The 288,358-nt window shown below is 37.3% G+C and overlaps 7 protein-coding genes and 1 long non-coding RNA gene across 16 annotated transcripts in view; 2 read left to right on the top strand and 6 right to left on the bottom strand.

Moving 5' to 3' along the window:
• The window catches only part of igdcc3 (immunoglobulin superfamily, DCC subclass, member 3), a 100,238-nt gene extending 83,363 nt beyond the window's left edge, over nucleotides 1-16,875 (top strand). For all 3 annotated transcript variants that reach the window (XM_048184375.1, XM_048184378.1, XM_048184377.1), the window contains exons 8-14: nucleotides 9,846-10,093; nucleotides 12,319-12,483; nucleotides 12,665-12,853; nucleotides 14,098-14,202; nucleotides 14,297-14,432; nucleotides 14,600-14,834; nucleotides 15,762-16,875. In XM_048184375.1, the coding sequence (XP_048040332.1) occupies nucleotides 9,846-10,093; nucleotides 12,319-12,483; nucleotides 12,665-12,853; nucleotides 14,098-14,202; nucleotides 14,297-14,432; nucleotides 14,600-14,834; nucleotides 15,762-15,899 (1,216 nt within the window). In that variant the 3' untranslated portion in view covers nucleotides 15,900-16,875. The remainder of the gene's footprint in view (nucleotides 1-9,845; nucleotides 10,094-12,318; nucleotides 12,484-12,664; nucleotides 12,854-14,097; nucleotides 14,203-14,296; nucleotides 14,433-14,599; nucleotides 14,835-15,761) is intronic.
• A 25,585-nt stretch (nucleotides 16,876-42,460) lies between these two features.
• LOC125264121 lies at nucleotides 42,461-44,416 on the bottom strand. The gene is made up of 3 exons (XR_007183985.1): nucleotides 44,351-44,416; nucleotides 43,926-44,156; nucleotides 42,461-43,751 (listed from the first exon to the last, which is right to left on the bottom strand). It is a non-coding gene; the product is annotated as an uncharacterized LOC125264121 (long non-coding RNA).
• Nucleotides 44,417-62,509: 18,093 nt separating this feature from the next.
• LOC125264735 (cartilage intermediate layer protein, nucleotide pyrophosphohydrolase) lies at nucleotides 62,510-71,799 on the top strand. 2 transcript variants are annotated; one of them, XM_048184372.1, is made up of 9 exons: nucleotides 62,510-62,742; nucleotides 63,860-64,013; nucleotides 64,616-64,678; nucleotides 64,780-65,049; nucleotides 65,388-65,564; nucleotides 65,695-66,009; nucleotides 66,416-66,524; nucleotides 68,451-68,608; nucleotides 68,726-71,799. In XM_048184372.1, the coding sequence occupies exons 2-9, from the start codon at nucleotides 63,947-63,949 to the stop codon at nucleotides 71,080-71,082; spliced, it is 3,516 nt and encodes a 1,171-aa protein (XP_048040329.1). In that variant the 5' UTR covers nucleotides 62,510-62,742; nucleotides 63,860-63,946; the 3' UTR covers nucleotides 71,083-71,799. The 2 variants fall into 2 exon arrangements, with proteins under 2 accessions (XP_048040329.1, XP_048040328.1); XM_048184371.1 differs by having other exon boundaries at nucleotides 62,654-62,809.
• Nucleotides 71,800-72,499: 700 nt separating this feature from the next.
• Nucleotides 72,500-76,909, bottom strand: eif3jb (eukaryotic translation initiation factor 3, subunit Jb). 2 transcript variants are annotated; one of them, XM_048184373.1, is made up of 9 exons: nucleotides 76,750-76,909; nucleotides 76,565-76,656; nucleotides 74,737-74,803; nucleotides 74,299-74,331; nucleotides 74,112-74,203; nucleotides 73,861-73,975; nucleotides 73,560-73,760; nucleotides 73,226-73,299; nucleotides 72,500-73,048 (listed from the first exon to the last, which is right to left on the bottom strand). In XM_048184373.1, the coding sequence occupies exons 1-9, from the start codon at nucleotides 76,769-76,771 to the stop codon at nucleotides 72,914-72,916; spliced, it is 831 nt and encodes a 276-aa protein (XP_048040330.1). In that variant the 5' UTR covers nucleotides 76,772-76,909; the 3' UTR covers nucleotides 72,500-72,913. The 2 variants fall into 2 exon arrangements, with proteins under 2 accessions (XP_048040330.1, XP_048040331.1); XM_048184374.1 differs by lacking the exon at nucleotides 74,299-74,331.
• Nucleotides 76,910-77,345: 436 nt separating this feature from the next.
• Nucleotides 77,346-99,371, bottom strand: strc1 (stereocilin 1). The gene is made up of 28 exons (XM_048184367.1): nucleotides 98,168-99,371; nucleotides 97,128-97,826; nucleotides 97,020-97,044; nucleotides 94,573-96,652; nucleotides 93,120-93,182; nucleotides 92,820-92,930; nucleotides 92,558-92,712; nucleotides 91,797-91,983; nucleotides 90,367-90,482; nucleotides 90,086-90,215; nucleotides 89,819-90,001; nucleotides 88,114-88,152; nucleotides 86,765-86,941; nucleotides 86,515-86,655; nucleotides 83,454-83,515; nucleotides 83,201-83,336; nucleotides 82,859-82,947; nucleotides 82,628-82,763; nucleotides 82,203-82,399; nucleotides 82,007-82,097; nucleotides 81,700-81,862; nucleotides 81,353-81,528; nucleotides 80,963-81,118; nucleotides 80,073-80,215; nucleotides 79,814-79,962; nucleotides 79,436-79,533; nucleotides 78,099-78,249; nucleotides 77,346-77,976 (listed from the first exon to the last, which is right to left on the bottom strand). The coding sequence occupies exons 1-28, from the start codon at nucleotides 98,214-98,216 to the stop codon at nucleotides 77,873-77,875; spliced, it is 6,006 nt and encodes a 2,001-aa protein (XP_048040324.1). The 5' UTR covers nucleotides 98,217-99,371; the 3' UTR covers nucleotides 77,346-77,872.
• Nucleotides 99,372-99,499: 128 nt separating this feature from the next.
• ctdspl2b (CTD (carboxy-terminal domain, RNA polymerase II, polypeptide A) small phosphatase like 2b) lies at nucleotides 99,500-119,950 on the bottom strand. Of its 2 annotated transcripts, XM_048184370.1 has the most exons (13): nucleotides 119,564-119,946; nucleotides 114,703-114,887; nucleotides 111,759-111,888; nucleotides 108,807-108,956; nucleotides 107,002-107,226; nucleotides 106,271-106,364; nucleotides 104,749-104,860; nucleotides 104,575-104,661; nucleotides 104,284-104,346; nucleotides 104,041-104,120; nucleotides 103,503-103,629; nucleotides 102,774-102,869; nucleotides 99,500-102,540 (listed from the first exon to the last, which is right to left on the bottom strand). In XM_048184370.1, exons 2-13 carry the CDS (start codon nucleotides 114,862-114,864, stop codon nucleotides 102,475-102,477), a joined length of 1,392 nt encoding a protein of 463 aa, XP_048040327.1. In that variant the 5' UTR covers nucleotides 114,865-114,887; nucleotides 119,564-119,946; the 3' UTR covers nucleotides 99,500-102,474. The 2 variants fall into 2 exon arrangements, 1 of the variants encoding a protein (XP_048040327.1); XR_007184113.1 differs by lacking the exon at nucleotides 99,500-102,540 and having other exon boundaries at nucleotides 104,046-104,120; nucleotides 119,564-119,950.
• A 474-nt stretch (nucleotides 119,951-120,424) lies between these two features.
• On the bottom strand, nucleotides 120,425-143,169 carry golm2 (golgi membrane protein 2). 2 transcript variants are annotated; one of them, XM_048184368.1, is made up of 10 exons: nucleotides 141,804-143,169; nucleotides 132,573-132,627; nucleotides 132,206-132,308; nucleotides 131,975-132,065; nucleotides 131,106-131,247; nucleotides 128,267-128,350; nucleotides 127,798-128,106; nucleotides 126,195-126,323; nucleotides 124,475-124,642; nucleotides 120,425-122,008 (listed from the first exon to the last, which is right to left on the bottom strand). In XM_048184368.1, the coding sequence occupies exons 1-10, from the start codon at nucleotides 142,128-142,130 to the stop codon at nucleotides 121,932-121,934; spliced, it is 1,485 nt and encodes a 494-aa protein (XP_048040325.1). In that variant the 5' UTR covers nucleotides 142,131-143,169; the 3' UTR covers nucleotides 120,425-121,931. The 2 variants fall into 2 exon arrangements, with proteins under 2 accessions (XP_048040325.1, XP_048040326.1); XM_048184369.1 differs by lacking the exon at nucleotides 124,475-124,642 and having other exon boundaries at nucleotides 141,804-143,168.
• A 674-nt stretch (nucleotides 143,170-143,843) lies between these two features.
• On the bottom strand, nucleotides 143,844-287,352 carry fam189a1 (family with sequence similarity 189 member A1). 3 transcript variants are annotated; one of them, XM_048184366.1, is made up of 13 exons: nucleotides 245,488-245,514; nucleotides 244,606-244,667; nucleotides 226,214-226,270; nucleotides 175,326-175,436; nucleotides 170,056-170,187; nucleotides 161,176-161,283; nucleotides 154,989-155,149; nucleotides 154,089-154,224; nucleotides 151,147-151,225; nucleotides 148,143-148,820; nucleotides 146,292-146,357; nucleotides 145,880-146,202; nucleotides 143,844-144,555 (listed from the first exon to the last, which is right to left on the bottom strand). In XM_048184366.1, exons 2-13 carry the CDS (start codon nucleotides 244,618-244,620, stop codon nucleotides 144,349-144,351), a joined length of 2,073 nt encoding a protein of 690 aa, XP_048040323.1. In that variant the 5' UTR covers nucleotides 244,621-244,667; nucleotides 245,488-245,514; the 3' UTR covers nucleotides 143,844-144,348. The 3 variants fall into 3 exon arrangements, with proteins under 3 accessions (XP_048040323.1, XP_048040321.1, XP_048040322.1); XM_048184364.1 differs by lacking the exons at nucleotides 244,606-244,667; nucleotides 245,488-245,514 and adding an exon at nucleotides 285,754-287,352; XM_048184365.1 differs by lacking the exons at nucleotides 161,176-161,283; nucleotides 244,606-244,667; nucleotides 245,488-245,514 and adding an exon at nucleotides 285,754-287,352.
• Nucleotides 287,353-288,358: the final 1,006 nt, after the last annotated feature.

Raw genomic sequence — 288,358 nt, 5'->3', positions numbered from 1 at the left:
TACATTTTCTAAATAATTAAGTAATAATAATAATAATGTGGGAGTTGCTTGCTGCCATGATGTTAGGCTGTTGCCATGGTATTGCTATGTGGTTGCTTATGTTTTCTGAGTATTGCTATGCAGTTGCTAGGGTGTTGTGGGTGATTATTAGGTGATTGCTTATTGGCCAAAAGTGCATAGCTGCAGCTGATTTTTTTGTGCAATTAATTTATGCGTTCGGCAGATGCTTTTATCCAAAGCGACTTACACTACATTAAAACTAAACCTTTAAAAGGATAGTTCACCCAAAAATGAAAATTTGATGTTTATCTGCTTACCCCCAGCGCATCCAAGATGTAGTTGACTTTGTTTCTTCAGTAGAACACAAATGTTTTTTAACTCCAACCGTCGCCGTCTGTCAGTCAAATAATGCGAGTGAATGGGAACGCAATCTATAGGAGTCGAAAAAACTTGCATAGACAAATCCAAATGAAACCCCGTGGCTCGTGACGGCACATTGTCCTAAGACACGAAACAATCGGTTTGTGTGAGAAACCGAACAGTATTTATATTATTTTTTTACCTCTAAAACACCACTATGTCCAACTGCGTTCAGCACTCTGTTAGTGAGGTCTGATCGCGCTCTGACAACAGAAGTAATCTCTAGCACTTATTGAAGTATAAGCGCGAGACATCACTGCCGGTTTCTCACACAAACCGATCGTTTTGTGTCTTAGGACATCATTGTGCCATCACGAGCCGCAGGGTTTAATTTGGATTTGTCTATGCAAGTTTTTTCGACTCTTATTGATAGAGTTCCCATTCACTCGCATTATTTGACTGAGAGACGGCAACGGTTGGAGTTAAAAATCATCATTTGTGTTCTACTGAAGAAACAAAGTCAACTACATCTTGGATGCGCTGGGGATAAGCAGATAAACATCAAATTTTCATTTTTGGGTGAACTATCCCTTTAATGAGTTCTTGCATTCCCTAGGAATCAAACCCATGCCCTTAGCATTGCTAGCACTACGCTCTGCTGTTTGAGCTACAGGAACTTGTTCTGGTTCTGGTTACTCCTTCAATCAAACTCAATAGGATTCTATGACTCATTTCAACATCCACCACTGGAATCATAATTCTGATCACTTAAGGTGTGTACACACTTGTAGTTCGTTCTCTTGGTTCTTTTGGTCCGGACATCCAAAACAATGTGGTGTTTTGGGCTAAATGCGCTCGCTGTATGTGCGTGTGTATAATGGTATTTTGACCAGCTGAGAACTCCCGAAGGCAGGAATTCCTCTGTTGCATTTCTGACATCTGTACCAAACTGTAATGGCAATGTAACTCCTATGACAAGAAAAAACAGGTATGCTTCAGCCAGTGTTAATTTTGACAGCAAATTTTGATTTAGTTTTAGTCATAGTCTTTTGACTAAAATGCCATTTAGTTTTAGTCATATTTTAGTCATCAGAAATTGTTTTAGTTTTAGTCTAGTTTTAGTCGACTAAATATCATAAGATTTTAGTTGACTAAATCTACAGTAGAATTAGTCGACTAAAATCTAATTTAGTTAAATTGTAATGCATTAAGCATTTCCAATAAAAATGCTTCCACAGATCCAATACATTGATATAGGTACATCTGATATTCCCCAAAATGTTTATGTTCACCCAACTGTACTTTGCTCGCCAAAGCGGACGGTTTTTGACTGTTCAAGTGCAAAAACACGCGAAAGAGCAAAATTCAGTACTTTTCAGGGATTGACACACTTAACATTGAGGTAGGCTACTATTATAGTTTTCATTTAAATTTTTTTATTAGATTTGATTTTTAGTTTTTCCTGCTTTCATTGTAATTTTAGTAAAAAGTTTTAGTAATTTTTTGTATTTGTCTTTAGTTTTTGCTTTTAAATGTCTATAAGTATTTATTTCTGTTTATTTTAATACCTCAGGTTAAGCTAAAGCTTAGAAACTAGATGAAATAAAATAAGTTTACATTTTTATATATTTATCTTTTATTTCAGTTAATGTTTATTTCAAGTAATGGAGATTTCTTTGGTTTTAGGTTTAGTTAACTATAATAACCCTTATACTTGTAAAATATATTGAATAATGTGTCAAATAATGTTCTTAGTCTTTACTTCCTGTGACAGAAGGTACAGTAGTTTACTATGAATTAAATAGAAATTAAATTAAATACAGTTTATTGTTTAAACAAAATAACAATAATGACCAGGAAAAAAATAATAATTATAAACCATCTCGAAATAAACTCTTATTCTGAAATGTCTGCAGTCTGCACTATAGCAGGCTGCTCATGAGGGTGATAAATATGCATTCTTACAACCGTCTAAAACATGCTACCATATAAACATTGTGTAGTAAACATTGTCATAATTCATCAACATTAGCTTATAAGCAATCACTTGGCATAAATATGCGCTATTCAATAATTGTAGCCTGTAGAGCGCGCAACAGCGCCGCGTTTCCCGCAGTTAGATAAGCACATTACAATTCAAATGTGCGCATCTTCCACACAGGACAGCAGTTCTGACTGGATATCTTCCCAAATCGTCCCTCTCTTTCATTTTCATCTCGTTTTTATTCGTTGACGAAAATTAGAGTAGATTTTAGTCATAGTTTTAGTCATTAAAAACGCATTTTTATTTAGTCATCGTCTCGTTTTCGTCCATGAAAAAATGTAGTTGACGAAAATTATGACGAAAATTATTCGTCAACGAAATTAACACTGGCTTCAGCATTCTGTCCTTTTTAGGGTTGTATCTTGTGACATCACATCCTGTTTTCTGCGGTCTCTACTCTTGTTTGGTGCGCACCAGGGTTCGGATTGCAGCGCTCACACTAAATCAAATGAACCACACTAACAGAGCAATTGCACCAGAGTTCGTTTCAATTGAACCAAACCTGCCGAGTGTGAGCATACCCTTTCCTCAAAAAGTAAATGAGATAATTGCACCCATTTCAACAATTGCAGGGCAAAAAATGGTTTGTATGATTGCTTAGAAAAATAACAGTATTAAATACAATACAATAGCATTGTCTCTGCGCATTAAACTGGGATAAGAGTGAAAACAATTGCACTGTTCACTTTTATGGTGTTATATTGTCAGCTGTATTGTTTATCAGCACCAGTTACGGTGTTATTGCCATATGACATCTCTGTGATCCAGTACTTAGATGCAGAAGTTTTGCGGGCTGGAAACCTCAAAAGCATGTAAAACAACCTATATAATGGTATTTGTGTGTGTATCCATGTGGGTTGTGCGATTCTCTGCCTGCCAACAAGCTAACACACAAAGAGACCTGGCGATGCTGACCTTCAAGAGGTTCAGAAAGAGGATTGATTTTTACATTTAACAAACATGCATGTGCACACATTAATCCAAAGCTCATAGGCAGCCTCCCCCCAAACCTATGTCATGCGCTCACAATGTGAACATACACACTCGACATGCGCAAACCTATTAGCTTGCCCTTTTGCCCTCACCTCGCTTTCATACATGCTCACGCTCTCACGTGTCTCCACTGACTGACTTTTGCGTAAATTTGGAACATCTAGAAGCAGGAGTTCAGATTGTTTTAATTTTTATGTCTTTTTTTTTTTTTTTTTGTACTGTATGTGTACATTTATGCATGCGTCATGCTGTTGGTCATACACATAGTGTACATTCTAATGTTATCATGCCCATATTCACTTATAATATTTAAAATGGCTGATGTTAGTTTTCAGTGTTTTATTTATTTATTTATTTTTGTTTATTTAGACAAAATAGTAAAAACAATTTGAATGTCAGCCATTTATCAGTTGTCGGCCATAACAAGAAAATAATTGTTGACTTCAGCCAGAATTTTAATTTGTTTACATCCATAATTATATTTCCCAATATGTTTTTTTTTGTCATCATTGAATGAACAATGAAGAATGTTAGATGCACAATAAACAGTATATCAGCACCATAATAGCCAATATGAGCAATTTTTTTATCATTATTTATCAGTTGTATATAGGTATCAGCTGATTTGGATATCTTTTGCATTTTACATTTTTTTTCTTTCGACTATTATAGCACTAATTCAAAGGGCATTAACTTAAAGAGAGAGCATTAGATCATAGCACAGATTTACTCTTTCAAATCTTTTGATGAGAACTGTTCTTTTAAGGGTGCGTTTGGAGTCTGTTGCTGTGCATGTGTAACAATGGTGAGTTGTGTGTACGCTGCGTTCCAAATTATTATGCAAGTCATATGTCAGTAAGATTTCAGTACAATAAACATTCAAATTTTAGTTTTTCTAAGAAAATGTTTGTTTGTAACTACGGAAGAGGATTAGGGCCAAGCAATAATAAAAAAATAAAACCATTTCGAGATTAAAGTTGTTAAATTTCGCGAAAAAAGTCGAAATAAAATGTTGAGAATAAACTCATTAAATTTCAAGAAAAAAATCATTAAATTTCGTGAAAAAAGTCGAAATAAAATGTTGAGAATAAAGTCATTAAATTACAAGAAAAAGTTGTTAAATTACGAGAACAAATTCGTTAAATTATGAGAAAAATGTCGTTAAATTTCGAGAAAAAAGGCGAGATAAAATGTTGAGAATAAACTCATTAAATTATGAGAATGAAGTCATTAAATTACGAGAAAAAAGTTGTTAAATTATGAGAACATTCGTAATTTAATGAATTTGTTCTCATAATTTAACGACTTTTTTCTCATAATTTAATGACTTTATTCTCAACAATTTATCTCGACTTTTTTCTCGAAATTTAACGATTTTTTTTTTCGTAATTTTTTTGACAGGAACTTTCATTAATAAGCCTTTATCTGACTGAGTTCTGCTGTGCTCTAAATCACTCACAAATGATAATTCGATAATCTCCATTCAGTTTTCACTCAGTATTAGTTGTTTTCATGCCTTTTGCACAACATTGCACTATTTTATGCTTTTCATCTTCAGAAAGATCTTTCTTCCTCCCCATATTGCATGAGAACTGTGACTTGCTTAATAATGTGGAACAACCTCTAAGTAGGGTTTCCATAGACCTGGCAAATTATTCTGTCTGAGATTGATACCAGTTATCTAAAAAGACATGGATAAATGAACAAACAAACATTTTGGTATTGGCCAGAATCTCAGTATTGGTGCATTCCTAAATTATACCAAAATGGTCTAATCCATTTTTTTATATTATGTTTATTGTAGTATTTTCAATTTTGAAAAATAAAGAGTACAGTCACAGGACAGAACCAAACACACCTACACAAATAGAGAGAAAGAGAGAGAGAAACTAAAAACATCTCCTTAAGTTGAATTTAGCTTTGCAGTTAACCATAACATCAAGTACAGGCAAGGGAGGTCAAGACAAATTTTGGGCCAGTGTGACTATATAGAAAAGGTAGGATTGTAGAAATGAATCAAATGAGATTTAAAAAAAAAAAAAAAAGTAAATAATAATAAAAAGATACCACATAGGCAACTTTACAATGAAAACACTGGTGATATTCAAGGAGACTGACAATAATAAAAGAAAACAATTAGATTTCCAATAGTGTCATCATTGTCTGGGATTTTTGACAAATACTCGAGAAAAAGGCCTAAAAGATGATTCAGATATTCAAATGATATTTAAAAAAGAAAAAAAAAATGTGAATCTTTACATTGAAGACCAGTGTTAAAGAAAATGACAAGAAAAAAGGGGCAATTAAATTTCAAATAGTGTCACCATGATTGATTATGACATTGTATAATACTGTTACTTAGATCTGATCATTTAAATCAGTCGTATCGTTGTCAAACACTTGTGAATGTGGTTTCTGACTGTATCCATGCAGGTTTGCAGACATGTGTTAGAGTGCTGCAGTCAGAGCTGAGCGGAGGTCATGCGGTTCAGTAGCTGCAGGAGCAGAGGGTGGGGTCACTGCCTGCTCCATAAACATAAAACACTATTACAGCAGTAATCAAAATGCCACAGTGACCCGCAGTCAAATCACACGGCACAGGCCTGCGCTTAGAAGGACTTTGAAGGTGGTTATATATTATGTCTGTATTTAACATACTGCGCATACATCCATGTGTGATTGTGCATTGTTGCTGAGTTTGATCATTTTTAATCTTGTAGTTTGGAAACTCTTCAAAGTAGGTGAGTGATGCACATACTCATGGACACAGGTTTGAATTGGGCCTGTGCTCTGTATTTCTACTTTCTTGTCCAGTCTCTACTGTCTTCTAAGTTAAAAAAAATATATATATATAGAAACAAATGACCATGCAGAGACTTTTTTAGAAACTTTTTTCTAATCTTTATTTGAGAGAACCATGTGGACAATGTTCACCATGTTTTGCAGCTGAGCAGTCAAAAACAGTGTACTCATTTCTTCCCTTTCTTTCCCTCTTTTTGTCCCTTTTTAAACTCAATTATGCGCTTCTTGGTCATTACCCTCCTCCAACCCATGCAAAATGGAGTGAGCTCTGGCCTTGACCTCTGACCTCTCCTGCAATCAGTCATTTCCACCAGGCTTTCACTGAGTGGAGAGACAGCTAAGCACCCCTGCCTAATATGTCTCTCCTCTACCTAACACTCCCACTTTCCCACCCACTTCTCATCTTTCCCTGTCTCTCTCTCTTCTAGAGGATTGTGAATAAGGGTGACCACCCCATTCAAGAGGCACTGCTCTGTGACGACTGTGCAAACATGCTCTCAGTGTGTTGAATAGCAGCCCTCCTGTCTCGGGATGCTCTCCGTCAATCCAAGGAGAGGCCAGAATGTATAGACAGATAGAGAGGGTGCAGATGGTCCCAGCACACTGTGTGCTTTTCCTCTTCAAACATCAGTATTCTGAACAACAATAAAGCACTTTTGTTGTAAGCAAATAAGTTTTTACATTTTATAAATAATTTTTTTTTTTTTTGGCAGATATTTCTAATTTATTGGTATTGGTTTGGTATTGGATGTTTGAATGGTCATTATCTATTTTTGCATTTACCTTTTCTGTAGTAAATCTACAAAGAAGTAAATCTTTAAAAACACTAATCATTTTGTAACACTGTTGAATGTAATATTTTGTGAATGTTAAACTTGATATACATTTTTTCATACTGTACTTTTTATACATAAAACTAAAACCAATTGTTTTAAATGCTAAAAGTTAAGTCTTTTATTTTTATTTATGTTTCTTAAAGGGTTAGTTCACCCAAAAATGAGAATTTGGTCTTTAATTACTCACCCTCATGTTGTTCCAAACCTGTAAGACCTTCGTTCATATAACTTTATTCAAAAATTTCTTCTCTTCCCTGTCAGACTCGTACGCAGTTGACATAGTGAATGCAGTTCAGTGCTTCTGTGTTTACGTTCGAACGCCAACTAATTTAGTAAACTTGAACTCAAATTGACCCTATTTGTAAACTGTTTTCTCCAGTCCTGATATATAGATAAAGTAACTAATTATTGATTTTTACAACGGAATGAATCAATACTGAACTTACTTAAGCTGGACAATGACACCATTTTCTTTAAGAGCTGCTGTGCAGCCAAAATTATTTACCAGTTATCACTGTAAAGCTGCTTTGACACAATCTGCATTGTAAAAAGCGCTATATATAAATAAAGGTGACTTGACTATTTACTTTCAAAATGAACTAACCCTTTAAAATAAGTTATATTTAATAAGCTAAATAAAATATATTTTTAAAAAATGTTATCCTTAACTCAACCTTAACTGAGCCAGTAAATATTGAACAACTGGAAAAGTCTTTGAATGTTGTTGTGGACAATGAGGGGTCTTTGGAATCAAAAAGGTTGAGAACCACTTGTATAGATGGTATGTTTGAGCCTTAGTTGGAGTAACTGACACTGACTGTGCTGCTTGTAGGGAGACTAATGTTTGTTACACTGTTCCTCAGAGAGCAGGCTTGACATTATGAATCATGGCTCAGAGTTGGTCCATAGAGCTCAGGGTTGGGGGCATGTCATGCTGGTGTGAAAGTACAAAAACAGCTGGATTTTTATTGTCAGCTTAATTAGTGTGTGTTGGCTGTACAGAAAAAGTGGAAGTGGTCTGAAGCTGCCAACCAGCCCTCCTTATTTATCTCAACATTCCTCCGTCAGAGATCTGTTAGCATGTTTTACAGCTGATTTAAACACTCCATACATTCACACAATGTCAAGCTGGTTCAGTACAGTAGAAGCACCTTTAAATGAGGTTTAAAGATGCAGTTTGGCAGAAGAGAGTCCATTTTTTTTTTCTTTATCTTTGTAATACATTTATTAATTTAGCAGACTGTTTTATCCATATCTACTTACAATGATGAATAATACAAGGGATTAATCCAAGGAAGAAGGCAATATACTAATAAGCACCAATACAATTCAAATTTCCATAAGTACCAGAGCAGAAGTTTAAGTGCAGAAAGGTTCTTGACTGCAAGAACTGCAAAAAGCCTGTTTGAAGAGGTCTCTTCAGTCATTTTCTAGAAGATTGCGATGGATTTTGCTGTTTGGGTGAAGGTTCATCCCATCAAACTGAGAGAAAGTGACCTTGCACCACTAGACATCACCATTTCAGACGTTCGAATTGAGCACAGAAATTGATTCAGCCACGTCGCACAGAGCAACACTGACCTAAAAAATCTGATGACAAACGTGATCCCATACTATCAAGATACAAAATAAAAAACATCTGCTTATATCTACACCTTGGTACGGTAAATGTAGCAAGAGTTGAGTGCTGTAGCACCTACCGTATGTGTTTGAGGGGTGTACATAAAGAGATAAAGATTGCTGGAGGCTGGTGGTGAGACATGAAAAGAATAAAAGAAAGGACGATAATCTCTGAGACTGACTAGCATGTAGAAAAACCCCTGCTTGTAGGCTACAGGCTTTTAAAGGAATGCTTTCACGTACACGCATACACTGAACGCCTTCTCTTTTTCCCATTCACTCTGAAGCAGCAATATCATAACAACCCTGCCATTTGTCAGAGAACACAAACTGCATGCAAATAGATGACAAAAAGAAGGTGTGGTTTAGCAAGAAGTCGCAGTAGGCTGAGAGCTCTCATTTCCATATCCTGGCCCTTTAAGTGGTAAAAATTCATTTTTTTTCAAGGCCTCAGGATTAAGGGAGATAAAACTCCTGATTATATATTCAGCACTAATAATGCTCCCCCCATCCACCATCACCGTATCCCCCAGCAATGAAGGGGAGCACAATGGAGGAGGTGTTAAAAAACATTGAAAGAGTGAGAGCAGAAAAATAAGGACTAGTGAGAAGAATAAAAAAAGTGAAAAGGAGGATTCAGAAGGGAGGAGTTTGACAGATGGTTGGGTTTGCTTCATGTTAATGAGCACCCAGAGATGGTGGGTGCAAATGGTTTGTTTTGTTGCATCTGCTTTTTTCATACCAGTTACATCATTTACACTGGGAACAAGGTTAGACACATGTGTCAGTGTGCTTGGGACTTTCTGATAGGATGCAAATATTATACAATATTATGAAGTTCAATATTAAAGATGGATATTCATTTTGAGATTTACTAAAGATTAGATTTAAGTGTTATTAAATTATTATCATCTAACACTCACATAAGGTTAATCTTTAAAGATTAACTTTATATGAGTGTTAGATGATGGTAAAGATTATTTAAATGTAAAAGTAGGGAAAATAAGTATCCGCAATTAAATATCCAATATTGGTTGATATATATTCAATACTGACTGATAATTTGTTTATTCTTTTATATCAGCTGATAACAAATGTCATACCGAATCGCACATCCCTGCTTTCTGACATTAGTTTTTCCTGCTCAGATTAATAATCTATCTCTATATTTCTCTCTCCTCTTCTGCTAGTACTCTGACCATCTATGGAGTAACCCAGGAGGATGAGGCCATATATCAGTGTATTGCAGAGAACAGTGCAGGTTCCACACAGGCCAGTGCTCGTCTGACCGTGCTGTGGGCTGACGGGTTGCCGGGTGTGCCCACAGATGTACGTGCAGATGTCCTTTCCCCAACTTCCATTCAGGTGTCCTGGAAAGAGCCCACCCAAAACACTCAGGACATAATTGGATATGTGCTCCATATCCGCAAGACTGCTGGTAGGAAAACTGCTTATGAACCTAAACACACACACACACAAGCACGCAAAATCAAATAAATCTAATTTACTCAGCTGTTCTCCAACATTGAATGTAAAATGCTCTTCAGTAAAACGATACTTTATTTAAAGTGTAAATGCAGATTTCCACAAACATTATGAAATACATATTTTATTCAGTCTTCACTCTAGGCTCTCTCATTATGGAAATCAGTGAGATTTAAAGTCGATAGCAAATCACTGCTTTTTTCCTGTTGCCATCAGCTGTGGTAGCAATTGAAATCTATGCAGCATGTCAGAAAGAGACAAACTGAACACTTTTACGTAGTTGAGCTAGAGTCTTCATCGATCTTCATCAATACCCTTAATCATTCAAAGGATTAAAGGTACGTTCACACTTGTAGTTTGGTTCCCTTGGTTCTTTTGGTCCGGTCCAAAAAAAAAAAAATTTAGTCCTGGTCGGCTTAGCGTTCAGATTTTATCACTGAACCAAAAGATACTACACCTAAAAGCATATGGATATGTTCACAACCTGAATGGTTGGCTTTTATGATGTATTGCCTATTTTGAGACGAAACTTACCGAACATCCAAAACAATGCAGTGTGCTGAAATAAATGCGCTCGTTGTATGTTTGTAGCCTACATATGATGGTATTTTTACTGTGAAGAGCTTATAAAATGTGTAAAGGAGTCAAAACAGAGACAGGAATCCCTCCGTCACACACACAAACGATCTGCTGTGAGGAGACATGGTTCTGATGCCTGTACTGAACTGAGATGGGCAACATTACGACTATGACGGGGGGGAAAAAAACAGATATGCATGAGCATTCTGTCCTTTTTAGGGTCTCATTTTCCTGTTTTTGGTTTGTTTACACGTCTTTGGTCCGTGTTGCACTCATATATCATTCAAACTGCACCACAGTTAACTTGGAAGTGGACCGAGACCTGTTCAGTGGTCTTGGTCCGTTTGTTTGGTGTGCACCAGCGTTCGCATGGCAGCGTTCACACGTTCAAATGAACCGCACTAACAGAGCAATCACACCAGGGTTCGTTTCAATCAAACCAAACATGCCAAGTGTGAACACCCTTAGGGTGCTTTCACATTAGCACTTTTGGTGTGCACCCAGGTTCAATTGATGTCAGAGTTCGGTTCGTTTGGAAAACTGTGAACGCTGTCTTACGAACTCGGGTGCGCACCCGCGAACTGTACCCGAGGTTGCTTAAAAAGGGTGGTCTTGGGGAACGGTTCATGTGAACTCTGGTACAGTTCACTGCTGATATGAACGCAATCATACTAAATCGCAGAAGTGAACCGGTATTAATGTCGTATGATTTGATAAAAATGTCTTTGTGTGTTTCACTCACTTTCCTGAATAGCCTGACTAATGCATAGCAAGCAGAGAGCTGGATATCTCATTTCTTACCTTCAGCGTTCTTTAGAGCATTTGCTGTACATTCGTAGCAGGTAGACGCAAGTGCCATTACATACTGGAGCTTTGGAAACAAAACCAGTGGTTCAAAAACAAAAATATAAAAGTGAGGTGAGCAGTTACTGTTGTAGTCTGACTGAAATCAAAATTCTAAAACACACATAAAAGTACTTGGTGGTAAAGAATGCGAGAGTGTTTTTTTCTGAAAGCTCAGCATGATGTGTGTGTATTCAGATATCATTCCCTCTCCTGGGAAGATTTAAAGTTGCATGTTGATGTTTATTTGTGCTGGAGCAAATAGAGCTTAACAGCTGATCTGAGACCAATGCTAAAGTGCTCTTAAATGTCCTCTGCTGAGCCTTCTCTTTTTTTCTCTCACCCTTTCTCCTCTTTGTGGTCTTACAATGACTAATAGCCACTGCTGTAATTTAGATTTCAGATATGTCTATAGTATCTTTCATCTGCTGCAGCCTCATTGCTTTACAGCACTGTGGGATATGTTTTGGATTCCGAGCCATTTATAATGTGTATTATCACTTACAGCAATTTGGCATGAATAAATAATATGGAAATATAACATTTTACTGCAGCCATAAATGTGACTAAGAGAGCTGCCAACATTAAGAGGTGGGCAATTGTCGGGGTTAATCCTTACTCTTACGCCAATGATTTCACTCTCTTGCTCCATCTTTCTCCATTTGGTTTTCTCTCTCATACCGTTTTTCAGTGTTTAATAATGGTCTCTCATGGTCTCTTTCTTTCCTTCGTTCAACCTTCACACTTTACTTTCAGACCCAGTGGAAATGGAGTACCAGGAGGCTGTGAGTAAAATGACGCTGCAGCAGGTAATTGGGGATCTGGAGCCTTCCACCAGCTACAGCTTCTATGTGAAGGCTTATACGTCCCGCGGAGCCAGTAAAGCATCCGAGATGACTGTGGAGAGCACTCTGGGAGAAGGTATAAAAAACATTTTTTTAATATTTATATAATTCCCAGATGTTTTAAGTTGTTAATTGTGCTGACAGTAGCCAACTGAAGAAATGACTCACCGTATTAATTCAATGTCGTTCAGGGTAAAGTTCCCACCTGTTGTATTTCCTGTGAAAATAAATTTTCTCTTGTTCCTCTGTGTTTGCAGTCCCTGCACCACCAACCTTGTTCACAAAGGTGATTAATTCGAGTGTGGTTCAGGCCACGTGGGAGCCCTCCACTAAGATGGGCCAGCAGGAAGGATTCAATCTCTACTACCGTAAGGTCCCCGTCCCCCTCTTCATAGGACCCGTCACCTTCCCACGTAATGTGACCCAGTACAACATCACTCAACTGGGTGAGTCTGGCCACAGTGGGCTTTATTCATGAAATAAGAGCAGAACAAATTTCTTTGTAAATAATACATAAAACAAAATTTTAAAAATCGTATGTTATATTCTTTTGTATTTTTGTTGTGTTAACAACGGGACAGTTAATGTATGCATGGATTTATAAACTATTTACATATTTGCTTGTTTTTTCAATGCCCTATTTATTTATTTATTTGTATTTATTTATTTATTTACATTTACCTGTTAAAAACCAGTGGGTTACATTATTGTGAAACACAATTAATGCTTGTATTTATAAAAATATAACATGTCAGTGAAGCACAATTAATGTGTACATTTATTTAAAGGTCCCGTTTTTCGTGTTTTTTTGAAGCTTTGATTGTGTTTATAGTGTGCAATATAACATGTGTTCATGTTTCGCATGTAAAAAACACATTATTTTTCACATAATTTACTTATCTGTATACCGCTGTTTCCACTGTCATAAAAACGGGCTGATGACTTCCTTGTTCTATGAAGTCCCTCCTTCAGAAATACGTAACGAGTTCTGATTGTGCCAGCGGTTCCTGTGTTGTGATTCGACAGCAGTTTAGCGCATCTTGCCCGGAAAAGTCACGCCTCTTACCATAACGTGGAGATGCAGCGCTCAGTGTTATTGTAAACATGTCTTTAATTTTACCCTATCAATTTGAGCCGGAATCAGACCCGGTGATTGGACTGCGGGATGAAAATAACAGCGTTTCGACGACATGGCGACAAACACACTCTACAAACGCAACTCTTGTGTATTCCTGTAGGCGGAGGTTAGTCAAAAAACTGTTTTAGTGACGTCATTAAAGAAGGAAGTAGAGGGATGTAGTCCAAACTGGCCGTTCGATGTAGGCGACTTCTGTTAAATAAAATATCTCGCTTGGCATTGAACTTTGAGCTTTAAAATTTTACAGATTTTATTTATACTCTAACAACAACATTACACACTAACTAAAGTTTGAAACATGGGATCACGAAGAACGGGACCTTTAAAAAAGCATATGATAACATGTCAGTCATTGTTGTTGTTGTGGTTGTCATTATTATTATTATCATCATCATTATTATTATTATTAAACATTTAGCCTGTTTTCTTTACAACAATGCACAATTCATTTTGTATTCCAAAAAACAAAACAAAAAATCGTAACATGTCAGTCAGAAGTCATTTTGCCATTGAGATATGTTTAATATTCCTCTTTTTTTCCTCTCTCGACAGATCCTTCTTTTGTGTATGAAATTAAGATTCTGGCTTTTAACCAGCATGGAGAGGGCAATGCCACCCTCCGCTTTGTGTCGCTCAAGGAGGCAGTGGAGAAATCAGGTGCCTGATGCAACACACTTGTTCACTCCTACACATGCAAGCATAATAACTCAGTCACATTGACTGTGTGAATGTGTGTGTTCTCTTCCTGCAGTGCTAAATACCCCTTGCGACTGTGTAAAAGACGAACAGAATAAAAGCTCCACCACAGGCATCATCATCGGCATCCACATCGGAGTCACATGCATTATTTTCTGTGTCCTTTTCCTCATGTTCAGCTATAGGGGCAGGTGAGGAAATCAATGCTGTCGATGTGTGTATGCCACTGGTATTGTTTTATAGTGAATGCAGTTGCTGTAGGCGTTAGGTGTCAGAAAAGAGTTTTATTTTAAATCAATTTCTTTTTCAAGTCAACATACTTCTTTGGATGCAGAGTTGAATCATTCTGTCTTTGCAGGCTGAAGATGTGTAAAACCGTGCAGGCCACCCGACAGGCGGGCCGTAACCCAGTAGGAGTCTTGCAAGAGTCCTCCTCCTCACAGGGGGCTTTGGCCCTTAACGGCCCCCACAGGTTCAGCCCAGATGGGAATGGAGGAGCCCACACTGCAAAGAGCTGCACAGACTCCAACGAGATGGAGAGACTCTTCTCAGGACCATCCCACTTCTCCCATCCACCTGACACCACCCACACAGTGAGCCTTGGGAAAAATGCATACATTTATAGACATGTTGATTGCATGGTTATGGTTCTTCTCAGAGAACAACTTTATGAGTGCATGAAAAAGTGGGATGGAAAGATATGCATTTTGAAAACAAAAGCATAACTGATTGACTAATTGAGATTCCTTGACCTCACAATAACTTAAAGGATTAGTTCACTTTAAAATGAAAATTACCCCAAGCTTTACTCACCCTCAAGCCATCCTAGGTGTAATTGACTTTCTTCTTTCTGATGAACACAATCAGAGTTATATTAATAAATATCCTGATGCATCTAATCTTTATAATTGCAGCGAATGGGACCAATGAGTATGAAGCTGAATAAAGTGCATCCATCCAAAGCATGGTTCCAGGGCTTAATAAAGGCCTTTTGAAGCGAAGCAATGTGTTTGTGTAAGAAAAATATCCATATTGAACAAGTTATGAAGTAAAATATCTAGCGTCCACCAGACCGCCTTCCGTATTCAACTTACGAAGAAAGTGTAACTGACGCAACATCAGTTATGCTTTCTTCCTAAGTTGAATACGGAAGATATTTTACTTTAAATATGGATATTTTTCTTACACAAATGCATCTCTTCGCTTCAGAAGGCCTTTATTAACCCGCCGGAGCCATGTGGAGTACGTTTATGATGGATGGATGCACTTTCTTGAGCTTCATACTCGTTGGTCCCGCTCACTGCCATTATAAAGCTTAGATGCGTCAGGATATTTATTAATATAACTCCGATAGTGTTCATCAGAAAGAACAAAGTCATATACACCTAGGATGGCTTGAGGGGGAGTAAAGCTTGGGCTAATTAGTGAACTAAACCTTTAAAGTACTATATTATTATTACCATGTTTGGTTATGTTTACCATGTTTTTTCCTCATTCTATTTGTATATATTTATTTTCAGATTGAGAGCTCTTTGGTCTCCTGTCCATTGAATGAAACTCAGATTTCAACACTTCCCCTTGATGACTTCAGTCTGATGGAGGAGTGTGAGGTGCAGTTCCGGCAGCATCCAGCAGAGGGCCAACAGGATGAAGACTGATGAAGAAATGAAGGCCAAGAATATCCTCTACTCAGACTCCTGTCCAACTCAGGTTAACTGAAGTATTCGTCGTTTTTAGTTCTGTTTTTATCGTGCAAAGAATATATTATTCGTAAGTTAAGTTCCCTTTGTGGGAATCACTGGACTGTATTGCCGGGATCCCTCTGGCCTCATAGTGGATGAGGTTCTGTGATGGACAGCTATTATTCCTCATTGGTAGGTGAACAAATACACTCTTGTAGTTACAACTGGCAGCATATGGTACATTCTCCAGTCACTAGTATCTATAAGTGACTTTATTCGATGACTTCTGTGCAACAGAGAAGTATTTTTCCTAGTACCACACATTAGTTCTCTTTTTTGATATGCTGCCTCCTCTCAACCTACCAATGATTTCACAATCCCATCCAGCGGAGACCAATACTTTCTTCCAGGGATTTCAATCTATTCTCAGGATTTTTTTTCCCACTGATATCAATGTGTGTGTTTATTTTTTATTGGGTTTCAACCTTCATAAAGACTTTAGACTCAGCTATGTGAACCTTAGAATTTGCAACAAAAAACCTACCTCAGCTGGAATGAATGTCTTGTTGAAAGTCTTTGAGATCTGCATCTTGCTGTCTGTTCTGTTTTTATACACATCATGCATTCAGTCAAAAGAGAAAAGGGTGCTTCTCTACCTCAGATTTCAAGGACTGCCGCTCTCCTGCTTCCTGCAGAAGCAAAAAAAAAAAAAAAAAAAAAAAAAAATCCAACGTATAGCACTTCCAAATGTTGAAGTCAATGTTCTACCTCAAAATAACAATGTTATTATTGTCGTTGTGGTTCTTTTCTCATATTGAAACACAGCCTCTGTTTGTAAGATACTGGCTTCACTATGGTGATTAATTGCTGTGTTTTGATATGTCAGTACCTCATGCCAGTTGACAGATGACATTGTTCTATGAATTCTGCTTGTAAAGATGTTTTGATAGTGTCCTTGTATTCGCGTAGAATTCTTTTTTTGTTCTATGTTTCCTGATCAGAGTATTTTTATTTTAATCATAGTTGACGCTGAAAATGGAAAGACTTTTTAAGATAAACTGCACTGTTACTAATGTCTTCAGGATAAAAATACTGCTCTCAGATGAACCGCCGGAAGAAGAGAGGCCACCGTACGCAAAGCTGAATATAAACATAAAATGATGTTTAGGGAATTTAATAGTTTGACTTCATGTGTTTTGCATGTCGTGTGACAATGGAAAGGGGGGATGAACAAGTATGTAAAACGTTCTTTACAGAATTAAGCACATACAATGTTTCTATGGGTGCTGATAGAAGTAAGTGGTGATATAGATTAGATATCACGTGTTGTGATATTTCGTGAAGAATCGAAACTTTGCCTGGGTTGTAACTACAGGACTTGTGATCATTTACAAGCTCAACTCCCTTAGAGGCTGTTACTGTTGAGGCTACTCTGCTGCATGTTATGATGTGAACGCCAAACTATGGAAGAACTGGGCATTCTAGAATTCTCCAGGAAGTGAACATTCCATTAGGAGCCAAAGCCACTGGAGATTCTCACGGCTTCTATGCGGAGTTCCATAATTTAAATTTTTTTTTTTTTTTTTTTTTTTAATGTCCCAAGCCCCTCATTCATGTTTTTAGTGCCACATTGACCAGGGAGCACAAAGTGCATCAGATGTACGCACATAACTCGCAACCATAACATCTGTTGGCATTAGAATGCTCAGAATGCTGAGTAGAGGATGCCTGAGCTACCATCGGTCATCTCTTCATATGTCTGGCCAGCTATTGAATTGCTTTTCAATTGCTTTTCACTGTGTGCTCAGCCACCCAATCCAAGACCAGCTGTTTCTTTTAGCGGGGAGGAAGAGTTGAAAGTACCAGCAAGATGTTCTTTCTCCTCTGGTGTCCCATAGTGCTATGGTGCATATATATTTTTTTAGTAACCTACCTCGACACAGCAGTCATGCTCTCAGGTCGCTCCTATTCCGATGGGGAGATTGTATTTTTTGTATAGTACACACACATGCACACATATATTCACACATCAGAGGAGAACATCTCCTTTGGGCCCTTTAGCAGATCAGTGCGTTGCTTTAGCTTTTCATGCTCTATGATTTTGTGAATGTAAAGTGTTAGTTTTTTTTGTTTGTCTGTATCAAACAGTCATGTTTGCTTTATTTCCGCTGGTTCAGATGACTTGTCCGTCGGTTTTGCCACTATCCCTTTTTTTTTCTTAATTTAAAAATAATCATCATGAATGAGTGTAGATAATGAGTCAAATTTGCATATTTTCATAACGCCCACAAATTCTGTATTCAATCTTTTTAAGGACAAAGTAAGCCTAGATAATCAAAAAATCCCATTCATATAAGGTATATTCACTCAAATCCTGTTTCTGGAACAGAACTGCACAGTATATCACAATGTAGAAAAGACTGAAACTATGTGCTGTATATTTATTGTACCGAACGCATTGTAGTGTTGTCAGTGGAGACTGTAGATGCTTTGTGTTGTCTATGTACAGAGAAGTGATCAATTCTTTGGCTGTGTTGAATAGAATTAATGGAAAAGAGTCTGAACACCGGTATTTGATACGCTGTGCTGTAGAACTTCGTCCCTAATAATTAAAGTCTCTATGAAATGTCATTTTTGTACAGTTTTGGTACTCTTGACATTCCTGTAATAATACGACGCAAGCAATTCTCAATACTGTTACATTTCCAAAAGCCATCTGCGGTTAGGTGCACCTTTGTTAATTGTTTCCTGATGGATTTGGTCTTGTGATGTTTGTCAACTTATTGTGTGCAGATCAGTACAATTGAGCATTTTTAAAATGGTAATAAGCATCATCAGGCTTCATGTTATAATATTTATAAGATGCCAGTATGACCTCTGAGTCTTGTTTTATAGAAAGCAATGCTTCATATGGTTGAATCAGGGTGGATGTTGGACCACAAACGGACAGGTGCTGTTTTCAGTTGATCAGATCATGTCGTGTTTATCTGTGCTACCTCAGACCAGTGACATGAAATCCATCTTGAGCTTCTCCTCCTCTTAGCCTTTTAGGGAGGTATTTAGTCCTTATCTGCATTTTAAATAAAGGGGTAATCTGAGCTGTTTCGCAGGCATGGAACCTGTGTTGATAATCATCATGCTGAAAAGTCTGTATCTGTGATAAAGCATTAGAGCCACAGACTTTCTGCTCTGCTCATAGTGCTTGATCTCGCTTTGTTTCCATTCAATTTTTAGTATCGTTTCTGGCTCAATTCCATGAAAGAACAAAGGACGTTTTACCAAAATGGCCCCTCGCCACTAGAACCCACTTCGCATCCTATATACGCGCACACGCGCTCACACGCATGTAAAGAGAGACATGTTTGTGTCAGCATTAGTGCCGTGTCCCAGATTCCCCCAGGGAGACTCAGGGATGAGGCATTAACATGTAGCAGCTTCAGCTCCCGCCAGCACTATGGCAACACCGACCTATTCACAACAGCAGAAAGACGTTCAAACGTTGAATCTGTAAAACAAACAGTGTTTTGTACGGGATAATATGTACCAGTTTCAGTCTGTAAAGCCCCTTTCAAGAACCAGGATTACATAGGAGTGTGAACCCATAGCAGCCCAACTGAGAGGAATTTATATGCTCGCTTTCACAGTTGTACTCACGCAGAGGCTTTAAACTTGTATTTACATACCTTGATCACAAAGGTCTGAATGATATCCAAATCATTTCACTTACTGAAGCACGAGGTCTCTAGTAGCATCTTGGGATTTCTGATGCTACCATGTGAACATCTAGTGCTATGATGATGTTTATTACTGTTAGTAAAATCTTGTAGTTCTGTACCGTTCATAAAAATGAATGGGAAATGTGTTTACTGTGATACTCTTACAATGGAAGCAGAAAAGTGGCCTGTGGGGGTTAAAAATAGAATGTTTTTTAATGCATGAATTATTTATTAAAGGATTAGTTCACTTTGAAATGAAAATTACCCCAAGCTTTATTTGCCCTCAAGCCATCCGAGGTGTATGACTTTCTTCTTTGATGAAAACAATCGGAGTTATATTAATAAATATCCTGATAAGTCCAAGCTTTATAATGGCAGTGAGCGGGACCAACAAAGCTCAAGAAAGTGCATCCATCCATCATAAACGTACTCCACGCAGCTCCGAGGGGTTATTAAAGGCCTTCTGAAGTGAAGCGATGCATTTGTGAAGTAAAATATCTATCTTTCACCAGACCACCTTCCGTATTCAACTTACGAAGAAAGCGTAACTGACGTTGCGTAAAAAGGGGAGTGGCGGAAGCTGGATATTTTACTTTATAACTTGTTAAACATGGATATGTTTCTTACACAAATGCATCGCTTCACTTCAGAAGGCCTTTATTAACCACCAGGAGCCGTGTAGAGTACGTTTATGATGGATGGATGCACTTTCTTGAGATTCATAATCATTGGTCCCATTCACTGCCATTATAAATCTTGGACGTGTCAGGATATTTATTAATATTCCTCCGATTGTGTTCATCAGAAAGAAGAAAGTCAAATACACCTGATGGCTTGAGGGTGAGTAAAGCTTGGGCTAATTTTCATTTCGAAGTGAAGTAATCCTTTAAATACTGTTTAACTGAGTTTTTTTTTTTTTCACTTTTCTGGTAGAACCGATTTTATTCCTTTAGGTGGAGGTTGGACAACTCCATTCCATGTGCTTTGCAGTTACTTATAACTTTGCAAATACAATAGTCTCATGCTAAAACAAGTTACGTTTTTGCTTTTGATACAGTTCCATATTTTAAATGTTTATTTGCTGGGCCTCCCACTTGACTTCTTGGCTTCCATAGTAAGTTTGTTACTGCATTGGTGTTTAATCGACAGCATGACACACATAGAATCCATAGAAATTAACCTGGAATATTCATATTTGTTATTGTAAAGTACTAAAGTGTAAATCCTGTGCTGTTTCCAGAGAATTGTTTGTACTGTTGTGAAATTCACATTGATAAAATCTAATATTTTACAGAATAGATAGCAGGCTAGTTAGCAAGCACAATATGTTAAAGAGCGTTAAATGGATGGCACTAACAGTTCTTTCATTTCTTGTGTTAAAATGACAACAAACAAGTCTAATTTGACCCTCTTTTAGGTTCCTAACAAATCTCAGCTAATTTACAGAGGCTGTACATTCAGTTTTGTCGATGATATGGTGAATGTAAAGATGACCGTCACTTCTGTAAAACTGTGTTCACGACTGAAGCACTGAAAATCTCTTAACAATGGTGCTATTTCTGTCACTGCTGCATATTATTGGATGCTCTTGTCATTTAATAGCATTTTCATGTTCAACTTGTTCTTTCGTTTGGATATTACTGTGGATATTTACTGTGGTATTCCACAAAACATTGAATATCACCTTGCATTATTCGAATCTGCATTGTAAAGTTCTGTGTAAAAAAAACCTGTGTAACCTGCGAGGACTTGACTGACAAAATGTGTTTTGTTCATTATGCATTGATGTCTCAGCGCAAACTGTATTTGTGTATAGCTATTTAACCCCCCTCAGAGCTGCATATGATTATGGAAATGTAACGCACTTGCAAGGTTAGCACAGTTCAAATGTGTATCTCCATAATCCACCATACAAACTTTAATTCTGGAGCTCAGCAGGAAAACAGGCAAGACAACAATGCCTGAGGACAAACTCCAGCAAGCACTGACTTTTGTGCTGCGTATGACTCTTCAGCTAACTGTTTTGCCATTCAGCCATTTCTCTTCACAGAAAAGGTGTCATTGTAGAGGAAGTGAAGATGGCACAAGAGATCATGTTTCACCGTTCAGTTCTTCATGTGAGTCACTCTCTGTTATTCAGGTCCAGGTAAAATGACTGCATTGGAAACACTGTTTCTATCAGTTTGTCATCTCCAAAGTTGATGTTTGTAACCCCCTCTGACCACAGACGGTCAGTGTTGTGTATGTACATATGCATATATTTGTATGTGTACATGTATATTTATATAAAGAAAGAATACTCGACCGTTTTTAGTGGTTTGTATTGGTTTAGGGTTCATTGTGAAACACTGTTTAAAGTCAATAACAATCATGACAATAAACTAGTTCTAGTTTTAAAAATGATTACTTTGTCAATGAATTTAATTTTCCAGCATCATCACAAATCGTGAAAATATTTTTTTACAGTGTGCCTAACATTTTTGTGTAAACTGTGATAGATTTCAAGGTACTTTACACAACTTAAAGGTGCCATCGAATGTTTTTTTTACAAGATGTAATATAAGTCTAAGGTGTCCCCTGAATGTGTCTGTGAAGTTTCAGCTCAAAATACCCCATCGATTTTTTTTAATTAATTGGGGCATAATTAGAAATGCGCCGATTCAGGTTGCGGCCCCTTTAAATCGCGTGCTCTCCGCCCCCGGAGCTCACGCTTGCCTTAAACGGTGCATAAACAAAGTTTACACAGCTAATATAACCCTCAAAATGGATCTTTACAAAGTGTTCGTCATGCATACTGCATGCATGCGTCGGATTATGTGAGTATTGTATTTATTTGGATGTTTACATTTGATTCTGAATGAATTTGAGGCTGTGATCCGTGGCTAACGGCTAATGCTACACTGTTGGAGAGATTTATAAAGAATGAAGTTGTTTATGAATTATACGGACTGCAAGTGTTTAATGAAAATAACAATGGCTCTTGTCTCCGTGAATACAGTAAGAAACGATGGTAACTTTAACCACATTTAACAGTACATTAGCAACATGCTAACGAAACATTTAGAAAGACAATTTACAAATATTGCTAAAAATATCATGTTATCATGGATCATGTCAGTTATTATTGCTCCATCTGCCATTTTTTTCGCTATTGTCCTTGCTTGCTTACCTAGTCTGATGATTCAGCTGTGCACATCCAGACGTCCTGCCCTTGTCTAATGCTTGAACATGGGCTGGCATATGCAAATATTGGGGGATTCAACATTAAATATTGGCGTACATATTAATGAGCCCGACTGTTACGTAACGCCTGTTCTTCGGAGGTCTTTTAAACAAATGAGATTTATATAAGGAGGAGGAAACAATGATGTTTGAGACTCACTGTATGTCATTTCCATGTACTGAACTCTTGTTATTTAACTATGCCGAGATAAATTCAATTTTTAATTCTAGGGCACCTTTAATGAATCCTTGCTAAATAAAACAATTTCTTTCAAAAAAAACCCCCCAAAAAAACAAGTTGTGTTCTGTTGTGCGTGTTTGAATACAGTATGTTTGCATATATACTTCTTTCTTCGGTGTGTGAGGATCTGAATTTCCCTTTTCAGCTCTCTGCTAATTGACGAGCTGCAGTGTTCAGTATATTGCAGATTAATGTGGACATGCATGAATTATTTACCCAGATGCACAGGCAGAAGCATTTATCACACTATATTTCCCAGCAATTGGAACTTTTTCATCAGTATCTCTGATCTAAAATGTCATTTATGCACAAGATACCTTGCTTAATTTAATTTCTTTACTATTAGGAAATGAATGTGTGATTCTTTAGTAGTATGTTCAAGCTGAGAATATCAGTTAGGATCAAACCAGTGCAGACGATGATTTATTTGGGCTCTAATTCATCAATACCAGATTCAATAATGTTGTGCTCTGCTTCCTTACCAAAAAAATAAATAAATAAAAATAAAAAAAATCAAATGATCCTAATGCACAGACCTGTTAAATTGTATATTTAACTTACAGATAAGTCTGTGCCCAATCTTCCATTGTCTGAAATGAACATATAAGTCACTTCCTGTTCCAGTTAATATTCCACACTGAATACTATTTAAAGTATAGCATGAATAACGCTTCATGCCCTCAATAAATCTGTGACTGTTCTCTCTTCTCTTTCATCTCTATTTCCCTCCGTTTTTTTGTGTGTGTGAGAGAAAGATGAAGTGTGCGGTCGTTGTTGTGCTGCTTTCTTCATTATCTGTGTGCTGTGTATCAGAAAAAACTGCCCATATAAACCAGTGAAACCCAACACTGGCTGGCCCTCCTCCACTGGGCCCCTCTGACTCAGACCCCTGGAGAAGAGCTGCTTCCTTACACTTTCAAAGAGAATAGGACAGAGGTGAGCAGGTCAGGGTGCATTTTCTTTCTGTCTTTCTTTCTCTCAGCCATAACATAGCTCCCAGGTGACTGCTAGGGAGAGGGAGGAAAAACATCCTCCTAACATGTTGCAAATCAGAATCAGCCAGGCGGTTCCTACTGCTTTTCTCTGATAGAGAGTTCTGTCTGTATGTGTGAGGGCATCTGTGTGTGTGTGATGAGGATGTCCATTTAGGGGGCACTATGGACAAAATCACATACCAAGAAAATATCATGTGGTGTGTGCCCCCATTTCAGCCAGTCATTCCCTAAATCCTGCCCTCTGTGCTAAAGAGAGACACATCTCACATTTGTTTCGGGTATGTGTTTTCTGTTTTAAAATATTGCGCTACATTAGATTTGCACGGTAGGATATGATGCAACATTAGCAGAAGGAACATTCTTTAAGACGATAATATAAAGGAAGTGAGGAATGAGTCCAGGGAGTTGCTTTGGGCCACTCCAGAAATACTATTATATATATTTGCCAGAAATAAATCCACTGACCTTTATTGCAGCTGAAAGGGTGTCTTACGTGAGCAGAGATATAGAGTGCTGATTCCACAGAGATCCACGTGTCCACACAAGCTCATACACACAATTCTGAGTCTGATCAAATCCCAAAACAACAAACACACCATAAACCTGTGCACACCCCGAATCTGTTAGCCCCTCAGAGGACAGGGAGCAGAGATGAGGTGGGGGAGGCAAAGAGCCTCCACACCTCCTGACAGCAGTGTGTGAAACAGGACAAAGAAAGAGAGAGAAATCATAAAGCTAAATTCACTGTCATTCATACAGTATCTACACATGCGAACATCCAAAGAAAAGAGGACAATCTGTGGCAGAGCAGATAAAACAGTCTAAAGAAAGGAGTGTGTGTGTCTGTGTGTGATTTGTAGCCATATACTGAAAATCCACCCAGTAGTAAAACGTTGCCTTCACGCAGCAATACAATAACAGTTATTTAGCTTTTTTAGTGGAATGTCAGTAATACTTTTCCAATTCATTCATGCAGGGCTAATCATACTCCATTGTGTGCAAGTCAAATTGCTTTTCCCGGCCTCTGTTCCTGCTATACAGAGAGAGAATGAAGGTTGTGCTGCAGTGTGAAGCACATCAATAGAAAGCTAGAAAAACATTGCAGGGATGTAGGAAGAGGGGAAAAAAGCAGATAGTGTGAGAAAGATGGAAAAAGCAGCATCCATTTCATCTGTTTAAAAACCTTTATCAATACGGATGCACAAAATGTTGAATAAACTGCCCAGCTACCCTCCCTTTCTACCACATTCTCACTCTGACAATATCTCCAGAGAGGAGTGCAGAATAACATTCTTCAAGTGGAAGAACTGTATACATATATACGTATATCTATAATATAATAGTATATATACACATTTATTTTTACTACATAATGTTGATCCTCCAGCTTAACCAGTCTGCAAAATCATATTGGTTTTAGTGGGTCTTTTCAGCTGGTATACTCTTGCTATACATCAACAACTGTGTCGTTTGTGTCTATTTTTATTTCTCCTGAGGAATCAAAAGAGGATCATCTGAAGAAAGTTGATACTTAAATGACACGAGACCGAGAATCACCGTTAAGTCCCCTGGGATATAAAAACAGCAGTCCTTCCTCTAGGTAGTTAGCATGTGTGCCACTTGGGTTGTTCATAAAAATATGTTTTCTGTACAATGTACAATATAATGCATCAGTCTATGTTATCTGCCGGTTCACGTAAAGATGTAGGGATATATTTTGAAACAAGGGCTTGCAAATGTTAAGTGAAGCTAATGCTAATGTTCATGGTAAACACTGGTGACCTATATAGGGTTAAAATAGGTTAGAGAGATTCACGTCCCTGTCTGTGGCATGATAGGTGCAAAGAAGCAAATATACCCCATGCCAAACACAAAATTCTGCCTGTAAATTAAATTCACAAACATTGCAGGCAGGTTTGAGGGAGATATAAATAGATGTTTATGCATCTACAAATTCAAAGAGCTCTTGTATTTTTATGCATGACATACCTGAACTTCTTTTTAGTAATAGACAGAATTATTTTGAAAAGGAGGCAATAATAATGATTTCCAATAATGCCTTGCTCAGCAGAACCGAAATGAACTTGATGCACATTTATGTATATTCTCTTTATTTTTGTAGCCGGGCCCCTTGTTTCCTCCACTGGGATGCAAAGTTACACAAATCCACATAAGAGTCACCTGAAGAGAGCATCCGTTTCCTGAAAAACAAGCTTGAATGGGGCTTCCCAGGAGAGCATGATGATGGAATGTGTCTTCAAACTCCTCAGACACCACTTAGGTAGAGAGCGCTACTGAACGAAGAAAGAACCCTCTGGTTTTCAAATTAATTTCACTGAATCTTCATTTTCTCCCTTACTTCGTCGCTTTAATGGTATCTCTTACCTAGTGCCTGCCTCAGACTAGGACACACAGACTGTACTGAGTCGGGACATGACGTGGGATCCAAGTGCAGGCTTTATTAAGCAACGTTCGTGGTCAAACAATGGCAAACAGGTACAGCAAGGACAAGGCAGAATCGTGGTCATGGAACAGGCAGTAGATCAGGGCAGGCAGATATCAAACACAAGTCCAAGACAGAGCAAATAATTCAAAGGGCAGGCAGCAGAGAAACATACACGGGAAACAGACAGGATCAGTAACACAATGTCAACACTCAGAAATGAAAACCATAGTAATACAAGACCTTGCAAAGTGTGTGAGGAAGAGAGGGGCTTAAATAGTCTAGGTAATGTGCTGCAGCTGGGTGTGGTGATTAGTGATTGGTGGAGTGAGTGCAGGTGATTGGCAGGGAGGATTATGGGAAATGGAGTCCGGGAATGACTGGAACTGTGAGACAGACTGTCTGGTGGATGTTTTACACAATATAGTGTTTTCAAACTGGAACGCTCCAACCTGACGTAATGGCAAATATACAATATCTCAGGAAACAAAGTTGTGTTTACAAGTTCCTAGGCTGTTACAATGATACATTTGCAAGACTCTTGCCGTTCAGTCTTTGAAAAAGGGTATTGGGTTTTTTATTTTTTATTTAGTAGGCCTAGTGTAACGGAGACCAGCTAGTAGTTGCTGTGCGAGTAAACCTCACTCCTCTGATCTCAAGAGATGCTCTAGCGACTGACGCTAGAGGTTGCAGCCTTTAGCCTCCTTGTTAGAGCGTCCGACTCCCACGCCGGAGACCCAGGTTCGAGACCCGCGCAGAGCGGGGTGAGAAGGACCTGGGTCGGAGGGGTGTTACACTAGCAAATGAAAAGTTTTGTGTCAGACACTCTGCTCAATTACTGTATTTTTTTATTTGGCTTAATCATTCAAAATAACATTTTAAGCAGAATCTCACTAGCCGACTTGAAAAACTTATCTGCTGTTTTTGAAGACATCTAGCCCATTGAAATGCATTCAGCCTCAGTGGCCACCTCAACTTCTTGTGCAGAGCAAAGCATGGAATTTGCATGTACATTTTTAGAAAAATAAGCACAAAATTACACAAAACTACAATGTAACCCCACTCTTGATCTGGATCAGACTTTTCGCTGATACTCAAACGTCTGCAAGACTGTCAGATTCATGACTCACTGTCGTAGATGACCCTGTCTCATACATGAGCAGACTGAGTGCTAATATGGGGTGGGCATCACTCTAAGGGGCCCCTGTCACTAGTTTTAAGAGCCGAGGCCTGGGTGCAGACTCCAGAGATCATGGTGAAGAAGAGAGGGTTATGATTGTTTGCCCAGCTGTCTGCTGGAGTTGAGAAAGACAGGTGATGGGTGGTGGATTTGGTGGGAGTAGCTATGACCTTCTTCATAAAGATAAAAGAAGACTGAACAAAGGATCCCTCTCACATCATACATTAGAGGGGGTTTGTGTGTGAGACAAAAAAAGAAGGGGACACTGTCAGCCTTCTCATATAGGAGTCGGGGTGGAGTGATGGTGTGGTGGTTTTGTTTTCACAAGCAGCAGGTCTCCATCTCTCCTGTCATCCTCTCTACTTGTTTGTCTCCTCAGTCCGTGTCTTCTCTCCTCTAATGCCATCCTCATCCAGAGACAAACTAATCCTCTCAAAGCCTTGCCATCCCACAAGAACGCCATTCCTCCCTGTCTTTTTAATTTGCATTTTTACCCACATGTCCAGGATGAACAACTGAACACTTTGGGTCTTCTTACATGTATAACAAATCACTGTCACCCACTCAGAAATGTGTATATAATCCGCAAGCTCACCAACACTTATGTGCAATAAATTCAATTTACTTAATGCTGACATTAAAAGGATGTGGCATATGTATTCATCCAGCCCTCTGGAAATACAAGTATGGGGATGGGAAATCTTACAGAGCAAAAATTTCCATTTGTCTTGTCATTTTGATATGTGTAGCCTATTTGAAGCAAAATTCAATACCTTATAGTATACAGTTTGATGCAAAAATATGGCCAAGAGACAAAGATCAAAGGATAGAGAGACGGAGAACGAGAGGAAGATTTTGCCATTGTTTATAAGTCCAGCACAAAGATTCTTGGGGTCAGTCAATCCCTGGATTTCTGTATGAATCTAGGGAGGATTTATTGCCTCACATTTCATCATCCTCTATGGTAGTTTTATGACTGCTGCTTTTGTATTGAAATAGCTAGCCTACTGTAAAATGTCTCATGAAACATCTCTTGAACATTTCCACTGAGGTTCAAGATGTGATCATAAGTGTACTATGAATAAATGTGTGACCTGGTTCTTTCTGTCCGTGGTTCTGACTTTACATTCAAATGCAGGTCAATGGTGATTAATTCTTACAGGACTCATCATGGTTGCAGAGGGGGCTGTAAAAGGCTGGAGGAAGAAGATCATGTGGTTGTTAATCACTGAATCAATATTAACTCTTTAAATAATCAGATCTTGACAGAGGAAAATAAAGGTTATTGCTTTTTTGCTTTAATCAATGAATCACGTTATAGCATGGCTGATCAACAGAGCACGAGAGGAACGCGTAGTTTTTAGCGTAGCGTTCGTTTCTCAGCGTAGCGTTCGTTCCTCTGACCTCTAGTCAGTGTAATTTAAGACCCACATGTTCTGTCTGTCTTGCATATTCAGATTATTATTATTATTATTTTGCCAACTCAATGAGTAGTAAAGCATTGTTTTAAAGAAGTCACATCAGACTCGTTCTGAGTGAAAAGAATCAAACCATTCAAAACAAAACAGTGAGATAACGCATACTGCCACCTGCTGGCGAAAAGCGGAAATATGTAGCCTATAAATAGCTATTTTCCACATTTTGTGTTCTCAGTCAGGAAGAAATATTTAATTTATACAGTAATATGAATTCTGTGATATATATTTAGAAAACAGCATTTATTAAATCTATTTTTTATCAGTGCAATTGGAATTAGCTATTTTGTTCCTTTTTTTGTTTTTCCTTTTTTGTTATGGCTAATACTACTGTAACTCTCTCATGTTAAATTTTAAATCTGTTATTAAGATCAAGAAGATTCACTCACAGTACAGGAGTAAAATGTCAAAATTGCTCCCTTTGCTCTCCTTTTTGTTGTTGCACTGAACTGAATTACTGTCATTAGTGAGTGCACCACAAAGAGATAAAAAAGCTCTCAGTACTGTTAGCATGAGGTCAGGACTCTTCCTCATCACACTAATCAAATACAGATGATCTGAATGGAAAAATACTGTACTCCAGCTTGCTGATTATCCCTCATGAAAATTAAGATCCCAATGTACTGTTTCTTGAGCAAAATTCACAGGCTTATTAGGCTTCCTTGAACTGTTTTAGTATCAGCCAAAGGCTGATCTTTTATCAAGGGAAATAGCAATTACCTCATTGTCCAGTATGCTGAAAATCACAGCTGTTGTTGTTGTTTCCATTTTTCCATTTTTCCATTATTTATTTATTTAAGAACACAAATAATTAGGGCCCGAGCACCGATGGTATGAGGACCCTATTGTAATTGCTTGGCCAATTCTTCTTCTTCTCCAAAATAAATCAAATTTTTGAGGGCTTAAACATGCTCGAAAACTCATGAAACTTTGCACACACTTCAGAAGTGGTCAAAATTTACATCTGATATTAGAATTAGGTGTGGCAAAATGGGTCGATAGCGCCACCTACAAAATTTCAATTAATCACCCTTCGTGCTACATTTCACTTACAGTTATGAAATTTAGTAGACATGTAACAGCCCAGTACCTACAAAAAAAGCCCCTTGGTGCAAAATCTGTAAACCCAACAGGAAGTCAGATATTTTGAATTTTCTCTGCAAAATGTTGGCAGTTTTTGCCATTTCCAGATGTTGTACTTTAACAAACTCCTCCTAGAGCTTTAATCAGATCAACATCATATTTGGTCAGTCTAATCTAAAGACCTTTGCGACATTAAAGGTGCCCTTGAGTGATTTGAAAAAACATTTTAAATTGTTCCCTGATATCTACATAGAGGGTATGTGGCTTTTTTATGGCCGAAAATTGTCCAGATATGGTTTTACAGCTCCATTTATAACCCCACAAATAGCCCCTAGAATGAAAAGGTCTGTTTTTGCCTTATTTGGAAGGCTCATGAATAGTAATATGGTGCTCCGCTCTGATTGGCTGTTTCACTGTTCGGCTCCTTCCAGTAGCTCACACTGATAGCGAACAAATCTGTACTGTACGGCGTGAACGATGGAGAGTTTTGGTATTCAACCTTATATGTTTGAGCCTGTTTCTGACGAAGATGCAGATGTAGAGGAACAACCAATTTTGTTGCGATTGGCCATAGACGTTTCTGAGTGGTAAGTTAGTCTTTATTTTCAGTATGCACCTGCAAAACGTAACTGTTACGTCAATGGAACTAGCATATAGCGTTAACTTTACACTATAACTCATAACGTCAGTATTTGCAACTTTGTTTTTAGCATTGTAAAAAAAAATAATTGTAATAATGTGTCGCTGTATGGTTTTACAATGATAGCTTCTTCACTTTGCAATAACAACTCTAAACAACGAACGAAAATTTGTTTCTAATATATTGACATTACCGATATGATTTTAAATTTGATTTATTTAGCCAACCAAAGTAAAGCATAGAAGACATTCCAAAAAAGCAGTGTCATGTTTACTACTCAGCTGCCATAGTGTGATTACGATTTAGCTATTAGTAACAAAAACTTACATCGTCTATAAATATCTTTTTCCACAGGTGTACGCATACAAGTCATACAAGTTCTCAAAAATAAAAATATTTGAAAAAAAGTGACTAAATGTCTTGTCAAATGACTATCGTTTCAGTTTGAACGGTGTAGAAAGTTAGCTAGAAGGATCGAGTATCTGTAGCTATCTGTAAGCAAATAAACTAACATAGTTAGCTTCGGTGTAATGTGTTGTTGGTTAAATATAGGTCAAATTATAATTATATCCGACAAAAGAGAATTGGCATATGTATCTACGGTTATGTTATAGATTTATATAACAAAGACAGTAATAAATTTTAACCTCACCGTTAATAGTAGTTACGTAAACTTTGCTATTTGTTACTGTACTAGCATCTTGCATTAGATCTAGACAACACTGGGTACATGGTCGTTAATGTTGTTAGCTCACTAAGAAACTTTACATTTAATCAGAAATAGTTTCTACAGCCAAGATGTGGATAAAAGCACTACTTACTGCTTGCGGGAATATAGTTGGAATTAACCCTTTCTTCAGTGTCAAACGCTGAGCGAAGCCTGCTTGATATTGTCCCAGGTTAGAAAAGCTGTCCGTGGTGAAATCATAGACAGTAAAAGAAATGGACACAGCGACCCCATTAGAACTCAATTGAGTCAAGTGAAGCCCATTTTTAGCGATTTTTAGCACTTCCGTTTCTGACGCGCAGACTCAAACTAAGCTTGATGACGTCCGCAACCTGTCTGACAGATGTAAATCTTCTAGTAGCTGTGCGTGCAAACTGCCATCGTTAATCTTGCAGAGACGGCGAGCTTGAGCGGGGAGTTCTTTGGCGTGAGTGAGCAGGAGTAATTATTCTGATTAATTATTTTGTATAGTATTTTAAAATGTAACGCCAGTACGCCATATTAAGTTAATGCATACTATTGCCTGCGAGCTTCTCCTCCTGTCTGTACGGTAATTTCTCTACTGTGCGACAGAGAGTCGAGTGGTTATGACGCAATCGTTAGCCTATTTTTACAAAAACTGTTTCTACGGGGCCATAATGTAACATAGAAGGTAATGGAGCCCTTTATACATTGTCGTGTATCTTTAGAAATAAATAATGGACAAATTGAGTCTTTAAACGCCTCAGATGTAAAGTTATTTGCTGTCAAAGTGACGCCAAAATGAATGGGAGTCAATGGGATGGCTAACGCAAGTGAAGTTCTGCTACAAGATGGCAGCACGCGGCCGACTTCAACTTCCGGTCGACTTCCTTGGGCACTGGGTGAAATGGGCAGAGCAAACTAACAACTTTGAGTTAAATTGTTCCGGTATCCGGTTATAGATAAACATCAGCCATGCCTTTTGACAGTTTTTTTCTGGAGGAAGACTATGAAAAGTTTTCACATCCCCTTCACAGCCTGGAACATAACATTTATTTCCATGATCTGCCATTTTCGCTGTTATCCTCGCTTGGCTTGTTTCTTCACTCTGCTTGCAGAACTTCCGATGATTCCGCCGGGCGGTTCCGCCTGGCCTGGATCATGAGCATATGCAAATATTGGGGGCGGAGTCCCCGACTGTTACGTAACAGTCGGTGTTATGTTGAGATTCGCCTGTTCTCCGGATGTATTTTAAACAAATGAGGTTTATATAAGAAGGAGGAAACAATGGGGTTTGAAACTCAGTGCATGTCTTTTCCATGTACTGAACTCTTGTTATTCAACTATGCTAAGGAAAATTCAATTTTTGATTCGAGGGCACCTTTAAATTGAGAAGATCTTGAGTTTTCATTGAAGGGCGTGTCTGTGGTGGCCTGGCAAAATCTGATGTTTCGCCATGAAACAGGAAGTTGTTGTAACTCTGGCATAAAATGTCCGATCTGCCCTAAACTTCACGTGTTTTATTAGAGTCCTGACCTGAAGACATCTACATGCCAACATTCAGTTACAGTCAAAGCGCCACCTGTGGGCAACAGGAAATGACATTTTACACTGTGATTGACTCCTCATAGTGATTTAACCAGGAGCACATCATATTTGGTCAGTCTAATCTTAAGGCCTTCGATATGCTAAATTGCGAAGATCTTGAGTTTTCATTGAAGGGCATGTCCGTGGCAACTGACAAAGTCTGATGTTTCACCATGATAGGGGAATCACATTTTTGAGGGCTTAAACACTTGAAAACTCATGAAACTTTGCTGATGCGCCAGAAGTGGTGAAAATTTAAGTCGGATATGGGTTTCAGAATTAGGTGTGGCAAAATGGCTCGATAGTGCCACCTATAAAATTTCAACGAAGTGCCCCTGACCCTACGTTTCACGTACCGGTATGAAATTCGTGTAGACACATCTAACAGCCCAATACCTACAAAAAAGTGGAGTGGAGTGGAGTGGAGTGATATCTGAAAACCAACAAGTCAGATATTTTGAATTTGCTTGCAAAACTTGTGCAGTCTTTGCCATTTCCAGATGTTGTACTTTAACAAACTCCTCCTAGAGCTTTAATCAGCTCAACATCATATTTGGTAAGTCTAATCTAAAGGCCTTTGTGACGTTAAATTGCGACGATCTAGAGTTTTCGCTGAAAGGCGTGTCCGTGGCAGCCTGACAAAGTTCGATGTTTCGCCATAAAAAGGAAGTTGTTGTAACTCAGGTATACAATGTTGGATCTGCCCCAAACTTCACGTTTTATTAGAGTCCTGACCTGAAGACATCTACATGCAATATTCAGTTACAGTCATATAGTGCCACCTGCCGGCAACAGGAAATTCACGTTTTACACTGTGATTAAGTCCTCATAGAGATTCAAATAGAACCACATCATATATGGTCAGTCTAATCTTAAGGCCTTAGTGATGTTAACTTGCAAAGATCTAGAGTTTTCATTGAAGGCTGTGTCCGTGGCGGCCTGATAAAGTCTGATGTTTCGCCATGAAAGAGGAAGCTGTTGTAACTCAGGCATACAATGTCCGATCTGCCCCAAACTTCACATATGTGATAAGAGTCCTGGCCTGTAGACATCTACATGCCAATATTCAGTTAGTTGTAGCGCCACCTGCTGGCAGCAGGAAATGGTATGCTTTACACTTTAATTCACTCCCAGAAACACATTTCAATATGCCACGAAGTACCAAACATACTAAAAACATGTTAAATCATGAAACACTTGGCTGAGTGCTAATGTATGCAATTAACGCCACAAAACAGGAAGTTGTTGTAACTCAGGCATACAATGTCCGAACTGCTCCAAACTTCACGTTTGATAATAGTCCTGGCCTGAAGACATCTCCATGACAATATTCAATTATGGTCAGAGTGCCACCTGCTGGCAGCAGAAAGTGTGACACTTTGAAATGACTTGGCCATAATTCTCCCATATTCACTCGCTTACATGCATGTCACCCACTGTTCACTGTTTTCCTGATGCCAATGGGTGGCGGTGAGCCCGGGTGCGAGGGCACTTTCATCGCTGCTTGCATCTTTAATTGTAATTATTGTTCTCTACCTTCACTGTGGGACATCCATCCTTGAGTTTCACTAGAAGTTCGCTATTTCACATACAGATGAAGTGACCCATCATTAACTGCACACTTATCACGGATTTCACTCATGTCTGTCATAACCAAATTTCATTTGTAAACTGAGAAGTTCAGAAGATAGAGCAAAGTGTAAAAGATGAAAAGTGGAGAAGAGTGAAAGGCTTTTTTGGAAATAGGAAGTTTCTTTTGGTTATAGATTATTATGGTTATATTTCAGGAGAAGATGATGCTTGTTCAATGACAGTGGGACAGACAGTGAAGATTCCAGTAGTCTATGTCCTCTGCATTTATGTACATTATATTTTTTCAATGTAATTCATATTCAGGTCATGTAAAGGCCATGCATAATCATATGAGTCATATTCAGGTCATGCAAACATGGGTCTCCACTGTCTCATTCGTTTCACCTCCTCTGGCCTGCAAATGCCCCACCTTGGCGCCAGCCCTGGTTCAATATCAAATTCAGGCCATTGTGTCCAAGGTGTGTTTGAGCCGGAGTGGGCGCTGGGTTTATTTAGACATGCAGAGGAGCTCCAGGCTGCACTGGAAACCTGTCAACATCATTCAAGTCAGCAGTCACTCCACTATGCAGGAAGCCACAGCTTGATGCTATTCTGCACAACACAACACCATAGTATTCTTCATAGTATTCTTCATAGTATTCTCTTCTCTTCTCTTCTCTTCTCTTCTCTTCTCTTCTCTTCTCTTCTCTTCTCTTCTCTTCTCTTCTCTTCTCTTCTCTTCTCTTCTCTTCTCTTCTCTTCTCTTCTCCTATTATGGAAGGCCATGAATAATTCATTTGTCTTTTTTTTTAAATGTAGAAAAGAATTTAGTACGAGATGCTTTGTTATTAAGCATTGATAGAGAATAATTTAGAGAAGTCGTGCAGGGGATGTTGAATCTTCATGATTAAGCTATTAGTAGAGCCTGCAATCTGCTTGCCTCGACGGAACAAATAAATATGTGATAGGAAAATATTTTTAAGAATTTATGAAATATGTTTTTTGTGATATCATTATCTGAAAGTAAAATAAGTCCTCAATGTAAAGCAAAGCATATAATAACATTAAATGCTACAGTAATGTGTGTTGATTTATCAATGATCAAATGCTCAGGACAAACATGTAAAAATACTATTAAAAACAGAATCATGAATATGTTAGCATTTGAGCAGTGCACACACAATAAAACTAAATAAGGCTTGTCCAGGTTCAAAGTGCATTGCTGCTCTTTGCAGTACATTTCTGAGAGAAGTTATGACTTTAACTGTTCTATATGTATTTTGATGTTTGTATTTATATTTATATGGATATGGTATAAGAACGTCTTTAGTAAATTTGTGTATGTATACATTTAATAATGTTAAGAATTATGACTTATATTTGGAATGTATATTTTTGATGCCTTTTCCCATATTTATACAGTATGTATATTTTTTATATAGCTATATAAATATAGCAGTATAGCTATATTTATCCTATATTTACTCACTTACATGCAATGTTGCCCACTGTTCACTGTTTTCCTAAAGCCAACGTGTGGCGGTGAGCCCGGGTGCGAGGGCCCTTTCATCGCTGCTTGCAGCTTTAATTAATCACTGTAATTTAATTACTTTTTCCCTTGAAAGGTAAAGTAAGGGATTACTCTTAATTTTTTCTGTATTTAATTACAGTTACTTCTGATGTAATTGCAGACTATAGAACAATTCTATATAAAACAATAGTGGATTTAACATCAAATTTTTACGCATCTTTTTAATCTTTTTGCCTACTCTTTTATGAGGACTGTTTTTCGTCTATGTTTTAGTAGGGAAATATGCAATTTTGAATGCAGCCTGAGTCATTGAATCATTAACTCAACCGATTCTTTCAAAACGGATTAATTCAGGAAGTAAACAAACATCTGCGGGTTACACTGAGACAGGCAGCGGTCACTTATGCTGTGGTTTCGTGTGGATCAATTTTCATTAGTGTGGAGCAAAATTAAAGTAACTGCAGATATTATGTACAAAATGTAAGTTAATCAGCATTAACTTCTTGTTTATTGAACTGTTTTATGATACGGACACAGCTGTGTTATTCGAGTTATTACACATCAAACCACTGCTGGCTACTATAAATGTTGACATTTGTTTACATTATGTCTCACTCAGACACACATACACACACACATAAAGTTTTATGCCAATAATTCTGTTGTGTTCATATCAACACCCCCTGTGTGTAGTTATAATGGTGTAAAATATTTCAGGCATGTTTGTGCTTCTCATCCAGCACTCCCTGTAGATCAATAAGTTGCTAATCTGTCACCCTAGGGAGAAATATGTGTGTTTGTGTATGAGGGTGTAGCTATATGTCCTTGTGCTGGATTGCACACTCTTACAGCTCATCCTAGACTGATTTGCACTGTGTCTCCCCATGAGCATTAATGAAAGGGCAAGGGAGACTTTTCCAACCCGTTTTTGTGGTTGTATGCATGCCTTGATTTGTGTCTGTGCCACAGTGTTTACATGCAATGAAAAAGTCTTTGCTTCGTCCTTGTGCATTAGGATGATGTGATTTGTACATGTGGAGGTCTGTGTGCTTGTGTGTTTGAGGTCATGCTTGGAACGGGAATAAAAAAAAAAACAGGAAGTAATTTGACAAGATAAAGTGGATGAAAAGCCGAAATTAATTTCTAGAAAGGATGCAGATGTGCTGTGTGTCTCAGTGCTGTCGCAAAGCACATCAAAAAGACAAGCTGTCATTTTCAAAGAACATCTAACAAGACCATGTACTCACTCTTGGCAGTCATGCACATGCAGACAAAAACAGAAACATACTTTAGTTAGTGTAATGAAACTAGCATTTGTATGCGATACATTATAGTGTGTATATCCTCAGCGTGTGTATCAACAGTCAGTGCGTATCATTTACTTGCTCTGCAAATAATATCTCATTGCTATGACATATTTACCTCCGAAAAACGGCTGATGTCTGCTGCTACTTTATTATTTTTCTATTTGCATTTCAATGAGCACAGTGCCACAGGTTGCTGGGAGAACGATAATGTCTGTCAGAAACTTCTGAAGTGAAGTGAGGAAAGTATCTATACGTTTCAGAATCTTCCCTTCAATGGAGGATAGTCACTATTCAACCCGTATGTTGTCATGAAGAATATACAGTAGAATTATCTGCACTTTGTTGGACTCAGTTAGCAACACAATTCTGCTCTGGTCATGTTTGAAATGATTGTTTATGGACAGATATACATGTTAATATACAGTATATGTCACATATATGTTCTGTTTTGGTTTAATTCTAGTTCCTGTTTACTTTGTTCTCATTTTTCTGACACTAGTTTGTTTCTATGATTGTTAATTAGTTCCCCACACCTGTTCTGTTTCTACTTTGATTAAATTCTGGTTGAAAATGAAAATCAGGTTGACGCCTAAACCCAACATTTGTTCGACATTAAGCTCCAATATCAGACAGATGTCAAATTTTGGTTGGAATAAATGCCACACTGTAAAAAAATAAATAAATAAAATAAAAATAAATGGTGAAATGCATTACAGCACAATAAATCTCTCAAGATCTCAGCAAAAAAACTCCACAAACAGCATTACCAGCTTCACTTATTACAAACCAGTTTGACTTTCTGTCATACATGTATAAAAGTTCTTATAGAGAATTAACAAAGGTTTAGATGTTGATGATTTATTGAAAATGGTTAGTTTGATATCACCATTATTGCTTTAGTTGCGCTCTTGACCCTTGACTTTTTAATGTTAGTATTTCTCTGGCTGCTGTAACTGTGTTAGTTATGGCAAGAACAGCAATACAAAAAGTGATCAGATGATGTTGGCTATCTGTTGATGATAAATATATAATCATAATATAGTAATCTAATTCACTTATGTCTTCCAGAATGTAACCTATAGATACATTATCATTTTGTATTATTAATTATACTAAGCCTGGTAATGATGTTTGTGAGTTGTTTAATCATCCTTTGCTGAGATCTTGAGAGATTTAATGTCTTTTTTTTTATCTTCAGTTGATTTAATCTAAGGCTGTGGCTGTACATCAGTTGTAATGGTCTACGACTGGTATTTCCATTAATGTTAATGTTTAATTTCACCATATTTTTACGTTTTGTTGTTTTTTATTTTATTTTTTATTTTTTTTACAGTGTGGTGTTTATTCCAACCAAAATTTGACGTCAAACAAACATTGGGTTTAGACGTCAACCCGATTTTCCATTTCAACCAAAATCTGACTTTTGTCTAACGTCTTCCTGACATTACATTGACGTCCAGTGCCCACTGGGTTGGAGCTTGACGTCAGACAAACGTTGGTTTTAGACATTGACCTTTTCATTTTCAACCAAAATCCAACATCTGACCGATGTTGGAGTCCACGTCCTGTGCCTGCTGGGTTAGTTCTTTGTCCTGTGTCATCAGTGTTTTCATGGTTGTGTTCTCCAACATTCTCCTGTGTTTGCCTTGTGGATTATAATAAAGACTGTTTTTGTTTACAACTCCATTTGTTGTGCGCTTCGTACAACCTCAGTGTGATAATATATGTATGTAAGCATTGTTTGCTTATGAATGCATAAATGCATAGCAATGAGATATAATTTCTAGGGGATTTAAGTTGCTTGTTCCTCAACTCTAATCAAATAACTGTCATTCCTGTCCTCTTTAAATATACTTGTCTGAGACATCCCATCAGGCTAGATTTTCAATGATATTTCTGCCGAATAAATAAACACCCATGAAATATCAGTAGCAATGAATTAAACAATCCAAAGTAATTTACTTGCAGTAAAATTAAAAGCTTTTGGGATGGCCGTAGCTCATTTCCTTCCCAATAGTTTCAGACTCAAGCTCCCACAAAGGACATGTAGACTTGATAAAACGTCCCTGGTATGATTCACAGGCACGTACCAGTTTAATTGGAAAGTACTGACAAAGAGCGAGGGAGATTACAGAGATTATCTTACAGAAGCAGAGGGTGGTGTGACGAAATTGTCATTATTTTTTCTCAAGGCAAATCAGCTCCAGACTGCCCTATACTTCCTCTACTTCCTGCTTTCTAAACGAAGAATCAATGTCATTTTTCCCAGCACACTCTGTATCGCTTGCCTTCCCCTGTACCTTTCATCACATACCCGACAGAGAAATAAGACACTCCTCCAATCAATTCACCTTCTGCCCTCTCTCTGAACGATTTTGACATAAATCAAAAGGCTGAGCAGTGCACACCCTTAGAGACACAAACATTCTTATGGCATTATTCTTATGACAAGTTTATACCCTACACACACATCTCACAAGAGAATAAGTAAAGAATGACATTTATTAAATAATAATAACTATTATTATTGTTGTTGTTGATGATGATGATTTTGTTATTATTATCATCCCTTTGGGCTAAAAACTGCAACTTTAGAAACAGGATGCAAAAGTACTATCTTTAGTACAGGTATTAGTTCTGCATTACTGTTTTTGTTTGTTTCCACAGTAATCTGCTGTGATCACTTCAGAGCATTAGACCTTGTTAGAGGCCATATCATGTCAAAGGTCATATCATTAGTGTCCATGGCAGCAGACAGAGGGTCTGTAAAGACATGTCTCTGCACTCATAGAAAATCCATCATGATTAATAGATCATTACTGAGTAATTGCAAATTGTTCAGGGAATATAGCCTTGTTTTGAGATCAATTAGCATGCAGTACCAGAGCTGTGAATTGACTATCCCAGTTCTGGCCTCTGAACCTGTAGTTACTGAAACTGCATTGTGATCAATTAGAAAAACAGAAAAGGCACCAGACTAAATGGAGGAAAGTGGCATGTATTAATTATGTCATCATTTTAGTGATGGTGTAATGATGGGGTGGTCACTGGAGTTATTGAATCTTGGTACATCTGCACTAGCACAGACAGAAAAGATTAGATAGATAGATAGATAGATAGATAGATAGATAGATAGATAGATAGATAGATAGATAGATAGATAGATAGATAGATAGATAGATAGATAGATAGATAGATAGATAGATAGATAGATAGATAGATAGATAGATAGATAGATAGATAGATAGATAGTGAATGCCAAGGTATTAGTAGAATGATACGGTGCTCCTCTTAGAGGGCAAACAATACAGTCAGAAGAGGTCAGAGGAGTTACTCAATCAGCCCTATGTGTTGGATCTGCTTAAGGAGCTGAAGGACAAAATAAAAGACCTGAAGAAGCAATCTCATAGATAATGGACTGGAATCAATGTTGGGTCAGACCTTGCTAAATGAAAAAGAGTAATTTCTCCTCGCTTCATCTGCTTCTGCCAACCATTATGGCAAAGAGAGTGTTTGTTATTCATAATCATTTGTCTGCACACACATGTGATCTAAGCATGTGTGCATTTCCTTACCCATATATGCAAATGTATGGTTACATGCACATATTTTTCACATTTGGAAAATATGTCATTTTTACGAAAACATGCATATAGTACAATACATTTGGCTGCAAGTATGTTAAACATTGTTATTTTATCTGCTTTTTTTACTTTAATTACATCTTAGAAAGAGAGAACTCAGCAACTAGTTATGTTGTTCTGTTAGAGATCATGGCAGGGGAAATTGTAAACTGATAGTCACAGCTTTCTCACAATCTGTACATTGAAGTTCAACATTGTGCTCACAGTTGAGCAAAATCTTGACATAATCATTCATGACATATCATGTTAGAAAGGTCACGCGTGATGTTGCGAACATGCAAAGAGAAAATCAAACGCCCTTTAAAAAAAATGGTAAAACAACGATGTTGGGCGATGTTGAGGAGTTTTTCACGCTACCAAATTAAAGCTGCAGTAGGTAACTTTTGTAAAAATGTATTTTTTACATATTTGTTAAACCTGTCATTATGTCCTGACAGTAGAATATGAGACAGATAATCTGTGAAAAAATCAAGCTCCTCTGGCTCCTCCCAGTGGTCCTATTGCGATTTGCAGAAATACACCGCTCCCAGTAAGAAACAACCAATCAGAGCCAGGAGGAGTGTCTTAGCAGTGTCAATCAAGCTCGCGTGCGCGCTGATCACACCCCTCTCATGCACAGCGCGTACAGGCGTTCAAATTCAAGATTACCGGTGTGCCGCAGCTTTGCTTATGCCGGACAAACACTCCAAACTGCCAATTCCTCGAGTGGCACCTGCTCATAAAATAAAGATGGGTAAACGCCAAAAAGAAAGAATTAGATAGAGCCCGAAATAAAACGAGGGTAAATATCGGAGCGGCTTTTCCGAGATGGAGGGAGCTACGTGTCCTGAAATGATTAAAAACCGATGCAGAGTTAGCCACATTTCTGCTTGACAAGGAAGTATCCCTGCTTGATTTGTTTCATTTTTTAAGAACTACACAACTAAGATAATTTCAAAACAGGCCTGCCCGTCCCCTGCCTGTTGCTAATATTTTTATTTATTTTTTTTTAGAAAATTACAGATCGTTTTGCTAGACAAGACCCTTTTTCCTCGTCTGGGATCGTGTAGAGCCTTTTGAAAGCTGGAATGAAACTGTAATTTTGACCTACAACCCGTTGAACCCCAGTGAAGTCCACTATATAGAGAAAAATCCTGGAATGTTTTCCTCAAAAACCTTAATTTCTTTTTGACTGAAGAAAAAAGACATAAAAATCTTGGATGACATGGGGGTGAGTAAATTATCAGGAAATTTTAATTCTGAAGTGAACTAATCCTTTAAAGTCTTTACATTTTGCCAGACATTGTGTATATTACCAACTGTGTATATCAGAAAAAAATTGTACAAAAGCTGTCACTGGGACGGTACCCTTTAAAAAGGTTCTAATATGTACCATTTAGATACTAATATGTAAACTTTTGGTACCAATATGCACTAATAAGCACTTTTTAGGTACAAATGTGTACCTTTTGAAAGGGTTCCATCCCAGTTACAGCTTTTGTACCTTTTTTTCTGAGAGTGAAGAAACTGTATAGCATAACACCATTTCCATTGCAGTGCCATTTCCAAGCAATTCCTTTATATTATTGTTTGCATTAAAATAATACATCCACCTGTCTGTTAAATAACAACACAATGCCTATTCAACAGGTCGCTAATAATGCTGGAAAAAATAACAGTTACAATAGTATACCTACACAATATTAGTATATAAAGAAAACTCAAAGACAGGATCAATGAGGCCAAAGAGAATGTACAAATGGGACTCAATTGAGAGGCGATGGTTTCACTTGCTCTTTAAAATGTCCTTCTCTTCATTCCCAGAATCTCTTCTTTTAAACAATAGATTGAGGAGATCCAGGGAATCATGTTCTCTATAGAGGCTATAGAGAGACAGGGGCCAGATGGGAGTCTGGGAAAGAGAATTGAGCATTTATTGTAGTAGAGAGGGGCAACGGGACAAAAGTACAGGGGAACCACACAGGTCAAGAGCATCGGATACACTATACACCAGCAGCTTGTGCTAACAGACTCTACTTTCATTTACTTTTGCATAGACTGGGGTGGAATAGGGAAAGGAATGTTGAGAAAGGAGTATTGTGCCGGCAACTGTTTCGGTGTTAAAGGAATAGCTGAAGAGAGAAGCTGGGTTTGCCAGAGAGTTGTATCAGGGATGTTGATGATTTCTGCATCTTACTGTGTGGGATTGAAAGGTGTGTAGGTTCATTTCAGTTTGACAAATAATTCTGTATCAGGGCGTCGGCCATTTAAAGGGATAGATCACCCAAAACTGAAAATTCTGTAATCATTTCTGTAATCACTCCAAACCTGTATTACTGACTCTCTTCTGTGGAACGCAAATTAAGATATTTTGAAAAATGTGTTTTTTCGTCCATATATATTGACTTTTCACTGTCGCTTTAATCATGTTTTCAGTTTTGTGTTTTCAGGTTTTTTCCAGTTAATGGCAAAAGACTCTGCTGTCTCCTCCTCCTCTCTAAACACCCACTTCTCTTCAGGCAAGGCTGAAAAGCAAATAAAAAGGAAAAATTAAGCTCTAATCAAAACAAAGCAAACAGAAAAGAAAGAATGACACATGCAAGAGGAAACGGAGAATGAAAGTCAATGAGAGAAAACCATCTCTCCTACACATCTGCAGTGTTTATATCAATTTTGCATCTCTTTCTTATTTTTCATACTTGCTGTTGTGTTACATGTTTGATCTTCGGATCAGGCCCCTACGGCAGACTCCGCTCCGCTCTACAGATGGCTCTCTCCCCCTGCAGTCTGTACAGCACTTCTGGAGCTTACTGAGTGGCTAGGAACCCTAGCGGGCATCCAGATCTCTGCCTGCCTGCTGTGCATCCATTTCTCCTGGGCACTGCAGCTGTGAGGCAGGTCTCGAGGTTCAGGGTGTTGCCCCCCCTTCACTGTGTAATCACAAACACAGGCTAGCTCTCATTTATTTCAAGCACACACACATACAATCTCCCACTCGCTTCTTGATAATCCACTTCCAGCTGCGCTGTGCTTCCTCCATTATCACATACTGGCTGCACACCTCACTAGACCATCATTAGAAAATCCTGCACGGCAGAGCAAACTCTCTGCAACAGCCACCCACCTTAAAAGCAATCTGCTCACTGCACAAGGCGAGCCTCATTCAGTCATGTGTAAGCCACCGAGCTCCACACAGAATGGATGCCAAGCTCTGATATCAGGTGGCTTTCAGAGGAAGTTAATTTTGGAGCAATATTTTGGTATAGAAATAGAAAGTACCAATGACTGCAGTGGGATGTAATCTTGTGTGCGAGTTAACATTATTAATTATGTGTGCTGCATGTGTATTAAATTGGACACACAGAAAAGAAAAACATATTTCAAAGGGAAAAAGATCGCAAAAAAAAAAAAGGTTAGGCCTAATTGTAAATGAACGTTGCATTATATCATTTTACTGGGAAATGCATAGTTTTATAAGTAAAAAGTATGAATTCATATAATTTACTATTTAAATCTATAGCCTACACTTATAGTATAGTATAGTATATTTAAAATAGTTTTTGTAAGTAAAATATGAGCCACCTAATTTTTTTGTGAAACAGTAAAAGAAAATTTCTAGAAGTCTATGTGTGATAGCCTACATCACATATGATAGCCTAATATTTTATTTAAAGGGCCATTTACATGACACCGTTTTCAACTAAAAATGGAAAACTTTTTATGCGTTTTGGCTGTTCATTTACACGACAACGGCGTTTTGGTGGCCTGAACTTTTGAAAACAGGTTTCAAAGTTTTGAAAAAGGTCTCCGTTTTTTTTATTTTTTTTTTTTTATTAAACAACATACAGGGGATACATGAAATAGATTTTAAAACAAAATACAAAAAAGGATGTATAAACAAGCAAGCAAAAAATTATTTAACAAATATCTAAGACAATAAATAATTAATATATATATATATATATATATATATATATATATATATATAAACTTTCAGGAAAAACAGGAGGTATCGTTAATGAAATCATATTTTTTTTTTAGCGGTAGTGCCGTTTTAGCAGCTTTCTTGCTGAGCGATGAACAAAGAGAGTCATAAAATAGTTTTAGATCAATACAGAAAAGCATAATGTTGGGCTTACAGTCAGTAACTTTACATTTATGAAGATGAAATAGGCCACAGATAGTTAGAAATTTTAACACTTTGTCAAGTCAAGTCAAATTTATTTATATAGCGCTTTTACAATTGGTAATTGTTTCAAAGCAGCTTTACATATTAGAAGCACAGAAAAAAGGGAAGTGGTTAAAAATAAGCTGTACAAACAAGCGTGGTAATATGTAACATATACAAGATGGTGCTACATTAAGCCAATGTCGGCTGACTCCCAGGGGTGGAAAAAAACCCCTAGGAGAAAAACCCAGCGTGCTAACACTGGGAAAAAAGTCCTAGGAGGGAAAAAACCCCTTGGAAGATATATATAATATATGTAAATGGATATGGAGATCAAAATCTGAATTATACATTTTTATTATAGAGATTAAAAATAGATTATATATAAATATATGTAAGCGGATACGGGGATTAAAAATCTGAATTATAGATGCAGCCAGAACTGGATCTGTAGGCCCATTGTCTCCTGGGCTACGTTGTAGTCAGGTCCAGACACAGGTTCTCCATCTGATCTGGATACGGCCTGGATCCAGCACCCGGAAAACCTCAGGATAAGCAGAGAGACAGATATTAGCTTAGATGCCATTCTTATTCTGATGTACAGGTATATCTAGTGTTATAGGAAATGTTCTCGGTTCCGGCCGACCTAATTATTGCAGCGTAACAATCCTTTAACGGATTTGAAAAATGTTAATGTATTGATAATGTGTTATGTGTATGCAAGAGCAAAGAGATGTGTTTTTATTCTAGATTTAAACTGACAGAGTGTATCTGCTTCCCGAACAATGCTAGGAAGATTGTTCCAGAGTTTAGGTGCTAAATAGGAAAAGGATCTGCCGCCTTCAGTTGATTTTGATATTCTGGGTATTATCAACTGGCCTGAATTCTGAGATCGCAATAAACGTGAAGGACTATAATGCATTAAGAGCTCACTTAGGTACTGGGGAGCTAAACCATTTAGAGCTTTATAAGTAAGTAGCAAGATTTTAAAATCTATACGATGTTTAATAGGGAGCCAATGTAATGTTGACAGAACTGGGCTAATATGGTCATACTTTCTGGTTCTAGTAAGAACTCTAGCTGCCGCATTTTGGACCAACTGTAGTCTGTTTAAAAGCCGAGCAGAACAACCACCCAGTAGAGCGTTACAATAATCTAGTCTTGAGGTCATGAATGCATGAACTAACTGTTCCGCATTTGTCATTGAGAGCATATGTCGTAATTTAGATATATTTTTTAGATGGAAGAAGGCGGTTTTACAGATACTAGAAACATGACTTTCAAATGAAAGATTGGTATCGAAGAGCACACCCAAGTTCCTAACTGAGGACGAAGGTTTAATGGAGCACCCGTCAAGTGTTAGAGAGTATTCAAGGTTTTTTTGTGAGGAAGTTTTTGTTCCAAAGATTAGGATATCAGTTTTTTCTGAATTTAATAATAAGAAATTTCTTGTCATCCAGTTTTTAATGTCAGCTATGCATTCTGTTAGTTTTGTGAATTTGTAGGTTTCGTCAGGGCGCGAGGAAACTTTGTCCATCTCCTTTGACCCTGTTCACCACATCAAAAACAGAACATTAATTATTTCAAAAATAAAAAGCAGAGAAAATAAGCTAGGCTACTTCTTTCCAAAAATCATTTGCATAATCACATTCAGAAAATAAATGTGGTATTGTTTCAAGATTATAATTACAGAATGTGCATTGTGAAGAAATGTCCATCTTAAATTTAAAAAGAAAAGAGTTACATGGATAGTAATTATGAAGAATTTTATAGTAAAGTTCTTTCATCTTGTTAGGTAACAAAAAATTATTAATACCAGACCATACTTTAATAGTAGAAAGATAAGGATAATTTATTTTCCATTTAAAAAATGCTTTGGGGTGACAGCTGAACATCTTAATAAGGATTCTTCTCATCCAAAAATTGTTACATTTCACATTACAAAGCTCCAGACCTGGGTACTTCACAACTACAATATGCCCTAACTAGATATAACAGTTTGGGTGAGATAGATTTAATAACCCAATCATACATTTTAGATGATGTATCCAGTTCAAAAATTGCTGCAAATTCAGAGTAGGAATAGAAGATACCATCGCTTTTTAACAAATCTAAAACAAGAGTTACACTTTTGTCAAACCAATCTTACAGGCTTCCAAGGCTTGCTTATGAAAATTGGAAAGCTGATTGGGAGTTTGCTGCAATTGACTGTCTAATGCCCCTGCTAATCACAAAATGAGGAGAAACACCAATCACCAAAGACTCATTACTATTTATATTTTTGTATAAAGTCTGAACTACTTTAACAAAAGAAAAGCCAAAACCAAATGTACGCAAAGATTCAAACATAAACTCGTGTTCAACCATCAAAGGCCTTATAAAAGTTTAAAAATAAAATAATTGCTTTATCATTATCAGTTCCTTATAATCTAAAATATCTAAAACTAACCGAATATTTTTTGCTATATGCCTACTTTTCATAAAGCCAGATTGGGAAACAGAAACAATTTCTTCTAAGCACAGTTTCAGTCTGTTTACATAGAGGGAGGCTAATCATTTATAATTAAGCAAAGTGATTGGGCGGCAATTATCTAAATACAGGGAATCTTTGTTAGGTTTTGGGATTAACGTGATGAAGCCCTGCTTCATGGATTCAGTCAATTCACCTTTCTGTACACAGTCTTTGAACACTAAACAAACTCTTTTATATCTTGCCAAAAAAGGGCCTCCATGTAAACAACAAAAACGTGAACTGTGAAAACGATGACGTCATGCACATGCGCATTACATGTTCAGTCTATAGTGTTTCATCCTATCTAATGGCCTGCCAGCAGAATACAGCTTTTTCAGTCATTTTCACGGATTCGTATGAATGGGGATTTGAGGTGTTGTCTGGACGAGGAAAACTCAAAGGAAAAACTCCTCCGGTTTAAACATATCGTTGTCGTGTACACGTAGGCTACCCTAAATCATTTTGTTTCTTTTCTTTTTTTATAATGTAGGGGTGTTTTGTGTTACATTTCATGCTATTCTGTTAATGTAACCACATAGCCTAACTACCTGTATTATGGTTATGTGTACAAAGCAGATTTTGGTAGTTCAAGAAGAGTCTATTAAAGGTGCCCTCGAATGAAAAATTGAATTTGTCTTGGCATAGTCAAATAACAAGAGTTCAGTACATGGAAATAACATACAGTGAGTCTCAAACTCCATTGTTTCCTCCTTTTTATATAAATCTCATTTGTTTAAAAGACCTCCGAAGAACAGGCGAATCTCAACATAACACCGACTGTTACGTAACAGTCGGGGTGTACGCCCCAATATTTGCATATACCAGCCCATGTTCCCAACATTATGAAAGGCGTTAGACAAGGACAGCCAGTAACGTCTGGATCTGCACAGGTGAATCAACAGACTAGGTAAGCAAGCAAGGACAATAGCGAAAAATGGCAGATGGAGCAATAATAACTGACATGATCCATGATAACATGATATTTTTAGTGATATTTGTAAATTGTCTTTCTAAATGTTTTGTTAGCATGATGCTAATGTACTGTTAAATGTGGTTAAAGTTACCATCGTTTCTTACTGTATTCACGGAGACAAGAGAGCCATCGCTATTTTCGTTATTAAACACTTGCAGTCTGTATAATGCATAAACACAACTTCATTCTTTATAAATCTCTCCAACAGTGTAGCATTAGCCGTTAGCCACGGAGCACAATCAAACTCATTCAGAATCAAATGTAAACAATATAACAGTATACAATACTCACATAATCTGACGCATGCATGCCGCATACATGACGAACACTTTGTAAAGATCCATTTGAGGGTTATGTTAGCTGTGTAAACTTTGTTTATGCACTGTTCAAGGCAAGCGCAAGCTCCGTGGGCGTGGAGCATGAGAATTAAAGGGCCAGTAGCCCTGAATCGGCTCATTTATAATGATGCCCCAAAATAGGCAGTTAAAAAAAATGAATTAAAAAAAATCTATGAGGTATTTTGAGCTGAAACTTCACAGACACATTCAGGGGACATCTTTTTAAAAAAAGTTCTGGGCACCTTTAACATGTAGGCTACCTGCTAATGAAATATAGCCAACAATTTTAAAATATAGGCACTGGAATGACATGCCATGATTTTTTTGTTTGTTTGTTTTTTCCAGCAAATTTCTGGAAACCACAGCTGCCAGTTTTTTTTAACCATAAATTTAACATGGTATTTTTAGCGTTGGCTAGTGAGTAGCAGGTAGAGTTGATTTTCTAATAATGCATCTTAAGCAGCACACACAATCATCATCTCCCACGTATACTTCTACAATGTCCCGCACTTACCACTTTCCCCTCCCACACAAGCTCACAGTCATAACGCAAAGATAATGACACATTCGACTAAATGAGCCTTGGCTGTTTTATTCATGAATGTCATGCATATAGATATGCAGCCTGCTTTCTCATGTTAATGCAACCGCCACTAATGCATATTTGGCTTATTCCATCCTCATCTTGTATTCCAAATTATGCTGAATTCATATACACTGATGTCAATTGTGATTGCTGAGCGGAACTGTCAGTGTGCAAAATGTAAAATTTTTATCTTACTAGGCCATTATTATTATGCATATATAATGTAGATAACTTTAATTTTGTAACTTAACAGTTTTAAGTCTGTGGTCTTGTGTTCCTCTCCCAACAACATGTAACATCGGTTGATCAGACCTGGTATGCTCAAACCATAAAAGCCATGTTGGCCAGAGCTGACTTTGTGTTTTTCACATTCATGTTCCAGATGTAATTATACGCATCTTCATGCTAATGACATGCTAATTAGGTACCAACACCAAGTGTCTGTGTAAATGTTTCTCAGTGAGAAACATTCATATTGAAGGGGTGCTGCAGGAGTATCAATAAGATGGTCCAGAGAACGAAGGAGAGCATGCCAGAGACACAAATCTGCAGAATAAGCTTTAATTGGGTAATTACCCAAAGTGGGAATGAGGCATTTAGAGGCTTAAATGGAAGGCAAATTGGCCATTATCTGGTGATTGTCCTTTTCTATCTTACTGCTTAGTGCTGGTATTTACAATGACACCATCACAGATTCATAAATTAGCCCCATTATTCCTTGTAAACATGAGACTCCACACCTGTAGAAACAAGCATAGACAAAAATGACACAAATCACTGGAGTAGTGCTGGGAAATGTTCCTTCACGTACTATCTGCTTATTTAGAGAGGAACATTAATCATGGCTTTTTAATTATGTCCTGGTCCTGATAGTTAGTTGTAATATTTAAACCAAATGTCTAATGAGCTCATGTATTGAAACGCATGGCTGCCTTTTCTTTCTCAGCTTTCATCTTGACCTTTAAATCCCAAACAGCCCTTTCTTTATTACATTTTAACGTAATGCTGCCTCCGCTGATGGGCTCGTTTATGGTATGTGAGGTTTTGCCAGTGTTTCTGTCAGTTATTTTTTTCTTAGAGCATATAGAGAGCTGTGGGTGAAAATGATTTTTGTTTGATTGATGGCTCTTATCTAATAAGGCATTTGTCATTTTTCACAGGTGCACAGGATGCCTCCGGCACTCTGGACAGCGTCCACACATGCACCGCCTCACACTGCCACCCAGTGGTGGGTCATAAGAATTACACAGTTGAGCTGAGGCTTGTCAACAGATAGTGATCTAATGAGAGTGATGAAGGATCTGAATGCATTAAGTGTACAGAAAGGCAAAAACGTTCAGGCTGCTGAAATGACATTCATCTGTTATAATCTGCTGATAATAGACCTCCTCCAGTGGAATTTCAGACAATCTCCATATGATGATGTGTCTTTGTTTATACAGTCCTCCATGTGAAACTCCAGATGGCTGACATTACATCTATATCACAATAACAAATTCCCATTGAACCCATGCTGAAATAAAGAGATGACTTAATTTAAGATTAATTACAGAGAAAATAACGGAACATTTGTATTTTACAAAATAATATTTCACAACAGAGAACTCGCTTTATATTGACATGAATATTCATAATAATCTTTGGCAATAATACACAGTGTTGCGAGCAGTGGTTCTGTTTGAAAGGAGACTCCACACCTGATTTTTCATTTACAAATTTGTTTGACATATTGCAAACGGCACCTGCTCGACATCTCTTCACAACGACTCCGAGTAGTGATTCTTCAGAAGTGTGACATTTCTGTTGCTCCAAAGATTTTATCCACCTGTAGAATCCTGTCCCCCTTGGACCCCAAAGCTTTTCTATTGGCTGAAAGAATTTTTTCCAGAACTATTCATGACGGAACATCATTTTATGAACTATTAACTAGCAATGGCAAGGTCATGGGATGTATTTGAATGTATGCACTAATAAAATATATGCCTTGAATGCAGTGTAGGTCACTTTAGATGGAAGTGTCAACCAAATGCATAAACATAAATGATACAATATCATTATGCATACAAAGGATTTCTGACAGCTTATTGTTTTTGAGTACTGGGTGTTTATGAGTCTTACAGCATGTCTTACATCTGTTACAGAGTCTGGCACATATTGCCTAAATGTCTCTGTATCCTTTTCCAGATGGCAAATGAGCGATTGAATCCATGTGATGGGTGAGAAAAGTCTTTGACTTTGATGACAGTCTTGCAGATTCTTCTTAACTATCATCTTCAACAAGATGAGGTCAGAAACCACAGTTCCGATACCAGGCAGTATGCAGCTGGACAGCACATTCTCTACCTCCTAGTGCCACATGATACAAATACTTTCCACATATCCTCGTTCATACATAAAATGCAATACGTCAATCCAATAGCAAAATGGTGAAATAAACATGGGAAATGTTTGGACCAGTCATGTTACATAGCTGGCTTGGTGCTGACACTTGTGGTTTTCTTTGTTCTTGGATATCCTCTCCAGAGCAAGGAGGTATGTGTTAATGCGTGTGTCTCTGTTCTGTGGAGGAGGAAATCATGGGGATTTCACTGGCTCTGATGGCTTTTACAGGGCTCTGCCTGGGAATACATGTCTGTTTGCATGTGTGTGTGTGTGTTGGAGGTCCATTTATATAGGAGCAGATGATGAGGAACCTTTAGTTTTTGTGTACTTTACAAAGAACTCTAATCCCACCTTTCACCCCAATTACACAGATCTTTATATGATGGTTTAAAAATTCCCTGTCATAGGATAAATTCTTTCAGTATCGGCTCTGAGCATTTTCTTTGTGGATTTCAAAGTTAAAATGATTAATTTCAACACAAAAAACTTAAAACAATTCTAAATTCTAAAAACAACATTATAAACATAAAAATATGTCAGAATGACAGCTGTGTGATACAAATTCAAAGGACAAGTCTTGTATGTCTCCTGTCTCATTGTCATTGTTGTTTTCTGCCCTTCATCTTGATTATTTGCACCTGTGTCAGGTTTCCTGATTACTTCCTATGTGCATTGTCCTCATGGTTAACAAGCGCTGCTTTTTGAGACCCGGTTTGAGGTGGTTTTTGTTATTGGTTTGCATGTGTTTTGGCTGTTGGACTGACTAAGCTAGACAGGGATGAATGATAGTGATGATTGCTCAGACCTCATTGGGAAGGCAAGCAATGAAGCAACGAAGGAACTGGCTCTCATGTGTCTTCTGACCAATGGCAACATGCCAGAGTTTGTTTGTGTCTTTTTGAATTAAATGTCACAGTTTTGACAGAAGGGATCAGGGAAGATTTTCAGCTTTTAACAGATTAAAAGGGTCATGAACTGCATTTTTATGAGGTGCACCAATCCAAGTAAGCAATTTTTTTGTGAATGTGTGAGATTTCTGATTCATTAGCCACTATAGGGAAATAATGAGAAGAATAACAAAGTGCAATACTCAGAAAAAAATGGTACAAAAGTTGTCACGGGGACGTTACCCTTTAAAAAGGTTCTAAAAATGTACCATTTAAGTACTAATATGAACACTTTTGGTACCCATATGTACATTTGAGGTACTAATACACTCTGAAAAATGTTAAAAATAAGCCAAATTGGGTTGAAAATGGACAAACCCAGTGATTGGGTTGTTTTAACCCAGCGGTTGGGTTAAATGCTTGCCCAGTGTGCTGGGCAGTTTTATTAAACCCAACTTTTGTTTAAAATGACTGTATATGTGGCTTAAAATGAACCCAAAATTAAACATCAGACACATAATTACTAGAGACAAAAATAATAATAAAAATGTGAACATTTATTAATAAGCAATTAAATAAATGTCGATTGTTTATTATTCATTAAACTTACACTCTAAAAAATGCTGGGTTAAAAACAACCCAAGTTGGGTTGAAAATGGACAAACCCAGCAACTGGGTTGTTTTAAGCCAGCGGTTGGGTTAAATGTTTGCCCAACGTGCTGGGTAGTTTTATTTAACTCAACTGTTGTATAAAAATTACTGTATTGCTTACTTAAAATGAACCCAAAATATGCTGGAAATTAACATTTATTAATATGTTTAATAAATGAGTATTTATTAATAAGATAATGAATGATAAACAATAAACATTTATTAAATTGCTTATTAATAAATGTACACCTTTTGATTATTATTGTTGCCTCTAGTAATTATGTGTCTGATTTTTAATTGCTCACCTATTTTGGATTCATTTTAAGCCAGCCATATAGTCATTTTTAATCAGTAGTTGGGTTAAATAAAACTACCCAGCAGGTTGGGCAAACATTTAACCCAACCACTGGGTTAAAACAACCCAATTGCTGGGTTTGTCCATTTTCAACCCAACTTGGGTTGTTTTTAACCAAACATTTTTTAGAGTGTATTAATACTTTTTCATTCATTAAACATATTAATAAATGTTAATTTCCAACAGTTTTGGGTCCATTTTAAGCAAGCATTATAGTAATTTTCAAACAATAGTTGAGTTAAATAAAATTACCCAGCGGGTTGAGCAAACATTTAACCCAATTGCTGGGTTTGTCCTTTTTCAGTCCAACTTGGGTTGTTTTTAACCCAGCATTTTTGGAGTGTGTGCACTCTCTGGGTACAAATGTGTACCTTTTGAAAGGGTACAGTGACAGCTTTTGATTCTTTTTTTCTGAGAATATACAAACCAGTGTCTTTATAATTATGACAACAATACATAAATAAATATAATATGGTAAGAAATACAAAATTGCAATATCAAGCTGAATAACAAGCTGTTTTGTACAGCTAAATATAACTGGAAGGGGATGACACCGGAAGCCAGACACATTCAATCTACAAATGGCCGTGCCTGTAAAAATAAGGTGGATAATGTTAATAGGATTTTACATTAAAATTGTCATTTTTTACAAATAAAAGGCCATTTTCTACTTTTTAGCTCTCTAATTTGTCATCATTTTTGTATAGCGCTTTTTACAATACAGATTGCTTCAAAGCAGCTTCACAGCGATAATAGGAAAATTAATGGACAGAGAGATTGTTTTGGCTTTACAGCAGCTCTAGGAAAATGTTATTATCGAGCTAAAGTAAGTTTTTGATTGAATCACTTCCGTTGTAAAAAGAGAAAACAGAAGACTTTTAATGCGTTCTTGCCATTCATTTACGTGTTTAGTCTATAGGTATGCGCATTTGAATGTGCATGTGTGCAGACGCTTAGTCTTTTTTACAAAGTGACATTGCCAAATTACTTGTCTGAGATACTGTGACGAGATCCTGAGGCCCATTGTTTTGCCATTCATCCACGACCATCACCTCATGTTGCAGCATGATAATGCACGACCCCATGTTGCAAGGATCTGTACACAATTCCTGGAAGCTGAAAACATCCAAGTTCTCGCTTAGTCTTTTTTAAAAAGTGACATTGCAAAATTACTTGTCTGAGATACCGTGATGAGATCCTGAGGCCCATTGTTGTGCCATTCATCCACCAAATTACTTGTCTGGCCCGCATAATACAGAATTATTAGTTTTACCTATACACAGGGAAAGGAAAGGGAAGGAGGCCTTCACAGGGGATAGTTTAGTTGACACTTCAGGGCTGCGTTGTCGTCATGTCTAGGCACAGGTCCTTTATCTCATCTGGATACGGCCTGGATCTGGCAGACTACGGTAAACCTCGGAATAAACAGAGAGAGAGAGACTAATATTAGTGTGAAAGCCATTCTTCTTATGATGTAGCGAGTAGCCTACATGTTATGGGAAGTGTTCCCGGTTCCAGCTGACCTAATTTATGCAGCCTAACAATTTACGTTATAGAAGTAGATAATGTGTTATGTGTATGCCAGGTTAAAGAGATGTGTTTTAATCTCGATTTAAACTGACAGAGTGTGTCTGCTTCCCAAACAGTAATAGGAAGACTGTTCCAAAGTAGAAAATGAGTAATTTTGGCAGCTTGGTTTCAATAAAAGCTGTTTTTGGACTAACCAAGGAAGTTTTGAGTTCTTAAACTCACAGTATGTTTGAATAGCACAATGACCTCTTAAGTGAAAAGATCAAGGAAAATTAGATTTCTCAGTTCATGACTCCTTTACGCTCTCACTTTATATTCCTATTCTCTCTCAGCTTTCAGGGCCCATAAGATATTTAAACTACTTTTGAAGTGATTTTTTTTTATAAATTATTGTGACATTAGGTTTAAGGATAGGAATGCAGTTAGGTTCTTAAAATACTTGTATAATAGTATAATGTCCTCAGAACTGAGGTAAGAACGTCACCAGAATCATGAATGATGCAGAAATGGTGTTTATTAGGCCGATAGATTTTATGAACAGAGCACAAGGACGAATAGTGTCCAATACCATTTTAAGAGGCTGCGGAGAACAAGTTCCAAGAATCAGGCAATAGGCTTCTTATGTAAGTCTGTGAGAGATGAGCATGGAGTTGATAGATTTGAAATTGTTTTACTATCAAAAAATATCAACACATAAGGTTTCAGGGGTCAAACTGCACATCTCATTGACTATGACACAGAGATAAACCATGCTTTGATATTTTTATATATTTAACAAGGGCTAGAAAGGGATTTAATGCTGAGACAATTCATTTTACTAATAATGTCTTAAGAAGAGAATGTCAGTGTTGAAGTGAGGCTGGTGAAATGGCTTTTAAAAGCAGCCTGAATTTGTTTTAGTTCAGCCATCTGAATGTGATTTCAGAAGCCCAAACATTAATCGAGAATGCGAAACAGATGTTTACCTAGAGACCTAGAGGCTTTCTTTCTTTCTTTTTTTCTTTGTTTCATGCGTCTCACTCTCGGTATTCTTTTTCTAGTGTTTTTTTTTTTTTTTTTTTGATAAGGTGAACACAGGAAAAGAAGGAAGAAGGCTGGCCTGGAAGTCCCAGACAGTGATGTAATCTGTTTGTGAAAAACACTCTCAAAATGTGATTATAACAGCCACATCTTAAAGAGGGTCACTTTGAGTTTGGCAGGAGACAGTCTGACTCACCAGCCCATTCACACACTGTTTGTTTGGTGTTCCTCCCATCTCCCCCCCTCTCCGTCCTGATATCTCTCTCACTTTCCCTTACAGACACACAGGTTTGTTTTGCTATTTAGTGAGGACATTGCATAGACTTCCATTGATTTTATGTCAGGTCAATAATATTTTCTATCACCTACCCCAACCACTACTCCTAAACCTACCCATCACAGAAACGTGTGCAAAACACTAGATTTAAAAAAAAACAAACAAACAAAAAAAAAAACATCTTTTTGTTGATTTGGTCCTCACAAGTATAGTCAAAACAAGTACACACACACACACACACACACACACACACACTGGTTTCCATGTTTTATGAGGACATATTTTATGTACAAACTTTCACCTTTTCCCTCTTTCCAACAACCCCACCCCTAAATCTACTCATCACAGAAAACTTTCTGCATCTGTGCACACATACACACACACACACACACACACACACACGCACACATTGCTTTATTAACCAAAGATCTTGGACTCGAGAAAGTTTGGCTCTTCTTACTTTTGATTCCCAAGAGAAATGTGAAAGTGCAGAATGTCCAGATCCTCATGCAGAAATCCACAGGAGGTGAGCAGATTTGTAGCCACTTTTAGAAACGTGTGAGAACAGTGCTGTGACTGAACAGACCATAAACACATATTTCTAAGGTTGCCTTTCGTAGCCTTAAAACAGCCATCGACAGGGCTGGAATTTCACTTCAGACTCATTAATAATGTACAAAAATTCAGTAATGTGTTTCAAATTCAAATGTCAACACGTCTTTTATATCCCATCACAAAGAACTTTTTGTAAACCAACGAAATAGATTAACAAAGAAAAAAAAAATATTTTCATAGTTCTGGGAAAGGACCAAAGAGCTATCAAGAGCTGTACATTTTTCGTTCACACATTTTGACATTATTCATGCAGACGGTTTATCAACAGAGGTTTTATGTTTCTCACATTGGTATTTCTTTTCAAAACAGTTATCACTAATGTTCTGTTTCTAAACACTGCCTCCATTCTTATAGTATTAGACATCAGGAAAAGCTCATTAGAGAAACACTGTTTGTAGGAGCGACAAACAGCAAAATTCAGCTGGTCATTTATTTTTGAATTCTTTCCTTCACTAATTGTTTTCACATTCTTTATAAGTTTTTCCATGCTCATGGAAATATCATAGAATTTTTCAATCGTGTTTACCAGTCCTTGAAAAAATGGTAGAAATTTCTATAGTCAATTTAGATGTTTTGTTTTTATGTTTTGCTTTACAATATTTCACCAGATAGTTTGCTCTTGAGTAAAACCTTCTTGCAAGTCTTAATGATATATGATGCGTAATGGAATAGTTTTTTGAGGAAAATAGTTCACAAAATTGTCTGGATGATTCATTAGTTAATTGAACTGAATAACATGTTTTTTTAAAACCATTTTTTTATGCAGTAAAAACAAATGACTAAAGAGGTTATTGAAAAGCCATGGAAATTCATCCATTCATCAGAAAGAGAGGGGACAGTGGTGACATACTGATGTTCAGGAAGAAATGACATATTCTTGGAACTCAAATAAAAAGGTGGTTCATACGGCACCTTTTGAATCTTCAAAGCAATAAAAATGTGTAATTTTATTCCCTTATGTGAAGACAGGAAGATTTGAAGCATATTTTCCTTGAAGTTTAGCCTTTTTCAACTTTTGAGGCAGAGTCAGAATGAAAAAAATGGATGTTAGAAAGTTGGAAGATTTCATCTCCTCTGAATGGTCTAAGCACATCTCATCCATCTTGCAGGTCTGCCACATGTTTTCACTCTCATGGACCATAGTGCATGTCTTTGTGTTTTACAGCCGCAGGGCAGCTTCATGCTAAAAACGCTCATTGCTTTTGCCTCAGGTCATGTGCTTGTGTGTAAATGTTGAACATGTCTTTTAAATGTTTATATGGCTATGTGTCTGATCTTTGGAATATTTCATACACTCCCAAGCAAATCTGGAACAAAACTTAAATACTAGCCCTACTCATCTGAAACAGAGAAGAAAGACCCAAGAGAACGTCCAACAAATTTGTTGCATGTGTTCTTGATCCACAGACTCAACCGATTCTGATTTACCTCTCAGAGTGAATCATGTGTAAAGGTTTTAGCCACTTCAGGGAATGTGTGCATCATTCTGAAAGGCAAGAGGAAAGAGGTTAATGTGTTCTTCCTGGGGTCCAGGCCCCTTAATGACCCTACCAGAAGCTGCTCTGCATACTTTCACTGGTGGAGTCATTAAGTCAAGCTTCCTCAAGAACCCCAGTCCCATATGATTCAGTTTGGATTCAGATCCACTGAGTTTAACCATCACTTGTATCTGCTGGTCAAGATTAGTTTTGCCAGAATAGCCACAATAAAATGTCTGGAACATAGACTTTTCACAACACAAATGACCAGACTTGACCAGAAATGTTACAATGGAACCTTTGAGAAAGTCCAGACTCAAGAGAGGGTTCTTTAAAGGTGCCATCGAATTGAAAATTGAATTTACCTCGGCATAGTTGAATAACAAGAGTTCAGTACATGGAAATGACATACAGTGAGTCTCAAACTCCATTGTTTCCTCCTTCTTATATAAATCTCATTTGTTTAAAAGACCTCCGAAGAACATGCGAATCTCATCGTAACACCGACTGTTACGTAAAAGTCTAAAATTTGCATATGCCAGCCCATGATCGAGGCATTACACAAGGGTAGCCAGTATTAACGTCTGGATCTGTGCACAGCTGAATCATCAGACTAGGTAAGCAAGCAAGGACAACAGCAAAAATGGCAGATGCAGCGATAATAACTGACATGATCCATGATAACATGATATTTTTAGTGATATTTGTAAATTGTCTTTCTAAATGTTTTGTTAGCATGTTGCTAATGTACTGTTAAATGTGGTTAAAGTTACCATCGTTTCTTACTGTATTCACAGAGACAAGAGAAACGTCGCTATTATGCATATTATGTCTGTATAATGCATAAACACATCTTCATTCTTTATAAATCTCTCCAACAGTGTGTAATGTTAGCTTTAGCCACGGAGCACCATCAAACTCATTCAGAATCAAATGTAAACATCCAAATAAATATTATACTTACGCGATTAGACATCCTGCATGACGAACACTTTGTAAAGATCCATTTTGAGGGTAATATTAGCTGTGTGAACTTTGTTTATGCAGTGATAGATTCGAGAGCTCGGGAGGGGGCGGAGAGCGCGAGCAATTAAAGGGGCCGCAGCCTGAAACGGTGCATTTCTAATTATGCCTCAAAATAGGCAGGTAAAAAAAATTATGAAAAAAAACTATGGGGTATTTTGAGCTGCAACTTCACAGACACATTCAGGGGACACCTTAGACATATTACATCTTGTAAAAAACGTTCAATGGCACCTTTAAATGCTGAAGATCACAGATTTACCAACCCACTTTTGAATTAGAATTAGTAGAGGGACCCATGTCACTTTTCAAAGCACAAGACACCTGCAACCCACGTGTTCCTTACTGTGGTATTGACGTGTACCATTACTTGTCTTGAGTCTTCGCCTGTTGCTAGGCAACTGGCAAACCTTGTGTGTTTGTCTGTTTTTGTTTGTCTTTCCAGTTTGTCTCTGTGAGCCCACCCTACAGGTCCTGTCCTGCTCAATTAGAGAGAAATAAGTTGCTTTGAAGAGCAGAAGTCCACTTTAAATGGCCTCATAAAGAAACCTCACAGAAGATTACAGTGCAGTACAGTTATTAAACTGCTGCTGATGAGAAGAGCTGTACTGTACAGTATGTGTTGTTAATTAACAAATTCCATGTTATTTTTTTTGTTTGTTTTTTTTACATAAACATGGGTAGTACCATCTTGTAGTACCACATGGTAATCTTTCAATTCACATCTGGCACCATCTGTGCTCTTCTTAGGGTACAACAAGAACCACTAACCCTAAAATTCATTATAGTGTCTCCATTGTTACTGAATTTACCTTCATGAACACTGGCATCTCAGCTGGGACTCTAACTACTTCCCGTCTTTATACTGTTCTAATGACCTCACACTCTCACAAATTGCCTCAACACAGGACATTCATGCGACATTTAGTGTCCAGAAAACCTGAGGTAAGATTTTATTGGTGCTGTCTACTTTTCCATTCATGCATGCTGGGCTCAAACGTTGCCTGTGAAAATGGAATTGTCTACCACATGCCTCTGTTTGCATTTAGCCATTATGTATCAGGAAGTCGAAAATGGATTTCAGCCATTTTTGTGTTCCGACCAGTTTCACAACCATGCTGAATATTAACCTGCTTGTGATTATCTGTAGCTGAATCACAGCATTACTGCCATAAAACAGCTCTAGCGCTATTGCTTAAATGAAATGGCTTAAACAAATGCTAATAATGGAATAATTCTTCAGACATAGAAAAATAAAAAACAACTTATCACTAGTGTGGCCATTTCTAGTTGTGGACTAGTGATATTGCTCTTGCATCTTGCTCTTTCTTATTAACATTATGAGACAAGGTAATGAAGTTCATTTGAATTGCAGAGATACATACAGAGCTATTCATTGTTAAGTTTATGAGCATATTTTTTAGAATATGCTCTGTCTCAGAACATCTGGTGTTTCTTAATTCGAACAACTAAGCCAGCATGGCAACGGCATCACAAACATTCATGCATGCAATTATACCCTAGATAATAAAGAAAGTTTAAAAAAAAAAGAAAGAAAAGAAAAAAACAAACAAATGACCTTCGGATTTTGAAACAGTAAGTTAAAATGGCTTTATATTATGAGACTAAATTATGATTGTCCGACTGTCTGACATAAAATGACTGTCCATTCTGTGATATATTTTAAAGTCAATATACAATAGTTGCTTTGAATTAGTATCATGTACATATATGAGTATTTGTGTATGTAGAGAGTAAATTAGGCATTTAAAACTCCTCCTCAAGAAGCAGTTATTAAATATTGAATTTCAACAGATCCAATGGACTGAAACTAATTGTTTTGAACCATACGAACTTGTCCATTGTTCTGTTTGAAGTTTGCTGCTGCTGCACTGATTTCATTTAAGTAGGTGAGACATATGAATGTGAAATCTTAAAAAGCATTGATGCAAGAGGTGCTTGATGTCTTCCATATTGCTATATTGCAGGCCTATTTTGCTCTGACTTCCCATTGACCCTATGGTGTGTTATTTCATACAGTTTACAATCACACAATTGTATGTTCTGCTGATATAGTGGATTTGTTCTGCAGAATCTGACATCATGACCGAAAAGCCACAGTGTATTGCTGTTGGCTCTTTAGTGTTACAAATCACTCATATTGTTTATCAACACATTCAGATGGACAGATGGGAAAGAGCATGCTAATGTCTATCAGAAAGAGTCATGTAATGGCTTTCATGTGTTTGAAATACATGGATGTCATTCTTGAATGGCTTTCTTGTGAATGTTGCATAACTAAACATACTCCCAGCACTGAATATCTCACCACAGTGCTGACACAACTGTGAATCATTATGGGGAAAAACACTTTGTGTATGTGTGTGTCTGTGTGTTTTTGTCTCTGTCTACTTACAACCTTATCTGAATACTTTGTCAGAGGATAAACTTTCTGCTACTAGGACTAAAAAAAACTGACATATATCAATAGAGACTCTTTTATTTCTTTGAGAACATTGTTCTAGGACAGCCCTGACTGTGAAATCCAGCCCTTTACTCTACTGTACAGGAGCAGTAGATGGTGCTGAACCCATGTTGTTATTTCATGGCAGAGAGCCGACTCTATGGCTCAGGGCTGAGCTATATAAGTACTGAACACAGACCTGGATTTCACATTCACTCTCTCTCGCCTTCGCACTCCAACTATTAAGCAACTGCTCTGTAAGTACATCACAGAAACAAGCAGGAGTACAAAAGCTTTCCATTTCACAGAGAGACATTTGCTTTGGTAAGGTATCATTTTCTCAGCTATTCAGATTTCATTTCTGTAACCACATTTTGAGGATTTGGATTCAGACACTAATGCTTTCCTCACTTGTAGATTTTGTTTTACTGGTCATATGGATTTTTGAGAAAAATGATCTGTTCAGTCCTGAATTTGGATGTTTTGCTAACCTTTTTGTATGTACAAGTGATTTTTTATCTGTATATCAGTTTGTAGTATAGTACTGTGCACTCTCAGAAAGAAAGGTACAAAAGCTGTCACTGGGGCGGTACCCTTCAAAAGGTACAAATATGCACCATTTATGTAATAATATGTATCATTTGGGTATTAATATGTACACTTTAGGTACTAATATGGACCATTTGGGAATTAATACATACTCTTTAGGGGTAAATAAGGTACAAAGGTATAGCCTACCTTTTGAAATGGTACTGCCCCAGTGACAGCTTTTGCATCTTTTTTCTGAGAGTTTATAGTCTCATTGTGGCATTAAAACAAAATGTTGCAGTTTGTAGTCATTTTTTGTATTGAAGTAGTCATATTGTGTCTAGTCTTTTAAAGTCGTAACGAATGCTAATACAGAGAGAAACTGTTAAAATTGATTGCATTGAAATATTGTTGTAATTTTTTCTGTGTGCATATGGAATGTGTAGTTAGGTCTGAGTTTTCTGGCAGGATGTAAAAACAGTTGTGCATTCCCTTGACACACAGTGATGGCTCTCACAGATGTGATATTTGAGAGCAGCTAAAAATCTAAGTACTTAATGCTCTTTCTCTGCAGCTTGTCTTTCTTTCAGCAGGAGCATTCATGAACTCCACTGTAATATTCATCCTGTCTAAAGTCTTTCAGTTGCTTCTGTAAAATGGAATGTTTTTAAGTACACTCATTTTAGAATTCTTCTTGGTCAGTTTGAATCTGGAAAGGCTGAGTTCATAATCAGCTGAAAAAAAAAGATACATGGGAGTTTCCTGTATGCGTTACTGAAATGAAAACACTGTGGTCCATTTACTTTGGTGCAATTTATTAATCTCCTTTATATCTGATTGGCATAGGACCTGTGTCTGGACTATTCTTAGTGTTGAAGGAGTTGTGTGTGAGAGTCTTTACCAGAGGTCGGAGGTCATCAACAGGGAGCCAGGATGGGCTGCCTCTCAACATGGACCTTTCTTCTGTTTCTGTTGGAAATTACAGGCACTTTATCTCAAGGTTTGTTTGGCCACAACTCCTGTGAATGTCATTTGAATCAACACATTTCATACTTGCTATTTCTGAGTTATTGTGAATGCAGTCATCTGGCATGTCCATTGCTCATGGTTGAAGCTGAAAGATTTCAAAAGGATATTGACAGCTGGCTCTTAGAAACATGACTCTTCCAATACCCCAACCCCCAAACCTCTCTTTAGCAAACCCATTACTGAAGGAAAGGCAACATTGTTTTAGTGTCCCAGTATATCCAGAAGCTGAGGTGTTTTGCGAGCCAGCAGCAGAAAGCCACCTGCTAGCGATTGGTTCTACTCTGTGTGTGAACCACTAGCGGAAATCTCTGTTGTACTGGGAAAGGGAATCTTAATCTGAAAGGGGATAAATCAAGGCAAAACAAGAAATAAAATTGAACTTCCATTAGTTAGGCACATAACAATAAGCCTTGATTAAATATACTTTTTTTTTTTTTTTTTTTTTTTTTTACCACATCAAAAGCAATTTAACCCCATCACTGGGCTGCATCATTGTAAAATTTATAGAACAATGTAGAAAACTGAAATACTGTGCTAAGATTTCAAGAAATAAAGCTTTTGTTTCCTTATTAGGGACATGGGGAAGCATCATGGGGACATCATGGAGACCAAACCCAGCTGTGTACCATAATGAAGGTAGGTTTGTATGTTTCTGACAATACATAACCAGTAAAATATATTTCAAAAGGCAATCCAAACTGATATTTAAAGCCATACAAAACTTTCCCTTTCCTCAGATAATTACGAGTGGACCACATGGTTCAATGTAGATCACCCTGGAGGAAAAGGAGACTATGAGAAGCTGAATGCCATTCGTTTTTATTATCGAGCGCGTGTGTGTGAGGTTCCTCGAGCTCTAGAGGCACGCACTACCGAATGGATCCCAGCTCGCAACACCGGGGAAAGAGTACACGCTGACCCAGCTGTAGGGTTCTGGTGTGTCAATGATGAACAGCCTGTTGGGAGGAACTGCTCAAACTATGCTGTACGCTTTCTATGTCCAAAAAGTAAGTAAATGCGGCTCTATGAGCCAAATTATGTTTTAAAATACAACTATTCCCTGCAACGTACTGTGTGGTTCTTTAAAGACAATAATAATTCTTCTAACAATCATTGTAAATATATAATGTTTAAAGCTCAGTTTTATTGTGCACATTTTACCTAATGATGATGGTTTATTATGCAAATTAAATATAGAACAGGTGGATTTGTTGATGATGCTGCAGAAATAATTTTATTCTATTATTTTGAGTTTACCATGAATTAACAGTGCAGTTTTTATTAGGTGATGACTCCATATAAAGTAAATTAATTTATATTTAGCAGAATCTCTCTCTCCATTCAGACATCGTTTCAGATAATGAAGAACTGATATGGGGTCCATGGTCAGAGTGGACTGTGTGTCCAGCCCAGTGCAATCAGGTGGCAACACAGCATCGCTCTAGAAGCTGCAAATCCAATTCCAAGCAATGCAATGGCCAAACTCTCGAGGCCAGGTCATGTCAAGGCCCACCTTGTCCACGTAATGCATTTGTTCAGTTTCCTAAAGATTAAAAATGATCATTTTCTTGTAAATTAGAATTTTAGCTAATCTTTATTGTCATCCTTCCATTTGATTAAAAAAAAAATCTCTTTCTCCTTTTCTTCCCTAGGCTGTGATCTGCAGTGTGTGATTGGCAAGGTAAATGATGAGTGTGATGGCTGCAATTGCCAGGATCATACAGTTTTAGGATCAGTCCGTAGTGCGGGGGGTCTCCCTGCACCTGGAGCTGCCATTCTCCACGCTGGTTCCAGGCCCAAACTCCTCACTGTTACTGATCACAATGGGCACTTTCTGGTCCCTGGAATCTGCCCTGATGGCAACACTACTCTGATGATTAAGCTGAATAATCACGCTCCACAACAAGTCACTGTGCCACCAAGCACCGAACGCACTTCTGTCCTCATTTTAAAGCTAGAGAGAGCAAGTAATGATTCTTTTAATGACCTTGAATGCATGTAATCTATTCTGTATTAGCATTAGATACTACCTTAAGAAGACATTTTCAAGATCTATTTCAATGTTAAAATCAGTCCAGGTCTTCTGCTATTATGTAACTCAATGGCAAAAAATTTAACTCTTAAGGAACACAATGGCATACAATTTAAAACATTACTGATTGGTTTGTAGTTTAACACATTGATGCTGATGCTTTCAAGATGATCACAACTCAAAATTTGTTGCTATTTAGACAAAACCTCATCCATGTTAGCTAGCTATATAACATTGTCTTGGTGAAAATTCTGCAGAATTTGCAACAACAAAGTAGAATACATAACAGAAATGGATGTACAAGATCAATATTTGTAACACAATATCACTGTGTTCCTCAGAAAAACTGTATGTGCTAAAAAACCCTGAGAACAAGGCCAGAAGGGAAGGACAGACAGCTGCCTTCTGTTGTAAGGTCGATGGGACACCTGAACCAAGCCAGTATGAATGGTAAGAATTGATGTTTACTATAGAATTTCAGCAGAATACAAGGAAACATGTTAGCAGATGGCATTAAATGACAAAGTAGAGAATCACAAAGAGCATCTAGTATCTGAAGTCAAAGCCCTTATGTGCCTTCAAATTAATATGACAGGTGTACAGTCCCCTCCAAAAGTATTGGAACAGTGAGGACTATTCCTTTATTTTTGCTGTAGACTGAAAACATTTGGGTTTGACATCAAACAATTTATATGAGACAAAAGATCAACATTTCAGCTTTTATTTCCAGGTATTTACATCTGGATCTGATACACAACTTAGAAGATATAACCTTTTGTTTGAACCCACCCATTTCTCATGTGACCAAAAGTATTGGAACATGTGACTGACAGGTGTGTTTTGTTGCCCTGGTGTGTCCTATTACATTGATTATTCAAACAATAAATAGCACTAAATGTCTGCACTCAGTTTCAGATTTGGGTTTTGCCTGTGCAGACTGCATTTATAGTTAGACGTGTAACCAACATGAAAACCAGAGAGCTGTTTATGGGTGAAAAACAAGCAATTGTGAAGCTGAGAGAAGATGGAAAATCAATCAGAGCCATTGCACAAACATTGACCATAGCAAGTACAACCATTTGGAATGTCCTGAAGAAGAAAGAAACCACTGGTGTACTAAGTAACAGACCTCGAATGGGTAGACCAAGAAAAACATCAGCTGTTGACGACAGAAACATTGTGAGAGCTGTAAAGAAAGACCCTAAAACAACTGTTCGTGACATCAGCAACAACCTCAAGAGGGCAGGAGTGAAGGTATCACAGTCTACTGTCCGCAGAAGACTTCATGAACAAAAGTACAGAGGCTACACCAGAAGATGCAAACCTCTCATTAGCAAGAAGAATAAGAAGGCCAGGCTGGAATTTGCCAAAAACTACAGAGACAAGCCTCAAACATTCTGGGGCAAAGTTTTATGGACTGATGCGACAAAGATTAACCTCTACCAAAGTGATGGAAAGGCTAAAGTTTGGAGAAAAAAAAGGATCTGCTCATGACCCCAAACATACAAGCTCTGTGAAACACGGTGGAGGTAATGTCATGGCTTGGGCTTGCATGGCTTCTTCTGGGACGGGCTCATTGATCTTCATTGATGATGTAACACATGATGGCAGCAGCAAAATGAACTCTGAAGTGTACAGAAACATTTTGTCTGCCAATTTACAGAAAAATGCAACCAAACTGATTGGGAGATCCTTCATCATGCAGCAAGATAATGACCCAAAACACAGTGCCAAAGCAACAAAGGAGTTCATCACGGGCAAAAAGTGGAAGGTTTTAGACTGGCCAAGTCAATCTCCAGACTTAAACCCTATAGAGCATGCATTTTACCTGCTAAAAAAGAGACTGAAGGGAGTAACCCCCCAAAACAAACAACAACTGAAAGAGGCTGCAGTGGAAGCCTGGAAAAGCATTACAAAAGAAGAATGCAAAAGTTTGGTGATGTCAATGGGTCATAGGCTTGATGCAGTTATTGCAAGCAAAGGATTTTCAACTAAATATTAAGTCTTATTCACTTTAATCTATTTTAAGTTAATCTGTTCCAATACTTTTGGTCACATGAGAAATGGGTGGGTTCAAACAAAAGGTTATATCTTCTAAGTTGTGTATCAGATCCAGATGTAAATACCTGGAAATAAAAGCTGAAATGTTGATCTTTTGTCTCATATAAATTGTTTGATGTCAAACCCAAATGTTTTCAGTCTACAGAAAAAATAAAGGAATAGTCCTCACTGTTCCAATACTTTTGGAGGGGACTGTATATGAGGACAGTTCAAACAAACCAAGTTAACTTAAAGTTATTTCTTAACAATTAAGAATTGGTCCCCACCCCATGGCAACAGTAATCCTGAATGTTAATCACTGTTGTAAATCTTTAGGTTCCACAATGACACTCTGCTGGACAGGAGTCAGTATCAGTATGACGAGACACTGGTTTTGAGGAACCTCAGTTTGGAACATACTGGAGAATACTACTGCAGAGCCAGTAATGAGAACGGTGCCATCAAATCCAAACCAGCCACCCTCACAGTTATTGGTGTGCCCTTATATCCTACTTTTTTATATTAACCTAAAATATATCTATCAAAATACTTTACAAATACTGTGATCTCAGTTTGGTATTTATCTGTTTTCTATATATTTCTGTGTTAAGGTCAAAAAGCGCCATCATGCAACCCTAAGCCTGATTCCCACCTGATCCGTCTACCACATGACTGCTTTCAAAACGAGACCAACTCTTTCTACTACGATGTGGGGAGATGCCCAACCTCCACATGCACAGGGAAGCTGGATAACGGCATCAGATGCAAAGACTCAGTTTCCTACTGCTGTGGAGTTTCAAACATGGAGGAGAAAGAGATTATATGTCAGGGATATCAGTTGCCCATCATGGTAGTAACTCAGTGTGGTTGCAAAACATGTGTGGAGACAAAAGCTATTGTTCGTGGACGTGCTATTGCAGCAGACACTGATGAACCCATGAGATTTGGACACATCTACATGGATGGCACAAGAGTAAGTCGAACTGGATACAAAGGCACATTCTCAATCCAGGTACCAACAAACACAGAGCGTCTGGTCCTCACATTTGTGGACAACATGCAGAAGTTTGTGAACACCACAAAAGTTTTACCATTCAATCCTAAAGGTGGAGCTGTGTTCCATGAGATCAAGCTGTTGAGGAAAAAGCCAGCTGTTACCATTAGCTCAAGAGAAACTAACAAGCTAGATCTTGGTGAGGTAGAAGGCCAGGATCCCATTGCTGAGATTGAGATCCCACCCAATGCATTCTATAAAGAAAATGGAGAGGTGTTCATGGGAAATGTCAAAGCCAGCGTGACTTTCCTCGACCCCAGGGATGTATCAACAGCAGCGGCTGCCCAAAGTGATCTCAACTTCATTGGCGATGAAGGTGACACTCTGCCCTTGAGGACCTATGGAATGTTCTCAGTGGACTTCAGGGACGAAGAAGGAGGCGAGTCGCTCAATGCCGGAGAGGTGAAAGTGCGTCTCGATGCAGCACAAGTAAAGATGCCTGAGCACTTGAAGACCATGAAATTATGGTCTCTTAATCCTGATACAGGTTTGTGGGAAGAGGAGGGCCAGTTCCATACTGAGAAGAAGCAACGAGGGAAAAGAGAGGAGAGGACCTTCCTCATAGGTAACATGGAAATCCGTGAGCGGCGGCTGTTTAACTTGGATGTACCTGAGAACAGGAGATGTTATGTGAAAGTGCGGGCTTTCCGTAGCGAACGGTACATGCCAAGTGAGCAAATCGAAGGAGTCGTGACGACTTTAATAAATATGGAGCCCACACCAGGGTTTTCAACCAACCCTCGGGCTTGGGGTAGATTTGACAGCGTAATCACTGGCCCAAATGGTGCTTGCCTTCCAGCCTTCTGTGATGAACAGAAAGCAGATGCATATTCTGCCTACGTCATGGCCAACCTTGGGGGAGAAGAGCTAGAGGCAGTAGCATCCTCTCCTAAGTTGAATCCTAACATTGTTGGCGTCCCGCAACCCTATTTGAATAAACTTAACTACAGACGCACAGACCACGACGATCCCAGAATAAAAAAGACAGCATTCAGTATGAACGTGGCCAAACCTCGGTCAAACGCAGCCGAGGAGGCCAATGGTCCAGTTTACCCATTTGAAAAGCTTAAAGAGTGTGAGGAAGCTCCATTCAGTGCAGCTCACTTCCGTTTCTCGAGAGTTGAAGGAGATCGGTATGATTATAACACAGTGCCTTTCAATGAGGACGATCCCATGAGCTGGACTGAAGACTACTTGAGTTGGTGGCCAAAGCCTATGGAATACAGGGCCTGCTACATTAAAGTAAGACTCAATAGTGCCCATGAGATCAACGTTCGTTCTCGCAATATGGGAGGTACCCATCCAAAAACCGTTGGCCAACTGTATGGCATCCGTGACACCAGAAGCATCCGGGACATGGATCAGTCAACTGTTTCAGCTGTGTGTCTGGAGTTTAAGTGCAGTGGGATGCTCTATGATCAAGACAGAGTGGATCGGACCCTCGTGAAGGTAATGCCTCAGGGCAGCTGCAAGCGAGACAGTGTAAACAGCATGCTACAGGAATACTTGGTAAATCACCTTCCACTGGCTGTCAACAATGACACAAATGAGTTCACCATGCTTGCACCTCTGGACCCTCTGGGCCACAACTATGGTATCTATACAGTGACTGACCAAGACCCCAGGACGGCAAAAGAAATTGCGCTTGGCCGTTGTTTTGATGGTACATCAGATGGCACCTCTCGAGTCATGAAGAGCAATGAAGGTGTGGCATTAACATTCACCTGTGGTTCTAAAGAGGTCACTAGGCAGAGTATGTTCCAGCAGATGCAGAACTCACTGGGTCAGGCCACAGCTGGAAGTGCACGGCCAGCAAGAGGAAATCGGAGGCAGAGAGGCGGCTCAACAGCACCTCGCAGCAGTAAGAGGAGGAGTACTCGTAATTCCTATACACGTGCCCAGACCGTTGGTTGATATTCCAAGAACTTAAAAACTCTACATGAGACAAGACAGACCCATTCTCTATGAGGGCTGCTCTTATGAGAGTTACTGGATTTAAGCCATTTTCAAACATGATAGCAATAGGAAAATAACAGACATATTTGATCAAGGCTTTTCATATTTTTTCATATTACTTTAGTAATTTAGGTTTGCTGATCACATCAACTGGCAAACAATATTACAGATTTTATGAATTGCAAAGCAAATTCATATTAGAGTGGATATTTTTATTTTTATTTTAACAAATTAATTTTTAATAATATCCCCTATTAAAAGCCTAAAATAAAAAAACTAAAATAACAAAAAATTTTTAACTAAGCAACTCCAGAGGAATGTGTGCTTCATGTAATTTTTCATTTACAGATTTTCTATTCACTTGTACTGTGGTAAATATTTTACTACTTGAAATTGTAAATAGTCGAATATTTATTGCATACTTCAGAGAATCAGAGACAAAGCAGTTGAATGTAACATCTCCACCTAAACAAACATGTATGCCCTTTATCACTCATTAATTAGAAAAACTCTGAAGTTGTCCAAACCCCTCACAAAAATAGTGATTCCTTTAGATCAATGATTTTATTATTCTTAAAAAAAAAAAACTATACCTTTCAGTCTTTGTATTGTTGTTGCCCATTTTTTACAATTTGTAAGAAAAGCTGTTTTCTTATAAACATTTTTGCTGATAAAGTTTCATTTTCATTTCATTTTACTACATACCTGTAGAAGCTATACTGTATAGTAACAATGGGTCAAACAAACACATAACACCTGTTTGCTTCAGCTAGTGATTACAATTTATATTCTCATATTAGCAGAAATATTCAATATTGCTGTTAATATGACAAGCGTGTAGCAATACTGAGCTAATTTAAAATATACTTTGGTGGAGAAACAAAACTGCACTGCTATTCTGCATTCATATGAAGGCAAGGTCATAATTCAACAGATTCAATATAAGGCTTGGTTTTGGTTGTTTTACTTTCATTTTACCATCCCTTCATTTAATCAGTGTACCACCTCTAGGGCCAGAAGCATAAACATAGCCATTGTAACTTAAGAATTAGTATGACCAAGTAGCAATTAGTCAAGGGGCAATCAGTCTTACTTTATGGTTTCAAATTAGACCAATCTAATGTAACTGACTTAAAACAGTTATGAGCAGTCTTAAAGAAAAAAACAAAACAAAAATGTGATGACCAACTTGTAAGTCTTAGCAGTATATGCAAGTACTAGTGTCGACTCCAAGCACTGACAAACATCCGATTTTGATTTCAAATGCTGAATTACACTATGGTTCACGTTTGGAAAACTCATACCGTTTCCAATTGTGTATAAATATTCAAGAAAAGTACAACCACACTTTCAATAAGGACATCCTATGAAGAAATTAATTTGCATAGAGCATCACCTTTACTTTTGTGTAACTGAAATTGCACAGCGTTAAAAACATAAGCCATTTTTAATGAAAAGATATTTTCTACAATGTTTTCTATAAGGCATTGAAATTCTTATTTAGGCCAATCAAAGGAAATGCCTCCATCAAAGATGTCCCACATCATACAATACGTTTTTGAAAAATATTCAAGGCCATCTCAGTAAATTTGCCTTTCCCCATTTGCCGCTGGGGTGCAATGGGCTGATAGCAGCTTTGTGAGGAGTCTGTCACCACTGGAACGAAGTAAAGGATTGACACATTGTTCAGTGTTCAAGATGGCACTGAGTAGCATGAACGGGTAAATGTTGCATGTCTCCAGGGGCGTCTGGGCACAGAGGGAATAGGAAGGGGGGCGATGAACCTTCGTCACATGAAGTCATCATAGTCATTGCCGTAGCCACCGTCAAATTCACCATAATCAGCAAAGTCATCTTTCAGTTTTGCTTTCAATCCTCCACCAGGGAGTACACCTTTCTTCTTTTTCTTATTTGCCTTCTTTTCCTGTAAATAATGCAACAGCAACAAATTAAGATTGAGTACTTTTCTATTGATATTACGATCATAATGAACAATACAGAATTATAAAAACAAACGTGTGTGGCTGTAAATTTGATCCTCAATTGAAGGTCCTCCAAAACAGAGTACACAAGATTAAAAACAGTAAATCATTAAACTCACCTTTTCTTGCTTTTGTTTTTCACTGAGCAGAACAGACAAAGAAGTACTTATTTTCTTCAGGTCATCTACTTCCACTACACACACACACAAGAGAGAGAGAGAGAGAGAGAGAGAGAGAGAGAGAGAGAGAGAGAGAGAGAGAGGGAGAGAGAGGGAGAAGAACACAACCATTAGCATTCAGACAGTTTGCATGGTTTTATGTGTACGCAACCAACTATATAATCTAAACAGCTCGGGAAATATCAGAAATTCCTTGCCACAAACATCCAATTTTTTAGAATAAAAAAAGATGATAATTATACACATCCAACTCAAAATACAATTCTGCACTTACATGAAATACAAAGCTCTCGAAAGAGTGACTCCAAAAAGCTGGAATAATGCACTGATTTTTCAAACTGTGTTATCTTGTCTTTCAGTAATTTTTCAAATGCAACAAAGTCATCTTTGGATGAGGGGCACATGGCTTCAATTCCAGAGGCATTGTTTGTTGTGATTACAGTAGTAGAGGCATTTGCAGCAGCAGGATCAACACCTGAAATCAGAAAGTTTGTTCAATGATTAACCGTTACATATACAATATGGACATTGCATATGTTTCAAATGAAGTGTCGTGCAAACAACCCGTTTCTTACCAAACGCCTCACGGGCCAATTCCAAGTCTGCCTCCTCTTGCAGCTTCTTCACTCGAAGCTTCTCTGCTAAAAGCTCCTCTGGTGATAAACTTTCACTTATCTCTGATTCTTCTATCTATTCAGAGTTCAAAAACCACCAAGTTTCAAAAACGGTTATAAACGGTTTGAAATGTACAAAATAAATGAGTATAAGGAGATAAAGGGATTAATTCATTAATGAGTGAATATACAACTAATAATATTGTTCATACCTTCTTTTTCAACTCCTCTTGTTTTTTCTTTTGCTTAATTTCTTTCTCTTTTATTTTATCACTTAATTTTTTCTTCTCAGGAGGTTTCACCTCTAAAGGAAATGTAATGCAAACAATAAGAGTACTTTCCACTTGGGTTAAAGGGATAGTTTACCCAGAAATTACAATTTTGTCATCAATTACTCACCTTCAAGTTGTTCAAAACCTGTATGAGTTTCTTCTGTTGAACACAAAAGAAGATTTTTTAAAGAATGTTGTAAATTCAAACAGTTAGTCATTCAATGACCACAATAATGATTGAAAAAACAAAACAAAAAAAAACATGGATGTCAATGGCTACCATCAACTGTCTGGTTACCAACATTATCTTCTTTTGTGTTCAACAGAAGAAAGTAACTCATACAGGTTTGGAATAACATGAGAGTGAGTAAATAATGACAACATTTTCATTTTTGGGGGAACTATCCCTTTAAAGAAAACAGTAATAAAATACACACACAAATAAATAAATAAAATAAAATAACAGCCCAAAAAGGTCTACTTGATGCCCAGTTTTACACATATGCGTTTGTTCTGCCTACAGCATTTACATTGTGAAATCTGACAGTTCGGCAGAGATCAATACCGGCTTTTATCTGTTCAGCTTTCTTCTCTTCCTCCTTCTCGTCCTCCTCATCATCATCCCAGTTATCCTACAAAAAGAAATATACAGTTGGTAAACTGTATGCAAACTAATATGCAAAAACCATATGCAAACTAATAAAATAAGTTGTTTGTTATGCAGATCTGTAATAAGTGGGATAATATATTGACTCAACATTATTCCTTACATATACAGTCAAACCAAACATTATTCAGATGTTTTTGATATTTTTACTAATGGGTGCAGGACACTATAGTTCATTTATGTAAGTGAGGATAGCAAAATAAAATAAACTGTGACATATTATACCCAAAATTTCTTCATACAGTGGACTACTAGTAAAATTGATAAAAATTTGGAACAAAAAATTATTCACTTTGACCTGACCATGTTTTGCTTAAGTGTCATGTGACATATTTAAGATGTATTTTTCTGACAGTTTAACTCTGAGATTGTCATATTTTATTACCATTTTTTAAACTATAGTGAATGAACTGTATTAATGAATGAAATGTTCAAGGTGTCTGAATAAATTTTGGTTTGACTGTATAATGAAATTTATAAAGCATAATTTCTTCACCATAAAATTAATAAGAGCACAAGAGTCTTTTTGATTCATTTGGCCATAATAATTGCAGTCCCAAAGATTATAAAACATTTAAGCCCATCTTACATCAAGTTAAACAAATTCTCTTAATACTGGCTAACTTGGTAGCAATGCTTTTGTAGTAATTTAAAACAAAACTGATTATAGCTGACTTATATTTGAGCTGAGCAACTAGAACTACAGAAATTTCCACGACTTTTTAAAGATATTTTTTTTAAGGCACATAAATCATGTCAGTTCCCTGCCATTCCCAGGTTTTCCATTGCTGTGTCATTGGAGAAAAGTCAATTTGAACTCTCGAGGCCTCAGTTAACAGGTTCACTCAGCGAGTCATTTCTAGAACTGCGTCAAACAAAACAACTCGCAGTAAATGACGATAACACGTGTGCGCGCACAACGCTCAGTTCGAGAAGAGGATGGCGCGCGAGAGAATTCTAGATTTGCGCGTCAACGCGACATGACTCAATCGCGTCATGACGTCAACAGGAACTCAACCAGCTGCTGCCTGGCGCAAAAATTACAGCATCCACATGACAGCGATGGTCACGACGTAAAGCACAAACGCGCACAATAAAAGCATCCAAAACATTAAAAAAAGTATTTGGGACTAGCAAGAACCTCACAGGCATGTCTTCCTTGATAGGAAACTGAAAAATGCGGCAAACAACGTTCTCTGAGAGCTAAAGTAATAACAACTATGATAAGTAACACGTTTATGAACGACAACACAAATGAAAAACGCTGCTAATGAAGGTCCACGCTTGCTCTCTGATGAAATTTGGATTCATATCAGTCAATAAATTTCAACAGAGACACTCACATAAACTGGCCGACGTGCTGTCAAAGCTACTACATTAGTTAGATTAATATATAATGGACTGGCAGATGATTATTGCTAAAAGCAAAACTGTCAGATAACAGATCTGTAAAACTGGAAGCTGACACGTTTGCTGACGTAAACACAGAGAAACTGTCAGTGTCACAGTAGTGCTAGAAAATCATGAACACACTACTAGATACAGCTGGTGAATCTAAATAAAACGGGCCTGTTCTAGGTTAGCTAAACGGCTAAAAATAATACACCATGAATGGCCATATTAGTGCTGCTACCTTTAGCCACATATCATTCGATAAGACACAATTAAAAGCACTAAAACGGTCTTTAGTGATAAAGTTTTGATTACATGGTCATTCGCACGTTACCTTCACGTCTTCCTCCTCGTCCTCGCCTTCCCATTTATCGAGCAGCCCGGGGGCAGTTACGATCGGCTCAGTTGCCTCGAAGTTGTCAGCGTCTTTCGAAAAACAAAATAATGTCGTGGTTAAGACAGTGACCGACACCCTCTCTCTCATACACGTAACCTCAAAATGTTGAAAGTAATCCTTACCCCAGCCGTCGGAATCCGCCATCTTGGCTTAGTGTGAGTTAGTTAAAGTAGTAGCTGAGAGAAAGCATGTGCACAGAACTGCTCTGATCTGCGCGCTTCTGTTTCATGCTGACGGGAGAGCCCGCGCGCCACTGCGCTACAACGCCCTCGTGTGGTCATTACTGCCAGGTCATGCGCCAATAATAATGATGATCAAATAAATAATAATAGCATTATTTATAATATGAACACTTCAGATGCAAAAGCCTCTAAGTGCCGTCTGAAATTTTTATCAAGCTCGTATGTTTATGTTCAGTAATTTCACTTTAATGGCAGTAGGTCATTTTCAGTGCCATTAAAGTGAAATAACTGAACATAAACATACAGGCTTGATAAAAATGCTTATTTTAGAAGAAAATTTCAGACGGCACTTAGAGGCTTTTGCATCTGAAGTCTTCATATATTGTATTATGTTTATTATTATTATAGGTAATAATGATTATTGATTATGTTGTATAAATATAGTTTATAAGTCCCCTTATGTCTCTGGAAATATTATATTTTTAAGGATACATGCACTGATTTATGCACAACAATACAAAATGAAAATGCAGTCATTAGGTGGCATAATATATTATGACCAATAGGTATATTTACATAAGTAGTCCAAGCAAATACATGAGTACTTCACAATCAAGTTAAGTTAATATGACCCCTTCTGATATTTTTCCAGCATTACATTGTATGAAGTATGTTAAAGCAGTTAAAAAAGTAAATAAATATTAATAAAAACAAGACAAAAAGTAGAATATAAAGCATAAGTCAAACCAAATACAGATCTAGAATGATAAATTAATCTCCAAGTAAGCAATTATTCAAAAACAATCAAACAAAATCACATTATCACGAATGACCAACTATTATAAAGTGCTGAAAGACGTTACTCTTCTCATACTTTTTTCCAATTTCATGGAACCCATTTTAAATTACATTCAGCATTTTAAAAGTGCTGAAAATATATATATATATTATATATATATATATATTTTTTTTTTTTAAAGTCTTAAAGTTATATCATATTGCACATGTTTGGAAAGAAGAGTTCAACTGAGTATAGCAGCAATTCAGCAGCGACAGACCAAACTCATCCCAGAGGGTTAGCAGGAGAAAGCAACAGCAGCATTATCAGGATGCTGGTGGAGAGGTAGAGAAAAGGACAGGGGTGCACTGCAACTCCCAGGGACAAGTCTGAAAAGATATACAAATACAACTGTGAGACATTTAACATTTGAGAGTGACTACTCTCAAAAATATTTAATTAATTTGGAATAAAAGAGTTTTTCCTTCTTTCACAATAGGAGTGAAAGTACCTCTGATATCAATAGGTTTGTCCTCTGCGGGGTTGAGCACCATGGACAGGGCTGTCTGCTGTACTAGAGATAGAGCGTTGCGCTGGGGGTTAGTTACAGCAATGGCCTGATCATATGTGAACATACTAATCTGTGCCTGGTTAAACACTACCTGTGAAGAGAGAAAGTAGAAACACCAGGTAAGAATGATTCTAAAATGACTTCAAAATACTTTTAGTCTTAAAAATAGAGGACATCATAAGAGAATATTTGCCCCCTCAAGCAGATTATCCTCCCTCCTCAGTGAATGAATGTGAAAATAAATTTTAATTATGAAATATAATAGACTAAAAAAAAAAAAAAAAAAAATCACAATTGTGCCATGTGCATTGGCTTTCTAGAATTAATATTAGGTAACTATAGCAAAATTTTAGATAAGGATAGTACATTGCATATGTGACGCATAACCTAGGTTACACTGAATTTCCAGCGCTACGACTAAAGCAGCTAAAGCTATGATGCTACATTTCCCCATGCTTAGAGGGCCCTGATAGCACAAGTGCATCTCTGCAACGTCTATTTGATGTGCGTGTTTACATCTGAAAGATGTATTTTTTTACAGTGTTTGCTCCTCTGCAATACGTCTATAGGACGTTTCCTGTCAGATGTCAAATAGACGTTGAAAATAGAAAATGTCTTTAAGATGTTTATGATTTAGAATGTATGTAAAAGACGTCTATCAGATGTTTGTAAACAGCAGATGCTTTCCAGATGAAGTGATCTTTAACAGACATCTTGCAGACATATGTGCGCTATCTGTGGCTAGATAATTGGTCATAGTTAGTTGATTATTTCACTGTATTTTTACTGTTTGTCACTGGTTGCAGTTTTATTAGGCTGTTCTTAAAATTGTGCACCTGTTAAATGGACCGAAATGAGTGAGTATTTCATTTATTTATGTCTCTTCACTACATAATTATATTTGGTGGTGGTGGTGGTCTTATGGTAACCACATGGTAAACCTGCTGAAATTGTGTATCTAACATATTTAAGTATTTATAGATGGTGGTCTTAAATGTGTTTATATCATTGATATCGATGCTGTAATATTATTTAATGCTCTGCCATCTGTAAGTTGCTCATTAGCTTTCAGTTTCATAGTTGTAGTAACAACAGGTTTGTTTACGCCCTACAAATACGTAAATGTGGCACTGTGTATGTCATCACCCCCTTTCATTTCTTCAGACGTCCTCTCATCTGTGCTTCGCTGGAGCAGACTCAGTCCCATTAACAGTTATAAACACAATCAAATATGCATTATATGCTTCAGGGTGAGGCAAGAGAAAAGAAATACTAACTGCAAATTTGCCCGCTGGGATGAGAGAGATGGCAAGAGGGGAGAGTCCTTCTATTTGTTCCCTCACCAAAGCAGACATGGCTATATCAGGCAGCCCCGCTACAGAAATGAGGAAAGTGCACAAAAACACTATGTATAACCAAAAAACAGCAACTCTGAACTAAAAAGAGCAAATAAGGCACAATGTTCTTTATGCTATTGGTGATAATAAACAATTCACTAAGATTAACTATATCTGTTAATCTATTAATAGACACTTTTTTCCAAAGCTACTCCCTAGCATTCCCCTGGAGCAACCTTGGGTAAAGTGCTTTGCCTCAATGGTGATATATGTGGGAATCAAAACACAAACTTTCTGATTACAAGCTCTGAGCTGTACCTGCAATCGCTCCAATCTCAATAAAGACCTCTGATCCCCAGGAGCTGACCGGTCCAAATGCCAAGTTATGACTGAGCAGTCCTATCAATCTCTGCAGCTGCTCCTCAGAACAGGACAAACGCAAACGGCCCAGCCACAAAACTGCCTTACTAAAATGAGAAAACAACACATTTCCACATTTCACATTCAGCACAAGAGAAAAAAAATTAATTGTATGAACCATACAAACAACATATTAGAGTTTATTAGGTAATTAAACCTGAATTCCACTGGATTCAAGCTGCGCATGACTGATGCATCAATCCCACACACAATGTGCCCCAAAGCCACAAAAGTGCTGGAGTCTAACTGGCCAGGAGTCTTTCTGGTTGAGTTCAGCACCGTAGAGAATAATGTTTTCAACTGCAATTGCAAAACAGAGGACAATCACATATACTAGAAAAGTTTGGTGTCAGTAACAGTAAGTTTTTTTTTTTTCTTTTTAAGAATTTAATACTTTTATTTAGCAAGGGGACATTAAATTGATCAAAAGTGACAGTAAAGACTTTTACATTGTTACAAAAAAACTTCTATTTCAAATAAATGCTGTTCTTTTGAACTTTACATTCCTGAAAAAAAAAAAAAAATCACAGTTTAATATTAAATATTAAAATATTAAAATATTAAGCAGTCTCTTTTCAATATTGATTATAATAAGAAATGTTTTTGGGCACCAGACCAACATATTAGAATTATTTCTGAAAGATCATGTGACACTGAAGACTATAGTATGACTATAGTAATGATGCTGAAAATTCAGTGTTGCCACCACAGGAATAAATAACATTTTTAAATATTTTTAAATAGAAAATAATTCTTTTAAATTGTAATAATATCTCACAATATTTCTCTTTTACTACTGTATTTAAAAAAAAAAAAAAGATGCAGCCTTGGTGAGCATAAGGGACTTTCATCAAAAACATTAAAAAAATCTTACCCACCCTAAAAGTTGGGTGAATGGTATAGTGTACATTAATAGACAAAGGAATGAATAACAGCAGGCTTCTCAAAGTCAATCATCATATTTACACTAATTAGTAGTTGTGTCTTACAAATGGCAACTGTACCAGCCATCATAGCTCACTTGCAACGTTTTCATCAACATTTTACCTGTCTGCTGGTCCACGTGTTGAGAGTCCCCATAGCTGAAATTGACTGAATGTCAGACAGTCTAAGAGAGGCCAATTCGTCAAGTGAGAGCTGAGTGGCAATGCGACCCAACTGAGAGATCACAGAAGAGTTAAAAGAGGAAGGCATCCCATATACCTAAAAAACAAAAACAAAAAAACACAGCCACTTATATAATACTGTAGGTGTGCAAAATGTATTGAATATCACCAAAATTTAATCGGGATTTCCACCAAGTGGAAAGTAGAAATTGAAAACGAGGATATGTCTAATGATTTGAATCATCAAACGGTCTCTCAACTCTAATCAATGTAAAACACTTGTGTCAAATGTCATTTTGAAGCATAGAAATTGATGGAGCAAATCAGGCACCTCCTTGGTCTTCGTAAGGAGCACTGATAGCTGGTACGGACTGAAAAATGGATCCTGGCCAATGAGCTCCAAGCACCTCCGAAAAACAGCTGGTGGCATGTTTCTAAGGCTATCAATAGTCCAGGCAGCAGGTTGTGTCACATGTAGGTTCTCACAAGAGGGTATCAGTCCAGGAACTAAGACACAGAAAGAGGAAGAGAGATGAAATGAACAGGGTTAAGTGGTAAAAAGTGTGAGATGACAAGCCATATTCCTGTATTATATCCCTTCACACGCTGTTATTTATTTAAAGTGAACAGAATGATTTAAACAGATGATATTCTGTCAAGGCAGAAGATTGTACTTACAAGTGGCGAGTCCCGCTCTGAGGAAGCCGAGGAAGAACTGAAGCACAAACTGCTGCTTGTCAAACAGCTCGGAGGGTTTCTGACACAGAGAACCAAGCTCTCCACTCTCCCACTGCTGCTGACTCAGGAACAGCCTCTCAATGCGCTCTAAGTTCATCAAACCCTGAAGACACATGTAAAAAGGTCAAAACACAGACTTGCAGTGATCGAAAAAACTTGGTCAGTTGGTCATGACTCATGAGGTACAGTACATCTATTCAGATGATATGTAGCTGTGTCAGACACAAAAAAATATCTGGTCACTTACAAAGGGGATGAGTTTAATACTCTCATTCGGAAGGAAAAACAAAAAGCGGTCCACTTGGTTCAGTGTCTCTGATGTCCATTTTGTTACAGGGCTTTGTGGAAAAAAACAGTTACAGTTCATTTTTATGAGGCATGTAATATTTCTGGGTTTGATGTCATTTTAAGATCTCAGTGATTGAAGTTTTAACTGTCCTTACCCAAATGTCCCCGGTTCCACTAGCATTCTCGCCACCAGGGCTCTTTTACTGACATTGTAGCAGAATCCTTGTAGGAACTCCAGACTATCAACAAAGAAGCTCCTATCCAAATTCCAAAACATTTCATCTGCCACAAATGTAGCCATGACACCAAGCGAACGAAACTCCTCTTCAGTGTACAGGCCAGAGTGCATATTCTGATGAGAAAACCAAAGAAATAGTGGTTGCTTACAGATTAAAAGAGACTACAAACTGGCATTAAAGGTCTTTATAAAAGTGCAGGTCACGCAATAAATTAAACTGGTAAAAAAAAAAAAAAAAAAAAAAAAAATCCGTAGTTGTTAACCCTATCAAAATCATTAACTGGGATGGTCCCAACAAAAAATATATTCATGACCTCTAGACCATAAAACGAGGGTCTTTACCAGTCTTTGAACCACCTTGTCCACCAGGACAGCTTGTTTGTTGCTAGGAAGCAGCAGGAAGAAATGTGGATCCTGTACTATCATTTTCCTCAGGGAATCCATCTTATCTGGAGGAAATTTCTTAATGGTGCTCAGCCTTTAGACAATGACATTAAATTTAACATGTGAAGACATGATTATATACACATGTACAGTGTAAATCCATTTTAACTGAGTTGAATTTTGACTCACGGAAGTGACAGAGCAATCTGAGAGCCCAAATCTCCAAGTAACTCTGGGAAGAAGTCAAACTGATACAGATCCTCAATTATACACTTTATCTATAGTACAGAAAGGAAAAAGAAACTTTTGTAAAGAGAGTGCATGAGTTTCGTAGTATACAGTTTGTGCAATGCTAGATCCAATATTCAGGATTCAAGGCATCTCTACTCAATTTACAGGCAGGCCTACACTAAATTTTATAGATTCAGTGAACAGATTTAGTAAGGACTTGATGAAATAAAGAAAAAAACAAATAATAAACAAAATAATAACTATTAGGTCTTGAATTTGAATGTAGGTTTACTAGCATACCAGTGAAGGGTGAAGTGGCACAGGCAGCTCTTTCAGAAATGTCAGAATGTCACGTATAGGAGATAGAGATGCCAGGTTTTGGAACAATCTTGTAAGGTCTGTGCAATCCATTCCCGTAGCCATTGTCCCCAGAGACCTGTCATGTCAGAGAGAGAGACATGATTACTTAATTTAACTCTGAACTTAAACAAGCATTCAGTACTTTACTGAGCAGTGCCATGATTGACACATAAATACATAAAGGCCAACTTACACAAATTCCTGTTGTGAGAGGCTTGGGTGGGAGAGGACAGCCTCTTTAAAGAGAACTTTAGCCTGTTGAATGAAAAAATATATATCTATATAATTATGTTACTGGAACAATCATGGGTTTAAGATGTTAATAAAGCCTAAATTGTAGACACAAATGAAAGACATCATTGTAAATCGTTTGGAAATATAAAGGCTGTTTTGAATGCTTTATATTTAGGTGCTAGTGTAAGCTTGAATTGCTTTGATGGTAGGAAAATGACTTATTAAGAACGTTACCTATAGGTCAGAGGGCAAATTACTGTAACTTGTTCAATATTTATACATACAGTGGGTACGGAAAATATTCAGACCCCCTTAAATTTTTCACTCTTTGTTATATTGCAGCCATTTGCTAAAATCATTTAAGTTCATTTTTTTCCCCATCAATGTACACACAGCACCCCATATTGACAGAAAAACACAGAATTGTTGACATTTTTGCTGATTTATTAAAGAAAAACTGAAATATCACATGGTCCTAAGTATTCAGACCCTTTGCTGTGACACTCATATATTTAACTCAGGTGCTGTCCATTTCTTCTGATCATCCTTGAGATGGTTCTACACCTTCATTTGAGTCCAGCTGTGTTTGATTATACTGATTGGACTTGATTAGGAAAGCCACACACCTGTCTATATAAGACCTTACAGCTCACAGTGCATGTCAGAGCAAATGAGAATCATGAGGTCAAAGGAACTGCCTGAAGAGCTCAGAGACAGAATTGTGGCAAGGCACAGATCTGGCCAAGGTTACAAAAACATTTCTGCTGCACTTAAGGTTCCTAAGAGCACAGTGGCCTCCATAATCCTTAAATGGAAGACCTTTGGGACGACCATAACCCTTCCTAGAGCTGGCCGTCCAGCCAAACTGAGCTATCGGGGGAGAAGAGCCTTGGTGAGAGAGGTAAAGAAGAATCCAAAGATCACTGTGGCTGAGCTCCAGAGATGCAGTCGGGAGATGGGAGAAAGTTGTAGAAAGTCAACCATCACTGCAGCCCTCCACCAGTCGGGGCTTTATAGCAGAGTGTCCCGACGGAAGCCTCTCCTCAGTGCAAGACACATGAAAGCCCACATGGAGTTTGCCAAGATGGTGAGAAATAAGATTCTCTGGTCTGATGAGACAAGATAGAACTTTTTGGCCTTAATTCTAAGCGGTATGTGTGGAGAAAACCAGGCACTGCTCATCACCTGTCCAATACAGTCCCAACAGTGAAGCATGGTGGTGGCAGCATCATGCTGTGGGGGTGTTTTTCAGCTGCAGGGACAGGACGACTGGTTGCAATCGAGGGAAAGATGAATGCGGCCAAGTACAGGGATATCCTGGATGAAAACCTTCTCCAGAGTGCTCAGGACCTCAGACTGGGCCGAAGGTTTACCTTCCAACAAGACAATGACCCTAAGCACACAGCTAAAATAACGAAGGAGTGGCTTCACAACAACTCCGTGACTGTTCTTGAATGGCCCAGCCAGAGCCCTGACTTAAACCCAATTGAGCATCTCTGGAGAGACCTAAAAATGGCTGTCCACCAACGTTTACCATCCAACCTGACAGAACTGGAGAGGATCTGCAAGGAGGAATGGCAGAGGATCCCCAAATCCAGGTGTGAAAAACTTGTTGCATCTTTCCCAAAAAGACACTGGCTATATTAGATCAAAAGGGTGCTTCTACTAAATACTGAGTATTTCTGAATACTTAGGACCATGTGATATTTCAGTTTTTCTTTTCTAATAAATCTGCAAAAATGTCAACAATTCTGTGTTTTTCTGTCAATATGGGGTGCTGTGTGTACATTAACGAGGAAAAAAATGAACTTAAATGATTTTAGCAAATGGCTGCTATATAACAAAGAGTGAAAAATTTAAGGGGGTCTGAATACTTTCCGTACCCACTGTACATTAACAGTGTAATCAGTTACAAGGCGGATTACAAACACTTTCATGCTTAATGTCCTGGAAAAAGGGACTAACAGTACTACAGGAACTCAAGTTGGTTTCCATTTTATTTTCAGCTATGTGAACATGGCATGCCAACAGAAGATACTGTGTCTATTGTGCTAAATCAGACACAACAAAGAAGCTTATGCTCCATTATTAATAATTAAACCAGTAATTAGACACTGTAGTATTGTACTGATCTCTGTGGTAATAGAGTATCATGACGAAAAACACATTTGTTAAGTTCAAGCACACCTTTAGTCAGAACAACTTGATCGGAAAAATATATGTTGCCACTCAGATCTGAACAACATTTGTAGTTCCTGAAGGAAATACCACTACTTGAAAGGCAGCAAATGATTAGTGTTAAAAGTTTTACATAAGGTTATGTTTTAGGTTTTAATTCTGCGCTAATGAAATTAGATTTAGTTGCAGATTTAATTAGTTGCATTAGAGACATCATCTTGTTAACTTTCGGCTGTGCACAAGAATCAAAACAAGAACACTACATTGGCTTTACATTTGATTCATTAGAGTCCTGAAAAAAAAAATATATATACCATGGTTTCCGCAAAAATATTAAGCAGCACAACTGTTTTCACCATTGATTATAATAAGAAATGTTTCTTGAGCTCCAAATCAGCATATTAGAATGATTTCTGAAGGATCATGTGACACTGTAAACTGGAGTAATGATGCTGAAAATTCAAAACTTCATTTTAAAATCTAATCCAATAGAAAACAGTGAATTTAAATTGTAATAATATTTCACTGTATTTAAAACAAATGCAGCCTTGGTGAGCATAAGATGTTATTTCAAAAGCATAACAAATTATACACAAGGAAGAAAAGACAAATCACAATTCAATGTGCAAATAAATATAAAGAAAAAGACAGCAGGCAAATATTACAATGATATCATTACTGTCATCACTGCCACAGTCAATGGGACATTGTCAAACTTAATAATATACAATTTAAAATAAAGCACAAATTTAAAATGTATTAAAAGAATATAAAAACCTTGCAAGTTGCCTTGCAAATACTGTAATTGTAGTTGATAAACAAAGTGTGTGTGACTAACATACCTGCTGTGTGTTCCAGAGGCGAGTGCTTACAGCAGTGTCTCTGACCAGAAGGAGAGGGACTTGGGGAATCACACTGAGGAGTGGAGTGCTAGAGAGCAATGGTTTGACTTTATCCATCCACTGGGACACAGAACTAGGACCCTGAAAGAAGGCGGCAGAGAAATTCACAACATTTGTATTGCTACAATAAATGCTGAGATGTCTGTGTTCAGAAGCCTAAAGAAAATATCTGGTAGAGTGAGTCTCTTACCCAGAGTCTGCAGATGATGGCGTTGACCTGAGGGGGGGTGAGCCCAGGTGTCTGAAGGCTCATGCCAGGTAATGCTTCCAGCAGAACATCAGACGGTAAAGTCCATAGAGTCTCCACCTTTACTCCACTCACAAGAGAACCCAGCATAGACAAATGGCCAGAGCCAGGCAGAGCCAACTGAGAGGAAGCACAAACATCCCACAGATAATATTTCTATAGTACACAATATTAAGTACTGTTGAGAATTTAACATAAACTGGGGTCTGAGGATCCCAGAGGACTGCAAATTTAAGAGGGAAAACAAGTTTTTATAAAATGTATTTTAAGGGCTGACAAAATGACACATTAATGCAATATGCATAGTAATTATTAATTTACATTCACCAAATTTGACATTCCGCTTATTCTGCTTTCTAAAGACTACTAAGAAATCATGAGATTAATTGCGATTATTTTATTGTATTGACAGTACTATTTTTTTTAAATCTACATTTTTTAAAAAAAAGAAATAAGATTTCAGATATGCTGTTAACTTAATAAGAAGTATACATTTTCCAGACAATATTTTAACAATTTACAATAATCATTTTATTTAAAAACATGTTTATCACACGTAATATTTTTCTCACACAGAATAAATGTTTTTTTTTAAATAAGTACCCTACCATTCAAGTTTGGGGACAATACAATTTTTTCAAATACCTACTGTAATTAGCAGAATACCTTTACCTTTATATTTTAGAAATGGGGTCCCTCGGAAAGAGATCAACACCACTGGGGGGTCGTTGTCAACAAAAAGCTTGAAAATCCTTTACATAACCAATGTAACCATCTTTATGATAAATGAACTGACATGCCATAAGCAAGCAGTATATATTTCAAAAACAGTTACTTCCTTTAGGTGTCTCAGTGACGTCACACATCTGAAAGACACTCACTAGTGACACCCTATCTGACCTACATCACAATGTTCCCTTAAACCTTAGACACAAAATACAAAGGGCCGCTTGATAACTTCCTTGTGCCTGGTGTAATCCCATACCTTGAGGATCTGCCAAATCACATGGATCATATAAGTATAAATGTTACATGCACTTTCAAACACAAAGTAAATTGTAAAGAGTAACTGATGGGTCAGTGTAAGTGCATGTGAGGCCAATGCAATTGTCCTCAAAACACCCCAGAGTTGATTATGCTGGGTTGTGGGCCAGCTGGCTAAGGAAAAGTGCTGACATCTCAAATGCAGACACACACATGAATGTTCACAGGGGCTAAGAAATTGGCCATCTTCTCAAAAAACATCAGAGCAAGCACAGCTTTTCTCAACCTCACAGCAAAGATTTACTTACACTCAGATTGGCTGAGATCTTGTCGATGATAACACCAGCCTTTATGAAAAAATAAACAATACTCTGATTAATAGGCAGTGAATAAAGCAGTGCATTATGAAGCAATAAAACAACAAGATGAAGAACAAATATTCTGATAAAGCCTCTTATATTAATTCGTAGTTATACTTTTATTTAACTAAAAGACATTTATTGACTTATACAAGGACATTCTCCATTTCAACCTATAGTAAAGACTCTCTATGGACATCTGCAGCTTTCTTTTTTTTTTTTCATTGTGCTACCATCCTCTGCCTTCCTTATGTCTTGGGTGCACATTGAGATGCAGAATTTGGTCATGCAGAAATGATTAAAGCAGTTGAGCAGTGACACAGTCCTCTACCTATATCAGATACCATGGCTCCTCTGACAGCAGTCTTCCATCTGTTGCAAAGCCCTCGAAACTAAACCCACACTGCCTATTTGTGACCTTTGACCTCTACTCAATTTTAACATCCACTAGGGTATACTCGGTGTCCAAAATGAACACAACCATTGCAAAATGCAAGTAAAAATTGCATTAGGCAAGCAAATAAAACTAAGCTTCAGGTCAGCTGGCTCATATAGCTTTATTAGGAACTGCAACATTACATGGGGTAGATGAAGTTGTAAGAATGATAGTCTGACTAGTCTTGCCAATGTGACATGAAAGATACAAATAAAAATGTGTGACAATGTTGAACATTTTTCATACCACACTACCAAAATCAAAATTTGAGGAAGAAGATTTTGTGATAGTTCATTTTGTGTATGATACATAACATATTCATTTATTATTTGCTTCCATGTCTTTTTTATTGTATTTTTTATTTCTTTGAACCTTTTCATAGCATACCCATTTATAACCATAAACCATATTTTAATCATGTCATAAATAAATAAATAATTAAATATGGTTATTTATTTTTATGAAAACACTTTATGAAATGTGCTAAATAAATTGCCTTGCCTATGACTGACACAGTTACCTTGTCTGTGCTGTTTGTCATAAATATGCAAGGAAAAAAAACAGCTCAATATTCCCATTGTAATAGGGTCAAATATATATTCTTAATAAATGCAAAATATAGTTCTATAGCTGGTGAGAAATATTGATGGCCTACATTTTTATTTGCCATAGACAGGTGGTGCAAAAAGTTAATTTTGGACCCCGGGTGTGCTATATCTAATACTTAGAACGATAACTATAAAAATAAAGATAACTATAACAATAACTATATCTGCATCCACACCAACATACAATATAGTTCTGTTTATTCTAAATGCTTGTGGCAGTTTTGTTGTCTGCTGTCTTTAAAGCAGGCTGGATTCTGATTGGCTTTGTTTTTATCATTCATCAGCTGGAAATAATCAATCTGAATGTGATTCCAACATATTGTTTCTCTATGCATTTATCGTTATAGTTGTGGTGTGAACTCTGCTATTCTTGTATATTTAGAATGGTTTTTATAGATCTTTATCATTATAGTTGTGGTGTGAACTTTGCTATTGTTTTATATTTAGAACGATTTATCTTTATAGTTATTGTCCTTGGTGTGATTGGGCCTTACAACTTACGATATATATTAAGATGTTGTAAGCTAAATATGTTTTCAGATAGTTACTGGTTTTATTTATTTAAGCATGTAATACTGTAAGTGATTTAACATTTTCAGTTAGTGTGTACCTGTGCTGGGGTGAAAGGCACAGAGGCGAGGGTGCTAAGGGCAGGCATGAGCTGGGATGAGGTGAGCTGCTGCAGGACACTGGATCCCAGTAGGGGCAGAAAAGAGGCAAGCTGAGAGACTCTCTGAGGAGTGAGACTGGAGGGAGACTGCAGCTCAGATGCATTCAAGACCAAACTGGATATCTGGACACAAAAGGAAAAATAACCAAAAACACCAGAAGACAATGATAAATAATGAGAGAACTGATCTGGACCATGTTCACTAACCATATTGCTAGGAAAACTAAATCCCTGGATTGCACATGTTCTAATGTTGTCCTGGATCACTGAAAAGGCTTCTGTTCCTGCATATGCCATCAGCTCGCTGGGGTGAGCCAGACAGGACAGATTACCTAACCTGGGGTGTGAGAGGAAACAAAAATTGTGTCATGATGCTTAATGTCTTTATCTTTTTTGCAATTCCATGAGCCAAATCTGAAAAGAAAAAAAAAATACAAGAAATCATATTGTTTTAATTTTAATGGAGTAAAACAACATATTTAGCTAACCTCCTGAACTGGTCTACAGTGAGATTACTGAAGGCTCCAGTGAGACTCTGAGCAATGAACTGCTGCTTGAGGAGACCCAGTGTGTTATTCTTTAAGACATCCAAACCATCCAGCAGCTAAGAAAACAAAACACAGACCATGAGGACAAGAGTATGTCATAAGTCATAATTTAAGACTTGATATATTTACTTTAAGTCATTTGGTCAAAATGGTCATTTTAAGCTTAGACAATACGTTTCGTATTAAGTTTTGTATTATTCTGTATTAAATCTATTTGTGAATTATGAAATGCCCCGTTTGTCCTAAATGGAAAGCAGTTAAAGGTGCCCTAGAATTTAAAATTGAATTTACCTTGGCATAGTTAAATAATTAAAGTTCAGTACATGGAAATGGCATACAGTGAGTCTCAAACACCATTGTTTCCTCCTTCTGTAAATTTGATTTGTGCAAAAGACCACTGAAAAACAGGCGAATCTCAACTTAACACCGACTGTGACGCAACAGTCGGGATCATTAATATGTACGCCCCCAATATTTGCATATGCCAGCCCATGTTCAAGGCATTAGACAAGCCAGTATTAACATCTGGAGCTGCACAGCCGAATCAACAGACATTATGCAGGTATTGTGAAGCAAGGACAATAGCGAAAATGGCAGCTGGAGTGAAAATAACTGACATGATCCATGATATCACAATATTTTTAGTGATATTTGTAAATTGTCTTTCTAAATGTTTCGTTAGCATGTTGCTAATCTGTTAAATGTGGTTAAAGTTACCATTGTTTCTTACTGTATTCACGGAGACCAGAGCCATGTATAATTCATAAATGCATCTTCATTCTTTATAAATCTCTCCAACAGTGTGTAACATTAGCTTTAGCCCTGTTAGCCGCAGCATACTATTAAACTCATTCAGAATCAAATGTAAACATCCAAATAAATACCATATTTACGTGATCTGATATGCTACATCACAAACACTTTGTTAAGATCCATTAGCTGTGTCATACTAGCTGTGTGAACTTTGTTTATGCAATGTATTATAGAGTTGCGGGTTGCACAAGCATTTAAAGGGGACACGCACAGAATCGGTGCATTTTTAATTATGCCCCAAAATAGGCAGTTATAATAAAAAAATCTATGGGGTATTTTGAGCTAAAACTTCACAGACACATCTTGTGAAATAGGGTTCTAGGGCACCTTTAATATATGGAAGTGTTAGCACCACAGTCTTATTCAATGTCCACTACACAGTTCTACACATTCTTAATTTATGCGTCTCCATGTTTATCTATTGAAAACAGACTACGAGGGCATGTCTGTTACAATGAACCAGTGGCAAGCATTGGCATTTTACCCAACAGAGCTGTCTGAGGGTTAACCGGAGCCAGATGGGTTCAGGTATCTTAGCAAGGTGTTGGGGCTGTTACCTGAGCAGGTGAGAGGTTCTGGAAGCTCTGGAAGGGCAGATAGGTGATCAGGTTACCAGTGTCTCTGATAAAGGATAAGCCGCCAGCTGTCACATTAAGCAAGCTCATAGATTGACTGAACCATCGACCAAACGCTTGCCGCTGCTCCAGGGAAAGGTTTTTGATGCTGAAGTTAATGATGCTTAACCTGGAGAAAAGTAGGGGAGCGGAGATGTTTTAAACAATTTAAATTATGTTTAAAACCCAAAATGTTGTGCAGTGCTGTTAACTATTGTTAACTAAAACTAAAACTAGCATTTCCATTAACTGAAATAAATAAAATATAAATATTAGATGAAAAACCTATACTTAAAAAACAAGAAATGTCACCTTGGAAAATAACTGACATAAATAAGTTAAAGTTAAAGTAAAAAAAAATTAAAACTAGGAAAAAAAAAAAAAATTGAAAACTTAAAATATAAATGAATTCAAAATGTTAATAAATAATATAATAGTATATAAATAATATGAAAATAACACAGATATTCTGGTAGTTAGAAATACAAAAATTATATTAATTATATTAACATATTTAATTGACATTAATTATAATATCAATTATCCCATTAGGAATTTACTCAGAATTCCCTTTTTAAAAAGTTTGCAAACCAAACAGCCAATAATCATCATAAAATATACAATAACAAAAATAAAATAACAAAGTGGATCAAACGATTATTCTTTTAAAGCTCTTTAAACAGGTACGTATGTGTGTCACTCACGCGTGGATATTGTTTTGTAGCGGAGGCATTGACATGATGTCTGAAGGTGTAGCCAGAGCCAACAAAAGGCCCATTTCAGGGAACAGGCTAATATCCTTAGGCAGGTGTATTTGGAAAAGCACGGACACCATGGTGTGCAGGTAATCATCTGTTAGCTTCAAAAGAGGAAAGACTCTAAATTATATCAACGCATGCAACTTTATAGTTTTTACCCTCTTGGTTTTATTTAATATACAGTGATGCAGTGTTGGGGAAGGTTTACCTGCAGAGTTGCATAGTTCCTATTATAGTACTGCAGAATCTCCCTTACAATCATGATGTCTGCTGCACTAAGCACTGATCTCAGATGAGATAGAGGAATTCGAAAATACTCCTGTAAACCAAAAATGAGAACTGTAATTCAAGCTGTTACTTTCATAATGATTTCAGCAATCAAAACCAGATATTTTGTACAAATAGTAATGCGGATGGAAAAAGCAAAACATGAAATTGGCTCTGACACTTTTAAGTGTTATTTTTGCAGTACAAAACAAAAACATGCAAATAAAGATTTCCATCCAACCTTGATCAGAAAAAAGTTAGTGGGCCCATCTCTTCCTATTGGCATCAGACTGATCAGAACTTTCTGAAAAACACACATGCAAAGATTCAAATATAAACACAGTATCTTAAGCATATTGTTATGTAAAATGAAAAGGACAATGATGTCTCAATACAGATGGAAACAACAACATAGATTATGTATTTGTATCACAGTACCAATGTAGAGACAAATCAAATAACTTGGAGTTAATATTACATGGTAAGGACGAGATTTAAATTATCCGGTGTCACAGCTAACACCTTATACTCATGTTGATGAGCTAGATCATGGGTCAATTACAAAATAGTGGCGAGTCCGGTAAGGGATATGCTTAATTAATAATCAGAACTAGAAGAACTTCCAGAACTAGTTCACAGTGTTGTTTTTTGGGAAACACTGGTCTAATGAAAAGGGCCCTCGCACCCGGGGCTACCTCCACCCACTGGCTTAATAAAAACAGTGAATAGTGGGTGACATGCATGCAAGTGATTATATAGGAGAAATATAGCAAAGTCATTTTGACGTGCCACACTTCCTGCTGCCAACAGGTGCCGCTTTGACTATTACTGAATATTGCCATGTAGATGTCTTTAGGCCAGGACTATTATCAAATGTGAAGTTTGGAGCAGATCGGACATTGTATGCCTGAGTTACAACAGCTTCCTGTTTCGTGGCGTTAATCACATACTTTAGCACTTAGCCAAGTGTTGCATGATTTAACATGTTTCTAGCATGTTTGGTACTGGTATGTATGGCATATACAAATGTGTTTCTGGGAGTGAATTACAGTTTAAAGCATGCCATTTCCTGTTGCCAGCACGTAGCGCTACGACTAACTGAATATTGGCATGTAGATTTCTTTATGCCAAGACCCTCATCACACATGTGAAGTTTGAGGCAGGTCAGACAATGTATGCTTGAGTTACAACAGTTTCCTCTTTCATGGTGAAACATCAGAATTTTTCAGGCCGCCACGAACACACCGTTCAAAGAAAACTCAAGATCTTTGGAAATTAACATCACTAAGGCCTTAAGATTAGACTGACCATATATGATGTTGATCTGGTTAAATCTCTATGAGGAGTTAATCACAGTGTAAAACATGACATTTCCTTTTACCCACAGGTGGTGCTTTGACTGTAACTGAATATTGGCATGTGGATGTCTTCAGGTCAGGACTCTTATCAAACATGTGAAGTTTGGGGCAGTGAAACTCAATAAAGATTTTTGCAATTTAACGTCGCAAAAGGCCTTTAGATTAGACTGATGCGTGTGCAAAGTTTCATGAGTTTTCAAGCATGTTTAGGCCCTCAAAAATGTGATTCATTTCGGAGAAGAAGAATTGACTGAGCAATTACAATAGGGTCCTCACACCACTGGTGCTTGGGCCCTAATGATATGCCCTGTTCTGCCATTGAATAATAATACTAACCCCAAAGCACTGCAAAAGCACACGCTTGTTGTCAAAGTTGTTCTCATTGTCCAGGTAGACGATAATTGACTCCAGCACACTAAGCCGAATATTCTCCGTCACCCCCAGAGAGGTTATCTGGCTTTCTTCTAGTGCCAACAACAGGACAACCCCCAGGCTGGTGGCCTGATGGACCACTGATGTCACCTGTGTAGTCATGAGATTCTCCAAGCGAGGTTGGAGAATCTTTATCCCACATCGCAACAGCATCCGAAGGCCCTGGATTTGACTGCCGCCTGGTTGGCAGACAGTGCTGAAGTCTCCGCTGCAGGTCCAGTTTAGCCTCTTAGCTAACTCCCTAGTTAGACATGGCTGGAGAGTTGTGGTGTTGCTAACATTTACACTTTCATTAGGGGGAGCTGTGTAGGTGGCACAGAGAGTGCCAACCCAGAGGCTGGAGGCCTCCTGAGTGATGTGGCTGAGCATGAAAGAGTCATCACAGATAAAGGAGATAAAGTTGGCCTGATCATAGTCCCAGCAGAGAGCGAGGAGAGCAGGATCCGGGAGCGTCAAAGCCCAACTGGAGTACTGACACTGCTCAGCCGGGCGGAAACCCATCAGGCTCCCTCCATTCCCAGCTCCACCACCTGGGCCAGACGCAGTCAGGTTTGAGCATTGCTCCAATAACCAGGTGTTGTCTAAATTAGCCAGCAAATTCCGGAGAACTGTAACGTTGGCACATACATTCCGAGTGAAGTTTTCAGCATCAAGATCGGCGCAGAGAGCAAGGTCACTCATGTCTACAATAATAGGCTGGCTCCAATCCGAATAGACACAAACCTGTGCCAACAAGTCCGTGGTGTTATTATTAGAGCACTCTCTAATCAGCCATTGGTTGTCGAGATGAAGAGACAACTTCTCATACAAGGGCAAGTTGCAGCAGACGTTCTGACGGAAGCCTATCTGGTCGTACTGCCAGCACAGAGCGACCACAGTCGGATCCACAGACGTGTTAGTCCATGTGTTATAGTTACACCAGACTTCAGTGTTCAGCGGTGGTGGGCTCGTAGGGGGATTGCGGATAGAGTAAGTGCAATATTGCTCTACCCAAGCATTCACACTGTTAAGCACAAGCGCAGAGACAAACGTGTGGTTAACACACACCTCATTAATGAATCGAGTCTCATCATTTTGGATACATAGAGATAACTGATCAGTGGTGACTGCTCTTACGTTCTTCCATTCTGAGTATTTGCAAGACTGAGCCACAAGGGCGTTTATGTCGATTTGTGGAGGAGGTTCGGAGCAATTGGGCTTCAGCCAGTTGTTCGTTTCACTGGAGAACACAACCATAAAGAAGTCCATACTGTCACACATTAGACCCTCAAATCTGTCCTTGTCATTATCCCAGCAGAATGTCACTATTGATGGGTCAATGGTTTCAGCAGTCCACATGTTATATGAACAATACAGGTCCACAATGTATGTGTCTGACGTGTTTGAGCAGAATTCCCAGACCCAGTCATTACTGGGATTTTTGACCAGCTCTAGCATAACTTCAACATTGTTACACACAGCAAGGATGAACGCTGCACGATCATTTTCACTGCACATTGTGACCAGAGCCGGGTCCACAGCAGCACCGACAGTCCAATTCCGGTAGTCGCAGAGGAGTTTGCTGAGGCTAAGGGTGGACCTCGCAATACGACTTGATTTTGCAGTGGCAGGATCACTGCAGGGCTCCATGAGAGGTAAGATGACGTTCTGGATCATGTGACACGTGTTCATCCAGACCTTTGTCACTTCGGTTTGAGAGAGCGTGCTGAGCGCTTGACACATCTGGTAAAGGATGTACGATTCCTGAGATTTTGCTTCTAAAATTGCTGCACAAAGGGTTTTGTTGAGTTGGGTTAAGTTTTGTTGTTCACAGGAGAGACTGGTTGTGGGGATGTCCACTAAGGGTGTGCCGGTACGACCGAACTGGATGCTACTTGTGGCTTGGCATTCAGGACTTGGGAAACTGCAAGGAGGAGATTCAGGAGCCAAAAACATATCCAGAAGTGACTGTCCAAAAGACCAGCTCACATTATGATTCATGCCCCTGAATACAGAAAACAAGACATAGAATGAGTTGAGAAATTGTTTCTTATTTTAGAAAAAGATTAATGATGCATCATTAGGTAATTTATTTTAGTGTCCTTGTTACATATGTTACATGTACTTACTGTAATAATAACAACAGTAAATTTAGCTTTTTTGATTTCACGCAACCAACCCTAAACCAAACTCTATTGTAAGTACATATTGTTTATATTACTCAGAACTGAAATGTATGATTACACTTTATATCATTATAATGTAATGTAATATTCTTATTTAAATGTGTAAGAGGAATATGTGTTTCCAGTGACATGAAATGCAGAAGAACCAGCACACTGCTATTTCTGCTTCCAGATGATATCACATACCACATGATAAGCTGTTTGAGGTCACCTGTGTATAAAAGACAGAAGACGACTTATTGCACTGAAAAATGTAGTCCAACATATGAGAACCAAACTGAACCTATGACGCACCTTGTTGACACTTCTCTCTCTGGTCAAGGGTAGGGATTGCAATGCCAAACTGTAATCCGAGTTTTAGAAAATCCATTGGAGTTTGAAGCGCACTCAATATGAATTCAGACATGAATGACATTACAGGTGGAATGGTCATGTCCATAAATCTATTCCATAAGGCTAAAAGGTTGTCTGAGAGCAGATAAAGTGGGAGGTCTGAGGACAAAACATTTGTCAACATCTCCTGAAAAGAGTTTAACTGAGCCATGGTGGAGTCTGCCATTCGTAAATTAGATGTTGACATGCAGGCTTGAGCTTTAACAGAGGAGACCACCGAAAGTATCTGTTCATTTAATGCAGATGAAACAGTACTGGTTAAATCTGCTTGCCATCCACAGTGCTGTCTGTCTGCCAGAACACAAACTAAAGCCTGAGGGAGAGTTTCAATGAAACTGTTAATCAGCATTGGCTGGTATATAGTGAATAAACTGTTGAATATTGTGAAGTAAGTGTCTAGATTAGTGCTGTCAATTGCGATTCTTTCACGGGGTGCTGTCATTGTGCTCGTGCTCTTTTCTTCTCTTGACATGGATCTGATGTTCTCTATCAGCACTTTCATGTTCCTCTCAAATTCATCCTCACTCCTGGAGCTCATCTCGCTCTGTCTGATGACGGTTTTGGGTATTGAGGGTTTTCTGGAGTCACCACATGCAATCCCTTTGAAGAAGAAGCAAAAATGGTCACACTACCTTAGTGTTTATGCATTTACTAAAATACCAGGTAATCCATAAATTATTAGTGAAGCATGTTAAAATTACACATTACTTTTGTTTCTATTTAAATTATATGTAATAGCATGCCAATTTGAAATGTCTATATTGAAAACGTTGGTTTTAATATATTATATTCTGCCTGAAAAATTACAAAACAAAAGTTCACCTTAAACATTCAGAGCTGTCAGGCATTTTTAAATTTTATAAGTGCTGAAAAGAAAGAAAAAAAAAATAAAAGGAAAGGAAAATGGAAAACATAAGACAAGACAGGAAAAATACTCTTACCTAAAATGATGCTAAGTATGAGCAACATTAAACTTCCTCCGTGGTGCATTTTTACTGAGAAATATCCAGATGTCCCTGCGGCTGGTTTTTAATTGAACAAAAGCATGGCCCCTGCCGGGTGAGACTTAATTTCCATTAATTACTATATCGTCAAAAACCTAACACAAGAGACTGTGCAATACTTGTTCTGTAATGTAGCCACTCTGTGATTCCTGGACTTCGTCTCTGTTCTATCACGGCTGCCGTGTCACTGCAACTCAATCCTGCATCAATCGCCTAATTAAACAACAGCAGAAAATAGGTGCGAAACACACGGAACGGATTTGGGAGTGGAGACACAGCCGAAAGTGCTGAAATATTAACATGTCGTGTTGACTGTCAGCATCCCGGTCACAGTAAAGTAACCCCGAGCAGTGACACGGGTAGAAACAAACGTAAGCACAGGTGGGTGGGTATAAGGTGAGGTAACACGACCGCGCGAGTTTACAACAGTTTACTTTAAATGTGAATCATATAAAACTGCTAAAATTGACAAAAAGTTAACGGTTTTGTGTGCAGTAGTGAATACAGTATCCAAAAAAAAAAAAAAAGCGAAAAGTGTGTTTGGGAGCAAACCTTTCAAAATTGGTTCATGTAACCGTTAGCCCATAACAGTTCTAATAAATAAATTGTCTCACTTTATCTGAAACCACTGAAGGTAAATGTAAACTTTTCGTAACTCATTTAAAACAGGAACAAACACCATTTGTGATCAATTTACATTCCCCGTTGTAGCTTAATGTGTAAGTAGACCATTTCGTTTGATCATCATCATTAATATTAACGATTACATTTGATTGATTCCTGATATTTAAACAGCAACCCATCAACACGTTTGGTGAAACCACCATATTAAAATCTGGTAACTATTGTTTCCGTAATAAAGGATCAATCAAACATTTTTTTTAAAGTTTAGACTTAAGGGTTTCCACACCTTTTGATCGTTGTGTACTCACAAAAAATCAAGCTGGTAACATATTGGAAAGCAGAATAGTCTAGAACCAAAAAGAAAATAAACTTTTGTGACTTCAGGATTGTATTTATTTCCCCCCATGACTGGTACTGGCCTGAAATTCACAATGTTCTGCTTCCATGATTGCAGGAACCCTGAAACTTCTTATATATATATATATATATATATATATATATATATATATATATATATATATATATATATATATATATATATATATATATATATATATAAAGCTTAAAGGCCAGATCAATTTAGATATTTTTATATTCACTCTACCTGAACCTGCTCTCATTCAACAAAGGCTTTCAGTTCTTTTGTGAGGTTGCATCAAATTGCATCAATAAGATGCCATTTATGTTGAGTCACACAAAATTTGTACATGTCATAATCATAAAATCTCCTTGATATTACACACCATTTGATGGTAAAATGAAGTAGCAGAAAAATACATGAAATACAACCATCCATTCGTAAGTATCTAACATGTTGTTTTGACATAAGCTAACATTAAAATAAAAGAGCATGCAATTTTCCAAAGACTAAATTTCCATTATATGAACAATCTTAAATAACACGGCTTTCAGGAAATGACATTTAGACCTAGAGTGTTTCTCCAATGCAGCTCAAGGACAATCGCAAGCCATGTGGCTTTCAAAGATGAAGAGTATAAAAGAAAACAAACCAGAAACATTCATCTGCAAAAAAAAAAGTGCCTTGATTAAAATCCCAACTCTCACATAACAGGCTTTTTACATGCGGAGAATGTTCAGTGATTGTGTCAACTACATACAAAGATACAATGAGACTGGGTGGGTGGGGGGACTGATGACAAGTTAGATCTGCATTAATACATTTGAAAATGAATACATTTTGAAAAATAGATATGACATGCCTTTTGGAATACAAATAATCAAAAATACAAAAAGATTTTCCTTTAACTTTTTTTCATGAAGCTGCAATATGCACAATATGCACAATTAGTACAATATGCTTTGTACAAAATTAATGAACATTACAATGAACTGGTTGTACATATGAAACAAACCTCTGCATCATGTTACACTTACTACACTACTGCTTTTCGACAATCATACAAAATAATTTTCTTTGTCTTTGTAAGAAAGTGCCAGGGCCTAACGGTAGATGCAACCCGCCTCCCAAAATCTAAGCTATCATTCTTGACTATTAGCATCAATCTAGGGAGAAGGAATAGCTGACTGACACACACACACACACACACACACACACACACAAAAAACTATTTACCATGTAACATGATGTTTAACCATTTTCAAAAAGTATGTGTAACCATTGCCAAATCAGTCTATAGTATGCTATGAGAAAAATACTGTTTGTGACTTGTGGACTCAATTTTTTTCTTTTTGTCAGTACACCAGGATCCTTGGGATCACACTTTTTCACTCCTTTTCGTCCTCCCTCTCTCCTTCAATTGGGAAGTACCACAGGATATTTACAATTACAGCATGAACACCTTGAAATTCATTTTTGTAGTTAAAACTTTAAAATTCATTAAAAAAAAAAACTACATAATTTCTTTACTGCATACAAGATGTTTTTTTTTAAAAGTTCAACTAAAAGGCCTCAATTTTTTTAAAAAGTTATGAAAATGTCATTTTCAGCCCACAAAAAAAAAAAAAAAAAAAAAAAAAAAAAAAAATACTATGACAGGGTCACAATCCAATGTAGACAAATGATGTATTCAGTGATTGTCTATTACTAAGAATGACCCATTTATCAGAAAACAAACACAAACAGCATAAATGGCACCAGTGGCATGAGTAGAAAGTGAACATGTTCATTTTTCAAAACAAAACCATTTACAGAGCAGAAAAAGACAAGGAAAAGCAACTAGCCTGGCCCTGCTTCACTAACCCTGAATGGCACTACTGTAATTTAAACTCTTACTCTGTATTACTCTATTTGAAGTATCGCCTATAACTGTGAAATTAAAAAAAGGCAATTTGAAAAGGATCGAGAGGAAGAAAAAACATTTTGCAGAATAATTATCCCTTTCTCCTCAGACAGCGATGCACACTCATTCATCTAGCTAACATCACACAATACTTCCTGACACAGCTACATCCCCCTACAGAATCCCAGTATAAAAGAAAAGCCAGAACGTCAGGCAGGAAGGTTTAAACCACAGAGATGAGACTGGCTGTTGTTATGCTGGTGCTATAAACAGGGCTCTACCAGGCTGCAGCCCTCAATCTTCTCCCTTGCAGTTCAGTTTCAATAGATTAGCTCTGGGAAATGCTACATTAACTTCAAATTTTAACATAAAAATACTTGGTTGTAATTATCATTAAAACATAAAAAGGTGATATCTTTTTAAAGAACATCAGTAATAAAAAAAAAAGACCCTAAAATATATATAAAAATACACAGGTTAAATATGAAACAATAAGGCAAAACAGTATTTTTTATAAACGTAATGAAACAGTAGCTGAAGAATACCATTTTGAGGTGCTACTAATGAAAAATATGTTGTTAGATCATATAAGGTGAATAAATAAGAAGCTGTAGAGCTCTAAAGCATTGGTAGGAAGCTTCTTATTCAAACAATTTAAGAATTTAGTCACTGCAAATCTTTTTCTATGAAACAGCCATCACTCTGGTTTAAACCATTCTCATTCAAACCACATAAAACGAACAATTCCACTGTGCTGTAAACACACCTAATTCAAGAACAGAACAATATTCCACCAGACCACAATCTAAGAAATGAACGCATTTTGGCAAACAAAACAAGCCAGGAGTTGTGAAAACATTGATTTGAAGTAAACACCAACCAAAACATACAGATGGCGAGGAATGCATACTGAAAACATTAAATGAAAAAAACAACAACAACAACAACAACAACAACAAAAAAAACAACAACATTCACTCACAAGAATCTAACTTCTGTCAGACGGTATGATTTTCTTACTGGCCATTCCTGATGAAATTGGTCAAAAGCCCAACAGTGTCAACCAATCCCATTGGAGCACCAAAAGACATAATCCTCTTCTCTTCTGACTGCTACACATTCACTTAGTACTGTATGAAACAACCGAAGAGACAACACAAGAAATTTCAAAACCCCTCTGACTGCACAAACGGCAATTGTGCCAAAAAGAGAGTCAAAATGTTCATTTTGTGTTATCATAGCAATGAAAATTTAGGGGAATAAAAAAAAGTTAATTTGAAGAGTAATGGCAATGATGTTGTAATGCAAAATGTATATCTGCATTTGTTGTCTTTTACTGTCCTGTCCCACTATATGCGCTCAGTCAGGGGGAAGGAGGTCATGTAGCCGAAACCGTTCACGGACATGTGGCCGCACATCCTCATTCTGTGGATGGATAACAATGGAAAAGTACAATTTGTATTTAGACAGATTCATAAATTATTATTTACCAAAAGTATTATTAGAATATTCATGCCATCTGTACCTCTAATAAAAAAAAATAATGATGATTGAAAAAACAAACTTGTATGTAACTTATATAATGCTTAATGAAATACTGAGACATCTTGAAGGGAAAGTCTGGAAAACTAAGAGGTGAAGAACACATTACAACATACCAATTCCACCAGTTTCTCCAAGAAAGGGACCAACTTCAGAAGTTCGTTGTCATTCTTGTCCATGAACCAGCTCTCAATAGGGATCCCATTGGAGAGCTGTGGGTGAAACACATGGGTTGCTGATTTTATTTATATGGATTTTCCGTCATCTCCCAAAGGTATTTCTTTATTGAGTAATGTACACTAGTAGCTCAATCACACACCTGAACACTGTACTTGTGTATATTTTACAAAAGTACCAATGAAAATGAATACTTTGTCACTTTTTAAATTACAACATAATTACTGCTCCTAATTATTAATTATCCTAACTATTCTGGGTGGGGTGGGGGGGGTGGGTCGCTGCTGAATATTAAAAAAAAAAACTTAATGAGCTTTTAAAGCCTTACATGGTACATTAAAAATGGGTGATTGACCTATATTATCTATTAAAAGTGTGACTTGATCTATTAATATATTACAAACTAAAACTAATAATAAAAAGTTACTTTTAAATACTCTTAAATTGTTATTAAAGTACAAAGTTTTTTTTTATTTTACCTCGAAGTACATTTTAAGCTAGATTCTTTTAATGGTGTAAGATTTTCACACATTTAACTTACTTTTTTCCCCCTTCTCTGTACTTGTTACAACCTTGGGTAATATATAATGAACTGATATGTACAGGGAATGTGAAAGTAAGGGTGCATCTTTATGGAAATTATCATCAGACAACCTTGGTCTGCTCACCTGATAAGCAAAGGCTTGTGGTGAGTTATCGATAATTATAGTCTTGGACAGATCCCGTCCGAGGATGTTAAGATCCTTAATGTAGTTTCCTTGCACACAGACACAGTGCTCACGAAATAATCGGTGCCTAGAATATGTTGGAAACACACACAGAGAGAAGAATGAAATAAATCTCCAGGACTAGAATCAATAATGCATTTGAAGCAAAGAGTTGACACCTGAGGATGGTGTGGAGTTCACATGTGCCAGAGACCAAAGATCTCCATCTACTGCAAACCCTCAATCCCTAATTGTAACCAAACCCTACAGAGAAACTCTGCACAGCAATGACCAAGCTGAGGCAGGGTTACTCAACAACTGACACGCAGCCTAAATTTACATTTTCTCTTATGACAAAATCTGACAGAATTTTGAAAGAAACAGAAGTAAACAAACAAACAACAAAAAAAACCCCAACTTGGTTTTACAACAGTGTCACATGGAAGAAGAGTCCCCAAAATTATTAAAATAAAGGAAAAATAAAAAGAAGTCCACAGACCGCACCAGCTGTTTCCTCGGATCGAGAATGTTCAGCAACTTGTCTGCATAAACTTTCTTGGAGGCAGTGAAGAGAATGATCTAGAAAAAAAAGTCAATGGAACAACTTCAGTCCATTATGAGGAACAGATGTTAACTAAAGTGAGTAAAAAGTGAGGGTAAAAATTTTCCATGTAATATCATCGTTTATTTGGAGAAAAAGGATGAGAGGTTATTATGTGGAGTAAAATGGATGAAGGCTTACCTCATAAATCTGAGACATGCGTTCAAGGAACTCTCTGAAAAATGGCCTCAATCTCACATAAACCTAACAGAAATTTGTGAATTAGAATTTAGCCCCCCAAAAATAAGTAAAAAAAAAAAAAAAAAAAAAAAAAAAAAAAAACTCTTACAAAGTTTTCAAAATCACTCATCATTAGTCAGTTGCTTAAGACAATGGACTCCCAGCCATTCAGCTCCTTAAAATGGCTCTAGAGGTCCCTCTAGTGGTATGTTACTGACAAACAATGTATTAACAGACAACTTGGATTTCTACCTGGTATATGACATCTTGGAAGAGGACAGGGAAGGTTAGTGCTGCATCATCCAGCTCATTCAAGCTACAATGGACAAGGGTTTCATCCTGTAGAAGGAAAACAATTCATGAGAATCTATGCCAAAATGAATCCCTTGTAATGGAAGCTGCTTGCTTGTGGTGTTCAAGACTAACCAGGTCAAGCACCAGGGAGAATTCGGGAGTGCTGCGAGTCTTCAGAGGGAGTGCGGGTTTGCGTGTTAGCTGCTCTTCTGTTAGCGGAGGTACATGTTTGATGAAAAAATACCTGAAAAACATAACATAAATGTATGCATGGAAAAAGCCTTGTGACAAATACTGATGTAAAATTGTTTTTTTCTGAGGGTTTCCAAATAAAACAAAAGCAATATTTAACTGTAATATCATTAATAAACATTCTTCTTTTATGAGGGCTCAAAAATAATGATCTGCAGAGCCAGTGTTGTGCGGTCACCAAATCTTACATTTTTTTTATCTTATACTTCCCATTTTACTTCCTGTAACTTTAAAGGTGCCCTAGATTATGATTTTAAAAGATGTAATATAAGTCTAAGGTGTCCCCTGAATGTGTCTGTGAAGTTTCAGATCAAAATACCCCATAGATTTTTTTTTTATTAATTTTTTTAACTGCCTATTTTGGGGCATCATTATAAACGCGCCGATTTTATGCTGCGGCCCCTTTAAATCCCGTGGTCCACGCCCACAGAGCTTGCGCTTGCCTTGAACAGTGCCTTAAAGTTTACACAGCTAATATAACCCTCAAAATGGATCTTTACAAAGTGTTCGTCATGCATGCGGCATGCATGCGTTGGATTATATGAGTATTGTATACTGTTATATTGTTTACTTCTGATTTTGAATGAGTTTGATAGTGCTCCGTGGCTAACGGCTAATGCTACTCTGTTGGAGAGATTTATAAAGAATGAAGTTGTGTTTATGCATTATACAGACTGCAAGTTTTTAAAAATGAAAATAGCGACGGCTCTCTTGTCTCCGTGAATACAGTAATAACCGATGGTAACTTTAACCACATTTAACAGTACATTAGCAACATGCTAACGAAACATTTAGAAAGACAGTTTACAAATATCACTAAAAACATCATGTTATCATGGATCATGTCAGTTATTATTGCTCCATCTGCCATTTTTCGCTATTGTTTTATCGCTTGCTTGCTTACCTAGTCTGATGATTTGGTTGTGCACATCCAGACGTTAATACTAGCTGCCCTTGTCTAATGCCTTTTAAAATGTTGGAAACGTGGGCTGGCATATGCAAATATTGGGGGCGTACACCCCGACTGTTACGTAACAGTCGGTGTTATGTTGAGATTCGCCTGTTCTTCGGAGGTCTTTTAAACAAATGAGATTTATATAAGAAGGAGGAAACAATGGAGTTTGAGACTCACTGTATGTCATTTCCATGTACTGAACTCTTGTTATTTAACAATGCCAAGATAAATTCAAATTTTCATTCGAGGGCACCTTTAAACATTTGTCATTGATTTTTTAATTGTTTTGTTATAAATTAAATATTGTTTAAAGCAACATAGAATGGACTAATCATTACTAACAAACAGGGAAAGCAAAAATCTAAACTACTAGCTCGCCCAGTCCAACAGAAAAAAAAAAGGCCTTATGGTGAAATTCTGAGTAATGTTCAGTAAAGTTGAACTCACGGGTCAAACACTTCCCACTCCTCCTCATATGATCCTTCAGCTGGGACAGTAATAGAGGTGTCCACATACCCCACTGTTGCAGGAGAGCCAGGAGCTGAGATAAAATAGGACAAAGAAAACACAATGTTAATATGTTCTTTCCTGTGTAAATATACATGACTGTTCAAAAGTTTGGGGGCGACAAGATTTATAAATTGTTTTTTAAATGTCTCTTATTCTTACTAAGGCTGCATTTATTTGATCAAAAATACAGTAAGAAAGTAATATTGTAAAATATTACCATTTAAAATGCTAAAAATGCTTTCTATTTTAATATTTTAAAAGATTCAGCATCATCACTCTGGTCTTCAGTGTCACATGATCCTTCAGAAATCATTCTGATATGCTGATTTGGTGGTCAGGAAACATGTCTTATTAATGTTGAAAATGTTGCCGCTTCATATTTTTGTGGAATCCGTGATTTTTTTTTTTTTTCTTTTTTTTTCTTTTTCAGGATTCTTTGATGAATAGAAAGTTCAAATGAACAGCATTTTTTTTTTTAAATAGAAAGCCTTTTTTTGCATTTTAACGTTTAATCATTGCTAAATAAGAAAAGAAAAGAAAAGAAAAGAAAAGAAAAAGAAAAAAAGTTACAGGCCCAAAACTTGAAAGGTACTGTATAGTATAATGTGTTTTAGGCTGAAGGAAGTATTCATTGATAGAGGAGTCAAGCAATGTCATGTCTTTCACACCTGTAAGAGGAGGCAGGTCAGAGTGGGGGGTGTTCTCTCTCTCCTCCGCAGGTGTGTGAGTGGAGGGTGGAGGTCTGAAGGCAGATGGCATGGCACTGGTATAGAGAGGGACACTTAGGGGCTCTCTAGATGTGGCAGCACTGGTGGGCATCTCTTCTACTTGCTCCATTTCTAGTTGCTTCACAATCTCTTCCGCCTCCACCGCCTGGCCTGGGGAATCCGAGGCTAACATGACAAGACGAGATGATGGGTAAGGAGAAAGAAGGGGAGAAAAAAACATGCTGGGTTAGGTGATACATTATTAATCTGCATAAAGTTGCAACAGTGTTTATTTTTTACTCAAACTCATAAATTTACTTAAAATAAACATTATTATATTATTATTATTATTCTTCAGTAACCCTATTGTAAAAGTGTACCAAACATTGCATGTATGAAGGGTACGTGGCTAATTGAGTTTCAAAAATTTTGGCATGATATGTTGTACAGTTGCCTAGTAACTAGCAGTTCACAATATTCAAAATAGCAGCCCCACAACCCTGTTTGAGCTGGAGACTAGCTGGAGGATGCTTTCACATTTGGTTTGATTGCCTGGTCTGAACCAGAGTTCAATTGCTCCCCCATCCCCCTTCCCCCACTGGATTTTGTTCACATTTTATTATTTGGGTGAAAAACGCTGTGCGTCTGTGCGCAGGGAGCGCACTCAAGTTCGGAAAACAGCGTTCACCATTCAAACAAACCAAACACTGATGTCAAATGAACCCGGGTGCACACCAAAAATGCTAGTGTGAAAGCACCCTTAATTTCACACAAGTCGTCCTCCTGAGTGCCTCAGGACCCATACATTTCACCATGATTATTTCAGTATTGACATTTTAGGCAAAGCTTTCTCTCATGAACTGCTCTTTTGCAAAATGTAAATAGATGAGTTTTTTGATCACAGAAATACAAAGTAGCAACTCCAAAGATTCTGCAAATCTGGCTACACTACCATTCAAATGTTTAGGGTCAGTAAGATTTTATTATTTTTATTTAAAGAAATTAATCTTTTTATTTACATAAAAAGGACACCTCCATTTTACAAAATGTGACAGTAAAGACATGTTATAAAAGACTCCTATTTCAAATAAATGCAACATGTTAACTTTCTATTAATCAAAGAATCCAGTTATATTACCCAGAAAAAAATATCACAGTTTCCACAAAAATATTAAGCGGAATAACTGTTTTCAACACTACTAAGCAATGTTAACTGAGCACCAAATCAGTATATTAGAATGATTTCTGAAGGACCATGTGACACTGAAGATTGGAGTAATGAAGCTAAAAATTCAGCTTTGCCATCACAGGAATAAATTACATTTTAAAACATATTACAATAGAAAACAGTTCTTTAAAATTATAATAATATTCCACAATATAACTCTTTTTACTGTATTTTTGAAACAGTAATAAATGACACATTACCAACCCCAAACCTTTGAACGGTAGTGTATATGAGAGCAAATAGACTAATGCAGGATGATATTTTTACAAAGACTCTTACGTTAAGAAAATTGCCATCATTACCAAGAATGATAAATGAAGAATGTTGCCACTCTAGTTTGTTTAAAGTATCAACACTGAACACTACATGTACACTGGAACAATATTCTACAAATAATAATCGTTGATGCATAAATGTTAATGTAGTAATGCCAACAGAAGGAGAATCTATTTAATATAATTCAAATAATTTTGCCCTTTATGTCCAGAATGTCTGGTATTTCTGGAATTTCTTTAGTGTTCAATTCAGAGTTTCTTACCATTTTTATTTGCTGGTGAAAAGAAGTTGAAGACAGGAGAGAAGATGGTTCCAAGCAGGGTGGTGCGGGGTGGACTGCTCACAACCTCCTCAGAGTCCTCCAATTTGCCATTAGGCTTGACAGGTTTACTCGTGTCATGATTTGTGGTTTCTATAGGACAAAGTTTAAAGAGATAACAAATTCACAAATAATTAACATAATCAAATTACAAATGCAGAAATTAACATTTGGGCAATAAACTATGATGATTAAAGCAATACACAGGAGACAGTGACGCCATTGCAGGTGAGTTTGTTGCATTTAATCCTTGTCAAGCACAAAGACAGGTTTGATATTCTCAAAGCCCTACTCATTTATGATAATGATAATATGGACAGTTTTATGCATTACACTGAACAACCAACACCAAACAAACATACACAGATGCAAATGAGTGTTTGTGTATTGTAAAAAAAATTAATGTAATCTCAAGGAAGAGCAGTTTGCCAAGAATTGCCTATAAAACAAAGTTATAATTTTGAATCTTAAAGGGGTCATGAACTGCTATTATTATTATTTTTTTTTTTATAATGTTCTCTGATGTTCACTAGAACTAAACGATTTTCTGTCCTGTTTTTGACCCTCTCTTTCAAACCGGTGACGTGCTGCATTCAAGACTTGGAATAAATGCCCATTGCTATGATCGGGTAACAGCTTTGCATATTAAAATAATTTTCAACGTCACAGCCATTACATATGTGGAATTGTTTTGAAAACTTCCGATGTTGAAAAATCTCTTGTTACTTAGTTGAAACATTTGCCAACAAGGTGAAACATTTATGCGTATTAAATATGTTTTATAAGTATTGGTTGTGGCAAAAAGGCTATTCATAGTTCGTTCTTTTTAGTAAAGTAAAAAACGTATACATTGCCATTTGCAGTGTCATGTTTTCAATAAAATGAAACGTGTTGTAATATCTCACTGATGACAAAACAGAAGATGTCGCTCACTGAAGCTTTTATTCAGCATTACAGTGAATGGCTTAGATAAAAACAAAACAAAAACAACTCTACATGCTTTTTTCCATATCCAATAATCCAATGCATTAAATGCCAAAGCAAAGGAAAGAAATTAAACAACTGACGCGATCTGACTGCAACTTTGTTAAAAGTAAAGTTTATCCACGCTTTCTTAACGTTAGGATCAAAAGGAAGGCAATGCAAAGATTGTGTTTTTCCACAACTTATCACTCCAAAACGTCTTGTGATCCTCAGAGACATCTATGGTTTTGTTGCTGTAGTAATTGTTGCGTTTGTCTCATATTTACTACTATGTGACATGCATGAATCGGTGAGCGGAGCTAAAGAGGCAATGATGTAGAAGTATGTGTTGATCTTCTGCAGAGGTGGTCTTTCGCTGCACTATGACGTAATAATGTGACAAAATCTGAAACAAGCTTGGTTTCAAAAAAAGTTTTTGGAGCAATGAGGAAGTTTTAAATTCTGAAATTTACAGGATATTTTAATAGTGTCTTGAACTTTGCCAAAAGATCAAGGAAAATTCGATTTCTCAATTTCTCTTTAACCATGTGTATTTTTATTAGGGCTGGGTGGTATATCGAGTTTGTACGATAGATCGATTTTTTTTATATACATTACGAAATGAGGCAGTTCCGTTTATATCGATATACAGAAGTTTGATATGAGCGCATCTGAAAAAAAAGGTGGACGTTGCAGAGTGCTGCTGCAGGGAAAATGCATAATACATTTTGTCCTAAACAAAAGACATGCTTAATATTAAGGGCTTTGAAAATAAATCGTAAGATTAAGATATAGTTAACACATATAGTTTAAAGCGGCTTGCCCCGTCAGATGCTCCAAGTATGATAGATTCATGTGCTGACAGATACTTGCACTGTTTGTGATGCGTTTTCCTCAGTGAATAACTTGCATTTTACAGGTATATTCTCCATCTGTAAATGTTAGAAAGTCATACAAATATTTCCATTTTGCTGTCAGGAGTGGAAGAGCTTTCTGCTAGCGAATCTCCTCTGAAATTCATACTTCCTAAATGAGCGCCGCCACACGCATTCACACCAAACAGACGGAGCGCAACAGAATATGGATCGCCATAATTCCGACTAAAATATACATTTTGCTAAAATGTTTGTTGCTGAACAATGAATGTGCCATATGTAGAATTTTAAACCTACAAGTAAGTGTATTTTTATGATAGCGGGGTAATCACAATAGCCTAATATTAGCTAAATCAGTTTGTGCTTTTGTTTTTATTTTCATTTTTAGTTTAGTGAACTTAACTACTGCTTTAAAAAGAATTATTTTTATTTTTATTTTTATTTTTAGGCAGGATATGAAATAAGATTTTATTTATTTATTTATTTTTTAAATCGAGATATATACACCGTATATCACCATTTAGCCAGAAAATACAGAGATATGTTTTTGGCCATATCGCCCAGCCCTAATTTTTATTAGCAGATTGTAACAAGTCTGAACAATGACAGGCCTGGATAAATTACATTTCAAGGATTCTCAAATGGTAAGTTTTTAATAATATAATTAAATACAACATAATTGCAATATAATACAACAACAACTTAAAAGTTTAATTTTTTACCCACCTAGATATTTCAACTTAATTTAACTATGAAAGACTTCCTTATTACTATCTGTTTATTTGAATAATTACTGGAAAAGTGATTATTTTTCTTGAGTTACTTGAAGGCTACATGCCACTGTTTTGAATGAATTAGTTAGTACTTACATCAATAAATAACTTATGAAAGTGTGTTCACTAGCAGTAGCACATTCGTTTTTTTCTGTGGTAATGGTAATCTCAAATCATGACTTTCACGAATATTTAGCACTACTGAAATTTTGATACAGTTACAGTACCAGTGCAGACTATTAGTTTTCATTGTTTAAGCGCAGCACACAAGTACAGTGACTCACCACCATTGACGGAGCTTCTCCGACGGGCCCTGTAGATGCTTTTCCTTTGCAGGTCATTGTTCCTCTGTGGGGTGGAGGTGATCAGCTCGCAGCTCAGACGATTCCTCTTTGCTGGGCTGTCCTGCTCCACCTGTTAAACACCAACAGTCACACAAGAATGAGTTTCTAGATTTTATACACTTTAGTCTTGTGAGGACACTATAGTGGGTCTGTTTGAGGTTGCTGGGGGACATGCATACATATATACTGATTTCAAATTTCTTTTCCCCCTCCCTTCAAAAACTTTTGTTTGTATTGAAGAACAAAGTTATTGAAACTTCTGGAATCATGAATTGTTAAAAGGATGGTTCACCCAAAAATGAAAATCCCCTGATTTACGCACCCTCAAGCCATCCTAGATATACATGACTATCTTCTTTCAGATGAACACAATTGGAGTTATAATAAAAAAATATCCTGGCTCTTCCAAGCTTTATAATGGTAGTGAATGGAGCACCATATTTGGAAGCCCAAAAAAGTGCATCCATCCATCATAAAAGTAATCCACAGCTCTAGGGAGTTAATAAAATGCCTTCTGGAGCGAAGCAATGGGTTTTTGTAAGTAAAATATTCATATTTAAAACTTAAAATAACTAGCTTCCAGCAAACAGCCATTTACATTGAGTTAGGGCAGAAGAGTGACCTCTGAGATGACGCATGACATACTGACAAAGTGGAAGCGCAAGGAAAAGAGCAAAACAAAACACTGGTCACAAATTAGAAGTCTAAAACAAGAATTTTTAAGGAGAAATGGCAGAAGATTTTGATATAAAGAGAAGAGGAGCTTGAGTTTGTTGCCCAGCCCTATTCGTTTCCATCTCCTCTCACTTAAGATTGCGCTACTCCGACCTCCTATGTCATACGTCGCGTCAGAGGTTACTCCTCTGCCATAACTTGATGCATACGGCCATTTGCTGGAGGCTAGTTATTATATTTTATAGTTTTAAATATGGATATTTTTCTTACAAAAACCCATCGTTTCACTCCAGAAGGTCTTTATTAACCCCCTGGAGCTGTGTGGTAGAGCTGCACAACTCTGGGTAAAATGAGAAACACAATTTTTTGGTTTCAAATAAAGATCACGATTCTCCCACAAATCCGAATAGACAACTAAACGAAATAACATGTAATTAACTAGAGGTTCTGACAAAATATTAATTGCTTTACTAATTGCTCGAAAATTGTTTAATTAATTTGAATGAATTAAATGACTCATTAATAAATACTTGTTTTATTACTGGATAAATCAGTCTTTTTGAACAAATTTTTTAAATGAATGATTCAATGACAAATACATTTTTTAATAATCACTTGTCGCCACCTAGTGGTGACAACGATGTACTTGATACAACAGTTATTTGAAGCGCCAAGTTGGTTTCAAAAGGTGGTTTGCCCTATTTTGATCACTATTGTAGATATTAGTGTTCGTATCATAACTGTAAACTTATCTCAGTACTTCTGTGATAATTTGAATATTTGTAATATTTGTAATACAGAAATAACTTCTGTGTGGTTCAAAACTGCAGTCTCTGGCTCAGCAGCAGCACGGACACAGATTTGAATGTTTCGGTATGATTCTGTCAAAGGTTTAAGAGACATGGGCGAATCATTGTCATTAATAAATAAGAGCGTGTGCGTTTAAATCTTTTTACGATTAATCGTGCAGCTCCGTATGGATTATTTTTATGATGGATGGATGCACTTTTTTGGGCTTCCAAATACAGCACCCCATTCACTACCATTATAAAGCTTGAAAGAGCCAGGATATTTTTTTTATACAACTCCGATTGTGTTTGTCTGAAAGAAGATCATATGAAAGAAAGTCATATACACCCAAGATTGCTTGAAGGTGTGTAAATCATGGGATAATGGATTCATTTTCCAATATTTAAAGGATTAGTTCACTTTCAAATGAAAATTAGCCCAAGCTTTACTCATCCTCAAGCCATCCTAGGTGTATCTGACTTTCTTCTTTCTGATGAACACAGTCGGGAGATATTTTAATAAATATCCTGATGCACCCGAGCTTTGTTATGGCAGTGAATGGGACCCATGAGTATGAGCTGAAGAAAGTGCATTCATCCACATCCATCCACCCACCCACCCATCACAAAAGTATACTCCACATGGCTCCAGAGGTTAATAAAGGCCTTCTGAAGTGAAGCAATGCATTTGTGTAAAACAAATATCCATATTTAATATTTAGTTATGAAGTAAAATATCTAGCTTCCACCAGACCACCTTGCACATTTATGATGGATAGATGGATGTGGATGGAGGCACTTTCTTCAGCTCATACTCATGACCCCTGTTCACTGCCATTATAAAGCTCGGATGTGTCAGGATATTTATTAAAATATCTCTGATTGTGTTCATCAGAAAGAAGAAAGTCATATACACCTAGGATGGCTTGAGGGTGAGTAAAGTTTGGGCTAATTTTCATTTGAAAGGGAACTAATCCTTTAATCACAAACTGCTGTAAAAGATATGTTGTGGACAATGGGGGGCCTTGAAATCTAACAAGTTGATAACCACTGCCCTAAATCAAACTGAGGTGATCTAGAACCCAAAGAAGAGAACATAATATCTTTATTGGACATAATATGTGAACCCCTGGTTCTTCTGCCGCAGGCTACATGCCTGTTAAAGCCAGCCCTACCTACTGTCATTATGTGAGCGCTGTGGAACCGCAGCTAAAATTAGAACAGGACTGAGCTCCTCAGACAAGCAGCGGCATTCCACCACGCATTTCTGGGGGGAATATGATACCAGGTCTTGCTTGCATTCCGTTATAGAACATTCTGGGCCATGATCATCAAAACCAAGAAAAGAGCTGTAGAGGTTTGGAACTGCCAGACTCAATGAACCCATAACAGAAGACAGAGAGAGGCTGCTAGAGGCTCACCTTGATGGAACTTCCATGGATGAACTTCTTGAAGCTGGACAGAAGACCCTTGCTTTCACCTGAACACTCCTCCATCTCAGAGTGCTTTCGCTTGGTCCGGGCCGGGCAGGGCCTGCGGGCGAGTTTTGGCTGCTGAGAAGCCTTGCGCATTCTCAGCCTCATTTTGTTAAGAGTCACATGTAAGACTGGGAATAAAGAAGACAAGACAGAAGATCACACACAAGGCACCGAAAACAAAACAGCACAAAGAAAGAAATTAAAACTGGAGGAAATCACTCCGATTAGCAACGACCTTGAGAAGTCTAACTTTTCTCACTGATTCTCTCACATAGGTAAAATGAATCACACTTTTAATGGTTTTGAATGAGTTATGGTGCTTTGCTTGGTTTTTAAAAGTGCAACACTTCAGCCAAGAGCTCTAGCCACAGACATCTGGATGTATTCAAGACACCATATCCTCCAACATGGTTCATCATTCAGTTGAAGCACCTCATTAGCGAAGCACTCTCTACTACAAGTGCATTATTATTTCCCACATACAGAAGAATTTGGAATGGGCACACATTTACTTACAAGAAAATCTGTGTGATTCCTTAACACAAGATTAAAGATTAAGCCAAACTCTGAATTAAACAAATAATTCACCCAAAAAAATAACATTCTGTTATCGTTTACTCACCCTCATGCCATTACAAGCCTGAATTACTTTCTTCTGTAGAACATAAGAGGAGATATTTTGAAGATAAGAGAAGATATCTATCGACAGTATATTCATTTTTGGGTGAACTATACCTTAAGACCTTTTTATTTTTCTGTTGCTGAACAAATAACTAGAAAAAAAGAAAAATGAGGATATTGTAGATCAACAGCGAGCAGCAGTTTCTTACAAGACAAAAAAGAGAGATGAAAAAAAGGACAGGGAAAAAAAAAGTTAATATTTTCCTGATGTGGAGGAAGCGTCCCTCTCTTTCTTAAAAGGCAACCCTGTACATTAAGGGGGTAAAAATAATCCTGAAATTAACTACAGTGCTTGGTCGTGTGTCCCCCTCCTCAAACCATGCTTGCGTAACAACTGACCACACAAATGTGCTCCAGCATTTATGACCCGTCAGGCATTACACCAGCCCTGACTGTACCTTCCCCATACTTGCAATGAAGAAATCGAACTCACACGTCCACTCTTTTACAATGCCTTGGAAAAGAAGATGCACATTAAAGTGAAGAAACACACATTTTCCAGGGTATCAATGGCTTTCCAAGGAGATCTTTCTAGATCTAACACAATGTGAGGAACACTGGAGTACATTTCCTATGCCCTCCGAGATGCCTTTGTATTTAAAGAGTATACAAAGATACATGAATACACATAGAGAACCCAAATTCCACTGACCATGATATAAACTGTCATAAAAGAAGAGTTTTACATTTTTAGGAGAGGGAAACAGAGAGCTCCTTCTGTAACGGCTGCAGTGTTACTAAGCCAGAGAAGCAGCGAGGATGACGACGAGACCTACTGCAAGCATGGAAGCATGTAAGAGACAGGAGAGGAATGGCGAAAAGTAGAGAGAAAAAGGGTACAGCTGGTAATACATCTCAGCTTTTTCCTTAACCACCAAAATGGTGACTCATCCACTGCCTCGAACAGACATCATGCCAAGACAGCTACCTCACAACACTGAGGAGCTAAAGCCTTTCTTCTACAAGAACAGAAACAGTGAGATTCAACAGTCTTCAGCAGCCCAGTAAGATTCAATAAACCTTGCCTAAAGCCAAATTCCTGGTTTAATTAATATCAGTAAACATTAAAAATTCTAAATAGGAGGAAATATTTTTGATACGTCAAAATTATGACAATGGCAGCTGTTACTCCTGTGACCCCTTCTGACCTAAGCTCGTCCATCACAATCTTTTACGGGTTATGTTCTGACAGCAAAAAGTATGTGTATATATACCACTATACCACTATGTTGGTTTGAAACAAAAAACATGCCTTGACACACTGGCAGCAAATCCAAGGCTACTGACATGCTTCCAAGAAATGATCCCTAAGGCTCAATGTCTCCTCAGTTTGACTCTGACATTTATTAAAATGACTATTATCTCTCTGAGAAAGCGAGAACTTCACACATTAAGTACAACATAACCCAGAAAGTGTAATTTGTTATTTAATGCATTAGCATGGCATGTCAAAGAACACCACAAAATGCTTTACAATAGTGTTGTCACAATTCTGGAATTTTCAATTTCGATGTGATACCTTGAAAAATATCAATATTTTAAGAGAAAAATGAAATAAACGTGGCTTTATGTTTTTCAGGTGGGTCTAACAGTATATCCAGATAAGAAGTACTGCAGAAATGAGAGTAATCAAATGTTAACACTGGATAGTTTTCATTGTAAAAATTAAATACAGATTAATGCTTACAATTAAAGTTACAAAAGTTATCCAGTCAAGAACAGCGAGTGATTTTCTTTGTTTTTTGTTTTTTTATTAACATGACAGACAGCAGCAGGTTTATAAGGCTGCTGTCACTTTAAGAGCTTATGCATGGATCCAACATATTGTTACACAACATGCAATTTCTCTCAACTTTTTGTGTTTCAAAACTGACTGTATTTACCTGAATACTCTGAAAGACTGGCATTTTGACATAATTTTGTATATACTTGATGGTTTAAGCACAATAAGCCATGAAAAAGAAGTCAATTTTGTACTTGTGAGTTGTCTGAGAGGCAACTTATGAGAGCACCACTTATTAGATTAATAGTGCACAAACTTTTGGTGAGTGCAGAACCTGCAGTAATGACAAATTATGTGCAATACAAGCAATATTCAAACAGAGCGAATGACATGAGTGAGTGAGATGAGGCGGGTGTTTGTCAGTTCGAAATGCACATCTGGTATCGGTGTATCCATACTGCAGAAAAAGAGTATTGGAAGATATTTCAGTATCCATAAATATCGAAATATCAATATTTTTGACACTACTTTAGAACAGCTACCACTTTGATGGTAACCTGTCCCATTACAGCTGGACAACAAGGACAAATGAACAGTGGTTCTCTTCTCAACTGGGGAACCTGGGCCCACTAGGCAGGCATCAGTTAACTTGCAATGGGAAACATGTCCTAAAATGATTTTTTAAAAGCATGTAACATTTCAAGAATGTTTTAAGTTTGGTCTTGCACTGCATCAGTGTTATTTCTATATTTTTATAGTTTGTATTAATATTTTGAATTAGCTTTTATTTTTATATTTCAGTTTAAATTTTAGTAGCTTTGTTATTATGTGCATTTTATATTAAAATAAAATATTTAGCTGTAATTTATTCTTACTTCAGTTTTAGTAATTTTAGTACTTAAAAACTTAATTCATTTCAGTTAGCTGCCCAGGCAAGATTTTCCATCTAATATTTATATTTTTTCCAAAAATATTTCAATTAATAAAAATGATTTTTAATAGTTATAGTTTACAATAACACTGGGCTGCATACCTTATATTAGTTAACTCTCTCTCTCTCTCTCTCTGACCTGAAATTGAATACAGAAAAGTTTTAAGAAGACAAACTTAAAGGGATAGTCCACCGTATCTTCATATCTTCTTTTGTGTTCAGCAGAAGAAAAATTCATACAGGTTTGGAAAAACTTGAGGGTGAGTAAATGACTTAATTTTTGGGTGAACTAACCCTTTTAAAGCTGCATAGAAAGCAGCAATTTTGTGTTTGTAACTATGGCTTTATTACAAAGAACAATCAGGAATGTAACAAACCACTGAGCTCTCATTCAGACAATATTGTCTCATGGCAGGGTACAACCTTGACAAATAAAACTTTGAATTCAGGCCCTCAAAAATTGTCAGCAGATCCTAAATTGTTGTATTAACTCATTTTTTCCTTTAGAAAGTTGAGCAGAAGATAGTGTAAGTTACAAAAATATTTGCAGTAACAAAATCTGCATCTAAATGTATAAGGAATAATATTAATAATAATAATAGACGTGTTGTTATTTTGCTTTCTTTCCTTAAAAGGAAGAACACATTAAACTACTGAGATTACTCATGTCTAATTGTTTTTATCATCTTGACAGCGGTAATTTCTCATCATAATAACAAAACAAAAAAAATTATAAAAAAGGTTTAGAAATAAGCATCTTTGTCGCAATTTCATACAAGAAAAAAAAAAGCAACCTCTGTTAGGGGCCTTCAAATATTGACATGACAATGGGGAACCCTCGCAGAGATCATAGTTGAGAACCACTACCCTACAGTCAACTTACTACATCCAGTCCTTAAAAAGGAGGAAAAGAAAAGACATTAACTGCTGCTCCACCATAGCCGATCAACTTCAACAGACACTTCAGAAATGATGAAGTTCAGTCACGGGAAACCTGAACACAGTGTCGTGGTGGGCGGGAAACACACGCTTCTGTACAGATTCTGTACGGAAGAAGAACAACTTTCCCCGTTTAAGTCAGACATTGAGAATAACTGTTTGTACAATGATTACATGACTCAGAAGCCTAAAATGCGAAATGTATTTTTAAAAATGCAGCAAACGCTCTTGACACATCTGTGCATGTCTATCTTCAATGTAGGACACATGCAAGCATTCTATCCGTAGTAAACCTGTTTCTCGTGACCCGCTATTACTAGAAAAAGCCTGTAGTTTAGTGCCACTCAAAACACCCGGCCAGTAAAGCGCGGGAACGACTCGCAAAGAAGGCAGCTGCCTGTCCGTGCGTATAGGTAAAACAAGAGCGAGCCGAACCACAGCGAAACATTTTCGACCGGAGCGAATCATGGACGGGGTGCTATGGGGGGACCCTTTCACCACATGCAGTGCAGACTGGGGTTATAACTTACTGGACGAAGCTCCGGGGGATCGAGTCGCAGGATAACGGTCGATATCAGGGCTGCTGACACTTGCTGTTGTTCGCGTGCCTCTTCAGACGAGGTTCACCTCTGTCCTCCCCGCACCTCTGGACGCCATTTCCCGCCTCCGTACCCACACAGTCAACTGCAGGTACCCGGATGAAGAGACGAGCGAGCATGCGTCCTGCGGCGCGCGTCCCACACCCCCTTTCTGTTGTTCCGAGTATCAAAACAATATTGAGGCTTCGCAGTGCGACAGGTTTAGCTTACAGTCTCTTTAAAATACACAATATAGGTTCGATACTCACGCATAAAATGTTCTTCAAACAAAAACATAGAGCAGAGAGTACGTTAATTCCGTTACTGTCGGCATTTACCAGGTAGCCTGAAAGGTAGACTAACAAAGATAGCAGAAGCGGTTGAATACAATATTTTCTGAAGGGAATGTGTCTCGGATAAATTAGTGTATGTAACATACCAAATGTAGTAGATTAAGCTACCAGCTGTTTGCTAGCATAAGCATCAGATTTACTCTTGCATTGAAAATAAACAAGACGACGGTAAAAATAGAACGAGCGAGCGGGGTATGAGATAAGGAAAGGCACGTTCTGGTTGTCATGGCAATACCGTCCCGAAGATCTTGTCTTGAATGAAGATCATTTCAGTTCCAATATACTTCAGATGCCATTACATGATACGAAGGCATTCCCTTTTGATATAAATGTCTTGGAAGAAATGTAAATGGTGAATACGGTATACATACATGCGACTACTAAACCGAATCAAACGTATACAGTCACAAAAACTCTTCTTGATTTGAGTGGAAAACTGAATGCAAACAGACAGTAAAACTCTACAGAAAAGAAAATCGTTTATTGTTACAGTAATGTAGTCATTTGTTTGTAAAGCAGCCTGGGACAAATTAATGAAGACTTCTGGGTGCTCTTCTTGATGCTACTACTTTCTATACTTCACAGTGATAGAATTTGTACTTTTTTCCAAAAACAGGACCAGTTTATTTTAAATATAAAGACTTTTGTTAATCGTTATCCATGGATTGCACTGCACAGCTGTGTAAGAGAGCCCAAACACCCATGTGACAGAGCTCAAAAACAATCACAAGCTATAAGAGTACATTCAGTATGCCAACCCTACCAAATTTGCTTGATTATGAAACAAACACAAACAGTTAGGTATATGATCATTATTTCCATTTGAGAGTTTAGCAATTTTACAGCATCCCTCGTCAGAGATTCCTCCTTATATGTACTGTACATCTACAGCAGTGGTCTCAAACTCAATTCCTGGAGGGCCACAGCTCTGCACAGCTCCAACTCACACCTGCTTGGAAGTTTCTAGTAATCCTGAAGACCTTGATTAACTGGATCAGGTGTGTTTGATTAGAGTTGGAGCAAAACTGTGCAGAGCTGTGGCCCTCCAGGAATGGAGTTTGGGACCGCTGATCTACAGCTACCAGTAAGAAAGGAAGCAGGCAGGCCGACAGCTGTGGTCAGTTTAGTCTGTGGCACTGAGTATTGCTTTTTTCCATTTTCTTGATGATCTACAGGCTGATTTACAAAGGCTGCCTTTTGCATGCAACAATGTCCTTACAAAACTCAATGTGCACTTTTGAGTACTCCTTCAGAATCAGAATAGTTAAAAAAGAAAAAGAAAAAGAAAAAAAAGATTATTGTCTGGCTAATCTGTCATTTTGTACCAGAAAAAGGTTAAAGTTGAACAGCAACTTAATTGCATCTTCCCATAATTTACACTTCAATTCAACAACAGTTGTCCAAAAAGATAAAGGGAGATTATGCTTTTTAGCAAAAAAACAACTGGTGGTCTAGAGGTCCCTTCCACCAGTAGTATCAATATGTTCCACTTTGTGAATCAAACAGAGAAATATTACTTCCATATTATCTATTCACAGTAGCGTCCTCCAGTGTCTGGAGAAGGTATTTTATTATCCCCCCAGAAAAAGAAAAACACATTTGTACAATATAATAATTCCAAAACCCAATTCTGTTAGACCTGTGCTACAGATGGGGGCAAAAAAAAGAAAGAAAAGAAAACAATACTCTCAGATCACGTCATGTGCAAGCAGACATTTGCAGAAGATCATGAAATCACTTTGTCGCATTGAAGTTGAATAGAACTCATCCGCAGTCATTGATTTCAGACATAACCGCTGAAACTCGTTCCTCTCTGAAGACACTGAAATAGTTTGGATAGTCTGAACGTCTCCAATCGTACATGACACCAAAATCACTGCTAAAATCCAAAGTCCTTTTTCCCCTCTTGGCTACTTCATTGTCAGAAACATCCAAAGCTCAAAGTATGGGATTTTTGAGAGATGGGACTACAGCACATCAATGGCTTGATGTCGCTTTCCGTAATCCACAGCCCTTTCACCTGGAGCCTCCCGGTCTTCATCATCTGAAAGATACAAGGATAATTACAATTCAGTGATTACAATCACAACAATGGCTGACTAACTAACTAGCTTAACTTTCACAGCTAAAGAAAATATACCCAATTTTCAAAGAAACATTCAAACTAATAATAGTGAAAGATACCAAAGCCACATACACAGTGCAAAGTTTTGGGAATGACAACCACATTTAAATGTGTGAAAGAAAAATGTACAAGATTCACTCAGTGTCCATACAGAATACAGGAGTGACTGTGCCAGAAGAGGCAGTGTTTGTTGCTTTTAAAAAGAGTTGGTTCCATGCATATTTTTTATATACTGTATATATAAATGTGGTTGTCACTGCCTGATCTTTTTGGTTTATGAACAATTTCATGTCAGTTGGTAATATTTATTTAGTCAAAAATGGCTGTTTCTTGTTAACAGCTGCCAAAACGTTTCTATGGTTATCACTATATCAACTAGAGCTGCATAATACTAAAGAAAGATATGTGATGTGTAATACAATAATGCTCCAAGTGTGTAAAATAAATGTAACATATTTAAATACATTTAAAAACCAAAAATGATAACCAACATGTTTCACGACAACTTCTGAAAGTCAACAGCAATGTTTTACTGTAGCATTTACATAAAAAGTAATATCAAATCGGAGTCATTTTAATATCAATGCAAAAAAACAACAACTGAAAACTGGTGTATCCAAAGTCAATGTTTGTGATATTTTTTGAATTCATATTTTTCCAAACCATATTATTTATTTATGATTTGTTCCTTATGAATTTTGTCTTTGAATGCATATTATTCATACTTCATATATGAACCCCCATCAAATATTCAATTATATACATTACTGTTACTCTGTACAATGTTACAAGGTTTTGTTAACTGTTAGTTACATTGATCTTATTCTGTTTGATTAATATTCATATGTAGCGTTCTCCAAGTGTATGCGTGCATGTATGTTGTGCTCAAATGTTCATGTACGATTAAGAGATATATCTTAGTTACTTGTGTTTTATATTGGACCCATTCCAGCTACTGTCTGAGTGATAATGTTTCTCAGAATTAGTAATTCACACTTCATTCGCTGTCTTTGTTCTAAAGGTGTCAAGACCACACCTTGTCTATTTTCATCCATCTTTGCAACTGTAGCATTTGACCGGTCATGCCAACCTATTCGTTACACCAGCCATGACATAATAAGTCTATTTAACCTTTTATTGTTAAACCAAAACAACTTTAGGAAGATGTAAATTTCCTGCATATGTATTCTTTGCTTTTATTTTCTTCTTCTTCTGCTGCTGCTGCTTCTTCTCTTCTTCCTCTCCTTGTATTCTGCAAATATCTTACTTCTTTTGGGCCTTTCTTTCTCTATACTCTGATCTTCACAATTTTCATCTGTTAGATACAATACTTTGGATATTAATACTAAGATTTACTTATCTTGAAACTTATTTGTTATATTTTACTAAAATTTGTTATCCCTTATTCAGATTTAATCTCTGACATAATCGTTGTTCGTCTGCCTGGATCTTACGGCATCAAAAACATCTAGGTAAACAAAAACACCTGAAACTTGTCTTTCCTCACATGGCTTGCTTACTTCAATAGTTTGCTATAAGAGCATCAGGATGGCTTGCTAATTGTCTGGCCTACGCTATCAGAGTGTACACACATGCGCGCGCACGCACACACACACACACACACTAAGGAACGGTCGCATGCCCAGTTTATTCTCTGCTACCTGTGTTGACCTGAAATGTAGAAGTTTCGTCAGTATTAAATTCTTTCAGTCATCACAAATACACTGGCCGTTTTGAAATATGATGCAGCCCTAATATCGACAATGGCAGACAGAGACAGAATTTACACAATTCATTCTTGCACTTACATGCAGTTGTCACTCCCTAGACTGTGCATTGTGAACATGGCCTAAAAGATGTAGGGTTTATAATTGGCAGAAGTGATAAGCAGTGATGAAAAATTGGCAAGATGAAATAAGATAGCTAAGTCTACAGTTAACTGCGATTTCAAAGTAGACTATTTAAAACCCCAAACCCTAGTGAAAATGATTCAACCCAGCATTATGGCTTTCACATGCAGACAACACAATAACTCTACACACTAGCACGCTGATTAGTAAAGACAATGACTGGAAGTGCCGAGTAAGGCATGCTGGGAGAGAAGGTTCAGTCTCATAACCACATGGTCCAGAAAGGTTAAGGATCTCACACTCATATCTTTCTCTCTTCCACACATGCTCTCAGCACACTGAGGTGAGGGCTTCCCCTGCGACTGACTCCTTAAACAAGCCTTTCAAGCATTAGGCCAAATGAACTGACAGTACTTCAGTATGCTGTGAGCCCATGATGACTGAACCAGCAGCTTAATATAGCAGAACAGCAACAGCACAAGGGAGGGGGAGAGGAGACGGAATAGCAAAGCAGTCGCAGTCCCCCTGGGCTCACCTTGGACGTCTTCCTCCCCACCATCACCATCCTCTTCCTCATTGTAGGCCAGCTCGGCCTGCTTGTCCGCCTCATACTCACCTACGTTGCCATCATCCCCGTTATAGTCCGCTAGCTTATTGCCGTGTTGCGGATCTACAGGGGACTCATTTTCATCAAAGAAACGGCCTGCAGAGGCAGAGAAGGGCCCCATCAGGAAAGAAAGAAAGAAAGAAAGAAAGAAAGAAAGAAAGAAAGAAAGAAAGAAAGAAAGAAAGAAAGAAAGAAAGAAAGAAAGAAAGAAAGAAAGAAAGAAAGAAAGAAAGAAAGAAAGAAAGAAAGGAAGAAAGAAAGGAAGGAACAAGCAAATTTTGAAAGAGGTAAAAGACAGAGAAACAAGAGCATTAAAGGAAGAGGAAAAGGAAAAGAAAGTACAGAAACAGGTCAGAAGCATATTTACGACAATAGAGAGAGGGCAATCAGACTACATTTAAAGTTAAGGTTAAAATGACCAAAAAAGGTATATGTTATAATTTAGGCCCAAATAAAATAGAACCTCAGAGGACAAGTGAGGAATGGAGCTGGTGGTAGAGGACTTTACACAGAAGAAAGGAAGGCTGGGTGGGATGGGGTACATGGTGTGGAGGAATTTAGCAAAGAAAGCAAAGTCAGGCAGCGCAGTAATCAGCAGAGAACCCAATCTACTATCTTCTCTGACTATTTACAGGCACAAACATTACTGCTTGACTTTAAGCCCAGATGTTGACAAATGCACAAAATGCAGTAGTGTGTACAGCTTTACAATCTGTATTTCACACACACATATATGCTCTGCCTGGTTACCCGAGGCACGTCCTGATTTTGCTGAGTTAGATGCGTTCCTGGAACAACATTCCAGTCTGAAAATTTTGTCTTAACCCTATTCTTTTCCCTAAACCTAACCGTACCCATAAGTTATCCCAAAAATCAGAGGGAAATGATAGATGAATAACACTGATATAGAAGCACCAATTCATGATTTTAAGCCTAAACTTGACATAATCTGTAAACTTGTCTCTCAAATCTGATTGGTTGATTTGAATGTTGTTCCAGGATCAACAAAAAATGAACTCAGCAAAATCAGGTTCTGCTTACCTGAGAGGGTTTGATTTAACTGGCTTGAATGGTGCCAGCTTCTGCTGCATCAAACCCCCTTGAAAGTCTTAAAGAGATAGTTCACCCAAAAATGAAAATCACTACTTACTAACCCTAACATTATTTTTAAGGTAACCCACTGGAGCTTTATGGAAACCACCAAATGATAACATACATGAAAGTGCAGACTGAGTTTCAGAGAATCTGAGAAGATCAGTATCCGGTTGTTAAGTCTGAGTCCAAATTCTCTATCATATGCCAAAAGCAAACAACAAATGGTGCTAATATACACTCATGACGTGCTGTTGTATTACTAAAAAATCCTGATCCTACATTCTACATTTATCTCCATACTGAAATTTCAGATAACCAGACAATGATTCATCTTTTCTGAATTGTTAAATTAATGGTGTCTGGGATGCCATAAGCCTGGAGACTGTAGTGCACACTGAGTTTTTACTCAGTTTTCTCAATTAAAACGGAGTGAAGGCTTATACCCTGAAACAGTATTTGGTACATCATGACGTAACAAGAGGATAGCTGAAGCTTTGTCTTGTCATCTTCAGAAATAGCACCCATCCCCACCCTTGTACGGTTTAATACTCACTCTGACGGTGACGTGGGGGGTCAGCGTGCACAGGATCTCTGCCATTGCGCAGGTCAACGGGTTTGGGAAGAACCTGAGCTGGGTTATGAGGAGGACGAGGTCCAACTCCCTCTGCCTTCAAACCTTCATCTAATTAAAAAAAATGGACAGAAAGAACACTTGATATCAAACAGGTACATTTCTGTAAGTGGAAGGATTATGTTACATGACAGCATTCCTCTAATCTCCATTATTCCCAAGTGAAAAACACTAAAAGTAAAAAGTATAAACTTCAATTAATGACATGGCTCACAGAGGAAAGATGAAAAGAGGACAGCTTCTCCCAACAGAGGTTAAAAGAAAGAAAAAAGGCCCAGTACATACACACAAACAAAAGCACAGAATTGCTACTACTACTACTACTACAAAAAAAAAAAAAAAAAAAAAAAAAAAAAAAAAAGCATAGCTTATCCAGTTCAGAAAATTAGAGTGGAAGAAAGCACTCCCTAACTTTAATCTAATTTTAACCTAAATTTCCTATAGGTATATGGACTAAAAAATGTGGTTCTGACTCTGTGGTCATTAAAAATCCCATTGCACTTCTCATAAAGAGTAAAGGTGAAACCCCGGTGTCCTGGCCAAATTTCCTTCATTGACCATTATCAATCATGGCTTCCTAAAAATCCCCATCCTTTGAATTGGCTCTATCACTCTCTTCTCTCCACCTATAGCTGCTGTGTGGTGAGCGCCCTGGTGCCGTTATAGTGTGGCTGCCATCGCATCATCCAAGAGGATGCTGCACATTGGTGGTAGTTGAGGAGAAACCCCCTGATATGATTGTGCTTTAAGTGTAGTAAAGTGCTACATAAATTCTGCAGTCCTGGTTTCCTTTCCGTGAAGTTTACGAGTCTACTTCATATGTACACTTTAGACAGCTCAATATACCACAATGCAACACGATTGTGACGTCACTGCATATCACGTTTAATTTACCCAACCACAAACAACTATGATATATTAATTATTTTTTTTAAATATCTAAAACAACCCAAACACACCTATGTACGTATAGAATGCTGCATTAAACAGTTTCATGAGGGAAAAAAAAAATTAATAATAAATGAACTCCATAGAGGACTCCGAGTGATCAAGGGCTTAGGACATTCCAATACAGCCCATTGCAAGGGTTCCGCCAGTAGTGAGCACTCGTGCAACCTAAGCAATGACGTACATCCAAGTCAACGAGACTGAGGGAAGTTAGCGAGGGAAGGGGATAAAAAAAACGAACTGGAACACAGCCTAGTAAGCTCTTGCGTGCCATCTGAACTCATTTTGGGTTGGTGCATAGATCATCTGTTTTTTCTGCTCTTTTTCCCGTTGTGGCATTTAGCAAACGCGCCCCCTTCTGAATTCGAATGTGGACTGCCTGTGGCTGACTGTATTCCTCATCTTGATTGTATGCACCGAACCTTGACGTCCGTACTGTGATGGTTCGGGATGAATACATGTACAGTAATCCTTATTGCCTGCATAGTAACTATGTGTATGTTTGGGTCCTGCATCACATTTCTAACACAGCCAACAATTGAAAAGTGTTAAGCACTGATAAAACATGACCTCTCACCTCCCAGCTGTCTGCGCTGCTCCCCAAACTCATCTGCCTTTATGCCTGCCTTATTATCCTCGTCGAACAGCATGGGTTTGTCGGCCACTGGTTTTGGAACCTGCTGCTGCACAGGGACGTCATGGTTTCCCAAACGCAGATTTTCATCATGGGGTAAGTCTGGTCGGTCCAGCGGTTGCCCGTGGGCCAAATCATCCCCTGGTCTGGCACCAGCTCCAGCGTCAAACCCTGCCCTCTCCTCCTTCAGCAGTGCCGCAGCCTCTGCAGGCTCCATGTGTTTCTGTGGTGTAATGGCTGGCTTCTTTAAGGCTGGAGAAACATAAAACATATCTCTGAATGAAGTAACTGACATGAACTCTTATTTTAAGCACACTGTAGAGATTATTCAATCTGTTACTCATCAGCACTGAACAAAGATGACTTCAGTAGTTTAATGAAATCGTCTAGAAATTTACTTTGTGATACTCACCAAACTGTGCGTCTTCTATCTTGCCCACTTCACTGTCCTCAATGCCAGGCATGCCAGCATCGCTACCAGGTTTAACCATATCATCTTGAGTGGTGGTGATAGAAAAAAGCAAGAAAATTAGACTTGTCAGTCAAAAGATTTTGTACACTATGAAATGTAAACTATATTGCCAAAAGTTTTGGGGCTCCTGCCTTTACATGCACATGAACTTTAATGACATCCCATTCTTAATCCATAGGGTTTAATATGGAGTTGGCCCACCCTTTGCAGCCATTACAGCTTCAACTCTTCTGGGAAGGCTTTCCACATGCTTTAGGAGTGTGTTTATGAGAATTTGACCATTCTTCTAGACCTCATTTTTGAGGTCAGGCAGTGATGTTGACGAGAAGGCCTGGCTCGCAATCGCCGCTCTAATTCATCCCTAAGGTGTTCTATCGGGTTGATGTCAGGACTCTGTGCAGGCCAGTCAAGTTCCTCCACACCAAACTCGCTCATCCATGTCTTTATGGTCCTTGCTTTGTTCACTGGTGCGCAGACATGAAACTTGAAACAGGAAGGTGCCATCCACAAACTTTTCCCACAAATTTGGGAGCATGAAATTGTCCAAAATGTCTTAGTATGCTGAAGCATTAAGAGTTCCTTTCACTGGAACTAAGGGGCCAAGCCCAACCCCTGAAAAAACAACCCCACACCATAATCCCCCCTCCACCAAACTTTACAGTTGGCACAATGCAGTCAGGCAAGTACCGTTCTCCTGGCAACCGCCAAACCCAGACTCGTCCATCAGCGCATCGTGGCTGAGTTGCTGCTGTTCCCAATTGCTTCCACTTTGTTATGATACCACTAACAGTTGACCGTGGAATATTTAGTAGTGAGGAAATTTCAAGAATTGACATATTGCACAGGTGGCAACCTATCACAGTACCACGCCCGAATTCACTGAGCTCCTGAGAGCAACCCATTCTTTCACAAATGTGACCCGTCACGGAAACCAGGGACACAAGTCGGCAGCACAACTCTCGAGCAAAATGAGAAAGAAGCATTTTTTTTTTCAAAATTGGTGATTTTCGTTTTTTTGCAGAATCTGTTAGTTGAGATCATGAAGAAGCCTTTCCGTGTTTGAGATAGCAGTATTGGTATATTTAAAAGCGTACATTTTGAGGTTGAAATCGGCTTGTTTTTCGGAGACTCTAGCACGCAGTAGGGGCGTGTCATTGTCTGTGTGTATTTCCATACTGGGAAGCGTGGCTACTTACTATGCAGCGCTCTGGCCGGCTCTAGCTGATATCAAAATTCAATGAATGTTTTGAAATACTTCTTCGACAAGCCGGATGCTTATGAACAAGCGCTCACTGATTCTGAAGACGATCTGAGCGACGATGAAAGCGGCATAATAAGACATTACCTCTCTGGAGTCGGGTAACGCGCCGGCGCATTTTGCAGGATTTTTTTCACATTGCAGCAAAACAGACTTAAAATACTCTGTCATTTTTTGTCATAGAGACATAAGTAATATATCAATTGAAACTATAGAATGTCTTCTTTTATTTGTGTACACTCAGAGTAAAAACAAAATGTTGTGCTTTTTGAAAAATAAAGAAAACTAACATTATGCGTGATCTCTCGTCTCCCTTTGAACGAAGTCCAATCTGATAGTTCTCAGAAAATGAACTGTAACTTAGTGAATACTAATCATAAAAAAATTATACTTAGCCTATGTCTGAAAAAACGTTGAAATGTCAAGTGTTAAAATGTGTAAGTCAAATCAAAAACAAACCTTCTGTGTTTATGTAATCTGTATGAAAAGAGAGCCATGTCAGAAGTCCGTGATTCAGCTCATTATCTGCTAATGCGGCCACGCCCACGGAGCCAGCGCTATTCAGACGCAAATTCTGAGTCAATGCATGCATTCATCGTCTCAATCGTGTATTTATTGACTTGAAAAGTGTTTTGAATAGCCATAGTTAGCGATCTCTGGCCTCTCTGTTAGTCCAGTTATTTCCTGGATTGCCTATTCTTCTTTAACAGGCTTCTCAGGTGAGAACATTTCATTTCATGATTATAGTGACCAAAATGATCACGGTTATCACAGAATCCTGTTCAAAAAGTCAATTCACCAAGTTTTATGTGGAAAACCAGCAAATAAAAAATAAAATTAGCATCAATATGTACTTTTTCTTTACATAAACATTAAAATAATAACATTAAAAATGATGGGCAGATTTTAAAGGAGTGTCTTGCAACATGTTATCTACAATGCACAAGTTCAAATAGAGTTTTGACAAAAAAGTCACATATTTCAGCCTCTAAATCATTTTTATAAAAGTCAAAAAAGATAAATTACTGACATTTACAATGCACATTAACCTTTATTATTAATAGTATGCGGTCCATGCAGCTTTACAGGGGGTATGGCTTATCTAAATGAGATGTAAATGAGCCCTATTGTCACTCCCAGCAGGTGAGAACAGGCGAGAACTGCAACTTTAGAGGCGTTTTTCTCCCTATAGAGCTTTCTTGATTGCCTACCTTCAAATGGCCACAACTTCTCCAAATATTATCAGATTTCCATGTGTCACACATCGTTGGAAAGCTTGGAGACTGCACTTTCAGAATCTGTGAATAACTCAAAATGCCCCAAAACCGACTTGTGTCCCTACTTTCCGTGACTGGTCACAAATATTTGTAGAAGCAGTCTGCATGCCTAGGTGTATGCCTATTTTATACACCTGTGGCCATGGAAGTGATTGGAACACCTGAATTCAATGATTTGGAGGGGTGTTCCAATACTTTTGGCAATATAGTGTATATGCGTCTGCTTGTGTTTTTTTCCTACTACCTTTAGGAACTTGGCCATCATTTCGTCGTGCAGCCACTGTGTGGCGCTCTGCAGTGTCCTCCTCTTTTCTTTTGATGGACTGATCAAGATCCACCTTCATCTTCCGATCCCCTGTATCCACTTTATGATTCTCTAATAAACTCTGAAATGAGAAAGTTTTTATTTTAAAGAGATAGTTTTACTTAAAATGAAAATTCTGTCATTAATTACTCACCCTCATGTCATTCCAAACCCATAAGAATTTTGTTCATCTTTGGAACACAAATGAAGATCTTTTTGATGAAATCTGAGAGCTTTCTGTCCCTGCATAGACAGCTACGCAACTGACACGGAGCGGTTTAGTACAAATTTTCTTAAGAAACAAGATCACTTTACATGATCACAGATCGAATTTAGGCTTTTATTCACATATAAACATTCATCAACTCACACATCAGTTGTGGTTAATGGAAGCTCAAGCATGTTTGCTTGACGCGCGAGAACCAATGAGGTTCATTCTCGTGTTTGAGCTTCTGCAAGAGGCTTGTTCTCACACATCAAGCAGGTTCGGTTGAGCTTCTTTTTATGCTTGCTGATCAATGTTTATATGTGAATAAAAGCCTAAATTAAATCGGTTGATAAATTCATATGGATTAGTTTTACCATCTCTTCATGAAAGTGTAGTTGCATAGCTGCTAGGAGTCAGACAGATCTTCATTTGTGTTCCGAAGATGAATGAAAATCTTACGGGTTTGGAAAGACATGAGGGTAAGTAATTAATGACAGTATTTGCATTTTTGGGTGAACCAATCCTTTGATGCAAAATACAATTAGTGAGTTAAGACAAGCTAGAGTTTACACTGCCTGTATTCAAATCATTCACAGCGTACCTGTCTGAGTTTTGCTGCCTCTTCTTCCATTGTTTTTTTGCTCTCCTCATATTCTGCCTTCAGCTCGGTTATTTGTCTGCCACACTGCAAGCTGCAATGTACGTTACATATATATTATACATGATCAACTAGTCGAACATCTTAACCATTACCAAATGTAGGAACGTAAGTGCACAGAAAACAAGACCCCTTCTTTTGGGTCTGGGAAAGTCCACCAGTGCTTGTATTCACCTCTCATATTCTAGCTTCTTCTCCATATTGGTGCTGTTTTTCCGCACTTCCCTCAGTTGGTCTTCCTGTCGGATGACCTCCTGTCTCAACTCCTTTACCTGTTCTGTAAATGTACACACAAACATTTAGACAAACATGACTGACTGCATGTCCAATTAGATTAGGAGCCAAACACACCATAATCTGAAAAATATCAGACAACAGAATACCATGATTGGTTTACATCAGTGTGAAGTAGGAAGGAACAACATATCTGTACAACAAAATGTACAAAAATAGTGCTGTACTTGCATAACCCACAACAATCCTGTTCCATTGACAAAGAGGTGATACTGGGAAATAGTACCCTCTTGTGTGCACTTCTTACCCTTGAGTCTGTGAATCTCTGACATTTGGGCACTGACATCATTCTGCAGCTTATTCTGAAAAACACAAAAAATGAGTGAAGACAGCAATAGAGTAATATACAAAACATCTTTTTAGAAATCCTTTTAATGATGACCCATGCAGTTTAAGGGATTAGCCTGGAAAAACACAACAAAAATTTCACTTTCCTTCTATTTCCATGCTTAAAATGTCAACTACTCAAATCTTTGAGCTGCTATAGATCAAGGTTTAATTATTATATCCAGAGTCAACAACTCACATTTGAAGCTATGGTTGAATAATCTCTAAATCTAAACTTTACACACTACCATTCAAAAGCTTTGGGTCAGTAAGTTTTTTTTAATGATTTTAAAAGTTTCTTATGCTCACCAAGGCTGCACTTATTTTACAGAATTAACAGTAATATTGTGAAATATCTATTTCCAACAGGAAATTATGTTTTAAAATGTAATTTATTCCTGTGTTGGTAAAGCTGAATTTTCAGCATCATTACCAGAGTCAGATGGTCCTTCAGAAATCATTCCAATATGCTGATTTGGTGCAACAAGAAACATTGATTTGGAAACACATTTTCAGGATTTTTTGATGAACATAAATCTCAAAAGTACATCTTTCTTTGTAATGTAAACTTCAATTTAATGTGCCACTGCTGAATAAAAGTATTAACTTCTTTCAATCAATCAATCGATAAATGAATGATTTTATATATATATATATATATATATATATATATATGATATATCTCCCCTCAGATTTTAGAACACCATTGTATCTGACCTTTATTAATTAACCTCCTCCTTTTGAGATCAGTTTCTGCATTCAGAAATAATAAAACCATCCTCATCCTCATGAGAAACTGTGTGAAGCTGCCAACTATACCACAGATTCTTAAGTATTGCCTGTGTTATCATCCAACCAGTATTGTCAGATTCCCTTTCAATGAGCCACAGTAAGATAATTCAATCTCCTGAGCTTTACTGCTGTAAGAGAGGCGGCTGTGATTTTGCGATGGGATTGAGAAGGGGAAGCTCAGAGGGAACTGTGATCAAGATGACAAATTCACTGAGGGGAACGTGGACATAGTCAGAGCATGAGTTTACTGAGAGCAGAGCCCCGGCTCAAAGCAGAAGATGATAGTCGGCACAGTAAATTAAGCTGCAAGGGCAGCAGACATAAGGACTGAGCAGTGTGCTATTAAAGAGGCCCGATAAGCCTTGAGCTACTTCTACCAGCAGAACAGCAAACAGAAAGACAGCAAAATAGCAGTCTGCTGCACTGTGTGTATGCAGTACTCACCAACAATGCAGATGAATGCCTATGCATGCTTATCCTATAGATTTTATACTGGTGCTTCATCTAATCAATATCGATTTGTTAAATGTGAGGGAGACAATTTCAACAGTTAAGAGCTTCCATTTTGTGTTTGTTTCAAACCCACGCCTCCATCTATAATTTTTCTACACCTAAAGCGGAAATAAGGGCTTGGAGCAATTCTTGCAGTTTCTCTCAGACACAATGGAGCCAAAGAGGTCAATAATACCTGAAGAACACTTTGAAATCTGTTCATCTCAGTGGCAGTTGCTGGACTGGCATCTACCAACTGGAAGCTAATGGCAAAAGTCAGTCCTTGAGCCCTTAAATGGATCCCTAACCATACACTAACCAGTACCACACTGCTACTGCTGATTTCACTATTGGGATGATCAGATGCCTGACTTAAAGAAGAATCACACACAGGAGAGGGGCCGGTAATTAAAGCATCAATGTCAGTCACCCCGTAGGAGAAAAAAGCCGAGCTCAGCACCCCTTTCGCCAGCAGGTAAGAGAGGGACACAGACTCACTGCATCACTTCAAAACACTTCAAGTGCTTCTGCATGGCTCTTTTAAAACATTTGATAAGGTGCAACAGCCACTTCATTCATAACGAGTACGACCTAAAACTATAAGTCAATATGAAGTGGCTGTTACATACAGTACCAGGATGTAGCCAGGTACTTGAAGGGGAGAGATTTTTTTTTTCTACCCTAGCCTATTTGAATTAATATGGACAGATGGACAGTGCACAATTGACCCTTCGCAAAGACCCGCCCCCCTTAGTTACTGTTGCTTTGTCCGACTAGCCGTGGTGCTGTCACGCCACACACAGTGAAAAATACATCGCAGAACAAAGAGGAAACTGACAACACAGTGACAGACAAGACAAAGCAGGTAACTTATGATATTAAACAAAGTCCCAGCTTTCAAACTGTGTAGTTATTAAAGAAATTCAAACAATAAAAACCGTTTTGTGGCTCTTTAATATGTCGTGACCATGGTCGTGACACATTGCTGTAGCGCCTCAGCTCAAGAGGCTCGTAAACCGATCATCTCTTCCTACTAGTCCATTTATAGCGTCAAATAAACATGAAAGAACATGAGAATGAATGTTGTTTCAAACGCGTAGAGATGTCAATATACACAATTTTTCAAGTTTAACTCCACCGAGGTTAATCTTCTAACTACTGGCTGCTTTGTCAGACAAAATGGCGGATGCGGCGTTCTGATTGGTTAGATCGCTTGTCAATCAAACTCCTGGCGAAGGGTCAATTACACCAGGAACACGATGTACTCAAATAAACAGGGTCCATTTTTATTTCATTTTGACTTTAAGAAGAATAGTAAATGCAAAGTAAACATTTCAGCATGCTGATAGTGATCAACATACCACCCAAATCACTGATGGGGTTAAACATTTTCTGTAACCATTCTATGTTACACCTATTTTTACTTTGGCAATATTGCATTGTGGTATTTTGATGTGACAAATGAATAAACTAGGGCTGGGTGATATATCGCATGCGATTCTCACGCGCATTTCGTCAGTAAAGCCGGTTCCCTGATTACCGCTAAATCGCCATCACCTGCTTTCAAATGGAGCGCCTTTTAATAGACAAAGCCGTAGTTCACGGACAAGCCACGCAAAATCGGGTTCAGTATCGAAGATGAATCGACTTTGATAATGAACACGATTTTGCGTGGCTTATCAGTGAACTACGGCTCTGTCTATTAAAAGGCGCTCCATTTTAAAGCAGGTGATGGCGATTTAGAGGTAATCAGGGAACCGGCTTTACTGACGAAATGCGCGTGAGAATCGCATGCAATATATCGCCCAGCCCTAGAATAAACTAACAAATAAATAGTATAAATCAATAATTTAACCAAGCAATTTTGTAAATAAATGGTGCCGTTTCACAATAGTTAATTATACAGTTTGCAAACTGACAACTAAATGTAACAGTGCTTCCCACACATAGACTTTACTTGGGCGGGCCACCCAGGCATATTAACGGCCGCCCAAGTATATTTGGAGACACATTTTTGCTTTTATCATTTTTATCCTCTTATACTTTTATATCCGCCCAAGATAATGAAACCATCCTCGATCAATTAACTAGTCGTTTCGTACCTACTCGTTATGTGTGCGTCAGAACTGTTTACTTTCCCAAGGGCGCTGCATTTTGCAAAGTCACAAGGGGGACGCTTCCGACTTCTTCAAAGTGATTTTCAATCAATGAAAAGTGCAGATTTATGCCAAGCAATTGCAAATGAACTCAAGTTGATGAATTATTACAATGTCTACTTCATGGCCTTCATATAAAATGTTTTATACAGTTGTAAGAATCTGAAGGATCAGCCTGCAATAGTACAGAAAAAATAAGAGTCCTGGTGTATTTCTGGCTTGTTTATAATTAAAAGTCACACGCTACGTTTTTTTCTTTTGGGCATTATTGGTATTTTGATTACATAATAAATTGTATTTAATTTGATTTCCATTTAATTCATAGTAAATTATTGTTGTCTCCCCCACAGGAAGAAAAGACTAAGAACATTATTTGACACATATATATTCATTATATAAATTTTACTGTGTCCCATTCAATGAGAGAGACACTATATGACAGCAAGGAGAACAAAAATACTGGGGGGGGGATATCACACATTATTTGTTTGTCACATGTAGTAGACCATTTTTGTGCCATGGGTAATAGGAGGATTTTTCACCCGGCTACCACTGCAAGTATATTTCAAACCTGTGGGAAGCACCCTCAAAAATGGTTGTGTTCTGTTTTGCAGTCATTTGCATGTTAGCTCCAGTAAGCCCACAAGCGTCACAACAAACTGCATAACTGAGATATCAATTATTTGCACATTATATAATAAAATATTTACTAGAATTATTAATAATTCAAAAAGAATATGGCTGATCTTTTTCCACCATAAACAACCTGAAGAGCCAAAGGCACTGATCATTCATAATGGGGTTGGTACCGTTCAGAGACTAAAGGCCTGCTTCTTTATTGACATTCAACAGTAACCATGTATTCTAAGATTAAAAGACTGCGATCTCCATTCAAACACCCACATGATCTTATTCCTAAATGACAAGGATTTGCCTGTGTCTATTAAACCTTTAGTGAAATCATACTGGAACATTCAAATCTGTGTTGACGCTGCCACTGACCCAGAGAAAGCAGCGGTCTTTTCAACCACACAGTATAGTTATTTCTGTTGCAAATATTCAAATTTTCACAGGAGAACCGGGATAAAAGTTTATAGGAGTTTATAAAGATTACTAATAACATTGTTATGCTACTAGATGGCGACAAGTGATTGTTAAAAAAAAAAAAAAAAAAAAATGTATGTCACTGAATCATTCATTCAAAAGAATTCGTTCAAAAATGCTGATTCATCTTAGACTGGGTAAACCCAGCCTGATCTGCCGGCGATTTGATTTCGCCCGGCAACTGGAAACCCGTACATTCATTTCTGCTGCATCTGTTACACTTTTGCGGGAACCAATCACAGACTGGCTTATCCACCTTGCTCGCTATTGGTGGGTACAGAGCTCTTTCTATGGTTCTGGGTGGTTGACACAATGACGTCTCTCGCACGACCGTCAATCCAATTCCTTTTAACCTCGCAACGATGCTAAATGACTTTAGTTTAGCAAACAAATTGCTTGACTGGGTGTAAATATCACTCACTTTCATGGTTTTTTGCACAACCTGCAAAAATCGCTCGATGCCATTGCTGCTTCTACAAACCGATGACCAATGCTACAAACCAATACAAACTAAACCTGTCTGTAGTTTTTGCGTCGCTCTGCAAAAGTATGTCACCCGGATCGTTGATCTAATTGGTTGAAGGACTATCCAATTGCGTGAATGATGCTCGTTGATCACGCCTCTTGTGCAGTAGGATATACATAGCAAACTCCCGAGACCAATGTTCAATTTTAAATTGAGCTTGGTCTGGTGATAGCCAGACAAGATTCATCTAGTAATGAAACAAGTCTTTATGAGTGAGTCATTGAGTCATTCATCCAAACCAATTTAAAAAAAGAAAAAAGAATTCAAATTGATTAAACATTTTTAAACCAACTGCAGCAATGAATATTTTGTCTAGTAAATTATGTTATTTTGTTTAGTTGTCTGTTCAGAATTGTGGGAGAATTGCCAATCCATAATCATGCTGCTCTAATAAATTCATTTTTATTTCCAAGCAACATATGAATTCAGATGTATACATTTGGGGGGGGGGGGGGGGATATCACACATTATTTGTTTGTCACATGTAGTAGACCATTTTTGTGCCATGGGTAATGGTTACCACTGCAAGTATATTTCAAACCTGTGGGAAGCACCCTCAAAAATGGTTGTGTTCTGTTTTGCAGTCATTTGCATGTTAGCTCCAGTAAGCCCACAAGCGTCACAACAAACTGCATAACTGAGATATCAATTATTTGCACATTATATAATAAAATTCACTTTCATGGTTTTTTGCACAACCTGCAAAAATCGCTCGATGCCATTGCTGCTTCTACAAACCGATGACCAATGCTACAAACCAATACAAACTAAACCTGTCTGTAGTTTTTGCGTCGCTCTGCAAAAGTATGTCACCCGGATCGTTGATCTAATTGGTTGAAGGACTATCCAATTGCGTGAATGATGCTCGTTGATCACGCCTCTTGTGCAGTAGGATATACATAGCAAACTCCCGAGACCAATGTTCAATTTTAAATTGAGCTTGGTCTGGTGATAGCCAGACAAGATTCATCTAGTAATGAAACAAGTCTTTATGAGTGAGTCATTGAGTCATTCATCCAAACCAATTTAAAAAAAGAAAAAAGAATTCAAATTGATTAAACATTTTTAAACCAACTGCAGCAATGAATATTTTGTCTAGTAAATTATGTTATTTTGTTTAGTTGTCTGTTCAGAATTGTGGGAGAATTGCCAATCCATAATCATGCTGCTCTAATAAATTCATTTTTATTTCCAAGCAACATATGAATTCAGATGTATACATTTTACCAGTGCACAATTTATTTTAAATGACTTAAATGACCTTGCTTGCTGTGGCCTTACATGTTGCATACTCATAGGTTCACACGTCATCCAAGCAACTGCCGTTGAGATAAATGCCAATGCTAATGGATAGCTTTCTCTTTGGAAAGACCACATAGTACAAATGAACAAGAAAACAATCGAATAGGTGTGCCTGTGTGTGCATACTGACACACTGGTTCTCCACCTTTGATAAACAGAATAGGGAACAGGATGACAGCTTTAGCATTCCCAGCAGGGAACAGGTCCTATTCCTAATCTCATGCCAAATGACACGGTGAAAAGGTATTAAGTTAGACGTGCTTTTAGATGCAAGCGTAAGTGTTGCCATGATCAGCTAAGGAAAATAACAATGTAACTTTAGTTTATTAAAATGAGTAGAATAAATTGACAGCTATTGAAGAGATGGTAAGTCAATCCACTAGCTGAATTCAGTTACTGGTTTTGTTCATGTCTCTTACAGAGTAAACCTAATACATTATTTTGTTACTTGGACATGTATATAATAACAACTCATATGATTTACTTTAATGCTGTGAACATTAATATTTCTATAATTTTCTATAATATAATATAATATAGCGGTCTGATTAAACAACAAGCTTTCATTAGTATAAAGGAAGACCTTTGACTATCTTTGTCTACTTTATAACAGTGCATTTTGTATTCATTATTCTTTACTCCCTGCCAGCTTATGACTCCCCTGTTTCTCCCTACCACACCAGAAAAGGAGACACATATTGCGCATTTGATGCCATTTTTTAAGCGCTTAAATTTCCCTTATTTGGATGGCAAAATGTAAATGAAATTTAAACTGCACAATTATTGGGGTTATCTCAAATAATTGTGATTAGATAGAATAACCACGATCATACGATTAACCAATAATTGTGACAGGCCTAGTATAAGACTACAAAGCTTCAAGGTGCCTCCTAAAATGTGGACGCATTTTACAAGTACTGCTGTATGCAATGAATGTGAAAGGGTAATAATCTGTAAAGGGGCCTGCGCAAGCAATATGACCAAACATTTGCTGCAGCACAGAATAAATCTATAAAGGTACAGAGCATCCAAATGCACAGCAATGCTCATATATCCCATTCCTCTTCCCAGGTAGACAAAACCCAAGCAGAAATGCGTTTCAAAATCTAACTTCCGCAACCGTGACATCTTCCACATCCCCTCCTTACACAATAACCAAGATGATTAGTCTATTTACTGTAAACCATAATGACAATGGGAAGTGAATAGGAGTGCTATAAGGCAATAAATGCAATGCATGCCATTTAAATTATTAATACATATTCTCCCTAAATGTTATCAAGAATATAATCAATCATGAATAGTTATTGCCTTCCAGCCCTAGTAATGACAGTCTCCCAACAATTATGTTGATATAATATCAAGAACAAAGAGAGAGACAGAGGGCTGTGTGGGAAGACCCTGAGACATGAAGGAGCGTGGGGGGCTCTCACAGCCCTGGGCACACAGATGGGCCCCAACCATGAGCTCTCAGCTGCGTCACACAACCACAGGGAAGCCTAAGGCTTGAAACCATAAAGAGCAAGATGGCAGGATGCTCTCTGTCCTGTCAGCTCGCATTTTTACTATATTGATGTTAATGGTAAGGGGGGAAATTTACATATAATGTGTTCAACATTGAAATTTCCACTGAACCCTGCATAAGGGTTGGAAGTACACCAGCATTGCAAATGTCAGTGCTTCTGTCAGTCACGCAACCTGTTGACTGAACACGTCACAGCAGTCACACAGAGGGAAAATTGCATTATCTGCAAACACAACCAGTTAAACGGGTACCATTAATTTCAGCAAACTGCCTACTCCTTGATAAACACTATGTTATATGCTTTTAAAATTTAAATCCACTGTGCATGTATGCAAAAAGTTCACAGGAAAAAAAATCTAGTAATACTATTCTTCCTGTAATGTCGGAATTGTTTCTGTAAAATAGTATATTCACAAAACAAGGCAAGGCATTACATGTTGCACAGAACACAATCACCTATAAAACCTGTTTGCATTAACCAAGTAACACCATAAAAAGACTTGAACAAAGGGCTTAGCAATCAGCCATGCAGGATGTGCATTGATCATAATAGAGAGACTGCCATGGTTTCCAACCATCTATCCATGGAGAAGATAAACACATAGAACCCTATTTCATTTCCAAAGCATCTGCAACATATGATCTGCTGAGTATTATAGGCCTACTGTATAACAGTGGCTGATATGATTTTTTTATTATTATTTAATGGTCAGTCCACCATAATGACATTGGCTCAACTAATGGTCAACACTTCATGTATTTGCAAAACAAACATGTTTACGCAATTGTTACGTTATTGTTAATTGTATATTCGTTGTCTGTGTTTTATAATTTTTTTAATTAAATTAACTAAAAATATGTGAAAGATTGTGGATTATACATTAGTAAGTTGACTAAGACGATGCCAAAAACATCAAAATAGCCAAATACTGGCAAACTTATAAATATATCAATCACTACTATGTAATAGTGACAATGTTTTAAATGAAAGTTGTCACTAATCTAGCCTTTAATACTGTGGGTGTCTGTGCTGGCTCAGAGTTTGGGTGGGATGTTTCTGGTCTGTAAAGTTTGAAACCCATGATCTACACCAGCTTTGCCAGAAGTGCCCAGGGGGAAGAGTTCAATCATTTGCAGGGATATGCAAGGCATGCATGACAGTGGCAGACAAAAACAAATCGGTACAGCACATCAGTGAAATGTCTAACTTGTTATATGTAAAGAAACCCCTCGTGTTCTTTTTCTCTCACCCACCTTTTCATCGGTGCAAGATTTGACCAGCGCATCCCTGGCCTGCAGTTTGCTCTCCAGCACGCTGTAGTCTCCGTCCTTCTGATCGATTTGTTTCCGGTGCGTGTCCACCTGCATCATCAACTCGGAGTTTCTCTTCTCCAGGCGAGAGCGCGCCGCGTCCGTGCGCTTCACCTGAGTCTGCACCTCGGCCAGCTCGTCCAGCAGCCTCCCGTGCTTAGTGGACACGCTCCAGTAGTTAAACGACAAAATGACAATAATTACCAATAACACGATCAGGATAAAGGAAGGGAGGCGACCTCCACGTCGATTCGCGCCGAAGCCAATCATCGCGTAATCGAAGAGGCGCACAGATTACGGTCTCTGGCTTTGTGTGAGCGATAAAATACGAGCGATGTGGTCACTGCTGTGTCAAGTTATCTAAATATAAATGTTCTTCCCCATTCGGCTTACAGCAACCTTGAGGTGTCCTGAAGTCGGTGACACAACTACTTTGACGATTCCTCAGAGTCCCTTCCGCACAGTTGGCGACTTCTGGCTTTTCCTTGTTTGCATTCATGCAACGCCACTGTCAGTAGATCAAACACATCAACACACACACACAGGCGACGTGGCCTATGAGAGCTACTGGGAGCTAACGGCACACAGCCATCAGCTTTCCGTCTTCCGCCTGATCCTACAGCACTTAATAACGCATTTTTAGTCGGTTACGGCCATCTCTGCCGTCATGCTCGTGTGATAAATACACTTCTGGAAGCACCGTTCAGCGGTGTGTTAGCTATAACCTCGCTAAAGTAGCATGCGTGGAGCAACAGCCGTGTGCTAGATTCAGTTCAACAACGCGATACCGATTTCTCCTGAACACACAGCAACGAACACACAAAGCCAACCCGGATTTGGGCATGTAAACACATCTATTACCATTAGCAACAAAGCACTAATAGCCTATTTGAACGTTAGCGTTACATCAGACACCCCCAGCAAGGCCAAATTTACAGTATTCTGCACATGCACCACCATACGCACCTGATATAAAAGAACAGTATAAACAAACTGAAAATATGCGTTTAACGCGTCTTCAAATGTAATTCCATGCAGGTTAGACTATACATGTAGCGCTAGCTTTAGAGTTCTCTAGTACTGTAACTCAACTCCAGCCTGCCTCCTTTCTTCTCGCGCCTGCAAAATGCACGCGCAAACACTGTGTTTTTGTGTGTACATCTATATAACGTTATATAAGTAAACGCGTCAGCAATAGATCATATTTCGTTATCGTGTCGTTATCTTGTATATCTAACTGCCAGGTTACACGTCTCGATTAAAAAAAAACATAAAAAATGTCGTCCTAAGTGTAAGGTGTACGGAGGAACGTGATTGACAGCTACAACAGCCAATCAGTGGATACAACCATATGCATTAGGCGTATCTGATTGACTGTGGGCGTACCTGCTTCTGTCGCTCAATTTTTATTGGACGCTCAAATAATAAGAAAAGGTGGGGTAAGTGGTATTAGAATGAACATTCTCACTAGCCAAAACGGCGCATTTATGCGAGCCTTACCTATTCTGGGATGTTGCTCATGATGTCTTTTTTTTAAATTAATGCATTCATTTGATGCCTGAGGTTGATTTTAATATATAAACAATCAGAGGTGTCTGTTTAGAGACAATTTGGTGATACATATATCTTAAAATTATGTCTTTGTTTCCTTGACATTTAAGATCCACAGTAAACCAGACCTGCAGATTATATAAACTAGTTGCCATCTAGTTTAACAAAAAAGCAGCCTCCCTGTGTAGTTTACTAAAGGCACTTAGAATGGATTAGGAACCTGAAGAAAAACTTTGAACACAGCGCACACACACAGAGAGAGACTAAGCTACTCCAAGGATTTCGCACTGGGATAAACCTGAAATAAGCCTGCTCTTTTTTAGCGGTATATTACAAAAAGTCTAAGCACACATAAACACTCAAGACCCTGTCAGAGTACTGTTTATAAAATCCAAAATAGGGTTAAAATAGCAATCTATATAGAAAGAAAAATACAAACAGACACATTTTTTTATTTTGCAACACTGAAAATAATAATTACACACTGAGGTAAGTTGAATAATCCAGCTTCATAAAGGTCTCTGTCCTGCAGTGGCACATAATGACCAAGTACAGTATGTCCAATATTTCACAAAATGTTTGCAGAAGCTGTGCATTTCAATGTTAATTCTCATTTAAAAAAAAAAAAAAAAGTTTAGTGAAGAGGTAAATCCATGTCATCTTCTACAGTCCGTTACAGACCCACTCTCCTATTTATCACAGTAGCAAATTCAACACTTCAACAAATATTTAATTTTTTTCTGACAATGAAATAAAAATATGCACCCCTGCAGGTGTTTTTTGAGTATCTTTATTATGAGGGAGTGTCAACTCCATGTTAACTCGCTGTTTGTTTTTGTTTTTCAAGAGCTACAGTTTTCTGCTGATGAAAGTTAGGACTCGGCCTTGGCACATATTCAGAGGTTTATGAGGAAAAGGGAGTTTTTATTCCAGAGGGTCAAAGTGTAGTTTCTCTGCATACACTAATGAGACTTTGAGGCTGGCATGGAGATTGATGACCCAGGGTGGCAGGCACATCTGTCTGACTGGATCCTCTGGGTGGACGGCGCGAAGATGAGGATGGGGAACTCAAAGCTCCGCAGCTCTGTAAATGCAGATCTTCGTGAGCGTGCTTCCTCGTGATCTTCTGTGACTGTGTCATCAACTGTGTGAAGGATATGAGCAAAACAAACATCCTTAATGTAAATCATTTGTGATATTTCACTTTCAGCTACTGTATTAAAGTAAAAAAAAAAATCATTTCTTATATGTTTGAGATTATCAAAAAAGAATACAAAAATACTAGATATTTTACACAAAAATATGCCAAATTTGTTGCCGCCGATAGCCTCGTGGTCAGCACCAACATACGGTTGTAAGAAAAAGTATGTGAACCGCTTGCAGAATCTGTGAAAATGTGAAAAATTTTAACAAAATAAGAGAGATCATACAAAATGCATGCTATTTTTTGTTTAGTACTGTCCTGAGTAAGATATTTTACATAAAAGATGTTTACATATAGTCCACAAGAAAAAAAAAAAAGCTGAATTTATTCAAATGGTCATTCAAAAGTATGTGAACCATTGGTTCTTATTATTGTGTTTCGTTACCTGGATGAAAACGTTTGAATTTGAATATCAAGGTAAATTGTACTTATTTTTTCTTCCAGGAAACATGCAAGTATCTCCTGTCGCTTCCAGAGGGCAGTACTAAATGAAAAGCAATGATATTTCAATAAAATAAGAAAAATTTGAACATCTTCATCCTGTTCAAAAGTTTTCACCCCCCAGCTCTTAATGCATCGTGTTTCCTTCTGGAGCATCAGTGAATGTTTGAACCTTTTTTAATAGTTGTGTTTGAGTCCCTCAATTGTCTTCGGTGTGAAAAGATGGATCTCAAAATCATCCCAGTCACTGCTGGAAAGGGTTCAAATATGCAAAAAATGCTTAAAAACTGAAGAATCCGCAGGACCTGGAGGTTTTTTCTGAAGAACAGAGCTCAGTTTAACTGCTCAGGACAAACAAGGGACTCAAGAACAACCATCACAAAACAAAAAAACAGTCGTAGATCATCCAGGTAACCACACACAGTATTAAGAACCAATGGTTCACATACTTTTGAATGGGGCCATTTGAATAAATTCAGCTTTTTTTTTTTTTCTTGTGTACTAGTAGGCATCTTTTAAGTAAAATATCTTACTCAGGACAGTACTAAACAAAAAATAACATGCATTTTGTATGATCTCTCTTATTTTGTTAAAAAATTTTCACATTTACACAGATTCGGCAACTGGTTCACATACTTTTTCTTACAACTGTAGTGCTGTTGCGCTTCGGGTGACCTGAGTTCAAGTCCCAGCTCGAGGACCTTTCCCGATCCCACCCCCCCCTCTCTCTCTCTCTCCCATTTCACTTCCTGTCTGCTTACTGTCCTATCATAATAAAAAAGGCAAAAAAAACAAAAAACAAAAAAAAAAACCCCAAATTCACCTGATCAATGATATTGGCACTGAATATGGCCTCCTCCATGTGTTTCTCATCAGATTTAATAACACATTTAATGCTGTTGACCACCTGCTGGACCTCTGGAGGTAGACTGCAGCTCGAGTGCTCCAGAAACTTGGCCACCAGCACTTTGGTGTCTTTGTAAGTTTTGAGGTCTGCGAGAGATTGCGGCCGTTCTGTAGACATTGAGTGAGGGATGTGAGGTTTGAGTTGGATGTCCACCTTTCCACTGTCCTTCTGCTTCTTGCCCCCTTGGCTGCTGTGTTTGGCAGAAGGTGGTTGGGTGCTTTCAGAGAGCTCCATGCATGCTGTGAAGAGCAGTGCATTAGTATGTTTATTCTAATAACCACATTTTTTATTTATTGATAACAGAAAACAGAGGAGGTGGGTGTAAAACCTTGTTCACAAGGAGTCTGTGGGGAGTCGTCAGGTGGATGGTTAGAAGCAGGAGCACAACGGTCACCTGCAAGTCAAGTCACATGCTTAGTTTTCCAGATTGCTCATAGGCTATTAATGACTCACTTAATATGATGCCGTTTGATATAAAGTTCATAAAAAGCAATGACGGTTTAACCTCAGCATGTTACATATGAGGTTTTCATACTGAGCTTAAATCCGTTTTATCGTCTTTTAAAGACATCCTGTGGTGAAAATCAAGTTTTTAATGTTGTTTATATGTCTATGTTGTGTTTTTAATATGCTTTAAGACAAACTATGTGAATATTCACGTCAACACCACTGCGAGTATTTTCTCCTTAAAACCGCAGTGAAAAAAAGACAGTCTCAAACCCGCGGTTTGAAATCGCTGGTGTCTGTGACATCACAAACTACCTTATACCAAACTACCCCAAACATGTCGACGTGCTGGCAGGCTTTAGCATATCATTAACAGTGAACTAGCAGGGGAGTCTTGAGAGAAGTCAGGTTATCCCGGTATATTTTTCTGTTGATATGAAAAATCGTGTAGATTTAGCAATATGCCGGGTGTATGATGTATATTACGATGTTATAATGAATTACATGACTTGACGTTCTGAGCTGTTCAAAGCCTTTGTAAGGATATTGATTGTTAGAAGGCAGATGTCTGACTCTGACATGGCGAACGGGAACATGGTTTTTTGTGACATTAGCACATTATTAGCTGTTTGATAACGTAGTCAAGCAAAAGGCTAATCATATTAATTACTGTTATGCATCCAATGTTGTAAAGAGTGCTACCATTGTGCAGCGTTTACCTCAGTAAGCTGACCGAATGGATCTCTGAGCTGGCGTGAGCGAGTGGAGGCGGGGCTAATTTGCATATTCATTGATCCGCATATATTAAATAAGGCAAGGGTGTAGAGTTACATTCAAGCTATTTTAAGGCATGAATACATTTTTTTCAGAGGGATAAAAACATTTTAAAAATATGTCATTTTGGTGATCAAAGATGAGTTTAAGGGATAACCAGTCATAAACTGAACAGTGCTTGCCTCATTAAATATTAATGCCCTTGTTCAGTCACTAAAACTTTCAGGTTTTTTTAAAGCATTTAAGCAAAAACTTGAAATGTCAGTGACAAACATCGATTAGTATAAATTAAAAAATAAAAAATAAAAATAAATTATTTTTTTAAATAGCTGTATCTATTTTAATATATTTAAAAATATAATTTATCCCTGTGATGTCAAAACTAAATTTTCAGCAGTTGTTACTCCAGTCTTCAGTGTCACATGATCCTTCAGGAATCATACTAATATAATGATTTGCTGCTCAAAGAACATTTGTTTATATCATCAATGGTGAAAAAACGTGCTGCTTAATATTTTTGCGGAAACCTTGATACAATTTTTTTCCAGGATTCTTTGATGAATAGAAAGTTCAAAAGAACAACAATTATTTGAAACAGAAATACTGTGTAAAATTATAAATGTCTGATATCACTTTGATCAATTTAATACATCCTGGTTTAATAAAAGTATTAATTTCTTAGAAAAAAAAAGTATTGCTGACTACAAACATTAGAATGGTAGTGTATAAAGACCCAACAGATGCTATTTAAGTAGGTCACGTACTGTGTTCGTCCGATCAATGATACTGACCCCACAAATAAAAAGAGTTAACCTGGGATTTATAAATGTACAATGTGAAACATGGAAAAAGTTAAGCTATGATTCTGTTAACCCAGAGTTTAGAATGAATGGTTAACAATTTTCAGTGTGAAAAGCCCTATAGATCTAAATCAAAGAAAGAATAAAGTCTCACGTACTTCTAGATATGGAAGTACAGGATATGGGTTCACTAGTGGAACGCACAATCCTTGCCAGCTTCCGATACCCTTTGGTGGCACGGAGTGTACGGGGCCGCTCACGTTGACTGGAGTTGCTGAGGGCAGAGGTAGCATGGGGCTGTGAGGAAGAGGATGATGGGGACCAGACGCTGAAGCATAGCCGGGATCCCCGCAGCTGAGCGGTGGGTGACGGGGAGGTGCAGGTGGAGGGGGTCAGAGCAGAAGATGCCCCGGCAGTGGAGGTCACTGCTGAGTTGGAAGCACATTGGGATGCAGTGCTTGGAGGGAAAAGAAGGGTAAGCTTCTTATTGGTTCGTTCTCTGTGCTGTGTGCGAGACATGGGTTTAACGCCTGTAATCTCCTCCTTCTCGGGTACGTTAACAGCATCGGGTGACAACTGTGGAGAGTGGGGCTTTGAATCCTGCGTGACAGAGGACTCGCTGCGGTCCAGTCGAGCAGGGGTCTGCCGCCTCAGGGAAGAGTGGGTGCTGTGTTCCAGGCTTGTGCAACTGCCGTCAGTAGGTACGATGCGCAAAGTGCCATACGGAGAGTAATCAGAGCCCTGTACCTCTAAAGAACACAGGTCTTCAGAGGAACAACTGTGATCAGGGATGTCTGCAGTCTCGGACACCATAAGGGAAGCACTATCAACAGAGGCTGTGGAAACAGAGACCATATCATCTTTATATACAGACCATAATTGAAGTTGATTATTGAGATAAGTGTTTTGTCAGCAGATGTATAATATAATGAATAAAGAAAAATGATCACACCATTCAAAAGTATGTTTTTTAATGTTTTTGAATTTAGTCTCTTTTGCTTATGCACAAAAGCTGCAGTTATTTGATCAAAAATATAGTAAAACAGTAAATATTATGAAAAAAATTTTTTATTTCAAATAGTTGTTTACTATTTTAAAGGTGCCCTAGAACGTTCTTTCACAAGATGTAATATAAGTCTAAGGTGTCCCCTGAATGTGTCTGTGAAGTTTCAGCTCAAAATACCCCATAGATTTTTTTTTAAATTAATTTTTTTAACTGCCTATTTTGGGGCATCATTAACTATGCACCGATTTCAGCGCGCGGCCCCTTTAAATCTCACGCTCCCTGCCCCCCGAGCTCTCGACCATAATACAGTGCATTTACAAAGTTCACTCAGCTAATATAACCCTCAAATGGATCTTTACAAGATGTTCGTCATGCATGCTGCGTGCATGGATCGGATCATTTGAGTATAGTATTTATTTGGATGTTTACATTTGATTCTGAATGAGTTTGATAGTGCTCCGTGGCTAAAGCTAACATTACACACTGTTGGAGAGATTTATAAAGAATGAAGATGTGTTTATGCATTATACAGACTGCAAGTGTTTAAAAATTAAAATTGCGACGGGTCTTGTCTCCGTGAATACAGTAATAAACGATGGTAACTTTAACCACATTTAACAGTACATTAGCAACATGCTAACAAAACATTTAGAAAGACAATTTACAAATATCACTAAACTAAATTATGGATCATGTCAGTTATTATTGCTCCATCTGCCATTTTTCACTATTGTTCTTGCTTGCTTACCTAGTCTGATGATTCAGCTGTGCACATCCAGACGTTAATACTGCCTGCCCTTGTGTAATGCCTTGAACATGAACTGGCATATGCAAATTTGGGGGCGTACATATTAATGATCCCGACAGTTGCATAACAGTCGGTGTTATGTTGAGATTCGCCTGTTTTTCGGAGGTCTTTTAAACAAATGAGATTTATATAAGGAGGAGGAAGCAATGGAGTTTGAAACTCACTGTATGTTATTTCCATGTACTGAACTCTTGTTATTCAACTATGCCAAGGTAAATTCAATTTTTGATTCTAGGGCACCTTTAATATATTAAAAAAATTAATTTATTCCTGTGATGGCAAAGCTGAAATTTCAGAAGGTTTTTTTTATTGTATTTTTGATCAAATAAATGCTGAACTGGGAAGAATAAGAGAATTCTTTCAAAAACATTACAAATCTTACCAACCCCAAACTTTTAAACACTAGTAGAGGTCCTTAAATAAAATGCAGTACCAAAGTACAGTCTACGTTGTGAAGATTACAGATGCAATATGGAGGTAATGGAATATTTGAAGGGTTAGTTCACCCAAAAATGAAATTTCTGTCATTAATTACTCACCCTCATGTCGTTCCACACCCCTAAGATCTTCGTTCATCTTCGGAACACAAATTAAGATATTTTTGATGAAATCCAAGTAGTACATGACTTGTCCATAGACAGCAATTTAACCACCACATCCAAGGTCCAGAAAGGTGCTAAAGACATTGTGCAAACACTCGGCATGGTTCAACCTCAACCTCTCTATCCTGTCATTCTCTTACACAGTTTATGTTGAAGACACAGTGCAGCGCTTCCGTGTTCTAAGTCAGAACAGAAACTCAGTATTGGCCAGCTCCTGCGTCAGCATCACACGCATGTATCGTGCTGCTCACGTGTACAGCATTGGCTGCCGTTCGGACGTACACACGGAAGTGCTGCACTGCATTCACTGCATCAAATGTGTAGGAGACTGACAGGGTAGAGAAGAAATTGTTGAATAAAGTCGTTATTTTTGTTTAGGTGCACAAAAAGTATTCTCGTCACTTCATATCATTAAGGTTGAACCACTGTAGTCACATTGACTATATTATTGATGTTTTAACTACTTTTCTGGACATTGAATGTGGTAATTACGTTGCTTTCTATGGGAGATTAAAAAAAAAAACTCTTGAATTTCACCAAAAATATCTTCATTTGTGTTCCGAAGATGAACCAAGGTCTTGCAGGTTTGGAAAGACATGAGGGTAAATACTTAATGACAGAAATTTCATTTTTGGGTGAACTAACTCTTTAAACAAAGTTTTTTTTTTGGTATAAAACAGCAATTACACAGATACACTAGAGAAGGGAAAACCTGTGACTTTGTGTTATCATTGAAGCCTCCTCACCCTGAGTGCTAAGGCCAGCTGTGGTGTTCCTTTCACACAGACTGGACTCAGTGACCTGTTGCTCAAGACTGGTGGTGATCTGGATGAGAGAAAAAAAAGAGAGAGCTACATTTTACTTAAAATTTCTAACAAATTGATCAATAACATGTTTAAAAAACACAAGCTTTTAGTTTTGAGTGTAACCTTCTGGAAAGGATGGTAATTAAAAACGGTCTTACTTCGAAGACGATAACAAACAACTGCAAAAGGAGGAGAATCAGACACTAAAACATCTGGCACCGAGGAGCCTGCTGCAGCCTGACATCTGGCATCACAGCAGTGCTTTAAAACGACTATGGCATCCTATGACCAGCAGGGGGCTCTCTAAGATCAGATTTGCTCTTCAAACGTCTGCATTATTATGATTGCACATTGTGTGGTTTTCATTTAAAAATATCCTAACATGATTGATCCAAAATACACAAAAGACTAAACAGAAAATGTATCATATATACAGAGAGCTTAAGTCCACAGCACAGCTGGACTTCTATAAAAATGTGAAAATAAGCTTCAGGCTATACTCAGTAGCTGTGGAAAAAAAAAAAAAAAAAAAAAAAAAAAAAAAAAAAATAAAGCTGACTATATCAATTTAAAAATATTTCTTCCTGTCTCTAGTATTGCTGTTTCCCTTTCAAAGCTTCTTAGTCTTGTGGTTCAGGTAAAAAAAGGGCTCAATGATTTAAATGTCCCTGCTGCTTTGTTTGCAGATGGTTATCAATAGCTTCACAAGTGAAAGGTCTAAAATCAAGGAAACCTCTTGGGATTTTATCCTTTTTTTAATCACAGATTCCTTTAGGTATCAAACAAATCTTCAAAATAACACGTAATCACAGGCTCAGTCGCTGGATTTGAAAGGTTTGGTGGTCCTTTGTGCATCTCTTTGCAAAAAGGAGAGCTCTTTTTCCCTTTCATCAGGTGAAGAAGCGAAATTTGATGAAAAATCATTGTTCAAACAGGCCCTGCTCTCACTGTAAGAAAGCCCATTTCTTTTAAATGGAATGAAATTCCTGCCTGTATTGCTGATGTGTTCCAGAGAAAATTATGATCCATTATATAAAGGCACTTGTATTCATTTCTTTCAGCGCCTCAAGTGCACTGAAGGACCTTTTGGCAGCCAAGCTTTACACAGACAAATGAATGTAACTAAAGAGGAGGAACATTGCTAAATTAGTGGTATACATTACCTTAAGACTGAAAAACCTGCAAACTACTAGTAAAATCTATGAGTAACTAGGAAATGTTAGAATTCACAAGTACAACGTTTTAATTAAAATTAATTGACAAATTAATTGATTTTATTTAGGATAGTTTAGATTGTAAAATGTCATATGGTGTGATTCCCTATATATATATATATATATATATATATATATATATATATATATATATATATATATATATATATATATATATATATATATATATACAGTACAGTATATATATGTATATACAGTACAGTCCAAAAGTTTGGAACCACTAAGATTTTTAATGTTTTTAAAAGAAGTTTCGTCTGCTCACCAAGGCTACATTTATTTAATTAAAAATACAGTAAAAAACAGTAATATTGTGAAATATTATTACAATTTAAAATAACTGTTTTCTATTTGAATATATTTCACAAAGTAATTTATTCCTGTGATGGCAAAGCTGAATTTTCAGCATCGTTACTCCAGTCTTCAGTGTCACATGATCCTTCAGAAATCATTCTAATATGCTGATCTGCTGCTCAAGAAACATTTAATGTGTACAATTGTACAAAATATTTGTGTACAATTTTTTTTCAGGATTATTTGATGAATAGAAAGTTCAAAAGAACAGTGTCTATCTGAAATCTAATCTTTTGTAACATTATAAATGTCTTTACTGCCACTTTTGATTGATTTAATGCATCCTTGCTGAATAAAAGTATTCATTTCTTTAATTTCTTTTCAAAAAATAAAAATAAAAATTCTTACTGATCCCAAACTTTTGAACGGTAGTGTATAATGCTACAGAAGCTTTGCATTTCAGATAAATGCTGTTCTTTTGAACTTTCTATTCATCAAGGAATCCTGAAAAAAAAGTACACAACTGTTTTCAACATTGAAAATAATCATAAATGTTTATTGAGCAGCAAATCAGCAAATTAGAATGATTTCTGAAGGATCATGTGACACTGAAGACTGGAGTAACGATGCTGAAAATTCAGCTTTGCATCACAAGAATAAATTACTTTGTCAAATATATTTAAATAGTACACAGTTATTTTAAATTGTAATAATATTTCACAATATTACTGTTTTTTACTGTATTTTTAATTAAATAAATGTAGCCTTGGTGAGCAGACGAAACTTCTTTTAAAAACATTAAAAATCTTAGTGGTTCCAAACTTTTGGACTGTACTGTACTGTATATATATAAATATAAAGTATAAATATAAATATACTGTATATGTATATATATATATATATATATATATATATATATATATATATATATATATATATATATATATATATATATATATATATATATATATATATATATATATATATATATATATTTAAATACACAATTACCTTTAAATACACAATTAACTTTAGATTTAGATTTTTCTCATGGAAATCACATTGCTGATGTGGCAGTGACATCAACTGTCCACTTTTTTAAAATGTGACAAATTTTGTGTGCTCCAAGATCAACTTGGGGTCAACTTGATGAAAACCTCTCAGGTCAAATATGACAGGTGTTTTATTACAGTAAAGGTCACATATTACAAATTGCAGTTGTTCACAGAAACACTTTGATAAATGACTCCTTCAGAACATCAAAATGTATTCTTTGTAGCCACACAAAATGACTTCTATTCTATAAACATGTCAAATACTCATTACAGTAGTGTGTAGAAAAGTGTCAGCTCTTACCTGGCTGGCAGGTGTCTGTCCTACAACAGATTCATAGGGTGGTGGCAGCTCAGATGGATATAGAGCCCCAGGGCTGTTAATAGGCACCCCATAAATAGCACTGAAGGGAGAGTGTGGAAAGTCCAGATGCAACCCTCTAATGGACAGAGACGATGGTAAAACATAATTATAACACTGCATCAATGCTTCAACAAATTTGCCTGTGGAGAATGGAGATGATAGCTGCAAAAAATATGTGAGGCCATTTAGGAACTGTGGAAAATGAAAATGAATGAATTTCCTCTTCATCTCAGAGAATTATATAACCCATTCTTTTAATTAACCAAACTCCCTCTCTCATATTTGAGGGGAGAAATCTGTGTCTTTTCATACTTTTCTTGTGTATTACCACATCCTGACAGTGACTGTGCTTTGAAGCACCCAGTGTGTATATAGGGCTGCTCTTGCTCTCTATGTATTTACTGCTTTGTTGACACATTAGTGTGGCCGCGGGCTAAACAGCCTCATCAGCACGTTTTTTATGATGGGATGGCGGGCAGAGTGTCTCACAGTGCGAGACAGAGAAATCAATGGTGGATTTACACCAGGCCAGGGACACTGCCGCTCCATAATATGGATTGTCAGAACAGTTTGCATTGAGACCTGCACTTATACATCATGGCAGTGGGTAGGAATTAAAACAATGGATGTTTTGCATACTCATTCCATGGGACAATTTCATAAATATCTGTGAATCAGTCTACTCACAAACTCTCAATCCTCTATTTTTCAGAGTACAGAATTTGCAGCCAAGAAATCTGAGATCAAACGGTTTCTCAGATATAGTGCAAATATTAGGTCATTTCAAGCCAGCTGGGATGCAAGCTTTGTGTCTGTATGTGTGTGTGTGTGCGGGTTTACCTCTGGCCCTCCATTATAGGTGTGCAGGTGTACTCTGGGGGGTAGTAGGGAGGAGGAGGGATGGGTGGGATGAACTCGTCGAAATCCAGCGTCTGGTGTAAGATGGTACCGTGAGGGGTCATACAGTCGGCGCTCAAGGCACGTGCTCTGTGTGGCATGAACTGATGAAAAAGAGTAAAACAGTGAGTTTTTTAATTGAAAAGTTTGGGGTCAGTAAGATTTTTAATGTTTTTGAAAGATGTCTCTTCAAGGCTGTATTTATATGATCAAAAATGTGGTAAGAACAGTAATATTGTGAATTATTATTACAATTTAAAGCAACTGTTTTCTATTTCAATATATTTTAAAGGTGCCCTAGATTCAAAAATTGAATTTATCTTGGCATAGTTGAATAACAAGAGTTCAGTACATGGAAATGACATACAGTGAGTCTCAAACTCCATTGTTTCCTCCTTCTTATATAAATCTCATTTGTATAAACGACCTCCGAGGAACAGGCGAATCTCAACATAACACCGACTGTTACGTAACATTCAAGATCATTAATATGTACGCCCCCAATATTTGCATATGCCAGCCCATGTTCAATGCATTACACAAGGGCAGCCAGTATTAACGTCTGGATCTGTGCACAGCTGAATCATCAGACTAGGTAAGCAAGCAAGGACAACAGCGTAAAATGGCAGATGGAGCAATAATAACTAACATGATCCATGATATCATGATATTTTTAGTGATGTTTGTAAATTGTCTTTAAATGTTTCATTAGCATGTTGCTAATGTACTGTTAAATGTTACCATCGTTTCTTACTGTATTCACAGAGACAAGAGAGCCATCGCTATTTTCATTTTTAAACACTTGCAGTCTGTATAATTCATAAACACAACTTCATTCTTTATAAATCTCTCCAATAGTGTGTAATGTTAGCTTTAGCCACGGAGCACCATCAAACTCATTCAGAATCAAATGTAAACATACAAATAAATACTATACTTACGCGATTAGACATGTTACATGACGAACACTTTGTAAAGATCCATTTTGAGGGTTATATTAGCTGTGTGAACTTTGTTTATGGTGTTTAAGGCAAGCGCGAGCTCTTGGGGCATGGAGCATGAGATTTAAAGGGGCCGCGTACCCTGAATCGGCACATTTATAATGATAGGCAGTTAAAAAAATTAATAAAAAAAAAAACTATGGGGTATTTTGAGCGGAAACTTCACAGACATATTCAGGGGACACTTAAGACTTATATTACATCTTTTGAAAACATGTTCTTCGGCACCTTTAAAAATGTAATTTATTCCTGTGATGATAAAGTTGAATTTTCAGCATCATTACTCCAGTCTTCAGTGTCACATGATCTTTCAGAAATCATTCTCATTCTAATTCTAATGCTGATTTGCTGCTCAAGAAACATTTCGTATTATAATTAAAAACAGTTATACTGCTTACTATTCTAGTGGAAACCATGATACATTTTATTCAGGATTCTTTGATGAACAGAAAATTCAAAAGAACAGCATTTATTTGAAATAGAATCTTTCTGTAAGTCTTTACTGTCACTATTGATCAATTTAAAGGCACACTATGTAAATTTTTGCTGCTAGAGGTTGCTTATTCAAAATAAGGCGTAGCTTGATGACGCCTTGATTTCACAGAATCATGGGAGGAGTTGTCTTCATGTCTACAACCGGTGGAAAAGAATCAGGATGGGACTCAATAATCATTAGAAATCATGTTCATGGATGAGATTATTAACATTACTGTAGTATGAAGCAGAGCAGGGCTAAGTGCTGTGCGAGCAGAAGCGAGGCCGCTGGAGCAATTGCTAATGAGAGAAGAGCATGACACACTCTCGAGAGCAGTGGAGCTTTTATTATGCCGCAGTCACCGCTTCCGCTTCTTCCAGTCAAGCGTATATGGGGTAAAGCAGCTCTGTTTTATCATATTAGATACATTTGTGTTTTGACAGTTGCTCTAATGCTACTCTGCATTCGTTCGGCGGCTGCTATGAGACACTTGTTGCACACTGCAGTAAAGCTAGATTAATATTAGGCATGGTAAAACATGGTACTCGCTGTAAATCACGAAAACGAGATTTAAACAATAAGACTTACTGTGTTGAGCTAAATAACATGATTAGTTTTCTGTCAATGAATGTATCCAAACAGTTGCTCATCTGTCTAATAAAACACATAATATATTAAAGCGTCTTTATAGTTTTCATTGTTTTCTACAAAATAAAACTGGAAACCGAGGGTAACGTGGATATGATGTCATTGATAGGTGACGCACGGACATGGTCCGTATCCTGGTTAAAACTGCTTATTTCTCTGGATTTAAACATTCTTGGAATCTTACATATTGTGTCTTTAATGCATCCCTGCATAAGCATTAATTAAAAGAAATATTATTGGCCATTAATCTTTGATTGGTAGTTTTTTTGATGACCATCTAATGATAAAATCATTCATCATTCAAATTTTGTGGTCTTTGAAGTCACAGTTACATAATTTTCATTGTGTTCAAATAAAGCAAACCATTGAAACAAAGAAGACTAAAAGTAGAAGGTCAGTTGGATTAAAAAAAAAAGAAAAAAGAAAAAAGTAGTTCAGGTCTGGTAGTGAGAATAGTTTTAGCCATTTCTCACTCTGACCCTTTGGCTAAAGAGTTTCATTTTATGCAATTTAACCCTCTGATGCATGAATTATTAAAGGAAAAAAAGAATTTTACTTCAAAGTAAGGAAATAATCACTCCAAATCTTTATGTATTTATGTCTTTTATGTATTTTATATCTCTATTTTCATCAGCCTTGTAGAATTTAGGTTGTCAGAAATACATGATTAAGAAGTAAAGTTAAGAAGAGAGTCATAATTAAGAGAAAGGGTCAAAGGTTATCAGGTGATTTGGATGTGACCTCACTGTCTGAATGGGTAACGGAATAGTTCACTCACAAATGAAAATTCCGCCATCACTTACTCTCCAAACTTGTTTGACTTGGTATCCAAACCATTTTGGTGACCATTGACTTTCATTGTATAGACAAAAAAGGCATTTCTCAAAAGGTCTAGTTTTATGTTCCACAGAACAATAAAAGTCATAAAGGGTTGGAACGATGCAAGTGAATGATTTCATTTTTGTGCAAACTATCCCTTTAAAATTGCTTTTAAAGTTCTGTCTAGTGTAGCGGACGTCATCCATAAAATGGTGAATCTTATGGATGTGAATTTCATTCCACTGATCTGTAATGAATCAGCCGGTTGAAAAGTTCAGATGGGAAGAGAAACTCATTTTGTGCCATTCCTTATGAGTTCAAGGGTAGGTTTAGAGTTTTTTTATGATGATAATGCATTTTCCTGTTTATGTCAAATTAGAATATGTGAAGCCTCATCAATCAGAAGATAATGAAGTCATCACTCTGATCTTAAGCATCATTAAGAGAGGCAGTCACTGTAAATAACAGATAAGTACAGGCAGCAATATAATGGCATTAAATGTGAGAATCTGTATTGTTTCATTACAAGATTCCAAATAACAACCATCCAATGTATGCAGAGATAAAATACAAATTATCAGGTTATGATGAAATCAGTTAGTACAGCTGCAAAGGGAAAAGCTTCACCTCATCCCTGCCCTCGGGCCTCTGTTGTCTTTGTGCATGGACTGTGCAGCTGGTAACAGTGGTGATTTCTCGCTTTGCCACTCTGTGCCCCGAGTCGAAACTAATCCCACAACCGCTCTAGCAATTCACAGAGCTGCAGCCATGCTAATACAAGTCATCTCAATTCATCTCCCTGTGCCCATGCCTCTGCTGCAGCCATCCATGAGGCTGTGCAATTTACTGCAGTGCCCATAAAACGCACAAAGACCACTCTTAAAGAATATTAAAACTTTATGTCCCACAAGTTTATTTTCTCTCACATAAAAAAGGCTGGCTGAAAAAGACAGATCCACTAAAAGTGAGCGATGACAGATCCACACTTCTCTCCCACTGAGCATTGTAACGTCTGTGGTCTCATCCTCATGCAATCTTATGCTTAAGAAATGAATAGTACAGTACTTTTGAAAAATATGCTTAAAATGAAGTACAACCAGATGAGATCAAGACTCCTGCCATAGCATCAATGGCTTAGTTGTTTTATTCTGCATAAGAGAAGAGCCGAATACAACTCACATAATCTCTATAACACTTTGGATGGAGAATAAATGTAAAACATCAATCTTGGGTGACAATATCTCTGCGAATAGGTTATATTTATTATGCAATTGGTAACTTTTGCATGTTGTATCCATGCTGATACAGTAGGTGTCAGTACAATGAAAAATGTCATTAATTGACTTTATTTAGTGAGGAAACGCATAACTTAGGCAAAGGTAGGGTAGGCAATGTTTTTCATAAACACTGTTTGTTATACTGGTTGAAACACTTTTCACATCCTGATAGCAATCAATAGGTAATAGAAATGGTTTAAATATTAAAAAAGTCTCAGGATCAAAAAATGTTCAAGATGGCAAAATGGCAACCGTGACATTCTACCTGGAGCCGTTCACATCCATAGAGTCGGATTTATGCGTTTCTATGTCAACACTATCAACACCGAAATTAATCTGCAGCAGTCAGATGGTACGAGTAAGAGCTTTGTAAATAGTTTATGTTCATTATTAATGTAATGTTATGTGCTTTAAGGTAATTTAACGCTGTCTCTTGTGACACTTTGCAGACTTTGCTCTGGCTGTGAGCGTTCGTGTGTTTTGGAGGAGGTGTGGCTTTGGAGACACTCTGAAGGAAGGGTGGGATCTCATGCTTTCAAAGCGAGCTTGCTACTGCTAGCCTCTCTGAAATTGCCTACCCTAACTTTAAGGAAGGACCTTTAATAAACTTTTTTTCCAACAAATTGAAAAATATAAGTATACTTAAAGGCAAAGTGTGATTTGGGATTAAAATATCCAAAAAAACACAAGAACAGTGTTATATAGTTTGTTGACTTGTGTTCTTACAATATTCCAAATGTTTACAACAATGTTTAAATCCAGAGAAATTAGCTATTTTAACCAGTGTAACAGCCGGTGTCATTACGTCGCCTGTCAATGACGTCATGTCCGCACTACCCTGGATTTCTCATTTTACTTCCATAGAAACCATGGAAACACTTAACACTATTTAATATATTATTTTTTATTAGACAAGTGAGCAACTGTTTGGATACCTTTATCGACAGAAAACTAATCATTGTTATATAGCTCAACACGGTTAGCCTTATTGTTTGTATATACTGTTTTCTTGATTTACCGTGAGTAAAGTTTGTATCATGCCTCAGAGAAAACACTACTCTGTCAAGTGGCTAACATAGCATAATCAGAAAGAGCTTTATTTGTAGTAACAGTAATACAGCATTTTCTCCACCATACAATATATTTTAAAATTAATTACATGCAAATAAGCAACACAAGTCATCCAGCTTTTATTAATATGATATTCTAATATTGATCTAGCTTAGTGCAATGTGCAACAAGTGTCTCATACCAGCCACCAAAAGAATGCACACAGTAATGTTAATATAACTTTCAACACACTCAAATTTAGTTTTATTATGATATCATTTTGGGTGAACTATACCTTTAACTAGTGGAAAGTCTCTAAAGTCTGAAAGTCTTTTATTTACTAAAATTTTCCTAAGGCAATGGAGTTTCTTCCTTAAAAGCAAAACATGAACAAATAATCCACTTTTAGAGGAGGTTTTGCCATGATGTGTAGGACAGAAAGATCCAAAGATCAGCATTCATTTCTAGACTGATTATTTCCTTGATCCACAAGGCAATCAGGTCACTAGTATAGTGGTTTCTCTTGGGAAAACATAAGGGCTCATTTGAAGTATGACATGCCATTCGGATTACATGTCTGAAGACTAAGTCACAGGATATATTTAATGATTTGTTTTTGTATACCACCAAATCCACTGTGCTATTTTGCTCTGAACTATGCTTAATGAAATTTCCTTCATTTCTTTTGATGGTTATAAATATAGAGACTATAGACTATTTTTCTAGCATTTTGCTAATTAAACTATTACATGTTCACTTGTCTTGATTGTCTGATCTTTTCTCCATGATGTAATGGGAAAATGTAATGTGCATTAACACTCAGAAAGACGCACACACATTGCGGTATGGATCACACTTACCATCTGTAGTAAATCAGTAGAAACCATTTGCATACAGCACACGGCAGTGGCCAGAGCGCACACAATGGTGGAGATAACATTCAGTGCACACACGCTGAAAAGCAGCTCCTGGGAGACAGAGAAAAATGGAGAGACAGGGATAAGAAGGGAGAGGACAAGAAGGTGAGAATCAAAGAGAAAGAGACACAGAAGGATAGAAGGAGAGTGAGAGAAAGAGAGAAAATAAACGAGAGTGGCAATTGTTTTGTTGGAAAAACCTCACCCTGGCACGAACATTTATTGTTCTGTTTGTCAGAGTGAGAGAGACTGAGAAAGACGGCAGTCTGGAAAGAACAAATGTGTGGAAGAGAAAGAGAGAGAGAGAGAAGCTATGACATAATGGATAAGAGGGATAATGGTGTCACCAAAGTGGGACTTTTGCATGGCATCATCATTTTGCAAAAGATAGGCACAAACGAAAAGGTGAAATCAGGGAAAGTCCTTGTGCAGCCTTAAATATCCATTCCCATTCAATGAATAGTAGGACTATTCGATTGATTCCCATATTCCAATTCAATTTGATTTGATTCTGATTCAGTTGATTTGATTCAATCCAGTATATTTCAGTTACAATGTCCATTTTGCTTCAGTTTATAATGTAAATATACAGGAACTTTCTAACTTGGAACAAAATTTTCATTAAAAAAATTAACAAGGCCCAAACTATGCAGTTTAACTGCCATTAATATAACAGATATAATAAACAACCAAAAAACATTTACTATATAAAAAAAAATGATATAACCCCATGACCACTTATATAACATGTATAGATCCACTATATATACAGTGCTGCTTGAAAGTTTGTGAAGCCCTTGCAGAATCTGTGAAAATGTGAATAATTTTAACAAAATAAGAGGGATCATGTAATATGCATGTTATTTTTTATTTAGTACTGTCCTGAGTAAGATATTTTACATAAAAAATGTTTACATATGGCCCACAAGACAAAAGAAATTGCTGAATTTATAAATATGACCCCATTAAAAAGTTTGTGAACCATTGGTTCTTAATACTGTGTGTGGTTACCTGATGATCCACGACTGTTTTTATGTTTTGTGATGGTTGTTCATGAGTCGCTTGTTTGTCCTGAGCAGTTAAACTGCCCAATATTCTTCAGAAAAATCCTCCAGGTCCCAAAAATTCTTCAGATTTCCAGCATCTTTTGCATATTTGAACCTTTTCCAGTAGTTACTGTATGGTTTTGAGATCCATCTTTTCACACAAAGGACGATTGAGGGACTCAAACACAACTATTAAAAAATGTTCAAACATTCACTGATGCTCCAGAAGGGAACATGATGCATTAAGAGCCAGGGGGTGAAAACAGGTTGAACAGGATAAAGATGTCCAAATTTTTCTTATTTTGTTTAAATATTTGCTTTCCATTTAGTACTGCCCTTCGGGAGCAACAGAACACACTTCTTGTTTGCCAGAAGACTTAAGAATTAAGAAGAATTAAGTATAATATTCCTTGATCTTCAAATTCAAAAGGTTTTCACCCCCTGTCTCTTAATGCATCATGTTTCCTTCTGAAGCATCAGTGAATGTTTGAACCTTTTTTAATAATTGTGTCCTTGGTGTGAAAAGATGAATCTCAAAATCATACAGTCAGTGCTGGAAAGGGTTCAAATATCCAAAAAATCCTTGAAAACTGAAGAATTTTGGGACCTGGAGGATTTTTTTTGAAGAAGAAGACTATTGGGCAGTTAAACTGCTCAGGACAAACAAGCGACTCATGAACAACCATCACATAACACAAAAACAGTCATGGATCATCCAGGTAATGACACAGTATTGAGAATCAAGGGTTCATAAACTTTTGAATGGGGTCATTTTTTATAAATTCAGCAATTTTTTGTCTTGTGGATTTTATGTAAACATCGTTTATGTCAAATATCTTATTCAGGACAGTACTAAATAAAAAACTACATGCCCGATGGGGGCCCAAAAACCAGTCAGTATCTGGTGTGACCACCATTTGCCTCACGCAGTGCAACACATCTCCTTCGCATAGAGTTGATCAGGTTGTTGATTGTGGCCTGTGGAATGTTGGTCCACTCCTCTTCAATGGCTGTGCGAAGTTTCTGGATATTGGCAGGAACTGGAACACGCTGTCATATACGTCAATCCAGAGCATCCCAAACATGCTCAATGGGTGACATGTCCGGTGAGTATGCTGGCCATGCAAGAACTGGGATGTTTTCAGCTTCCAGGAATTGCGTACAGATCCTTGCAACATGGGGCCGTGCATTATCATGCTGCAACATGAGGTGATGGTCGTGGATGAATGGCACAACAATGAGCCTCAGGATCTCATCACGGTATCTCAGTGCATTCAAAATGCCATCAATAAAATGCACCTGTGTTCGTTGTCCATACGCCTGCCCATACCATAACCCCACCGCCACCACGGGCCACTCGATCCACAACGTTGACATCGGCAAGCCGCTCACCCACACGCTGTCTGCCATCTGCCCTGTACAGTGAAAACCGGGATTCATCCGTGAAGAGAACACCTCTCCAAAGTGCCAGACACCATCGAATGTGAGCATTTGCCCACTCAAGACGACGACGAACTGCAGTCAGGTCGAGACCCCGATGAGGACGACGAGCATGCAGATGAGCTTCCCTGAGACGGTTTCTGACAGTTTGTGCAGAAATTCTTTGGTTATGCAAACCGATTGTTGCAGCAGCTGTCTGGGTGGCTGGTCTCAGATGATCTTGGAGGTGAAGATGCTGGATGTGGAGGTCCTGGGCTAGTGTGGTTACTCATGGTCTGCGGTTGTGAGGCCGGTTAGATGTACTGCCAAATTCTCTGAAACGCCTCTGGTGATGGCTTATGGTAGAGAAATGAACATTCAATTCACAGGCAACAGCTCTGGTGGACATTCCTGCAGTCAGCATGCCAGTTGCACGCTCCCTCAAAACTTGCGACATCTGTGGCATTGTGCTGTGTGATAAAACTGCACATTTTAGAGTGGCCTTTTATTGTGGCCAGCCTAAGGCACACCTGTGCAATAATCATGCTGTCTAATCAGCATCTTGATATGTCACACCTGTGAGGTGGATGGATTATCTCGGCAAAGGAGAAGTGCTCACTAACACAGATTTAGACCTATTTGTGAACAATATTTGAGACAAATAGGCCTTTTGTGTACATAGAAGAAAGTCTGAGTTCAGCTCATGAAAAATGGGGGCAAAAACAAAAGTGTTTGCGTTTATAATTTTGTTCAGTGTATATATATATTCATGAACAAATTATATTTATTTTTGACTTTTATTTCCTTGCCGCTGTCGCCTCTGGCTTGCTTAGTTGGGGACACTGTTTTTGATCTGCCTGCATTGACATCATTGTATGAGAACTGAACTGAGCTGGATAATGACATCACTGTTTTCTCCAGAGCTGCTATATAGATAAATTACCTAAATTAATAACTAGTGATTTTTACAACAGAATGCATCAATACTGAACTTACTTAAGCTGGACAATGACACTATTTACTTCTAGGGCTGCTGTCAAAATAATGTTCCTTCTATCACTGTAAAGCTGCTTTGACACAAACTGCATTGTAAAAAGCGCTATATGATAAAGGTGATTTGACTTACTCTTGTGCCTGTCCTTGTCCTTTATATATATATATATATATATATATATATATAGAGAGAGAGAGAGAGAGAGAGAAATTGCTAGAGATCGCTAAAAGAAAAACCCAAGGACGTCACTGGCACTGTTCAGAATTCTACCAGACTGAGCTGGGTGGTATATCTGTATCCACAAAATGTTAAGTACATTCAGTATTTACGACAGCCCATCACACACACCTGCTATCAGAGCCCTGTCCGATCTCTCGTTGTGACAAGACGGAATGTATGTGACCCAGTGATGTCCTGAAGGAAAATGCTGAATTCTTAAATGTGCACAAGCCCTTTAGGTGAAAGGAACCCATCTTAAGAGGACCGGACAGGCCTAACCACTTCTACATGACTGTACAATCATCTAACCTCCCAAAAAGGCCAAGACCTCCTCTTTGGAGGCAGAGGATGTGTTTATACAAATGCACACAATAAGGGTCTGGACAAAAGTACACAGAACTTACTTCAGTTCAAAACAGACATCACTAATGATAAAGTAATGTCAACGTGCAGTTCAGCAAGTGCGTCAGATATTGATTCAGTAATCACTCTGACAGATTTAATAAGTAAATTATGGGAAAGATTCATCAGACTGATTCCAATTGAGTCTTTTTGAACAATTCATAAAAAAAGAAGAGTAATTTGCTCATCAATTGAACTGCGCATTGGATCATGCAAATACATTTATTTTTGCATGTAGCCCATGACTCAATGGAGAGAAATGTGTATTTCTAGCCTTTATTTTGCAGTACACAGTGTGTTTTTATCTCACCACATTAAATTCAGAGATTAAACTCACACTGGGCAAAATATTATTTTTGTTGTCATGCTGTAGATTCAGCAGCGGTGGCAAAAAGCAGTGATCAAACAGATCAAGTCCACCTATGTACCTATACAACAAGCTAATGTTATGATTGGACTAACTCCAGCAGGATGCAGAACTAGCTAGTGTAGTTGTGTTGCAGCACGTCTAGGTCAGCTCCACTGAGAAACTCCTGCTCTTCCCATTTTGAGGCAGCAATGCTAACGCATGTCTCCCTGACGACAAGACGGGGGGGGGAAGAATCGTAAAAATACATGGTACCTGAAAATACATTCTTTCAGTTCTTAAAGCTGATGGAACATGGTACCATTTCTTGCATTCACAATGTTGATGAGAGTCTAAACCAGTAATCTAGTAGTAGTTGCTGGACTGCAAACTGCTTGCAATCTGTTTCATCAGATCTGATAGTACTGACATGTCACTGGCCGTCATTATGTAACAAACACGAGTCTGTCATTATAAAACACACCAGTGGTATATAATAGCCCAGGATCCTTACAATGTGGGAGTCACATGGCGCAATATGGCAATGAGTCATAACATTAATTGTACTGAGGGTCTTTATAGCCATCTCAATTGACCTGACTGGCCATGAAAAGACATGAAACCTTCAAACATCAATAACAGCATTAAAGTGTATAAATCTTATTAATGTTTCATAACGCCACCCGATTAAGTGCTGCACATATCATATAAACCATCAATATTCAAAAAAGGGTTTTCTGTCTCTTTGTGTGTGATACTTTTATATTTTAGCAATGTGTGAAGCTGACTGAAGAAATTCATTCATATAGTCCAGTGATGTTAAAAAATCTGGCAATTAAATAAAATAAAAATAAAGCTAAATATTTTTTTTTTTAAAACAAAACAAAATTACTAAACCTTAAACTAAAATGAAAACTGAAAATCTAAAAATAAAAGATAACAAAATATGAATGAATACTAATAGCATTTAAAAAAATAACACTGATATGTTTCTTTTTTACCTTTGATTCAGGCGGGGAATTTGGGAATAACCAGCTATTTTCATTCTCAGCAAGGTAAAGCTAGTTTCACCATAATTTTATACTTTGTAGATCAGCAAACAAAAAAATTACAAATGATCTGAACTAGGACATTATACGCTTAAGATGGCATAAACACACATAGCCTTGCAAATACAATACTGCATAGGGAAAGAAGACTTACTGTTTTAGTATTTATATAAGTTTGAAATGATACAAACATGTAAAGAAGTTTTCTGTCATATAATATTTCTTTGTAATGCTTATACATGATTTCACATGACTGGCAAGGTTTCATGTGGCAGGTTTACAAGCACTTACAAGCAATTGTTTACAGGCAAGTGTTTTTCTTGATTTCATAAAGAGCGGCAAACGCTTTGTACAAGCAAATTTGTGGAAGCCTCAAATCACCACATCCCCTTTCAAAAGCTGCCAAAAGCCCCGAGATCATGGCTAGCATGAGTGAATTGCTTAGACACTGGAAAAGAAATCAGCGGCAAGTGCTAATTGAAGATGCATAACTAATGATGACTGAGTCTCATCTGCATATTAGAGAGAGATGTGTCCAATAAGGCAGACGTTTTCGGGAATAGCGTGTAATTCTTGCTCTCCTAAATGGTTCAAATACTCTCTAAAAGTCAAACGAAAAAGTGTTTGAAAATTGAGAAATCCCTGGAGGAATGCAGCAAATGTGCATGGGAGCAGAGCCAAAGAATACTTCTCCAGGCTAGAACTTTGATATTTTCTTGTATTCCTCAAAAATATAATGCAAAACTTATTGGTGTTCAAAAACAACATTCAAAGCCAAATACCAGAACAAGAGTGCAAATCATAACCATTACTGCTTAAAGTATCCCTTTCTCTGTTTATCCCATTAGAATATCACCAACCTACAAAAAACAATGCATCAGAAACTGTAGGATCGTAATGCGACCCATGTTAAATTGACTAAATGAACATGGAAACTCATCATTTAGCAGGCACTTTTCATCTAAGGTGACTTTCAGTGCCATTCCTGCAGGGACAATACCCTGAGTGATTTGGGGTTAAGTGCTTGCCCACAGATATAATGGTGCCAGAGAAGATTGAGGACTCATGATCTCTCCTAGTTCTACATCATCCCTACCTGAATCTGCACATTTCTACTACAAATGCAGACTAGCACCACTCAATACTCCCATCTGTGCTATTACTCTATAGTCCATTCCTTAATTATACACAGTATACACCACCATTCAAAAATTTGGGGTCAGTCAGATTAAAAAAAAAAAAAAGAAATTAATACTTTTATTGCATTAAATTGATCAATAGTAATAGAAAGTAATTGGAAAGACATTGATATACAAAATATATTCATTTCCAAATAAATGCTGTTCTTTTGATTGGTTTCAACAAAAATATTAAGCATCCACAACTGTCAACATTGATAATAATAAGAAATGTTTCTCAAGCACCAAATCAGCTTATTAGAATGATTTCTGAAAGATCATGTGACACTGAAGACTGGATTAATGATGCTGAAAATTCAGCGCTGCGATCATCACAGGAATAAATTATATACATTACTTTTAGAATAGAAAATTATTTTAAATTGTAATAAAATTTCACACTGTAACTGTTTTTACTGTATTTTTGGGGAAATAAATGGTTTCACTTTATTTTACAGTACATGTACTCACAGTGTACTTACCTTTTAAGTTATTGAGTCATACTGAGTAATATAATATAACTACAGGGGTTGAGGTTAGGTTTAGGTGTAGGTTCAGGGATAATACCTACAGTTATTACCCAGTTATTATAATAATTTCTGTAATAAGTACACAGTATGTACATGGGGAACAGGACTGTAAAATAAAGTGCTACCAATAAATGTATAGCCATGGTGAGCATAAGAGACTCCTTTTAAAAATATTAAAAACATACTGAGCCCAAAATTTAAATGGTAGTGTATATACAATACAGTCCCTAGGAAGGCCTCTTAAAGGGTTAGTTCACCCAAAAATGAAAATTCTGTCACTAAATACTCACCCTCATGTCGTTTAAACACTTCTAAGGTCCAGAAAGGTACTAAAGACATCATTAAATCCATTGACGTGACTAAAGTGGTTCAACCGACGAGAATACATTTTGTGCACAAAAACAAAACAAAAATAATGATTTTATTCAACAATATCCTCCTCTCTTCTGTGTCATTCTCATACGTTGTTTTTGTCCAGCACTTCCAGGTTCTACGTCAGAATGCCGACTCATTATTGGTCGGCACTTGCGTCAGCATCACACGCATGCGTCATGCTGCTCACGTGTACAGCTTTGGCCAATACTGAGTTGGAATTTGGACGTAAACACGGAAGCCTTGACTGTGCTTACTACGTGCATATGGATAATGACAGGGAAGAGAAGAGATTGTTGAATAAAGTTGTTATTTTTGTTTTGTTGTTTAGTACCTTTCTGGACCTTGAAAGTGTTGATTATATTGCTGTCTATGGACGAGTCATATACCTCTCAGATTTCATCAAAAATATCTTAAATTTGTGTTCCAAAGATGAACGAAGGTCTTGCAGATGTGGAACGACATGAGAGTGAGTAATTAATGACAGAAATTTCATTTTTGGGTGAACAAGCCCTTTGTAAAGATGTAGTCTACAGGAACTTCTTTCTTTTAGTTAAGGAATATACAGTAGATAAATGGTACTACATTGTTTTTTCTAGAGACACCATTTGATTTATTCTTAAAAGATTATTGATGATGGTAGTTTTAAATCTGGCTAATTAAATAAGATTAGAGATTTTCAAACAATATATGCATGCACATCACCAAAATGATAAAATAATCATCATTTACATGTCTAATGCATTAAATTGTCCTCATTTACTTGTCTGATCCAATATTCATTAACTGAGGCCATCAAAAAGTCTATTTGGAATGATAAAAAAAAAGTTAATAATTGAATATCTATCTAATTGGTAGAAGAGGCTATTAAAGAATGTAAAGAAAAATAGCTGGCTATTTTGACAATGTTTTGAAATCACACGCACACACACAGGTTTGTTTTGCTATCTTAGCAGGGACATTCCATAGGCGTAATGGTTTTTATATTGTGCAAACTGTATATTCTATCCACCTACACTACCCCTAACCCTATACCTACTCATCACACAAAGCATTCTGCATTTTTAAATTTTTAATAAAACATGTTTAGTACGTTTTTAAAGCTATTTTAAATATGAGGACTCAAGAAATGTCCTCATATTTAATGTTTACATCGTAATACCAGTGTAATACCCATGTCATTATACAAATGTCTGTCCTCATAAATCAAAAAATCATGCACACACACACACACACACACACACACACACACACACACAAAATGATACCTTCAGTCGGAGACGTATGGTGTTGCAGTCCCTCAGCGGGTTGAGTTTAAGCGTATCTCCAAGATTATTACAGGTGGATTTCATGTGCTCGAGCTCACAGCAGACACACACACCATCACTGTCAAATTTGATCTGCAGAAGGACAGGAACAAACTGGTTTCAGTTTCATGCAAGTCAAATGTTTGTTTCTGCATAAAATGGACAATAAAATTGTGTGACTGCTGAAGGTGAAAACACAAACACGTAAACAGGGCAGGCCAGGGACAACTGTGACACTAAATTTCCTCATAAGCATGGTACAATGATGACACTTGTTCAGCACACATTAAATAGAGTTCTTTGTCTGTCTGAAAGAAAAGCAGGATAATATTACCCCTTGAGAAATATTCGACAAAAACTGATTTTGAGGCACATCCAAAATATATTCTGCTGTTTTGATGCCTTTGCAAATAAACTTGTCAGTTAAACGTTACCATGCATGACATATTATTACTGTGGCTGGCAGCTATAGCAGACAGGATCATATTTATAAAACCTAAATTCAAATCTTTTTCAATGTTAATATATTAATGTATAACTTTTTTTTTGCAAAATTGTTTCTGTCTCATTTGTGGAAGTTTACTGCATTGAAAAATGAAGAGAAATTAATTATGTCTTCCACATTTATAGGCTTCCTATATATTCTTGAACCTAACAGCTTTGTAGTTACCTTATATTACCTACTATTTTCTTTGCTAAATACACTCTAAGTACACATTCTGTGAAACAAAGTGTAAGCAAGATCTTAATAAATCCCATACTGTACATGGTGGTCCAGCATTATAAATGCTTTTTGTGTTAGACTGAAACAAAGTCGCCATTTGACCCATATTGCACAAAAGCGTTGTGTGAACTTTGCAAGCAAGGGGTTAATTGAATCGAGGAAACAACTTCATTAATATTTCAGTCATGGCAGGATCAAGTCTCTGAGTGTTCAATAGGCAGAGAGGAGAGATGCTTAATCCAACATGCTAATCCCTAAATCAGGTGGAGTACAGTCTGATGGAGACAGAAGTCTGTCTTTAGCCTGATCTGAGCCGGCAGACAAAGGGAAGGATAATCACCGGACCTGTTTTAGCACAACACCGCAAGGTGCGAACTGCCACTGGGTTCTCAATGTCAAGTTTCCATGACGATAGTGAAAGTGAAAGTTAATATGAAAGTCCTGTTTAAGGAAAGGACAATGGAAAGATCACCATGTTATTAGCTCCTATTCATTTTTAAAATTAGTATCTGATAAGACAAAGCTCTTCATGGTGGATTGAGTGAAACTTCAAATGCTTAGTGATATCTAATAACCATTTGCTTCTGCTTGCTGAAAAATAAGGTTAATAAAATAAAATAAAAAACTGGATAGGTTCCTACTAATGTCACAAACCATAGAATGTCACAATTTAAGATTCTTTTGATTGCTGTGAGAAAAAAGTATGATCATTTATATTTGATTATATGAATGTATGAATTCATTCCAAACTTCACAGTAGACAAAATGATTCAAATCACCTGAATATTTCATCTGTGTGACACATTCAATCTATTGAACTCATGGCATGTTATGTGTGTGCTCAACCCTTTGTAAGATGAATTATTAAAGCATTTTCAGGTACCGTTTCGTTTCAAAGAGCCATCAACACTTTCACTGCGCATTTTATCATCAATGTGTGTTCCTACTGCCCACTATAAAACTTCAGTTTCTACTTACCACTGAACTAAATAGACACTATTTATCTGTAACGTGGAAGCAGAAGAAGACGATGGTAAAAAGAGAACGCAAGTGCAGTTTCCAAAGTGTCCTAAGATTTAAAAACATGAAACAAAGTATAAACAAAATCCAAAACATGAAACAAACCATGAACAAATCTTGACTATGAACAGACCTGACACATGGAAACATGGAATGGCATACGTACTTCAATACATGACAGCTAAACAAGGAAACATGAGGGCTAATGCTGCCTTCACTGTTATAGGACATTTGCAACATGTTCTCCAACCAATATGTGTCACGTTAGGCACAGAGACAAAAAGGTAAGATCCATATGCAGCTTTAATGGGGTAATCCAAACAGGCAGGGGTCAAAATCCAAAGATCAGTCCATATAAAACAAAGAAAAACACAAACAGAAGCCGGTGACATTAAGTGAAACCACAATAACAAAAGCAGAAACAAACCAGGAATAAATAGACAGACACTAATGATGAAACACAAAACAGCTGGGTGCAATGAACGGGATAATGAGTCCGGGAAGTGGGTTATGGGAATTGAAGTCCAAGTGAGGTGAACAATAGTCCGTGTTGGAGTGCCCTCTGGTGGCTAAATAGGGCACTCCAACTGGTGATCGTGACAATATGCCCATATAGGTCGTTTGTCACTTCCCTGAAATACGATATTTCGGGTTTCGCGTAGCTCAAATGGTAGAGGATTGCAATATATAACAATATGCGATCATGCGATCGTGGGTTAGATCCCAGGGAGCGCATGTGCTCATAAAGTGTATATGCACTATAAATCACTAAGGGTAGGTTTAGGGCTGGGGTAGGTGTAGTCGTTAATAAAAAAATAGTTTTGCTAAAAGGAAATAGGACAAATGGTGTAAAAAGTCCACGCATTGCATTTAAATGAACACGCATTTTGATTGGTAACGACAGACGTAACACAACACTGTCATTATTTTTACGCCAGCTAGAGGGCGCATGACTTTAAAACGTCGGGCGCATGACTTTAAATAGGTCGCAATAAGGTGCTTGAAAAACTTGCTTTTGTTTGGAGGACAGGAAATTTGATAATTCCCACTTCTGAAGTTGAGATTATGAGCTTATCGCATTCAAATTTCGTTACGGGAGGTCATTCATGTGCATTTTTTTTTTTTTTTACCTAGGAAACTCATATTTACAATAATTCTGAGAGCACGTGAAGTAAGCATTAAATGCATGATTCAGGAGAATACATAACTATGACAACCAATGGGAACATGACACATGAAACAAAGGAACCAATAAAAACAAGACACATGAAACAAGGGAACCACATGACAAGATCACATGAGGGGAACAGGGAATCACATGACATGACCAGAAACTAAGGCTGTGTCCAAAATCACCCCTATACCCTAAATAGGTCACTATTTGAGGGGACAGCCATTTGTAATGGTGTTCAAAACCACAGTGGGCGATATTAAGTGCACTTATTCAATCCCACAATGCACCGCAATAACAAGTGTACAACTGATGTACTTCAACGGTTAAAGAATACCCATAATGCATTATCAGAGTCGCGTGCTGAATGAATTCCCGCGGCTCGCCAGAAGATTTCCAAACCGTGCTGGTGTATTGTGGCTACAGTGTAATATCATACAGGTATAAATTCATTTTTAAGTGATTATTAATTAAAGGTTTATACATAGTTTCCATGATAAGATTCCAGTATAAATATATTCATCTTGCTACTGGAGCTGCCAGTTTGATAAGTTTCAAATGATTATTAAACAGCAAACACAAACTATAGTGGATCAGCAGACCTTCTGGCGTACTCAGTTTCCAAATTTACATTTTCATTCACTCCTTCAAGTGAACTATATTAGTGGGGTAATGTAGGGAATAGTGAATGAGGGTATAGGGGGCGATTTCAAAATAAACCATAAAACAGACGTGACTTTAACTCACTCTTATAGTTGAATTACTCTATTAAAAATTATGAAATAGCATTGCCATGCAATTTTCATGTTTTAATTAATATCAACATATGCATTCCGAATTAAAAAAAAAACACCCCCCCTCCCCCAAAAAAACCTTTATTGTAATTTTATTGTCTGTACGCTAAAGCAGAAGCTTGTTTTGAAAATGAAACCCACAAACACAACAGATCACTGATACTAGAAAGAAGCTGAAATGAATTCAAAGCCTTTTCATCCATAACCTGAAAACCAATCATGCATTAAATTGTGTTTGAAACAAACAAATAAGAATTACCTGGTCATTAATGTACACAGAGATATGGATGCGGAATAATTAATAACTGTAAGATCTTCCACTAAACTCTAACAATTGTTTCAAATGCAGTGGATTTAGCGCTATGTTTTATTTAAAGAAATTCTTAATACATTCATTTGCCACCCTTTATGAATACTACTACTCAACTGATCATTTAGTTATATATTGCTTCCACACCAGGCGAATAAATGGTCTTAGAGCTGGAGAGGGTTGTCTGGTTCTGGATAACAGAAATGGGGGAAGCCGTGCTGAGCTGTTATGCCGTGCTGGGCAAGCACTGGACCCACTGTAGAGCTGATAAATCAACCTCAATAGAAAGCACAGCAAAGACTGACTGCTCTATTAATCTCCTTTATAAGCCTTCATTCAAAGAACACAATGGGCAGCACACAGCATACTGTGGCATTCAATGAGGATATCATCCAGTATCAAAAACAACAATTTAGAGGTATTATGATTTGCCATAATAAAATAAGAGACTTTGATTTTTTTTTTAATTCTATATTTTAGATCTATACGTTTAGTGTTTCAATTTACAGCTTTTAGATTGACAGTTCACAGTTGAACTGTACCGCTATAAGAACACAGAATAAAAAAAACTCAGTAAAATAACATTCATTATGCATTCTCATATTCAAACAACGTCTCAAGAATTTGTTCCTCTCTAGCAAAGGCAAAGCGATCTCATGGCAGGACATTCGGCACTAGCATAGCTAATGTACGTGAATTGACTTCCACTATGAAGGCTCACCCACTCCTATTCACTCAACTGCTGCACTTTCACTCATAGTATGAGAGAATCTCTCCCCAGACAATTGATGATTATGATTTTTTTTTTTTCCGCTTAGAAAAACCCTGTGAGCTTCGGCAGCCGATCGGGCACCCGTTTTAATGAGGACAAAGGTTGTGGGTGTTAATATTTATTTCTGCTCCAACAGAATATTACAGGACGTAAAAAAATGGGTCCCAGCAGACACTCTCATTTTCTCTGCCTTGGCGACTAGATGTTGAGCTAATTTCACTGAAATCTTGACAAGGGCATTGTGTTAATGAATGACGCTCTAGGGAGCTATAATTGCTCGATGGATTGATTCTTTAGTGACAGGCTAGTTTTGAGAGTATGATAAAATACACAGGTTTAGGACTAAGCTAATTTCAGCTTGGACATAAGGATCTATTTAAGGCTTCCTTTACAACAAAGAAGTGATTTCAGGCATGTGTTTGAAGACATGGCTCTCTCACCAGCTGACAGTCCTCCAGAGAGTTGACCAACTGGGCATTCTGACAGGAAAGGATGGCTCCTGCGAGGTTCAGCATCACACACACAGCAGACAACAGCATGAAGAAAGTTATCTGTGGAGAAAGAAAGGGAACAGACTGTCAGTTTCAGAGGTTATCGTGGTATATTAAAACTCCAAATAAACAAAAAACAGTAGGATGCAATTTTCCACCTCATTAAATAGCCTTTGCAGAAGGATTCCACGTACAGGGTTCCCACATATTTAGTTTTACAGTTATTTGTGATATATGTACACTTTTGTTCAAAAGTTTGGGGTTGGCTTACGCTCACCAAGGCTGCATTGTTTGTTTTATCAAAAATACAATATAAACAGCAATATTATGACATATTATTACAGATTTTAATAATTGTTCCCTAGTGAAAAACAGACATACCAAAATGTATTTGAAATACATTTATTTTATGCTAAGTATACTACAAATACATTTACATATTTATGTACTTAATAGCCTACTAGGGGTATGACGAGATCTCGCGAGACTAAACTGTGACGAGATTTCTCGTCAAGGCGAAAAGTAGTCTCGTGATATTGCCATGACAGAATGTTAGGATGATTAGGAAAGAATATGCCACCGCTACAATTACATTACGCCTCCACTGTCGTTTTGCTTTGCATTTAAATAAAAAACATTTAATTCAGTTGGATGACGGTCGCCGCCGCTCCATATTTACAGAGTTATTACGCGCGATCGCTGAAAGTGAAAGTAAACAAACGCGCATTCAAACTCGTTTTCAATACCCCGCAAAGCGGCTCCCTGATGAATGCAAATATCTCTCAATATGAAAGCTATTTTAGGCTGGGCAGACAGGGCAGTGTAGTTGTAACCAGCTCTTAGCTCTGTATCAAATAAAAATGGTCTTATTTGCACTTTGAATATTGAGTGCGATTATGGTTGCACTTATTGTAAAGTGTTACCATGAAAATGAATAACAGTTTTCTCTTAATCTTATTAAGCACAAACAATAAGGTTTCATTTGTTAACATTAGTTAATGCACTGTGAACTATCATGAACTAACAATGAATGTCTATTTTTATTAACTAACTAAACAAAGATTAATAAATACTGTAGCAAATATATTGCTCATTGTTAGTTGATGTTTGTTAATACATTAATGTTAATAAATGAGACCTTATTGTAAAGTATTACCATTTTTATTTATACTGTTTTTATTTCTATTATCTGTTTGTGGAAAGGAGTTCAGTTAGGAGGTCAAAAGTTGTAGAAGCTCATAAATCATGTACAGTAAGGTCTGAAGAGACTGAAATCATACAGGAGAGAAGTCAGTCAGTTGAGTTAGTGGCAAAACCTTTTACAGTGCTTGAGTATTGTTGTCTTTTACTGCATATGATAATTCATACTCAGAAAGTAGAACTGAAATGACATTCATTACAAGATGATTAGTTAAAACATTTCAAATACACCTGCAGACTATTTTTTCTAGTCACGTATTTCGCCATCTTGTCTCGTCTCGTGAACTCAATCTCAAGTCTTGTCTCGTCTCGTGAGATACCCGTCTCGTCACACCCCTAATAAATACCCTGCAATTGCTATACTAATTTGATATACATAGGCCTGGTTTCACAGACAGGGCTTAGACTAAGCCAGAATTAAGCCTTAGTTCAATTAAAGTATCTTTTATAAACATGTCCTAGAAACATTACTGGTGTGCATCTTGAGACAAAACAATGGCACTGACATATTTTAAGACTTTTTTGCACAAGATTACTACAGGGGGAAATGTGTTTTTGTTTAATGTTCTGTTATTTTGGTATTTAAAGCTGTTTCTGTGATGTTGAAGTTTTGTAGGGTTACCATCGTGGTGAAGAGTGCCTGTGGTTAGGTCGAGAATGGGCTACGAAACTTCAAGGCTATATACTGCATGTCGATTAACAGTTCATGAGAGTAAATATTGATATTCTCTTTTATTGTTACATTAGCGCATGCAGTTAGCATGTAGTTCTGTTGCTAACTAACGCTTAACCATAAAGATTAGGTGCTAGTTTATCCAATATTTCAACTAAAGTAGTGTTTGAGTAGTACAAAATACATTTCTTAAGTTCTACTAAAATAATTTTTGGGTTGTTTACTTAAGTGTTTTGAGTATTCTGAACTTCATCAATCAGGTTTTACAACCACTGCATCGAAATAATTGAAAAATGAAAAACATTATGTATGATAAACAATAGTTTTAAGTACAGTGGACTTAAAGGTGCCCTCGAATGAAAAATTGAATTTATCTTGGCATAGTTAAATAACAAGAGTTCAGTACATGGAAATGACATACAGCGAGTCTCAAACTCCATTGTTTCCTCCTTCTTATATAAATCTCATTTGCTTAAAAGACCTCCGAAGAACAGGCGAATCTCAACATAACACCGACTGTTACGTAACAGTCGGGGTGTACCCCCCAATATTTGCATATGTCAGCCTATGTTCCCAACATTATGAAAGGTATTACACAAGGGCAGCCAGTATTAACGTCTGGAGCAGCACAGCCGAATCATCAGACTAGGTAAGCAAGCAAGGACAATAGCGAAAAATGGCAGATGGAGCAATAATAACTGTCATGAGCCATGATATCATGATATTTTTAGTGATATTTGTAAACTGTCTTTCTAAATGTTTGGTTAGCATGTTGCTAATGTACTGTTAAATGTGGTTAAAGTTACCATCGTTTATTACTGTATTCACAGAGACAAGAGCTGTCGCTATTTTCATTTTTAAACACTTGCAGTCTGTAGAATTCATAAACACAACTTCATTCTTTATAAATCTCTCCAACAGTGTAGCATTAGCCGTTAGCCACGGAACACAGCCTCAAATTCATTCAGAATCAATGTAAACAATATAACAGTATACAATACTCACATAATCCGACGCATGCATGGCGAACACTTTGTAAAGATCCATTTGAGGGTTATATTAGCTGTGTAAACTTTGTTTATGCACTGTTTAAGGCAAGCGCGAGCTCCGTGGGCGGGGAGCGTCAGCATTTAAAGGGGCCACAGCATAAATCGGCTCATATTTAATGATGCCCCAAAATAGGCAGTTAAAAAAATTTATTAAAAAAAAAATCTATGGGGTATTTTGAGCCGAAACTTCACAGACACATTCAGGGGACACCTTAAGGCCAGAACACACCAAGCCGACGCCGACGAACTAGCGGAGACGAAAGCAGACTGTGGGGTTGGCTCACGTCGGCAGCGTCTGTGTCCAAAGTTGCCCTGCCACACCAAACCGACGCTAAACAGCCGACGGCCAAGCAGCACGTCAGTTCTGCGCCTGCGTGAGATGAAATGCCTTTCCGAAACAGCAGGCGACAGTAGCTGAGCAGCCAATCAGAATCATCAGATGGCCCGACGGCCCGACGTGCTCCAACGCCGATCCAACATTTCGAATCGGCCGAAAAAAGGCAGACGAGGACCAACTTCAGCCGACGGTGCGGAACACAGTGAGAAAACTTAGTCGGCCGACAAAGAAAAACTGCTTGGTGTGTTCCAGCCTTTAGACTTATATTACATCTTGTAAAAAAACGTTCGATGGCACCTTTAACATTAAATAAATTAAAAAAAATAATCAGTTTGACTTAATTGTTATTTATAATTACTGTTTACTTAAAAGATTTGAGTTGCTTAATTTTTTTGAGGTAATCTGTGTCTACAAAAATTGAGTATTCTGAACTTATTGAGTTTTAAATTGGTACATGCACTCTTTCTCTCTCCCTCTTACACTTTCTTCTTCATTTTCAGCGCTTAGACTATCTGATTTCTAATCTCGCTATCTAATTTATTTGCAAGACAATCTTTTTTTTTTTCCAAATGTAGCCATTGTGCAAAATGGAAAAAATCATTAGCAGAGTGTGTTTAGTTTATCAGACCAAGAATAAACCAATTGTGGTTTATGGGACGTGACATTAGAGCATGAAAGATCAAACGTGATTGATCAGAACTATTCATTCATGGGGAAAGCGAAAGGAACAGATGTGACTAATAATTAAAGCACTCAATAATCAATGACTTTAACCAAAACAATTAACGTTGATCTCACCATCTGAGGCCTGACTCATTACTGTGAGAGAAGGCCCCTAACAGCTCACATGAATAAATGAATAACACAAGTGCACTTTAGAGCATTGGGCTATTTTTCTCTGGGTGTTGATATACTACCTCTCCCACAATTCCTCAGTAGGCCATCCTGATACACGGCCAGTGACATATGGTCAGCTAGAGAAACCAATCTTTGCGTAATTCCCCCAACCCACATCCTATCAATGCGGCCCCGTGCAGCTTGACAGATCTCAAGCGTGGTCATTTTTCCTCTTTTTGCACCACTGGCAGAACTGCAACTCCTAGTTCCTCTGCCACAACTCTCCATTAAAAACAATTCTCTTTATTTCTCAGCTGACGCTTCTGGGATTTCAGTCCTGAAGGATGAAATACGTTGGACATTCTGGCTGCTTTAAATCACAGTTTGTGTGTAGGAGAACATCAGGTTCAGCCCGGGCAGATTACTGGCTCGGACACTGAGCCGTATATCAGCGCCGGCCTTACCTCCACAACACGATGATTTACTAATGAGGCCCTCTACCTGACGGGACATTTATTTAACCTTGCAACACCGGACATGTCAGTGGAGAGAGAGAAAGAGACAGAGTGAGAGGAGGTGAAAGTGAAAGTTAGACAGTCATTTCGACTCTATCACACAGACACAGATAAACGCTTACGATATGCGGGAGGGCTGTGTGAGGGATGCCGGAAGATATGAATGTGATAAGTGTTTTTCAGGCTACCAGCAAACTGGAAGATTAAGAGGCTGATGTACGAGGAGGTTCACAAGCGTCCTGGGGCTGTGAGGGTCCTTGGCTCAGGCGCACAGGAAACCTCACGCTTGATTTCCTCCACACTTAATAAAGTGCAGGCATTGTAGAGATGACAATGGTGATCCATTGCAGCTGAATGACTGAACTAGGTTGTGCTCTGTCTTGTAGACCAAAGGACACTGAAAGGTTACGAGCATAGGCAGGATGAGAATCTATGCTTCAAATCAGCACGATAAATATGTGATTTACACATATCACATTTGTTGTTGCTTGCTGTGGGACTTTTCAGATTTTCATAATTAATCAGTGACAACAACAATCACGCCGGAATGTTTTTCTTGTGCAAGATGACAAATATGAAACCAAACCCGAGCTTCAGGCAGGAAGATGGCATCTCCATCACTTTAGAGAGAGAAAACACATTACAGCACAAATGATGGCTGAGGACCAGGTTAAAATGCAGGCAATAATGAGGCTGATTTTGTAAAGCAAAAATTGAAAAGATGTTATTCAGAACACGAGTGATAAAGTAAAGCTTAATGGGACACTCTTTAGCCATCCTTTGAACGCAAGCTGAGCGTAGCCAATGAAATACAAGATTCCTGTCTATCTCTAATTTATACTGCTGGTAGCACAGAGGAGGGAAAATGGTTCTTTCAGCAAAGGCTTTGTAGTTTGCAGTGAGCAATATCAAAAGACAAATTCAGTTGCTACGCCTTGAATCTACTACTGTGACTCAAATTCAGTCTTTAACTTTAATTGCAACATGCTGTCTTCTCCAACTGGTTCACAGGCATTCTGCAGGTTATCTGGGCTTTTGTTTTAGCAGCGGTTTTCTTCAAACTAACTCTATAAATATGATATCTACAGTAATTTTTCTTTTTTAAAGAATTAATTAATCTGTGTCAACGATAACTTCAACACGTATTATATACACTACCGTTCAAAAGTTTGGGGTCATTATGATTTTTTTTTTAAATTAATAAATACTTTAAAATGATATTTCACCCAAAAACGCCCAAAAAATCAGTATTTACACACACAAGTTGTTCTAAACCTGTATGAGTTTCTTTCATCTGCTGAACACAAAAGAAGATATTTTGAAGAATGTGGATAACCAAACAACTGCTGGTCCCCATTGACTTTCATAGTATTTTTTTTTCAGTCAATGGGTTTCAGTCAACTATTCCTTCAATTCAGCAACGATGCACTAAACTGATCAAAACTGACAGCAAAGACATTTATAATAATGAAAAAAATGTCAATGAATGCTATCAAACTTTCTATTCATCAAATAATCCTAAAAAGTACCATGATTTTCATAAAAACATGACGCATGCTTTAAACATTAAACTGTTTTCTACTGTGATAATAAGAAAAATGTCATATTAGAATGATTTCTGAAGGATCATGTGACAATGAAGACTGGAGTAATGATGATGAAAAAGTTAGCTGTCTCATCACAATAAATATTATTTTATTTTTAAAATATATCAAAATAGAAAACAGTTATTTTAAATTACAGTAATATTTCACAGACAGCACTACTGTTTTACATTATTTTTGATCAAATATATGCAGCATTGATAAGCATGAGATTTAAAAAAATATATATATAAAAAATCCCAAACAATTGAACAGTAGTGTATATAACATTAAACATGTATGACTAACTATATATATATATATATATATATATATATATATATATATATATATATATATATATATATATATATATAATAAAAATGCATTAATATAAATTAATTTCATAAAGTAACATTAACCCAGCTAAATGCTATAGAAACGGTTGTTCATTCTTAAGTTATGAGACCTAATACATTAATTAATGTTAACAAATTAATGTTAACAACCTTACAGACCATATAGTCAGGGTAGCGCTGTATTCAATTTTTTGACAGGAATGAAAACGAGGCTGTGAGGGATGTACAGTGAATTACAATGTGTCCAATGGATTGCGTAATTGTTTAACAAAATACCATTTGTTCAGTTGACAAAACATCTTCCAAAAGACTTTTATTAGACAAAAACAGTTTTGAAAATTGTGACTTTTGAACATTACATGACTGTAAGTCCATCCCTCACAGACTCGTTTTCAACAGCGTAAAATTCAATATGGCACCTATAAGGTCTATTGCAAAGTGTTATCATTAAAGCTATATAATATATTGTTGCATCATTAAATAATCTAAATAAGCATGATGCATGTTAGTTGTCTCTATCTGGCTAAAATCTCCTTTAAGAGGGTTGAGTCCTGAGAGCCCAGGCCCTGACGGACTAATTACTCCGCCTGGCTCCATGCTGCTGTTTTCTAATTACCGTGTGGGATCACATATCACTGTTTAACAGGTTCTCATTAATTACAGCCCATCTGCCACCTGCATGCGAAGCAGTACGATGAGTTGCCTGGCACATGCCACTCACCAACAACAGCGCTGGGCGCAAACGGTCTTCAAACAATTCACACCTGTCAATATGGCTGTGTATTGGCATTTAGGTTTGGCATTAATGGCTGAAATGATCTGGTAAAGAGAGGAGGAAGTCTAGTGAGATGAACAACTGGAAAGACCACCGCAAGAAAATGAGAGACATTTAACTCGGAGAATAAATCGGGATCCAGGACCTGGAGCTAGAATGTGGGCTGAATAACAGCAGACATATTTGTGAAAGTTCTCTGACCACCTGGTGGAGATACAAACACATGGATGGTTGCTCTCACCACGACAAAAGAACTACCTACCGTCCAATCAACACAACCCACCCTCATATCAGCAGCTTCTGAGCCAGAGAAATATGGTGTGAACAAGAGGAGGGGCATTAAAACAGAATATCACGGGCAGATTGTGATGATATACAGCCGGTGCTTATTATAGTTTGTCATCGGCACCATCAATTCAGTGTTGTGTATCCAGGGAGTTTTATATTGGTTTTAACATGCACAGAAGCAGTGTTTTCTCTTTCGCACACGCCCATTCTTCACTAATTGGACTACCGTAAATTTTTCTTAGAACAACATGTACATTTACTTTGTAATTGTGGTGAAACAAACAATCTGAGATGCATCACTGTGAACTGCAGAGTGCCTATCTTCATTGCCCAGCAAAATATGCGCAAGTCCATATGTGGTGTGATTATTGATTTCTTATTTACAGGTTGAAAACAGATAGAAACAGTACGAATTCTAAAACAGCACCCAGTTTCTCTATTAATATTATAAAACTCACTGTTCAACAGTGAAGCAGTCAAGCATCAACAGCTCAATAAGCTCCCGAAAGTTCAACTTTCTTGAACAATAGGCTGATGCAATCTCGCAAATAAGACAAACTTACACTCAACCCATTTAATAGAGCGCTATTTCTCCTCAGGGGATACGGGACCTTTTACACCTTCTATTTATTACATTTTTTAAACAGCAAAATTCAAACTTAAATTCAAAACACAATTAGCTTTATTATGGGTTTGAATGGTACAGGTGTATTCCTACCAAACCAACAGACTACTGAACAATTCCTACCAAAATTACAAAAAAGGATTAAATTGAGACTGAATGTAATTATCTAATGTAATCTACCTAAGTGCAAAATTAGCATACTGTTTTTCCCTTTACAAAATAAATTAACAGTTAAAAGCTTGTTTAAGCCTGATGCATTCACTCTGATGAAAACCACTGCAGACTGTGTGTACCTCAAATTGCTTTAAAAACACATTAAAAATGTTATTATATTTTATAAAAATATTCCTGGATTTTTTTTTATGCTTCAGTGTATTGTTTGGACATGAGCAGTTGATCAACAGTGGGGATGTTTGTTTGGTTATTTCACATAGATGAGTGAGTACTGTGTAATTGTGTACTGTGTAATTTGAGGAACTGTGTAAATGGGGAAATGAGTAAAAGGTTGTTTGAATTCCGAACTGAAGCCTCTGTTTTCCCAGTGTTTTTTTTTTTTTTCTTTGTTGTATCATGACATCAAGAGGGAAGCAAAATCAAAGCAGCTTATTAGAAAAACATGGTTTCTTACAATGGAAATTCTCATTCAAACACAAATACACTGGCAAAATCTATACAGTTCACCACAAAATAAAAAATTCTGTCATCATTTACTCACCCTCATGTCTGTCCACACCTGTATGACTTCTGAATACTGAATAAAATGTCCCTACCAGTGTTAAAACCCAACCTACAACATTGCTTAATTCATGACTGCAAAACTAACATTACTTTAAGAAAAGTTCTGGAGCAAGGACATTTAGCAAAAAGGAAACCCTTCATCATTGACTTCAAAGATGTCTAAACAAAGCCCCAAGAGACACATTCCTTAACAAAATCCACATGCTTCACCAAACTGTAAACACTGTAAACAGTCCTTAGCCAACTCTTGCCCCCATGACTCAATTTATCAATGTCAAATACCTAAGAAAGAAAAAACTATCACCCCAATCAATCTGCAGACAGGGTGATGACTCACACTAAGCACATCTCTGTCTCTCTGTTTGATAAACAGAGATGCCGGGCAGGTCTCAGACCCCGTCGCTGCTCTCAGCTCAGTCTAATGTCGACTGCTAATTGCCCTGCTGATGGAGAATTACCTTTCATCATGCCAATCGTCTCTCTTTTCCCATCCGGCTCCTCATTACACTCATTAGCTACACTATAAAAAAAATCCATGAAATTTATGGTACAAACAACTAGCAGCTGTGGTTTCTAGAAATGTACCATAAAATACTGATATAATGTTAGTGTACTAACCTATACTAATATCTGATTTGTACCCTTGTAATGCACTGACAACCATCAAAAACAGGTGTGATGAGAGTCACATGATGAATCAAAGATCATCACAAGTAGCTTTTCCACAAATTGAGAAGGTAAATACTAACATGTAAAAGGTGCACAGTGTCATTCTCACAAATACTAAACACCATCATGGTAACACACGACACTGCAGTAATAAAATAAACATTAATTTAACAGATTAGATCTAACATCTAACTCTAATGTACATAACTGGTTAGAAAAACTAAGAAACAGTCATTTCCACAAAAATACATCAAATGTGAAGTGTCACGCAGGGAATTCTGGGAATGTCAATTTATGTTTTTTCACTGTAAATTATAATGATTTGTTCTTTTTCACTTCCAAAAACTTAGATTTTTAGATCTATTACAGTTATTTACCGTATATAGTGAGGAAACCTACTGTTAAAGGTGCCCAAGAATGCTTTTTCACAAGATGTAATATAAGTCTAAGGTGTCTCCTGAATGTGTCTGTGAAGTTTCAGCTCAAAATACCCCATAGATTTTTTTTTATAAATTTTTTTAACTGCCTATTTTGGGGCATCATTAACTATACACTGATTTTGGCAGCGCGCTGCCCCTTTAATTCGCCTGCTCCCTGCCACACGAGCTCTCGACTATATTACAGTGCATTTACAAAGTTCACACAGCTAATATAACCCTCAAATGGATCTTTACAAGATGTTCGTCATGCATGCTGTATGCATGCTTCGAATTATGTGAGTAAAGTATTTATTTTGATGTTTACGTTTGATTCTGAATGAGTTTGAGGCTATGCTCCGTGGCTAACGGCTAATGCTACACTGTTAGAGAGATTTATAAAGAATGAAGTTGTTTATGCATTATACACACTGCAAGTGTTTAAAAATGAAAATAGCGACGGCTCTTGTCTCCGTGAATACAGTAAGAAACGATGGTAACTTTAACCACATTTAACAGTACATTAGCAACATGCTAATGAAACATTTAGAAAGACAATTTACAAATATCACATGCTATCATGGATCATGTCGGTTATTTTTGCTCCATCTGCCATTTTTCGCTGTTGTTCTTGCTGGCTTACCTTGTCTGTGCACAGATCCAGACGTTAATACTGCCTTTCCTTGTCTAATGCCTTGAACATTGAACATGGGCTGGCATATATGCAAATATTGGGGTCATACATATTAATGATCCCGACTGTTATGTAACAGTCTTTTAAACAAATGAGATTTACATAAGAAGGAGGAAGCAATGGAGTTTGAAACTCAATGTATGTCTTTTCCATGTACTGAAATCTTGTTATTTAACTATGCCGAGGTAAATTCAAATTTTGATTCTAGGGCACCTTTAAACAATTAACAGGTTTTTACAAATCACATTTTTACAGTCTTTTACAGTTAAAATCACAATCATTTTTTTTTTACAGTGTATGGTGGCTGAGAAAGTGTTTGGCATCAAGAACACATCACTGAATACCAAAGAAAATGTGAACGTGTCTGTCACAGTCTGGGTATGCTGGCCGCATGAAGCAGATTGGAGGCATTTCTGTTGTATTAGATATTTGTGAAATGATCTTTACATTTATACAACAAAATCAGAGATATGTCATTAATATCGAGCAGTTAGTATAGGCTAATTAGCCCATACTGGAAGATGACATAACTATACAATTTTCTCCTTCTAAAACAATTCATATAGTTGTGTATTTAATTTGAATGCTATCATCCATTCTCAGAAAAACTTCTACAATGACAGACAATTTAAACACAACCTCCTGACCCTACACAGACTCAAATAACCTCCATTTGACTTGTGACTTGGATAAGAGGGAGCAAAAACTATAAGCAATTATTTGCAGAGCTCACACGTTGGACTCAGGATTTCTTAACCAGTGAAATCCGCAAACATCTAAATTGGCCTTGCTGAACTAATGGCTAAAAAAAAGATTAGACAGACAACTATGAGAAGGCGAGAGGTTAGAGCCTGTTCACACTGCTGACATGCTGGTTTAGCATCCTGCCCGCCTCTGCGGCACAAATTAGTATTTAGTCTGCAGCACCTCTGCAACAACACATCATTTATTTTCAATTATCTCTGCCCGGATGAGATCGGGACAGCGTTGTTTTGATGCTGTCGTTCTCTCTGTCTTCCTTAGAGTTTGTTTACTTCTAGGACATGCATTTTGTTTTGGTTCCTGCCAAATCACTTGCCCACATCCTAGAATACTCACCTTAAGGGCAAAGAAACATCAATCCACTGACAGTCTAAGGTGGATTCATTTACCTGTTTTTCCTCTCTCTTCTTTTTTTCTTTCTCAAAAGTTGTCTCTATTTTGCATCACCATTCTTGTCATTGTTTCCACGCTTGAAAGGAGAAAGGTCTGGACCTCTACTGTCTCCCTCATTTTCTCTCTTGCATTCGGTCTCAGAATGTTTTTATGGCTTGTTAAACTAAAAGTGAAAATGACAGAACGATTGCCCAACGAAAGCCTGTAAGTGTACGATTGAATTAACATTCAGCCTGGGTTTGCGAGCCTTCGGTAAAACAAAAATATGGTGTGCGTTTTGTATTTTGGGTCTTGACTTTCTGCTCTTTTCTCAGAGCGAATTTGATAAACAGAAAAGAGAAAGGTTAGAGGTTGCTTTGCAGCCGGGAGATTAACAGGGGAATCTACGGATGACAGGGTGATTTACGTGTCAGAAGAATGGTAGAAAACCCTTCTCCGTCAGCCAGTATAATATGCACAGCCACAGCCGTATCTGATTAAAGCCGTGCAGCGCCCATTTGTTCTGTCTCAGTGCAAATATCTCATAAGTGACTCTTCACCCTGACCAGACGCTTAGCTCACACCATCCAAACAAGCCCTTGAGGTGTTATTGTTAAGGCTCCAAGGGAAGAGGCAGTCACGGCAATCCCTGCGTTCTGTTATTCACAGCCGGTGGATCTATTCAGGGAAAATTTCTTAAACACCAGAAGTGGGTATCGCTTACACCTTCATTTATTATTGTTAGCTGCTAATCCCTTAGAGGGTCATGATAAACAGATTGATCTATAAGCCACGACTGCTGAGGGCAGGCAAGGTTCCTCTCTGAGACATAAGACAAAGAAAGGCCAATTAGGGAGTTTCCAAAGAGTCAAAGTAAATCTAGCAGCTGTTTGAGTAAAATCGAAATAATCAGTTCTTTTTTTTCCTGAAAAAAAAAAAAAAGCTCTGAAATGACACTTATGAAAGGCCTTTAACATTAAAAATGTAAAAAATAACATGAAAAAATACAGTATTTTGGCTACTAGTTGCAGTCAACTGATACTAAGCATGCATTGAGTATTTTATCATAAATTACTGTCACATCTTGTAAATTACAGCTATTGTATTACAGAAAACACAACCAAACAAAACACTACTGACTAGGCCTGTATTGAATATTCATCAGATTACAGTTCAAGGATTAGTTCACTTCAGAATTAAAAATTTCCTGATTATTTTTACTCATCACCATGTCATCCAAGATGTTCATGCACTCTTAGCCCGGATTTTATATTTACTCAAAAATATAATTACAATATACTTAAAATATTTAAGTTTGGTTGCATTACTTATAAAATATAAGTATATTCTACTAATTTGTGGGTGTATTTGAATGTGTTAATAAATGTAAGTTAAATGCACTTAAATTATGAAGTTTTTCTCCTGACCACGCCTCCTACACACTGGTTTGCGGCAGGTAATGACGCCATTTTGTCGTGGTGTGTGTGAATTCAAGGAGCTGTTGATGAGCAGTTGGAACATTTGTTTTGGCTGTTTTACAGACATTTTTTCCAAACATTTACCTTTTTATAGTTTTTCACTAAAGGAGAAAATCACAATTTTTAAGTTACCAGCTCTTGACCCTTGACTTTTTAATATTAAATTTTGTTTGGGCAGTTTTAACCGCATTAAAACCAATCAGACAAGCAAAGTTAAAAGATGATCAGGTGGTGCTGATTATGTTTTCACATAATCATTATTTGATCTGAATCACTGAACTCATTTAGAGCCCAATCTCTGAGTTAGATTTACATTATTGATTACAGCAGCACTGTGATTCTACAGCGGAAGATAAACTTTTACAATACAATTTTTTTTTCACAAAAAAAAAAAAAAAAAAAAAAATTTAGGCACACACAGACATCAAGAATCAGCGTATGAATTCCACTCTGTATTCCATTCTGATAAACAGATAAACTATGAACATTAGAAAACAAGATACTAAAAAGTCACAGAAAAACAGCAAAATTTAAATAGTGAGAATAAAGAAAATTACTAAGACAATTCAGCTCATAATTTATTCATGCAGCAATGCACGATGGGAGGCATGGATGAATTTTGATTGGTGGCAAGTTAACTTGCTTAGTACATTGAACTTAAATATACTAGGTGTAATAACTACAAAGTAATTAATATTACAAAACAATTTAAGTTAAATGAACTCGAATTATTAAGTTAACATTACTTAATTTTTTTTAGGGCAACCAGTTTCCTCAAATTTTTTAAGTAAATTCAACTTAAATGTTCTATTCCATTCCATTATGGGCTTAAGTACATTGAACGTAGTCCACTTCACTTATTCAACTAATGCTTCATTACTTAAAAATTTTAAGGCAACGAGTTACCTCATTTTTTTTTTAAGTAGATTCTACTTATCCGGGTTTGCAGTGTGTCTTTCTTTCTTCAGTCGAAAAGAAATTAAGGTTTTTGAGGAAAACATTCCAGGATTTTTCTCCATATAGTGGACTTCACCAGGGTACAACGGGTGGAAGGTCCAAATTACAGTTTCAGTGCAGCTTCAAAGGGCTCTACACGATCCCAGATGAGGAATAAGGGTCTTATCTAGCTAAACGATGTGTCATTTTCTAAAAAAATAAAATAAGAAATTGTTACTTTTTAACAACAAATGCTCATCTTGCACTGCTCTGCGATGCGCCACATATTACATAATCATGTTGGAAAGGTCTCACGTGACGTAGGCAAAAGTACTGTTCTAGTGTCTACATAGAGAACGTATAAACGGTCTTTACAAAAAAAGGTAAAACAACAATGTCGGATGATTTTGAAGTTGGAGGAGAAAAGGAGATGGAGTTTTTCGCCCTCCTGCGGTACTTCCGCCTACGTCAAGCGTGACCTTTCCAACATGATAACATAATACATGGCGCATCGCAGAGCTAGTGCAAGATGAGCATTTGTGGTTAAAAAAGTATATAAATTTTTTTTTTTTTTTTTGGAAAATGACAGATTGTTTTGCTAGATAAGACCCTTATTCCTTGTCTGGGATCCTGTAGAGCCCTTTGAAGCTGCACTGAATCTGCAATTTGGACCTTCAACCCATTATACCCCAGTGAAGTCCACTATATGGAGAAAAATCCTGGAATGTTTTCCTCAAAAACCTTAATTTCTTTTCGACTGAAGAGAGAAAGACATAAACATATTGGATGACATGGGGATGAGTAAAAATGATCAGGAAATTTTAATTCTGAAGTGAACTAATCTTTTAATAACTGTTAATCTGTTACATATCTTGTAAGACTAGAAAACAAAACACCACTGACTAGGCATCCAATGACTAATTTATCAAAACAAATCACTGTTACATATTGCAAATTACAGGTATTTTTACAGTCTGCATTAGAACAAAACAAAACACTTCAAACCACACAACACACAACACAACACGCTGGGGCAAAAGGCAGTGAAACAAGCAGGGAGATGTCTGGACCGTGGGTGGAGTCGTCTACCGCACCATCTTAAAGACTCATTGATTAAAATAGACTGAGGGCCACAACAGCTCCCAGCGGGTCAGTCAGTGATTAACCCACACTTTTCAACTTTTAATCAGTTCCTGACCTCTACAGAGCAAAACAAAAGGCCTTGGATGGAGCTCCAGCAGGGCAGCCTGTAATGAGCTTTCACTATTATGCCTTATACTAGTAGGTGTGCACCATGATGCTGACATCGAGGGTTGAAAGAGAGAGACACACAGAGAAAGGTACAGTGAGGTAGAAACCGCCACATGACAGAAGAGATCAGAGTGTCCTTTGTTCCAGCGTTTCAATTAGGTGGCTCATTAATGGCCATCAGAGGTCCAACAGCGCTGCAGTCTGCTCACGATGACCATTAGGGATACAAGAGCACTTTCTTTTCTCTCACCCACAACTGCATCACGTCAGATTATTAATCCACCCATATCGGACAAAGCTAGTGCAAATGACGTAGTCCAGGTTGGAGTTTGCTTGCTGTTGCATGGCTCCGTGCACGAAAGGACGATGTGATTTAATGCTGTAAGATATATGACACCGCCATTAACACATCATGACTTTTATAGGGGCTTCAGTTAAGCTTGTTCTTTACAATTGCTCAGAACACGCTATGATGTCAAACACTAAAAGGATACACACTATAACATAACCTTGCTACTGAATGAAATGAACGAGAGAAAGAGATGACTTGCGAGTGATGGATGCCTCTCAGTCTGTCTGTCTGAGCCAGTCATATAGATCTGTTCTTGAACACAGGGCAGAGGCTGCCAGAAAGAGGGCATTCTTTCTCTCTCAAGTAAATGAGGAGAAAACAGCAGGCCAAAAATAGTTGTTTAATATTGTTTGACATTAGCTTCACAACTGGCAAAGAGACCTTGAGTAAAATCATCATGAGGCATCAGATAAGCAGTATAATTCATATTCTAATTAATACAGTAGCATAGCCGAGACTCAGAGAGTCTCCAAAGGGAGGGCACTGCTCATCAGCCTTATCTGAAAATGGGGAAATATCCGATGTATCATCCCTAAGGAATATTATTCCCCATCTAGCTTTCACTCATTCTTATGTTGCTTTCTCTTGCACGCACACAGCCCTGAATAAAGACACTTACAAGGCTGCTCCAGGGAAAATGTCCCAACAGTAAGAGTTAAAGATGGATAAAAGCACATCATAAGCTCTTTTGGCCTCCCTTTGCTAATTTCTCTGCTGTCTTTTATATATGTACTAATGTAGTAAACTGTCTATGTGGAAACACAATCTCATCACTGATGATGAAACAAAGAAAATGTCACATCTTCTGGAGGTCAACGACAAACATCCTGGTTTGGAAGTTCTGAACATAAAGGTCCACCACTGCTCAAAAGTTTGGGGTTGGTAAGATTTGTTGGTAACACTTTACAATAAGTTTCATTAGTTAAACATCAGTTAATGTATTAACTAACATGAACTAACCATGAGCAATACATTTGTTACTGTATTTACTAATCTTTGCTAACGTTAGTTAATGAAAATACAGTTGTTCATTGTTTGTTCATGTTAGTTCACAGTGCATTAACTAATGTTAACAAGATTTTAATAATGTATTAGTAAATGTTGAAATTAACATTAACAGAGATTAATAAATGCTGTATAAGTGCAGTTCATTATTAGTTCATGTTAACTAATGTAGTTAACTAATGTTAACTAATAGGGCTGTCAAACGATTAATCGCGATTAATCGCATACAAACTAACAGTTTCAGTTTGTATAATATATGTGTGAGTAATGTGTGTAATTAATATGTATATATAAATACACACAAATTAATGTATATATTTAAGAGAAATATGTTATTTATGTACAAAAAATTTATTTATATATAATATAAATTATATAAAAATATAAATAAATACATATACTTGTATATATTTCTCAAATATATACATGGATGTGTTTGTATTTATATATACATAACAATTACACACAGTACACCCACATATATTAGGCAAACTCAAACTTTTATTTTGTATGCGATTAATTGTGATTAATCGTTTGACAGCCCTACTAACTAATGAACCTTATTGTAAAGTGGTACCGATTTTTTTAATGCTTTTAAAAGAAGACCCTTATGCTCATCAAGGCTGAATTTATTTAAAAAAGAAATACAGTATAAACTGTAATATTGATAAATATTACAATTTAAAAGATCTGTTTTCTATTTTAATATATTTTAAAATGTAATTTATTAATGTGATGACGAAGCTGAATTTTCAGCATCATTCCTCCAGTGTTCAGTGTCACATGATCCTTCAGAAATCATTCTAATATGCTGATTTGAAGCTCAAGAATCATTTCTTATTATTAGCAATGTTATTAATCAGTTGTGCTGTTAGATATTTTTGTGAAAACCATGTAAAATGTATTAGTAAATGTTGCAATTAACATTAACAAAGATTAATAAATGCTGTAGAAGTGCAGTTCATTAATAGTTAATGTTAGGGCTGGGCGATTATGACCTAAAATGGCGATTAATTGAACATTTTACCTCGATTATGATTAATGAACGATTATTTTGTTTTTGTTTTGCCCTCATAGTTCACTGACAAGGTTTGTACTGTAAATATGCTTGACTATTAAAGGTGGGATATTTTTTCCTGATGAAAGAGTGCTCTGACCTAACAGTTCACTTTCAGCAGTTACTTTATCTATGGTTTGTAACATTTCTTGTTGTAAATCAGATACAGATAAATTAGCACAGTACCAGTACATTTATTTGAATGCGTTAATGAGAGCAATTGCGTGTGTGAATTAGTCATACATCTCTCTATAGGCATTTATCACACTTCCACATTCGAAAAGCGGAAACTTCAAGTATTAGCGTAAAAAAACTTCCGCTGCAGCCTTTAGTATTGGCTGTGCCCATAGCACGGGAATATTGTGATTTATTTTTGGAAAATTCAGCACAGATAAAGACACCAACCTTTGTTTACAATCATTAATTGAGTATTGTGAAACAAAGAAATAATGCGTCATAATATTCCGACTACACATGCGGTAGTATGTTTTTAAGGGGAAAGTATTAACAGGATTTAAGAACTCAAATAACCGACATGGGAAAATTACTTTGGTTAAAGGTTCTGAATTTCGGTTTCGACTACTTTTCGATTAATCGTCCAGCCCTAGTTCATGTTAACCAATGTAGTTAACTAATGTTAACTAATGAACCTTATTGTAAAGTGTTACCAAAAAAACATTTTGTTAGGGAAACTAAAAGTGTGCTCCATTTGCATACATCTAAATAAATTAATTTTTATTCTACTCAAAAATGACTGAATCAAATCAAACAGAAATAGCTCTATAAGGTTCCAACTGCATGTTTGCTTTTTACAATGCAACTGAAACTGAGCATGAAACAAGCAATTTATCTTCAAGAGTTCACTTAATCAAAACGAAACCAGAGCTTCTAATAAGTTGTGCTGTTAAGTCTTGTGTAAAAGGGATATTACATATGCTGAATTGTTGTGGTCGAAGAACAGTAGATTCAGGTTACTACAGTATATTTTGCATTCAAAATACTGACAAATAATTACTTATCTACAGCCCCTGCCGTGCCTCTGACACAGATAAAAAACTGACATATACTCAGAGATCAGTACATGCTAAATTCAGCAATGACGTATAAGTGGTTTCATTCCAGACCCACTTAGAGCATCTTAGAGTTTCCTAAAGATTAAAGGCAGAGGAACCTCTGGGTTTGCGCAGGGATTATAAACACGGATCACTTTGTCTGTGCTTATTCTGCAGTGAAATAAACCGCAGCAACAGTAAAAGCTCTACTGACTGATGCTGGGATAATACACACTGGAATACAAACTTTGACAAATATTTACATACAATGAAAAGTAAACATGGCTGGTCTGTGGGGCCCCAGATGAGATCATGAAAATAGGCCCTGTCAGTGTAAAAAGTGTAATAACACAAAAATGTCCACAGAACCACTGCAATATGATATGTGGTTTCTTTTAAACCGTACACGTCCATTGGCACTCAGTGAGCATGAGCAAGCAATTCCAATTCATTCTTCATGGGAGTTGAGTGGCAGGATTGCACTGGGTACTGTGGGATTGACAGCAGAGCAAAGCAAGTAGAGAGAGTATCACAAAAAATGGGAAGTGCTGAACTCGCAAATGAGAGGCGAAAAACCCCTGGTGGCAGCCAATCTTTGCAAAGTGAATGCAAGCCAAGATCTGCCAGAAGCATTTCAGAATCTGTTTCTGATGGATTTGGTGCTTTAATCACAATAATCGTATTTCAAATAAAGTTTGGACGCTTTCATTATGGCTGGACTGTGGTCGCATGTGGGCATTTTTCCAACCATGATACATGATATCATAACTTGACCAGACATTAAAAGCAATAATAATAAAACTATAAACTTGAACATTTACTTATAAAGCAGCTTTTAGTTATCTGTTGAAGTTAAAAGATACTGTACAAACAAACAAAAGCGTCAGGGAAAGTCAGACATAGCTATGTGCAATAAATAAATAAATTGCTAAATATATAAAATAATAAATACTAAATATATAAAATAAGGGCTCCAACAGATATTTTCCAGCAATGCACCTCAACATGAATAAATTTTGCAGATTACAGTGTTACGGTTTATTATTTAACTGATTGCTGCTTTTATATATGATAATTATTGTGTTTGTTGTCACTTTCAGTACTTTTACATGTATTCAGAGGTCACCTTGTGCTTTCACTGAAAGGTGACAGTGAGTTTTCCTATCACAGCTTAATTGCAGAAGCCTCTATATTGTAATTGTAAAAACTCTGTATCCCGTCTCACATCAGCATTGGCCCAACAAATGGAGTGAGTTTGGGGTGGCAATATCTGTTAGTTTGAACAATGGCAGTACAGGGCAGGAGACATTCAGGAGACCTGTGTGAAATCGTAAGTTTTCTTTGAATGTGCGAGGTTTACAATTAATTAGCTGCTATGGGGAAACAACAAGAAGAATAAACTGAAGTAAGCGGTAAAACTATTTCTGCTACAAACAAGTGCGTTAAGACAATGCAATAAATTAATATGGCAAGAAATACCAATTTGCAATATTAAACAGCATAAAGAGCTGTTTTGTACAGCTAAAAATAACTAGAAGAGGATGACTAGCAGCCACACTCTAAAATATGTTGGGTTGTTTCAACCCAAATTTGGTCAAAAATAGACAAACCCAACCATTGGATTACATTTTTAAAATAAAATTTTAACCTAACAGTTGGGTTTGTCCATATTTGACCCAAATTTGGGTTGAAACAACCCAGCATTTTTTAGAGTGCAGGCACATTGAATTTAAAAATGGCCATGCCCGCACTGTAAAAAAAAATCCCAGTAAAATTTACGGTAAAAAACCGGCAGCTGTGGTTGCCAGAACTTTACCGTAAAAAATACAGTAGCAATGTAAAAAAAAATCTGTTAAATTTACGGTAAAATAACGTATTTCATTAACTGATATAATGTTAATTTACCAACCTAATGAAGTACTAATATCTGTTTTGTACCTTTATAATACACTGACAGTCACCAAACACAGTGGTGATAAGAGTCACATGATGAATCAAAGTTTATCACAAGCAGCTTTTCCACAAGCTGAGAAGGACAACACTAACGTATAGAAGGCGCACACAGTGTCATTCGCACACACACTAAACACCATCATGGTAACATGCATGAAATTTTAAAAATGCAATAAACATTAATTTAACAACATTAGATGTAACATAAAACCCTAATGTATATAACTGATTAGAAAAAAATGAGAAAAACTAAGAAGAAACAGTTATTTCAACGAAAATATATCACATGTGAAGTGTCATGCAGGGAATTGTGGGAATGTCAATTTTTTTTCACTGTAAATTTTACAATGAATTGTTATTTTTCACTTCCAAAAACTGTGAATTTAACGGTATTTTACCGTAAAATTACATTAAATGTACCGTTAGATCTATTACAGTTATTCACCGTATATAGTACGGAAACTTTCTGTAAACCAATTGACAGTTTGTCACCGCAGAATTTTTACAGTCTTTTTACAGTCATTTTTTACAGTGCGCTCTTACATGAAAAATAAGGTGGCTATTTGACTCAGTTTTCCTGTACTCTTAAACAACTCAAAGATCACTATGTGCTTCAGTCTGATTCAGCTCATCACAGTGGACTGTTTTCCCCTTCTCCTGTAGCTCTTGACAGCGACCCCTCGGAGATTCATCTCCAGTCTGAGGAGAGTGGCAGGACTCTCTCCAAACGGCTTTGCTCAAAACAATAACACTCTTTCATATAGGAAAAAGGTGGGGAAAGTGGAGGACACTGGTATAGCCCCCAAAACACCGGGGCTGTCAAAATGACAGATGTGTGTTGGTGTAGAGGGTGCGCTGTAGTCCGAGAGAAAGAGAGAGCACAATGAAAGAGGAAAAATGAGTGAGTGAAGGGGAGAGTCATTTGTTGGTCTTATGACATTACAAAACTAATAAGACAAGAGCTCTGAAGCATAATAAATGGCTCCTTTCACAGCTCTCTTATTAATGAAAATGATGGAGAGTGGCAATATTATTTAGAGGATTCAAATACCCTAAATGCCTCTGAAACATCAGCTCTCCCAATTCACTCAAGCTCCCACAATTCTCTTTGTCAGAATGGATGAACAGAGCCATTACTATGACTGTACTGCATGAGCGGAAACAAACGCGAGACTCTATGACTATACGCTAAGTAACCCTATAATGCTTCCTTTGAAAGAGAACAAAACATATGAGTAGGGAGACTAATTTAAATGTGTGCGCATGGCTTTCCAAGGACGTGCTGATAGAAAGCAGCGGAGCTTAAGATTGAACTCTGTTTGGAGGTCATGTTGTCATGTTTCAGACCATTACAGTATTTGTGCGGATTAGTCTTAATGGATTACGCTAAGTGAATTAGTATATAATGTTTTTTATATCATTACAGTACTTGTGATTAGTCTTAATACATTATATCTCTATTTTTACCTGAATTAGTCTGTTAAACAAATATATAGACTGTTAATACTAAATATGACAGTAGAGCTTCATTTAAAGCAGTGGTTCTCAACTGATGGGTTGTATAAGGAAGAAAACATGCAGTAAAAATACAGCACATTGGCACAAATTAATCTGTAACTTGGAAGAAGCTGCCAAATTAAGCAGATGCCAATTTTTATATGAACTTAACCTCAAAAACTATGTACTAAAGCATACAAGTTAAAAGAAAATGTGACCCAAACTACATTGAATTACAATATAGGCTCACTCTCAGCAAAGATACTTCATGACGTCCAATGTAAAAGCCAGATTTTTAAGCTAAAATCAGTTGAGAAGTACTGAACTAAATAATGCAGATGGCATTACAATCGTGCCAGGATTCCTCCCATGAGATTCTGTCTGAGAGACAAAGGGGGCAACCTATTATAGACGGCATTCACACAGTTACACACACATACACAAATCCATGAGTGACAATGTACCATAAAACAGGCAAAACAGCAGTGGAAGCAGCACTGTACCATCTGCCAGTATGTAATGACACACAACATGACATGAAAACACTGTGGAAGACTACAGTTAATGACATGAAGATGTTCGGTATGAGTCTCAGTCTCTAAGGATTCAGAGGTTGTGTGCAAGTGTGGTGGCGAAATTAACCTTTAAGTACATAATAAAATGGATTCAAAATAACTACACCCTTTAAAGACACACTGCTTTGTTTGAAATGAACCTCCGATAGAATAAACACCATCGATGAGACCGCGCTCAGCTTGAGGCAGAGACAGTCAATAGACACAGTGAAATAAGTGCTGTTTTCAGACTGCATATACTGAGCCTCTAACACAGAGCTTATGTTTATGTTGAGGAGATTCATGCACTGAAGTAATGTATGTCTCACTGTCACTGAACCCATGTGAGAAACCTGTTCATCTTATGATGAGTAACAGAAGTCAGCCAGGGTTATAAACAGCAAGGTGTTTGAACATTAATATTGCAAACAGTAATCAACGATAATGCAGCTGGTATTTCAGAGACATGCTCTACTGAATGACACTACAGAGTCTGAGTCACGTCAATATACAGTATAACATGGAATCAGAAATTAGTTTATTTTGCTTTCTTAAATATCCTTGGTCTTATGACTTCTGCATACTTCTGTTATACTAATGAACAAGAATGTTTTCATAATCTTTCAATAACAAACTGAAATGACCAAGTGACTGAAAAGCCAAGAAATTTCTAGTCTGTTGACAAATCCAAGGTAGCATAGGTAGTAAAAAATTAAAGTACAAAATCAAATCTACAATCAAATTCTGGGGCCGTATTCACAAAACATCTTAAGGCTAAAAGTAGCTCCTAACTTGATGATTTAGGAGAAACTCTTAAAAATAATGGCCGTGTCAGTCCTAATTTTAGGACTCCTACATTTTTGCTCTAAGAGTATTTCACAAATCATATGAGCACTAAAACTAGCTCCTAAATTTGTGAAATGTTAGGAGTAGACAAGAGGACTCCTAAGTCACTAAGACCGAATCACAAACAATCCTAACGGCCGTTGCTGCCAATCCGCCTCGCCCAAAGACACTGTACACCATTGAGGCAACAGCGATAGAGCCTTGGGTAATTAACCTTTTCTTCATAAATGCAATAAATATTTTGATTCATAGATTTGAATCAAAACTCCAACAGCCAGATTATCTGTGGCAGTTGTTTTTCATGAGTTCACACTTACAAATGATCGAATAGAGTACAAAAATTATAATAAGCATATTTGGTGTGCTGTGTGTTTTAGCCCAAACCCAGAGTTCTCCCTGTATCCCAGCCGAGAATGAGGGATGGGGTGGTGGAGGAATACAGAAAACCGTCAAGGTAACTAGGTGAGTCGGCTCTCGTCTGTGTATATACAGTGGGAACGGAAAGTATTCAGACCCCCTTAAATTTTTCACTCTTTATTATATTGCAGCCATTTGCTAAAATCATTTAAGTTCATTTTTTCCCTCATTAATGTACACACAGCACCCCATATTGACAGAAAAACACAGAATTGTTGACATTTTTGCAGATTTATTAAAAAAGAAAAACTGAAATATCACATGGTCCTAAGTATTCAGACCCTTTGCTGTGACACTCATATATTTAACTCAGGTGCTGTCCATTTCTTCTGATCATCCTTGAGATGATTCTACACCTTCATTTGAGTCCAGCTGTGTTTGATTATACTGATTGGACTTGATTAGGAAGCCACACACCTGTCTATATAAGACCTTACAGCTCACAGTGCATGTCAGAGCAAATGAGAATCATGAGGTCAATGGAACTGCCTGAAGAGCTCAGAGACAGAATTGTGGCAAGGCACAGATCTGGCCAAGGTTACAAAAACATTTCTGCTGCACTTAAGGTTCCTGAGAGCACAGTGGCCTCCATGATCCTTAAATGGAAGACGTTTGGGACGACCAGAACCCTTCCTAGAGCTGGCTGTCCGGCCAAACTGAGCTATCGGGGGAGAAGAGCCTTGGTGAGAGAGGTAAAGAAGAACCCAAAGATCACTGTGGCTGAGCTCCAGAGATGCGGTTGGGAGATGGGAGAAAGTTGTAGAAAGTCAACCATCACTGCAGCCCTCCACCAGTCGGGGCTTTATGGCAGAGTGGCCCGACGGAAGCCTCTCCTCAGTGCAAGACACATGAAAGCCCGCATGGAGTTTGCCAAGATGGTGAGAAATAAGATTCTCTGGTCTGATGAGACCAAGACAAAACTTTTTGGCCTTAATTCTAAGCGGTAAGAAAACCAGAGTGCTCCAGAGTGCTTAGGACCTCAGACTGGGCCGAAGGTTTACCTTCCAACAAGACAATGACCCTAAGCACACAGCTAAAATAACGAAGGAGTGGCTTCACAACAACTCCATGACTGTTCTTGAATGGCCCAGCCAGAGCCCTGACTTAAACCCAATTGAGCATCTCTGGAAAGAACTAAAAATGTCTGTCCACCATCGTTTACCATCCAACCTGACAGAGAGGATCTGCAAGGAGGAATGGCAGAGGATCCCCAAATTCAGGTGTGAAATATTTTGTTGCATCTTTCCCAAAAAGACTCATGGCTGTATTAGATCAAAAGGGTGCTTCTACTAAATACTGAGCAAAGGGTCTGTATACTTAGGACCATGTGATATTTCAGTTTTTCTTTTTTTTTCTTTTTTCTTGGCAAAAATGTCAACAATTCTGTATTTTTCTGTCAATATGGGGTGCTGTGTGTACATTAATGAGGAAAAAAAAATAACTTAAATGATTTTAGCAAATGGCTGCAATATAACAAAGAGTGAAAAATTTAAGGGGGTCTGAATACTTTCCGTACCCACTGTATAACTCCTCTCGAGCTGATTAGATAGACCATTTGAATGTGCTCTTCCAAAACTTTGTTTATAAAACATCATTTGTCACTTGAATTCTGAATTCTCTCGAGATGCAAACATGTAAGAGGCTGACAATTAGCTGAACATATACTAGTTTAATTAGTGACACAGCCTACATTTTAAAACCTTTATTTGAATATGGCAACCTCATTCTACATTTCTATGATTAAATCACTGAAAGAGACCCCCTCCCCCATCAGCCAATCACTGTGGTTAGTGAGCTTGTTGACATCATCCATAGCAACGAGGTCAACCCCATCCTTTCTCTTAGCTTAAAGGGTTAGTTCACACAAAAATGAAAATTCTGTCATTTATTACTTACCCTCATGTCGTTCCACACCCGTAAGACCTTCCTTAATCTTCGTAACACAAATTAAGATATTTTAGTTGAAATCCGATGGCTCGGTGAGGCCTCCATAGCTAGCAATGACATTTCCTCTCTCAAGATCCATAAAGGTACTAAAAATATATTTAAATCGGTTCATGTGAGTACAGTGGTTCAATATTTAATATTATAAAGTGACGAGAATATTTTTGGTGCACCAAAAAAAAATACAAAAACCCCCCAAAATAACGCTTATTTAGTGATGGCCGATTTCAAAACACTGCTTCAGGAAGATTCGGAGCATAAATGAATCAGTGTATCGAATCAGCAGCTGTTCGGAGCACCAAAGTCACGTGATTTCAGCCGTTGGCAGTTTGACACGCGATCCGAATCATGATTCCATTCACTGATTCATTTGTGCTCCGATGCTTCACGAAGCAGTGTTTTGAAATCGGCCATCACTAAATAAGTCATTATTTTTGTTTTTTTTGGCGCACCAAAAATATTCTTGTCGCTTTATAATATTAATATTGAACCACTGTACTCACATGAACTGATTTAAATATGTTCTTAGTACCTTTATGGATCTTGAGAGAGGAAGTGTCATTGCCCCCTATGAAAGCCACACGGAGCCATCGGATTTCAACTAAAATATCTCAATTTGTGTTACGAAGATTAAGGAAGGTCTTACGGGTGTGGAACGGCATGAGGGTAAGTAATAAATGACAGAATTTTCATTTTTGGGTGAACTAACCCTTTAAGACTTCTCTCTATTCCTTAGTAAAAGTTGGTCTCAAGATAACAACTGAAGATTACTATGCATTTCAGTGCACTACTTTACTTCCTCATTCACCTACTTTCCTGCTCCCTCACTCATTCTCTCAGTGTTTGATGTAATTAGTCAGTGAACTGTTATGACCCACCTTCTGACCCCAAAGCAGATTTAGTTCAGAGGTCCCAGATCAATACACCAATCTGGTTCATGTCATCATGACTGCCTGTGAGTTCAATATGCATTGTTTAGGACTCCACTTCCTTCCACCTGTCCTTTCTTACCCAGCATGTGTGTGGACAGCTGAGGACAAGAAGAGAGGTTTATCTGATTTTGACAATCATGCTTCGATTATATTGACCAAAGGCTTTTCTAGGTGTTCATATAATGATTGATATAGCAGAACAGTGAGTATCAGTTGATGATGGACAGGTATGTCATTGAGCTCCAGCGCATGTTTCTACTGTAGACTGTGACATCTCCTATAACAGAATACAAATGCTAAAGCCAGATGTAAAGGGAGCCATTCTTTCATAGGTGAATAAAAATGCCTATCATTTTCTCTGTGTTTTAAAGAAAAAGAAGTGAAATTGAACTTAAAAAACTCCCATGAGTAATATATCAGAAGAACAATCTAGAGGTTATATGCGAGTCGTGTTTAAAACACAGCGCTGCATTATCTAGCCTACGGGTGTCTGTGGTTCTAATCCTATAAGAAATCACATTGTGAATGCTGATCGTCCTCTCAGCTGTTTGCCTTTGACTCTCTGTGATTATAACGCTTTAACACTGCCACTGTAATCAGAACCGCCAGGCTGCCCTCCTCCACCTCCCTCCGCTTAATCAATCTGACCCAGCCTAGATTAGCTAGATCATAATCAACATCCTGCTGTGGCAAAAAACCTCTACCGCCCACTCCCTCCGGCACACCGGACACCTTGCGGTCACTGTGACATATGCAGACCGTCCTGCTATCAGGGCCTTCAGATGCAAGCGGTCCACCGCGCTGCAGGGAAATAAAGCTTTATTCACCTTGCATGTAATCAGAGTGGACCAGATACTAATTGCAGCGGTTACATTGGATGTGTGGGAGAGATCAGATTATACAGGGCTCCATTCCAGAGAGAAAACTTGAGGAGGATCTGAAGCCCTTCAGGGTTTTTGTTTCTCTCTCTGAGCATTCTAATTAATTTTCTTGGCACTTAAGACAGCGACTTCAGAAAATAGCTGTGTGCCATAGGTGTGTCATCACTTTTTATGTGTGTATATACAGTAGAAATGAGTGGGAGTGAGAAACAGAATCTGTTAAATGTTTCATGTTACTAATTTAATTTACAGAATGCACATCACAAAAGATCATAGGCCATAAAAGGTATTGTTTATTCAATTACGAATATCGTCAAGCTGCTGTAAACCTTCTCAGATTGTGTAGAAGGATCGCTCTGATACCAAAGTTCTTGTCAAGAATTTCAACACAAAGCTTCAACTTAAACTCTAAAAAATCTTGGTTTATTTTTTCTACTCAGGTCCTGGGTTGAGCCTTTTGGGTTATTTTTCTTTTCTTTTTGGGGGGGGGGGGTGGGGGGGATTAAGATGCATCATGGCCATATTCCAGGATGACAATGCCAGTATTCATCAGGGTTAAAACTGTGAAAGAATGGTTCAGAGAGCATAAATAATCATTTTCACACATGAATTGGCACCTCTGAGTCCAGACCTTAACCTCAGTGTAAATAAATGTTGTGAGGTTATTTCCATCAAGAGGTGCATCAATTTTTGGTGAAGATCTTGTATTGACAATGCAAGAGGTGAGCACTCTGTAAAGTCTACTCCAGCACATCCCAAAGACTTTCAATGAATTTAAGGTCTGGACTCAGAGGTGCCAATTCATGTGTGAAAATGATTCTTCATGCTCTCTGAACCATTCTTTCACAATTTTAGCCCTGGGGCATATTCTTTGTACCTCGCTTAATACATCTGAGATGATTTGACAGATGCCAGATCTTCTAATCGTGATAACTGAACTCTGGCTAATTTGGTTCTTCAAACGAATTTGCAGATTGGATTAAAATATCTGGATTAAGATGTCTAAGATTACTGCGTGTTCTTGTGTTCCATGAAAAGGGCAGATGTATCGATACACAAAACCACGATCAGCAATGCAGCGATTGGCTGGAGTCAAGACGGCAACGTAATGACATCATAGAATGAGAAAAGACACCTGACTAAAAACTTGACGAATTTCTAGACATTTATAAGGAAACAGCCAAGCGAATAAATGACAGAAGAACGACATAAATGTTATAATAGATAAATGAAATGTGCACTATTTTTTTTTTTTACATGATTACCCAATTATTTAGGCTATATTCACAATTTCTAGTATTTGTACAAGCAATTTTTTATTTCAATGTTGTAATTAGCAACTAATTTACCTTTGAAGCATATTTGACAGCATTAATTAAAGTTTCTTAAGGGTCAAGATCAAGTTATCTGCATCTCCTGCGCTTCATCAAGCCACTCCCATAATATCTGTCACAGTTCAAATGCACAAATGCATGTACGGCATAGACATCTGTACATCATGTGTGTAAGACTCCAATAAAAATTATTACGTAATTATTCCCTCACGAATAAATCTCTCAAAGAGTAAAACAGTAAACAACAGTGCTCCCGAGCAGGTTTGAGCTTACGGACCTGTTGCTATGACAGCAAGTCCAGGATGAGCGTCGAAGAACCGAACAATCCAAGATCATGCCAAATCGCCATCAGTCAAATCCAGCTAAGTGAGTTAGTGACGTACAAAGAATATGCCCCTGGTGAATCTTGATTTTGACATCCTGGAATATGGCCATGGTGTGTCTTCCAAAATAGATATTTAAGAAATGAAAAGCTACACACTCCATCTTTGAGGATTAAAAGAACCGTTGCCAAACAAAACATGCTAGAAATATAATAATCAATGTAATAATGATCCATCCATAGATTCTTAAATATTTGCCTATTAAAATCCAAACAGCAACCTTTTTTTTTGGCCGGGCAATGTATTTGTTAATGAGCTTAAATGTAGGCAATATGTATTAAAAACTATATAAAATATGCTACACTATAAAATATGATATAAATAAAAACTTACAGAAAGGAATTTTCATGCAAACCAGTGGTTGTTTAAGTATAGAGGATTTAAGTTAATCTAAACACTAATTCATGTATGAAGTAAAAAAAAAAAAAAAAGAAGAAGAAAGAAAAAAAGAAAGAAGCTAGAATTATAGTCAAAATGAATCAACCTATTATGCTGGGTTAAATAAACAACCCAATTTGCTGGGTAAAATTAACCCAACATGCATTCGATCCTATATTTACCCAGCCCTTGGATTGTTTTCAACCCAGTGTTTTTTAGATGTTAGGTTAGGTGTTTTAACCCAGATGTTTTGTTTGCAACAAAATTATAATTACCAAGGCTGCATTTATTTGGGGGAAAAAAATACAATTTCGTCAACCCCAGCAGGTTAAAATATTTGTTTTTAAATAATTATTTTAATATATTATAAAATGCATTTGATCCTGTGATGTCAAAGATGAATTTTCAGCATCATTACTCCAATCTTCAGTGTCATATGATCTTTCAGAAATCATTATAATTTGCTGATTTGGAGCTCAAGCAATGCTTGTGCTGGTTAATCATATTGTGGAATTTTGGATTTTTTTCAGGATCCTTTGATTAATCGAATGTTCAAAAGAACAGCATTTCTTCGAAACAGAAATCTTTTGTAACAATGTAAAGGTCTTTACGGTCACTTAGTATGAATTCATTGCATTCTCACTGAATAAATGTATTCAACGAAAAAAGGGTGAATAATTAGTGATGAATTTTACATTTTAGATGCACAGCCTGTGGCAAAGCCTGTGACAGAGTTGCTTTGAAATTGCTATGAGCTAATAATACAGGTGTGAGAACCAGACCATGTGCCACTAGCTCCTTTGTAATAGCATTTAATGACATCTGCATGTCATAGAATATAATAATAGAAGCAATTGAAATTGTATAATGCTAATACAAGCCTGTCCTGAATCTTTTTCTTTTTTCCCTCTCTGGGGCACATGACTCAGGTAGCAGCATGGATACAGAAAAACCTTCATGCAAGTGGACGACTTACAAACACCCCGCTGTCAGCGTGCTACTCCATTCGTGACAAGTGTCAAAGCACAGTGTGGAAGGGCCACCTGCTGCATGAAGATCACATCATTCCAGGTGAGAGAGGAGAGTAAAAAAAATAAAAAATAACCTCTGCTATTCGCTCTTGTTTAGAAGAACAAAAAGATCAATGAAGCTTCCTTCACTAACAAATAAAGATTCATTACTGCACTATAACAAACAAATTATTACCCTAGAGGATGGTTAACAAACCTACACTGGTTTAGTATTCAGTAAACAACTATGAATAAATAAGAAAAGATAAGCAGATAAGCTGAGTTTTTAACAACATAACCAAACCATCATCTGTTATTTTCATTTATAAAAGTCATAATTTGACGAGGGATTCCAGGAGGCGGAGGAAATGAGCATAAATAAGACAGTATTCCCAGAAGGCTTGGGATGAGCTGTAACACAGAATGTGGGTGTTTGGGTAATTATCCAAAGGAGTCTGCTGTTTTTGTTAACAGTTATGAGTGTCTGCTCGCTGCTGTCACATGGAGCGAGTGAGAGAGAGATTTGACAATAAAGATATTTGACAGTACAAATCCAAACAAGCCAACCTTAGAGACACCTGAGCCCTGTTGTAAATATCTGTATGGTCGCACTCCCTTTTATTGTTATGTGTTGTTTACACCGCAAATGCATTCACACTTAGACCAGATGCATTTGCATTAATTCAGAGAAGCATATGTACATGCATACAAAAACACACAGAGGCACAAATAACTTGTCTTGTCATGTCAGAAACGTTTACCGGGGTGCCATGAGCACTGTAATCAGATGCAGATGAGAGGGCTTCGTGCCAGTTTGTTTGTGAAGGAGTGAAAGGAGTGACAGGTTGAGGTGGAGCGTGAGAGAGATAGGGGAAAGTTAGAAAAGGAAAGAGCCAGAATGAGGCTATGGCACATGTGTCAAACTTTGTCACACTCGAGCTGTGATTGAGGTTTCGAAGCTGCCCTAGATATCCAAACATTCATTTTCAGTGAGGAGCTGAAAGCTGAGGAGAACACGCACACATCCAGCACAGTGTCTTTCCAGGTGCTTCAAGGTGAAAATTAATGTCCACAAGACAAAATATACAAAATTGGCATAAACAGCATGTAACATTTTAGTTTGTTAGCTTTTAGTTTGTTTTTGTTCTGTTTTTTTAATTCAAATTGCTGAATTTATTCAAATGGCCATTCAAAAGTATGTGAACCATTGCTTCTTAATGCTGTGTGTGGTTAGCTGGATGATCTACGACTGTTTGTTTGTATTGTGATGGTTGTTCTTGAGTCCCTTGTTTGTCCTGAGCTGTTAAACTGAGCTCGGTTCTTCAGAAAAAAAATCCTCCAGGTCTTGTAGATTCTTCAGTTTTCAAGCATCTTTTGCATATTTGAACCTTTTCCAGCAGTGACTGAATGATTTTGAGATCCATCTTTTGACACCGAGGACAACTGAGGGACTAAAACACAACTATTAAAGGTGCCCTAGAACGTTCTTTCACAAGATGTAATATAAGTCTAAGGTGTCTCCTGAATGTGTCTGTGAAGTTTCAGCTCAAAATACCCCATAGATATTTTTTTTTATTAATTTTTTTTAACTGCCTATTTTGAGGCATCATTAACTATGCACCGATTCAGGCTGCGGCCCCTTTAAATCTCGCGCTCCCTGCCCCCCGAGCTCTCGACTATAAAACAGTGCATAAACAAAGTTCACACAGCTAATATAACCCTCAAATGGATCTTTACAAGATGTTCGTCATGCATGCTTCAGATCATGTGAGTATAGTATTTATTTGGATGTTTACATTTGATTCTGAATGAGTTTGATGGTGCTCCGTGGCTAAAGCTAACATTACACACTGCTGGAGAGATTTATAAAGAATGAAGTTGTGTTTATGCATTATACAGACTGCAAGTGTTTAAAAATGAAAATAGTGACGGTTCTTGTCTCCGTGAATACAGTAAGAAACGATGGTAACTTTAACCACATTTAACATGCTAATGAAACATTTAGAAAGACAATTTTCAAATATCACTAAAAAAATCATGTAATTATGGATCATGTCAGATGTTATTGCTCCATCTGCCATTTTTCGCTATTGTTCTTGCTTGCTTACCTAGTCTGATGATTCAGCTGTGCACAGATCCAGACGTTAATACTGGTTGCCCTTGTGTAATGCCTTGAACATGAGCTGGCATATGCAAATAATGGGGTTATAATTATTAATGATCCCGACTGTTACGTAACAGTCGGTGTTATGTCGAGATTTGCCTGTTCTTCGGAGGTCTTTTAACCCTCTGGAGTCTGAGGCTGATTTGGGGCCTGGAGAAGTTTTGACATGCCCTGACATTTGTGCTTTTTTCAGTTGTTCATAAACATATTAATGACACAAGTGTCATTACACTGTATTCAGCACAAACTAGGCTACCATAATATGTGAGGAACATGTGTGTACATGTTTGTGTTTTTGAAGGAATAACGTTTATGCGTGGTTACTGAAAAAACAAAAAACTTAAGTCACTGATATAAGGCCAATAAAAGTATATTAAATCTGTGTTCACAAGACTTTTGGGTATTGAAGGTTGTAGACTAGAGTTTTTGCTTCAAAATTATGTAAAAATTATGCTGACTCCTCTTTCATTTATAACAATATACTGATTTAGTTTTTGTAAGACACTTTTTGCCAAGAAACACGGTATGCGAGGAGGCGTGAATCTCCATGAATAATGGCTCATTCTCACCTGTGAAGACAAAAGAATTGAATAGTAATGACCTGAAAAGACTTGCATATTAATGAGGCATTTCAGTCAGGTAGGCTGTGAAAAAAAACTTCTGTGATGTCTCAAGCTCATCATGGTATATGAAACATACAGAAAAAATTTTATTACAATATAAAATAATGGTTTTATATTATACTTTAAAATAGAATGTATTTCTGTGATGCAAAGAGTCTGAATATAGGCTTTTAGTTTAAAAGCATGCACATTTGGAGAAATATAGGATTCTCATATGTTTATGTCAATTTTCTATACAGAGGAGTTATTTTTTATTTAATATTCATTGTTATCTCTATGAGCGCTGGTGTTTGCAATTCATACTGCAGCCGGAGGGCGCTCTGTGCATTTTAGTCCACAAATTCACCTAAGAAGAAGACGATATTCCATGAATGGTGTTTACCAAATCATACTACAGCCGGAGGGCGCTAAAGAAACAAAAACTCACTTAAAACTTATCAATAGAAGAAAACAAACAGGAATTTACTGAATGTCTTCCAGAGATCGCTAACCATGGCTTTTTCATCCAGATAAACAATTTTCAAGGCAATAAATACACGATTGAGATGATGAATGCATGTGTTGTCTCTGAATTTGCCTGTGAATAGCGCTGGCTCCGTGGGCGTGGCCGCATTAGTGGGTAATGAGCTGAATCACGGACTTCTGACATGGCTCTCTTTTCATACAGATTACATAAACACAGAATGTTTGTTTTCGATTTGACTTGCACGATTTAAAACCTGACATTTCAACGTTTTGTTAGACATAAGTATGAATTTTTTGTGATTAGTATTCACTAAGTTACACTTCATTTTCTGAGAACTATCAGATTGGACTTCGTTCAGAGGGAGATGAGAGATCACGCATCATGTTAGTTTTCTTTATTTTACAAAAGCACAACATTTTGTTTTTACTCTGAGTGTATACAAATAAAAGGAGATATTCTATAGTTTCAATTGATGTATTACTTATGTCTCTATGACAAAAAATGACAGAGTATTTTAAGTCTGTTTTGCTGCAATGTGAAAAAAAACCTGCAAAACGCGCCGGCGCGTTTTTAGACCTCAGAGTGTTAAACAAATGAGATTTATATAAGGAGGAGGAAGAAATGGAGTTTGAGACTCACTGTATGTCTTTTCCATGTACTGAACTCTTGTTATTCAACTATGCCAAGGTAAATTCAATTTTTGATTCTAGGGCACCTTTAAAAGAGGTTCAAACATTCACTGATGCTCCAGAAGGAAACATGATGCATTAAGAGTTGGGGGGGGGGGGTGAAAACTTTTGAACAGCATGTCCAAATTTTTCTTATTTTATTGAAATATCATTGCTTTTCATTTAGTACTGCCTTCCGGAAGCAACAGAAGATACTTGCATGTTTCCCGGAAGAAAAAATAAGTACAATTTACCTTGAACTTCAAATTCAAAAGTTTTCACCCCCAACTCTTAATGCATTGTGTTTCCTTCAGGAGCATCAGTGAATGTTTGAGTCCCTCAGTTGTCCTCAGTGTGATAAAATGGATCTGAAAATCATACAGTCACTGCAGGAAAGGGTTCAAATATCCAAAACATTTTTTCTGAAGAACAGAGCTCAGTTTAACTGCTCAGAACAAACAAGGGACTCAAGAACAACCATCACAAAACAAAAAAAACAGTCGTAGATCATCCAGGTAACCACACACAGTATTAAGAACCAGTGGTTCACATACTTTTGAATGGGGCCATTTGAATAAATTCAGCTTTTTTTTTTTCTTGTGGACTATATATATATAAACATCTTTTATGTAAAATATCTTACTCAGGACAGTACTAAAACAAAATAATAATTGCATTTTGTATGATCTCTCTTATTTTGTTAATTTTTCACATTTTCACAGATTCTGCAAGTAGTTCACATACTTTTTCTTACAACTGTATATAAACTTAAAAAGGCCCGTTCACACCAAGGACAATAACTGTAACTATAAAGTTTTAACGCGTTCTGTTTCTGTGAGAAAGTCAACAACACAGTTGTAACGACACAGAGGAACAATATCATTGGAATCATTTTCAGAACGATTTTTTCCAGCTGATAAATAATAAAAACAGCCAATCACAATCCATCTGACTTTAAAGAGATTTAGCATTTAAAGCAGCAGACAACAAGATCAGAGTGCTTATAATAAACAGAACATCATCATCTGCTAGTGTGGACACTAATTATACACTACAATATTGTTAATGTTGTTATAATTACTTTTATAGTTAATGTTTGAACGGGCCTTTTAACGGGCCTCTGTAAATAAATAAATACCGTACAATACACTCACATAAAGTGATAAATACTATCACATATCTCAACAGCTTGATTATTAAAGGAGATTGTTTATATCATTGCGATATATACTATATAGCAAAACTCAACTGCTGGATTGCTTCTATCATCGCAAAATGTAAACTATATTAGAGTTCAGAACATAGTTCTAACTATATTATAGTTATTCTGTAAAGCTGCTTTGAAACAATGTTTACTTTATTGCGAAAGGCACTATACAAATAAATTTGACGTGGACAAATACATAATTTTTTTTTTTTGCCAATCAGAAACACATTCTGCTTTTGAAACATTCTGTGCATCTGGGTTTGCTGACATCAGTTGGGTTTTGAACCAATGGTGTGGTTAGCAAAATGGCAGAAGTTAGAAAATGAGATTGAAAAAACTGCTTTTAACACCTTTAAGTGTGCATGTGTTTGCTGTTATATACCATAAAAACAGATTGTGACTATAATGGATTTGTGGTCGGAAGATTCATGACTGCGGTGAGTCCCATCTGGTCTGGGGCTCTCCTGAGACACCAGAACCAGAGAGGAGGACTGAGGTTACACCGCTGTACCGTAAATACAGCTGACGCACTCATTTACTTCAACCATCACTGCTTTTCTCTATAGGCAATCAGACACACATGCATCAGTGACAAAGTTATTTGTTAATGAAAATAAAATCCATCCAGGCTTTGTTCACTCACTGAAAGACAACACCAGATGTAACCCTCCACCTTCAAAGAAAAACACAAAGAACAATAATTAAATCAATGCTAGTGTAATTTCATCTGTCTCTTAAAAGGGATCAATCTTGAGGCATTTAATAAGCATATTCGATTTATTTTGTAGCCAAGTGGTCTAAAGTTCAAAGCCAGACCTGAGGTTTCCTGTTTTCTATGGGAGCTAAAGCAAACAAGAGCTAATGAATGCAGCTAGCTTACTGACACTCTGCTTGACTGCAGAACAAGGCCACCCTACTGTGCTGCCATACTGAGACAGGTCTTATACACTACCCACTCGCACAGCTAGCCAACAGTCCTGGAGTTATGACACAATAAATCTAATGAGAACAGTGAAACACAAATTACACTTCAATTCCAACAGGAAACACCCAGCACTATTCACCTGTCAATCTACCGCTCAAACTCCTCACCGTGTCCGAGGTTCTTCCTGCAGCCATGGCAGCTGGGGGAGAGAAACTGGCATCTGGACTGCTGGCTCAAACTGCTAATTACCTCATTTTACTAGTAATTAGCTGATTAAAATAGGCATTTAAGGCCAGTGTCAGCGCTCCCGGAAACCACACGTTATTGAGACAGGAAGACAGCTGCTGGCTGTAAAAGACAGGGGAAGACTGTGACTGAAGCAGAGAATAATGCCAGAGATGTGCTTTTTACGCATACAGAGTGGTAAGATCCGAGGTAATTGACTGTTAAATGATCAAAATTGGACCCCACTGTGAGTCAGATGTCTTAAATAATTCAGGAAATACATAACGCCTCCTCAGCCGTACTGTAACTACAATGACAACAATGCTGCAAAATGCTGAACTGAATAGGCTTTGCATAAATAAATCATTAAAATGTTGCTTTTAAGAATGCAACAAAGTAAACAAATCCCTCATATATAAACGAATAGGAGCAGGTGCTTGACTCCAGGTGCTTGACTCCTGCTTAAGTACTGTCAGTTACATACGCATTATACTATATATACTTTTTTATTAAATATACATTTTCGAGTAACTTCGTTTTAAGTCAATAACGAGCATCTTGAGCCCAAAATACAATATAGATATTGAATAAAGGTCAGTTACAAATATGAAAATTTATCATTGCAATTATGTGCATAACCAATTATGGATCCTCCTCATTTTTAAATATTAAACAATTTCTTTGGCTTTAGAACCAAATAAAAAAAAATAACCAAAAAGGCGAAAAAAGGGAAAAATGCATTTGAAATTGATACAATTTAATGTCATAAAATTGTTTCATTGCACAGGACGCACACAGCTGATTTAAAAAAAAAAACCAATTCATCAAATGTTAGATTATTTTAAAAATACCATATTTTGATTTATAGAAAAAAAAAAAAAAAAAAAAAGTATCACCATATTCTTAAACATTTTGGTTGAAAAGTATGTATACTGACACATCCTTGAGCACCAAAATGCAGATCATTTTTATGGATAAGTGGTTAAATAACTAACGAATTTATTTATTTTTTGCTTATCCCTAATTTTTATAAATCAAAAATATAATATTTAAAATAAATAAATAAAATAATACTAATACTAATAAATTACACACCCAATAATCTATCTATTATAAATCAATATCAATTTTAACAGAAAGCCATGGTAAATGTTTGTATGTTCATACGGCTGCCTTAGTGTGATAAGGGGAATCTCATCAAATTGACATCCTTCTAACAGCAGCATTAATGGAGACTTGGGTCAGATTCTCCATTTAGCCCGGTAATCACACCCTAGTCACCTCTCCATGTTATCCCGTCCTTCCACTGGTCACTGCTTCTCAAAAGCCCCCTGAGGTGCTTCTGTGCTAAACCAACCCTGACAAAGCTTCACACGCTACCGTGATAGACGATGCTCTGAGCATTTATCTCAAGATCACAATTTTGAGGCATTTCTGAGCTGCTTTCTGAATTCCAGCTGCCAGCTTGACCGATAGAGAGGCAAAGAGATGCTAAACCCCATAAGCTCTTGCCTCCAGCTGGACTCTACATTATGGGGGTTTCCTTGGAGACGAGGACAAATCTAGACTGGGCACACAGTGATATTCAAATGCTCCCTCTGAAGCAGAAAAAGAGAAACGACTAAATTGTTTCTCTTGACACTCTCACATTCACATGTGGCACTTATGTGAATGAGGGTGGAAAGAGAGAGGCACTTAATTCCTGGTTAAGAGGAATAAATAAAGAACAGGAAACATGGGAGTACTGTAGATTCCAGCACTGCTGCTTTCCATCAAATGGGAGTCAAGCCCAAAACTGTGATAAAACAAGATTAATTAGACTGCAGAGCAGTAACAAAGCTAATAGAGACACACACAACATAAAACAGTGATTCTGAAGTGCTGTGTGGAAAAAAAGGCTTGGCATCATCATCATGTACCACCATCAATCATCATGTAACATCTAGTTAACAGTGTTCAATCTATGTTTTTAGCACTGGGCAAGAGTTCAAGCTTAAGTACTGTCAGTTACATACACATTATACTATATAAATATATATATTTTTTTAATCAAATACACATTTACCTGTAGTTGCTGCAAGAGCTTCACAAAGACCCTTGACAGACATTTTATAGATCTGAGTAATATAAGCCCTAAAACCACACACATACACAAATATAGTAGCATTCAGAAGTTTTGCAATCCATTTCAAACATTATTTTACTTTATTTAGCTGTTCAATTTATTTATACTATAATATAAACGTTTTCACTAAAATATTAAACGACCATTTTTAACATTGCTAATAATAAGAAATGTTCTTTGAGCACAAAATTAGCATATTAGAATGATTTCTGAAGGATCATGTGACACTGAAGAATGGAGTATTGATGAGAATTCAGCCTTTACTATCACAGGAACATTTTAAAATATATTAAAACAGCAAACGGTTATTTTAAATTGTAATAATATTTCACAATATTACTATTTTACTGTACTTTTGATCAAATAAATGCAGCGTAAGCATAAAAGATTTCTTTGATATATATATGCATTTTTATAATAAATTGAAGCATACATTTTGAGGGTTGTGCTGCCTAACTAAATTGAAAACTACTGTTGAACATAGTCAATAATGGGATACTCTGAGTAACTCCTGCAGCATCATACAATCTTGAACTCCAGCAATACACTTCCATAGAAAGTGTAGCTCAGAAACTTAAACTCACTCTACCAGGAAACGCACCACTCCTGGGACATACACAAACAAAACACACACTCTCTGGCAGCGCTCCATAAGACTCATCCTTACAACAACCCCAAACACGATAAAATATTAATCCAGAACCTCAGGTTCAGTTCTCAAAACATTTGAAACAATATAAAGACTGAAATATCAAAGAGGTTATTGAATTCCCAAGTCTCACACTGTCAGGTAATATTCTCCAAACAAAAGACAGGAACCCAGATTAACTATCAGAAAAAGCAAACAATTTTCAACCGTAGACAACTGGACCAGCAGGAGGGAGGTAGCTAAAACTCCACACATGCCCCTGAGAAAGATTCTGGGAAATATTAAAGGAATGTTTACAGCATATGTGTTGTTCAGGGTAAATATCATAAGGTTCATCATGAGGAGTTGAGAGCGATTCAGGCCGTTCTGAAAGTAATATCATTGCAGTCTCAGAGCGGCCCATAGGCATCAGATTAATCACATGGTACTCGGAGAGATGCACGTGTGCGGCTGGAATCTGTCAGTGGAAAGGTTAATGAATGCAAAGGCAGAGAGGAACATGGGGAAAAACAGCAATGAACAGTCATTTCGAAACGAGCATACTCCATGTTCCTCCCAGCAGAACGTATAGAATATACATACATTCAATATCGCTGACCTTATATTATATATATATACCTGGGCTTGCATGATTGGTTGCACTGCAACAAAGTGAGATTAGATTTATTACTTCCCACAATCATACATTAGGATGAAATTCATGCTTTGAATTCTCTAAAGCACATTTGTGTTTTCCTGCCTCTATTCTTAGACTAGCAAAAAAGCAGAGTGAAGATGATTTACACATTACTAGGGATGCACCGATGTTTTTGGCAGATACTGATAACTCTTTATATTTGAAAGCTGATAACCAATATATTGGCCAATAAATTTAGTTCCAAATTTTTATAGAATTTTTGTGACAAATTATATAAGTCTTAAAAGTCTCACCATTAAAAGCCATGTCCCAAGCACTTCAACAAATCAAACATATACAGTACAGTATCCTAGTTTGAACCAGTGAATGTTTTAAAAATTAATTTTACACTCCTATGGCCAACTTTCCTAATCAAAACAAGCTAACAAAAAAACCTATTATCTTACAAATAGCCTAAATAAAATAATGCCTAAATGGGAATAGCCTCTGCACGGACAATAATGGAATGATTTTAATTAAACCATATTGTTGACTGATTATCAATAATGCATCAATGTTTTTGAAAAAGAAACATAAAATTAATATTACCGTTTCAAATAACAGCATTGCTGTTTGAGCTGCGAGTGCTGAAGCTGGAGAGCTGAATGAACACCGGGAAACTGAAGCACTTTGTTAGCGGGTTAACTCAACCAAATGCATCCTGTATGAGATTAATCATATATTTATACAACATAAACATATTACAACTTATATCTGCACAAAATGACACGAATGCACAAGTGAACTAGAACTAAGATGTCAGAATGTGTAATTCAGAATGTGTAACAGCCTGGTCTCAATCTGACATGGTCAATTACAGACCAATCTCAAACCTTCCATTTCTTTCAAAGCTGCTTGAAAAAGTTGTTGCTGCTCAACTTCAATGTTATTTGTCATCTCACAACCTCTACGAATGTTTCCAATCCGGCTTTCGCACTCACCACAGCACTGAGACAGCACTTCTCAAGGTTGTCGATGACCTCCTTATGGCCACTGACTCAGGCTCCATTAGCATTTTAATTCTGTTAGATCTTTCCTCTGCTTTTGACACAATCTCTCATAGTATCCTCATTTCACGACTCTCTGCTCTTGGTATTTCTGGTACTGCTCTATCCTGGTTCATTTCTTACCTGTCTGAACGTCAGCATTACATCTCTATTCACCAAGCCATGTCCACTACTGCCCCAGTTTCTCACGGTGTTCCCCAGGGTTCTGTTCTTGGACCTTTACAGTTCATCATCTACATGCTCCCATTAGGTAAACATTATCCGTCATCATGGCTTCAACTTCCACTGCTATGCAGACGACACCCGACTCTATATTAGTTTTCAACACAATTCTCCTTCTCTCATCAACTCCATATCTGCTTGTATTCATGATATTAATACCTGGATGACCAGTAACTTTCTCAAACTCAATACAGATAAAACAGATCTACTAATTGTTGGTTCACCGAAATCTGTATCTCGTTTCTGTCTTGACAGTGTCAACATTGCAGGAGTCTTGGTTCAACCTTCCACCTCCGTTAAAAACCTGGATATAATCTTCGACTCATCACTCTCCTTCCTTCCACACATCTCTTCACTCACTAAGTCTGCCTTCTTTCACCTCACACGTTTACGTCCCTTCTTACACACCAATGATGCTGAGACACTGGTTCATGCCTTCATTACTTCCAGACTCGACTACTGTAATTCTCTTTTCTATGGTTTACCAAACACAACAATTAATAAACTCCAGTACATTCAAAACTCTGCAGCTAGGGTTCTCACTTATTCAAAGAAATCTTCTCACATTACTCCCATTGGCTACCTGTTCATTTCCGAATTCAATACAAAATACTCCTTATCACATTCAAAGCACTTCATGGTCTTGCCCCCCAGTATATTTCTGATCTCATTCAAACCTACTCTCCTATGCGCACATTAAGATCTTCTGATACTGGTCAGTTGTTGATCCCACGTCACAAACTCGCATCATTTGGTGGTCGGGCATTTTACATCTCTGCCCCCACACTCTGGAACTCCATTCCGAAGCATATTCGAGACCTGCCATCAATACATGGTTTCAAAACCCACCTTAAAACTTATCTTTTTGTTTCTTGCTTCTCTGACTTCTGATTTAAGGATGTTATGTGTTATGCCTTTGATGTTTTTGTATTGTTTACTTGTCTGTTGTCATTTGTGTTATAATATTGTACAGCGACCTTGAGTTTGTAGAAAGGCGCTATATAAAATAAACGTATTATTATTATTATTATTATTTATTAAGTCCTGTTGTGGATTTGCTCTTCCCGGATACTCTCTGAAAAATGGCAAGTAAACCCAAAGAATTCACAACATTTCATTATAATAGTATTCTCTTTATAATGTTATGTATAGACAGTCCGAATTATAGTCATTAATGTTGTGCATTGCTGTTTGAGCTGCGTGTGCTGAAGCTGAAGAGAAATGGAGAAAAAAGAAAAAAAAAACTAACTGACATTTACTATAAAAAACTAGGGGTAAAATGCATCAATGTACTGTGATGCACAAATCTGACAATATATTATTATAGTCATTTTAGTCAGTGCATTTTTAGTTCATTTTTATTTATTTAATTTGTTTTTCAGTTGTAAACATACACCAAATCCACATATTTCTGGTGTAGACAGATAATGTAAATTGCCCCTACATTACTTTGGTGTGTTCATCATACTTCAGAAAATGAACCGTACCAAAGGAATCAAATCTAATCTAATTGTGACCAAATATGACAATTCACAAAGACGTTTAGAAAAACAAAAAGCACATGTTTACACCCCTAATGAAAACTAATAATTGATGAGGAGCAGATCTGGGCCTCTCTACATGCCTTTAGTCCCACTAGTGCGTCATTCTTACCAGCTAAACACACAAAACCAATCTAAATCAATTCCGACAAAAAGGACACAAACAAGCTTAAATAATTCATGAACCGAGATCCGGGTTCATTTTAACCACAGCTTTATGGTGATCATTATTGTCACACATCTGTGCAAAGTCATAGATCCATTAAACAGCTGCTTTGCTTTTTATGTCAATTTAGCTGTTTATTTTTCCAGAGAAGAGTGGTTTAATGCCACTATATCTTAAATACTCTCTTAGAGAGCAGACTTGTCAATATCTCTACAGTCTCATAGGGCTGCATACATGAGGATGATGTCAATCAATGTCCTTTCAAGTTCATTCATCCTGTTTTTCGATCAAGGTCATCTTTTCTGACTAGCTGCTATCCTGCCACGGCATACTGAGTGTTTATTAAACCTCAGTCAATGTGGATATTGTGCCGTTTTCAATTCTGCAATAAATGAATGTGGCTACTCACCTTCTCCCTCCCTCTGTCAAACACCTTTAAAAGCTGATTAATTCCCCCTCCACACGGAGAGCATCATCAATCTTTCTCTACCTTGACAGCGTTCAACTGTGTCATGCTATCCAGTTGTTATGGGACTGAATGGACAGAGTCCTGTTGATAACTCAATCATCATCGCTGGCCCATGTGAATGGAGACACTTGCCCCGCGAGAAAAGACTGTGGAATTCAGCAGCTGATCGGTGATCCCTTGAGATCCCGCAGGGGCAGGTTCAATGACAGTCCCTGAAGTCAAGAGAAAACACTCCGGATGGCACTCTTGTCAGACCTGTACTCTTCTTTGCTTTCATTGCTGTAATAGACTACAGCTGGGAGGGAATCCTCAGGATGTCAGCCAGTCTTGAACCCCTTACAAGACCTGTCCATCATACCACTTCTACATTTCCTGGGCTGCAAGGTAGCATACAGTATGTATGGAAAGTGTTGCATTAACAGCAGATGCAATTTAGTTACACACTCAGGTGTTTTGAAGTAAAATAGGGAATTTAAGAACAATCCTCGTAGGATTCCATTCATGCATGTGCGCAGCATATATAAGAAAATAATATGAGCGCATAAACAATAAACTACTGAAGTGTCCATTCCCTCATGCTGATGAAGTCTGGGGTCTGCCGCTAAATTACAGTACTTCATCTCGGCCATAATGGTGTGTTTACCTGAATCCCACAGAGAGACATCACATGCTGTAAATCATCTCATTCTTTGATCTAGAGTTGTGTACTACATCTGAGGGAGAGAGAGACAGAAAAGGGGGCTTGAACAGAGAAAAAGAGACTGATAGAGATAGATAAACATCTAATGAGAGTCTTGATCTCCCCAGAGCAATAGTTTAGTGATGAGGAGAAATATGACATTATGTGACCACTATACACATAATACAAAAAGCATCAGAGGAAAGAAGTTCAAATAAACTAAAACACACAGGGCACAATCACCAGGTAGAAGTCGGAACAACATCAAAAGATGGCACATCAAAAGAGGAGAAATACATTGGTATATTTTCAGCTTAAATCTTTGTGCTAAATCTCAAATGGTTTGAAATAATAATACATCGCATTTATGTTGATCCAACCCTTTGTAAACAGAGCAGTGCTGGCAGTACTGATGATATGGTGAAAAAATTGATGTGCAAAGGTTGGTTAAAGGTGAAGTACATATGTAGTTTCTGCGACACTATTGGCCCCTAGCGGAATTACAAAAATAAAGTATGTTTTTAAGCAACCTTGAAAACACCCCTTTCACGCATTGTGCCTCCCTCAACTCAAACACCACAGATATAGCTCTTATGGGTGCTTGTGATGGCATGTCTAAACAGGTAAATGTAGGCTACTTACAGTAAAAGGTCCAACATATTAGGAATACTTTTAGCTGTGTTTCTATGTATTATGAGTAAGCAACTGATTCTGTTTAGAGCGAACATGATAAGAAACCCATCCAACTTATCTGCTTTTTCACATGAGACATCTATTGTATTGAAGAGTCCATGACCTGTTTAAAGGGTTAGTTCACCCAAAAATGAAAATTCTGTCATTAATTACGTCCCCCTATGTCGTTCCACACCTGTAAAGGTGATGATACACGGGGCAACTTTTTGAGCAATGTTGCCGGGCAACGTTGCTTGGGCACTTTCCCAATGAGAATGAGCAACAAATATATATCTGGATACATTAGATCGGTCGTGGGCAATTTTTTTGAGATCCTCCAATCAGAATGTTTGCAGCCGATCACGTGATTGGTTCGGAGATTTCAGAAAAAAATTCAAACAAGATGTCGGCCTCTCAGCGGCAGTGGAGCGGAGAAAAGGGGTGTGAACTTATATCTTTTTACGCTAGTAAGTTGTCATGCGTCAACCCAAAACAGGGAATTTACCTCATATAATGCTTAAAATACCAACAACTGTCCAATATAATGCGTGTAAACTGTAATTAAGCCATCGAATGTTTTCAGTTAAATACTAAAAAGACAGGGCCCATTTAACGTCTGTAATAGTGTAGGCTGTAGGGCGTATGTACATGAATGTAGCTTTTGACGCGATCGACGTGGGTTCGAATCCGCCTTTTGCCGAACTCGCTCTTCTCCCTTTTCCTATCAAAAATCAGATCGGAAAAGCATTTATTTTTAATTAAAATGAAGAAAATATTTGAAAAGTTGAAATAAAGTGCCTAACAAGTGTTTATAATAAAGTATTTATTGGGCTGGCAATAGATTTGCTCCTCTCTGATTAGTTGCTGCCAACTGTCCGTTGCCCTAATTAGTTGCCCTGTGTCTCATCAGGTTGCCCGTTGATGGCAACATTGCCCAGCAACATTGCTCAAAAAGTTGCCCCGTGTATCATCACCTTAAGACCTTCGTTCATCTTCGGAACACAAATTAAGATATTTTTGATGAAATCCGAGAGGTATACTAATTAGAGATTGTTGAATAAAGTCGTTATTTTTTGTTATGTTTTCACGCACAAAAAATATTCTCATCGCTTCATAAAATTAAGGTTGAACCACTGTTTTTCATTTTTGGGTGAACTAACCCTTGAATCTCTGAAGGTCTAGATGCAGCAAGGTTTGGCATGCACCTGCACTTCTTTTTCTTTCCATGTAACACATCAGCCAAGGTCCCACACGGCGAAAAAAACTACTACAGTAGCCACGCCTCAAACTCTTACTGGTTGAGCTGGAGAGAGATTGACCGATCTGAGCAGACCACTCTCACTGTTTTGATGGTGCCTGGGTGGCTCAATGTTTACACATTTTTGGGAGATAAACCCATGAATGGCATACTAATAGTAGTCAATAAACAATGAACTGGGTTAAGAGAATGTATTTACAAAAAATAACCCTACATACTTCACCTTTTAAGGGAAAGATCACCTTGAAATGAAAAATCATGTTTATATTTTTTATTCACCCTCATGTCGTCCCAAACCTCTGACTTTTTCTTTTCATGATGTTTAATTAACAAAATTCGGGAGAAGCAAGTTCAGATAATTAACCTAATTAGCACAGGTGGAGAGCATTCAGTTAATCAACTCAACCAATGACAAGAGGTATAAATACAGCAGACTTACCTCTGTTCATCTGAGAGTTTATCAGCATCCCTCCTCCACCCCATCTCCTCACTTCTAGTTCTATCTATTTTTACCACACCGGGGGGAATACTCTGGGTTCGGGCCAATATTCCGAGCTCAGAGCCCTCCCCCCGGGCAGCACGCCAAATATGCATTACTTTTATTCTATTGAATTATATGTAAATGTGAACTCCTGAATGTAAAGTAAAATTAGATGTTTAATAAATTGTTCACGCTGCTCACTTCGATACAATGGCATTGAATGATGATTAGGATCATGTCTTAATGACATCACATCTGAGATCTACAACAGAAGGGAAGATTTTCAGTGAATGATGACTTAAAATAGAAATACAGTGCACAAGTCAAGTGGACTACTGATAGGACACGCTTTGTTTTGTTTTTGGTTTTTTTGGGGTTTTTTTTTTTGTTTGACAACCCCTGATCACCATTCATTTTCATTGCATAGAAGAGATCGGCATAAACAATGTCATCTTTTTTTAGTCTTTGGAAGACAGAAAATCATTTGGAATGATATGAGGCTGAGTAAATGATGACAGAATGATTATTTTTGGATGAATTATCCCTTTAATTTACAGAGCTGTGGCTGCCATTGCATGAACCGCTGAGAGCAATAGTGTGTGTATGCATTTGTCTTACGTGTGATTTTGTGTCAGGGTATGGATTTAACAACATCCCACCCATTCTGCAATCTGTAAACTTGTACATTCTCCGTTAATGCTCCCTCTGGAGCCAGCCGATCCCACAGAACAAGAGGCATGAAAAATTCAGCCAGCGTGCCCAATCCTTGCTGCAATTATGCATGAGCAGAACGGCTGGCTGAACAGAGCAAAACCCAATGCATACACTTTACATCCCATTCCACTGACTGCCAGGCTGGATCTGTGCATGCTCAGCTCAGACATTCACACTGTCTATAGAGCACTACATGACAGGTAATCAGAAGCACTCCAGCTCCCTCCTGATACTGCTCACTGTGATAATGCCTTAGCAACACACAACTGAACAAATCTGCTGCGAAATTCAGACAGGGCTGAGGGCAAAAGGTGCAACATACATGTGCATATCACATACTGGTAACAGTATATTACTACTGGAAGAAACAAATCATTAAAGATTTGGTGCCTTTGAGAATAAAACTGAAAAAAAAAAAAAAAAAAGTTTAGGAATCCAAAACCCAAAGATGTAACTATGTATTAACGACTTGGGGTTATTAAAGCGTCATGAAACCCCAAAACACATTTTTTGAGATGTGAACAGATATGTACAGGCTGCACATCACTGACAACAATAAAAGCAAAGAAATTGGTTATTTTTTCATTTTTCTGAGCAATTTTGTTTTTCATTTCGGGAGTGTGTGATTGGCTGCCGGGGCTGGAGAGGCAATTACTTCTCTGCAATTATTCATTAGAATGAACTCTTGTAACCCAATCACTGCGCTGTATTACACATGAGATTGCATTACAGCAAATCATTCAAACAACATGTAACAACATGCAGAGCGTGCATGAGAGTGGTTTCATCGTGTCACAATGAGTTTAACAACGCTTGCAACATGAATCAAAGATCATATAAGGCCTAGATGTCTGCAACCCCGAGCCTGATGGGCCCCGAAGAACTTGCAGGGTTCGGGTTACGGTTTCATGAATAGCTTTGGGTTCGGGTCGGGTCTGGAATCCAGAAAAACTATATAGGCTGTTATATAGCCTAAGTCTTGCGTGCCGTCTTCTGTGTGGTGCTCGAAAGAGCGGGCGAGAGTGGGAGCACATTTATAATTCACTTTTATTTGTTAACCGTTTTGCGCATGTGATCCCGCTCTCGCGCACTCTTTCGGTCACAACATGGCATACGACACTCAAACTTCTGATTATGAGTGCGATAAGGCAAACAATTACTGAGGGAAAAATTATTACAGTGCCAAATGATGCCGAATTCTACCGAATAACAGGTGAGCCAGGATAGCACAATTATACACAAGCCTCTAAAATTACTACGCAATAATGTGTGTGTAAAGTGAACGACTGTAAGCAGCCACAAATCAAATAACCGTGCTGCCGTCTCTGTCTCAGAAATCAGAGCTTTGTCAAGAGTAGGCCTACTGTAAAATACTGCATCATTTGATATGTATATTTAAATGTTTTAAACATTGTATGATATCATAGACGAATAAGTGTAAACTCAATGAATGAAACGAGCCAAGCACGTTCATAAATCAAATAGCCGCGTTTCTCTTGCGTCTCTCAGAAATTTGCTTTGTCAAGAGCAGGCTACTATCACCTAAAACACTACATCATACACATTTTGTATTACTTTATTTGATATGTGCATTTAAAATGTTTAAAACATCGTACGATATGATAGGCTACATGACTGAGTGCAAACTCTATGAATGAAACGAAGCCTGTTGATAGCCTGTCAAATGGCCTCTGTGCGTCTTTTCTACTTCTTAGCCTGATGTTTCTGTCTATTTAAACATTGTACGATATGATCTTGTCATTCAAGCAATGAATAGCTCAGCGGTTACGTGTCAGTGTAGGTCAAGACAAAGCTGTCTTGGCTTATGATAGCAAGAATGGTACATCCCTATAGCGACGGATTTGGGGTTCAGGTCGGGTTCGAGTTAAACTATAACAGCACCGTTCGGGTTCGGGTCGGGTCAAATGATCTCGGGTACGGGCCATGTTCGGGCCTCAGTTTAAAGCCCATGCAGACCTCTAATACGGACTGAATTAAGCATGTTTGAAGTGTTTATGGACATATTTCACATAATCTAGTGCTCTAAACATGAACCAGCACCGTGGCTCCATGGTCATATTTTAATATTCATATGTCTGTATAATGAGTGTGTTGCAGGTCTGTTTTATCCATTTTCCACTGCTTTACACGTCCTTGAAAAAAAGTCTTCTTGAGACTTTTTTAACTCAGAGATGTGAACGACCAGGCTAAAATGGGGTGTTTCATGACACATTAGCTAGGAATGCATATTATATCAATTATTGTCCCATATTAGAGATATTACAATTGGGCAGCACAGTGGCACAGTGGAGTGGAGCAAGGAGTTCCCCGGTTCGAGTCCCTGCTAAGCCAGGAGGCCCTTCTGTGGAGTTTCATGTTCTCCCTTTGTCTTGTTTCCTCTGAATTGGAGGCACTAAAAATTGTCTGTAGGTGTGAATGCGTGTGTGTGTCTGTGTGAATTCCAAGCCATGTAATGGGGAAGGTTGGGGAAAGATCTGGCACATGTTAATTTCCCCCAGTTTTAAATTTAGATTGGCTTTGCCATCATCTAATGCTCACTTTAAGGTTAATCTTTAAAATACTAATAACTTATACTAATAATACTATACTAATTTTACTAATAATTTAGAAAAAAAAGAGCATTTCCCCAAAGTCTATGATGGTTATTAGCTATTAGACTCACACACGTGCACACATACACTAAAACACAACATGCCTTTTAGTATAGCTATAGGTCATTTTTCTTACCACCAAAGAAAGGGGCCTTTTCCATGACACCACTCCAATCAGTCCAGACAAAAGAACCTGAAACAAAAAGAAATCAGATTTTAAGACTAAAAAAAACAAAGTTCTGCATCTCACTGGGTCAGTTTAAAACCAACACTGTCAAGTGAAAATCTCATCTCAGCAATACAGGAGACTGTCTCACAGGTGAATTTATCAATATTTCATGTGCAGGAAGTAATTCAGTCATCAGGTTGGTAGGGGGAATTCTGTGGATATGGTGGAGAGGTTAAAAAATGTGTGATTACACTTTTATAGCCAGGGCAGCACTTGTTCTTTCTTTTTGTTCTCTATCTTTTTCTCCTTCACCCTTCATTAACCAGCAGCACTACACTCCGGAGGCAGTCTCTCTTTCGCATGCTCCTGCACCCTTTAACCCATCATGTCCAGCAGGCCTCTCTCCCTCATTCACACTTTTTACCCATGGGACCTTGGTGCTGCGCTACAATCACAGTGGCATCTCGGATAAACCAACAGGAGCAGAGCGTGAAATGCACATGCAATGGAAATTAAACGTTAGCGCTGAAACTGATGCTGCCAGCAGTTTAGAATGTGAATTTAGGTTATGAATAATGCTACAGATGGGATTAAAACACTTAGGAATATGTAGTGCTTCATATGTAACAGGAGGTGAATGCTGACTTATTATCAGTCACTAGAATGTGTTTGCTGGCAGATCAGTGAGACTGAGGAGTGATCGATCTGAAGATTATAGGATTATGCCATTGTGTGCAATCACACACAGCTGTGAGATTAACAACCTCAAACATAAAGGAAAAGTGCAGAAAAATAAATAGACTACAAAAAGAAAAAAGAAAAAAAAAACATTGAAAAAAATCCAAGAGAAAGCTTTTATAAGGATGATAAGCAGGATTTGGCCTGTGCTGGTCTCCCCAGTAAAAAAAATTCAAACAAACATTATAATAGTGCAGCAATAATAGCAAAACAAAACACACACATACATAAAACACAATGTATTTCCAGAAATTTTGCTTGAGCCATTATTAAGACATTTCTTTAACACATTTCTATTACAAGTATGACATGAGATTATGTTTTATGAGAAAGAAAGTGTGTGTAAGACAGATCCTTCAGAGAGATGATGTGAGAGACGATTCACATTGTATTTGCTCTCTTGAATTATTGATCCTCTTTCAGCAGCAATTGAGAAGGAGAAAGAGATGGAGAAAACTAAACCAAGAGTGAAGAAAAAAAAAAAAAACTGCTGAGAAAGAGTCCGTTAAAGATAAGATTGAACGAGAGGAAAGGCCTGGCTGGTGTATGTGTGGAAAGAGCAGCAGCACAAAAGAGCTCACTGAAAGGAATATCTGGGCGTCATGCAAAATTCTATTCCTTCGCAAAATCATTTCCCCTTTGGACCCCTAAATGATTCTATGGGTGAAAATCATTTCAGGGGGTATTCTATTCAGTGCCTGATTACAGATTCAGATCTGCCAATATCCAATCAACAACCAACTTAAGTCACTGTCATTTTTTTTTTTTTTTTCACCAATCCATTTCACTCAGATGTGCGTTATAATCCGGAGAAAAGAACTGTCATAATAATTAACATTTATATATATATATATATATATATATATATATATATATATATATATACACATATACACACACACACACACACACATATAATATATATATATATATATATATATATATATATATATATATATATATATATATATATATATATATATATATATATATATATATATATATATATATATTAGGGCTGTCAATCGATTAAAAATATTTAATCTAATTAATTACATACTCTGTGATTAATCTAAATTAATCGCTTACATAATTTTTGCTGTGAAAGTATTAAATATTTCAATTCGTCTTCGGTGGTGACAGACATGGTCATCCAGTAAAAAACAGTAAAAAGTGCCCTACCCACATGATCTGCGAGCCCGATACTGACAATAAAGTACCCGTCACTCTCACTGTAATTCTTTCTTGCCCTCTTTGCAAAAAAAAAAAAAAAAAAGTGATTTTATAGCTTTGTAAGAGAAGCTTTTTTGCTAAACCTGAAAAGTATTTAAAAGTAGCATTTAGAAATTATATTAACTAATAATATAATTTTCTACCATATACAATTGAATGCACCTAGCTAACAACAACTTGCTTTGTTCTGGTTTCACCTCATTCCAGTCTATACTAACTGATTTTATAGGTAGGCCTAATTTACTACACATTGTCATTTAAATAACCTGAAAATATTGAGGATTATTAAGGCTAATTTTACTAACCACTCTTGCTAAATGGGGTAAGCACACTTATGTTCTCATTTCAGAGTTGTTCGAATAAATGATTCATTATAGACCGTGTGGACAGATCAGTTGTTGTCATGATTCATTAAAATGAGTCTGTTCAAATGAGTCATTAGGTCGCGAATTGAACATTAGCGGACGTTGACGCGTTGCGTGCGAATCGTGACTGTTATTAGTGCGAATCGCGACTGTTATTAGGATATCACAAAAGATTTGTCAACACAGAAAACACTTCACCACTGAATAGGATTTTCTTTTTGTTTACTGAAAGTGTGGTTTATGTCAGCTACCTGTGCAGGGCGCCTGTCAGAGAAGATGAGGTGACGTTCTTTTGAGCACTATTCACACCCAGCGGTTATTCAGGAAAAACATTCTCCGAATGCGCCTCGTGAAACATGGATTCGGTCTTACGAACTTTTAGCATTGTGTCAGTTGATTTAGATTATTATGTGTGAGGTAGAGAGAGTGCAAAGACGGTGCTTACTTTGAAGACAGAGAGAGCTTGTGCGCACGAGGGAGGAGCTCTGCTCGTTCTGTCCATCAGCGCAGCAAACATCTCCCTCCTTCATACAGTCGAATGGTGGCTAGAACCAGAGCCATAGAGAGATGGCTCTATATGGCTCTGGCTAGAACGACTCCAGGTTCAAAGGTCATTACGGAATGGATTAATCTGCGTTATTTTTTTTAACGCATTATTTTTTTCTCAGATTAATTAATCGAAATTATTTTGCCCTAATATATATATATATATATATATATATATATATATATATATATATATATATATATATATATATATATATATATATATATATATAAATACACACATTATTTGGATAAACTCATTTTAAGGATGGATATATAAATATAACATGATGTAACTCAAGCTAAGGTGTAATTTCTTTCCCCCCCGAGGCTCACATATAATATTAGCAATTTAATCAATCTTTTATGACCATTTTCCCACCCTCTGACTCTTTCAATTTGAAATGGGCCATTTTTGCCACTGTTCTTAGTTCTTCTGATATTAGAAATTATAGAAACTCTCTATCGTGAACAGCTACTCAAATGTTTACCTTTATACTCACAGATGACTCACATATTATGAAAATGTATGTACCGAGGGATGAGTCAGAATGTTTGTCTGTGGTAAATGACAGCATGCCACAGATATTGTCAGACACACACACACACACACACACACACAGCCTACATTATCACCTGCTACCGTTTGAACCATCCACATCATATACGAGTCCCCATTGAGAATTTTCCCATAATATTTTCAGCTCTGTGCCTGAATTAGGGCTCCCTACTGACTCTCAGTATATTTATAGCACATCTGGAGAGCAGGTTAGTGTTTTTGAGCAAGTTCAACTGCAGAGGGTCAAACTACATTGAAAAAAAAAAAAAAAAAAAAAAAGGTGTAGAAACAATTTTACTCAGAAATTGCAATTTCACAAACAATTACAAATAAATGCCAAGTAAAATAGATTTTGATGTAGAAAATTGAAATACTTTCTTGTACATTGTATTCTAATAATCTTTGTGTTATTTAAAACTTCAAAAAATCATGTTACAGTTTACAGTACTCATGAATTTGATAATATAGTTATGCGGATCAGTGTTTTATAGCTTTATTTGACGATATCCGTGTTACATAGCAGTCATAAAACATCTGCAACCATCAATCCCATTTTCCTTACACCTCCAGAGGTGCAATAGAGAACATATTGTGCCCTGGGTGGGAAGCCTTGCCGGTGATTTCCTGCCTGTGCAGTTGAGTCTGTGGAGAAATTGTTTTCTGGAAAGAGGCAACGATAGCAAGCAATAATCAAAGAAGGATTTCACCCTCGGCTGCGCTCTCAACAGGATTAAGACGCACCACTCACTGACATTAGCCACTAAAGCCTTTTAGCTCAGTCAGCAGCGCTATGAGAGGAGAGAGAGCCCTTCAGTCAATTACCAGGGTACAGCTGCTCGGTCTAATATATGTACATGTCATACAGCCCATATCACAAACACCACAAATGACAACTTGTTTGACTCGGAGGACCCGATTCAGCTTAAGTCCAGTCTCCTGAAACTGGACTATTAGGAAAAATCTGAGGGAACACAAATTGTCAGTGCAGGATCAAACACAGTGCGGTTTGGGAACTTGCAGTTTAGGAACTAAACTTGTAGCGGTTTGCATACTGAGTGTGTTGTGAATGTGGTCTGCAGAGTATGAGTGTGCTGTGGGTGACAGTCTTTAAAGGGGGGGTATAATGCTATTTACACTGTTAAAGAGTTGGATTCTCATGCTAAACATGGCCAAAGTTTCAAAACACGGGTTAGACGAATGACGGAGTATTTCTGTGCCAAAAATTCTCTTCCAAATCCTTACAGGATTCGGGATCTTTTTTTCGAGTATGTGCCTGAGTGATGTCAACAAGGTCAGAATTTCTTCTCCCGGAAGAGCGCGTGCACACGTCGACCAGAACGAGAGAAAAAAAAAAAACGTTGGGTTTACGGAAGTCGTCAGCAACGCTGCACAGGTCGCAGGACTGCACGAAATCAACAATGTCACCAAAGAAGTGTGTTTTTGGTCGTGAGGGAAAGATAACCTTGCTTCCCAAAGAACTTAGCGTTAAGTGGAGCTGAGAGTTTTGTAAACTGATAGTTGCAATCAATTTTTTATTGGTTAATAAAAAATTATGGCGAATATCTCGTGTTTTTCCTTGGCTGCTTGAGCCCTCAAGATCGGTGCTTATGGTTTCATAAACAAGGCCCAGTTCTACGCTGGATTTACAGATCATTTGAAACTGAAAGATGGAGCGGTCACAGCGATAATGATCCCCGTCATGAGTCGGAACCGCAGGTGGTGAGTAAAACGGCATCAAACGTCTGTTTTGTTGGCAATATGCGCCTAAGTGCATATAATGTAAACAACACGAGCATAGTGAATTCATAAATTCATTATTCATCATTCACTATAGTGATTCAAAAGTTATCCAGGGATAGTGCGATGTTGTATTGTGTGTGTTTAAATATATTTGTTTAGCTGACCATTGATAGCTTGCAGCCGATCTCTACACAAAAGCTGTGCGTGCTCGTGACAGCTCGTCACTCTAGCTCCGCTCACAGGACACGGCTCCAGGCGCTCGGCTGTTTTCGGAAATACTCGGTACAGCATATGTATCTTTTATAAATATGATAATACTAAAGACTTTTTAGAGATATGAAGAATGCACTACTAATCTATAGGTACTCAAGAATAACATGAAATTTGCAGAAACTGTGTGTGATACCCCCCTTTAAATCACACTGAATGGTTTGCATAGCAGTAATACACCGCTGCCCCCCCTCCCCAAACAAAGAAAGAGAGAGGTTGAAAGAGAAAGAGATAGAGCATTTATATGTGCAAAAGAAAGAATAAATGGCACAGTTTTGATGATCCACTAATTATTTTTTGCCATTTTGAGGAAGATTTTTTTGAAATCCAATGCAATTCCATTGCAAAACAAACAAATGTGTTTGTTTTTGATTATTTAAAAAGAATCAGTTCATATGAGTCATTTGTATGGGAATCATCTAACCACAGGTGGCATTGTATGGTTTTGATTTACTACAAATACACAGCAAAAAATGCCTTCGCTATAATCCTTGGACTATAGGTCATGCTGTATGGTTCTGATTCACTACAAAGGACCGACTCATATGAGTCATTACACTGGTTGTTCTGTATGGTTTTGAAACATGACCATTGCATAAAAGTCATCCTAAGAATCAATTGCGCTATTGATTCAGCAGCAGTGTTGCAGTAGCAGTGTTGTAGTGCGTTGAAACACTATCACAGAAATTTAGCACTGAAAGAATGCACATGAGAACTATTAATGTAACTGAACTGTATTTAGTTAAAGAATCCTACCGTTAAAAATTTGGGGGTGGGTAAGATTTTTTTTTAAAATAAATTAATACTTTTATTCAACAAGGACACGTTAGATTGATAAAAAGTGTCTGTCAGTAAAGATGTAATGCTACAAGTTCAAATAAATTGAACTTAATTGAACTATTGAACTTCCTATTCATCCAAAAAAAAAATCCTGAAAAAACATTAAATAGCATAACTAATTTGAAAATTAATAATAAGAAATGATTTTTGATCGCCAAATCACTGTATTAGAATGATTTCTGAAGGATCATGTGACACTGAAGACTGGAATAATGGCTGAAAATTCAAACTTCGCTATCACAGTAATAAATTACAAAATATATTAAACTAGGTAACAGTCATTTTTAAATTTTTATATTTCTGTTTTTACTGTAGTATTGATCAAATGAATGAGTCTTCCTTCAGAAACCCCAAAACTGAACACTAGTGTATTTTCTACAAAATGGACAAAACCAACAAATAAACAATTTGTGCTCAAAATGTAAATACATAACTACACAGACGCACATAAGTGTGTTCATTGAGTGCACCATCTAATAACATCAAATAAAAGCCGCTGAATGCTGCAACATGCCTTTGACAGAAAGACTGAACAAGTAAAACTAGTTACAGTATTGCACTCGGAGGATCTTCTCGTCTCAGCTCTATACCAATAATCCGCATCATCTTATATTCTCTCAAACTGATGTTTTTTCTTTTTTACGTGATGCCCTGAGGGTGCAATGAAAATATTCATAAGCTGAGCATCTAGCACAAAAAAAAAAATAAAAAAGTCCAGAAGGCCAAAAATGATCAAATCAAAATCAGAAAACACAAGAACATGCACCACAATCTGTCAAATCACTTCTACTCAACAGACTCCACAACAGACAAGCTGCTGCTTGATACTATTGTTCCGGCTGCAGTAACGACATCAGCAGGCCTCTGGTGATGTCAGCAGGATGGTCAAGTAAGTGAAAAGATTTCAACCGGGCTCATGTGTGGTTGAACTGATGTCCGTGTCGTGTGTCTGGAGAGAGTCCAAGATTTCTCATTTTCTCCTGCCGGTTTGTGTGATAAGCACAAATGTTCTCCTGACACAATCATGGAGAACGTGGGGTCTACTTGCCTCAATTAAGAAGGAAACTGTGATCATATAGCATTTGCTATTAGATATAAATAGAACGAATACACCCACTGTCCGCTGCAATGCCTGCAAATGACTTCAAGGCATATTTCTCAAGTGTAGCATCCCTCACATACATACTAATGAAGGTGTGTGGCCCATCATCTTGATTTAAATGCATATTTATGAAGGTGTGTGCATACTTCTGAAAGTGTAAAGCATCATCCACGTACACATCATCACATATACACTCATGAAGGTTTATGGCTCATCACCTTTATTCTATACCGTTCGAGATGAGTTCAATATGTAACGCAATATGATGTATCCATAAACATAATAATGATCATCAAGGCTATGTGAGTGACTAAAGGTCCTAGAATGAGGACATGGCACACTTACACATCACTCTCTAAAAGGGAGGGAAAGAAAGAGGGAGACAGGGAGGGACGGATGGGAATGGTGGTTCTGTTGCCGTGGAAACCCCTTTCTGGACACTTTCCAGGCTTTGTAATGATTTCCCATTTACCCCTCAGAGAGGAAGACAGAGCGAAGTGACTCCTTCTATATCAACATACAACACACACTGCTCTCAACAAAGCTTCACTGCAAGCCCCCAAAGACAAACACACACACACACACACACTAGTATAATCATATAGCATAAAAACCATGTGAAGAAAAGAAAAACTACCCTCACAATTTCCACACGAAAGATTTGTCCATTCATTCTTGGTGCGGTGGATGTGTAGTAAATCGATTCTGCTCACACCCACTCTAGTACCAGAGTACCAACAGTATCATTGAGCTTCAGATGGTATTCAGAAGCTGAACTCTTGGGCAGCTTGTGTTGTCTCTCTCTAAAGTGATGACCTGCACCTTGCTGCAGATTCGCTTCCATCTAATAAAATTACAGAACCATCACTGTCCTTGTCATGGCTATAATCCTGTTAGGGGGGGGCACTCTTATCAGGTAAAAAACATCCTCTGGAACAGCTAGCACACATCCTAAAAAGGCATCTTCGAGTAGGTTATGGGGAAACTCGACTCGGGGTTATGCATCTGCATGGTTGGGTGCCTGCAGGGAGGAATGTTGTGAATGTTTGTGGTACAAAAAAATGGTACATGGTTCGATTAGATTCTGTTTCACAAACTGTTGATTTGATATGATTCTGATTTGATTAAATTAATTTATTTCAGTCAAACGTCATTTTGCTCATATGAAAGAAAATATTTCTCATCTAATACTGTGCATTACACAAGGAACCTTAGATGCTGATCCATCATGAATATTAATTTAAAATGAACAATCGGGTCATATGCGATATATCGCCCAGCCCTAATATTAAATATATATATAAAAGCATAAATGAGTACACCCCCTCTGAAACTTCTGAAAGTCAGCAATTACTCAGTTACTTAGAGATATAAATTTTCCAGTAAGTCTGCTTAATCAATTACCAAAGGAAAATTCAGGAAAATAAGATTTTCTTATCAAGGTGATATAATGTTGTGTAGCAAAAATGAGTACACCCTAAATAAAATGACATTTTCTGGTGTAAGTTTAAGGCAATGTTTGATCAACAGGTAAGTATGTTGAAACAAAACATTTAAAGAGAAATAATTTCTTGACAATTAAAAGTGTCATATAGCCCACTGAATCATTCTCAGACTTAATGCTGACAACAAATGGAAGCACTTGGGAGAGAACTGGAGACTTTTTTTTGGCATAAAAGAGGACAGTGGTACAAGAGGATTACCAAATCATTGTTTTAAGTGTGAAAATATAGCAAAAGTAACACAGAAATTCAAAAACAATGGACTGGTGACAAGGCCCCTCAAATAATCAGGCCTTCATTTTAAGCTTTCATTTAGTGATGAGGGATTTTTTTGCTAGACAAAGAGCGGGAGAAATACCAAGCGAGTGTCTCAGAGCCAGCAAAAGCTATGAAAAGAGTTACTGTTTATCTCACAGAGTAAGATGCAGCCTGCAGAAATTACATGCATGGTTGCTGTTCTCACTGGAACTACCTACTGTAGCCAAAGCACAATAAAGTTTGTTATAGCCATAATTCCAAAGCCCATATTTACAAAATATAGATTCTGGGAATCAACTCTGGTTTCATGAGACCAAATCAATCATTTTGGATCTAACAGCATCCAAAATGTTATGGTGTTGCTAGAGAAGGAGTACAATGAGAAGTGCCTGGTTCCCATAGTAAAGTTCAGTGGTAGTAAAGCTCTTATATAGGGATGTATGAGTGCTGAAGGGAGTTATGCTTTATCAATGCTGTCATGAATTCCCACACCACTGTGTAATTTAATACACAAACTTGAAACAGAAGATGTTACCCTTTCCTCATTCCCTGCATTGTTGGGCATATTTTAACATAACAATGAGGATGTGCATTCTCCCAAGGTGAAAACCTTCTGTGGACATGTATTGCACTCAGTCTTAACACTCTTGAGCACCTGTGGGGGATTCTGTAGAGACGAGTTGAGCAACACTCCCCATTAAAGATCAGGGCATTTAAGGAGCTCATCATCCAGGGGTTAAACTGGACAGATGTGACAATTTGTCATGAACTTGTACACTCCGTGCCAAGAAGGGTCAGAGAAGTATATTTAAAAAATATGGAGGGCATACTAAGTATTAAAATATTATACATTTGTTGAATTAAATCTAGGGTGTACTCATTTCTGCAATCCTTAATTTAAACAAAATTGGCTAATTTACTTATTTTATGGCTATTAATGACATATATTTCTCAGTTTTTATTATGTATATGTTTAATACATTTTAGATTTGCCATCTTTTCTTTCCATGAATAGTATTAGTGATCATAAAGAAAATACATCTTTTGTATTTGTTCAGAGGGGGTGTAAACCAACGTTTACCATCCACCTTTTTTTTTTCTCTCTAATGAATTCTAACCAACTCCTCTCACTTTTAAGTACAGTACAGTAGTAATGTTCTACAACAGTGTTCCCCCCCTCCCCCGAAACTCTTAGTATCGATCCCTAGAACACCAGTCTACAAATCCAAACCTGAGTGTTTTTGAGGCCACACATCCAAGTTTGGGACACATTAGGGAGAAATGCATGCTCTTTTTTAATTAAATTGAACAATCTGGGGATTAAAACAGCGTCAATGTAAATCCGCCCCTGAAGACGGTGACATTCGGCAACTCCAGATATATCACATGGAAAGCTGGCAGCCGAGAAATCCTTCTGGCTCGTTTAAAAGCAACCACCAGATCACATGACTCGCTGTGTTCAATTTAGAGATTGCATTCTGCTGTCACAGGCACACCTCGCAAATGAATAAAGCCGTACCTGTACGTACATTCTGTGCCAATAGCAGAACATTGCTTGAATTAATTAGAGTCAAGAGTCAACTGCACTGAAATATGTTTTGGACTCAAAATGGGGAATGAGAAAACTAGAGGAATGAAAATGACTGGGGGAGTGTATTCTTTTGTTAAAAGGGTTGTGCATGTGTATGTGTGTATAAGACATAGACAGAGTGCTTGTGTTTACACTGTGACCTCTCCATCACATTGGGTTCAGCTCCTTTTGGGCTCTTGAGACACAGATGAGAGCTTCATTCAAATTAGATGCCACTACTCAAACAGCTCTAAAGCAGCCGTTTATTTCCAGCACTAACAATGGAGCTTGCAGGAGAAGGTCAAGGCCACTGTGATTGGCTGAAAATGTCTTTCATTCAAAATGTAATACACAGACTCATGGTTACTTGCTCTCATCTCGTCACTCTATCTTCATCATTCACCTCCTCTTCCTCACTTTCTCTCATTCCACAAATTATTATTCCCTGTCTAACATCTCACACGGTTCTGAGCTTAGAACAAACAGCTCATCCTCATCGCCATGGAAACAGTGGGACAACAGCAGGTTCCCTGGTGTTACTGGGGGTTGGGCATCTCAATCATTCTTTCCCTTCCTCTTGCTCTCTCTCTCTCTCACGCTGTTATTCACATTCATCCACTTTCTGCACACAGATCTCCTCTGGAGACCATGCCAGTAAGCACACATGGAGCTCGTCTGATAGCTACAACACCGCAATAACCACAGAAACTATTTGGAGTCGCTGCTCTGACTACTGATTGTCTTCAAGAACTAATTTATGTCCAGGTCACATTTCACATCAAGAATCAAAAAGAAATTATTATTTGCACAAAGTCTTCAAAAAAATGATGAGAACAAAGTAACAAAAAATAATTTAAAAAAAATTAAAACATTAAAATTATAAAAACGTGTACGGGCTACAAAATTTGGGGGGGAAATCTAACTGCGATTTTTCTGGTTAATATTGCGATTGGAGTTTAAAATGCAATTTTTAAAACAAACAAACAAACAAAAATAATTAAAAAAAAAGAGCACAATGTTTGTTGTCCTTGTTTGTAGGACTGCACAATTTGGCCAAAAATGATGTTTTTATGTATCAATAGGTTAATAATAATTATAATGATTATGCTTATTACAATATAAGACATATTACTATTGTAATAACACTATTTCACAATAAAATACAAAACCAAGTATTTATTATTATTAATAATAATAATTATTTATTTTTGATTTTACAGAAAACTGCTGGTTGACATGTTAACATGAAGGGGACCTATAACTATAAATAATTAGAAAGGTCTAAGTTTTTATTATAAAAAAAATATGATAACATTTCTTAATTTTGTCAGGAAACCTTGCATCCAGTGTGAGAAAAAAAAAAAAAAAAAAAAAAAAAAAAAAACCTGTTCACTTCCCCACACTGGAGAAAAAAACTTATGGATTTGGATGTTTACTTCAAATTTCTTTAGAGAAAAGTCTTATTTTTTCCTATTTTTACCAAAAATAGAGTATTATGAGTATTATTGAGTACTCATGTAATGTAATGTCTGTTTCATTCACGCTGGGTGCCCTCAAGCAGAAAGTCCAAAAGTGAGACTCATAAAAGTCAAAAAGTTCCAAAGGAAAATGTTCCAGGAAATCCCTTATATGGACAAATGCCTCCAGATATCACTGCAGCAGAATAAAACACAGATAGAGACATTTTGACTGATGAAGCTTGGAGGACAATAAATATACAATTGTGACAATATATGTGTTCAAGCCATCTTGTGTATTTTCATAAGAATAAAGTATATTTATAATGCAGTGCTAATAGACAGACTTTATCACTGTATAGAATACTACAAAATATATTTGACTCATTCTGATTCTCATACGATCAGAACACAAAAGGAAGTTATTTCAGTTTGAAGTAAAAACATGTCATTAAATGTTCTCTTATTGTTGGACAACAGGTTGGTAAACACTTGTCATAAGTTTGGAAAGATATTTGGCACGTTGCTTTTTAAAATGTACTTTATAAGTGACTTAAACTCACAGCACTTGCAGAGATGAAGCAGAGAACCGAGCGATCTGCTCTGACCAGTGTTGTGTTTCACAATAAAACACGCTACACATACAGGTGCATCTCAATAAATTAGAATATCATGAAAAAGTTATTTTTTTCTTCTGTAATTTAATTCAAAAATTAAAACTTAAATATATTCTAGATTTATTAGACAAAGTAATATATTTTAAGACTTTTTTTTGTTTTCATTTTGATGATTACAGCTTGCTGCTCATCAAAATAAAATAAAAAATCAGTATCTCAAATTATTAGAATATTTAAATTCAAGTTCTATTAAATTACCATTCTCAGGGTATAAATACTGGGTTTAGGTCAGAAATCCCAACAGCAGTCATGGGGAAGTCTGCTGACTTGACAAATTGTCCAGAAGACGATCATCAAGACCCTCTACAATGAGGGTAAGCCACAGAGGGTAATTGCTGAAAGAGCTGGCTGTTCACAGAGTGCTATGCCAAAGCATATTCATGGAAAGTTGACAGGAAGGAAAAGGTGTACAAGTGAAAGGAATGACCGCAGGCTTGAGAAGATTGTCAGCAAAGCAGATTTAAGAACTTAGGAGAGCTTCAAAAGGAGTGGACTGAAGCTGGAATCAGTGCATCAAGAGCAACCGCACACAGACGTCTTCAGGAATTGGCCTACAACTGTCACATTCCATGTACCAAGCCTCTTCTGAACCAAAGACAACGTCAGAAGCGTCTTACTGGGCTAAGGAGAAAACAAACTGGACTGTTGCTCAGTGGTCCAAAGTCCTCTTTTCAGATGAAAGTAAATTTTGCATTTCATTTGGAAATCAAGGTCCCAGAGTCTGGAGGAAGAGTGGAGAGGCACAGAAACCATGTTGCTTGAAGTCCAGTGTGAAGTTTCCACAGTCAGTGATGATTTGGGCTGCCATGTCATCTGCTAGTGTTGGTCCACTGTGTTTTCTGAAGTCCACAGTCAACACAGCCATCTACCAGGAAATTTTAGAGCACTTCAGGCTTCCTTCTGCTGACAAGCTTTATGGAGATGCTGATTTAATTTTCCAGCTGGCTTTGGCACCTACCCACACTGCCAAAGGTACCAAAAGCTGGTTCAATGACCATGGTGTCACTGAGCTTGATTGGCCAGCAAACTCGCCTGACCTGAACCCCATAGAGAATCTATAGGGTATTGTCAAGAGGAAGATGAGAGACACCAGACCCAACAATGCAGATGACCTGAAGGCTGCTATCAAAGCAACCTGGGCTTCCATTACACCTGAGCAGTGCCACAGGCTGCATTGATGCAGTAATTCATGGAAAAGGAGGCCCAACCAAGTATTGAGTGCATAGAAATGAATACTTTTCAGAAGCCTGGCATTTCTGTTTAAAATATCCTTTTTTTATTGATCTTATGAAGTATTCAAATTTTTTGAGATTGCGAATTGGTGGGTTTTTGTTAAATGTGAGCCAAAATCACCACAATTAAAAAAAAAAAAACAAAGACTTAAAGTACTTCAGTCTGTGTGTAACGAATTTATTTAATACACGAGTTCCACAATTTGAGTTGAATTACTGAAATAAATGAACTTTTCCACGACATTCTAATTTATTGAGATGCACCTGTATATTTATTTAATTAAAAATGGCAGCCTTTGCGATTTCATAATCTCACCAAGCCAAATCATGATTTCGCCTTAATTTCCGTTAATCGTGCAGCCCTAGAACAGCTTTTAAGGTACGATCTGCAATATTTTGCCAAAAGTTGTCAATAGTGTAGCTGTATGAAGCATAGCTCACACAGAAGTAACTTTTAAACCATTGACCAACAATTGACCATCTTTGCAAATGGTCAATTTGGGGAGAAATGTGCTTTATTATCATGACAAGAATAAAAAAATCTATTTTTCCTATGCAGTATTTCTGAATCCTTTTTTTTTTTTTTTTTTTTTGGCTTGAATGTGTCCTGGACATTTTTCCTAATTACCTCAAACTTCTATTATTCTAAACACTAAGAAAGAGTCGATTTATAAAAAAAAATAATAATAATAATTCTCATACACACACAAACATGAGACAGTGGGACATTTCTGGTGACATTCTCTCAGTGGACAGCGCTATCCTTCCTCTAACAGGCATCTCTTGTCCAGCTCTTTGAATAATTTCAGAGCAACAGAAATTGAGACAGCATTAGATAAACAAAGCCACCTGAAGCATCCCCCATTACTCTGTGTCTCAAACTATTATGCCGAAACAGTCAAAACTACATAGTGACATGCTGCGGACTACAGTGGCATTAAGAGAGAAAAAGAGCTTTTCATCAGAGCACTGCTTTACATTCAAAAAACAGCCACCAATCCTTTTTACATGGTAGCAGAAATATAAACCATGATGCTGATGATGATGGAGGGTGTGAGGAGGAGAAAGAGAAAGATGACAAACAAAGACTAATTAGGGAAGTTAAAGGGGGAGAGAGAAAGACAGAGAGAGATAGAAATCGTGTGCAGCAGGGACTTTTCCCCAGTAATTGAGATGGATTGTAGTGGGCAAAGAGGCCAGATGTGAAAAGAAGAGACTCACTGCGGGAACTATTCTTTCTTTCTCTCTCTCTCTCTCTCTCTCTCTCTCTCTCTCTCATACATTTTGTGCTTTAGCGATGACTTTAGCCAGTTTAATCACTAATGACTTCTAAATTGAATTTAGCTCAAATTAAAAAAGCAAAATCAAATAGGAGATGGAGCATGCTGTAAGCAGTCCTGCAGAGAGCTCCCTTAAAACAGCTGAAGCTGGCTTTGCCACTTTATTTTGCTTTGACTATTAAGATAGATTATTGCAGCCTCTTGAAAGGAGGCCATAACAAACAATCCAAATGTAAATTTAAATTACAATTTGATTCATGCTGTATTGCCAAGGTCGAAAGTGCTGATATGCAGAAATGCCATTTCCAATTCAACAGCCCTTTACAGCCTCAATGTCTCCAAAAAACAAACAAAAACACCACAGCTAGCGGAATCTTTCCAAATAAATAAATAAATAAATAAATAAAAGAAAAGAGAAGTGTGTCACTGGTAAAGACAGTAACATCTCACAACAATGACCACCAATGAAGCCATTTCACACTGAGGAAGCACTTTTTGTTAGTCACTCACAGCTTGGAAAGGATCAAGATGGAAAAAGTGGGTTAGGAAAAAGAAAAATATTGAATTAGTCCAGGGTTAAAATAAAATAAAACATACATAAAAATAAAATCCATCATACATAATATACAATATATATGTATAATGCATACACACATATAAACAATGCTATAAAACACATCAACAATGCTGTGAACATCTGAAAACCGCAAATTAGGACTAAAGGGCTTCTATAATGTAATTAGCTTTAAATGGCAGTGTGCTTCATCAACACAATGCAATGTGCAGACATCTAAACACTGTTTAATGATAGTCTTTTAGCAGTGACAATGGTGCTCTATTATATCTAAATACCAGTAGTACACTGTACTGTAGGGCAGTTTATTGATCTTAATCAAAGAAGATGAAGACTTATTGCTGGGGCAAAACAAGATCTCAAAGTGTATGTGTGTGTTTGAGCATTTGCAGGGCAGGATGTCGCATAAAGGCCCCCATCACAGCTGGCAACCAGAAATGTGCATTCTACCGCTTAAGTTGATATGCCAGGCTTTAATTCATACAAGTACACTGATGGCCAATCAGAGAACACTGGCCCAGCTTAACCACACACACACACACACACACACACACACACACACACACACACACACACACACACACACACACACACACACACACACACACACAGAAGCAGGAACACAGGAGCCAGTAAGACTCCCTGCAGGCTGGTTAGATCAATGGCAATAAAATACCATTTTTGATTGTTGTAAGACTCAATAAGTATAAATCCTATTTGAAAATCAATATAGAAAAAAAGAGCTACAACTGCACAATTCATTGAGGTGCTTCATTTTTAAAGTCTCTCAAGTACAAACCTGAAACTTAAAATACCTAGCACTAAATATTTCAACTATACTTTGACTAGGTTGCTTTGTTCAGACAGGCAGCAAAAATAAATACATTTAAAAAAAAAAAGATTTAATCTAATGTTTACAAACCTGTCACATATCTATGTGATTTGAAATCCATATATTTCATGTACACTTTTCAGTCATTCAGTAAAGTACTTAATATTGTCTGAAGTGCACAATATAGGTGCAATACAGTCTTTTTCGCTCACTTTTTTTTCATATAGTTTAATGTGAGGTGACCAGTAACAGTCAGTCATAAAGATTGGATATGAAAACCAAATTGGATTTCTGTGTAAACAGGTCTTGTGCCAATGTCTACTTTACTGTACCGATTACATCAGGACTATACTGGCATTGTGTTTTTATTGGCATTTCGTGGTTGTCCCAGGACTTGATTGGCACATTGTAGTTATCTGCTGGTCATAATAAAATGAACATAAATGTTCTTGGCAGTCGCTTCAATAGCAAAGTATCTTCCAAGAAAAAAAATACTGAATGTTTATCAGAAATAAAAAGAAAAAAAAAATGTTTATCAGATCCTTGGTAGATGAAAGTGATCAGTACTATGAGGGGTATTTTCTCATTTACACATCAGGCTGAATGCTGGGAGTGCAGTGAGAGGGGACAAGGCCTTCTGCATCAGGGACTGGAGAGGAACAGACAGCTCAAGTCAAGCACAGGCTACTGAACCCATCTGAGAGGAAGCAGAGCACTAATGTTGGCTCACAAACACACATGTTTGTAACCCATACCCTAATGGTGTCACTATATTAGATGCAATGGTTTGAATAAGCAGGGCTAGGGGTTAGAAAATGAATGTGAATGCCACTGTAGATCACTGAAAAGCCACGCAATATCGCGTTCATATCGCAGATGAATCGCGTTCGATAATGAACGCGATATTGCGTGGCTTTTCAGTGATCTACGGCTCTGTCTATTAAATGCCGCTCCATTTGAAAGCAGGTGATGGCGATTTAGCGGTAATCAGGGAACCGGCTTTACTGACGAAATGCGCGTGACAATCTCATGCGATATATAGCGTGCAGCCCTAGTTTCATATGTCTTCGACCAGGGGCGATTCTAGGATTTTGATTTTAGGGGGGCTCAGCCCCCAATAAGGGTATGATTAAAAAAATATTATTTGACTATTAGGGTAGGGTGGTATGCTACTAACCTTACTGCAATCCACTATTCCATTGTATTCCCTGTATTTCATATATGGGAGTAGGAGTACTGACTGAGCCATATACAACACTGTAATAAAAAAATAATTATTGGATGTGACCACTAGAAAATAGGGAATGTTGATTTTTTTTTTTTTTTTTTTTTTTTTTTTATTACAATAAAGACCTCCTGATTCATTCACTGTACAAACACACTAATAATTTCTTGTTGAGTGTCAATAATGTCAGGAGTCAGGACATTTGTGTTTATCCTTTGACGATACCACTGCTTTTTCTTATAAAATGTACAGGGAAATTGGCAGACAATTAAAACAATGTCAGGGTTCAATGACTGAAATGAATCTTGGGAACACAGTGGTATTGTGTGTGTGAGAGGCTGTCTACGTTCTATTCTCACCTGACTGTTGCTCATTTGCAGACCTACTCCCGCAGGACAAGAAAAAATGTTCGTATATCCATCTACAATGAAATATAAATTATTTTAGTTTTTTAGCTTTTTAGCCTTTATAATCAACAATACGGTTGGATATTCATAAAGTCACCCCATGAAAATTGATGTAATTTTAAGTATTTTAACTAACCAGCTAATATTCATTAAGAATATAGACAAACCATGTATTAATGTAATTGTCTATTGGCAATATGATTAATCTGTTCTATATTTATTTCTATTTATTAAAAATAACAACATGAATTATCAATTTGCCACTTCTATAAATCAAGTACAAATCTAGTATAAATAGTATAAATCAAGAAAATCAAATATCCCTTTACTCTACGCTTACTCTAATTTATGTATCATGACACTCCTCCTGATTCATTATTACTTAATACAAAACTATATTTAATAATACAAAACAAAATAACTCCACATTCTCTCTCTGGGCCATCTAGTGCTTTCAGACAATGATGTGTGTCATTTCTGTGCATGGCTGCATAATGTAATGTCAAAATACATTATTATAATATGTCTGTAATTGTAAAAAGTAAATTAAAATAAATCATGATCGTTTTCTGAATCTAAAGTATGTTTTCATGGGTGTTAATCACTTCATTTTTGTAGGAATAAAAAACAACTATCACACAAGGGCTGAAGGTGAACGCAGCGAAACGTATTGGTATTGGATGAGAAACCGAGCCGTCCCGTGTGCTCCCAATGCTCCAGTAACATTACATTATGTAAACTGCAATGCATTTATGACAAAGAACTGCACCGATGCAGATGTGATGTCATAGCATTAGCAATCTATCAATAAATGCACGCACACACGACACACACCTTGTGCTCTCTGATGTTCGCTCTGCTCGGCGCCCCTGCAGATTGAAAAATGCGCTAAATCCAAGCAGACTGAGATAAGGGGAGGAGCCGAAACTTGACGCAGCTTGCCGCCGTTTCAAATGAGTTTTTTTTAAAGGGGACTGAAGCGATCAAAAATGTATTAATCAAATATTTTTTTAGGGGGGCTGGGCAGAAGTTTAGAGGGGCTGAAGCCCCCCTAAAAAGGGCCTAGTGACGCCCCTGTCTTCGACCAATGCAGAAGGTATTGGTTACAACTCCGGACCGAATCATCAAGAATTTCTCCTCAGCCGGCAGATCCGATGCTCCTCAGCCTAAAGGCATTTTGCAAGTACTGTATTGTACATTTGAACACTAAACAGCGATTTAGTATTAATTTGTAAACCACCTGTGTCAGCTAAGGTGCTTTATTACTCAGGAAACTGATGTTTCTTTTCCAGATTGTCTTTGACTTTTTCCTATAGCTCCATTTCCGGTCCCACTTCCGGTTCAACTCTATCATTGTTCATTTTTACCTATGTATGTGTGTGACCTGCGTGTATGTTATGTGTTTGTTAGTTAGTTAATAAAGAATTGTGCACAATACATGTTTGGTTCTGACTCTGTCAGCTAATAAATTGCGTCTTAAATAATTTAGATCTTGACTACATGCTCTGAGTAGTACTGTACAATAAGAATGTTACTTTCGATAACCTGGAAAGAAATGAACATTTCTTAGAATTAATAAACAATTAACACTGAGTTTTCACTGGACGAACAGGGTAATTGATTGTAATATTAATTTTAATGTAGCTACATCAAGTTAATCCGTTTAACTGATTCACATATTCATAATTAATCATAATTAATAATCATAATGAGTTATGAATAAATATTAATATTCCCCCTTTGAATTAATTCGCTACACAACCATACAAGATTTAATTTCATAAATAGAAATCCAAGCGCACGCACACACAAACACAGCTACAGTATCTAAATAGATATATTCCATAGAGTTCTCTATTATTTTTATATATAGCTAGTTATAACCTACTCCATAACCTAATCCTATATATATATATATATATATATATATATATATATATATATATATATATATATTTAGTTACACACACATTTTACACACTCATTTCAGTGTTTTTTTTTTGTTTGTTTTTGTTGTTGTTTTTAAATCAGATTCAATCAAATTTAAATCAACAATTCCATTTTTTCTGGAGTTTATCTATATTAACATCTATAGTCTGACAGTTTTGGTCTATAAACCAACAAAATTCAAACATCTCCATCTTTTATATGTCTCCTTATCTCTCAGAGCACAGCATACTTGAATTAGTAATCAGACGAGTTCATATAGACCTCAGGAGCTTACATGGGGTCTTCCGTGTCATTTAAATGTAAATCACGCACAGTGAACAGGAAAAATGTCTGACATATAACCCAAAAGAAACACCCATAGAAAACATCCAATGAGAGACATAGCAATCAAGATGCAATCTGACATGTGAAAATGTTTATCCTCTTATGTTCATCAGTCTCACGAGAATGCTTCAAAAAGCAAGAACTGCATGAACAAATGAAAGCATTCTTCCTGTCATCAGTGACTCTACAGCGAATCCATCTTTGACACTCCAACTACAGAGCGATAAAAGGGAGTAATGACCCGTACACACAGAGCATCTAATCCTGCTAATGATGTATATTTTGTAATGCTTAATCATTAGTACCAGGGTAGATATGCAGGTAATTAGTAAAAAAAAAAGTCAAGTTCTGTTTATGCAAATTCTGTTTATTTACCAGTGTAAAATTCTGGTTGATCAGACTATAAAGAAGTTTGTGTATTTCTCTACTTGTGCTTGAATTTTGCAATATTTATTCTTCTCAAGCAATGGTGATATTTTATAGTGGATATCTGAAATCGATTTCTTCCCTCCTGTTTAACTAATAAAGAAAAGAGACATTATCAATTAATATTGGCTCCTGCTTTACCCCTGGTTATCATTTTAAAGGTTCCTTCAGTACATCAAATATATGAGCCTCTTAACTTGAACTTGCTCCCCTTTAGAAAGGCTATGTATGAGTGAGACAGCAAGGGAAACATGAGAAACAGGGAGATGAACTGAAGGAGTGTGGGTTTTCTGAGTGTTCTGCTGGCAGTAGCACTAAGGGCCATTTTTCACCTCTCTCTCCCATGAGAATTATTAATAGATCTATAACCACCTCCCTCCCTGCTGTTAATCTACCAGGCAACATGTGTTACATACACAAGTGCATGATTACTAGGGGTGTAACGGTACACGATCATGATGGTTTGGTAGGTACTTCGGCAGGGCTGGACTGGGACAAAAAAATGGCCCTGGCATTTTTGCTCAGACCGGCCCACCACAATCGGTCGGACACCACCCACCAGAGTATTACAATTAATTGGTAGAGTTATTAAAAATACACTTAGTAAGAGTAGGATTTCTAGATGGACAATGTGCTCCATGATATAAAAGCTAGTTAACCCTTAGAACGTGGATGTAGAATACTGATAATTCTATAAAGATTTTTTTTTATTTTATTTTTTTTCAATGAAACAGACAGCAGAAAAACTATAATTTACAATACAAATATACTTTGTTTTAAAGAGCACAAACCCCTGTTTAAGTGTCAAACATTTACCTCTCATTGTTTAGATACTCCCCATTAAAAACAATGAAAAAGAAAACTATACTACCAAGTTACTCACAAAAAACGTCCTAATAAAATGATATTCATGTTATTCACTTGCCATAAACAACCAAGTGTTCATACCAGAGTAATAGGGTACAAGAGCTACAAAACATAACTTTTTATAGCTGAAAAGTGAGATCTAGTAGACCATCATCACGACTAACAGCTATAAATAGACACCTATAGTCTCGTTGTGAAATAAACACATCATCAGTAATATTACATTATAATAATAACCTGAATTTTTTTTTTTTTGAAAAATCAAATTGCATCATTTCAGGTTTTTCTATGAGAAGGGCCGTTACTGCATAAGTGAACTCTGATAGCTACAAGGGCACTGCTAACTACAAAAAACAGTGCAAAATAACTTTTGCTGTGCTATTTGACTTTAGCTGACTGAGTGACCAGTGCAGTAGGTGACAGTCTGACTTTATAATAACGACGACGATTATGTTGTCTTATAATATTCATTCTTTAAACATCATCATCGTCGTCGTCGCATCATGAGTCCCTCGCTGTTAATCATGTAACTACCCTGCTTACCGTTTCTATTATACTCTCCTGCTTACTCTGTCCCTCATTGGCTTCACTGTCAGACACCTGCTGCTCCTCTGCCTGACAGGTGTCTCCTCCATGTTCTTCTATGTTCACCTGTTTTTGCACGTCAGGTACTGTAGGTTTGGAAACTGAAGCTACAGTAACCGCACTAAACATGCCAGTAATTTTTGCACGTTGAGGCATCAACCTCTAAAATTTTTTGCCCGCAACTTCTCCGCACCCCCCTTGCACTTGCGCTTTTGTTTCTCCATCCTCCTAATCCACAGATGTTCTGGCGAAACAGAGGGACGGGGTGGAGTCTGTTAAGAGATGTGATTGGGCCAGCCCAGTGTCAGTATGGAAAATGAACCAATGGGCCGCTGTCCCTGCTTTATGGGCCGGTCGTTGGCCAATTTTATGTTTATTAAAAAAAATCAAATCATATAGCGGCCCCGCCCTCAAGTGCGTCGGCCCACCGGGCATTTGCCCGGTATGCCAGATTACCAGTCCAGGCCTGTACTTCGGTGTTGAAGTCACAGTTCGGTAAAACGGGGGAGAAAACGAAACATAAAATGGCTTCTTTTTTCTTCTTTTTATTAAACAGTAGTTTAAATTGATCTCTCTTTAAATAAATCAATTATAATATTGATTTATTATAATAATATAATATAATATACAATTATAATAATATAATATTTTCTTAGATAAAAAAAATCTATCTCCGCTAATGCTGCAAACTATATACAGGGAGCCCTTTCTTGCACATCATGTTAAAGGTTACAATTAACAACAGAGCCCAAACTATTAAATTCAGTTGCTATTTATATTAGATATAATAATCAACACTCAAATAATAAAAAAATATGTAAATTGCACATAAGGCAGGTTTTGAATTAACTTCTAAATCTAATTATAAAATTATTTTTAAATAATTTTTCTACTCCAATTCATTTCTGAAATATGATCATTTGACACGGTTCACTGTCATAACTTGTTTTCATGACAAATTTATTAGAACATATTAAATTAAGACATCACTAACAGTAATATAAAGTAAATATAATGAATATATATATGCTAATATAGTGCATATATTTCGTAAAATGCTCCCCTCTAGAGTTCATTTCTCTAGTGAACTAACCTGCTGTGGACACTAAATGACTTGCCTGAGGTTAATGTAATGCTGCGTGAGAAATTATTCTCAAGCTATTTTAATGATGTCTTTCCACAATTGAAACACTGGTTGAGAAATTACACGAAAACATATCTATGCATAGATTGTCTGTTCTTCTGCGCATTTTCCTGTTGTGGCAGTTAGGCACATTGCAACACATTGCGGTGTGACTGGACTATGAGTGACTGTATTCATCATCCGACTGTATGCACCAAACCGTGACGTCCGTACACCGTGACAGTTTGGGATGAATACATGTACCATATATATACTAAGTATTACTGATCAAGCACATTTAATTACTACAACATGGCAAAAAGACTATGAGCGACTCACTTCTATTCCCATTTAATAAAAATCTGACTTCCTGAAAGGAAAGCAGAAAATAAGATGATTAAGAAATTGACACCATTTCAGAGGTTAACAGATCTACAGAGAACACCTGCTCCTATATAGACCATTACCAAAGTCCCTTTCAGGCAAGTCATTTCACTCGGCAGCCATCTTTAAAATACCTCTTGGGCAACTATTTCAGTCATGCAAGTACAGCTCCTATCTCTTTGAATGGGGAAACATCAAATTCTCCAAAGCCGTTCACCAAGCTTACAATTAAATTTCATATTTGAAATCACCAATGAAACCTGACAACAAATGTATCATTAATGTGATTTCTTATAGTTAGCGTTACAAAAAGCTGCCAGCAGACTGGAGCAGACACTGTCATAAGCTCAAATCACTGACAGTTTCTATCGCAACCAGAGCATCTAACAGCAGCTGCATTGACGCAATGACTTTACCAACCAGCGATTGGCTCTTTTATTTATAAAGCAGGACTTATTCCGCCATGTTGCGCATTGCACTTTTTCCCGTTCACATATGAGTGCACTAGCTATCTATATATAAATTAGATCTGCAAGATTAATCGTAAAAAGATTACAATCTCGATTCAACAATCAAATTTGTGTTCGTGCTGCTGAGAGCCAGAGATTGCAGTTTTGAACCACACAGTAGTTATTTCTCTGTGTTACAAATATTCAAATTAAAGTTAGGATATAAACACTGACGTCTACTATAGCAATCAAAATAAAGCAAACCACCCTTTGAAACTAACTTGGCGCTTCTAATAACGGTTGTTTTAATGACATCTTCTGCCACTAGGTGGCGACAAGTGACTGTTAAATGTATTTGTCACTGAATCATTCAAAAGATTTTTTTCAAAATCACTGATTAATCCAGTAATGAAACAAGTATTTATTGAGTCATTGAATTAATTCAAACCATTACTTAAAATAAATCATCCAAATTCATTAAACATTTTTCCAGCAATTAATATTTTGTTACAATCTCTAGTAAATTACATGTTAATTTGTTTAGTTTCATATTCAGAATCATGGGAGAATCGTGATCTCTATTTGAAATCTAAAAATCTTGATTCTCATTTTATCCAGAATTGTGCAGCTCTAAAGTCTTTGCCTTTAATAAAAGTGCTCCGCAAATAAATGGGGATTATGTTCCAGAAAACAATATTGATAATATGATAGATTTTCATTTATAAAAAAAAAAAAAAAAAAAAAAGAGAGAGAGAGAGATAGCATGATGGCTCTAATTTTATCCATCTGGATAATAAAATGAACATAATCTTTAGCACTTTACAATTATAAAGTACTGCAAATTGTATTCATTTTTAAAAACAAATCTATATTTGCCAGATGGACATTGTTGGAAGCTTGTTATTAATGCACATGGGAATGCATGTTTTGCTTTTTGTTTTTCTTGCGTTGAACTTGATTTGTTTGAGGGGAAAAATCACTGCATGAAAACAGAGAAAAATGTAATTAAGGTTCAGAATTTCAGTTTAAGTTTATTACCTATAATTTAATTTAGAGTCTAATTATTATTCTTTTCACTTATAATGAAACATCAAAATCAATTATTTTCTAACAACAACCGAACCCATGTTCATTACATCTAAATACGCATTCCAATAATAATGAACCATGTGCCACAAACAGAAGAAAATGTCAGAAAAATTCATATGTAGAGGAAACATCTGAGTATGATGCTGATCTGGATTAAAAAAAAATAATTTTAATTTGGTTAAAAAGTCCACAAGAAAATCTGTGTTGTCACTCACTTTTTTTTCCAGCTGACCACAAAAAAAAAAAAAAAAAAAAAAAAATTCAGCAGGTCCCATTTTACAAAGCTGACTTCAGTTACTTGACTGTAATGGAACACATGACCCCTAATTTCACAGATCAAAGGAGGAGTATGCATACGTCAGCATACAAACTGAGTGAGTGAGCACTATTTCAATCCTCTGTAAGCCACTTTAAAGACCTTTAAAAGGGCAGTTTGCCATGAAATGTTGCATTACGAATCATCTCTCGACTCAGGAGTAAGAAAGTGACAGAATAGCATTAATATTATGCGAGTCAAAAGAGATGAGATAGCTGAAAGATCAACAGAAGTAATTCCAAGTCATTACAAAATGTGGATTTAACGTATAATAAGCCACAAGACACTCTGTGCCTAAAAAAAGGGTGACACGCGTTTCTAAACACAAAGCAGAGAGACTAAAACCCCCTAGACTACAATAAAAAAGAGAGGAAATAACTAAATGAATATAATACATTGAATCGTGTAGTATATTAATTTTAAGAAATGGCAATATGGTAAGGCAATAAACAGTTTTATTATATTAATATTGTATTTAAACTATATTCTATAAAATAAAATATTTTTTGAGGGAAAAACTGCACTTCCACGAATATAATTCTTAAGCTTAACTGTAAACAGCAATGTTTATGCAAAGTTTATTCATTTATCCGTTTAAAAATGTATAAAACTGAACTAGTTAAAAAAAAAAAGGCTATTAAAAAACAAAACTGTAGCTGAGATAGATGTGAAGCTTTTGTTTCCATCCAGGATTCTTAAAGAGCCATTCAGATGATATATGTTGAATATTTTTCATAGTTCTGTCATCTATTCACACTGAATGCAGGTATACATGACAAGCAATATTACATTTTGCTATTCAGCCAAACCGCTCTCCTGGATGGATGCCAATGACACTCTCCAGTACCTTCATTTAACGGGAGGATGAGGGCGCATAAAAATAGTCATGTCAAGTTGAAACTCCTCATTGTCACCATCATTAATCAACAGCTACATTTACAAATGATGTTTACTGTTATTATAGCATTAAGAATCCATTACTACATTTGTTAAAGCTGCATCTGTAATCAGCTGTCAACGTCTCCTCGCTCTGCTTTTCTCTAGCGCCCTGAGCGATTCTGGATATCAGCTGGTCTTCATCGCTGTCGCAACGTGGGTGCTAAAGATTTCACTAAGCACAGACACTCTGTAAAGAAGAAACAACGTCAAAACCATGACAGTCTCCCTACAATATACCATGACATGTCAGTTCCATAAACAGCACGTTAATGACGTGTCACCACCACAATAAACCCCTGAAACCATCCATATTTCACACTATACAGACACATTTTCACAAAAGCTGGCCTATTTGAAGATATTAAAAGACATTCAAAGAAAAGGACATTATGACACTCTTTTTCATAATACGCAAGGAGATTGTACTTCAACCTGGCAGCCTGACACCTCACTTAACACCCTGCTCTGGGTGAAATATACTGTAATTATACACACACCACATTACTTTAGCTAACCATTTATCAAAGAGGTTGTGCAGTACTGCAGAATTATTAAAGCATTTTGAAGATGTACAGTTGATATGGCAGATTTGCAACTAAAGGTAGAATGAACTATTTACTGCACTTCAAAATGGCTACATTGTATCATGATGACTTGTCGGCACAACGTTTCAGACACAAAGATATAAAATCCTTCCTTACTCTTAGCTCCCTAGAAAAGGTTTATGTAAAAACAAAATTACAGCAAATATGCTGGGATAAACTATTCCCATTTATTTCAACACCAGCCATCCATCATCATCATCATCATCATCATCATCATCATGGCTCCACATGTGTGAGCAGTGAGCACTAAACCGCAAAAATTCATTTACTAATCAGTATTTTTGCCTTGATTTTCCCTCACTAAAAATATCTAAACATCATTAAAACAAGATTGAGAAGCAAAATTGTGGTTTAAAAAGATAATAATGCTTGTTGTCTGAAAATATATCTTGAATGAAGTTTATTACCTCAATGGCAAATATTTTCTTTCGTTTTGCATAAACCTCTTCCACATATGGGCAAGTACTGAACTGCAAAAATTAATTTTCTTAAATCAGTATTTTTGTCTTAATTTTGCCTTGCTCAAAACATAATTAAAACAAGACTGATGCATGATAAGCAAAATTGTGGGGGTTTTTTTTCATATGTTTTAGTTTGTTTATGCATAAACCTCTATATTTTTTTAGATTTATGATAAAAAACTAGAAGAAGAAAAAACAACTGGGAAAGAAAAATGGGTCATTCTGTGTCAAAATCAACCAAATTTAGGAAACTTCTCCGGCTCAAATTTTTTATTTGATTTTTTTCTGTAGAAAGACAAACATAAATAGTGATGAAATCCAAAATATTAAATGTCACAGATGTATATTTACTGTGTAATCCACTATTTTGTAGAGGGGGGTTCAAAATGGCAATTTTCACCTGAAATTTGGAGCCAGTTTACAGGGGTGTAAAATGACTTTAGAAAGATGGCAGCATCATTATTTTATTTTTACACATGAGATCGGTAGGTCTATTAGTTAAATCTGTTGACTTTCGCAATCTTTGCTGCATTATATGCCAACAGTGACAGTTCAAAAATGTCAAAAAGCACTTCTTGTGTTTTTTTGCCTCAAGTTTGCATGCCTGTAACTCAAGAAGTATTAAAGATATCTTAATATCCTTTTAGATTCTGGTTCGTAACAAACTTTACTTTTGGTATCTTCATTTTAAAGGCCCTCGATGGTTCAATCACAGAGATATGGAGATCTTAAATTGGTCAATTGTACACAGTGGTCAAAAACCAAATGTGGGTCTCTTTGCATACAGCTTAATTTTTCTTTTAAAGAGGAATATCTGAAGAACAAATAATGTTAAGACCAGAAATGTATCTCGTGTATTTCTATGAACTCAATTGCATAGAAGACTTGAATACTTAGTTACAGGCATGCAAACTTTGAAAAAAAATATTTATGGCACTCAGACAGGTGTATTCTATGCAATTGAGCTGATAGAAACATGAGATTTCTAGTTTTAACATTTTTTGTTCTTTAGATATTCCTCTTTAAAAGAAAAAAAAAGTATCAGCTGTATGCAAAGTGACCCACATTTGGTTTTTGACCACTGACAATGTGTATAATTTACTCATGGAGCCACATTAACATGTCCATATCTCTGGGATTGAACCATCGAGGGCCTTTAAAATGAAGAACCAGAATCTAAAAGGATATTCAGATATCTTTAATACGTCTTGAGTATTGGCTGGTTAAGCTGGCACAGAATGACCCAAATAGTTCATGTGGAATATATTCTCTGAACAAGTCCGTTTTAAACCAGTCTTAAAATATCTTATACAACTTCTCAAGTAAATTAATCCCGTTTTAAAGAGATTCAGATACAGTTACTGGAAAATGACAAAAATATTGCTTAAGAAAATTATGCTTTTGCTAGATATGGAAATATGAGACAACACTACCGCTGCTCACCAGAAACAAATGCAGCATCTGCCAGGCAGCCTGTCTGCATAACATCTAAATCCTTCTGCCTTTTAATCACACAGATATGAGTGATATTGAAATCTTACTCCAATCAGAGCACAGGAAGCATGTGATTGCTACAGCTGAACCTAAGGGATAGCAAAAGTCCAGTGGGTTCTTCAAACCATGGCATACCAGCAGAGCATGAAGCACTATGTGCATGTAGGGACGCAGAATACAGAGAATATAGATATAATGTGAGAAGAGTCTCTTCAGTGGGCACATCAGTTTCCCCACACAGCTTTACCCAATGTCAAGCAAGAAGAGATACATTTCAGGAGGACAATATAGAGAAAGAGTCAGAATGAGAATGTGCACCGGGGTGAATGTGAACGCAAGGACAAACCTTTTTCCTCCCCAGAACACAATAAGTGACAGGAGGATGGATGCAGTCTGCAACAAAGGCATAATATTGAGGTATCCATCATCACAGGACTTCTGTGAACCTCATATATCTGGTTCTACTTCAGGACATACGCCTTTTACCATATGCTGTGCTACACAACAAAACACCGTTTTTCCCTCATGCCTTAATATAGATTCGTTTAGGAGACCCCATCAAAGGCAAAAACACACCGTCCCAACTCATCCACTCCCCCCCAGCTGGTATAAAACCGCCGTACCTTTCGTGTCCCTTCAGAAGATGCTTCAAGGGAAGCTTTGATGTGTTTTGACGCTATGTGTCTCACATCAAAAGAAATAGCAGCGGATGAGATCAGCAATGCTATGTTGCTGAGGACAGTTTATTTTCACCCCCTCCCCACCAAAAACAAAAAAGCACATGAGATAACAGGGATTTCTCACTGAGCAGCAAGAGTGATTGAAAAAAAGAAAAGACGGAGTATCTGTGGCACGTATTGCATCACGATAGCAGATGAAGTGCTCACGCTTTATATTGTCTAAACCGCATAATTGATAATGACTAAAAATGGTTTATTTGAAGTCAGTCCTCCTTGGGGGTTCTCAAATCAAGATATAAATGAATCTTGCTATCCATGGTAACAAAATTACAGCAGTCGTCATGGAGCAGTTACGGTGCCCGCATGAAAGGGACGTGATGGCGTCTGGACAAATATAAACGATTAGTGCTAGGATGCAGCTGGATCTGCGGGCTGTAACGTGCACCTGTGCATTTGTTTGCGTCAGTAAGTCCCTTTCCTTCCAGTGTGGCCATCCTCTCTTCGACAGTGTCTAAATGCCACACTCTACTTTCACAGTTATTTGGCATCTTGGGGATCCCTCGGGGCTCTGTGCTGATTCGCAGTGAGCCTTGTGCTAAGAGCGCAGGGATCCAGGCATTTCCCCATCTTCAAACCAGCAGCTTTCAGGGAGCATATGAGTAACAACTGAATGACGCACGTCACGAGCGCTGAAGCGGAGCGCTCCTTCGGAAGAATTACAATTAGACTCTGGGTTAGTCAGTGAGAGACCAGAACACAACTCACACAAGAACAATGGACAAACACCTTGGGGGTAGAGGGGGTTGTGGATCCACGTTATAGCTCCTCCCACAGTTCCCAAAGTTATTTTTGTGTAGAAAATGCTTAGGAAATAGGACAAAAGGACCGAATTCCTTTTTGAAAGCTGGAATGTTTTTGTACCCCCACACAATTTAATTATCTTGAAAATTTTAATGAAAAAAAGCTGATAATTACAAATGAGAAAAATTATGTTCAAAGTTTTAAAAGTTATGTTAACAAGATGTTGTGAAAACTTTAATTCCCTGGATTTTCAAACAGAAAAGTTGTTTTTCATTACCATATTTCACAATATTACTGTTTTTACTGTATTTTTAATCAAATAAATGCAGCATGGGTGAGAATAAAAGATGAGACATCTTTCAAAAATCATAAAAAAAAAAAATCTGGTCCCACTTTATATTAGTTAATGTAACATTAAGGCCTTAAATGTAAAGCCTACTATGTACTTACATTTAAATTAATCATTTGATACAATGCACATAATGTGTAGATACTGTACATGTTTTTACATTGTACTATTTAAAAAAAAAAATACTTGCATGCAATTACATCTGTAATTAATTTCTGTAATTACATTTATAATTACACTGCTGACACATGCCTTACACCTTAACCCATCCTTAATCCTGCCCATACCACCAAACATGTCCCTAACTTTACCCATGTCCCACCTCAATAGCAGCAAAAGTGTTTTGCAATACAATATGAACACAATAAGTACATTGTACTTATTTTTTTTCATGCAAGTACATAGTAGTTAAGGCCATCATGATAAAGTGGGACCAAAAAAAAAAAAACTTACTGACCCCAAACTTTTGAATGATACTGTATGTGAAACTGTACATATTATGCAAAAATAAACATTTTTAATAGTAGTGTACTACATTGTAGACAACTGGAAGGGTGTCAGAAAACATTTGTTCAATTTTGAGGAAAAACAAGTCTAGACAAATCCCTTTCCTATTCTGTAAATGTCTGTTCCTTCAACAACAAACTCATTCTAATTAAGGTCCCTGTACAACATTTAGAATCAATGTCGTCATACTTTGAAGTAAACTCATTAATCAACCACCTGCAGAGCACCACAAAGCAAAAATTGGTGTTTTAAAAAACTAAAACAGCCTGGCAATATTTACAGCTGGATATGAACTAATTTAATAAGATGTAAGATTCAGCCACTGAATTAGCCAAGCCAAATGTCTCTAACTGCATCTTATGACTGACAGAGTGGGTTCCCTATTAACATTCACAGCTTTGCGTTCACCTGACTCAAATGAAGCACTGCTTGTCCACTGCTATTAATCAGGCATTAGAAGCAGCAGCATCAGCCCTCGTCCTCACAGGTCAGACAGAGTGGGAGCTCAAGGATGTGAGCTACATGCTGCTCAGCCTCGGGTTAGGAAAAGCAGGTGAGAGCGACATGTAGACATCAGAGGAGACGCATGACCTGACACCAAAGAGAGGCGACACAGAGACAGACAGAAACTGGAAGGGACAGGGGTCACACAAGTTACAGGGGAATAAAAAGTGTTTTGTGCTGAATTAACTTATGAGACCCAGATCTGAAACATTTTCTGTAATGATTGTGACGAAAATATGGATTTTAGCATGATAAACATCAAATTAGCCAAAATATTTCATATTCAAATGAGTGAGGCATGGGTGATGTGAAAAACCTTGTGAATGGCAAGCCAATTTAAATTTTTCTGTGAAAACCTACTGAGCTTTCCGTTTTTTTTTTGTTTTTTTTGTTTTTTGCCATAGATTTCGTGTGGGCCTGCTTGTGAGGGATATTGTCAAACTATGTTTCCATCACCCTGTTTTTATGCGCATTTTAAAGTATCCCATCAGAAACGAGTGATGGAAACAAAACAAAATGGGTGAGTAAATCATGGCGTAATTTCCATTTTAAAGTGAACTAATCCTTTAATTCGCAAAAAAAAGTTTTTGTACGCTCACTTGAGGTGGTTTTTGACACTTGCGGAAAGGGTTAATGCGAATAATGGGAGATGGAAACGCTGCGAATAGCGAATGATGTAGCGAATGATGCGTAAAAACGTAATAAGTGTTCATTAAAGGGGGGGGTGTAATGCTATTTCATGTATTCTGACTTATTTACACTGTTAAAGAGTTGGATTCTCATGCTAAACATGGCCAAAATTTAAAAACACGAGTCGGACGTATGACGCCAAAAATACTCTTCCAAATCCTTATAAACTTCGCGGTTTTGAGTATGGGCCTGTGTGACGTCATAAAGGTCGGAATTCCTTGTACGGGCACTTCTCCCAGAAAAGCATGCGCGCACACGTCGACCAGAGCGAGAGTGTAAGAGCACGCCCATCAACGCACGTTCGGCTTAACGGAAGTCGTCGTCATCATTCACTATACGCTATATTCATTATAGGGATAATGTACTAGGTTACCAATACCTCCGTCATCCGCTCAAACAACTTGATGGAAATGCACCTAATTCGCATGTGTTTGTTTTTTTGTTTCGTTTTTTCAAACTTTGAAAAGATTCGCTTCACGTTTGGATGGAAACCCAGCTATATACAAGGTAACAGAAAATGCCTTTTTAAATGCCTTCCTTTCCTGTTTTTGCTTCTGTTCGCATTCTATCTCTCACATACACATTCATCTCAGTCTCTTTCCGCCCTCATCTATCTTAACCTCTCCTCCTCATCATTTATCAGACACTCTCAGCAGTTTCCCACTGGTGGTTTGGATAGGAAAGGTTTTGGCCAGGTGGTTGGTGCTGTAAAAGGTCAGGGCCGGTGAGGACAGTCGCTCCTGCAGAGCTGCTTTCCACTCTTCCACGTCCTGGCAGTACTGTACGTCCATGTTTTGAGCCAAGAGATAAAGACCAACAGCATCTCTCTGTAGTTCATAACACTACTGCCAGGACCAACTACTCTCTTTTCTTCTCTTTCATGATGAATCTTTCACTTACGCTACATTTACACTGTAAAACTCAAAAACTGAGGCAATCAGTTGCCTAAAAATTTTTAAGTTAAGAAATTCAAAGTTTAAGTAAGCAGAACTAGCAGATTTTTATTTTGTACTTTAATTATTCTTAACTTGAAATGTTTCAGTACACTAATTAATACATTTAACATAAAATTATCATGTAACCCCACTGTAAACTTAGCTAGCTATAACAAGCTAATTCAGAAAATGCTAACTTGCTAATTTTCTAACATGTTAACTATAGCAGTGTTTCCCAACCCTGTTCCTGTTGATTCAAGTCATCAGCTCATTAGTAGAGACTCCAAGACCTGAAATGGGTGTGTCAGACAAAGGAGACATGCAACATGTGCAGTGTTGGTGTGCCTCCAGGAACAGGGTTGGGAAACACTGAACTATAGCATGGTATAACACTTGCTGAATAAGTACAGCAATATAAAGCATTTAGCGTTGCTCTCAAACCAAGCCGCATGCACCACCTGTCACCATGATGGTAACTCTCCAAAAACCCACATCAACAGAAACTCTTCTAAATTAGCATAACAAAACATTAATCACTACTAAATCTCCCACATATATATAAAACACACTTAATTTTAACATTTACTTTTTTCGAGTATGGGCCTTTGCAATGTCAAAAAGGTCGGAATTCTTTGTACGGGCACTTCTCCCAGAAAAGCATGCGCGCACACGTCATCGACCAGAGTGAGAGTGCAAGAGCACGACCATCAACGCACGTTCGGCTTAACGCAAGTCGTCGTCATCATTCACTATACGCTATATTCATTATAGTGATTCAAAAGTTATTCATGTGATGCTGTATTGTGTGTTTAAATACATTTGTTTAGCTGACCATTGATAGCTTGCAGACGATCGCTACACAAAAGCTGCATGTGCTCGTCACTCTTTAGCTTCACTCACACGGCACGCCTCCAGGCACACGCTGTTTTCGGAAAGACTCTGTACAGCGTATGTATCTTTTATAAATATAATAAAACTAAAGACTTTTTGGAGATATGAAGGATTCATTACAGATGGAGCAGACATAAAGTTATTCACGTTATCATTTTATTAGCATAGTACCTTACCACTTACTGGTGAATCCTGGTGAATATGGGATATATATATATATATATATATATATATATATATATATATATATATATATATATATATATATATATATATATAAATAAAAACTCAATTTGCTGCAGGACAAAAAAAGTGAGTAAAATACTGTAATCTTTGCAGGAATTTAATATGAAGACCGTACAAAGTAACATTTGTCTTAAGAAACACTGTGAAAGCAAATGGCACACAGCAAATGCTTCATTCATCATTCATTCATTCAAGGCACATACTGGTATAAACATAGAAATCAGTACAACATGAGTCACATGACTAAACATGCATCATTGTTTCAAATACCTCAAATGTAATTTTCAAATGTATCCACTTGGAAGAACACCTTTAAAAAGCGTAGCTTTCAAAGGACAAAAACACCATCTCAGTGTGAACGGAAGGCCAAAATGTAGAGAAAAAGATGCGTTTCCAATGTATCCAGATTAGACTAAACCTTTTATTTAAGATCTCTCAGACATTTTCTGCATTTAAAGAATAACAACCTCAATTATTACAGTGATGGACTCAGACTGTCAGCAGAAAGTTTTCTTCTTAATTTAACATCTCCTCTTCTTTCACAGATGTCACTTGTGCATTGTAACATTTAATTTCCTTTGCCAGAGCTTTGATGCTTCCATAAAGATGAGGCTTCTTTGATTTTCGTGTGAGCATGAGGTGTGGAAAAGAAGGCCTCGAAAAAAATAAAATAAACACCTATTGCCACGTCAGTTTGATTAATTACACACCACTCTGGAAAATACACTTGAATCACGCCAACTCTAATATAGCTGCCTATCTCCCTGCCAAGCCAAATTTATGGGTGAAATGAGAGTGAAGAAGAGAAAGGTGAGAAGGGCAGGGAGGCGAATGCCGCAATTAGAAAAAACACTGATTAGGCTTTGCCGATGAGGATTTCCTGGTGACCTTTTCTTTTGAAATGTAATGTTTTGCCACATCATTGAAAAGACAGTTAAGAAGCGACAGGAAGTGAGACAGGCAGAATGTGACTGGGATAGACATGATGAAGCCCGGTGCTTGACATGTGGAGCATCTGTGCTAAGCGCTAGTCCTCAGCTCTGACCAGGGACCATTTTTTTTATTAGGAAGCAATAATGTGTCCAGTCTGTTCCTCCCACCCCATGCTGATGCCACACAGAGCCTTTAATGGGACATCCATCTTGGCTTGTCACATCATTTCCTTCCTCTCTTCACAGCCCAGAGCTAAATTATCTCCTCTTTAGATAAATTCCAGAAACATAGATTGCCTAAACATTACACTACATAACTTGAATGAAAGAATGAATGAATGAATGAATGAATGAATGAATGAATGAACGAACGAATGAATGAACGAACAAACGAACCCGGCGGCCTTAGAAACAAGTAATTTAAGTGAATTTTAAAAAAGAAAAAAGAAAGACAAAAAAACCTACCACTTTAGAAGTTTGAGGTCAGATTTTTTTTTTTTTTTTTTTCAGAAATTCATTCTTTCAGCAGGACAGTAAATACATTTATAATGTTACGCACTATTAAAACTAAGTGACGACACAAAAGTATTCATTGTTTCAGAGCAGCAAATCTTATTATGCATTATTTAAAATTATTAGTGAATGAGGCCCAATGTTTCTCCACAAGTAACTTGCAATTTTATATCGTTTCACCACAAATGTTGACAGAGAGTCCATAATTCCATAGTGTAGATTTAAACTACGGCAGTCCTGAGTTCTGACAGTATTTATTCTGCTGGTCAGATGTGATGAGATCACTGTCAATAACCACAAGTTCTTTCAAGAACTGAAGCGCTATCATGACCATTGATCCCTTCCTCTACATTACTAATGGATAACCGTTTGACCTCTTGACCCACAGTATGTATCCACTCGGCCTTTAGGGCTTGAATGCATCAATGTGCACATATCACTCTCCCCTGCTTGACAATCTTTTTCTGTCTCCTTAATTATAGCTCTCTTTGAACGGTTGAGCTTGCTTGACTGTCCACTAAAATTTGAAATTTTTAGAAAAAAAAAAAAAAAAAAAAAAATGTATACATATTCAAATTCACACACTCTTATAATGCTAACATAAAAAATAAACAACTTTGAATTGTGAATCTTTACCTTCATACTAATTTTCACCATCACTGTTCTGACAGTCAAGGCTCTGGTATACTTCAAACGAAATCGAAGAACGAACTGATGTGACGTCATTTCGAACAAAATTTCGAAGTTCGTTTTGTGTTCTTTTTGGAAGTTCGAAACGGCTTGCCAAAGCGAACTTTCAGGAAAAGTTCGCTTCAGCTGCAAAACACCTTCTTAATACCATTGGTCAGTGACGATAATGTAATAGGAGGTGTGTGCTGAGGCTCCGCCTTCACTCGCGTGGGTCGTGCCTTTGAGTCTTTTCGTGTGTTAAATTCATTGAGGTAAGATCTCCGTGGGTGAAAACATGAACACACGGTATAGCCGCTTTATAGTACAAAATGAAGTTGTGCTTGTAAAAAAAAAATGAGGCACTAACACTGTTTTTCATGTTTGATACTGTAAAGCTTCTTGATTTTAAGCAATCTTGAATAAAGTGCTATATGAAGACGTGACGTGACTGGAGTGCTACTTTGCAGAGCTCGTGCTAACATTCCCATGCTGTTATGATCAGACGTTTTTCTTATGCTTTCTATAATAAATGCTTGCTGTTTTCTCATTTTTGTTGTGTTTATTTTGTTACTGAGAAGAAAGTGCATGGCACATATTTACATATTCATATAACCGTCGCTTTCAGCGGTGTGGGCGGCGTCAGATGTTCGTTTACAGTATATCGCTGTTCACGCATTTTGAAGTTCGTTTTACCCCTAAACGAAGAACGAAAAAGAACTTCGTTTGAAGTATACCGGGGCCTTCACAGAGGTGTAAAGTAACGAATTACAAATACTCACGTTACACGTCTTGACAACTCACAGGAAATTGGCATGATAATTGAGATTGGCATGGTAATGGATATGACAATGTTAATGTATTTGGTATTGGCAGAATAGATCTGCTATGCTGCTGCTGCAGCTGCAAAGCAAGTACCGAGACATGCTACTGCCATTACATTCACGGACATTGCTGTGAGCATGTAAGACAAGCTGCTGCTGCTGCACATGTAACATACATAAATTAAACCCTGTAGCAGATCTATAAAGTGAAGGAGGAGGCCTCTGAAAGTGCGCTGCAGACTGCAAACAGCCATCAATGCCAAATATTTGAATGTTTGAGCAGCAAGCTCATTGGCCACTGATGCAACAGCAACCAATCAGCTGTGCTGTGTAGATAATGATGTGATCGCTGCTGTGGAAGCACATTCTTCAAGCATCAATTTAACCGAGATATCAGCATCTTCTACTTATTTGAAGAAAAATGTAAATTTTTGGATTTCTGTTTACTAAATGATTTGTATATAGGCTAGCCTACCTACAGGGCCTGAAATGTGCCGCGAGGTTGCGGGCATTGCGTAAAATGTTAATTCTCGCAAATGCCCCGAAAAAAAATTGTGCATTTGTGTATGTGTTTTTTTTTTCCCCCTTTTGAAAAAATTTCCCTGGAAATACTTCCATATTTAATGCAATTTTTACCTTACAAATTATATTATCAGCATAACAATTTGAGTAAATGTAGCTGTGTAAAAAGGTAGGGGATGATTTTTTCGTACATTATGATGTAAATAGTGATGAGTGAAAACCTTTTCATCTCTGTAATAGTCTTTCCACATTGTTTTGATGTATTTAAAAAAAAAAAATGGCATAAAAAAATTTAAACTGTTAGATGATAGATGTTCTTCATTCTTTCTGACAAATAATGAAAGATAATGAGAATTGCAGAATGTACATTGTTTGCTACTTTTTTTAAAAATCACAGTGTACAGTGTTTCTTATAAGGGGGGAATCTGCAGCTCACTACTCATGAGTACTTTTAAATAAGCTACTCTTTTACTCTTACTCAAGTAGTTTTCTGGACAAGTAATTTAATCTACTCAAGTAATGGTACTGGAGTATATTTTTTCAGTACGCTTTCCACCCCTGCATAGCCATAACTCTACCAGTGCACTGCTGGTATTCAGAACACAGGTCACACCCTTTCCCAACAAGCCCACTTTACTAATCATGGCACAAAAGAGCAGCATATATCCAGCCTGATGTGCCTTTGTAAAGGGCCACGCTTGGCTCATAAAGGCTCTTTGTGTCAAAGGGAAGTGGAGTGAATGTATGGTGGCAAATCTGATTGTTCACTCATCTAGGATGAATACAGAACACCACCTGACATGGGACGGTCCATTTATGGGGTGTAGGTAAAGCTTGCACAGAGCACTGACCTGTTGACATGGCTCCTGGTCCAGGAGTGTCAGCTGCCTAACTGAGGTTGTCTATTAGGCAGCTTTAATGCAATGCATTGACAGACAACATAACGATATATGTCCATATGACTTGTGCACGCTATTCCAAATTTTCTGTAACCATATATTCTTTGTGTAAGGAAAAGACCCAAATGTGTTTTTTTTAACCTTCCCATTTGCCATAGTCTTAAAGAATTAGTTCACCCAAAAATGAAAATTCTGTCATTTATTACTCACCCTCATGTCGTCCACACCCATAAGACCTTCGTTCATCTTCGGAACACAAATTAAGATATTTTTGATTGATTAATTAGCACTTAGATTAATAATTAGAACTAACCCTTTAAATCTATTCACATTATTTTTAACATAAAAGCAGACACAGCCATTTTTAACTTAAATATGGAAGGCTACCGGTTTCAGCTCCTTCCGGAAAAATAATCCATTATCCTGCTTGATATTGCAAACTATAATTTACTGTTTTTTTAGTACAAATTTACTGTTTACCGAAATGTACCGTTTACTGTGCTTTCTCTTCTAATTATATACCTATAGCAGATAAAAAATTGACAGTCTTGCATTCACATTGTCAGGAAAAAGCTTACTTCCACATTGAAAAATAAGGTGGATAGCATCTGGCATCACTGACATCAGACCTGGTCTTCATGAGCCAAGTTTGAATATGCTCAAGGCTACGAGCAGAGGACAAGATCTCCTTTTGTGTTACACTGGTCATTAGTTAAATTCTCACACTTGAACTATTGCATGGCTTCAGAAGATTTGGAATATAGTGCATAAATCATAATAATTACTTACATTACTTAGCATTATAATCTTTCATCACCATTCCAATTTCTATCTCCATTTCTGTTTCAGAAAAACAAATATAACACAGGGTCTGCACAACATAAAGATGAGTAAATTATGACAGAAACTTCAGTTTGGTGTGAACGATTCCTTCAACATAAACAAGAGAAAGAGATGTAGCCTAGCTGTTAAGTGTGAACAGAGGAACAATATAACACTTCATCAGACTTATATAAAACTTCATGGCACCTTTTCTCTAGTGTGAGTGCTAATAGTGTGTAAAAGCTCTCTGACATACACGCAGTCACTCTGACATTTTGTGAACAACTGTTTCCATATTGCTTCTATGCCCAAGTGCACTCAAATTTCCCCTTTTTTGTGGGGGAATGTAAGTTAAAAATTCCACCTATTCATCTTTGAGAACAAAGAGGGTCTGTAAGATTTTTTTTTTTTTTTGAAAAGGAGTTAATAAAAGGTGATCAAAAGTGACAGTAAATGCATTGGTAACACTTTATAATAACTGCACACTATGAAGCATTAGTTAAGCATTAGTTAATAGTTATTTCATCACTTATAAAGCATTAATAGACATTAGTAAGCAGTTTATAAATACAGCTATAATTGCTTTATTCTTGATATATAAGCATATCTATAATGTGTTTAATAATTGTATTTTCATACTTTATTAATAATCAATTTATCATTTCTAAATTAAGTATTACATTATTTACAAACCAGTTATTTAGGAGTTGTCAGTAGTTCATTTAGTAAGTGTAAGTAAATGAATAATAAACTATTCAAACATTCATTTATACATCTTATTATTTAGACACATAGTAATAGTTACTTAGTGTGTTAGTAAATGTTTTATTAACAAATATTCCTACTGCAATTCATGATTAATTCAGGTAGTTATAAAACATTTAGAAGTAGTCAGTTAACTATTTTTGTGAGCTCATCTAAAGTGAGGACTATTTATGCTTTGTAAAGCTTTTATAAATGAGATTTAAAGGTTCAGTGATCTTCTGCATTGCTGTTCTCTAATGTTTTAAAGTTAGTACCGAGGTAGTTTTGACACTAGGAATATGTTAATAAAGCATTTATTAACACAATAAACTAATACTATATGTCTAAATAATAAGATGCATAAATGTACATTTAAATATTTTATTAATCATTTACTTACACTTCCTAAATGATCTTATGAACCACTGACAACTCCTAAATTACTGGTTTGTGAATAATGTAATACATAATTTAGAAATGATAAATTGATCATTAATAAAGTATGAAAATACAATTATTAAACTCATTATAGATATGCTTATAAATCAAGAACAAAGCATTTATAGCTGTATTTATAAATGGCTTACTAATGTCTATTAATGTTTTATAAATGATGAATTAACTATTTACTAATGCTTAACTAATGCTTCATAGCGTGAGTTATTCTAAAGTGTTACCAATGCATTTATAATGGTACAAAAGATTTCTATTTCAATTAAATGTTGCTCTTTTGAACTTTCCATTCATGAAAGACTCCTGGAGAAAAAAATGCATAACTGTTTTCACAAAAATATTAAGCAGCACAACCGTTTTCAACATTGATAACAATAAGAAATGAGCACCAAATCAGCATATAAGAATGATTTCTGAAGGATCATGTGACACTGATGACTAGAATAATGATTCTGAAAATTCAGCCTTTACCATCACAGGAATAAATTACATTTTAAATATATTACAATAGGTAACAGTCATTTTAAATTGTACAAATATTTCACAATATTACTGTTTTTACTATATTTTGAGCGAATATTTATTAGCTTTTTTAATAGCCTTGGTGAGCATAAGAGACATTAAAACATCATACTGACCCAAAACCTTTGAACGGAACTGTAGATTCTTCCTGTATTGCATCATAATCCATATCTGAAGTATCACGGTCAACAAAGAGTTGACTTATGTTCTTTTTCACAAAAGTCTCTTACACACAAATACACACACACACCCCAATACTGACTCAGACCGGCACATACACAAACTACTGCTCAATTTTTACCAGCCACAGGAAGTGTAAGAGATCACCACACACAAGAGCGAGAACACGATAGGTCATCGACAGGACAAAGAAGAGCGTACTCATTAACGCATCTGCAGTCCACAACAAGAAAATGTCTTTTATTGCTTACGGGATTTATCACTCCACAGCTGCAGCACACCACAAGCTGCTGTTAAAACTACTGCCTCATAACAGCTCTGACTCATCCCCTGAGCTCACATACAGACACAATACACAACTCTTTAGATGCTTAGCTTCAATCTTTAACTGCACTGGGAGCAACAAAAGTTTGAAATGGATTTCCACAACAGTCTGCATTGGTATTTGAAAGTACTATTTCTTTCTCTTTGTCTTTGAACACACCGCTACCTCGAAAAACAGTCTGTGTGTGCATGTGGAATAGATTTCCAAACTAAAAACAAGTAGTAACTTTCATCACGTCATTCAGGGTCAATATTTTAAGCCACCAGCGATTTAAAAAGTGAAATGTGTTGTATGTTGCGTTTGATCATCAGAATCCCGGTGCAGGTGCCTTAGCCAGATCCAAACATGTCTTAATGATGCATGACAGCCTCAGGAGCAGATCACTTTGACAGCAGACATTGAATGAAATCCTTTAACTCAGATCTGAGAGGCAGTAGGCGTCTGCACAAAGATCTGAGGTGCATCATCCGAGGCGCAGTCATCCAAAGCGCCCACTGCAGACGGCGGCGAGCAGCAGATCCTAGCCCTTGGCCTGTTTTTTTGACGGACAGCCCACCAAATGGAAGCTAATACCTCCGGAGTAAGGCTAACCATAAGAGTTGATCTTGTTATGCCAACTTCTCTGTTACGCCTTGGCTGGAGCTCAAGCTTTTTCATGCTAAAGCTCATTAGGTTTATATTCATGCCCTTCGGCATAGATCAGTATACTGTATATCTGTTATTTGGGATCAATGTGTGTTATATGGTATACAGAGTGAGGTGGGAAGCTGTAAAACTTTAATCCTCCTCTTGCCTGCAGGTACATAAAATTTATCTTTTGCTGTTTGTTAGAAAGTTATTCCATATTCAATTGAGGTTTGTTTGCTTAGTGTCTCATCTGTACCATTTTATAGTAAGGTTCAAAGAACTAGCAATGAATAATAATTTTACAACATTCATTAATCTAGGTTAAATGTTCATTTCTACATATACTAGAACATCTTTAAAGGGACAGTTCACCCTTTTGGGGAAAACTGTCATCATTTACTCACCTTCATATCATTCCTAACCTGTGACATTCTTCTTTAGAACATATAGTTCAGAAGTGGTTGAAACATTCTTCAAAATATCTTTTATGACCCTACTGACTGTCATTATATGGATGTTTTTTCGTTTCTCCTCAAAATCTCTTCTTTTATGTTCCACACAGACATACATATGCAGTAATACGGGCTTGGAATGACATGAGGGGGAGTAAATAAAGACAGAATTTTAAGCTGCATGAATTAACATTAGGTATTATTATATAAACAAACATGGATTACCTATGAAAAATATAGTATTTAAAAATTAACATTAAAAGGCGCACTATGTAAGTTTTCGCCACCAGAGGTCACATTTTCAAAACGATAACAAAGGTGAAGCTTGATGACGCTATGAAGGAGAGTGGAACGATGGGAGATTTTGTCTTCACCATGCAGAGAAGTATTGAATTCACGTATGAGGTAATGAATTAGTTTTTGTATTATCTGTACATTTGATCACACTATTTTATGTCATCGCAATGAATTTGTTGCAAGGAACGTGAAATTTAATGCTATATAAGCCTGCTACTGATATGTGACTATTTGTCAAATGATTTGTTGGGTTAAAGGGTTAGTTCACCCAAAAATGAAAATTCTGTCATTTATTACTTACCCTCATGCCGTTCCACACCCGTAAGACCTTTGTTACTCTTGGGAACACAAATGAAGATATTTTAGTTGAAATCCGAAGGCTCCGTGAGGCCTTCATAGCCAGCAATGACATTTCCTCTCTCAAGATCCATAAAGGTACTAAAAACATATTTAAATAAGTTAATGTGAGTACAGTGGTTCAATATTAATATTGAATATTGAATAGAATATTTTTGGTGCGCCAAAAAAAAACAAAATAATGACTTATATAGTGATGGCCGATTTCAAAACACTGCTTGCAGGAAGCATCGGAGCATTGTGAATCAGTGTGTCAAATCAGCTGTTCAGAGCGCCAAAGTCATGTGATTTCAGCAGTTTGCCCTGAGTTTGCCGGTTTGACGTGCGATCCGAATCATGATTTGATTTGCTGATTCATTATGCTCCGATGCTTCCTGAAGCAGTGTTTTGAAATCAGCCATCACTAAATAAGTCGTTTTTTTTTTTTTTTTTTTTGCCGCACCAAAAATATTCTCGTTGCTTTATAATATTAATATTGAACCACTGTACTCACATGGACTGATTTAAATGTTTTTAGTACAATAATGGATCTTGAGAGAGGAAATGTCATTGCTCCCTATGGAGGCCTCACTGAGCGGATTTCAACTAAAATATCTTAATTTGTGTTCCGAAGATTAACGGAGGTCTTACGGGTGTGGAACGGCATGAAGGTGAGTAATAAATGACATTATTTTCATTTTTGGGTGAACTAACCCTTTAATGCTGTGCATTTTTACGCGTTTAAAACAATTGTACTAAAAGTAAATTTCAAGTACAAACAAAGTGCAATATAACTGTATGTGTAATTTCATCAGCATAACCCACAGAATTATACTGTATAATTACGAACACTTGACAGTTTTTCAAGTGAATCTACCTATTCATTATCAGCTGTCATGTCATATCTGTATCTCGAATTGTTTATATGTGCTATTATTGACATTAATATACATTCAAATCCTCTGTACCTGCTTGCCTTAGTTGAGCTATATTTACAGGTTTTTCTCTTTTTTTCTTTTTTTTTTTATTGGGGTTCTGTACTCGCCAATGAATAATCGTTATCCATGATGACTGAATGACACAACAGCAAAAATTATTTATATAGCGCTTTTTACAATGCAGATTGTGTCAAAGCAGCTTTACAGTGATAACTGGTATATAATTTTGGCTGCACAGCAGCTCTTAAAGAAAATGGTGTCAATGCAGGCAGATCAAAGCACTGTTGAATATCACGTCAAGTGTCCCCAACCAAGCAAGACAAAGGCGACAGCGGCAAGGAACCCAAACTCCAACAGGTGACATCAGGTGGCAAACAGTTGTTAAAAATGGAGAAAAAAAAACCTTGGTAGAAACCAGGCTTAGTCTGTATAACCAACACTTTCGCATTTTTTCCATGAGAGTTGCCATAGTTTCTACCGGGGATAGCGCGGATATTACATTATTTATAGGTGACAATGACAAGGAACTAGCCATTATTTAAAATTGGAATTTCTCTGGATTTACAAATCCTTGGGAACTTTTGGGAAAACATAAGAACACAGCTACATGAAATATTTCACACTGTGCTAGTGATTTTTGGATATTTTATTACAAAATTTTTTACAGATTGTGCCTTTAAACAACAATAAAAAAGGTGTAAGTTGACTGTTAAGTCATGACACCTAATTTACTGATTACTGTTAACTAACTGAACTTTTTTGTAAAGTGTTACACTTTTGTTTCTATAAAGGCGTGTGACGTGAGAAAACATGAGGAAATCCACGTCTGACAGGCAGGAGCAAGAGTCATGATGGGATGGACAGTCTATGTAACTTTAAGTGATGGAGAGAAAGTAACAACAGCAGATGAGCAATGAGACGAATATTAGTAGCAGGGATAGTGTGAGTCCCTGGAGATGAGACACTCAAATGATAGGAAAAATGAGCCTACTTATAATAAAGAATTGCACAATGAAAATGAATTACTACTGACCGCTGACACCTGAACAGCTTGCAGGCTCACAGGGGAGCTCGTAACGTGCAGTGATTTCTGGGAGTGCACAAAAAATGAGGTCACCACAAAAGATTAATGACTGAGGCATACATTGCAATGCTGCACGATATACTCAAACCAAATAACCAGGCGGGAAAAACATGCAAATCGAATCATTGATCAGAATCCATCTAATTAACTGATCTAGCACACTTTGTCAGAGATGGGTGATTTAACTGTGAGTGGCGTGAGAGCAAATTCAGTAATGGAGTCTCCAGAGGAAAGTGATTGATCCGCAGAGGAGTGTCTAGTCTAGTGAGTGTTGGCATGTGCCCAACCGGCACAGACCCTTGAGATCGCGAATTAACTCATCCTTTCCCTGAAACCAAAATGTTTCCACATACAAACTAAGAAAAAAACCTCATCCACCCAAAGAAAACAGGTTTACTGCACTGAAACTGCAAAGTACGGTTCGGTATGGCTGGATACGGCTCACTTTTTGGCGCTTTTCCACTGCATGGGACGGCTCAGTACAGCTCGCTTAAATAGTACCACCTCGGTTGAGGTTCCAAGCAAGCCGTACCAATTCCAAATGTGACACTGCAGATCACTGATTGGTCAGAGGGTCGTCACTACCAGCGTCATTGGGTTTGAAACACAAGACACCAAACCCGCTAGATTTAAATAGTCAGTAACAGCCACCGCAGTATCATTACTTCGCGAAACGACTTGCTTTAAATGACTGTCGCACAAATTGAAAAAAGAAATGGCTGTATCGTGGTCAGTAGATGAGGTGCAGACTCATTGGTAGATGAGGAGCAGATCCATGGCAGTAGAGGCGCGCAACTATATGATCAATCTATGATCCCACCCACTTTGAAGCGGTACTAAACTGCAGTGGAAAAGCTGAACCGTGCCGTACCGAGCTGAGCCTAACAGTGCCGCGCAGTGGAAAAGAGCCATTTATCTGTCCCTTCCAGGAGTCAGGTGTACTAGCCCACTTGGAAATGAAGGCAAGTTTGATACAAATGACCAAATAAGAACATAATGAGCTGTGCTTCATGCGCTTCAACTGTGCTCATGTTACACGTCAGCTAGTCTCGCGTAGCCAGACCTTCAGACTGACGGAAGAGAGGTCTGGACTCCATAGCTGCTTTCGTTGGCCAAAGACCGTCCATAGGCCATCTGACTGACATGTAAAGCAACCAATCAAATGTAACACTGATGTCCCTACAATAACAGACCGGTGTGTAAAACTCTTAGACGCATTTTAAAGAGTCTACGGGTGCTTCTCAATATCCCTCCTCGTTTCCTCGCTCCTCCATCCTATGACCCGGAAAACGACTGAACTCAGCCATCTTGAAGGACATCTCAATTCTATAATTGTACCGCGAGGAACCAGGAGTGAGGAAGCTTCCTGAGGAGTCATGAACGAGGATACACATGTGCGGAAGTTTTTCTCGTTGAGAAACCTGACACACGTGTAAATTCTCCACCCCCTTCATATCTGTCACAATAATTTAAATAAACTTTACATCTCACATATTTCACTGGGGCATCTTGCTTTATTTACTTATACTTTTTTTTAATATCCAAACTTTAACAACATATGGGTAGATCCCTTGAGTGCAGCTGATGACGCTTTGAAATGACGCTAAAGGGAGCGAGGATATAATTTCACTTGATTCAATTCCTCCGTCCTCGCATCTTTTCCTTGCGTCTTTCCCTCGCATCATGAAGGGGTGGAGCTAAGACGCGAGGAAAGGAAACAAGGATGCACAAATAAGAAGCATCCTATACCGCAAATTTTACATTCTTCACATACTTTTTGGCGTCACGGTTTCTAGGCGGACCATTAAAGAACGCGAAACACACATCTCTATGATATCCTGTAGAATTCCACCAATTAGATGGCGACTTTGAAAATGCTGAAGTCTTTCCAGTTTAGTGCGCCATATGCATCAGATGTTCAGCTAGCGGTCCATGGCGTGAGGCAGAGACTACACGTCAACCAGACATTCTCTTACTGTCTAATTTGGTGTTTCTAGGCCAGAATAAGCTGAAAGTAAACCAGAAGTTTTTAACTGGTAACATACTGCAGGGAGGTTCAATTCTATGGAAAGAAATGGTCACAGATACACTCACTTTTCACATTATCTGTTTAGTGTCAGTTTTAGCGTTCTGCAGTGAGAACTAGTGTTGTGTTGGTAGACATGTGAGCGAGGAAGCATTATTCTTTTAAGGTGTCGGTTATTGCACTTCTTTTAATGGCCTGCTATTTGCAGAAATTATGGATTACACATGGACTGCTCATGGAAATCTCATCTAAGTATGGCCACCTGCGCCTGAGAAGTTTCATTAAATGAGATCCATCCCACCTCCTCAGTCTTTAATCATGTTTCATATTCAGAAACAATTACGCAAGGCAATTTAGCCAACCCAGGAAATGAACAACTCCCATCCATGCCTATTCTCTCAGGCAAACTTGTAATTTACCAATTAGTATGCAAAGAGATTTTAATTCTTCCAGCTCCACACACAAACCACAAAGGCGATTTTTCCTCTTTAACTCCATGTCTAAACCATTAATCACTAATCAAAGCTTTAAATGACGCAGAGACCGACACTTCAATATGTACACAAGGTTTTACTGCTGGAATTATGCTCTTTTAATGGTAGATACTTATGGATGGAAAAACGGCAGAATTGCTCTTGCATTATCAAAACAGCCCTTGTCTTTTTATTGGTCCAGATCCAAGCTCTGATTGCTCTAGCAATATTTTTTAGAATATTTTTCACATGCTAAAAAACACAAAACCAATTTCCACCTAGTCGCATGCAGACTGTTTCATAGCAATTCATTTAAAGACTGCAATTCATTTAAAAAAAAAAAAAAAAAACTGTAGACACATGCTATCTTGTAGAACAGTGACATTTATTTCAGTTAGGGTGGAAATGCAAGCTTACTTTATATTATACGTACTGTTATATATATATATATATATATATATATATATATGGAATCGGTTTTATTTGCTCAATTTTAGCCATAAAAAAATTTGCCAAAGAGAACAAAACATCTGACAGCCCTACCTCACTCCAAACAAGATGTGTTCTGCTGTTCTCTTTGTCCACCTTTCTCTGAACCTGGCCTTGGTCCTGTTCTTCTTGTCACAATGTTCAACACTCAGAATGCAGCAAAAAGAAACAAGACAATGAGTATGATGTATTAAATGCAATGCATAGGCAAGGATCCAAAATGGTGAGTAAGGCAACAGAGGCTCCTCCTCGGCAAAATAAGAGATGTGTTCTGGAATGGAGTAAACAATGGTGACCACAATGAAATGAGCTGATTAAACTGAGCTAGGGAGAACTGACAGTGTTTTTATTTGTGGGTAATGCTGGAATGAAGAAAAGGCAGGGATGGTTTAGAAGAGCTGAAAGGAAAAGTTAAAAGGAGAGTTCACCCAAAAATGAAAATGCTGTCATCATTTACTCCCCCTCAAGTTTTTTCAAACCTATATAAATTTCTGCTGTACACAAAGGAAGGTATTTGGAAGAATGTTTGTAACCAAGCAGATCTCGTCCCCCATTGACTACCATAGTAGGAACAAAAACAAAAAAAAACACACAGGCAGTCAATGGGGGGCGAGATCTGTTTGGTTACAAAAATTCTTCCAAATAACTTCCTTTTGTGTACAGCAGAACAAAGAAATTTATACAGGTTTAGAACAACTTGAGAGGAAGTAAATGACAGAATTTTCATTTTATTTTCGGAAACTATCCCTTTAAGGTTTTCCTTAAAGTTAAGAACTGGAATAGAAGAGGGCACTAATTTGGAAATTCTGAAAATAAACCCAGTCTCACACTCATTATCGCATGTAGACGTAATACATGCCCTCCCACCCATCATGATTAAAAGTCAAATTTAGACTGCAATGCTTCAGTGTTATGCGTGTGAAACCACATGATGCCCACACATGGACTCCTACATAATCATGGGTCACACATATATTAGTACTGCATGGTAAAGAAAAGCTTAACATTTGAAAACAGAACTTCAAATTATAAGCAGTGATTCTATAAGCAGGAGGCCTGTGGAGTTTAATGATTTCCTCCTGTTCTACATCTCTACGGCTGTTTTACAAAAGTCAGTTTGATGCTTGACAAATATGCAGAGTGTCTCTACAGCAGAAGCTCATACTGAATGAGAAGCTGACATCAGACATTTCAGAATGTGGGATCAGATTAAAAAAAAAAAAAAAAAAAAAATGAACTTCTGTCCAGAGCACTCTATTTTAGAAATGCATGGATCAGAATGTTGGTTTTTTAGTTACTTTAATTTTACATTTTTTATGAATTAATAATTAGCAGTTTCCTCATGAAGCACCAGTGGTTTCTCAGTGACTCAGTGATGCAGGGCACATGAAAGTGACATAAGTGCATTCAGGGGACACATTCACACACTACTGCAACAAAATACTGGCAAACAATAGTACACCACGGCACACCCCGAGTGTGTTTATCCTAAACCGCATGCCGCGTGCAACTGTCAGTCAGTTTTGCCCATGTTGCCAGCTTACTCCCCAAAGAGAGCGCCGCAATGAATTTCATCCCAGAGTGGTCATCCAGAGCAGCAGGGCTACTTCAGATTGCCTCATCTCTGTGGGGGATAATGGGAAAGAGTGCACCTCTGGACAACCCTGGAACAGGATTTCCTCTAAGCTGCTAACTGAGTGAGGATTTATACAGAAAGTGAGAAGGTTTGTGGGATGCTTTGCTGGAAATCTACACTGATGCAAACTTTACAAACTACACACATTCATACATGCAGTACACTCTAAAGGTGATGATACACGGGGCAACTTTTTGAGCAATGTTGCTGGGCAATGTTGCTGTCAATGGGCAACCTGGTGAGACACAGGGCAACTAATTAGGGCAACGGACAGTTGGCAGCAACTAATCAGAGAGGAGCAAATCTATTGCCAACCCAATAAATACTTTATTATAAACACTTGTTAGGCACTTTATTTCAACTTTTCAAATATTTTCTTTGATTTTATTGAATATAAATGTCTTTCTGATCTGATTTGTGATAGGAAAAGTTTGGCGGATTCGAACCTGCGTCAATTGCTTCAAAAGCTACTTTCACATGCTATACGCCCAACAGATTACGCCACTACAAATGTTAAGAGTAATGCATGTATTAGTATTTAACTGAAAACATTCAATGGCTACATTACAGTCTATGCACATTAAATTGGATACCTGTTGGTACTTTAAGCAGTAAATGAGGTAAATTCCCTGTTTTGAGTCGACACATGACAACTTACCAGAGTTAAAAGATACAAGTTCACGCTCCTTTTCTTCGCTCTACTGCCGCCATCTTGTTCGATTTTTTTCTGAAATCTCTAAGCCAGTCATGTGTTCGGCTGCTAGCAATCTGATTGGAGGATCTCAAAAAATTGCCCACGACCAATCTAAAGTATCCAGATAGAAATTTGTTGCTCATTCTCAATGGGAAAGTGCCTAAGCAACATTGCTCGACAACATGGCTCAAAAAGTTGCCCTGTGTGTCATCACCTTAAAGGTCCCGTTTTTCGTGTTTTTTTGAAGCTTTGATTGTGTTTATAGTGTGCAATATAACATGTGTTCATGTTTCGCGTGTAAAAAAAACACAGTATTTTTCACATAATTTACTTATCTGTATACCGCTGTTTCCACTGTCATAAAAACGGGCTGATGACTTCCTTGTTCTATGAAGTCCCTCCTTCAGAAATACGTAACGAGTTCTGATTGTGCCAGCGGTTCCTGTGTTGTGATTCGACAGCAGTTTAGCGCATCTTGCCCGGAAAAGTCACGCCTCTTACCATAACGTGGAGATGCACGCGCTCAGTGTTATTGTAAACATGTCTAATTTTACCCTATCAATTTGAGCCGGAATCAGACCCGGTGATTGGACTGCGGGATGAAAATAACAGCGTTTTGACGACATGGCGACAAACACACTCTACAAACGCAACTCTTGTGTATTCCTGTGGGCGGAGGTTAGTCAAAAAACTGTTTTAGTGACGTCATTAAAGAAGGAAGTAGAGGGATGTAGTCCAAACTGGCCGTTCGATGTAGGCGACTTCTGTTAAATAAAATATCTCGCTTGGCATTGAACTTTGAGCTTTAAAATTTTACAGATTTTATTTATACTCTAACAACAACATTACACACTAACTAAAGTTTGAAACATGGGATCACGAAGAACGGGACCTTTAAGGCAGGGGTGTCCAATGTTGCTCCTGGAGGGCCAACATCCTCCAGTTTTTAGCTCCAACCAGCTCTAATACACTTGCCTGGAAGTTTCTAGTGAGTCTGAAGTCCTTGATAAGCTGGTTCAGGTGTGTTTAGTAAGGATTGGAGCTAAACTCTGCAGGACAGTGGCCCTACAGGAGCAGGTTTGGACACCCCCGCTCTAAGGGAATGACATGAAGAAAAAAAAAAGGTATGTACATCTGCAGTTACAATCAAGATATAGTGAATTTTTGTGTAATCCAGCTAAAGTCTTTCAGTTTGAGTATACAATGCATAATTGAATATTTGAAGCAATGAATACACGCTGCACTTCTTTTTTTCTGGAGTGTTCAGTGTTGAGGCCAACTATAGTCTGATTAATGTATAAACATGCTATATGAAGCTGAGCCACAATCACATGATCAATAGACCTTATGTTGCCCTGCCCCTTTTCAGTGCTGTGCTCATTATGTACCAGTTTGTATTTCCACAGCATGACGGTAAGATCTTACGGAATTATGAATGAACTGCTCGTTTTAAAAAATTAAAACGGATGTCTACTTACATCCGTTTCAAACATTACAATGCTCATGATAACTTTTGTTAACTCTACAGTAAGTAAAAAAAACTTCGCCAGCTAATTATTCTTCGACAGCGATGCCATAAAAGTATACAGAAAAAACCGAAGTTCAAACACAATATTCTAAAGATGGCAGTGCGCTTGTTTCTCTGGCGCATGAGACAGCATGGATAAATTGTTGACAACAAGACCAGTAATGCTAAGTTGACACTACAGGATTTTAAGCCCGATTTTAGCCCGATTTGCAAGTTAACGAGCTCGCCGACAGGTCGGGCTGTGATCGGGGGAAAATCAGCAAGTGATCGGCACTTGCCAATCTTTATGTGTGAACTACTCAACGACACATCAAAGAGGCTCGCTGACGCGTCGCCGACACCTCACTGACGCCAGACAAATATCTAGCATGCTAAATATCTGGAGCTGTCGGCTGACTCGATATCTTGTGGTGTCGCGCCGCAACAGCCAACGAAATATATGTAACCCCTCTACCCAGGTCCTACTCGCCCCGCTCTGTGCGGGCCTTGAACCTGGGTCTCCGGCATGGGAGTCAGACGCTCTAATGAGGAGGCTAAAGGCTGCAACCCCTAGTGTCAGTCGCTATAGCATCTCTTGAGATCAGAGGAGAGAGGTTTACTTGCACAGCGACTATTACCTGGCCTCCGTTACATATACACTGATGTCTATGGAAGCAGCAATAACAATCCATTCAAATATAATTTGGCGACGTTTATTCATATCAGATACACATTGTGTAAGTAACTATAAAGCTCACTCACTCTATTGTTCTCCCAGTTCACCAGCCACATGTATTTCGGGACAAATGTATGAATTCATGTTATATATTACGATTAAGGTCATTATATAGGTTTTTAAATGACAAAACACTCACTTGCACATATTTGAGAATCAGATTATCAGATAGTTGATGACATGGTGAGAAAAGCGATACATCTGTCATACAGTGTGGCCGGCTGGCCGTGGTGTGTCACATGACAAGGCGTCGTCATGGAAACAATAAAGGGAAACGTTCTAAAATAACAGTCGCCTTAACTCTGGGAGGTCAGCCAGAATGTTGTAAACTTATGTGTTGAATTATTTAATTAAATTGAATTCAAAATTTAATCTAATTTCCTCCCAACATCCATTTTCAAATAAAGTCGTTGGGTGACAGAGTTGTCGTCAGCTCGTGTAGTGTGTAACCCTCCTGTTGCAGATCATTTAGGTAGTGTCACGTAGTGTGTGAACACCACATAGTCTGAACAGCACAGTGATCTGCCGACGTTTAAAGGGTTAGTTCACCCAAAAATGAAAATTCTGTCATTTATTACTTACCCTCATGCCGTTCCACACCCGTAAGACCTTCATTAATCTTTGGAACACAAATTAAGATATTTTTGTTGAAATCCGATGGCTCCGTGAGGCCTCCATAGGAAGCAATGACATTTCCTCTCTCAAGATCCATAAAGGTACAAAAACACATCTAAATCAGTTCATGTGAGTACAGTGGCTCAATATTAATATTATAAAGCGAAAAGAATATTTTTGGTGTGCCAAAAAAAACAAAATAACGACTTATTTAGTGATGGCCGATTTCAAAACACTGCTTCAGGAAGATTCGGAGCACAAATGAATCAGTGTATCGAATCATGATTCAGATCGCGTCTCAAACTGCCAACGGCTGAAATCACGTGACTTTGGAGCTCCGAAACGCTGATTCGATAAACTGATTCATTTGTGCTCTAATGTAAAATATCGTAATTTGTGTTCCAAAGATGATTGAAGGTCTTACGGGTGTGGAACGGCATGAGGGTGAGTAATAAATTACGGAATTTTCATTTTTGGGAGAACTAACCCTTTAAAGTCCTGTAGTGTAAACTTGGCTTAACATGCATCAAGGAAAATATGGTAGGTATTGAATTCATGCTGACTTTAAAAAAAATTGATTATTTGCTTTAGTATGATTGAAACTGAACGTTTAAAATGCATGTAAACTGTTACTGTTATGTAATACTTATTGACAAAGACAACATGGGTTTGAGTGTGTATCACTCAAACACACTAACAGTGCTGGTTATTTTTTCTGTTTCAGTGATGCTATTTTCAACAGGAAACAGTTCAGGTCTGTGTGGAATGTGATATGACAGAGGGCCATTTCATATAAGCCTGTCAGGACTCATTTTGTTACCCTGATGACATGTCTGTTTCTGGCTGTCAGAGTTCCAACACCTTTCTGTCATAATCCTACCAACACTGAAGATTCTTTCCGTCAGACAGTGATGGCCTTCGAATGAAAGAATCTGTTTGAATAGAATAACAAAACGGCTTGTTGCAAAAAGGAGGAGAAGCAGGAGTTAAATTCTCACATGAAGATGGATTAACAAATATAATTCTATGCACGCAAAATTCACAGGTCTCCTGCTGATCAAGCCTCCCTGCTGTGGCCAGTCTTGATGCAGGTTCTCTTGTGTCTTTCTGATGTTACAGCAAAGACAGGGGGCTGAGAGATGAGGGGGAGGTGGAGAACATGAGCAGCAGAAAGCAGAGAGAAAAGATGTAGAGGTACTTAACGTGACCTTACCAGTTAACCTTAAGTCTTACCTGAAAAAAAGGCATGGCACTTTTTTTTTTTTGACCTTGTTTGGTTAAAATGGTTAAAATTAATTGAGAATATCTCGTGTGTGTGTATATACAGTATATACATACACACACACACATACCCAAGGGGACTTAATACACACAATTGTACCGTTATATTTAGCACTACAGCATAACAACCTCACACAAAAGCTTCTGCTTTTTTTCTTTTCTTTGTTTTAAGCAGTGACAGCAGTATCCTACAGTGTAACATGCTCCATGTAAAATTATATTAAAGAAATTTTTCTAATCGTTTTATTTTAAAACAAACAAACAACAACAACAAAAAAAATGAACATCCATCTTTAGGACCTAATATTACTAGAAAGATTACATGGAATATTTGTACTTTGAAAAAATTAGCAAAAAATAATTTTAAAATACCACAAATTATTTAAGTGAACTGCAAAAAAAACTAAAAAGCGATTAAAAATGGCGAAAAGCAAAAATGAATGGCAACCAGTTCTTCTCTACTTAATACCATTTAATACCATAATACAGCATTTACCATTAAATAATTAAAACAATACAAAGTATGGATAAAGATGCATTTTGAAATGTGCTTCATAAAAAAGAAGCTGTCCAATATCAGCTGATTATCATTAAAAATGAAATCATTATTGGTAAAATAAATAAAATACTAATCAAGCAAATATATTAGGCATCCTGATAATAAAAAGATTTGTAGGATTAGGATATAATAAATGCAGATAAACAGAAAATCAAATGGATACTAGTGGACTCACTCCAATGATAAAGGTGCTTTATTGGTTTTATGAAGAACCTTCAACATCTATGGAAACTTTTCCACTTTATAGTGGTAAAAAGATATTTTTATCTTTTATTATTCTTCACAATAAGAAAAAAAATGGTTCTTTTAAGAATTCTACTGAAAGGTTATTTGGGGAACCAAAACTGGTCAGTCTATGGCATTGCTGCACACACACACACACACACACACACACACACACACACACACACACACAAAAAAAACCTATTTGGAAACTTTTTTTTTTTATAAAGAGTTTTCTTATAAAATGACCTCGCCAACTACTGGCTTGGCCTGCATAATACAGCGTTTTTAATCATTTTCGCATACCTGTGTGAACAATGTCATCTGTATGTGAGAAATGCAAGGAAAACTTTTCCACTTTTAGTCCATCATAGGTAGGTAATCAAATGACTGATGTAAAGAAATGGCATTTTTCCCAAGACATTTTGAAGAATTCAAACCATTGAATTTCCCCCCTGCACTTGGGATGGGTATTCATGTCATTTTTTCATTTCAAGTACTGATAGGCCTCAAAAACAAGTACTCAAGGGTAAGGCGTGTCCATCATGGTGATGAAAAATATGAAAATATTCAAATTAACGTTGAACAATAAAAAGATGACATGAAAGTATGCCGATCAAAATATCAAAATATGGCTAGTAAAATAACACTGCTAGATTATCAATAATGCATCAGTGTTTTCAAAAAAGAAACTTCTAAAAGTAAAAGTAATAAAAGTAAAAAGTGCGATAGGTGAATAGGTGAAATAGTGAACGAACACCAGTGAACTGAAGCCCATATGACATTAATCAGATATTCTACACAACATAATCATAACATTACAACTTGTATCAGCACAAAAGAACGCAAATACAAGTGAACTTGTTACGTGCTAACCAGAATATATAACTCCGGTGGTGTATGCGCTCTTCCAGTAACAACACGCTGAAACACGGGCAACTAAGGGGCTGTTTACATGACTCTTTTCAACAAATAACTGAAAACTGTTTATGCATTTTTGCCGTTCATTTGCACAACAATACCATTTTGAGGGCTGAAAATGCTAATTTTTTTAAAAACAGTGCAAGTTTTTGAAAACGATACTGTTATTGTCTCCTTAAGAACTACAGAAATGCAAATTTGTAAAAACGGTGACGTCATGCACATACGTATTACGTGTTCAGTCTATAGGTGCGTAGTGTTTTTTTTACAAATTGACCTTGCCAACTACTGGCCTGGCAACATAATACAGCGTTTTTAATTGTTTTTCGCGGATCCGTGTGAACAGAGATGGTTTTGACATCAATATCATCCATATGCAAAAAAACAAAAATACAAAAATGCATGGAAAAACTTTTCCATTTAGTACATTTTGTCATGTAAACACCCCAAAGCACAAAGAATTCACATCATTCTATAGTGTTCTCATTATGTATGGCAGATTGGCGCTGCACATCTTGCACTTGACTGCTTTCAAATCCATAGTTCACAATATGGACGTCATACTGTCCAAACACTAACCAATCAGACCTCAGGTAATGCACAAAATGCCGCAATAACCAATTTTTTTTTTTAAGTCGTGGTGGTCATGGTTTTCAAGATTCGAGTACTCGTGCACATCCCTATCCTGCACAAGGACAAGCACACATGCTGTTTATCCCGCTGCTCTGCTCACTCAGGATCACACCATTAATCCAGACTCTGATTGGCAAAAGTAATTCTGCAGAGCTCCATTATGCATCAGCCGCCCAGTCCACTCCTGTGAGGAGAACAGCGTGTTCACCAACTCGCTAGTGCTTTGACATCAGGCCTGGACACACAGCCATCTGCCTCCCACCAGAATCCAGGGGCGCAAAATCTATTCCAAAACCCTATTAGATATTTAGAACCAAGTATACATATACACAAATCCATGAAACACACATCAAATCATACTGATAACAAGAACCAGCTGAGCTTTCTGACAGCCACATGTTTCCTTATCTGCTGCATGCACTACATCAGCGTCTGAAGAATGATCACCGAGCCCTATTGTTTGAACTCTGACCCCAAGGCGAGGTTATCTTTGTCACCACATGTCCCCGTCCCTTCTACATTACTTTTTCACAATCATAATTAACACCAGTGAGCTTTTACATACGGGTGAGGGGGCTTGAATCAAGGATGTGTGACTTCATAAATATTTACAGTTGCCGGAATTAAATTTTAAGGCGTTGATAATACTGTCCTACCGAAGTTCCTTATGCAGTGCCTGGTAAAGATGAATCAGAGGGTTGTGCTTGTGTGAGCGACTTGATGAGCAATGGCAATTGAACCCACTACGCTCTCCCAAATTGCAGAGATTCTTTTTGAACCAAGTTAAAATAAATATAAATATCAATAAAAATAGAGCATGCCAAGCTCTTTGAAATCAGCAGGGTATAACAAACAAGAATGTAAAAAATGTGCAACAACAAACAAACAAAATATGTTTAAAGTGTCAGTTACAACATGCAAGATACAACAACATTTATCTGCACCTAAAAAAGACAGTCTTTTTAGTATATGTAGTATATAGGACAAACTGCATTAAATATGTATAGCCATCTCTAAAGTGTGTACTGTGGTCAGTGACGGTGAAAAAGATTGGCTCTTATTGTGATTAATTTAGTAGAATTATTCCTGTCTTAAAGTCTAACAAGGATGCATTAAACAATACTAGTCAGAATTTAACAGTCGGCTGAAACATTTTCCCACAGAACATCAAGAGGCATAAGTGAAATGCACATGAATTTGACTGATGTCCTTTAAGCATTTGGGTTCATTCTGCTGCATTATAAGAGGTAATTCACCAGCCACAGCCTTTCATAGGTGAGCTCACCTGAGCCCAAGCAATAAACCCGCTTCAAAGAGTCCCCCCTTCCTCCAGAATTATTTATAGGCCATTTAATTTGGCATTTGGTGAATAGCCTACTGTACCGCAGGCTCTCGTTGATGAGCAGGAGAATTGAATTATAAACTAAGAATCGTGCGCGCGTGAGGTGATTGCTGACTCTGCAGTTGCTGGGGGTCACAAATGGCGCGTAATATCGCCTCTCTGTTCAGGGAAAAGTCACAAAAATACATGATTTTTCAAGGAGAAAGACACCTTACCGAGAATCCAGCCCAAAAGGGACACGAATGTCTCACCCTCGGAGATGTAGTAAGGGCCAAAGCGGCGAAACTGACAGCCAAAATGAGACTCCCGAGCACCATCTGTGAAACTCCCAGAGAAAGCATGATGCGAGTCCGGGTTCGAAACTCCCTCAGCCGGGAGAGACTGCGGGACAGAGATACCGGGCTCAGAGAGCGACCCCTCGGCATTGCACTGACCGGCATGGTCACGACTAAACAGTTTAAATGCAACCAAAACTTGGGTTAAATCAGCGGGCTTCGGGTTCACAGGACACCTCTGGGTTTAGTCGCTCCGACATCCACAAAGTAAAGATGAATGCATAGCGTGTTGCCAAGACGCGCAGACCATCATCCTGTTACTCGAGGAACCTCACGATGTCCTGCTCTCACTGTGCTGAGGATAAGTGCGCGGTTTTCAAGCAGGTGTTTTACCGAGCGTTATCCAAGAATCATTTCAATAAGACAAAGCGCGCGCTGTATGGTCGCCCGCTTCGAGGAAATGCACGGGATAGGTGATCCATCAAATCCGTTCAGCCGTGACAGTCCGTTAATGAAACCTCTCACGGCTCTGAACGGAGCACGACGTCTAAATAACAGCGCTCGTGTTCAAAGGAACGAACTTCACATCTATCGCGCGTATGTACGGGCTGCGGCGTATGACGCGGTCTGAGGTTCCACGACGCGTTTCCAGCGTCCGACTCCCGTGTGAAAATGTTCGCTCGATCTCTGAGGACAGCCGCAGCCCCAGCCTCGCGCTAGTAGTCGGTCAGTTGGATGTGTGAGCAGGTGCTTGTGGTAGAGATGATGAACTGACGCTCCGCCATATGTAGATTCAGATGGATGGATGCGAACTCGTTTGTGGAGCCATAAAAGCCAGAGTCCGTGAATGAATGATATAATGAGCCTACTTAATCTTACTTATTATTCATATTGTTACTTTTCATTAAACTCGCTTTAAGACTGAGCCTTTGCGTACGGTTAATATGCCATTTAAGAAATGACACTGGAAAAAGAGTGCTGCTGTACCATTAGCAGCATCAGTACTACTGCACCATTGTGTTATACAAGTTAAATAAACAAGTACTTCGTATCCGGTAACTTACAGTAGGTTTCAGGCCAAAATAGGATAATTTAGTTTGTATATTTATTAACTAATAAGAAGTCAAAACATCAAGCTTCACGCGCCACCGAGAAACGCGCAGACTGAAAGCAAAGCAGGACTGGAACCACGTCTGTGAATTTTGAAAGCGGAGCGGCAGAGATTTTTCCCTCCCAGATCAAGGCGTTCTATATTGATTCTTCTGGAGTTCCATTCCGGGGTTTCCATTTCTCTCTGCTCTGGACAGCGAGAGAAACCCGTTCATGAGCCAACGATCTGATTCAGTATTCCAAAACGGGGTCCTCGCGGTGGACAATTTCACTTTACTCTGCGTAGATAAAACGCTGTGAGATAAAAACGCCTAAACAGCTCTTCGCTGACCTATTCGTGTAAATCTCAATTAACACTTGAGAAGAGAAGTGACAAGCGCCGAAACGACCCAACGCTGTTAGTATGCTTGAAACGCCGATCAACCAATCAAATGTTTATTTCCGGCCAATCACATTTGAGGACCGGAAAAGGTTGTACGGCATACAATAAAACATTTTAATATTAACTCATTTAATCCAATTATTAACATTTATGACCAAAAATTACTTATGAGTTTGCATGAAAAATAGTTAAATAGCCACATTACCAACAGACCTGTTTAATTCCAGTTTGAGTCTCTGAATGTCCATCCTCCTGAGACCCAGAAAAAAAAGTTTTTTTTTTAAATTTAGTATTTTTTCACGTCATTACATTGTTTAGAGCATAAGAAACAAATGGGGAAAATTTTTGAAAAATTATATTTTATTCATATGTTAGCTATGCTATGTCCTCTGTAGTGGACACCAGGACTAAGTTGTTAAAAAAAAAAAAAAAAAAAAAAAAAAAAATATATATATATATATATAAATCACCTATCAATTTTTAGGCTTCAGGATTTTTTTAACCAAACTTTGTATTAAGATGATTCTCAATTATGCAATATGTGGGTAAAATAGCCATACATGGGTTTTCCCATTCAACACAATGCATCTATACACTGTATCTATCTATTTGCATATTAATGTGTTCTTGGAGCAACATGTAACGAAAAAAGAAGTGCAATAATGGGAGTAATAATTGGCAACATTTTCATAATAATATCTGATAATTAATAGGAATATTGATATATAATTTATTTCGCTATTCACTTGTTCTGTCTCCTAAAATGTCTGATAAACATGATTTAAGTCCTGGTGTCCTCTACAGTGGACATGTATAAAAACAATGTCCTGTTTCGTAACAGAAAGTCATATTTTGATTAGAAACTCCATAACATTTTCCTGAGATGTTGATTCATGACAAACAATTTGAAAATTAATCCAATTTAAATGATAAAAGTGCTCATTTTGATTTTCAGTCATATTTAAAGACCAAAGAGTTGTTGTTGTCAAAGTGAAACCTCTAAAAATTTGGTTTCTCTGCAAAGCTCTGAATGTACTCTTTACAGGACATCCA

This window comes from Megalobrama amblycephala, linkage group LG3, assembly GCF_018812025.1.
Source record: "Megalobrama amblycephala isolate DHTTF-2021 linkage group LG3, ASM1881202v1, whole genome shotgun sequence".
Classification (NCBI taxonomy): domain Eukaryota; kingdom Metazoa; phylum Chordata; class Actinopteri; order Cypriniformes; family Xenocyprididae; genus Megalobrama; species Megalobrama amblycephala.
The sequence above is the reverse complement of the archived record's forward strand: the minus strand, read 5'-3'. Positions and strand labels throughout refer to the sequence as shown.

What these genes read in the sequence shown, in the direction of transcription:
- golm2 (XM_048184368.1), bottom strand. Translation starts at nt 142,130, where the DNA reads ATGATTGGCTTCGGCGCGAATCGACGTGGAGGTCGCCTCCCTTCCTTT. An exon ending in GCAGCGCAGACAGCTGGGAG is followed by an intron (nt 126,324 to 127,797) that starts GTGAGAGGTCAT and finishes TTTTTTAATTAG; the next exon opens with ATGAAGGTTTGAAGGCAGAG. An exon ending in CCCCCCACGTCACCGTCAGA is followed by an intron (nt 124,643 to 126,194) that starts GTGAGTATTAAA and finishes CTGCCTCTGCAG; the next exon opens with GCCGTTTCTTTGATGAAAAT.
- ctdspl2b (XM_048184370.1), bottom strand. Translation starts at nt 114,864, where the DNA reads ATGAGGCTGAGAATGCGCAAGGCTTCTCAGCAGCCAAAACTCGCCCGC. An exon ending in GAGTGGGAAGTGTTTGACCC is followed by an intron (nt 104,861 to 106,270) that starts GTGAGTTCAACT and finishes TATGTTTTTCAG; the next exon opens with GTATTTTTTCATCAAACATG. An exon ending in TCCAAGATGTCATATACCAG is followed by an intron (nt 104,347 to 104,574) that starts GTAGAAATCCAA and finishes AATTTCTGTTAG; the next exon opens with GTTTATGTGAGATTGAGGCC.
- eif3jb (XM_048184373.1), bottom strand. Translation starts at nt 76,771, where the DNA reads ATGGCGGATTCCGACGGCTGGG. An exon ending in AGCTGAACAGATAAAAGCCG is followed by an intron (nt 74,332 to 74,736) that starts GTATTGATCTCT and finishes TGTGTTCAACAG; the next exon opens with AAGAAACTCATACAGGTTTT. An exon ending in AAAAACAAAAGCAAGAAAAG is followed by an intron (nt 73,049 to 73,225) that starts GTGAGTTTAATG and finishes CATTATTTACAG; the next exon opens with GAAAAGAAGGCAAATAAGAA.
- LOC125264735 (XM_048184372.1), top strand. Translation starts at nt 63,947, where the DNA reads ATGGGCTGCCTCTCAACATGGACCTTTCTTCTGTTTCTGTTGGAAATT. An exon ending in TACAGGCACTTTATCTCAAG is followed by an intron (nt 64,014 to 64,615) that starts GTTTGTTTGGCC and finishes TTTCCTTATTAG; the next exon opens with GGACATGGGGAAGCATCATG. An exon ending in TTTAAAGCTAGAGAGAGCAA is followed by an intron (nt 66,010 to 66,415) that starts GTAATGATTCTT and finishes TGTGTTCCTCAG; the next exon opens with AAAAACTGTATGTGCTAAAA.
- fam189a1 (XM_048184364.1), bottom strand. Translation starts at nt 285,978, where the DNA reads ATGCCGGTCAGTGCAATGCCGAGGGGTCGCTCTCTGAGCCCGGTATCT. An exon ending in CTCTGGAGGACTGTCAGCTG is followed by an intron (nt 170,188 to 175,325) that starts GTGAGAGAGCCA and finishes GTCCTTCTGCAG; the next exon opens with ATCAAATTTGACAGTGATGG. An exon ending in CCTATAATGGAGGGCCAGAG is followed by an intron (nt 154,225 to 154,988) that starts GTAAACCCGCAC and finishes TCTGTCCATTAG; the next exon opens with AGGGTTGCATCTGGACTTTC.
- strc1 (XM_048184367.1), bottom strand. Translation starts at nt 98,216, where the DNA reads ATGCACCACGGAGGAAGTTTAATGTTGCTCATACTTAGCATCATTTTA. An exon ending in TTAGTTTTCCTAGCAATATG is followed by an intron (nt 90,002 to 90,085) that starts GTTAGTGAACAT and finishes TTTTGTGTCCAG; the next exon opens with ATATCCAGTTTGGTCTTGAA. An exon ending in TGCCACTTCACCCTTCACTG is followed by an intron (nt 82,948 to 83,200) that starts GTATGCTAGTAA and finishes TCTGTACTATAG; the next exon opens with ATAAAGTGTATAATTGAGGA.